General features: G+C 47.9%; 73 protein-coding genes across 73 annotated transcripts in view; 37 read left to right on the top strand and 36 right to left on the bottom strand.

Annotated features, from left to right (window-relative positions):
* Positions 1-2,345: 2,345 nt before the first annotated feature.
* On the bottom strand, positions 2,346-3,016 carry N7508_007473 (uncharacterized protein; the record flags this gene model as incomplete). Its single annotated transcript, XM_058465537.1, has 3 exons — positions 2,346-2,547; positions 2,607-2,624; positions 2,679-3,016. The coding sequence occupies 3 exons, from the start codon at positions 3,014-3,016 to the stop codon at positions 2,346-2,348; spliced, it is 558 nt and encodes a 185-aa protein (XP_058317939.1).
* A 1,039-nt stretch (positions 3,017-4,055) lies between these two features.
* Positions 4,056-4,669, top strand: N7508_007474 (uncharacterized protein; the record flags this gene model as incomplete). The annotated part of the gene is made up of 2 exons (XM_058465538.1): positions 4,056-4,497; positions 4,557-4,669. 2 exons carry the CDS (start codon positions 4,056-4,058, stop codon positions 4,667-4,669), a joined length of 555 nt encoding a protein of 184 aa, XP_058317940.1.
* Positions 4,670-11,413: 6,744 nt separating this feature from the next.
* Positions 11,414-12,433, top strand: N7508_007475 (uncharacterized protein; the record flags this gene model as incomplete). The annotated part of the gene is made up of 1 exon (XM_058465539.1): positions 11,414-12,433. One exon carries the CDS (start codon positions 11,414-11,416, stop codon positions 12,431-12,433), a length of 1,020 nt encoding a protein of 339 aa, XP_058317941.1.
* Positions 12,434-12,902: 469 nt separating this feature from the next.
* On the top strand, positions 12,903-15,245 carry N7508_007476 (uncharacterized protein; the record flags this gene model as incomplete). The annotated part of the gene is made up of 1 exon (XM_058465540.1): positions 12,903-15,245. One exon carries the CDS (start codon positions 12,903-12,905, stop codon positions 15,243-15,245), a length of 2,343 nt encoding a protein of 780 aa, XP_058317942.1.
* A 4,764-nt stretch (positions 15,246-20,009) lies between these two features.
* On the top strand, positions 20,010-20,561 carry N7508_007477 (alpha-hydroxy acid oxidase; the record flags this gene model as incomplete). The annotated part of the gene is made up of 1 exon (XM_058465541.1): positions 20,010-20,561. One exon carries the CDS (start codon positions 20,010-20,012, stop codon positions 20,559-20,561), a length of 552 nt encoding a protein of 183 aa, XP_058317943.1.
* A 1,236-nt stretch (positions 20,562-21,797) lies between these two features.
* Positions 21,798-22,675, bottom strand: N7508_007478 (uncharacterized protein; the record flags this gene model as incomplete). The annotated part of the gene is made up of 3 exons (XM_058465542.1): positions 21,798-21,821; positions 21,881-22,040; positions 22,107-22,675. The coding sequence occupies 3 exons, from the start codon at positions 22,673-22,675 to the stop codon at positions 21,798-21,800; spliced, it is 753 nt and encodes a 250-aa protein (XP_058317944.1).
* A 3,207-nt stretch (positions 22,676-25,882) lies between these two features.
* On the bottom strand, positions 25,883-26,489 carry N7508_007479 (zinc finger BED domain-containing protein; the record flags this gene model as incomplete). Its single annotated transcript, XM_058465543.1, has 2 exons — positions 25,883-26,420; positions 26,470-26,489. The coding sequence occupies 2 exons, from the start codon at positions 26,487-26,489 to the stop codon at positions 25,883-25,885; spliced, it is 558 nt and encodes a 185-aa protein (XP_058317945.1).
* An 8,480-nt stretch (positions 26,490-34,969) lies between these two features.
* On the top strand, positions 34,970-39,574 carry N7508_007480 (uncharacterized protein; the record flags this gene model as incomplete). Its single annotated transcript, XM_058465544.1, has 1 exon — positions 34,970-39,574. The coding sequence occupies one exon, from the start codon at positions 34,970-34,972 to the stop codon at positions 39,572-39,574; it is 4,605 nt and encodes a 1,534-aa protein (XP_058317946.1).
* Positions 39,575-41,973: 2,399 nt separating this feature from the next.
* Positions 41,974-45,066, top strand: N7508_007481 (AMP-dependent synthetase/ligase; the record flags this gene model as incomplete). The annotated part of the gene is made up of 4 exons (XM_058465545.1): positions 41,974-42,563; positions 42,626-43,021; positions 43,073-44,096; positions 44,146-45,066. 4 exons carry the CDS (start codon positions 41,974-41,976, stop codon positions 45,064-45,066), a joined length of 2,931 nt encoding a protein of 976 aa, XP_058317947.1.
* Positions 45,067-48,158: 3,092 nt separating this feature from the next.
* N7508_007482 (uncharacterized protein) lies at positions 48,159-48,612 on the bottom strand (the record flags this gene model as incomplete). The annotated part of the gene is made up of 2 exons (XM_058465546.1): positions 48,159-48,554; positions 48,601-48,612. The coding sequence occupies 2 exons, from the start codon at positions 48,610-48,612 to the stop codon at positions 48,159-48,161; spliced, it is 408 nt and encodes a 135-aa protein (XP_058317948.1).
* Positions 48,613-52,368: 3,756 nt separating this feature from the next.
* On the bottom strand, positions 52,369-52,776 carry N7508_007483 (uncharacterized protein; the record flags this gene model as incomplete). The annotated part of the gene is made up of 3 exons (XM_058465547.1): positions 52,369-52,471; positions 52,534-52,604; positions 52,726-52,776. 3 exons carry the CDS (start codon positions 52,774-52,776, stop codon positions 52,369-52,371), a joined length of 225 nt encoding a protein of 74 aa, XP_058317949.1.
* Positions 52,777-53,115: 339 nt separating this feature from the next.
* Positions 53,116-54,156, top strand: N7508_007484 (uncharacterized protein; the record flags this gene model as incomplete). The annotated part of the gene is made up of 4 exons (XM_058465548.1): positions 53,116-53,133; positions 53,195-53,380; positions 53,428-53,630; positions 54,108-54,156. 4 exons carry the CDS (start codon positions 53,116-53,118, stop codon positions 54,154-54,156), a joined length of 456 nt encoding a protein of 151 aa, XP_058317950.1.
* Positions 54,157-55,274: 1,118 nt separating this feature from the next.
* On the top strand, positions 55,275-56,096 carry N7508_007485 (uncharacterized protein; the record flags this gene model as incomplete). Its single annotated transcript, XM_058465549.1, has 2 exons — positions 55,275-55,434; positions 55,507-56,096. The coding sequence occupies 2 exons, from the start codon at positions 55,275-55,277 to the stop codon at positions 56,094-56,096; spliced, it is 750 nt and encodes a 249-aa protein (XP_058317951.1).
* Positions 56,097-56,817: 721 nt separating this feature from the next.
* N7508_007486 (uncharacterized protein) lies at positions 56,818-58,131 on the top strand. Its single transcript, XM_058465550.1, has 3 exons — positions 56,818-57,133; positions 57,190-57,831; positions 57,884-58,131. The coding sequence occupies exons 1-3, from the start codon at positions 56,901-56,903 to the stop codon at positions 58,047-58,049; spliced, it is 1,041 nt and encodes a 346-aa protein (XP_058317952.1). The 5' UTR covers positions 56,818-56,900; the 3' UTR covers positions 58,050-58,131.
* Positions 58,132-60,345: 2,214 nt separating this feature from the next.
* N7508_007487 (uncharacterized protein) lies at positions 60,346-62,248 on the bottom strand. Its single transcript, XM_058465551.1, has 2 exons — positions 61,483-62,248; positions 60,346-61,425 (listed from the first exon to the last, which is right to left on the bottom strand). Exons 1-2 carry the CDS (start codon positions 62,219-62,221, stop codon positions 61,154-61,156), a joined length of 1,011 nt encoding a protein of 336 aa, XP_058317953.1. The 5' UTR covers positions 62,222-62,248; the 3' UTR covers positions 60,346-61,153.
* A 466-nt stretch (positions 62,249-62,714) lies between these two features.
* N7508_007488 (ATP-binding protein) lies at positions 62,715-65,426 on the top strand (the record flags this gene model as incomplete). The annotated part of the gene is made up of 8 exons (XM_058465552.1): positions 62,715-63,169; positions 63,232-63,335; positions 63,388-63,506; positions 63,555-64,392; positions 64,443-64,629; positions 64,683-64,755; positions 64,804-65,223; positions 65,277-65,426. 8 exons carry the CDS (start codon positions 62,715-62,717, stop codon positions 65,424-65,426), a joined length of 2,346 nt encoding a protein of 781 aa, XP_058317954.1.
* Positions 65,427-65,824: 398 nt separating this feature from the next.
* N7508_007489 (uncharacterized protein) lies at positions 65,825-68,089 on the bottom strand (the record flags this gene model as incomplete). The annotated part of the gene is made up of 1 exon (XM_058465553.1): positions 65,825-68,089. The coding sequence occupies one exon, from the start codon at positions 68,087-68,089 to the stop codon at positions 65,825-65,827; it is 2,265 nt and encodes a 754-aa protein (XP_058317955.1).
* A 4,289-nt stretch (positions 68,090-72,378) lies between these two features.
* On the bottom strand, positions 72,379-74,613 carry N7508_007490 (uncharacterized protein; the record flags this gene model as incomplete). Its single annotated transcript, XM_058465554.1, has 1 exon — positions 72,379-74,613. The coding sequence occupies one exon, from the start codon at positions 74,611-74,613 to the stop codon at positions 72,379-72,381; it is 2,235 nt and encodes a 744-aa protein (XP_058317956.1).
* Positions 74,614-83,828: 9,215 nt separating this feature from the next.
* Positions 83,829-84,185, bottom strand: N7508_007491 (uncharacterized protein; the record flags this gene model as incomplete). The annotated part of the gene is made up of 2 exons (XM_058465555.1): positions 83,829-83,912; positions 83,961-84,185. The coding sequence occupies 2 exons, from the start codon at positions 84,183-84,185 to the stop codon at positions 83,829-83,831; spliced, it is 309 nt and encodes a 102-aa protein (XP_058317957.1).
* A 6,023-nt stretch (positions 84,186-90,208) lies between these two features.
* Positions 90,209-93,890, bottom strand: N7508_007492 (heavy metal translocating P-type ATPase; the record flags this gene model as incomplete). The annotated part of the gene is made up of 2 exons (XM_058465556.1): positions 90,209-93,483; positions 93,536-93,890. 2 exons carry the CDS (start codon positions 93,888-93,890, stop codon positions 90,209-90,211), a joined length of 3,630 nt encoding a protein of 1,209 aa, XP_058317958.1.
* Positions 93,891-94,882: 992 nt separating this feature from the next.
* N7508_007493 (sodium:calcium antiporter) lies at positions 94,883-96,015 on the bottom strand (the record flags this gene model as incomplete). Its single annotated transcript, XM_058465557.1, has 2 exons — positions 94,883-95,791; positions 95,848-96,015. The coding sequence occupies 2 exons, from the start codon at positions 96,013-96,015 to the stop codon at positions 94,883-94,885; spliced, it is 1,077 nt and encodes a 358-aa protein (XP_058317959.1).
* A 2,751-nt stretch (positions 96,016-98,766) lies between these two features.
* N7508_007494 (heavy metal translocating P-type ATPase) lies at positions 98,767-102,444 on the bottom strand (the record flags this gene model as incomplete). The annotated part of the gene is made up of 2 exons (XM_058465558.1): positions 98,767-101,894; positions 101,964-102,444. 2 exons carry the CDS (start codon positions 102,442-102,444, stop codon positions 98,767-98,769), a joined length of 3,609 nt encoding a protein of 1,202 aa, XP_058317960.1.
* A 5,011-nt stretch (positions 102,445-107,455) lies between these two features.
* N7508_007495 (uncharacterized protein) lies at positions 107,456-109,323 on the top strand (the record flags this gene model as incomplete). Its single annotated transcript, XM_058465559.1, has 3 exons — positions 107,456-107,573; positions 107,628-107,944; positions 108,004-109,323. 3 exons carry the CDS (start codon positions 107,456-107,458, stop codon positions 109,321-109,323), a joined length of 1,755 nt encoding a protein of 584 aa, XP_058317961.1.
* Positions 109,324-110,102: 779 nt separating this feature from the next.
* On the top strand, positions 110,103-110,954 carry N7508_007496 (uncharacterized protein; the record flags this gene model as incomplete). Its single annotated transcript, XM_058465560.1, has 2 exons — positions 110,103-110,160; positions 110,236-110,954. 2 exons carry the CDS (start codon positions 110,103-110,105, stop codon positions 110,952-110,954), a joined length of 777 nt encoding a protein of 258 aa, XP_058317962.1.
* A 1,459-nt stretch (positions 110,955-112,413) lies between these two features.
* On the bottom strand, positions 112,414-112,897 carry N7508_007497 (uncharacterized protein; the record flags this gene model as incomplete). The annotated part of the gene is made up of 3 exons (XM_058465561.1): positions 112,414-112,680; positions 112,725-112,805; positions 112,865-112,897. 3 exons carry the CDS (start codon positions 112,895-112,897, stop codon positions 112,414-112,416), a joined length of 381 nt encoding a protein of 126 aa, XP_058317963.1.
* A 1,378-nt stretch (positions 112,898-114,275) lies between these two features.
* Positions 114,276-116,872, bottom strand: N7508_007498 (CAZyme family AA1; the record flags this gene model as incomplete). Its single annotated transcript, XM_058465562.1, has 9 exons — positions 114,276-114,443; positions 114,529-114,589; positions 114,646-114,815; positions 114,897-115,250; positions 115,319-115,462; positions 115,528-116,391; positions 116,450-116,502; positions 116,569-116,700; positions 116,755-116,872. The coding sequence occupies 9 exons, from the start codon at positions 116,870-116,872 to the stop codon at positions 114,276-114,278; spliced, it is 2,064 nt and encodes a 687-aa protein (XP_058317964.1).
* Positions 116,873-119,192: 2,320 nt separating this feature from the next.
* Positions 119,193-122,774, top strand: N7508_007499 (heavy metal translocating P-type ATPase; the record flags this gene model as incomplete). The annotated part of the gene is made up of 1 exon (XM_058465563.1): positions 119,193-122,774. The coding sequence occupies one exon, from the start codon at positions 119,193-119,195 to the stop codon at positions 122,772-122,774; it is 3,582 nt and encodes a 1,193-aa protein (XP_058317965.1).
* Positions 122,775-124,092: 1,318 nt separating this feature from the next.
* Positions 124,093-125,242, top strand: N7508_007500 (Copper fist DNA binding domain protein; the record flags this gene model as incomplete). Its single annotated transcript, XM_058465564.1, has 2 exons — positions 124,093-124,173; positions 124,268-125,242. The coding sequence occupies 2 exons, from the start codon at positions 124,093-124,095 to the stop codon at positions 125,240-125,242; spliced, it is 1,056 nt and encodes a 351-aa protein (XP_058317966.1).
* A 4,131-nt stretch (positions 125,243-129,373) lies between these two features.
* On the bottom strand, positions 129,374-132,322 carry N7508_007501 (uncharacterized protein; the record flags this gene model as incomplete). The annotated part of the gene is made up of 5 exons (XM_058465565.1): positions 129,374-130,887; positions 130,977-131,335; positions 131,399-131,829; positions 131,881-132,088; positions 132,144-132,322. 5 exons carry the CDS (start codon positions 132,320-132,322, stop codon positions 129,374-129,376), a joined length of 2,691 nt encoding a protein of 896 aa, XP_058317967.1.
* A 6,787-nt stretch (positions 132,323-139,109) lies between these two features.
* N7508_007502 (uncharacterized protein) lies at positions 139,110-139,505 on the bottom strand (the record flags this gene model as incomplete). The annotated part of the gene is made up of 1 exon (XM_058465566.1): positions 139,110-139,505. The coding sequence occupies one exon, from the start codon at positions 139,503-139,505 to the stop codon at positions 139,110-139,112; it is 396 nt and encodes a 131-aa protein (XP_058317968.1).
* Positions 139,506-141,087: 1,582 nt separating this feature from the next.
* Positions 141,088-141,612, top strand: N7508_007503 (bZIP transcription factor; the record flags this gene model as incomplete). The annotated part of the gene is made up of 1 exon (XM_058465567.1): positions 141,088-141,612. One exon carries the CDS (start codon positions 141,088-141,090, stop codon positions 141,610-141,612), a length of 525 nt encoding a protein of 174 aa, XP_058317969.1.
* Positions 141,613-144,083: 2,471 nt separating this feature from the next.
* On the top strand, positions 144,084-144,601 carry N7508_007504 (ankyrin repeat domain-containing protein; the record flags this gene model as incomplete). The annotated part of the gene is made up of 2 exons (XM_058465568.1): positions 144,084-144,434; positions 144,479-144,601. Coding segments are annotated over 2 exons (474 nt in total), but the record flags the coding sequence as incomplete, so codon positions are not given.
* Positions 144,602-147,919: 3,318 nt separating this feature from the next.
* Positions 147,920-149,163, bottom strand: N7508_007505 (uncharacterized protein; the record flags this gene model as incomplete). The annotated part of the gene is made up of 2 exons (XM_058465569.1): positions 147,920-149,036; positions 149,099-149,163. 2 exons carry the CDS (start codon positions 149,161-149,163, stop codon positions 147,920-147,922), a joined length of 1,182 nt encoding a protein of 393 aa, XP_058317971.1.
* A 4,668-nt stretch (positions 149,164-153,831) lies between these two features.
* On the top strand, positions 153,832-154,600 carry N7508_007506 (uncharacterized protein; the record flags this gene model as incomplete). Its single annotated transcript, XM_058465570.1, has 2 exons — positions 153,832-153,955; positions 154,296-154,600. 2 exons carry the CDS (start codon positions 153,832-153,834, stop codon positions 154,598-154,600), a joined length of 429 nt encoding a protein of 142 aa, XP_058317972.1.
* A 1,483-nt stretch (positions 154,601-156,083) lies between these two features.
* N7508_007507 (uncharacterized protein) lies at positions 156,084-156,599 on the bottom strand (the record flags this gene model as incomplete). Its single annotated transcript, XM_058465571.1, has 1 exon — positions 156,084-156,599. One exon carries the CDS (start codon positions 156,597-156,599, stop codon positions 156,084-156,086), a length of 516 nt encoding a protein of 171 aa, XP_058317973.1.
* A 2,200-nt stretch (positions 156,600-158,799) lies between these two features.
* N7508_007508 (transcriptional regulator family TF) lies at positions 158,800-159,983 on the top strand (the record flags this gene model as incomplete). Its single annotated transcript, XM_058465572.1, has 6 exons — positions 158,800-158,998; positions 159,066-159,179; positions 159,257-159,631; positions 159,675-159,761; positions 159,816-159,839; positions 159,910-159,983. The coding sequence occupies 6 exons, from the start codon at positions 158,800-158,802 to the stop codon at positions 159,981-159,983; spliced, it is 873 nt and encodes a 290-aa protein (XP_058317974.1).
* Positions 159,984-160,458: 475 nt separating this feature from the next.
* N7508_007509 (uncharacterized protein) lies at positions 160,459-162,378 on the bottom strand (the record flags this gene model as incomplete). Its single annotated transcript, XM_058465573.1, has 1 exon — positions 160,459-162,378. One exon carries the CDS (start codon positions 162,376-162,378, stop codon positions 160,459-160,461), a length of 1,920 nt encoding a protein of 639 aa, XP_058317975.1.
* Positions 162,379-163,309: 931 nt separating this feature from the next.
* Positions 163,310-165,049, top strand: N7508_007510 (cytochrome P450; the record flags this gene model as incomplete). The annotated part of the gene is made up of 4 exons (XM_058465574.1): positions 163,310-163,685; positions 163,815-164,422; positions 164,486-164,596; positions 164,660-165,049. The coding sequence occupies 4 exons, from the start codon at positions 163,310-163,312 to the stop codon at positions 165,047-165,049; spliced, it is 1,485 nt and encodes a 494-aa protein (XP_058317976.1).
* Positions 165,050-165,456: 407 nt separating this feature from the next.
* Positions 165,457-166,508, top strand: N7508_007511 (uncharacterized protein; the record flags this gene model as incomplete). Its single annotated transcript, XM_058465575.1, has 2 exons — positions 165,457-166,095; positions 166,161-166,508. 2 exons carry the CDS (start codon positions 165,457-165,459, stop codon positions 166,506-166,508), a joined length of 987 nt encoding a protein of 328 aa, XP_058317977.1.
* A 1,913-nt stretch (positions 166,509-168,421) lies between these two features.
* N7508_007512 (uncharacterized protein) lies at positions 168,422-168,849 on the top strand (the record flags this gene model as incomplete). Its single annotated transcript, XM_058465576.1, has 2 exons — positions 168,422-168,433; positions 168,487-168,849. 2 exons carry the CDS (start codon positions 168,422-168,424, stop codon positions 168,847-168,849), a joined length of 375 nt encoding a protein of 124 aa, XP_058317978.1.
* Positions 168,850-169,209: 360 nt separating this feature from the next.
* N7508_007513 (uncharacterized protein) lies at positions 169,210-169,496 on the top strand (the record flags this gene model as incomplete). Its single annotated transcript, XM_058465577.1, has 2 exons — positions 169,210-169,342; positions 169,414-169,496. The coding sequence occupies 2 exons, from the start codon at positions 169,210-169,212 to the stop codon at positions 169,494-169,496; spliced, it is 216 nt and encodes a 71-aa protein (XP_058317979.1).
* Positions 169,497-170,714: 1,218 nt separating this feature from the next.
* Positions 170,715-171,729, top strand: N7508_007514 (uncharacterized protein; the record flags this gene model as incomplete). The annotated part of the gene is made up of 2 exons (XM_058465578.1): positions 170,715-171,355; positions 171,414-171,729. 2 exons carry the CDS (start codon positions 170,715-170,717, stop codon positions 171,727-171,729), a joined length of 957 nt encoding a protein of 318 aa, XP_058317980.1.
* A 514-nt stretch (positions 171,730-172,243) lies between these two features.
* On the top strand, positions 172,244-173,250 carry N7508_007515 (uncharacterized protein; the record flags this gene model as incomplete). Its single annotated transcript, XM_058465579.1, has 3 exons — positions 172,244-172,771; positions 172,860-172,959; positions 173,024-173,250. 3 exons carry the CDS (start codon positions 172,244-172,246, stop codon positions 173,248-173,250), a joined length of 855 nt encoding a protein of 284 aa, XP_058317981.1.
* Positions 173,251-174,067: 817 nt separating this feature from the next.
* Positions 174,068-174,799, bottom strand: N7508_007516 (uncharacterized protein; the record flags this gene model as incomplete). Its single annotated transcript, XM_058465580.1, has 3 exons — positions 174,068-174,385; positions 174,436-174,674; positions 174,727-174,799. 3 exons carry the CDS (start codon positions 174,797-174,799, stop codon positions 174,068-174,070), a joined length of 630 nt encoding a protein of 209 aa, XP_058317982.1.
* Positions 174,800-175,860: 1,061 nt separating this feature from the next.
* On the bottom strand, positions 175,861-176,226 carry N7508_007517 (uncharacterized protein; the record flags this gene model as incomplete). The annotated part of the gene is made up of 1 exon (XM_058465581.1): positions 175,861-176,226. The coding sequence occupies one exon, from the start codon at positions 176,224-176,226 to the stop codon at positions 175,861-175,863; it is 366 nt and encodes a 121-aa protein (XP_058317983.1).
* Positions 176,227-176,974: 748 nt separating this feature from the next.
* Positions 176,975-177,551, top strand: N7508_007518 (uncharacterized protein; the record flags this gene model as incomplete). The annotated part of the gene is made up of 2 exons (XM_058465582.1): positions 176,975-177,091; positions 177,138-177,551. The coding sequence occupies 2 exons, from the start codon at positions 176,975-176,977 to the stop codon at positions 177,549-177,551; spliced, it is 531 nt and encodes a 176-aa protein (XP_058317984.1).
* Positions 177,552-181,644: 4,093 nt separating this feature from the next.
* Positions 181,645-182,251, bottom strand: N7508_007519 (zinc finger BED domain-containing protein; the record flags this gene model as incomplete). The annotated part of the gene is made up of 2 exons (XM_058465583.1): positions 181,645-182,182; positions 182,232-182,251. The coding sequence occupies 2 exons, from the start codon at positions 182,249-182,251 to the stop codon at positions 181,645-181,647; spliced, it is 558 nt and encodes a 185-aa protein (XP_058317985.1).
* Positions 182,252-185,301: 3,050 nt separating this feature from the next.
* On the top strand, positions 185,302-186,836 carry N7508_007520 (class I SAM-dependent methyltransferase; the record flags this gene model as incomplete). The annotated part of the gene is made up of 9 exons (XM_058465584.1): positions 185,302-185,346; positions 185,403-185,449; positions 185,495-185,551; positions 185,600-185,719; positions 185,766-185,882; positions 185,954-185,979; positions 186,035-186,221; positions 186,270-186,698; positions 186,746-186,836. The coding sequence occupies 9 exons, from the start codon at positions 185,302-185,304 to the stop codon at positions 186,834-186,836; spliced, it is 1,119 nt and encodes a 372-aa protein (XP_058317986.1).
* Positions 186,837-187,545: 709 nt separating this feature from the next.
* On the bottom strand, positions 187,546-188,736 carry N7508_007521 (Clr5 domain-containing protein; the record flags this gene model as incomplete). Its single annotated transcript, XM_058465585.1, has 3 exons — positions 187,546-188,003; positions 188,252-188,490; positions 188,576-188,736. 3 exons carry the CDS (start codon positions 188,734-188,736, stop codon positions 187,546-187,548), a joined length of 858 nt encoding a protein of 285 aa, XP_058317987.1.
* A 2,069-nt stretch (positions 188,737-190,805) lies between these two features.
* On the top strand, positions 190,806-192,859 carry N7508_007522 (uncharacterized protein; the record flags this gene model as incomplete). The annotated part of the gene is made up of 3 exons (XM_058465586.1): positions 190,806-192,023; positions 192,085-192,605; positions 192,664-192,859. The coding sequence occupies 3 exons, from the start codon at positions 190,806-190,808 to the stop codon at positions 192,857-192,859; spliced, it is 1,935 nt and encodes a 644-aa protein (XP_058317988.1).
* Positions 192,860-198,851: 5,992 nt separating this feature from the next.
* Positions 198,852-199,376, bottom strand: N7508_007523 (DUF3176 domain-containing protein; the record flags this gene model as incomplete). Its single annotated transcript, XM_058465587.1, has 2 exons — positions 198,852-198,990; positions 199,054-199,376. 2 exons carry the CDS (start codon positions 199,374-199,376, stop codon positions 198,852-198,854), a joined length of 462 nt encoding a protein of 153 aa, XP_058317989.1.
* A 1,625-nt stretch (positions 199,377-201,001) lies between these two features.
* Positions 201,002-201,729, bottom strand: N7508_007524 (uncharacterized protein; the record flags this gene model as incomplete). Its single annotated transcript, XM_058465588.1, has 2 exons — positions 201,002-201,604; positions 201,661-201,729. 2 exons carry the CDS (start codon positions 201,727-201,729, stop codon positions 201,002-201,004), a joined length of 672 nt encoding a protein of 223 aa, XP_058317990.1.
* A 2,907-nt stretch (positions 201,730-204,636) lies between these two features.
* Positions 204,637-207,072, top strand: N7508_007525 (uncharacterized protein; the record flags this gene model as incomplete). Its single annotated transcript, XM_058465589.1, has 3 exons — positions 204,637-205,142; positions 205,193-205,227; positions 206,555-207,072. 3 exons carry the CDS (start codon positions 204,637-204,639, stop codon positions 207,070-207,072), a joined length of 1,059 nt encoding a protein of 352 aa, XP_058317991.1.
* Positions 207,073-210,354: 3,282 nt separating this feature from the next.
* N7508_007526 (uncharacterized protein) lies at positions 210,355-212,761 on the top strand (the record flags this gene model as incomplete). Its single annotated transcript, XM_058465590.1, has 4 exons — positions 210,355-210,737; positions 210,795-210,906; positions 210,961-211,628; positions 211,681-212,761. 4 exons carry the CDS (start codon positions 210,355-210,357, stop codon positions 212,759-212,761), a joined length of 2,244 nt encoding a protein of 747 aa, XP_058317992.1.
* Positions 212,762-216,604: 3,843 nt separating this feature from the next.
* On the top strand, positions 216,605-218,961 carry N7508_007527 (Hsp70 family protein; the record flags this gene model as incomplete). Its single annotated transcript, XM_058465591.1, has 6 exons — positions 216,605-217,246; positions 217,303-217,363; positions 217,420-217,615; positions 217,754-217,960; positions 218,022-218,190; positions 218,251-218,961. 6 exons carry the CDS (start codon positions 216,605-216,607, stop codon positions 218,959-218,961), a joined length of 1,986 nt encoding a protein of 661 aa, XP_058317993.1.
* Positions 218,962-221,446: 2,485 nt separating this feature from the next.
* On the top strand, positions 221,447-222,748 carry N7508_007528 (uncharacterized protein; the record flags this gene model as incomplete). Its single annotated transcript, XM_058465592.1, has 1 exon — positions 221,447-222,748. One exon carries the CDS (start codon positions 221,447-221,449, stop codon positions 222,746-222,748), a length of 1,302 nt encoding a protein of 433 aa, XP_058317994.1.
* Positions 222,749-224,457: 1,709 nt separating this feature from the next.
* Positions 224,458-227,276, top strand: N7508_007529 (uncharacterized protein; the record flags this gene model as incomplete). The annotated part of the gene is made up of 5 exons (XM_058465593.1): positions 224,458-224,854; positions 224,969-225,021; positions 225,068-225,790; positions 225,862-226,609; positions 226,669-227,276. 5 exons carry the CDS (start codon positions 224,458-224,460, stop codon positions 227,274-227,276), a joined length of 2,529 nt encoding a protein of 842 aa, XP_058317995.1.
* Positions 227,277-227,405: 129 nt separating this feature from the next.
* On the top strand, positions 227,406-228,454 carry N7508_007530 (uncharacterized protein; the record flags this gene model as incomplete). Its single annotated transcript, XM_058465594.1, has 3 exons — positions 227,406-227,613; positions 227,680-228,246; positions 228,327-228,454. The coding sequence occupies 3 exons, from the start codon at positions 227,406-227,408 to the stop codon at positions 228,452-228,454; spliced, it is 903 nt and encodes a 300-aa protein (XP_058317996.1).
* A 610-nt stretch (positions 228,455-229,064) lies between these two features.
* On the bottom strand, positions 229,065-230,548 carry N7508_007531 (uncharacterized protein; the record flags this gene model as incomplete). Its single annotated transcript, XM_058465595.1, has 7 exons — positions 229,065-229,339; positions 229,391-229,469; positions 229,518-229,874; positions 229,926-230,025; positions 230,078-230,121; positions 230,169-230,412; positions 230,454-230,548. The coding sequence occupies 7 exons, from the start codon at positions 230,546-230,548 to the stop codon at positions 229,065-229,067; spliced, it is 1,194 nt and encodes a 397-aa protein (XP_058317997.1).
* A 5,285-nt stretch (positions 230,549-235,833) lies between these two features.
* On the top strand, positions 235,834-236,687 carry N7508_007532 (uncharacterized protein; the record flags this gene model as incomplete). Its single annotated transcript, XM_058465596.1, has 4 exons — positions 235,834-235,870; positions 235,923-236,206; positions 236,242-236,380; positions 236,431-236,687. The coding sequence occupies 4 exons, from the start codon at positions 235,834-235,836 to the stop codon at positions 236,685-236,687; spliced, it is 717 nt and encodes a 238-aa protein (XP_058317998.1).
* A 715-nt stretch (positions 236,688-237,402) lies between these two features.
* N7508_007533 (uncharacterized protein) lies at positions 237,403-238,891 on the bottom strand (the record flags this gene model as incomplete). The annotated part of the gene is made up of 5 exons (XM_058465597.1): positions 237,403-237,596; positions 237,649-237,817; positions 237,875-238,194; positions 238,241-238,590; positions 238,638-238,891. The coding sequence occupies 5 exons, from the start codon at positions 238,889-238,891 to the stop codon at positions 237,403-237,405; spliced, it is 1,287 nt and encodes a 428-aa protein (XP_058317999.1).
* Positions 238,892-239,439: 548 nt separating this feature from the next.
* N7508_007534 (uncharacterized protein) lies at positions 239,440-240,095 on the bottom strand. The gene is made up of 2 exons (XM_058465598.1): positions 239,836-240,095; positions 239,440-239,775 (listed from the first exon to the last, which is right to left on the bottom strand). Exons 1-2 carry the CDS (start codon positions 239,988-239,990, stop codon positions 239,625-239,627), a joined length of 306 nt encoding a protein of 101 aa, XP_058318000.1. The 5' UTR covers positions 239,991-240,095; the 3' UTR covers positions 239,440-239,624.
* A 113-nt stretch (positions 240,096-240,208) lies between these two features.
* On the bottom strand, positions 240,209-240,514 carry N7508_007535 (Srpk; the record flags this gene model as incomplete). Its single annotated transcript, XM_058465599.1, has 2 exons — positions 240,209-240,249; positions 240,304-240,514. 2 exons carry the CDS (start codon positions 240,512-240,514, stop codon positions 240,209-240,211), a joined length of 252 nt encoding a protein of 83 aa, XP_058318001.1.
* A 629-nt stretch (positions 240,515-241,143) lies between these two features.
* Positions 241,144-241,591, top strand: N7508_007536 (uncharacterized protein; the record flags this gene model as incomplete). The annotated part of the gene is made up of 2 exons (XM_058465600.1): positions 241,144-241,353; positions 241,403-241,591. The coding sequence occupies 2 exons, from the start codon at positions 241,144-241,146 to the stop codon at positions 241,589-241,591; spliced, it is 399 nt and encodes a 132-aa protein (XP_058318002.1).
* A 60-nt stretch (positions 241,592-241,651) lies between these two features.
* On the bottom strand, positions 241,652-243,735 carry N7508_007537 (uncharacterized protein; the record flags this gene model as incomplete). Its single annotated transcript, XM_058465601.1, has 2 exons — positions 241,652-242,745; positions 242,799-243,735. The coding sequence occupies 2 exons, from the start codon at positions 243,733-243,735 to the stop codon at positions 241,652-241,654; spliced, it is 2,031 nt and encodes a 676-aa protein (XP_058318003.1).
* A 564-nt stretch (positions 243,736-244,299) lies between these two features.
* N7508_007538 (uncharacterized protein) lies at positions 244,300-244,539 on the bottom strand (the record flags this gene model as incomplete). The annotated part of the gene is made up of 1 exon (XM_058465602.1): positions 244,300-244,539. The coding sequence occupies one exon, from the start codon at positions 244,537-244,539 to the stop codon at positions 244,300-244,302; it is 240 nt and encodes a 79-aa protein (XP_058318004.1).
* A 752-nt stretch (positions 244,540-245,291) lies between these two features.
* N7508_007539 (uncharacterized protein) lies at positions 245,292-245,594 on the top strand (the record flags this gene model as incomplete). Its single annotated transcript, XM_058465603.1, has 1 exon — positions 245,292-245,594. The coding sequence occupies one exon, from the start codon at positions 245,292-245,294 to the stop codon at positions 245,592-245,594; it is 303 nt and encodes a 100-aa protein (XP_058318005.1).
* Positions 245,595-252,453: 6,859 nt separating this feature from the next.
* N7508_007540 (uncharacterized protein) lies at positions 252,454-252,696 on the top strand (the record flags this gene model as incomplete). The annotated part of the gene is made up of 1 exon (XM_058465604.1): positions 252,454-252,696. The coding sequence occupies one exon, from the start codon at positions 252,454-252,456 to the stop codon at positions 252,694-252,696; it is 243 nt and encodes an 80-aa protein (XP_058318006.1).
* Positions 252,697-255,221: 2,525 nt separating this feature from the next.
* Positions 255,222-255,603, bottom strand: N7508_007541 (uncharacterized protein; the record flags this gene model as incomplete). Its single annotated transcript, XM_058465605.1, has 2 exons — positions 255,222-255,342; positions 255,410-255,603. The coding sequence occupies 2 exons, from the start codon at positions 255,601-255,603 to the stop codon at positions 255,222-255,224; spliced, it is 315 nt and encodes a 104-aa protein (XP_058318007.1).
* A 319-nt stretch (positions 255,604-255,922) lies between these two features.
* On the bottom strand, positions 255,923-257,081 carry N7508_007542 (uncharacterized protein; the record flags this gene model as incomplete). The annotated part of the gene is made up of 2 exons (XM_058465606.1): positions 255,923-256,623; positions 256,673-257,081. The coding sequence occupies 2 exons, from the start codon at positions 257,079-257,081 to the stop codon at positions 255,923-255,925; spliced, it is 1,110 nt and encodes a 369-aa protein (XP_058318008.1).
* A 3,349-nt stretch (positions 257,082-260,430) lies between these two features.
* Positions 260,431-264,762, bottom strand: N7508_007543 (uncharacterized protein; the record flags this gene model as incomplete). The annotated part of the gene is made up of 1 exon (XM_058465607.1): positions 260,431-264,762. One exon carries the CDS (start codon positions 264,760-264,762, stop codon positions 260,431-260,433), a length of 4,332 nt encoding a protein of 1,443 aa, XP_058318009.1.
* A 768-nt stretch (positions 264,763-265,530) lies between these two features.
* Positions 265,531-271,855, bottom strand: N7508_007544 (uncharacterized protein; the record flags this gene model as incomplete). Its single annotated transcript, XM_058465608.1, has 6 exons — positions 265,531-265,616; positions 265,708-267,042; positions 269,149-269,661; positions 269,709-270,465; positions 270,521-271,237; positions 271,298-271,855. 6 exons carry the CDS (start codon positions 271,853-271,855, stop codon positions 265,531-265,533), a joined length of 3,966 nt encoding a protein of 1,321 aa, XP_058318010.1.
* Positions 271,856-275,331: 3,476 nt separating this feature from the next.
* N7508_007545 (uncharacterized protein) overlaps positions 275,332-276,915 on the bottom strand; it is a gene marked incomplete at both ends in the record, with an annotated part of 6,325 nt that continues 4,741 nt past the window's right edge. Inside the window, 2 exons of the mRNA XM_058465609.1 lie at positions 275,332-275,417; positions 275,509-276,843. Of these exons, the coding sequence (XP_058318011.1) occupies positions 275,332-275,417; positions 275,509-276,843 (1,421 nt within the window). The remainder of the gene's footprint in view (positions 275,418-275,508; positions 276,844-276,915) is intronic.

The following is a 276,915-nucleotide window of genomic DNA, read 5'->3' on the forward strand; positions in this document are numbered from 1 at the left end:
AGATTACGGGCAGCGAATGCAAAACAAATGAAAAAAAGGGCCAAATCCACAAAGCGGCTATCCTACCAGGGTAGCCTGACAAGTGATACGGTCGCTAAAGTGAGTGGTGGTAGTGGTGATCAGATATATATATCTAATGCACCACCTGGTCCATCACTCCCAGAGGAGCCCCTCTTGCCTGTTTTACCCCCTGTACGTCGTCAAATTACCTGTTCTGGATGTAATCAGAAAGGGCATTCTTTTAATAAATGCTTTAAAGCATAGTTAAGTTAAATATATTCTGTTATGGTTGTTTAAATGGTGTTTAAAAATTGAAATTATTGATGGGGTGCCCGCTCGCTTGGGATGCCCGCTCGCTTGGGAATCACGTTATCCACATTTCTATCTTAGTCATAAGCCAAAGTGTGTTTAATGGGGGTGGATCGGGAGCTTCCGATGACGGAGATCGACCGTGCAGTAACAAATATGCAGGTCAAGCGGACCCACTCATAGCATTTCAGTACGTACTTGATAACATGTGGATGCGTGTACCGTGAGTGTCGTCGCTGAAGCGTGCTCATCCATTATGCTTATCGAGGGTCATGGCTAGGAGAAGACCTCATTGGACTCCGGCGTAGCATCCCGTAAAGTCGGCTCCATTCAGGCGAGATCCAATGGGAGCGATGCGACAAACCCTGTAGACGTACTGGAGACAAATGATATTACAGTTCTGGATGCTGTTAGCCAATGATAACTAAAGGTCAAACAAAAAGGAGGGAAAAAGTGAAAAAAAGAAGGAAGAAAAAGAGACCTCCCGTGCCGGCGTGCCGCCGCCGAATCGGATGTCCCGCGTCTGTGCTTTTCATGGAGGCCAACCCACCCGAGATATTTCCCCTTTGGCACCAAATCCGCTAGCGGCGCTCGGGTGCTGATTCTTGAGTCATGATTCGCTCTGTAGATCTCTCTCAGCGTGGGTCAAAAACACGATCCATGAATGAAGACACAAACCGGAGGGGTTTCATTCTGCTGTCTCGGATTTGTATAGTAAGTAGGCCGCGAAAATCTGCCAGCCGATCTCAGGTCCGCATAATCCAACAATATCGACCGCGCTCTAGAGCGACTCTTGGCAACAGCCTACGCGGCACCATGTCGCACATGATGAATCTTGTCTTTGTTGTCGGCAATCGCGTCGCTGGAGATGGGGGCGGGACAAAGTCGCGAACCTGCACGGACCACTCTGCATGACTGGCAAAGTATTTGTTTGTCTCGTCCAATGGAATAATCACATGAAAAAAAAAAAAAAAAAAAAAACCAATAAAATGACGAGAATAATCATAGATGCCAACGATATACCACTCTTCTAGCACTAAGCGCGGCACAGATCACTAATTAGCATTGGATTTCTCGTTCCCCACTTGCCATTCGGTTCTCTGCGATCCATTGGGAACGCACTAGGACGGATCGCTTACAGAGTAGGCGCCACAAAGGAGGCCAATTGGGAAACCCCAAGGTCGCATCTGTTTCATTAGTGGTAGCTGGTAATCTTGATATGTGGTGGCTAGGGTCGTGATTCAAGGTCTGCCGCCTGACAAGAGTTGTGCCACAACGGCGCGGTACGGGCCACAGTGAGTGCTCCTAGTCCGAGACGTATTCGGATAATTGCCGATATAGCCGTCCCGTTACCTTGAAGCGAATCACGACGGGGCCAAAGGGGAAATTGTACCTGGCGAGCCGAGGACATTAGCAGGTATGTTTCAGACATGGTTCCAATATCTCCTTCCACATTGGTGGAAGAAAATGCTGTGCTAATCTAGAAACGGAATATTAGACGCACCAGCGCGCTGATCAATATCCTTTTGGTACCCTTGTTGTTTTCGAAGCGCTTTTGTGGTTTAGATTATCTCTTCGTCGGACTATACATTTTGTGATTGCTCTTGGCAAAGCTTTGCGGGGCTTTCCTGCCCGTTTGATGCTCTTTTACCGACCTTTGTGGCCCGGGCCGATCTCTACCCCTCCCCGGCCCAGTCATGTCGCGGCAAAGCCGCCCCCCATTGAGATGCGCAAATCATACCCTAATCGGGGTGGGCGGGTTTGCTCGCAGGTGTCTGTTGGCTGACGATGATGATCAGCCGGCTATGGATAGCATTAGGTTCTAACGGCGTGGGTTCCGAGCTCAGTTCGCACGGACACCGACAAACCATACAGTTCTCATTCCACTTGGTAGGTGTAGATGTCAAGGTATGTGTTGGTATGTACCCGTCTATATTGCTGCTAGGCTTGGGTATCTCTGCCTCTTTCTGAAGCACCAACCATTAGACACGCAGATCGTCCAAGTTGGGCCACCTCTGAGTCCTCGCTCTCTATCTTCATTGCGCAACACGTCTGGGGCGTCCTGGCTTCCGTCCACTGTCTGGGCTATCCCTGCAATGAGCGTTGAGTTGTTCTTTCAGCGTAGCCACATCCTCTCTGAGCGCCGAGATCTCTTGGTACCCGCCCTGCATGCTTTCCACGCCTCGTCCCATGTCGTCGTTCCAGGAATTTTGTTTTTCGAGCTGGTCTTCTATGGACCTAGGTTCATTAGCATAAGATGGGGTTGGAGCAGGTATCGCCGAGAGGCAGACACCTACAGGACTCGGGCGTTCAAGCTAGAAAGAAATTAGCGTCACTGGTAACTGTAGTGAAGAAGCAAATAGTCTTACTCTCCGAGACACCTCAGACACTTGCCCATTGATACGGGACTACCCGTCTCTCCATGATGCAACGCTTCCGGTACGCGACCTGCCACACTTTTGGTCTCCACTGCCCAATCGGCATCTGCTTCATATTCCATGTCGTCATCCATTGGCATATGGCTTTCTTCCGCGTTGGACTGCGATTCCATCTCATAAGGGCAATCTTCATCTTGGGGGCCAGCAGCCGATTCAGGGACGCTCCAGAGGTCGAAAGGCTTGGTAGATTTGGAGGCAAGGGCATCGCGAAGTTGGCTGGAGAACCGACCAAGGTTCTCTCCGGAACCGGGATGTTGAAGGATACCCATGACCGAGGATTCTGGACTTGTTGGCAAAGAGAGTGAATGATTGATGGAGTGGGTGAATAAGAAGCACAGTCAGCTCTTTCTCCAATGCTAGAAGTCGTGCTTGATTTATAGTCCAGACAGATAGCTCGGCAGAGCGCTCGGACCAATCCGAGAACTGGGGCACCCCTGCTCAAGAAGTACGCCGTTAGATATTTTTCAGAGGTATACGCTATGATCGCAGATATTTGACTAGACCGGGATGGCTTACCTAGCCCTAGACTAACAAACCGCGCCCAATGTGTGGGCCTAGGGGAGATACTATCTTGAGGGTTATTTGAAGGAAATATAGACCACAAGCCTTTCTTTCTTCGTGCAAGACATTTTGGAGCAATTATATAAGAAAATCCAACATCAAAGGGATGATTGTCGACAAATCAGCTGGGCCATTTGCCCTTCGTTCAATGAAGATGCAGATCTCATTCGATGCAGTTCAAATGGTTAAATGTTAAAGATTTACACCGAACCTATGCCTGAAGGTCAAGGCATGGTCATTACCTGGTCGAAAGTAATTAGTAGGCCGTCGTGTAACTGTGTAAACATTTAAGTTCCCAAGGATCAAATTTCACATCCCTGTCAACCTCATTAAACCGACTCCACTTGAGTAATTCGAGGTCCAAGTGGGCATCAAGCCAGTTGCACATTTCCTACTATACTGTAATCCTACTAGTTTAGCTGAAATAAAAAGAGAGCTCGTTTATTTTTATTTTTATTTTTATTTTCATTTTTTTAGCCTGCATCAAAACACCGATGCAATGTGCCCGGCTATATTGAATGGGCACTTGATTATTAAACCTCATTTTTGTGCGAGCTGTGACTTCCGCTATGACCGCCTGCCACCAAATGACGCCTTGTTCAAAGTAGGAATAGTGAGTTGAGTATACATCAGTTAAATTCACGCTGTCTGTCGTTTTTCGCCCGCCCCTTCCAGTGTTTGTTTTGATGGCGTGATTTCCTAGTTGACGTCTGTTCTTTTACCCTTGCACATAGCCCATCTACCACGATGCCGAAAGAGAAGCACGTTCCTTGGACTGAGTCCGAGGAAGATAACCTCGAACCATGGTTATCTATATATGACTGGATGCCATGGAAAGAAAGGGCCAAAGAATACTCCAAGCAACACGATAAAGACAGATCATTCGAGTCGCTGCGAGGAAAACGCAATCAGCTTCGAAAAGGGATTAGAAGACGGCGACCAATCTCAGACAGATCGAATTTACGGGCCCGTACCACGGCCCGTAGGGCTCTGTACCGAATTCAGAGACTTCCGCAGGGCTTCCCTCCCCGCCCTCCTAACTTCAGGCTAAAATCTCCCGACCCTTGGGCTCGTCAACTACTGCAGCAGGTGCATCAATATGGGAATCCACGCCACCAGGTTTCTGCTCCGGCCTCGCAGAATGAAGAAGGTTCCCAGCCCGCAATTGCACCAAACAATGCCACGCCGGGTAGGTCAATTTATAACCAGCATCAATCTCGCAAAGCTAATCACCGACTGAGTCCTCAGTTTACATAAGTCCCAAGCCGGTATTCCGACGACGTGAACAGCCGATGTTTATATCACAACTTTGGAGGATGATCCGCCGCATGCACATCTCTCACAGGGACGAGGAGCCGTGACGCATGCAGAGAGGAAAGACGGAAGGTGTAACTCCTGACGCCTTGTGAGCAGTATTAATATGTAATTCTTATATGGATGTCAGCAACATTGCTTAGAAATATGAGTACATTTTCTGGGTTAATCAAGTAAAGTATTTCTTACAATATTGTAGCAGTCACAAGTCGCTCTGTTTCCAAGCCTGCCCTGTGCCTTGTGTTAATGTTGCATCAGAATCTGCACTTGGTACCCGATATAGCTCTACTCGGAAACTACTGTCCTCTACTTTCTGTGACTGCCTATAATCAGATGGAGCGGGTTATGGAAGGCATTGTTTTCCTAGTCACCTCTAAGATATCCACATTAGCCTGCCCGAAGTTTCCCCGACACTTGGAGCCTATTCAAGCTTGGAAATTTGCAATTTTTACTGAATCCTTCTAAGACTCCGAACTAACGTGAAAGATTGGACAGGCTAGCGCTAATAATGCATGCCACCAGATGGGATTGTTTGATGGCCAAGGGTAATATAATGGCCTCGGTATGTATTGCTGTTACACCCAGTGGACCATGTCTAGGGGGCCCGCCCCTCAAGCGTTTCCGCGGTTCGCTCATAAGGTGGCTTCATGATACCCACCTTTTTTGTGGACACCTGAAAGGAAACGAAATTGTTTCGGGCCGGTGCGAGGTCCAAAATTAAGCAAGACGGGAAAAAGAGGAAGATGGGAAACGTTCACACATCCACGGTTCTTTTTGGGTAGGATTAAATACTGACGCTCTCCATGATCCATAATAAACATTGACTGATATGCTTCTATTATACAATACCTTAATGATGCCTGTAATCGGGCACCAGATGAAAATACAACGTATACAAGCTGAATTCTTAGAAATTGCTGCTTTTAATAATTCTCTGTCTCATGCTTTCTCGTGTCTCCTAGAATTTGTATTCACTATCCATATTCAACATTTCGAGATGGTTGTCTCCACTCAAAATCCCATTCTGCTCCTTTTGCCAGTCTCAATGAACTTTTGAAGCACGCGTTTGCTATCTTGGGCTGAGTTGTGTCGCAGTTCGCCCCTGGCAAGCCTGGGGTATGCTTAATGGCGTTGGCGTTTTGGATTGCGCTGAATAGTCGAGACCCCCAGACAACCTACATAGGCTGTCGACATGTCTTCCCAGCTCAAGATTTCTTTGCCCCAAGCTAGCAACCTCATCGAGTACTTTCTCCATTAGTCGGTGCAACTCAACATTCCATGCTGCCTGCTCCGCGAAAGATTCCTCGACTTTGCTGTGTGATTATCAGCGTATTATCCCCTGTAAAGTACCCGCCCCGGCGGGAGCCTACGGGAAGTCTCACCTCAATCGTTCTTCTAAACTAAGGCTTGATTAGCTATCATTTCTAAACAGATCTATAGCGCAGAACAACGTTGCCAACTCACTCCATAATGGAACGCAATAACCAGTGTTGGCCATCTTCAGCAACATTTCCCTCAATTTTGATGGCGTCTCGCTGCACAGTCTCTGGAGTACGGTTAGCCTCGACCGTGGTCTGAGTGGATATGTACGGCGAAACATACGTTCAATAATGCCCCCTTGTTGTCGACATGTTGAGCATAAGCAAGCCCATTTCAAGCCGTCGAATAGTGTGATGCTTCCAAGTGAAAGGTGCTGCGATGGATTTCTTTTGAATTCTCAAACTCATCAAACACAGTCAAGCCTAAGCCCTCTTTAAAAGCTTCTAACGAATAGCGAACAGGCCTCGCCTAATTATTACAGTGTTTGATGCGCAGGGTAGCTGGGTTTATTCATACTTTCACCACGGTATCAGTACAGTAATACATTTTGTAATCGCTGATAGAACCTTTTGTCAGGATGAGGAATTGATGTAATGGCTGGTACTGAACATGTCCAATAGAATCAGGTGATTGATTGTAGGTGTTCAAGATCGGTTGAACGATCTCAGGGGTCTATACAAATAAGCTTCGGCGTGTTACAACACCGTACTTCCGAATGTGCCCGGAATACCGTACAAATACTAGGGGGAATTGGGTGAACGATGAATAAGCCTGTCCCAAAGGGTCCTAGTGGTATTTGACCACTCTCACAGTTCGTCACATTCCTAAAAGGGACCCCGGGGTTTCCATATGGCCTGAAGCGGGTCGATCCATTCAGCAGAGTTTTCACATTTCTCACCCCGTATTTAATGTAGGATTGACAGACCCCAGATTGCTGACTTCAGCTCTCTTTCACTTGGGGAGATTACTTTCTCTATTCAAACGATGTTACAAGAAGCCAACGTCAGCCATGAATTTCTTAGAATCTGATCGTCTTTACTTCCGTGCCTGGGATTCCTCCCGCGATAAAGAATGGTATTTCGCAATGCATTCCGACCCAAGAATCTTTTACAATACTTCAAAAAGCATTTTTCAGCCCATGAAGAAAGATTCAGTTGAACCAATTATCAAAGAATTTGTCGAACTGAGGGGTGGTATTTTACCACTAAGAACAGGGATATTCATCAAGTACCCATTCTGTCTCTGTCTCTGTATGGTAAACGGGGTACGCTCGGCATACCAGCGTCGTAACACGCTAGGAACGACTCCTGAGATCTGTTAACGCTTCAACAGCAAGATCCAGATAGAACAACATCAATGCATCTCAATGGGACACCTCAATACTAGCACATACCAGTATCTGTCAATCCGACAGAATTCGAAACAGCCCTTCTGGGGGTTGTTATCTGCAAGAAGTCATCACTGAATGCGGCAGAACACCCACCAGCTTCTGAATCAGAGAGAATTGGAATCCTCATGATCAAAAACATCCCTCCAAGCCAGGTTCAAAACAGATGTGCTGATCTCGGTATCGAATTAAGACCCGACGCACAAGGCCAAGGCTATGGAACTGAGGTTTTACGTTGGGCTCTCAACTGGGCTTTCAATATGGCAAATCTACACAGGGTCCAATTAGAAGTGTATGGGTGGAATGAGGTCGCCCTGAAAACGTACCATAGGGTTGGATTTCAAGAAGAAGGCCGATTGAGGAAGGCTGTATGGAGAGATGGGCAATGGTGGGATGAAATCTGGATGGGAGTTTTACAAGAGGAATGGTCATTATAAATGTTATTGATTAGAGTCTGCTACAGTGATGATTATTTCATGTACCCTGAGCCCTCGCAAAAAGTGATATACAGGCGACAACTACTTTCTAAATATATGGTGATTGATCCCTGAGAATGTTCCAAACTTCCTGACGGTGAACTTTGAGCCTCACCTGGCAAAGCTTTTCGTGGCCTCGTTGCCTTTTGCACTGTTAGGCTGCCCTCATGGCGCGGCTATAATGAGTTACTGGTTGAGGCCACCAACAGTTGTCCGCGGCTACATCTCCATTAGAAATTGCGGGAATGCTGGCAATGCTGAGTTTAAACACCTGGATAACAATTGGACGGCAGATGTGGTCTTTTGGCTTTCTTTTTTCCTTTTCTCAAGCTCAAATGACGACGGTTTGTTGTGAAAACGGCGGCGAAGTTCTTCGATTGTAAGTGTGGGATTGGGAGGTGTGAGTTGAGGTCTAGTCGTCGGTGGCGGTCAAGACGTAGTGGCGTCAGTTTGTTTTTGGCATGTGGGGGGAGATGTGGTCTATAGCTAGGCCAGCGTGCCGAAAATGTCCCTTCGCGCTTTTCTCCCTCGCACCAACAACGTCAACACACCATTCGAGGAAGTTGTCGAATCCTGCTCTGGATTTTCTTCGTAAGATTGCCAATTACGCCGGATAAAGGCCTTGAGCTCAGCAAAAAACTCCTCAATAGGATTCAAATCAGGAGAATATGGGGGTAAATACACTAGCTTTACGCCAGCTTCTGAGCACATCTGTTCAATTCTGCCCGAGTGATGAAAGGATGCGTTATCCATCACTAGTACAGACTTCGGCTCGGGCCATTTCCCACAGTGCTGGAGAAGCTGCTCGATAAAATCCTCAAAGATGGATGCGTCAGTTGAGCCCTGGAACACTCGAGACAAAATAATGCCGTCTTGCGCATAGGCAGGCAGAATGTGATGACGCTGATCACGATGCAATTTCGACACTTGAACCGGTGCGGTACCAAGGGGGGACCAACCCGTTCGCCGGAAGCCGATCCTTTTGTCACATCCAGATTCATCGACATAGACAAGGTGGTAAGACTTGAAGTCTGAGATAAAATGATGGTATTCGTCCCGAAGGTCAAGGTTGCGTTCTTGTGCCTTGACCCGAGCAGTCTTTTTTGACCATCCTTTGGACTGAAGGGCGCGACTCACGCTAGATTTCGTTGCTTGAAGAGCGAATTCGTCCCACAGAAAAATAACCATCTCTTCCAGATATAAGGCGGGCTTTTCAATCAGATGGTCGCACAGAGCCTCTAGCATAATTGGAGCGATACAACGGGGTCGTCCGCCTTTATTAAGCGGTGCTTTGATGCTGCCAAACATCCTTATATTGGAAGAGATTCTTGAAATGGTGCTTTTGTTGCAACCAGCGGCCTGTGCCATCTCAGTTATAGATAGTTCGCCACTGTGGATCATGTCATAAATAAGCTCATGCTTGGAAGGAGCTAGGTTTGGAGCCATCTTTGGTTGAACCACTCGTGATTGATTGTCAAATGAGCTTCCCGAGGAAAGCTGCTTCGGATGAGGGGCATGGAGGTGTCACATGTATTGAAATTTACATGCTAATACAGGATTGAAATTATTATGTCACCTTCGTACGAGGAAGTACGCATACAGCTGTCGGAAGAACTCCAAATATAGACTAGAATTTCTTGGCAGTGGGGCTAAATAATCACTTAAACGAGTGTAAACGGTTGCACCAGTTTCGGGACGTACTGTATAGATAGTGCTGACAAGGAAGAGAGCGCTTATCCGGGACAAGATCCGCGCTCAATGGGAGCGGGAATGGAAAGCATCCACCAAAGGCGGTCACCTGCGAAAAATCGATAACACTCTACCGGCGACCTACACCAGGAAGCTGTACGGGAATTTGCCCAGGGGCCGGGCGTACCTGTTGACACAGCTACGCACGGGCCACAATTGGCTATCCACCTATGCCAAGACCTTCGGCTTCCGCGACGATGATCAGTGCGTGTGCGGCGCGCAAGAAACAGTCACCCACGTGCTGGTGGACTGCCCAAATTTGATGGAAATCCGAAGGGAGCTAAGACGTGAAGCTGGGGACGCGTTCAACGACGTGTCGAGTCTGCTGGGAGGCTCAACCGAAGGTAGGAGAGGTAAGCCAGACATCGTGTCGCGGGCTAGGACGGTCAAGGCCGTACTAGACTTCGCTGAGGCGTCACAAAGATTCAAAAGTCGCGCGCCATGAGGGCAGCCTAATAACTTAAACGGCACCTGGGCCACGATAGGCCTTGACGAGGCTCCAAGTTCGTTTTCAGGAAGTGGGACATTACACGTGTACATACAAGGATATATATAGTTGTTGTATCCTGTATATCGCCAAAAGCGAGAGGTCAGGGTAAATGATATCATCCATCCATCCATACTGTATAGATAGGCCCCCAGTGAGCTCGCACTGGGCAGCAGGCCTTGCCAGGCTGCTGGGACGATGGATTCTTACCTTCTCGTGGTGTCCGGTGTATATCCCCGTTGGGGAGACCGAATTGAATCCGCCGTGGTTGTGCGGTCCGGCCCGGTGCGGGAAGCGACCGCACAACCCACACCAAAATCAGGGGATAACGGCATATGAAAACCATCCGACTTCTCCTTACCTGACTCGCACTCGGGCCCGATACTGGTCTTGCATTACCAGTGGAAGTGGTGTCGCCTAAGGAGAAGACAGGACACCCCTGAGCTTGCATACGGTCTGGGATCGCATCGTGCGAAATGCGGCGAGGCGGTAGTGAACCGGTGACACAGGCAGTCAAGCTGATATCGGACAGACCTCGTTCAAGGCCCAGAGGCCTCGTTAAGACTCGAACTCGTTAAGGCTCGGAGAGAGCGCTCGCTGGAGACCTCGTTAAGGCTCAGCCACGGGCAAGCTTCAGGGCGACTGCTCTTCGGGACACGGGCACCACCGAGACACGGGCACCCTCTTGGGAGACACATGGGCAATCTGGAAAATATTGGTATTTGACTGGTGGCAGTCGGCAGGACTCGTTAAGGCTTCGCCACGGGCAACCCGTCGATCCTGTTCAGACACCGGGGACCAAGCTTGGTTAGTGGAGAGCAACCGAAATATACTGCCGGATGGAGCGTATGGAGGACTTTCTGCAAGACACGGTCGGCCTGGCGGAGGGAGACCTTCTCAGGTAACGCGAAACGAGAGTGAAAGCTCTCGCGGGGCGTGGTGTACAATGGCAGCCACTGCGGCAGGGTCGGGGCCTGCCAAGAGACTGTCTGTATAGCCCGAGAGGACGGATGCGCGTGTCGGTGTACAAAAAGCCGGGAGTCAACTACCCCACTCGCACTGGGGGCCTGAGATCGACATTGGTCGGTTGAAGCGGTGTCGTCCTAGTTGGCTCGCCCGTGATGTATGCTTAAGGAGCAAACTGAGAGACACCCAGGGTGAGAGGTGTGGTGAACCTCAAAAGACCAGAAGCCTCATTTATCGGGTGAAAAACTGGGGTAGTGGTCTATGCAAGTAGACCTGTCGAAGCTACTTAATGTCTTTTGGGCCGGGAACCAACCCTCTCCGCCGGTGTACAGATCAGATCAGAAAGTTCAGAAGATACCACCGCTCACCACTGTATCAGGTAGCCGATGCGCTTAAGCACACCGACATGGAGACTTTGGAGACGATTAACCCCTTCACGCTAGCCCCGTGGGCGGAACGCGTGCAGACCGATGGTGGTGAACAGCTTGAGGGCCCGGCCGAAGCGGGCGGGTGCATGCAGGTCGCGGTTAGCAGTTCAGCACGGAACGAGCTGGTGGGTTTTGGAGTGGCCCTCGAGAAGCGACCACCTCGAAATCGAAAGCTCAAACACAAAGCACTATCCATCACCTTGGCCGCAAGAGCAGAGCAGAATCCATTCTCTGCGGAACTGGCAGCCATGGCACACGTATTGAGCACGGTGCCAGGGCTGAAAGACTACAGGATCACACTGCTCACAAGCAACAAAGCGGCGGTTCTCACACTCAGAAACCCTCGACAGCAATCTGGCCAGGAATTCGTCTGTCGGATATACAAGTTGATTAAAAGGTTGCAGAGAAACCGAAACCATGTTCAATTCCGCTGGGTTTCTGCCAGTGAAGACAACAAGCTGCTAGGCCTGGCTAAAGTACAGGCTAGAGCCGCGACACAAGAAGACGCCCTCCTACAAGAAAGCGCCCCAAGGATGAAATCGACCACACTGAATCTCGCACGCTCTCAAGCAGTCCCCAGAAATACCCTGCCAGCGGACGTCGGAAAGCATGCCAAACGAGTAGATGCAGCACTCCCAGGAAAACACACGCGACTGCTGTATGATCGCTTGTCATGGAAGGAAGCGACCGTGCTAGCCCAACTCCGGACGGGCATGGCGAGACTGAATGGATACCTCTATCGAATCAACGCGGCCGCCACTGATCAGTGTGCATGCGGACAGGCCAAGGAAAATGTGGAGCACTTCCTCTTTCGATGTCGGAAGTGGACCGCACATCGGACGGAGATGCTACAATGTACCGACACCCACCGAGGGAATCTATCCTTCTACCTGGGAGGGAAGTCGCCCTCCGACGATCAAAAGTGGACGCCAAACTTAGAGGCAGTACGGGCCTCAATACGATTCGCCATAGCCACAGGCCGCCTCGAGGCCACTTAACCCCGCCGACGAACATAAATCACCTCTTTCATTCTAACCTAACCCACCAACCACCTCGTGCTACTCATGGTGGACGCGCTTCAACTGCCGAAGATAGGATGTTGAACACTTGGAGAAGCGCCTTCAAGCCAGTCTACTAACCGCATTACTAACCCACGAGCATCCGCTGCGACACTGCATGCTGAGAATGACAAATACGCCAAGGTCTTGTGTATGGGCTCCAATGAGTCACAGAATTGTATATACTAAGACATGTATAGTAATTTAGCGATAGTTGCCCTTTCGGCTCAGCCGCCGGGCGTTAATGAATTGTGTGTGTGTGTGTGTACAAGTTCTAGAAGGGGCCAGACCACAAAGAGAGCCAGTGGAGATGCCGGCCATCAACCTGGAGGAGGTAGAACGACAGCTTCTTGCAGCAAAATAGTGGAAGGCGCCGGGAGAGGACGGCCTGCCGGCGATAGTGTGGAAGATGACGTGGCCCACGGTCAAGTACAGGGTCCTTGAACTATTTCAAGCGTCGCTGGCAGAAGGCTCGTTGCCAAGACAGTGGAGACACGCGAAGATCATACCGCTCAAAAAACCGAATAAAGAAAATTACACCATTGCAAAAGCATGGAGACCAATCTCCCTCCTAGCGACACTGGGCAAGATACTGGAGTCAGTGGTTGCAGAAAGGATCTCACACGCGGTGGAGACCCACGGCTTGCTCCCGACCAGCCACTTTGGAGCCCGGAAACAGCGATCCGCGGAGCAAGCACTCCTGCTCTTGCAAGAACAGATCTACACGGCGTGGCGGGGCCGGCGGGTATTGAGCCTGATCAGCTTCGATGTCAAAGGAGCCTACAACGGAGTGTGCAAAGAACGATTACTCCAAAGGATGAAAGCACGAGGCATCCCGGAGGGTCTGCTCCGGTGGATTGAAGCGTTCTGCTCGGAACGAACGGCGAACATCCAGATCAATGGGCAAGTGTCGGAGGTCCAAAGTCTGCCACAGGCTGGGCTACCGCAGGGCTCGCCCCTGTCCCCGATCCTATTCCTCTTCTTCAACGCAGACCTCGTGCAAAGGCAGATCGACAGCCAGGGAGGAGCAGTCGCTTTTGTGGATGATTTCACCGCATGGGTGACCGGATCAACCGCGCAGAGCAACCGGGAAGGAATTGAAGCAATTATTAATGGAGCTCTCGACTGGGAAAGGAGAAGCGGAGCGACCTTTGAAGCGGAAAAGACAGCTATCATACATTTTGCGCCCAAGATGCGTAAATCGGACCATGAGGCGTTTATCATCAAGGGACAAACGGTTGTGCCCGGAAACCACGTCAAGATCCTGGGTGTCTTGATGGACACGAGGCTTAAGTACAAGGAACATATCGCGAGGGCAGCGTCCAAGGGTCTTGAAGCGGCGATGGAGCTTCGGCGACTCCGTGGCTTATCTCCAGCAACCGCGCGGCAGCTGTTCACCTCGACGGTGGCACCGGTCGTGGACTACGCCTCCAATGTCTGGATGCACGCGTGTAAGGATAAGGCCATGGGGCCGATCAATCGGGTCCAAAGAGTTGGAGCACAAGCCATTGTGGGGACATTCCTCACCGTCGCGACCAGCGTAGCGGAGGCGGAGGCCCACATTGCCACCGCACGACAACGATTCTGGAGACGGGCCGTGAAGATGTGGACGGACATGCATACCCTGCCTGAAACCAACCCCCTCCGCAGGGGTACAGACCGGATCAGGAAGTTCAGAAGATACCATCGCTCGCCGCTGTACCGGGTAGCCGATGCGCTGAAGCATATCGACATGGAAACACTGGAAACAATTAATCCATTTACGTTAGCTCCGTGGGAAGAACGCATGCAACCCGATATGGACCAACCACAGGATGTCCAGACCAGAGCAGGCCTGTATATGCAGATCGCGGTCAGCAGCTCGGCTCGGAACGAGCTGGTCGGATTCGGGGTGGCGATCGAGAAACAACCACCTCGGTATCGAAAACTGAGACTGAAGACCCTCTCCGTCACATTGGGTGCAAGAGCAGAGCAAAATCCGTTATCTGCGGAGCTAGCAGCGATGGCACATGCATTGAAGATGGTAGTTGGAATCAAAGACTACAGAATTACGTTGCTCACAAGCAACAAGGCGGCGGCGCTCACGCTAAGGAACCCTCGGAGACAGTCTGGCCAGGAGCTGGTTTGTCAGATATACAAGTTGATGAGAAGGTTGCGGAGGAATGGAAACCGAATCAAAATCCACTGGATCCGCACCAGCGAAGACAACAAGCTGTCAAGTCTGGCTAAAGAACAAGCCAGAACTGCAACACAAGAAGACGCTCTCCAACAGGAACGCGTCCCGAGGATGAAGTCGACCACATTGAATATCGCACGGTCCCAAGCAGTCCCCTGCAGTCAGCTACCAGAGAACATAGGAAGACACGCAAAACGAGTAGATGCCGCACTGCCAGGCAAACACACCCGGCTGTTATATGATCGCCTGACGTGGAAAGAAGCGACCGTACTGGCCCAACTCCGAACCGGCATGGCCAGACTCAATGGATACCTCAATCAAATTAATGTAGCAGAGACCGATCAATGTGATTGCGGACAAGCAAGAGAGACCCTGCAGCACTTCCTCTTCCGCTGTCGGAAGTGGACTGCACACCGGACGGAACTGTTACAATGCACCCAGGCTCACCGAGGAAACATATCCTTCGCCTTGGGGGGAAAACAGCCTTCTGACGATCAGAACTGGACGCCAAACCTAGAGGCAGTACGGGCCTCCATACGTTTCGCCATCGCAACGGGCCGCCTCGAGGCCACTTGAACACATTGACGAACATCACCCCCACCCCCTTCTTCCGACCCTGCTCACCCACCACCTCGTGCCACAAACGGTAGACGCGCTTCAACTGCCGAAGATAGGATGCTGAACACTTGAAGAAGCGCCTTCAAGCCAGTCTACTTACCCACTTACTAACTCACGAGAAACTCGCTGCGACACTGCTTTCTGGAAATGTCATACGCTATAAGGTTTTATGTATGGGCTTTCAGGAGACACAGCATATACAGATGGACATGTACAGTAGATCATTGATAGTTGCCCTTTCGGATCAGCCGCCGGGCGTTAATGAATTGTTTGTTTGTTTGTACACTTCCGCCCCCAGTGAGCTCGCACTGGGCAGCAGCCCTCGCCAGGTTGTTGGGACAATGGATTCATACCTTCTCGTGGTGTCCGGTGTTAATCCCCGTTGGGAGACCAAAGTGAATTCGCCGTGGTTGTGCGGTCCGGCCCGGCGCGGTTGGCGCGGGGCACGACCGCACAACCACACCAAAATCAGGGGATAACGGCATAAGAAAACCATCCGACTTCTTCTTACCCGACTCGCACTCGGGCCCGATACTGGTCTTGCATTACCAGTGGAAGTGGTGTCGCCTAAGGAGAAGACAGGACACCCCTGAGCTTGCATACGGTCTGAGATCGCATCCTGCGAGATGTGGCGAGGTGGTAGTGAACCGGTGACACAGGCAGTCAAGCTGATATCGGACAGACCTCGTTCAAGGCCCAGAGGCCTCGTTAAGACTCGAACTCGTTAAGGCTCGGAGACATCGCTCGCTGGAGACCTCGTTAAGGCTCAGCCACGGGCAAGCGTCAGGGCGACTGCTCTTCGGGACACGGGCACCATCGAGACACGGGCATCCTCTTGGGAGACACACGGGCAATCTGAAAAATATTGGTATTTGACTGGTGGCAGTCGGCGGGACTCGTTAAGGCTTTGCCACGGGCAACCCGTCGATCCTGTCCAGACATCGGGGACCAAGCTTGGTTAGTGGAGAGCGACCAACATATACTGCCGGATGGAGCGTATGGAGGACTTTCTGCAAGACACGGTCGGCCTGGCGGAGGGAGACCTCCTCAGGTAACGCGAAACGAGAGTGAAAGCTCTCGCGGGGCGTGGTGTACAATGGCAGCCACTGCGGCAGGGTCGGGGCCTGTCAAGAGACTGTCTGTATAGCCCGAGAGGACGGATGCGCGTGTCGGTGTACAAAAAGCCGGGAGTCAACTACCCCACTCGCACTGGGGACCTGAGATCGACCTTGGTCGGTCGAAGCGGTGTCGTCCTAGTTGGCCTGCCCGTGATGTATGCTTAAGGAGCAAACTGAGAGACACCCAGGGTGAGAGGTGTGGTGAACCTCAAAAGACCAGAAGCCTCATTTATCGGGTGAAAAACCGGGGTAGTGGTCTATGCAAGTAGACCTGTCGAAGCTACTTAATGTCTTTTGGGCCCGGGACGAACAACCGAGCAAGCCCTCCTGATGCTTGCTAACGCAATCGACCGGGCATGGTACAGGCAGAAGGTCGTCACACTGGTGGCCTTTGACCTGAAGGGAGCCTTTAATGGGGTTAATAAGACAAGCCTGGATATTCGCCTCCAGTCCAAGGGTATCCCCTCGGTGGCCCGAAGGTGGATCGCGAGCTTCATGAGCGGGCGCCAGGCTAGCATTGGGTTCGACGATTACCAAACCGAGGTGGTACCGCTAGAAAATGCCGGGCTCGCACAAGGCTCTCCGCTGTCACCTATCCTCTTTGCATTCTTCAACTGCGATCTAGTCGACCAGCCGGTCGATTTTCACGGTGGGGCATCCGCCTTCATTGATGACTACTTCCGCTGGCGAGTTGGCTGGAGTGCCGCAGAGAATCTGGCCAAAATCCAGTCCGAAGACATACCCCGGATTGAAGCCTGGGCTCAGAGAACTGGGTCCTGCTTCGCTGCAGAAAAGACCGAACTCATTCACATTACCCGAAAAAGAAAAGAACAGAGCCAGGGCCAGCTTATCATGAATGGCAATGTCATCAAGCCATCTACAACGGCCAAGCTCTTAGGGGTAATCTTCGATCATGAGCTTCGGTGGAAGGAACACGTACAGCAGGCCGTTAAACGAGCCACTAAGGTCAACATCGCGCTTGGCGGATTGCGACAGCTCCGCCCAGAGCAGATGCGACAGCTCTACGAAGCGTGCGTCACACCGGTTGTCGACTACGCCTCAACCGTCTGGCATGATCCACTTCGAGATAAGACCCATCTACGTCACCTCCGCACCGTGCAACGAGCGGCTCTCATCCGGGTCCTATCAGCCTTTCGAACAGTGGCAACAACCACACTCGACGTAGAAGCACATGTACTGCCAACTCATCTCCGTCTGCGCTACCGCGCACAAAATACCATCACTAGACTGCATACCCTACCACAAAAACACCCTATATGGAGCGCCCTACGTCGGGCCCAGAGAAGACGCAACAATCGTGGATCATTCGCCCGGTTCCCACTATCAGAAGCCTTAAAAACAATGAACCTGGAGAGACTAAAGGAAATCGAAATGATTGACCCAACCCCGCTACCACCGTGGCGAATAGAAGCCTTCTCAGAAATCGAGATTGAATCGGACAGAGAGACCGCGCTAGAAAGAGCCGAGGCTGCACGGTCAACCGCGGACATCGTGGTGTACTCGGACGCCTCGGGACGAGAAGGTCACCTAGGTGCCGCAGCTACCGTGCTCGATGAATCGCTGGAAACAACCGACAGCATGCAAGTTCAGGTTGGACCTATGGAGCGATGGTCGGTTCACGCCGCCGAGCTCATTGGGATCCTGTACGCCATCAACATCATCAACAAGATTGCTCTCCGTCACTGGAGGACCTCCCATACGCGGGTGCGAATTGCCACTATTCTCAGTGACAGCAAGTCGGCCCTGCAAGCAGTTCAGAACCCCGGGAACAAGTCGGGACAACAGATCATCCACGCCATTCTACAAGCAGCCAGGAACACCAAGACTCACGGCACATCGATTCGACTACAGTGGATCCCCGGACATTGCGAAATACCTGGGAACGACACTGCAGATCAGCTAGCCAAAGAGGCGGCTATACCGGGAAAAACACACCCATTCTGCTCTTTGCTGTCACGCGAGAGAGCACGCATTAGGCAAGGGATCCACACCCAATGGAAGAAGGAATGGAGCGAGTCAGGCACCGGCGTCCATCTCCGCCAGATCGACAACACACTGCCGGCCAAGTACACCAGACGGCTCTACGGATCTCTGCCTAGAAACCGAGCGTACCTGCTGACACAGCTGCGAACTGGACACAGCTGGTTGTCAACATACGCCAAGGCGTTCCGATTCCGAGATGATGACCGGTGCGTCTGTGGCGAACGGGAGAGTGTCCACCACGTGTTGTTGGATTGTCCAGGACTGGGAGGATTAAGGAGAAAGCTTCGAGAAAAGGTTAGTGACGCGTTTAACAGCATCTCGACTCTGTTAGGAGGACCTGGTGAGGAAGGAAGAGGTAAGATTGATAGTGCTTCGCGGTCCAAAACGGTGGAGGCCGTCTTGGATTTTGCTGAAGCATCGCAACGGTTTCAAAGCCGCGCGCCATGAGGGCAGCATAAATATAATGACGGCACAGAGGCCACGGCAGGCCTCGGCGAGGCTCAAAGTTCGCTTAGGAAGTGGTACACGGTCTATGTACATAGGAAGATATATATAGTAGTGGTAGGCTGCATATCGTTCGCGAGGGGTCAGCGTAAATGAAATCATCCATCCATCCATCCTACTGTACACTTCCAGAACCTTGGAACATGGTTATATGAACATGTATTTGGGTCATGCGAGAATCCGGAAAACTAAAGAACTATTAATGCACGCAGAGTACGTGATATGAATGCGAATATGAATATGCACTATATTCGCATTCGTCAATTCCTCCGCAGCTCTAAAGATCACCGCACCTTACACCGCATCATTTAGCACATTTCTTCGGACTCTTCAGGCATATCCAAGAATGCCAATGTGGCGAAACCGAAATCGGGCAAACCAATGAACAATAGCTCCGTGGGGTCGGCAATGTTCGCGAGAATGTAAAATTACTCTCGGCGTATAGACGTTACGTATACGGTACATTCTAGTGGACCGGGCGTTACTTACAGTAACACCCGTGTTTCTAATTGACTAATTTACTCACAGGCCCGTGGACCTGCGGACCCCCAAATTCATTCACGTTGAGTGTTCCGGCTGCAGAGCGTAAGGCGCACATGTCGCCACAGATAGCGATGGTTTGCTGCGTGACTAAGATTCTATGTCTATGGCCCCATTGATAAGAATTGTAGCTGTTCAAAATCAAATTAAAACCCAGACGGGCATCTCGAAAGGTCCAGAGAACAAGTTTTTCAGAACGGCTACCTTAGGATCTGCTGGCGCGATGAGTGAGAAATCCTGTCGATTGGTGACTTGGAGCATGCTGCTTCCCGAGTCCTATCAGATGGCATCAAAGGTCTCGATCCCAAAAATTTCCTTTCTGACCATACTTGAGATATCGGTTAACTGACTTGAATATCACAGAGTTCTTCAACTCGGGGGTGACGAATCAAATCACGGTTCGCGACAACGTTTCTACGTATTGAAAATACCGTCTTCTGCCCAGAGTCCTGAAAGATATCCGATCCAGACACAAGTACCTATGTTTTTGGACGAGAAATTACGTTTCCCTTGTCCATCTTGCCAGCTGGGATCCAAGCTATGGCTCACCCCGATGATGAACTGGCCACAAGCAGAGCCTGTGCAATTATGGGATGTCATGCAGCTCTACTCAGTGATTGATCGCACGAAGGAAGATCGTATCGTACGACGAGCGGAAGCCTCGGGATGCAAGGCAATCTTTCTCACTGCGGATAGCCCCATCCTCGGAGTCCGTTATAATGAGGTTCGGCATGACTTCAAGCCTATGGATGGTCTCAGCTACCCTATGATTGAAAAGACATCATCCGATGTGCAGGGTGAAAAGCACCAAGACGGATTCAGTACATTTGGCTCTAGCTCCCATTCCTGGGCGAAAGAGATTTCCTGGCTGAGGAGCATCACAAAAATGGAGATCTGGATTAAAGGATCTCTAACGTCGGAAGACGTCAAAGCCGCTATCGAGTACGGTTGCGATGGCATAATTGTAAGCAACCATGGAGGTCGGCCGCTTGATGAGACACCTGCGACTATCGATGCACTCCCAGCTTGTGCAAAAGCTGCGCAGGGAAAGATCAGATTCATGTTGATGGTGGGATCCGATCGGGTATCGACGACTTCAAAGCTCTAGCACTGGGGGCACAGTGCTGCTGGGTATGCCGCCCTATGTTGTGGGGACTTGCTGTAAGTTAAGTGCCTTCTCATTGAGCCACTCTGCGAAACGTATACTGAACGACCTATTAGCATGACGGCCAGAATGGAGATGAACTGATGATTCGTATCATGCTCGACGAACTTCAACGATGCATGCAGCTCACAGGCTGCATGAAGATTTCGGACTTCCCCTTCCAGACTAGCAATTGTCAATGCCAATGGACCATTGACGAGGCTGCAGTTGACTATTTTTTTGTCTTCGCCCTCTGGAGGCTTAGCCGCTTCATCTTCTCACCGCCTACGGCAAGGCCGTTACAAACGCCGTTCAGTAATCGGGTCGCCGAATATTTGAACGCTGCCACCAGGCGGTACCTCGTTCATGAGCCTAACTCCATCCCGACCGTATCACATTGCTTTTGGAGAGCAATCCATGATAGGTATCGATAGTGAAGGGGCAATCGGGTATTATTATGATGAAGAGATGCCTCAGGAATGGATTGTCGATTTTTTGTATTGATTGAGGTGAAGCTGTTTGAGAGAAATGATGAAGAAAGTTGGATTGTAAAGAATGATGTTACAAGACGACCTGATTATTAGATTACTTTATTAGAATTTATCTGTACTAATGAACGCCCTGGTACTGGGTTTGAAGTCTTGTAAACCTCGGTATCAATGCCTGACAAGGAGAAGACCCTGGCCCTGCAAAAAAATAAATATACCTTAAGACATTGAGTACGTAGAGAAGGTACCCACGTGTCTATTGACAAGCATTGAAAATGTTCCATGAAACCGTGACTAAGGTGTCAGGACAGAAGCAATAGCATGCAACGGTCGTTAAGTGTTCTGTATAAATGTTAGGAGTAATGTAAAAATAAGAAAGTAAACAATGAAAGCCAATCGATATAAACAGAAGCAAAAATAGCTTCTTACCTAAATATACGCCCTCGGCATCACTGGATGCAAAAATTGTCACCTCATGAGATATTGATTTCGAGAGGAAAGCTGAATAGATTGCGACAACTCGTATAGGACTATTCTCAGGTTTTTGGAGACTATGGAGCTAATGGAATCTTGAGAATTTGATTTTTGAGAAATTGATTGGCTCATGGTCCATTCGCACGTCTAATATCTTGGGTCTCGAGATTCGAGTTGAATTCCACGTGTTATCCATTACCGAAAAGACTCGATTCACAAAGGTACCATTCGAAGCACCTTAAACGCATCTCCCTCCATCAACCTGTATTCATTAGCATTCAAAGCTCTGATGAATTGTGTCATAGGCTTGTCATGACTGACCTCTAAGTCAACTCCTGTGATGAACTCTGCCTCGTCACTTGCTAAGTAGCTGCAGGCGTTGGCAACATCTGCGGGTGTCGAGCCACGTCCCAAAGGAATTGTTGAAAGGAACCCGCTTCGATTCTCGGTGGTGTCGGGCTTTCCAAGGAATAAATGAGTCCTATAAATAAGGAGAGTTAGCTACTGTACGTGCAGTAGAGGTTCGTCTCTCAGAGGGTGCATTTACATTCCAGTGCTGCCAATGACCGGGCAGACTGTGTTGAACCGAACTTGGCGGGGTCCGTATTCTACCGCCAGTGTCTTGGTGGCAATGCTCACGGCAGCCTTCGAGGCATTATACCATGTCAAACCTGGACGGGGCCGGATTCCGGCCGTTGAGCCAACCTGTATGAAAACGCCGGGTCGTCGATTGTCAAGGAAGTAAGGCAGGACCACATTTGTGGACAGGTAAATAGACTTGACGTTCACATCCATACACAAATTGAAATCCTTCTCTGTTACCTCGAGTGTTGGCTTGTTCGTATAACTGGCGCCAGCATTGTTCACCACAATGTCCAATTGGTCATATGTGTCAAGGGTATGTTTCAACAGGGCGACCCAATCTTCATTCCGGGTAAGGTCAGCCGCAAAAAACCCGCAACTGAGTTCAGCAGCAGCATATTTGCCTGCCTCCTTCGAAAGATCGGCGATTATGACCTTGGCGCCTTCGCTCACGAATTTCGAAGCGATGCCTTTGCCAAACCCTGACGCCGCACCGGTCACGATGGCAACTTTATCACTAAGCCGGCCTTGCATTTTGAAACGATGTTGAAAGGCGACTGAGTGATTGGAACAGATAGAAGCTTGCAAATGGATTTGATTGCTCATTGAAGATGATTCAAATTTGCTCGTTATTTATCCATTCAAGGGACCCCGCTCTCTTCCCTGTTGTCCCACAAAGTCCGCTTTCCCCGGACCCCTCAATTCCATGAGCCACCAGATAAACCGAACCGTAAACTCATTTTCCACCAGTCCTACATAACCGATATTTTCGGCAAAGGCCTTACTCGGTTGTTCCTAAATCGTAACCCCCGGAGTTCGGAGCGGCGCGCGGGAAGCCTAGAAACCTTGCAATCAAACGAAATGGTTCACCCAAACTCGCACATCTGTTTCGGTAACGGATGATCTAGATTGCATGCCGGCCGTGCTACTCAGAAGTGCCTTGATTTCCCCAATCGTATTTTCCCAGTGACTCAAGACGAGTGATTATTTCCGGTCCATCTGGGATTGTAGAGATTTGGCTGTAGGTTAGACTTTCGCTCCGCAACTGCAAGCTTCGACTATGGAGAAGATTTCGGAAGTGACCAAAGCCAATGTTGTTTTTGCCCTGGATCCTGTGGCGAGGAGAACTCTTTCTTGGCAAAAACGTTTTCTTGGAATATCTAGCCAACCAGAGGTCGCGAGGCCTCGAGAGTTAGTTCACCGTAGTCGTAACTAGACCTCTTCAACTCCCATGGGACTGGTCCCTTGGGACCAGTCCCATGGGACTAAATGGGAGTGCAATGGGACCAAACCTCGGTCCCATGGGCGGGACCAAGACCGTGTCGGACTCCCATGGGACTAAAGGAAATCCCCATGGGACTAACGTGTCAGCAAAATCGTCTCACCTGTGCCTTGCATAAATTATACAGCTTTGACTGTTTCTTTCAGTATTAGGCTTACAGCCTACGGGCTATAACTGAATGAACGGGGTCCAAGCAAATAGTACAATAACATAATAATCTGGGTTAATTCTTCGTCCAACATTCACATATAATACGTAAAGTCCTCATCCTCTCGTCTTGGACGCTTCTGCCTACTAGATACTCGTGTCTGAGTACTACTTCTAGGCAGAGGCTGAGCATCGTCATCAAATTCCGCCTCATCACCACCCTCCTGGCCCTGCTCGGGAGTACACTGTCGTCTCTTTCCCAGTGCCCGTTGAGTTAAGGGTCGTGTCTGTAACTCAACAGAAGGCTCATCCGGAAACGATAGTGATTCATCCTCTTCGTCATCACTAATCGGATCAGGAATTTGTTGAGGAAGGTCAGCTTCTTGACGCTCGTCTGCCTCTTGCCGTTCTTCAGAGGTGAGAGCTACGTCTTCTAAAGTATCGTCTTCTTTATCCTGCTTGTCGAAGCATCGGAATATCATAATATCTTGGATTGTTGCGGCATTCAGTGATCCCCGGCGATAATGACAGACATCTCGAGCCGAGTTGAATACACGCTCGACGCCTGCACCAGTTGCAGGAATAGAGAAAATATCCCGTGCAACCCTTGCCAGTGTTGGAAATTCACGCTCGTGCTCTTTCCAGAAGGTTAGCGGAGCGATTTTCTTTTGGCCTACATCGCATGATAAGTAAAGACAGGTTGAAAGAAAGGGTTTCGTGACGCTTACTTGTCCCAAGATACTCAGTCAATTCATCATTGGTATTTGTATTCTCTCGAGAGGAGACATCAAGCATATCCTCATCAAAAAGATCTTCCATATCATCTCTATTCGTTTGTGGGGGGTGTTGGTGCGGCCGCTGTGCATCGGAAGTAGGCTTTTGGTAGGGTTCCATGAACTTTTGAAGGCATTCCTTGTATGTCTGACGAGACTCAGCGTCATCGCCATATTCTCCTCTGGAGAAGAACTGTAGCTTATGCTGTGGAGCAAGAATAGTACCGATTGCATAGAGATTTCCATGCACTTCCGCAGTCTTCCTATAGTAGAGCTTTAGCTTCTCCCTTCCTGCTTCAAGGGCATGAAGCATTGCTTGTTTCCAAGGAACTTTCTTCTTCCAGAGTCGTCGCATTGACCCCTCGAGGTGATCAAAAAGCTGGTAGTAGACCCGAAAGACATTATGAACAGTGACCTCCTTCGTTTGAGAGAGACGAGTCGTGAATGTATAGAAGGGATGTGTGATGCAGAGAAGATAATCAACTTGTCGCCATTCCTCTACGTTGAGCTTGAATTGAGATTGCGTATGTAGCTCGCAGTATTTGTCAAACGTCGTAGAAAGGCGCTTTGCGCGTCGAAGCATAAGGAATGTTGAATTCCAACGAGTCCTAACATCTTGAAGAGGAACAAGCTTTGGATCATCTGGCTGAAGACTGAGAAAGGCCTCCCTTCGCTGAGGGCTAGCATTGACGAATACAGCAAATCCACGAATCTGGCTGATTGATTAGCAATATGTATATAAGTATGTAGGGGGAGGGGTTACCTTTGAAAGGGTATAGTTAATATCCTGTTCACCCCGACTGCTGCGAAGGGACTGTTTTTGAGAATCCGACCAGACCCTGCCTGGGTTATCATTTTTTGGGTTGGCTTTGATCCGACCACGAAGATCCCGAAGACTAAGCTGAATGACATGAGCTAAGCATGGTATCCGGACAATAAGTGCCTGATTAGGTAGCCTGAGTGACTGGATAGACTCCTGGATATTTTCGATCAAGGTATTGTTGTTCGATGCGTTATCTGTTGTAATCGCTAGGACGCGATTGACAATATCGTACTTTTGAAGTAATTCCATCAGAATGGTGCTTAAATTTACACCAGAATGGGCACCATGGAGCGGCTCAAAGCCAAGCAGAGTCTCGCGATACTTCCAGTCTTTGTCGATAAAATAGCCAGTGATGGCCATAAAGGCTTGCTGAAACGGGGATGTCCAACAGTCGAGGGCAATCGAGAGCTTTGCAGTTGGTGGAAGGTCCAGGAGGACTCTTTCCTGGCCCTCTTTAACCATCGACTGGAGGCGGCGACGCGCAGTCACTGGGTTGAGTAATTGCGGCGTTGACGGGGCTAACTGCGCCAACTCAATGAGTTCTGCAAAGTCCTTATGGGCCAGAAACTGGAACGGAAGCGAAGATTTAGCAAGCAAGATCACTTGCTTACGTGCCCATTGTTCCTGAGTGAACACCCTCTTAGGCTGCTGAGGACTGAGCTGAGACTAGAGGTAATATTTTAGCCGTCGAGACTTGGAAGGATTCCTCATAGAACTCATACTGCAAACTCAAACGATTGTTGGATACCTTGCTGCTGAGACTGATCACTTGTGACTCTACGACATGAATTTGACCCGAGATGACGTTTCATGGAGTTTGTTCCATCCCCCTTCTCCTGCGGATGGGGAAGGACTTTGCCACATCTTCGACACATGACTTTTGCTTCTCCAGTAAGCTGATGAGCCACCTGGTCGAAATTATCCCAAACTTCCGAAGAATGTTTCGACTTCCAATTGATTCTCTTGCCATTGCCCTCCACGGTCGCATATTGTGTCTGAAGCCACCAAGCAATGAATTGCTCCTTTGACATATCGTTGTAAAGCACATAAATCTTTTTCCGATCGGGGCCAACCCGTCGGAGAGACTCAGGATCTGAAATCGGCTGGGGGACTTCAAACAGCGGAGCTGGTGTGTTCGTTTGATGTCTGTAGTTGAGATCGGGAGTGAATGACTGTATAGGGTCAGATGAAAGGTAAGGAAGGCTATCGAGATGTTCTTCGTAGCGGTTTGAAGGGCCAGCATCAGAAGACTGGCTACATTGATCCATGATACCGATCCCTGGGGGAGATAGCGAAGACTTACTTTGATTTCTCGCGAGGCATGATGGTATCTAGGCCACATTAGGCCTATTAAGCAAAATGACTATTTTCTCATGCTTGATGTATCACAAAGCTAGGCTCCAAAGATATGTCGCTGATTGGACGCAGCCCCTTAGTCCCATGGGGAATTCCCATTACTCCCACTACAATGCCCATTAGCTCCTACTGCAATCCCCACTAACCACACTTCATTCCCCACCAGTCCCATAGAAAATCCCCATCCTGTGGATTTGGGGGTCAGCCGCCTTCCCCAGCTGATTTCGTATGAAGTTTTCGTCCACCATGAGTTTTCTAGAGGGCTTGACCCAAGCCCTGGACAAAACTAAGTGTGAGATTAAAGATACCCAACAATTAATAGCATCTACTAAAGAATAAAAGTAAATTTAGAGGCATAAAAATGAATGTTCCACACTTCATGGTTGTTAAAGACATAGACCAACTATCCTCTAGTGAATATATATATTTTTATGGGAACACATAGCACGATTCGCGAATTTACTTTGAAAAGCCAAGGATATGTTTGAAACATCAAAAACCGAATTTCATATCTCTAGCAGGGAGAAACTATGTAAGTCCAAGGTAGTGTCAAATAATTTCATACGGGATCAAGATGAACAGTGTGAACCCTCAGATAGCTAGAACAGGTTTAAATAACAGTAATTTTGAATGAGTTGTCAGCGATTTTATCCATACCTTTTTGGTTATTTATGCAAAATCTAGGTCTCGGCGGGAAATTGGGGAATCCCCATGGGAGCATACCCCACTCCCATGGGAGGGACTGGAAATGCTAGGTACTCCCATGGGAGTGGGGTGCACTGGGATTTGGGACTAGGTCAAGTCTAGTCCCACGGGACTTGAAGAGGTCTAGTCGTAACTTCAAGCGCTACCATCTGATACCCTTTTTGTAAGGGCAATGGCAGCACTGATGGCGACTGGTGCGAATGCACAGAATTTGCCCCCTATCAGGAGAGGAACATCAAAAAACACGGCCCTCGCGGACCCGCCCCGATCCATGGACGACATCGCGGAAGGGGCCCGCAGGGTACTGAACCACATCGAAAACAATGGCTCAGAGGACCGATATGTCACTGGATATATTCGTGCTGTCCGCCAGTACGCACTCAACGCCCAACGGGGCGATGGCCAGGGGATGGCCAAGGTGCTGGAGGCGTTGACCAAGATCAACCTCGACACTGACCGTCTGAACCGGCGAATGGACACCATTGAGAAAGCCACGAGCGCCTTATCGACAACTTTGTCCACCCCCGCGGCGAACTCTGCGGCGACATGGCGCACCTTCCGAGCCCGAGAATGGCAGCGCGACCTGGCCAAGGCTGCGGCACCCAACATCCGGAGCAACGGCACATCGTCCCCAGGAGTGCCAGAAATCGAGCTCCGCGAAGACCGCGAGATCATCGTCAAGGTGGGCTCAAACCGTGATCAAATCCGGGGACTGACGCCGAAGGACCTGGTTGAACGGGCAGAACGGCAGAGAACTACGATTGCCCGACACAAAAATTCGGGGGTACTGGCTGGACAGGCCTCGTTTGTGGCAGCCCGAAAGCTACCCTCGGGTGATGTGGCGATGATCACCAACAGTGCCGCCGGTGCAGAGGTCCTTCGCAAGCATCGTGTGTGGCTGAGGGCGTTCGGACCGGGCTCGGTGATTCAGGAGCCATCCTGGGGAGTGATGGCATATCATATCCCGGTGAGGTCGATGAAGCTCACCCCGGAGACAATGGCCGACGTCGCAGGTGAATTGCTCAGGCAGAACAACTGGGGCGAAGGGGCGAATATCCAATATCTGGGATGGCTCACACGCCCGGGTGAAAGGGCGGAGGGCTCGATCCTGATCGAGTTCACCAGCCCAGTCGTGGCCAATCGCGCGATCATCACCGGGGTCGTGTGGGGAAAGCAGATCCATAACGTCACAAGGTTCTGTCGCGAGGGACGGATGAAGCTTTGCAGGAAATGCCAGAAGCCGGGGCATATCCAGTCACACTGTTCCAACATGTTCAAATGCGGCCACTGCGCTGGCGGGCACCCGACCTGGGAGTGCCCTTCGACAAAGGGGCAAGCGATACCAGTCAAATGCGCCAACTGTGGCGAAGGACATCGGCCGACAAGCCGCGAATGTCCGGTGAAGATGGCGGCAATGAATGAGGCCAAACAAGCGTTGGCTGAATGCCCTACATACCACCGCATTCCCCTACACTTCCGGACTGTGACAAGCTCCGAGAAGGTGACGACCTCGAGTAGCTCCAACACGACCAGAGAGGGGATGGAGGCGTCGATGCATGCCCCTGAGAGTCAAGAAGAAGAGGATCCCTCGGTGAGCCTTCCAGGAGCTGTGATCGATTTAGACGCAACACCAGCGGTAATCGAGACGCCAGTGGAGGAGCTCACTGAGGTCACGCAACCCAGAAAAGGCCCGGGTCGCCCAAAAGGCTCCAGGACTAAAGCAAAGGCCCCCAAACCACCGGTGATACCACTGGCGTGCCAGCGGTCGACGAGGTTCCAGGTTGCCTCCCAGAAAGCGACGCAGGAAGAAGCCAACTCCAAAAGACGACGCACAGGGGAGCCGGAAGATGTCATGGATGAGCAACCAGATGACAATGACTGGTTTAACATCCAACTCAACCCAGCTGACTTTCCCCAAACCAACTCCCAGCAAGATAGCCATGAACAAAGACTTTCTCAATTCATCACCGAAGTAACCACTGTCAACGATCCAGGCAGCACTCCAGAACCTGCCAGCGAGGAGCTGGACCCAGAGAGCCCCGAGTACCGCAAGCTCGTTGTCTTGAAATACAGACAACGACAGGTGGTACCGACTGAATCCTCTCCTCCAGCCTTTGGAACCGATGCACCGACGATCGAAGACACGAGCGACGAAGTATGGCACGAAGCTAGCGAGCGAAGCGATGACGAACAACGCCACCAATGAAGCCTTTCGAAATTCTTCAATATAACGTACACAAGGCATGGCCAGTAATGGCTACGTTTCTCAGAGATGAGAAGGTTCTAGCAGCGGACGTTATTGCGGTGCAAGAGCCATGGAAGAACCAACTACAACACACAAGCCACCAACCTGCAACTGCATCGTTCCAATTGTTGTACCCGACAAAAGGTGTAAGACAGGAGCAGAACCAGGAATCAGATCCTCCCCCACCAGGAGTGTGTCTCTTTGTATCCAAAAAGCTTTACCCAAGCACTTGGTCATGCCAACTCATTTCACAGGACTATCAGCTACTGAAGCTCAGGAAGACCTACCGAGACAGCGACTGGACAGACCTCTTCATACACAACATATACAACAGACCAGGCAGCGACACACTAGAACGACTGAGGTGTGAACTAGCAAGACGGCCGCATGGAGAACACGTGGTGTTAGGGGACATGAATGCGCACCACTCGTTGTGGGGAGGTGTAGGAACAAAAGCTGACACAGAGGCCGAAAAACTTCTCGAAATCACCAACGAATGGGGGCTTGAACTGGCGAATGAGGAAGGAAAACCTACCTGGACTCGCAATGATCAAACATCAGTGATCGATCTTACCTTTGTCTCCTCAAGCCTGGTTGACAGGCTTATCCAATGCGAGAGGGCAGACGACGTCGAGCACTCCTCGGACCATTTCCCGATCAGGACGGCACTTGACATTAAAACGCCAGCTGCTTCACAGCAGATGCGAAGAAATTGGAATGCAACGGACAACAAAAAACTGGTCCAGAAGATTGAGGAAAATGTGCAAGTGAAGGATTTGTCCCAGGCAGACACACAACAAATAGAGGCCCAATACCAAGAACTACTGGAAAGCGTACAATCATCAATTGAAGACTCAACCCCGTGGGCGAAACCATCGACCTGGTCAAATTCCGATTTCGATGATGAGTGCAAGGCGGCAGTGAAGGAGGTTCGTCGTCTCCGACGCCGACACACAAAAACGCAGGATCCCTTCGATTGGATGTGCTATTCCATAGCGCGCAACCGAAAAGCACGTCTGATCAAAAAGAAACTGTCACGAGCACACCGACGCCGAGTCCAGCAGGTCATTGAGGACGGGCCGCAAGGCATGTGGCGGCTAGCGAAATGGGCGCGAAACCGAGATGGAGCCTACGAAAAGGGCATCACGCCCTCGCTGAAGATACAAGATTCCCAATCACCAGGGACTTTGGCGGAAACAATCGAGCAGAAAGCAGAGGCCTTCCGGACTGCCTTCTTCCCACAACCGCCCCCAGCTGACCTCTCTGACACGGAATCATTTCAATACCCGCAGCCGATCGAATTCCCACCAATTACGGCTCAAGAGATACAGGAAGCAGTGAAGGGAGCGAAAGCAGGGAAAGCGCCAGGAGAAGACGGCATTCCGAACTCTCTGTGGCACAAACTTATCGAGATACCAGTCATCCTGGACGTGCTTGTCCAACTGTTCAACGCCTGCATACGCACTGGATACAACCCATCGCACTTCCAGCGCTCAATCACAGTTGTCCTCAGGAAACAGGGCAAAAGTGACTATCAGCTTGCCAAATCATACAGACCGGTTGCACTGCTAAACACGCTCGGAAAATTCTTGGAATCGATAGTTGCGCGAAGGATCAGCTACGCAGTAGAGTCGGAGGGACTACTCCCTCGAACTCACCTGGGTGGTCGACGCGGTATATCCACAGATCATGCTATTCACATCATCATTGACCTCATCAAAACTGCATGGGGAAAAGGCAAGCCAGTGGTGTCCCTGTTGATGTTAGATGTCTCTGGGGCGTATGACAATGTTTCCCATGCTCGCCTCCTCCATAACCTCAGAAAACGACGCCTGGGGCACTTCGTTCCCTGGGTCAAGGCGTTTTTGTCCAACCGCAGCACAAGAATCCGCATGCCTGAAGGCATATCCGGTATAATCCCAACACCTACAGGCATCCCGCAAGGGTCGCCGATATCACCAATCCTTTACTTGATCTACAATGCAGACCTCATTGAGAACTGCGGGACAGGAATTATTAGCAGTGGTTGGGTAGACGATGTCTGTTTTATGGCCAAAGGGGACAGTGAACGCGAGACCATTGAGAAGCTCAAGACTGCATGTCGCAAAGCCGACCAGTGGGCTGAGAAACATGCATCAGTCTTCGACCCCAAAAAGTACGCCCTCATACACTTCGTCAATACCAAAGAAGTCGACCCACAATACCTCCCACTACGTCTACAAGAACACACTGTGCGAGCCACGGAGACAGCCGAGAGATATCTGGGATATTGGTTAGATCCGAGCCTGGAATTTCATCATCACCGGGAGAAAGCCGTGGCAAAGGCTAGCATCTCTCTCAAAGCGCTACGAAGCTTAGCAGGATCGACGTGGGGAGCCTCGTTGTATGCCATGCGCAGGATTTATCAAACAGTAATCATACCGCAGATGCTCTTTGGCGTCTCCGCATGGTATCAGCCTATGCACGTTAGCAAAACCAAGGCCCAATCAATCTGTCGGCCCTTTGCGGCCACCCAAAAACAAGCAGCGTGTCTCATCAGTGGAGCTTTCAGAACCACAGCGGCGGAGGCACTGAACGCAGAGCTGTACCTACCACCCATCTCGATCCACATGAATCGACTGGTGAAAGAAACGGCTCTTCGACTACGAACAGGACCGAAGCTTGGTATACCACCAACAATGGTGCGACGCCGAGCGGCACACGAGAGAGTCTGGGCTGGATGGACACCAATGGAGGCGCAGACCTGGAAGATGGGCGGATGCCTCACGGCTCTCCCGGGAACTTTGGCAGGAATCTGGGAGAACCGAAAAGCATTCGTCCTGGCACCATGGCAAGCGCCGCCGGGGGTGATCATTCAAGACAGAGAGGCAGCAGTAGCATTTCATGAACAGATCGTGGTGAAGGCATCAAAGGAGCGACCCTTGATAATTTATACCGATGGAAGTGGAATTGAAGGAAGAGTGGGGGCAGCGATGGTGATCGACTTCGAAGACCATGTCGCCCACAGCCAGATGAGCGACGATAGCACAACGACCGTGTATGCCGCAGAGCTACGCGCGATCGAGATGGCACTGGAGTCAGTTGTGAACAGTACAGAGCCCTGGGTCGCGCAAGCAAAGAATGGACTGGTCATCTTTGTCGACAGCCAGGCTGCGCTAAAAGCGCTCCGCCGACCTCGCATACCCTCAGGTCAAGTATACCTGGTAGGATGCCTGGACCTCATCCGTCGACTAGCGGAGAAAGGAATCACAACCGAACTCAGGTGGATCCCAGCGCACCAAGGAGTGCTGGGCAACGAGATCGTAGACCAGCACGCAAAAGACGCGGCTCAAAAACCCGACGATCCACAAGACCCTCTCAATCGATACATTCGCCTCGCGGCAGCGACAAAGCGTCGATTCCGCCAAGAGGCGAGGATCGAGTGGGAGAGAGCATGGGCATCAGAGAAGACCGGTCGTCCGACCAGAAGGCTGATCGAGACACCGAACAAGAAAACACTGGAATACTGGTCGGGTTTACGCAAAGCAACTGCCTCCATCCTGATGCAATTGCGGACCGGGCGCATCGGACTGAATGCGTATCTGGCTCACATCAATCGGCGCGAGACCGCACGATGCGATTGCGACTTGGGCAACCAGACTGTGACACACGTCCTACTTGAGTGCCCGTTGCATCAAGAAGAGCGCGATGAGATGCGCAATGCCCTGTCTGAGCAGGGCATCACGCTTTGTCACGAAGAATTGTTGACGCGCCTCGAGGCGCGCACAATTGTGGCAGAGTTCATGATCAGAACCAATCTCCTGGGTCAGTTCCAGGGGCTGGATCCAATAGCTCTCGGAGCAGAGAAACAATGATCCCTATGGACAGTGTGACGGAAGGAGATGAATATTGCCCGCTAGGAGTGCGGTGCCAGGTCCACTGTACTCCCTTGAATCGAACGTGCACACAAGCGTCTGCTGACAGCGGAAGAGGAGGTGGAGAAAGGGGAGAGCTGGGGTCAGAGGTGGACCAGGGGTCCCAACGAAAGCGGTGAGGACCAGGAACGTTCATTTTCATGCGGGCCAAGTGGCTGTGGTCATGCGGACCAAGTGGCTGTGGTTGAACACTTGCAGCCCGCTTTCTTTTTGTCTTAGTTTATTCTACATTCGATATGGTCAGAGAAATGCTCAAAAGATGAGCCTCTCTCTATCATGTACAGGGCTGGATACCCATTTTTAGCTGTCGGCAGGCTCGATAGCACTCCCGCATAGCAGCATTTACATAGAGCAAGCTACATTGGGCAAATGAATTCATCATCATCATCATCATCAAGGTGGTTCCCAAGATCTGGAACCGCGTGAACTCCTCCATTTTAGAAGTGTAAGAGGTCCTAGAAATGTAGAATGAAATCTTAGATACAACAGCGACAGCAACAGCAACAAGCAAAGTCAAAATAGGAGGGGAAGGAAAGTGTTGTTGGTGTTAGTGAAAAGCACAGAAAACAACGTTCGCGGCCGGTCAGGGAGATTCTCTGTGTCTATGACTAAGCATAACCAACGAGAAACAAAAGCAAAAGCGCTATCGGTCTAGAACGAGACTTCATATGGAGACAGCCTATTGACTTAGGAAGCACGTTGGGTAACTCTGAAGCCAAAATATGGATTGCCAGCCAAATCAGTGTTCGCCTCTGTGCGTTGACAAACCCTTCGGTACAACGCCAAATAACGTGATAACGTATTGCCCGAGCGACCGTATTGACCGAGCGGCCCCACCAAAAATCAAAAAACCTTCAATTTTTACCCACGACTGATGCCACAAAATTGACTCAAATTTTGCTATTTAATACGTGTAGGGCATTTAACATAGGTATGACCTTTGATCCCACATACAGAGCAGGTGACCTGCCGCCTAACCGTAGGTATAGAGGGTAAAGCAGGTTCTGCAGGTGGTTCTTCAGGCATCTCTTGCAAAGATAACGTATTGTGTAAACGAGTGGAACAGCTAGAACACCACCTTGAAAGGTGATAAATTACAATACCTATGTCCCACGCTCATAGGATAATGTCGAACTGAGGGGTGGTATTTTACCACTAAGAACAGGGATATTCATCAAGTACCCATTCTGTCTCTGTCTCTGTATGGTAAACGGGGTACGCTCGGCATACCAGCGTCGTAACACGCTAGGAACGACTCCTGAGATCTGTTAACGCTTCAACAGCAAGATCCAGATAGAACAACATCAATGCATCTCAATGGGACACCTCAATACTAGCACATACCAGTATCTGTCAATCCGACAGTTATGAGCCCGGTTGCCCGTTGCAATATCCATTAAGATATATCAGACCTCTCTGCTCTGTATCTTAGCGACGTGTATAATATTCCGCAGTGCCGGATACCCCTGAATAGCTCGGATACCTCTGAATCGCCCGGTTACCCCTGAACGGCACATGCGAGCGTTGCCAACGACCGATTGCGAACAGGACAATAGAGTACAATAAGGGAAAGCAGTATAAGAATGTCAGAAGGCCTCTACTCAGAAGAACTGAGGGCAGTGCCTCAGGACCAGCGACTACGGTCGGAAAGTCAATGGAGAGTCTGGATCGGCCACATACGCTCAGCAGCTATCTCTGAAGATGTGTGGGACTATCTGAATCCAGATCTTGCAGAAGAGAGCGTACGACAGGTTCCCGAGGCCGCCCGAGAGCCTCAACCTAGCAGTATTCGCGAAGATGTGGAGGATGAGTTTGAACTCACAGAGAAGGAATTTACCCAGTGGACTCGACGCATTCAAGCCTATGATAGGCGTGAGGCTCAACGGGTGCGCCTGCTGAAGGTGATGGCACGCATGAACAGCCTAATCACACGTTCTCTCGCAACCGAGTATCACTATCTCACAGTCGATGAGGTTTCGCCGTATCAGAAGCTTGTCAGGCTAGCTCGTGAATTCAAGCCAAAGCCAGAGACCCGGACCGAAGAGCTTCGAGCTGCGTGGAGGGCCATGATCAAACAACCAACGAATAACGTCAATACAGATCACTGGCTCACTCAGTGGACGAGTCTATATGAGGAAGCAAAGTGTGCAGATGTGCCTGATGTGGTATACAGTGTCAAATACGCTATTCGAGACTTCCTGCGCGCTATTCAGCCTATAGATGACGTATTCTGTACCACGTGGCAGGAGAAAATCCTCATACACGATATATCCTTCCACGACGTTATCTCCGCATACCGAACACGCCGTAAGGCTCTTGGACAGTCAGCGAAGAAGGGATCGTCGAAGGTTTCACTTGCCACGCTAGATGGTCAGCATGAGGCTAAACCTGGTCAAAATAAGTCAAAGCCAGCGGAGAAAACGTACCGTACACGGTGCCCGTGTGGTAATGGTGCCCATACGTATCAGCAGTGCTATTATCTCAACAAATCGCAGAGGCCAGAAGGCTGGAACCCGAACGAAGCTGTAGAGAAGAAGATCCCTGAATTCATCAAGAGGATGAGCCCCCAGGACCAGGAAGCCATCGCAAAGCTTACCAAGGTCGAATCAGCTCAGTTTGCAGCCTCAGAAGATCAGCAGTCGTCCGAACAGATTATCTCTATGTTTTCGCATAATCTTGCGGTACAAGCGGCGCAAGAGGGTGATGAGTTTCCGCTAAAGGATAGCTGGATCGTCGATACTGGCGCGAATACTCACATCAGCAACGATCGTGACAGATTCATCTCATTCACTCCTGCTGACTACACTGTCATCACCGGAGACGCTTCTACAAGAATCCAGGGCTTTGGAACGGTCAGACTGAACCTCACAGACCCCAAGACCGGAAAGATCTCTATCGGAGAGGTCTCGGACGTACGGTATTCGCCAGGATTCCACACGAACCTACTTTCGGCGTCGAGACTGAAGAGCAAGGGATTCATCATGAATATCGAGTTACTGGCACTCGTTCGCCGCGGTCAGCCTATTGCAAAGCTAGAGGAGAAATGTGGGCTATACGTACTCGAATACCGGCCAATTCCGGCTGGATTCGCTACAATCAAGCATTCAGAAAAACCATTAATATCCTCAGCCACCGCCGAGCGTTGGCATCAACGCCTAGGTCATATGTATGATCAACGTATCGAGAAACTTGCAGAACTCGTTGATGGAATCAAGATCATTGGTCAGCATGTCGATGATGCTGCCGGCAATCCTGAGAGATGTGAAGTCTGTCAAATGACTAGCGCAAAGCGCCAAATCTCGAGAAGAGCTCATGGAACCAAGTACGGCAGATATGGTCGAATTCACTTTGACCTTGTGCAGATAGAGACAGCATACAACGATGATAAGTGGATGACACACTTCTACCTCGAAGGGATACGCCTACATGCCGCCTCAACACACCAGAAGAAGAGTGGTTGTCAGGATGCAGTCAAGAATTTTGTCGCGTTTGCAATAACACAATTGAAGTTGCCAATTCGAGCTTTCCGCTATGACAACGAGCGCGCTGCCGGCCGCACGGTAGAAGACTTCCTCCGTGAATGTGGCTTCATCGTGGAACACAGTGTGGTGGGCACACCAGAGATGAACAGCTTCGGTGAACGATCTGGGGGGGTGATAATTGCGAGGGCACGAGCCTTACTGTTGGAAGCAGGCTTGCCGAAGGCTCTCTGGCCAGAAGCTGTTAAAGCAGCTGTATATATCATCAACAGATCGCCCACTAAGCTTCCAAACGGTCAGTGGATTATTCCGTACGCTGAGGCAACAGGAATCGATCACATGCAGCCAAAACAACGCATCAACCTCTCAAATCTGCGGTTATACGGATGCCGCGCTTACGTGCGCCGCCAAGATATTCCAAAGAGCCACAAGATGGAGCCGCGCGCGGATATCGGATATCTAGTAGGCTACACAGCCTCGAACATCTGGCGAGTGTGGTTTCCGCACAGAGGAGCCGTGCGAGAAGTCAGGGACGTAGTATTCGACGAGAATCTACGATACGACCCCAAAGAACTAGTAAAGCCACCCATTAGCGACGTAATCGAAGCTATGCCATGGGAAATCGGTGAAGATGAGCATGAGGACATCGAGCAGCTCACACAGCGTGTCAGCCAGCCAGAAACAAACGAGCCAGCTAGTGAAAGCACTCAGCAGTCACCAGAAGCTATACCGGACGTTCAACGCCAAGAAAATGCCTTTGAACCACCGAAATCACCAGGCCAACCTCAGCAGACGGTCACGCCGTCTCTAACACCCTCGGCAGAGCCACAGCTTCTGCCGGCGCCTCAGGCGCAGCAACCATCTCAAGGAGCATTTCCCGGGGATCGAGGGCCCGCACAACATGAGACAGCACGTCCAAGAGCACCAAGAGATATTGTGGGAGATGTATCGGACCAAAACATCGTCTCTGGAGCACGGAAGAGGAAACCAGTGGACCAGGCATTTACCGCCGCGCTAGAAGAGCCAGAGGACTATCATGAAGGTGTGTTAGCAGCGTTCGCAACAGGACTAAACGCTCCTCACCTTCATAACCTCGTGCACCGCGATGATCTGCCTTCAGAGCCTCAGAACTGGAAGGAAATGATCAATCATCAATATCACAAGGGATTTCTTGCGGCTGCAGGCCTTGAAATTGACACACTCACTCGTAAAAACACCTTCGAGGTAGTACAGCGTCCAACGGACCGCAGTATTCAGATCCTACCTCTCAAATGGGTCTTCACCTACAAGTTTGATAGCAATGGGTTCCTGAGCAAGCTGAAAGCGAGACTATGCGTGCGAGGAGATCTCCAGCGGATGACGGCAGAAGAAAAGTACTCAGCGACTCTCGCAGCGCGAACCGCGCGTGCTGTATTCGCCCTAGTTGCTGCATTCGATCTGGACACATATCAATATGATGCTGTCAACGCATTCCTCAATAGCCTACTAGATGAGGTTGTATACGTCTCATTACCACCAGGGTTTGAGAAAGATGGTAAGGCCAAGTGCTGGAAGCTTCTTAGAGCTCTATACGGCCTACGAAAATCTCCACGCCTATGGCAACGAGAAGCGTCTAAGATCTTCACATCTCTAGGCTTGCAGGTAGTGCAGGAAGATATTTGCCTCTTCGCAGCGGACGGCATCATGGTGTTCTTCTATGTTGACGATATCATCATTGTAAATCATTCTTCAAAGCATGCAGCAGCCAAACATCTGAGAGAAGAGCTCAACAGACACTGGGAGCTTCGAGATATGGGAGAGGCGCAGTGGTTCCTCGGGATACGCATTATCCGTGACAGACAACAGATGGCCCTATGGCTCTGTCAGGATTCATATATATCCTCGATGGCTCACCGTTACCATCTTACTGGATCTCGCAGATATGATACACCACTCCCTAGTACCCCACTCAAGCCATTTGACGGCCAGGCGACGCCTCAACAGATTCACGAGTACCAGGAGAAGGTTGGCTCAGCTCAATATGCAACGACGATCACTAGACCGGACTCAGCGAAAGCGACGGCTACACTGGCTCAATTCCTCACAAATCCCGGTCCTCAGCACCTTGATGCAATCAATAGAGTCATCTCGTACCTTGACAGCACTCGGACATCGGCGATCGCGTACAGAGCGCGTGATCGATCACAGAAAAATTGTCAGATACCGGAGGCCGTTCAGTTCTTTAGTGACGCCTCATTCGCTGATAATCCCGATCGAAAAAGCTCTGAAGGATACACATGTATGATGTTTGGAGGACCTGTCGATTGGAAAGCTGGCAAGCAGCGTACGGTGACTACCAGTACAACCGAAGCTGAGCTCCTTGCGGTTTCAGAAGCTGCCAGGACCGTGGCCATGTGGAAACGGCTATTCAAAGCAATACGCTTTGATCCTGAGCATGAGCTAAACATCAAATGCGACAATCAGCAGACTATCGGGATCCTCGAAAAAGAAACACCTCAACTGCGCACGAAGCTCCGTCATGTTGACATACACCAGCACTGGCTCCGGCAGGAGGTTCAGAGCAAGCGCATCACCGTACACTGGGTGAAAACCGCCGATATGGTAGCTGATGGTCTCACAAAGCTACTACCCCGCCAAAAGCATCTCGAATTCATGCAATCGATGGGTATGGAAAATATACGGCAACATCTGGTGGTGGGCGAGGTCTAACGCACACATCTGCAAGAGCAGAAAGGGCACTCGCTGAGGGGGTGTGTCGAACTGAGGGGTGGTATTTTACCACTAAGAACAGGGATATTCATCAAGTACCCATTCTGTCTCTGTCTCTGTATGGTAAACGGGGTACGCTCGGCATACCAGCGTCGTAACACGCTAGGAACGACTCCTGAGATCTGTTAACGCTTCAACAGCAAGATCCAGATAGAACAACATCAATGCATCTCAATGGGACACCTCAATACTAGCACATACCAGTATCTGTCAATCCGACATATTTCACTACCGAGCTGGACACACCACCGAGCTGGACACCCCAAAACACCATAGTAAATGAGATAAATTACAACTTGATATCTCAGCAAGCACGTTGTTGTTTGATTTCTTCGTTATTCGATAGCTATCGATAAGGATTTTAAACACTATATATTAGTTTTAAGAAAATCGAAAAGCTGCATCATCATGGTATTGAAAATTACGTTGCTGAAAGGCAGAAATATATATATCTCAAATCACAAAGTCGTATATATTTTCTAAAGTCCTTGAAGAGGCCATATATCACCTAGAAAGTATTAAGCTATTAGGAAAGTTCCATATAGAAAACCTTTGTTGAGATTTTAAGTTGTAATTTATCGCATTTACTATGGTGTTTTAGGGTGTCCAGCTCGGTGGTATGTCCAGCTCGGTAGTGAAATACGTTATCAGATATGCGTGTCCCATGACCGTTCATTGTTGTTACGACTGTTTATTACTAGCGTCCGCCGTCGATCCCGATGAACGCCGTGATGATTGCTTGATTGTGTCCAATAGACACTCGAACCAAGAGACAAAGGGATTTGGGTACTGTAAAGAAAAATTTTGTCGAAGGCTCAAAGACCAACTATTGCCCCGCAACAAATAAAGAGCCTCAAAAAAGTCAACTATATCTACGTTTAAATGAGAACATTAGGAAGTCGATTGGTTCGGTGCAATCTAAATGTTTAGAACCTAATCAATTGACCTGTCACCTCACAACAAATAAACACCTGCATGTCAAGAACACTACATGCGTCTGTTGATCTGAAAAAGACTCTATAACTACAAAACAAACAACCGCACAGCAGATAAGTGCTGTTTAAGTCTCTCAAGCAGGAATTAACGGCACGGGAGATGAACGGTCCAGAGACCGAGTCCGTTGTTCTTCTCCACCAAATAAACCAAATCGGCAGTAGATGTTTCCCTCACATCCTTTCATGAGCAGCGTCAAGCTGGGACTCTCAAACGGGATCCGGTTATTTACCCCTCCGATACTGTTTATTGGGGGTGTAGCTCCCGAGCTCAAGGGTCACAAAGGTGTATCCCCACCTCGTTTATTCGGCCCACTCATCAGAATTGCCCGTTTACGCAAAACCAGGTCCGGACCGCTTGGTCAATCTGGCGAAGTCTATCACAGGGCCGCGAAGGGGCTCTATCCCACTGACCAGTGATTACTGCCATCTGCGTCTTATCCCTCAACTATTTTAAACCCGCAAATACAAGGACCTTCTCAGCCTCTGTGTTCTCCAAATAACTTATGATAGCAATGATGGCAGACTCCACGCCAAATGTTGGGCTGCATGCTTCCAACGATGTTCTTGGAAATTCTATCGACCCAGCCTATGCGGTGAGCACTTAAACAATTGCTGGTCCTGAACCGAAAGCAAGATCGGAGTCCCCCATGACAAGGCGATACAAGAAAATGTTCAATATCATACATGCCAACGTTTTAATTTGTCAGTCGCTTGTAACTTAAATGGCCAGTCGAGCCAATGATATTGATGATCGTAGGAAGTGTAGGAAGTGTACTTCGAGTAGGGATAGTCTGACCAGCGAGCACACTGTTGGATTATGAGCTATTAAGAACCCTAAACACGACCTCAACCACCCTCATCAATGAGCAAGACAAGCTACCTCTCCGTTGCTTAATCTTAGCAACTTATCCCTGAAACACCACTCCGCCTTTTGGCAAGGACGCAAATTTACATTTTGCCGGTGTTTGCTCTCTTTTGTCGCTGCGTGTTCATTGCCACATCACGCGGTGACTCGATTCCGCCAGTAATTACCAGAGACCACGTAATCCATAAACAAGGTGGATGAACAAAGAGTGCCAGGGAATAACCATCGCGCCATAACTGGATGTTGGGATAAACATCTTTGCAGAAAAGATGATATTGGATTTCAACGGCTCTTACAACACTGAGATCACCAACGACCATCTCTATCATCCCAAGCACTAGACGTTATCTGTTAGAATCAAAGCCATTATGTTCAAATCAACCTGTTGGCGCGCTCGTATATAGGGCTCTTGTTCTCTCAGAGATCGATGCTGCGAGCTCTCTAACATCCCCCTAAGGCTTTGCAAACTCTGCCTCACCATGGGTATCCAACGCAGCGGTCAGACATCTCAGGTCGGTTTCTTCGACACCGCGGATCAACTGGTTCAGGAATATGGACAGCTCCAGTTTCTCGACGACCTGATCCGTTTGCGAGCGGCCGACCTTGTCCAACACCCAATTCTTGCCTATCCCCGATCAGCGAGCCATGCCGCGTCCTATGACTACTATAGCGGTCAAGACTTGAATACCATGATCAACCAAGCGGCGACGATGCTTATGGACTTTGGCTTTCAGACGGTAGGTCTGCCGATGCCGTCCGACCTCACACATTCTGACAGCTCTTCTCAGCCAAGGCGAAACAAATCGATTGTCGCGCTCCTTGCCTTCTCAGATCGTAACATGGTCGTGGCATTCTTTACCCTGAGCCGACTGGGCTACATTGTTCTCATGCTTTCGCCAAGATTGTCGGGCAAGGCGTGTGTGTCCTTGTTAGAGACGGTGGGGTGCGAGTCCATTGTTTACGGGGAAACCCCCAGCATCCGCTCGACGGTGGGTAACATTGTGCAACTGAAGCTGGTGAGCTGCCACGCACTGCCCCGAAGCTCTTTGGAAACCAAAGCTGAGCCCAGGTTCTTCTTCCTTTGCCGCGATCGTGACCCCGACAAGACCGCCGTGATCCTGCATTCTTCAGGATCCACTGGCACCCCAAACCGCTGTTCCTTACCCATCGAGCGCTCATGACACACCCTCTGAAAGGACCTGGACTCACATCGTTCAATCCTCTTCCCTGGTGTCATCTGCACGGACTGTCCACCGCACTCCAGGCCATGTGGAGGAGAAAGACCGTGTACCTGTGGAATGCCGCACTGCCAATGACAGCGGAGCTCGTGCTCACCGCCTTGGAAGAAGCTCGGCCCGAGCTGATAGCTGCAGTTCCGTACATGCTGCAGCTGTTGGCGGATGATCCTCGTGGCATTGCGGCGCTGCGGAAATGCACACTCGTCACATACGGGGGCGCTCCCTGCCCCGATGAATTGGGCGATCGCCTGGTCAGAGAAGGTGTCACTTTTGGTGGATCATTCGGCCTGTAAGTTCTTTTCCTTTTGCGTTTGATCTTCCGTGCTGATATCCGCGCCAGCACCGAGGCAGGCCTTGTGGCAGATTCGATCTCACGGTCCGAAGACGACCCCGGTTGGAACTACCTGCAGTTCTTTGACCGCGCACGACCATATATTTGGATGAAACCCATCAGCGAAACTGAACCTCTCTATGAATGCGTTTACCTGGCCGGTCATCCGGCTTTGACCATGTCCAATTCAGACGATCCACCCGGATCTTTCCATTCTAAGGACGTATTCGCCCCTCACCCTACGATTCCAGGGCGCTGGAAGTACATGTCGAGACTGGATGACCGCGTCACCCTCGTCAATGGCAAAAAAGTCTTGCCACTTTCTATGGAAGGCCATGTCAAGCAACATCCACTGGTCCACGAAGCGGTGATGGTGGGAGTGGGCAAAGCCACTCCGGGACTTCTGGTCTTGCGCTCGGAGGAAGCCGAGCCTGATCCTCTGCCGGATCAGGACTACCTCGATGCTATCTGGACGTCTATTGAAGAGGCTAATTGCCAGGCAGAGGCCTTTGCTCAGATTTCACGCGACATGGTGGCGATTCTGCCATACACTGCAAAGTTCCCCCGAACAGACAAAGGCTCTGTGATACGACCACAGGTCTACCAGCAGTATGCGGAGTCGATCGAGACCCTGTACACCACGGAAGCGCGACCCAATGGGGGCCTCCAACTAGGCCTGGCCGCGACGCAGTCTCACCTTCTTCAGCTGTGCTGGGATGAACTCGGGGTCTCCATCTCGAGTGTGGATGCCGATATCTTTTCCGAAGGTGTCGACAGCCTGAAAGCAATGCACCTCCGCCGCTTGATTCTGCAGCAGTTCAGGTTTGACCCCTGCCACTCTCCAAGTCCAAACTCGGTGTTTGAAATGGGCACTCTCTCGCAGCTAGCCCTCTACATCTGCGCGCTGCAGAGCAGAGATAGCCTCTCGACGGCCGAAGACAGTATCTTACTGATGGACAACCTGGTCAAGAAATACTCCTCATTTCGGAAACACCTGCCTTGCCCGGAAACTCCACGGAGGACAAGGACCGTGGTAAGTACATGCAATTTTGACACCGAATCATCAACCTGACATTGCAAAGCTGTTGACAGGAGCTACTGGCTCAGTGGGCGCACATGTGCTGTTCGAATTGCTGAACGATGACTCGGTGTCGACTGTTTACTGTCTCACGCGGAGGGCATCTCCGTTAAAGGCGGTGCGTGGCAGCCTGTTCGAAAGGGGTCTGTTGCTTTCGCCAGAACAGACAACAAAGGTTGTGGCACTAAACGGCGCACTGGACCAGCCTGACTTTTCTCTGGACCCCGTGGGGAAGGCCTTTCACCGTATGCTAGACTCTGTATCTTTAATCATCCATACTGCATGGCCAGTCAACTTTAACCTCCCCCTCGCTCAATTCGAGCCACATCTCCGGGGACTATACAACCTCATTACGTTTTCGCTTTCGGTCCGAAGACGTGAACCTGCGGTCATGTTGTTTTGCTCTTCCATCTATACGGCGCTGGGGGCCTCCTCGGCCACGATCGAAGAGCAAGCAGTCGATCTCAACAGCGCGCTGATGGGCTACGGTCAATCTAAGCTGGTGGGAGAAAGGATGGTCAGCCTTGCACGCCGGTCAGGCGCAAGAACGTACTCTCTCCGAATTGGTCACGTCTCGGGACATTCGAAGAAAGGCCTGTGGAGCGACTCCGAGGCAATTCCTTTGCTGATCCGATCGGCACTGACCCTGCGAGCCCTGCCTGAACTACATCAGAACTGTTCATGGCTTCCTGTGGACAAGTTGGCCACAGTAATGCTCGAGTTGGCTGAGTCATGCTCTGCGCCTGAGTGCGGCGTTGGGCCAAGCCGCGCGTCCGGCACCTCCGGGGTGACCTATGTTGACGACTCGATCTACAACGTGTGTAACTCGCGCGTGTTTTCTTGGTCGGAGCTGCTGTCAGAGTATTCACTTCGTTTTGGTAGTAAGGGGGTTACTTTGGCAGATAGACAGCGAAAGATGTCGTGAATTTGATGACCACGTCAATGTAGAAAGTGGATGAAAGCGCTGCGACTGCCAGAGAAAGAATAGTGTAATTTGATGTCATTAACGTGGTTCCCAGCGGGTTCGTCATCCCTGCCGATCCGTCATCCCACCTCAAATCTTCTGCCCCTACCCAACCACCGATCTTTAAACGCCTATTATGCCCCCCAAACGAAGTCAAAAAGCTCAAAAATCCATCGAGCAGGAAGGCAGGATCTCGCTAGCTATCAAGGCTATTCAGAATGGCAGAATTACCACGATCGCTGCTGCTGCTCGCTCTTTTGATGTCCCCCGTACAACTCTTGCAGATCGGATGAAAGGCATTCCTAATCTGTATGAAGCAAGGGGTACAGGCCATAAATTCACGCAACTAGAAGAGGAATCAATTCAGGATTGGTTAATCTCTATGGATCAGAGAGGCGCCGCGCTTACAATCGCGATGTTGAGAGATATGGCTAATTTACTGCTTGAGCACCGCGGAGACAATGCCCCCCAGACCGTTGGCAAAAATTGGCCAACACAATATATTAAACGACATCCTGAGCTCACTACTCGATTCTCTCGCAAATATGACTACAAACGCGCCCTAATGGAAGACCCAAATACTATTATTGAGTGGTTTAACCTTGTCGAAAAAACGATTGCTCAATATGGTATCACTTCGGATGATATCTATAACTTTGATGAATCGGGGTTTGCAATGGGAATCAGTGCGACGACGAAGGTTATTACGCAGTCATTTTACACCGGTCGGAGGGGCGTTTTACAACCTGGCAATCGTGAATGGGTGACTGTTATTGAATCAATTTGTGCCTCCGGACGGGCGCTCCCACCATACGTTATCTTTAAAGGGAAACACTTTATGGTACGATGGTTTGACGACCTTCCAAAGCATTGGGCTCTTAACGTTAGTCCGAACGGCTGGACAAGCAATGAAATTGGCGTTGATTGGCTCCAAAAACACTTTATTCCGCATACAATAAGTCAGACTAAAGGGAAACATCGTCTTTTGGTCCTCGATGGCCACGACAGTCATCTTACAGCAACATTCGATAAGATTTGTCAGGAGAACAACATTATACCAATCTGTATGCCTCCGCATGCCTCTCATCTTTTACAGCCTCTTGATGTTGGTTGTTTTGCTGTGTTAAAGCGCTCTTACGGAACGCGGGTTGCGGAATATACCCGATTAGGCATCGATTCTATCGAAAAAGATGACTTCCTTGATATCTTTCCAGCGGCTCGTGACGACTCATTCAAAGAGTTTATCGTTCAGAATGCCTTCGCAGCTACTGGTTTAGTACCATTAGACCCCGATCGAGTGTTATCAAAGCTCAACATTCGTCTTCAATCTCCGCCTCTACAAGAGCGACCAGTTTCACAAGGTTCAACATCAGGCAGTAATATCTCTACCGGCATCCCTAGGACGACTAAGCAGCTAGAAAAACGCAAATCTAGGCTCAATTCTGGTCTTAGTTCAGCTGCTGATAAGATCTCTTCCCCTACAAAACGTGATCTTCAACAGTTCTACGATATGTCGGTTAAGCTAGTTCACGAGCACATCTTAATGCGGGATGAAATCAAGCGTTTACGGGAGGGAAATAGAAAACAGACGAAAAAGAGGGAGAGATCGAAGAAGCGAATGCCTAATATAGGTAGTTTAACAGAGGTTTTGGATCCTACTACCAATGTTGGTGGTGAGGGAGGTGTTGGTGTAAGATATATATCTGATCATACACCTACTCTAGAATCCCAGGTTGAACCTACACTTCCTATTTTGCCCCCTGTACGTCGGCAAAATACATGTTCTAAATGCGGAGGAAAAGGGCATAGGTTTACTACATGCCTGCAGAAGTTTTAAATCGTCAATTTAATGGTGTTTTGGTTGTTTGAATGGCGTTTGAAAAATGTACAAAATTTGAAGATTTGATGGGGTGACGGACCGGCAGGGATGACGAACCCGCCGGGAACCACGTTAGTTAAATTATTCCCATGATTTATTTTCTTTCCTTTCCGGGCCAACCACACCATAGAGATAGACCTTTCGGGTGATGTTGATGCAGTTTCCTAGCCAGCCAGCTCACCCTGGATTTATTTACATGGTTTTGGCGTCGCACAACAGGCCAACTATAGACAAACGAAAGGCATTGTACAGCGACATCCTTATCAGCGGCGCAAGCTTGTCGGGAATTGACATGGCATGCCAGCCCCAACAGCAGCTACGTGTTGGGTGACTGTGATTTACGGCCGCGCTCGAGAATTGGGTGGAGCGTGGGCAGCCAATAATTGGGATGTCCCTTGATTCCGTCTGCATATTACTTGTTAATAAGCAGCAGATCCAGGATGCAGTGTTGATATACCTGGCGCTTTATATTCGCAGTTATGGTTCCCGAATCCAGACTTCACCAGACTGTTCCCTTCCCAGCGGAAATTTTTTTATCCTATATTCCACCTGTCGCTCGCGCTAACCATGTCACTAAACATGTGAGATCCCAGATCGAATGGAAAGGTGCCCAGTGGGTAGAAGCTCAGAGTAGATGGCATGTCTATATCCGCGATTTGAAGACAGGAGAAGAATTCATTCACGAAGCCAAAGTGTTGATTTCTGCTGTCCGGGGCTATTCAAATCCCAAGTTCCCCGTTCTACCTGGCTTGGAGCAGTTTGCAGGACCGGTTGTGCACCCCGCACAATGGAACAAGGAATACGACCTCCGAGGGGTAATGGATGTTTGTTCAGGCCCTATGAGTGGTCCAGCAGACCATTAGATTAACAGTCTTGCAGGCTCCGGCTCACAGCTAGATCCTGCTGTGATCGACCAAGTTAACAGCCTGTGCAATTTATTCGGGCAAGTGTTCCATTCGAGCGAGCTTGCGTGAGTGATTCTGACACTGTTACTGTACGTGAAAAAAGAGCCCACAACATTACCTGCCGATGCCCACGTGCCGATTTGGAAATGCACGTTTCCTGGCCACTGTTACGAAGATAATGCTAATTCGGCCCAGGCAAAGTGCGATGTAGTTGATTTGTGCTACTTGATCGGCTGTGTGCGCGCAAATGGACATCTCAAGCGGTTGCATCAGTTTGCACCACTCCCACTGTTCAGCTCGGCAGGTGCGGAGGCACGGCTGCCTGTGGGATCTCCGCCTTTCCCTTCGCACTTCTCGCACTTTGGTGCTTGCCCGGCCTCCTCCGCCTCCACCCCTTTTACCACCAAGTCAAACATCAAATCAAATGACTCTGCATCTCCAAGCCCATGTTTGATTCCCTGCTCTCTGAATAGGTAGTCCATCATAGATCCCATTCGCCGATTCACTTCATAAAGAAGCTCAGTTAAACGAACGATTTGCTCTAGCTCGCTCCTAGATTGGCTGAGCGATTCCCGTATGGCGACTAGCTCCTGTTCGGATCGCGCTTGGCGGCGCTCTGCTTGGAGAGTGCGTGTATTGAGTGCACCAATAATCCGAAGAACTTCCTGGATACTGGTCAGCGGCGCCGCGGTCAAAAATGGGTACACTTACTGAGGCATCCATGTCTGCGGGCGGGAACTGGGCGAAGAGGGAATACGGGATCATAGATTTCCTTGGATATGGGCACAGAGGACGGGGGCCTTGAAGTGATAGAACTCTGAGATTTGGGATACCAATGGCAATACTTATAAGTTGTACACTGCATCACTCCAAAACTAGCTATGCATCTCTTGTCTGACTTCTACGAAGAGTTGATGGGCAACACCATCGCTCACGCGCGGTATCAAGTGTTCATGATGGCTTTTAATGAGGATACCTGAGCGGGCCTCAGGAAGAACTAGGTGCTCTGTTATTTTGTTAGTAGATGTGTTCAACCTGGTAACCATCAATTACAATAGCTCGCAGTGTGTTGATTACAAGTTCATACGATTAGGGATTCCTCTAGTTGACGAGCAGCGCTTTCGATCCGTTGCTCTTCACGAGTCTATTCAACGCTTCCCTGTACCCGGGACACACGGAATGAGACTCACACTCTCCGAAGTTTGTTTATCAGGGAGCGCCACTTGTTATGAAACTAGAACCCTGAAGCTGCCCTTGTAATTTTGGAATATATGGGCCCGACTCTGTTCCCCTCCGATCCCTATCAACTGTCTCAAAAATTTGACATCGCTGTACCTACTAACCTCCCTATCCTTCGTCACGGGAAATACTAGCATGAGACATTCCATATTGAATCATGCTTAGGACATTGTCGAAGTTGGCGAGATGCTTTGGGCTGGAGGTAGTACATGTCATTGTCCTTCGCCGATCGCGTCACGGGGATCTACGTCTTACTCAGTCTAAATTTCCTTCGAACCATCCTACGGTGGATTCCCTGCTAACATTTGGAAGGCATATGCTAACTCTAGCTAGGATATTACCCTGAATCTTGACGAGGCAGAGCCGCTCATCCAAAGAAGACAATCAGATGGCCTGTTAGAAAAGGGCCTGCTAGAAAAGGGTAGCGAAATCGACGGTCGCTCATATCATTGCGGAGGGATGGATTGGAACAATTGTGACTGCATTTTCTGTACATCCCTGATAAGTCTCTTCGTGACATGTTTAGCCAATATCAGCAATTGGATACAGTGGGATTTGGTAAAACCGGACAAATGCTCATCTTGACCATGACATGGCCCGAGTTGGACCCATTGTGGGGCAGGTGTTTATTTCCCTTCAGCCCCGTGAGCCTTGTCTGTCTCGACCGGAAGTTGCAACCAAGGCTTGGAGAACCTAGTAACTAAAACGTGGGAACTAATGAACAGACTCCTGAGCAAACTCACCGGCATTCAGTGCTAAGATAGGAGCTTGATCAGTTGGGCTCCAATGTTGGTCATGATCCAGCAATGAAAGATTGCATGCAACCTCTTCCCACAGAGATTGGTTGGTGAGGCTCCACTAGCGCTCAGTTCACCGGCCTCAGCAAGTTCTGACCTAGATACACGCTAAGCCTGCAACAAGATTCAACCTTCCACATTTGAACAGTTGACCATCCTGTTTATCCTTGGCTTTGGAGAAACTTCACTCCCAATAGTTCCTTACAATTAAACAGATAGTGGGTTTTTTGGGTAATGAAAAAATCAGTTGACGCAACGTAAGGAAAGAAGATTATTCCTCCCGCAGTCAAGCCTGTTCATTTCGCGTATTGCAACTTTGTTCAACTCTGCCGCTGAACGGGCGTGATTACTTCTCCGACCAATGAGACACTCATGGTCTTGAGGTTCAAGTGGCTGCTTCAGGTGCAGGAAAGCAATTGCCAAGGCTGCAAGGGGAAATGACCAGCTGTCCCGCACTAGTGTCTTACTGGGAAATTAGTCGCTGGTAGATACTTAATTAAACTGGATGTCCGCATCGTAAATGGAAATACCGTGAGTTCAGGGAGCCAGTTAGTCGTTGGTGAGGAATTGTGATGACTTAATTTGACTAGGGGGCTGTATATAAATAGAAGTACCTTAACGTTAGATCCATGACCGCCGATGCTTAGGGAATCTTGTATTGCCAAGAATTCATGCATTTTTACCAATTAATGCATTGGAAATACAATTACTGCGGTCGGCTTAATTAGGTCTAGCAGGTGGAGAGGGGGTCCGAATAGCTTCCATGGAGGGTCCTTCTTATGTGGCCCTATTAGAATGACGCGCTGCTTCTCAATTTGAAGTAATTTATTGATTCTTAATAGCCTGAATAGCTGATAAGATCCTACCCTCTTGTTCTGTACGATTTCGGGAGGATCGAGTACGTGTTGGTGGCATAGTGGGTGATTGAAGAGGGAAGGTTCGACGCGTTTTACGTTGGGTGGCCATCTCGGGGGTGTGACCGGCTCGGTAGTGAATTACGTTAAATTGATGTAAAACCTTAAATTTCGGGAGGGGCTACTGTAAGTTACTTGATCCCTAAGGACAGCGCTAAACAGCGCTGATTCAGCGTCTAGACTCTGCATGTGTTTTTGTATGGTCAACCCGTAGTGCATTCGACGTGTCTGCCCTCAACGGAATACTGAGTCAGTGAGTAAGCGGCCCTGTATTTTACTTCTACTGTAACTGCTGGGAGAAATGGCGGAGAAATCAACGGCTTCAGTGGAAATGGGATGCTGTGCCTCCTATTGTCGATAGTTTTCCTTTTTCTAACTCAGAGTTATATTACCGTTCAGATCCCTATATATTATAGGAACGCGTGATGCATCAATAACTTCTATGTATTTAGACGTTCCATTTCGCGCAGAGAGGATTTTCCAGCTCTTTCATTCCGCTGACTCAGAATATCTTGTTCTTCCGAGAGCCGCTGACACAGCGGTTAAAGAGACTCATCTCATTCCCGACAGACAAGAATAGAGGAAAGAAGCGGTGCTAGCATGGACCCGAAATCACCGAACTGGCCTGACACTGAAGGCCGCTTATCCATGGTCACGAGCGGAACGGTGCGGCATCCGGGTCCGACAGGTGATCATCGGTGGCTAATGACCGGAACCCGGATATTTTACAACCCTTGGGCGACAGCAACTGCATATAAAGTGGCATAAGCTACCTCAGCGAATCTAACATACTCTTACTCTAACAATCTCATCGTTTACCCCAAGCCACCAAACTGTCCCTCAATCGCGGAAACACCTTCACCTTGGTCTAAGTTGTCTCCTTCTCTTATTCTCTTAGCATGGCTCTCAATGCAATGCCGCCGGAGGTCCTGCGCTCAAAGATCGACGTGTGAGTGTATAAACTTGACTTTCTTTCTTTCTTTTTTCACACTAAGACGGCATATCAGCCTCATTATTGGCGCAGGTCCAGCTGGTCTCATGGCAGCGTGGTGGATGGCTCGCTGCGGCATCAAAGCGCGCATCATCGACAAACGTGGTACCAAGGTGATAAATGGCCCCCGAGAATTTGTTCTCGGGCCTCATAACCTGTTGTAGTCCTGTGGAACTGTTGATTGTGATTCGGGGAGTACTGAGGAGGTTATATATACATATGAGGTCCAAGATGATCTTCAATCAACATGCTTCTTCGTGTAGACACTCCGGGAATTATTTCCGACGGCGCGGCTTTCTTCCAGATCTACATCAGCCTCATATCACAACAGCCCGCCCCTCAGTCACCGATTCCTCTGGTCCCAACCTCTCGTTCGGCTCTTAGCAATCTTTCTAGGAGCTTAATGAATTTGTTGACGGGAAATAGAGAAGTTTTGCTTGCTATGGTGACCTTAGCTCTGCTTTATGTGTATTGAGCTGTGCATATCCATTACGAGACAAAGTTATCATCAACGAGATTCAAATATTACTAGCTGAACTTATTTCTTCCCAGAGCCCGAGGAAGTAGTATAGATCGAGCCTCCCTGTCCATTGTTGTAGTAGGTGCTCCCATTGGGGTTAGAGTAGTAATAAGAGCCGTTTCTAGAAATGATGGTCAATGCATGGGATAGAAATGTCAAGTCTAGGTAGCTGGTCCATCTTACGAGTTCGAATAGCGGTAGTTGTTCGAATTCGAGACGCTGGAGCCGTAGTCGCGGGAGCAATAGTGATTACCCTGTTCCTTTGTCATTACCACACCAAATACTTCTTAATTAGTACCTAATATTGACGAGTGTTCACGGCAGATCATGAAGTACGAGGAACGAGACAGGACTTGAGGGCTTGTTGTGACATACCTGGCTGTTCATGCCAGAGCTGGTGATGTTGTATCCCTTGTTGGAAGACATGTTGGCAGAATACGGACAGAGAATAATTATCAAGGTAGCTGTCAATAGTGTAGGTAGATGGAAAAGGAGGGGGAAAGAGGACATTCCGTGACGAGGGGTAATTTGGGTGGGTCGTCGGTGCCGGGGGCAAAGTGGTTTCTCGATTTTGATTCGACGATCTGAGGAGTGGTACTCCAGAGCGGCGTACCACAACTAGACGAGTCTCATTTGACAACGCGTCTCCCAATACGTTTTGCGTGTTCAAAATCGGTTCCGCATTCCCTCCAAAATACGGAGGTTCCGCTCTTTCTTCCACTTCCTTACATATTCCCGAATCAGCTTCTTGACCGGCTCGACGACATGTTAGCATCACGAAAGGTGGGTTATTGCTTCATACCAAGTATTTTTATCGGCGCTTGCAACTAAAAATCTTATTCAGCGCGCGTCTTCACCCGTCGAGGCGGACCAAAACAATCCGACGGAGAAGGCCCATACAAGACCCAACCCAAAGAAAGCCGTCAAAAAAGATGTTGGGACTTGCTCAATGGACAAGAAGCAGATTGGAGACCGCGTCAAAGCAGCACTGGCTTTGAACAAGTACGCACTCAACCGAACAGTCATAAATGTAAGTCACAGCATCGTTTCTATCCAATCTCAGCTAACACTTGACAGCTCCAAATAGACACGGCATTCTTCCGCACCTTCTTCATTGATAATGACAAGCTCAGCAAACCATTATCAATCACCCCTACGGAGTTCGACGACACTTCCCCCGTGGTCGTCGTAGAATTCAGCCATCACCAAGCAGCCGAGTTGCTCGGGGTTAGCAAGGTGAAGGGAGGAAACAGGCTAAGTACAACGCACCTGGCGGCTATGTGTGTTGTATTTTATCCCGGCCGAGGCACAGCCAAGATCTGGCTGTCTGTGTAGCGTTTGGTCTTTTTGTCGAACTGAGGGGTGGTATTTTACCACTAAGGACAGGGTTATTCACAAGAATGTTTCGTAAAATTTCATATGTAATATAGGGACCTGTGAATTACTGTATCCGGTTAGTTTTGCCTTTCTAGGTTTAGCGCCCCAATACGCCGTCACGTAACCTCTCTTCAATGCCTTCCGACATAAAAGACCCGTCTTCGCTGCTCTTCCTCCCTTTCTCTCACTTTTTCATTTTTCTGCCTCTCTATTTTGCACTCATCGCCGCCCCCTTTCTTTACTCTGGCCCCCACCGACTACTGCACATTTGATTTCAGCCCGACGCACTGCCCCTTTCATTTTTACCGGAGATGCCGCTTGATCCGATATCCAGCTTGCAATGCCTGTGTCCTAGAATCGTAACCACTGGGATGATACAGCATCCTGTCCTTTCGTGTCGATGATCCTACTCCTTCCCTAGGGCAGTGACTGAGCACCATGCTGCGAAGATATCTAGGTCTCCCTCTGCCAGTGCGCCTTTCCGTCTCTGATTCGGCGGGCCTCCCTTCAAATCTTCAAAGTGCCAGTATACCCTCGACGCTGCATATCCCTCTCCCGCCGCCCCACCTGAGGTTGCATTACACAGCCCCGGCTTCATAGAATGGCTCTCAATCGTCTGGCCAAACGCCCAGTTGTCGTCATCGTCGGTCTCTCCGGTCCCTCTCCACCCAATCGGTGAAACTCGAAATCACAGCTCGGTCATGTGGGCCAATAGCGAAAATGCCGCGCACGCCCTGGACCTTGGTCGATACTGCATCTTGTAGTCAATGCGAGACTGCAACTGCGGGAATTTTTGCCAGTGAACCATAACTTGTTGTGGACTGTGTAACTGGGATGGTCTAGCGTCCTCGACTGCAATGGGTTGGATTGCAGGATCTGCTTGAGATTATCTACTCTTGGTAGAAGAAGATTTCCATCCTCCGGCATCCGTCGTCTATAAAAGGGACCACAGTTCCACCAATATGGCAAAACTGGAATTCGAATCGCCTTCAAATTCTCCTCTTCCCCTGTTCCTTGTTCTCTGCCACTTTCTTTGTTTTATGAGTGCCCGCAGTCATCACATCCCAAAGAGTCTTTAGCCGTCTCTTCACAATATATGTCAAGCGTGAGTTTTCCCTTGTATTTTTTTTTGGCCCCGGAGTTGCGCATGATGCCTCACCCGACTGGACGCTGATCCTCACGCTAAGCAGCCCTTTGGAGACGATCCCTTCGCCATGGCCCTCTTCTGGCGAGGCGCAGCAAGACAGACCATGGACTTTTTCGAATGAAACGCTTTGATCCAATGGGAGAAATGCCGCATACACCGTCGGCCTTGCGCGTGACTCAGTGATTTCCGTTGTGGATGGGTTGGTGGATCTCTGTATCGGCAGGCTGCGCTTTGTCTCGTGAATCTTGTCAATCCAACCTTCTCAAAACGCCCAGAAGAGACAGGGGGCGGTAGGCAGGTATAAAGGGTCGTTGGAATTCCTCAGACCGAGATCAACCATGTCTACGGTCCCACTCGGCTTGAAATGACGAAAGATGTCGAACTCGCAGTGACAACAAATATGCCAGCTGTCCGTGATATTCTGTTGGATCGTGGAAGATCCGCGCTGGCTTTCTCAGAGCCAGTGCCATCGACAGACTTCGCGAGAACAATTCTATGTCCTGCAGGGCCAGACCACCTAGACCCCATTCCTCCTGATATGCGGGGAGATGATTTACCGGGTAAGTTGGCACAATGCATGATGATGAAAGTCGGCCATCATCCTCTCATTGTCTGACTTTTTTTTATTGTAGACTCTGTTCCTGATACCAAAGAAATGGAGACTTCTCAACTCTCGTGCGTACCCTGTGTGACCGCACCCGTACCTGCACCCGAACAAGCGAACTGTGTCTCTAGCAACCTATCTGCGGTGGGTGATTCTCAACAAGAATCAGCCAAGCGGAAGTTATCTACTACGGAGCCCTCAGACAGTCTGCACCCTGGGGACTACGAAAATGATTCGGAGCCAAGGCAGATATCTGACCTAGGTGAAAACCCATGCTCCTGGGCAAACGATGCTCCGGAGCGGGCCAAAGATTCCGGCACTGTTGAAGACAAGTCAGCCCCATCTGGCCCGTCCGCTCCGCCGACCCTGCGCTCTACTCCTGAATGTTCTCGTGTTCGAACGGCACTGAGTTCCGCTATCCCGGTGCGCTACCCGCCGATAGCTGTGGTTGTACCATCACCGTCCTGGAAGCAAGGAGCCGCCAGGACAAGCAAAAGGGCCGCCGCGGCAGTATGCAAGAAGCGACTCCGCTCAGGTCGAGGCACCGGCGACCACCAAGATGGGAACACCTACTCCAACTGCAACAATTTTGAGTTTGTCCTGCTGAGGCCCCTGTAGTTGTAGTGACGGTAGCGGCACTGGAGTCGTTTCCTATGGCGACTAACGTCGCTGCAAGGTACGGCGTAATGATGAAGCGTCGATCTTAGCCACAAGAACACCGGTATCCCCCTGTTCGCAATGGTTGCACTGCAGGCATCAGCACAGTTATCGCTGGGGGAAGGAGACAGTAAGCGGTAAGATACACGACGCGTTCCGTTTGAAATATCGACCATATAAAAAGCAATTACCCACTTGACCTATCCATCTACGGGGGCAGGTTGCTCGGAAATATGATAGGTCAAGCCGTGCTGCAGAGCGTTGCACGACGAAATACGGGGGCACGCCCCCATCAGCAATTCAAGATGTCGGGAATCGGGATGAGGGGCTCGTCCCGATTGGCAGTAGGGTATAAGGCGGTATAGGATTTGGTGGGTGGCATGACATTGGATGTGGCCCCAGACCCTACTGCCGTAAAGCGGTGATCGGTATTTTATTTTTCCTCTTGCCTGGGGTCTTTTTTCTTGACCCCCTTACCTACCTAACTAACTAACTAACCTTAAGTAGTTAGGTAAGTAGTCAGCAGCAGAGTGGTCGAATTTTTCTTAATCCCTCAAAGCAAACGTTGTCACTGTATCCGACACTGGTACCCATACACAAAAGCAGACAATCATCAAGTATCACAGCTCAGTCCTAGCCTTTTCTTTTCTGATCCTTGTACACAAATAAATTTCTCCTCTTTCCAAACAATCTTGGGTTCTTTCCTCCCGGCAACTCATCATATGGTTTGTTCCTCACCTTTGCTCGATCAGCAGCTACGAGACCATGCCACAAACTCTAAGACCGCTCGACTACGGGTGCACGGATTGGCGGATCAGTAGCCAAAGAGTCGCAGATCTGTACAGTTCTGGTACCAGGCTTTGGACGAAAGAAGATCTCGAAGACATAGAACAACAATTGCGCCAATCCTATGCAATGGAGCGATTTTCAGTCCGTCGAATCGATGGAAGCATAATCCAAATTTCCAATCCCATGTTCCAAGTACAGAATCCTATCTGGTACGTGGGTATGGTCTTCTGACCCAATTTGAGCCTGAAATCTAAGTTTTCCTTAGGAAACCCCATGTCAAGTACCAAGAATATTGGCAACTTGTGAAAGCACAACCCAACGGCCCAATTGAAACTTACCTGTGCTCTTACATTGTGGATTGGAGCAATCAGACTGCACGAAACTTCCGAGAGCTTATAGCACAGCCAATGCAAGTCTTTGACGAGAAACACTTGTTATGGCAGAATAGCAAGACCTGCAAGCACTTGGCAGCCTTGGTCCAAGATATACTCGGTACAAACACTGTGAAGAAAGTTCTCTGCTTCGGGCTCGGTGATTTTTGCCGCTCCGCGCCTGAATGGCTAAAAAGGCAGCACGGCTCTTGGGATGAGAACTCTGAGGTGAAAAATGTTATGGGTTGCATGATCCAGCATTCGATGGCTCTCACTATCGCTCAACTTTGTCGTGGCAATAAAACATTGCCATTACTTGCCCAGGACCCAGATTATACAGAGGTCACGGAAGAGATCCTGACCAAGAAGGAATTCAAAATTGTTGGAACTCACGGTGCAGGAGGATTCGCGGAAATTGACGAGGAATCGATCATAATATCACCCTTTGCTGCCGCCCCAGTGAAGCAGATTATCGCCGACCTTGCTCGGCCTGTGCTCATTATTTCCACCGGCTTTGAAGTCTTCAATGGCAATGAGTAAGTTCGCTTTTATCGATCCTCGAATTTGTCTAACCATGGCACTTCACAGAAAACCATTGGCAGATGCTGAATCTCCGAGAACAAGGCAAATGTGGCTGGATTATGATGCCTATAGCCTTCCAAGCCATTCTGATGACGTTGAAATATGCTCTGCACTGAAAGGACTACATTTGTATTGTAGACGCCAGCAACCTCTGGATTCGCAAGGAGCCTGAGTTCACGTAATTTTATATCTAGGAACGGTGGATCACAAACGATCGCAAATATGAGATGAATTTCAGAACGGGAATCTTATGTATATGTATAATTCCTGCTACTTGGTCTCTCCCATCCCTTATGCGCTGCGGTGGATTTCGTAAACCGTTTCAGGAGAGCCCGCGGAGTCATTATTCAGGAGAATCCTTACGACTGGTTGTCGGTCAAGCAGCTTCAGTGACAGTTCAAAAATTGCAGTTATTCACCCTCCCGCCTCCGATCATTCAGTCCTTTTTCTTGGAGCAATTGCAGCAAGAAGGACAAGCCCCACAATCTGCATGGACCATGCTCTTCTCCTGTCCGCAGGTGCAACATTTGATCGCGTCCACGGGATGGGTTATGTCGGATTCGGAAGTCATGATGGAGGCGGGGACTATACATGTATTAGTTGGGAGACCACCGATCTGCAATAGAGGACACGTGTACTGTACTTGCAAGGACTCTGGCAATTAGGTATACGCTTGAGAGAAGCGGTTCAGAGAAGTGGTTTTTAACGATCAAGGTTTGAGAATCCAAATCCAATAGAGACCGTGCAGAGTAGGTAGTCTGTCGACCAGATATTATAGGAAACAAAGCCACGAGAGTGATTCTTGAAAAATTCAAGAGACAATCGTTACTTTCGCACTCTCTTTATACAACAAGAAAGCGGGGTAATAGACATGGCAGGTCACCTGGGCATAACATCAGGCGAGTTATTAAGTGTAGTGTTGTGAGCATCAGATTGTTTCTGACGCGTCTGTATTGCATATGGGATTACTGAGGCTGCCTCCCTGTAAACTCGAGGGTGACGGCCCCTACATTTGGCGCTAATTATGGCTCACGAGCACCAATCAATCGATATTACTGAGTGGCTTTGTTGATCATTAGGCTTCGGCGAAACCCAATCTGGGTCCAAGGCCCCCTATTCCGTGCGCTGTGGATGCGAAAAGCATGGATCAGCCCCACCGAGGGTGTTTCCTCCTTGTTCAGAGCATCTGTGAAGATGAATGGCAGCGTACATGCGGCTGAGTGCGTCGAATCTCATCAGTTGAAGAGGGGAACCTTGTCATTTACCAGGTCACTGAGGTTCTTAACCTACTGTGATCAATCACAATGCAACCCTTGGTTGACGGAGCTCTCGTGACCAACAATACTGAGAAATATTGTTTCAGAGGTAGCTCTTTCTCTGAACCATCGTAATGATACAATTCGATTAATCCGACAAACCATCAACACGGACAAGACATTTATGCACAGAACGTTAGTGAGTTAAGCGGGGAACCCTGTCAGTTGGGCTTGTGATAGATGCATTGGGCCCCAAACATGGATATGACAAACGATGCATGAGCGTAGGCGCAGCTATCAGGTCACCTTCATTGGTCCTCAAGGCCGGCGGCAACGGGGATAAACCCCGTGATCTACGCCTGTTTATGCTTTTTGAAAAGTCATCATTTTTTTGGATCAACCAAAAATTATAACACGCAAGATAGTCACTCACTTTGAGAAATTGCCATAAAAGTGAAAATTTTGGCTAGGTTTTCTGGCCTTGGATCTGAAAGCAAAATATTATAAGACACCCATCGAACAAACAGTGTAGAAGCAAAATGATTAATTCAGAATGGCAGAGATTGATTCTTCCCAAATCATCCTTTCAGTAGGAGCGTCCCTATGTGCTGTGATATCTCTTCTACTTTGGTTTATGTTGATATCCGATGGACAACGGTCCCGATTGGTCTTACTCTGTCAGAAACCCTATATATTCTCACAGGCTGTGGTGGGAGTCCTGGTCTGTGCTGGCCTGCTTGGGTCAATAGCATTGGCTACTTATCAACCTATCCTACGAAACGGTGAGTAGTGTCGAGTCCTCCTCTCCTCATTAGCTGACGAGACCTACGTACAGATCCCTCGAGGTGCTCTGACAGTTGAGCTGGGATTTTTACTTCTTCTGCCTCCGATAAACGAGGTAATTATACTCAACTTCAATGCGGATCTTGCTGACATCCACTAGTTTCTTAGCCTTGTGAACCAGAAGTCCTGGTCAATCAATATTTTTATCGTCTTTCCTATCGCCAAATCATTGCTGCTACTAACGTAAGTCTTATTCCTCAGCTTCTATCGGCCTAATCTTGACTTAATCGGACAGTTTCTTTCTTGACCACATACAGAGCAAAATACGCCATATTTTGTACGCATCGCTTCTTTTGCTCACGACAGCTGAGAAGTCTTTTTTCGTGATACATTATATTCGGCTTTGGCAAATTTGCAGTCGGTCAAACAGTTCGTACTCAACATCTCGAAGTTTGGACTTCTTCCAGAATCAAGCCTCCAATCATCAACGGGCTCTTCAAGCAGCAGCTTTAACAGCCATAATATTCTGCTTTTTTTCAGGTGTCATCACAGTCTGTGCATATCTTGAAAACTCTGGGCAATCACAGCTAGCAACAGTGAGAATGACCCGTTGTATCGTCCAGAGCCTAGACTGACATAGAAAAGACAGAACTAGCTATGCTAAGCTTGATGAGACTAGTTATTCCATATTTTCTCACAAAGAAAATTTGACATTCTTTGTATTCAGTTCTTTAGGTGAGTCCGTTGACATGAATCCCAATCCTCGTGGACTGACCTCCGGTGTCTACCCGATTAGGCCGCCACGGTCACGTGCGAGTCGTCCCTCCATTAAATTTGATCTAGCGGGGTTTTTGGTCGAGTTACACTCCCGCAATATTTCACCAAACCTCGCTTCGAGAACTCATCCTACGGACTCGAATATCCTGTCGTCTTGGTCTACATCGAATTCTGAATCAGAAAGGAAAGCTATCTGAAATGGCCGAGGAAGTTGGAATCGCTGCGGTGGAGGGCCACAGATATGAAATAAAAGGTGGCGCTCTTTTCCGGGAGGCCAACTACGAGAGAAAATTGACAGGAAAGGGAGAATCGATAATCATTTTTGATCCGAAAGCAGATCCTCGGTCTCCTGCCGTTTGGGAAAATGGACCCGACCCTTCTGTGGAAGAAACTGCAACTGTGCCTGCCGGATGTCAAGTCAGCGTGATCGCAGCTCCTGTGATCGGAGCAACTGTGACTTTTAAACGCGAATAATTGCAACTTCTGCCTCGTATATCAAATCAAAGCCAGCACGGCGGCCGACCACTAAGGTGATCGAAATATCTTGACTTCGGTCTTTCGGGACGAAAAAGTTAAGGCAATCTGTCGTATCGGCATCGCTACTCCCCAGTCTCTCGGCTACGATTCGTCTTTCCCATTTCCATTGCTCGCTACTCTCTATCGCCCACGAAAGACGCTTGATCAAATTTGGCAGCTTGCTGGGTGGCATGGACGACATTTTGTAGTCGATTTCTGTTATAATTTTAGCATCATTCTCCTGTGCATGACATGGCGTTGTTTATAACTTACCTTTGCTTCTTCGTTCCATCATCTGTTTATCATCACTCTCTGTGGCATGACGTTTTCTTTCCGTTGGTAAACTTTGTTCTGTACGTATCCGTTTGTATCGCGCCATATTCTCTTGTTCTTCCACGCTGATTGATTGATCTATAATTTTGACAAATTCTTGGAACTGTTCGCAAGGTTTTAAGGGTTCCTCGCCCTTCAAGCAATGTAGGCTTTCAGCGACCCTAGAAGGTATTTGATCAAAGATTGCTTTCAAATCTCCAATGAGAAAATCGAATGTACTATCTGCCATGACTGTTGGGTGTATCCACGCCGATGGCTGAAGTGTCATTGCCCACCTCAGAATCAAGTGGGGAGACTCGGCGCGCAGTTTTTCACATCGAGTTCGAGACTTGGCTTTCCTGATTCTCACTTTGTCTGTATCCAATGCAGATTCATCTGGTCCTCGAAAGATAAGCACTAGATTTTTTCTAAACAATGCTGGATCGAATTGGCCGGCGACTTGGAAAGATCGGATTCGGTTTGCAAGGTTTCGCTCTTTAACTGTCGGAGTTGCTTTCTTCAACAGATGTTCCACATGAGACTCGATAGTAGCCAAAGCTGGTTTAAGTCGATCCCTCAGTTTCTGAATCTCGTCCAACTGGTCGCGGTTTGGGCGGATGTTAGAGCTCAATTTGGGACCAAAAGACTCCATGTGGTTAAGTAAATTTGAAAATTGTGAGAGAACTGCGCCTGCGGACATAGTGTCTTAGTTTCATAAAAGTCCGACGAATGTCTGACAGTTAATGAATTAGACAGCGGGTGAGCTTGGCTTTATCGGGCTTGAGAACTATGTCACATGAAAAACCCCCGCTTTGACGTGTGACGTGGCCAGTCTAGCGCAAACTCTCTGTGGCCCCACAAAATAATCTAAAAGTCTCGATAATTATTGACTTACCGATTTTCATGTTGTCAGGTCCAAGTTCGATACAACATAAAGGTTTATATCAGGGAGGGGGATGAGAAAGACTCTCTATTCGTCTATGTCCACAACTTGGCTAGCTGGTACTTTGGACGAGACAATCAAAGAGCTGGAATTGGTGATGATAATCCGAAAAGGAGAGCTGGCGAAAATATAAATGAGAGCAATATCTCCGGTTCATGCAATGCTTTGTTCGTACTCACATCAGGGGTTGACCTTGCGAATTCAATCTTTCTTCATCTCATAAACAATTCCATCGGCCAGATCAAACGACATGGCTCCTGCTCATAGTGACCCGGACATGCCTTCCTCCAAGCACAGCATGGCATTGAAGAGAATTTCCCCCTCTCACCAAGGCCTGACGCCCCCAGACAGCCCCACGAAGGGGTCGGCTTCAGTTCAAGCTACCGTGAAGGATCTGAAGCATCTCTTTGGAGTGTTTCTTGAAAAGGTGCTCGATCTTACCAACCAAGTACCTCCAAACACTCCTGTCTCTCGGGATCAGTCCCCACCAGGCACCGACGTGGTTCGGCAGGTGCTGGAATGTGCTTCAGCTGAACTTTCTATGGCAAATAAGCCAGATCAGTCTTCTTCTGCGAGCAATGAACAGGGGAACGTTCCTGGGCCAGCTCGATTTGATCTCAAACATCCCATCTGTAAAACACCGGATGATGCCAAATCGTTCGAAAAATGGGCCTCGACACCCCAATTCAAGACGGTCGTGGAAACGTATGAGCCACAAGCCAATTCCCTTTTCTAATTCCTTTAGAAAATGGCTGACACGGATTTAGCTGGGACAAAGAAACATGTAAATACAAGATCGCCGAACCGGTGGAGACCAGCAGCGGTCCTGATGACTATGCTGAATATGCATTCGTTGTCCGTGAACGTGTTGGTACGTGACACCTTTGCATGCCGGACCGAAAACCTACTAATAGTATGATCAGACCGGACGTCCAAGGAGGTAGTGCCATTCATAGACATCAAGTCGGAAGGCTTACGCGACATCCTGCGAGACGTGCTGCACGACATCAAGGCCGTTAGCCTGATGGAGGACAAGCCATCGGTAATTGAGACAGTATTATCATGAAGGAGCACGCTGACGTGGATTTAGATCGAGCAAAATTTCCTTTTCCATTTCCTCCCAGAGCTCGACAGATGTGCGGAGAACATGGATAGCAGTTCAGACCATGAGTCGGCACATGCGGAGCATCTCCTCTTGCTCATCGACCACCTCAAGCATGCACATACTTCTACTTTGCAGCGTCTCGAACCAATGTTGCAGCACGGTCATATTACATATGACCTTCTTTGGGCGCTTTTCAAGCCTGGTTGCCATGTTTATACCACATGCATTGGCACAAAAGAGCCGCGATGTGTCGTATTCGACGCGGGCGAAGAGATGACACAAAATGACGAGATGTGGTTGAATCTCGAGTGCCGATTCCTTGATTATGACGGAGTCAAGTTCGGCGAGGCCGGAATCTTTCTGCGTGTTGCAAAGTTTCGGGGGTCAAAGCCGATCGAGACCCTTGAGGCCTTCCCTCTCCACCACCATCCAAATCACGGGCAAGTCCGGAAAGACTTGATCGAGAGGGGTCAAAGGTTTCGGGATTTGGCCGGCTCACACGTTCGGCACTGTAAAGGCAGCGCATTCTTTATGAACAAGGGGAAGGCTATCAAAGTCAACATCAACAGTCGAGTGGCAGTGGACGCCGCATTTTTCCATGAAATGCAGCCAAACTACTCCCGACCGTCACTCCGCGACATTGGGGTCAAGGATAAGGATGGAATTGCAGTATTCGACATTGGTGCAATGCTCATGGAGGGCCGTGAGCGAGAGAAGGAGAAAATGCGAGGAGACGGTGTGGATGCACAAAAGCTGAGCGAGGCCGATTTACTGGTCGCCTGCCCAACAGTTTGCTGTTTCAGCTTCAAGGATAAAATGTTCTGTATGTGACACGACTGACAATGGTTTGGTTTCCGGCTAATGTGATTCCAGTGGAGTGCGCAGTTAGTGCTCTTAGGGACGTGGTTTGGTCACCCGAGTCGTTCGACTGCCTGAAGATCCCTTCAGAGACCAAGACCATCATCTTGTCATTGGCGAAAACCCGCCTAGGGATGATACCGACGGTACCGTTCGACGACGTAATTGATGGAAAGGGCCAAGGATTCAACATTCTTTTGAAGTATGTTGGCAAAGCGTCTATGAATCAAGACTTCCCAACCTAACTTGTGCTAGTGGCCCACCGGGAGTCGGAAAGACTTTCACGGTTGAGGCAACCTCGGAGTATTTCAAGCTCCCCGTCTATTCTGTATGAACCATCCAACTCGGCTGATTTTGGCGTCACTGATTTTTCCAGATATCTGCAGGCGAACTTGTTGTCAACCACGGGGATTCCAATGCGCTTGAGCAACAACTTGAAACAGTATTCAAGATCGCCAAACACTTTAATGCCGTGCTTCTCTTGGATGAGGCAGACGCGTTCATGGAGCAGCGTACATCTTACCACGATACCCACAATCGCCTTGTGACCATTTTCCTCCGAAAGCTGGAATATTATCAAGGAATTCTTTTCTTGACTTCCAATCGGGGTATCCAGTTTGATGACGCAATTCTCAGCCGGATCCATTTGATCATTGAGTATGAGAACTTAACGAGAGAGTTTCGCAGAGATCTCTGGTCAACTTTTCTGTCCAAGGCATGTACGATGCAAGGACCTGCCATTGTTGAGGAGCACGAACTTCGACGATTGGAGTCTTTAGCTCTGAATGGACGAGAGGTGGGTGTCCGAGTGGCACTGAACATCACACTTGCTGACCAATCATGAACCAGATCAAAAACGTCGCAGCAATTGCACACGCTCTCGCTGAGGCTGACGTCAACCAGGTGAACTACGAATACTTGAAGTTAGCCGCCAAATCAAATGAGAAATTTTCAAAGGAGTTTGGCAGAGAGAGGCCTGCTGATGGAATGTATGTCTAATAGCATACCTGGGAAAGTCATGTGGATAATTTCGTTCCTCGAGGTTGTCGAGCGGTTGGGCGCTTATCGCAAATTTTCGGTTAATACACGACAGTCCATAATATCGGTCCTGAAGCTTCATAGTTGAATCAAGGTTTCCATGTGATTCATAGCATCACACAAAAGTCAAGTCCGAGAGCCAGAATTGGATGATCAATTCGTGATTGTCAACGCATCTAGAATCATATATCATCAGAGGCGATGTATGTGCATTGGAAAAGCGGGCATCAAGAATAATAATAGATAGATAATAATAGATAGAAATCCTGACTGATTCATGCGGATGCGGGCCGGAAATGCTTCATGCTTCATTATCATGCATAATTGTGTTGCTAATCCAATAAAATAAGCACACTGCCTCACGTCACATGAACACGTTTTGGATCTCCTATCTCTGGTTGACATAATCGTCGTTTTACGGCTCGTGGCCGCTGCAAAGTCGGTCGACTTTTCAATGTGGAGCGGTGAAAGTCGATGATCAACGCCCGCCCAAGCTCTTCGTTCCAAAGAACATTGTCACGTCGCAAATCTTTGTGAATGATTCCCAAGGCTTTGATTTCTTTGTTTGATCTGCGAATCTCCCGGTGGAGCGACGGTGTCAGCTCCATCGATGCTGTACTTTCGCCTCCCCAGCCCATGACGAGCATGTGACGAATCTCTCCAGCCCCATGAAGAAAATAAATTTTCGCCAAGTCGATCGTACCCAGGAAAACAGGCACAGCAGACCCTTGGGCCTTCCGCAGAATCTGATATACCTGCGCTTCGCGAGAGACTTCTTTCCACAGTCCCGAAGTGGTTCCTTTTCCGACGACAGTATAACCGTATATAGTACAGGCCAGTTTGAACGGCGCACCGTACGCCCCGCAACCTCCAAGGGGTGTGCATCTGTCAATGTTTTCGTCCAGTTGTGCCTTTAGTAAACGCACCAAATCTTCTGGGGTAATGGGATGATGAAGGTCGTCCTTGCTTCGACGATGGAGCATCACATTTGGACAACAGTCATCTAGAACACCGCCAGTCTGCAATCCGACTAAACATCGCTGGGAGCAAAATTGCGCATCGCGATATCGGGCCTGGGTGCCTTGATTATTTCCCGGGTCCTGTTGACGACCTGCTCGTTGGGCAGATGGGGAGGATGTAACTTGGCTAAAGCCCCGTTTCCGGCCTGTTGCTTGGTTTGAATCGGAGCCTGATGAGTCTGGCGACTGCGAGCGATGCTGTACACCCGACGGTGCACAGCTGGCCTGAGACCTTGTAGACACTCGGCGACCTGCTGCCGTTGGAGAATCCGGCGGAGATGACGGTGGTTCGTAAGATGAACTGGATTCCGGACTCGTGTACTCCATTGCTGTACTATCGGAGTGAGGAAGAGTCTGTTGCAGTTCTGCTTTGGGAATCTGAGAACGAGTGTGGTCGAAACTGGTCGTCCAAAGAGGCAGCTCTGATCGTGTGGAATTTCGCCATTCCTGGCCACGCGTAGGTGAGCGAAAGGCCATCAAGCACAGACATAGTGTTCTTGCAACAGAAGTCTTCAGTAGCTGAGAATAATATTCATCTTCTGGGTTGACTTCGCTGTTGGGATCACAGAAAAAGTAATAAAGCGTGCTAGGTGTATCACGTGGAACATGGAGTAGGACACGGGCAATCCCATTAGTCACATAGGAATACTCGAGTCCCTCCTGAATCATCACGTGATATTCCTGGACAAGAGTGGAGCAGACAAGTCGCTCTGCATTGTACCTCAACTTCGCTTCCTGGTTTGTCGGTATTTTGTTTGATTTGACCATATCCTTCCATAAGTCCATTGGTCGGAGACCCAGACGGAGGGTGGAGACGGAAAGCTTGTGGGGCGGCTTATACTCGACAGATGTGAGGAGAGTGGTAGTGTTGCCGTCGACACGATGGATGCAGAACTGATCAGGTCTCGGGTTGTGTACACTTGACGGTTGGCTTGCATCTGCTTCAATAGCTTCGTTCTCGTTTAGGGAATTCGTATGATTGCTGAACTGGATTCCATCGCCGAGGCCGAACTCGTCGCGAGCAGCGAGTAGTTTGCACAACTTTGTTATTATATCGTAGACGTGTTCCTCCACGGCAAACCGCTCATAAGCCTCCAGTTCTTGCTCGCTGCTTATAGGCTTACGACCCAGTAGTCGGCCTAATCCTTCTAGCTCAGACAAAGATGGGAACAAACGCGGCGGCCCCCCCGGTGACAACTGCAGGTATCTGTAGACGGAACTGTAGAGCTCCGACAATTGTGCTGGGCAGTCTGTCCAATGTTCCAACCGTGTAGGGCAATATTTCCCCGTGGGAAAGGGTATTTTCCCGGTAGTCGAGCGAGATGGTGTCTCGACTCTCAGTGGTCGGGAGAGCAAGCCATGGGAATGGCGCAAGAATTCCACGAAAGTGGTCGGTCGGGTGCGCTCTTCTGCTTGCTTGCGTCTCTCCTCTTCCTGCTCCCGCCTCCTTTTCTCTCGTCTTCCTTCATCTTCGGCCTGCTTCTGTCGCTCTTCGGCCTGCTTCTGTCGCTCTTCGGCCTGTCTTTGTTGCTCTTCGGCCTCTTTGCGTCTCTTTTCCGCCTGCAGAAAAAGAGCCTTGTAATCTGGCGAGATGTTGTCGGCCATCGATGTGTCGGAGGGGGAAATAGCTTGAGACAATCGCGACAGGTCTCGATGGGTGGGTGCTTGATCCAGGAGGCTGATGTCAGCCGATCACGGCGCCCGGTAGAAGTATTTCCCCGAGAAATGACGCAAGGTTTACGGTGAACTGGGTCGGTCGCATTCCCCTCAACTCGGATCGCTTTGAGACAAAGAGATGTGGCAGCGACCGAGAAGGCCAAACAGTGTGTTGGGTTGGAGTCACCGTTCTGCGGTTTCTCGGAGCCTTTGTTGTTCTTCAAGCTGACGTCGTGATTTGGCGATTGTTTCCTCCATCCCTTGTTGAAAAAGTATTCAGCAGATAATCGAATGATGCAAATTGAAGTCAACAGACAACAGAATAGGGATTGGAACGGACTGTCATGGAGGAACCCAGCTTAGTCACCCCTGGACTAGGAGTCTATTGGTGCCTCAGGCATTAACGTTCTTTGGCCTTGGTTGATTTCAGTGTCTGTTCCAAAAATATACGCCGGCTCGATGGTAGCTACGTGGGCCTCGTCAGTACATAGATAAATTCGGTCCTCCTTCCAAATACTCAGCAAGTACAGTCACCGTAGCGAGATCATTATCTCAATTGCATCTCTCGCAAGGCCCGCACTCCGTCCTCCAATAAAGGCCGTTTGCTTCGAAGGATAACTATGTTGTGTGACATCGCTGTGAGGAAGGTGCACAACGAAGCTAGTAGTCAGCGAAAGTTCGTTTGAAATAGAGAGTACGCTTACCTCTCTCGCTGTCCCTCCGTTTGACGAAACACGCTTCGGTATGCTCTAGGCTTTGTGGTTAGATACCATGCAAGCATTCCAAGGGACTTCATGGAAAAGGAAAAGACGTACCTTACCTATCTGAGTAGTTAAGTCCCTAGTAAGGAATAGGATCTGTGTATGGGGCAAACTGAACTTCGTTCGCTGACGCAACCTGCAATGATCATTAGTTAGAAAATGCCAGGAGGGCCGACGTCTACGAGGTATTTATAGAGGCAAGCCTTGCTTGGACCTGGTGGTCTCTGACAGTATCAGCAGTTTGAGCAGGTTGATGGCAAAGTGTACCATAGAACCAAGGAGCCCGCATAAATATATCAAAAATGCCGAAGAGATAACCACTAACATCAAAAAAGACCTTCATTACCGTCACTTGAAGCTTGTGTAGATACAGTACCCCAGGGGTTATATCCGCCGCATTAGATGCCTCATATTTCAATATTTATGCCCTCATTCTTCATTGCTGATTCCCGCGAAAAAGATCCTTTATCCCGTATTCTTACCCACTCTCTAGACCGCACTTTGGAATTGAAGGAATATCAGCACGTATGCATAATATTCTGAACGGAGATATGTCTTATCTGGTAGAACCATCTCCTCATCTTCCCCAAGATCCATCAACCTCAAAAAGTTTGCGCTAAATAGCTTCTCATCATATGCCTCAAATTTTCCCCCGATCCATTGACTATGTCGTTCCATCGTTGACTACCACTCACTAATGCTTAATTAAAGCCCAGCCAAGTATCCTAGCTACAACGGATTGTATGCCTCATCTTTTGACAAGCCGACTTCAACACTCAATTTCGCCGAACTGGTTATGTCCCGAATTAGTAGCGTTCGAGTTGGCCTGCATTAGCGGTGATATTCTCTCTTCCAGAGCAGTCCCTATATGACCTAGCTGGCATAGTAGACCGCGCGGTCGTGTTGTTCAATATTAAGCCTTGCATTCCTGAGGGCATATAGGCTATTTTGAGTCCTGAATCTCCACCGAGCCCCACTGATCACCACCAATAAGGTTAAATGACGCCATTGCTCTGGCTCGATCCCCCAACCTACGTTGATATTCCACCGTGTTTTAGAGATGGGCTGGGCAGCAACTTGACTTTAGTATCCGACAAGGTCTATCGGAGAGTGTGCCACGTTGGATGCAGAATCTTACTGAGACTAATGGGATGGTACACTGAATATTAGTTACAATAATTGAATAACTGAATGGAAATTTTGGTGCAGCAGAATAATGGCAGGAAATAGCGGTGACTGAGGAGGATAACAGACACTGTGTTGCCTGTTTTGTCTAGTGGAACTCTCAGCAAGAGTAAGAGATACGCTAACCACATTTTGACATCCCAGTTCTTCAGCTCATACTATATCTACGTGGTTCTTTACCATGACCAGATTCCACGAATTCTATAACCGAGATGAAGCCGGAGGTTGTATTCATCTATCAAACCAAGTTTGACAACGCTCCCAAGACCTATATGCATAATGGGAGAATTTTCGAGGGAAGCAGCAGACATTCACGGTGATAATGCGTTTATTGTTCACAGTACTAACAGGAGAGGATAGTAAGTTCCAAGTTCTCCGATCTCGCCCCAGGGCTCGGAATGGAGCGGAGGTGGTCCTTGCAACCAGGCCGAACTTACTTCGGGCCAGAGACCTGGGGGGTGCGAGAGTATTAGGAAAATGCACGGACCTTGGATCTTGATGGAGAAGGTGACGTTGCATAACCAATCCTATTCAACCAACTCAATTTTTCTTCATAGAGGACGACGTCTAAACGACGTTCTCACCACTTTTAACGGCCTCATGTTTAAACATTCTACTTTAGTATCACCACCTCCGTTTTTCCACTAATCTTTGTTGAACTTACAATTAGGGAGCCCTTTATACGTCTCCAGGACCAGTTCATTTAATTCGATCAAGAGACCGACATCAATTAATTGAGAATTAACGGTAGACCGTGACAGCAGTCCTCGAACTACCTCGGCCCTCACAAACAAATGGGGTATGGTGTTGAAGCGAAGCATAAATAGAAGGGTTTTCGTTAAGTAAAGGAATTAACCAAATCTCACGAGCACAGTTTCGGACCGGCCGAATTATTACCCGCCAAGCATTCTCCGCCAAGCAAGAACCCCCCTCCCTTTTCTGCTCCCCAGGATGTTCTTCGTTCGGAACGACCTCCCAATCATTTTTGTGATCCACCTTATCTTTAACTGAAGCCGACGACAATCATCACATGACTCGCTAAGGCTGCTGGAATTTTCGAGTAGCAGACTAATCACGCATCGCACTTCCTTTGCTTGCTCCCAAATAGCGACCCAAGGCCAATAGAGAATGCTAGATGCCTCAGCTTTCTGGTATTTACAATAGCCCACAGGGAGGACACTAGTGAACATCGGTAAAAGCAGCAATGAGCGCAGTTCCTTGTTTGCTATAACAACTTGAATAGAAGACTTACGCCCTTGCGCATTGCCCCCATAGCTATTAACGATTTACCTAAACGAGGCCGGCTCACCCTAGCTTCCCTATAGTAGTTCGCCCGCGGGAGAAAATCGACACTGGCATCTAGGTCAAGAAGCGATAAAGGGCTCGAAACACACGGAGTGAGGTATTGCCAGTTTCGGTCTAGTGGCACTCTTAACAAGAGTAAGAGATACGCTAACCATATCTGGTCACTTTGGTCGATAAGGCTGTAAATCGGCAGGACAGTCAGTAGGGTTACAAAGTTCTTCTCCCCATACCATACGACGGTCCGGCCCTTATCCAAAGTGGAGAAAGGAGTAACCACGAGCCAATCATAAATTAGAAAAGCTTTGCTCCCAGAATAACGAAACCGGTAATATTCACCTGTTTTATTCTTGAGCCAATTCTAATTTACTCTTATGCCATTCAATGGTTTTTACCAAGTTATAGCAAAATTTCACATTCGAATATATAAAATCGATCTAGATGACCCCTATGCAGCCCCTTCATTGCAATATTCAAGCTAGAATATTTGCCTCGCTTGGTTTCCTCATAATGCCTTCTTCAGCCTTCTCCCGGTCTTGATCTGTAATTAAAAATGGGGTCGGATAATAGGAGGCCTAGAAAAGTTAGCCTAGGTCACGTGACTCGTTTCTGCCTGCATACTAGTTGTGACCCAAGAAATCCCCAAAATCCCGAGACATCCGCCGATAGGATAAACACTTGGCCGGTTTCCCGAAGGCGAATCCCTACGCAGATACCGCTCCGCACGAATTTTCGAACTGTTCGAAGTTCGCGAATCTCGGCGAATCGAATCGAATTCGAACCTTGGTTTCGGGGCCTCGAATCTATGGCCGATTCGATTCGTCAAAATTCGCGAATTTCGAACAGGTTCGCGAACTAATATCTAGCCCTTTTAGGAAAAAGGGTTTGTGGAATGATTTTTCGAGATGCCCGGCCCCTACAAGAATACTTCTGCAAATAAGGTCTAGAATATCAAACACCTGTATGCCCAAAAAAACTATTACTGTATAACTATGAAGACTTCCAACGTGCAGCATCTTTCAGCCTTAATAAGGTCCCAAGGGTCTTACCTTTCATGGAGAAACGTCGAATCCCCAGCACATCTCTCCCACCATTGAACAATCTCTCGATATCTACCTCTGCTGCCGGTATAGCAAGGTGATCTTGTGCTACCTTTGCCATACAACTAAATTCAAACATGTTTGCCTTCCACCAGTTTCGTATAAACTCGGACTGGCTCTGGCTTACATCGAAACCAGTGCAGATTGTCGGAGTATCGAAATACTTGTCGATATCAGACTCAGCGACATTATACTGTGTAGGCTGAAAGGCTTCCAGAAATCGATATTCGAAGCTCTTCCAATTGGTGCTTGGAGTAGTCGATATAGGCTGTTTTGTAGTGGAATATGCTTTCTTCAGGAACCCCCGGATTCGGTCAATGATCTTCTCTCCATCTGGTAGCGTTTTGAGCCACTTGGTCTTGATTCGAGGATCCAGAACGCTTGCGATATAGTATATGTCGTTTTCTTTGACGCAGTCGTGGTACTTCTCCAGGAGTGAAATTCCATCGGAAATAGGAACAGTTATTGCTGGTGAGATCTTTTGCCACTCACCTCGTCGTTCTTTGATAGCGAGGAGTATAGAACGGAGCTCTCCAAACATACGCGCCGCCATATGAATTGATGGGCTATCCCGAGAGACGTACTCGGTATATTCGTTGAAGGGAGCCAGGATCTTCTTGATATCCGAGAGCTGTCTCCAGTCGTTAGGTGTCAGACGTAAGGCCTCGATATCTGGATCATCGTTGACTGTATCTTCGAGCTGACGGCGACACTCTTCAGCTCTCACAATCATAACAAAGGTAGAGTTCCACCGAGTATCAACATCGTAGTTGATAGCTTTTGTACAGCCAGGTCGATTGTCCCACTTCTGTATCCGCTGAGGAGATCGCGCAATCCAAAGGACAAGTAGTCGAAGCTTTGCAATAGGCGAAGTAGGAGCGTTGACCGTCTTCCAGCTCCTCTTAGCAACATCATCAAGGAGATCACAGGCTTCCTTATGCGAACTAGCGCGTAGAGACCTCAGTATAGTTTTCATAACCAAGTTCAAGATGTGAGCAAAGCAGCGGATTTGGGAGTTATGAGTAAATTTCATTGTCCCTTCTCGAATGATAGTCTCGGCCAGGTACTCATCGTACCGCTGAGACAGCTTTTGGTAGAGATATCGGTGTAGGGTATCGTTATTCGATGCGTTGTCAGCTGTTATTGTCATAACTTTATCAGATATATGAAACCTCTCGAGAACCGTCGCAACGATATTAGCAAGGTTCTCTCCAGAGTGGCTGCCTTCAATTTCAACGAACTCAATACAAGCTCGATATTGCTGGAAGGCAGAGGACATCCAGTGAGCATTAATGGCTAGCATTGGCAATGAATTCTGACTTGTCCAACCATCTAAAGATAGCGCAATTGAGGATGCTGAAGACATTAAGATTCGAAGCTCACTGTCAAGAGCATCAAGCCGAAGACATAATCGGCGCGACACAGTATCCGCACTTGGTACGGAGTCCTGAAAGCCTGCAGACCTCAACATAGCCTTAAATGAAGGCTGTTCAACGCATGTAAACGGTTGGCAGGTTGATACAATCCAATTCAAGACAGTTTCTTCGAATGGGAGCTTCTTTTCCGTAGAGATCCATGAGCTTAACGGACCTTGGCACCCTGAATGGCCGTCCTGGAAGAGCTTGTGGGTTTGCTGCAGGTGCTGTTTCAACGCTGTGGTTGAAGATCGCAGTTTCGATGCAAATCGAAAGAATCGGCAGGTGGATGGCGACACAATACACAGGTGTTTGAGCTCGGACCGCTCCTTATTTCCTAATCTCCAGGTACCAGATTCAGGTGTAGTAAGGTAGTGTTTCCAAACCCAGCTCCGTTCTTTCGACCTAGTTTCATCTTTCTGCTTGATTTCGACCCTATCTACCTCGCATTCGACCTGAGATATTGATTGTGAAGGACGTATATCCGTATCAAGATTCGATAAACCCATAGAGACATTGCTAGGAGCTGTAGGGGAGGTTGAAATCGGAGGAGTCGGTGACTTAACGGCGGACCGGACCGCCATCTTCTTTCGGGGAGGCGGAAGTGGTATATCCTCTGCGAGGAGGCCATATTTAACAAGCGCCGCATAATCGCGTTTATTTTTCCTAGTATTCGGACAGTCAAATGTTGTAGTAAGTGGAGAAGTCATCTGTAACGTTATATTAGTATGTCAAGCTTGCGTCTTGATCGATCGCTTACCCTCGGGCACCCTGGAGTGACGGTTTTTAGTAGCTTTCGAACCCAATTTGGATGTTGTTCTTGGTAAAAGCACGTATGCGCGAAGACACGTTCTTGTGGAGTCTCCGCTAACCCGATTAGACTATCTATCTACTCTTCATCAAATGCAATGTGCAGCTATTCATATTATGACTCTATATTGATATATTACGTGTATCTCAGTACGATCTATAGGCTAGTATAATTTGAAGCAAAAACAGACCATATATGAGATTATCGATTTGCGGAGAAACCTTAGGAGTCGAATGATATATATTTGGATGAAGGCTGTGACCGAAATTTGTATCTATTGGTACTGCCCTACAGATTCTTAATCTTAAGGCCAGATTGTTCAATTTTGAGATCAAACTGAATCTAGCTTACTTATCTCTGTATCCAACTATTAGTAACTAATTATTAGACTACCTGTATGAGGTGTTGATTGCTGGCTATCGTATTGAACAACAGGAGTGATTGACCGCCTTCCCAATGAAGCTTTAGAACAAAAAAGTTCGCGAACTTCGAATCGAATTCGAATCGTTCTTGAATTCGAATTCGTACGAATCATTATTTTCAATATTAATTCGAATCGAATCGAATCTGCCAAAAGTTCGATTCGATTCGATTCGTGCGGAGCGGTATACGCAGACATCTGCTTCACACAACCTACTATATTCGCGTGCCTTTTTTATCAAGTTGGATTTGCGACGACCTTGTTTTTGTCGCATTGATTTTCTTTTCGAAGAAGAGCCATTTGAACGAGGGCCTGTAGTCGCCATCTGCTAGTTTGTAGCCTTAAAAATGCGTCGGGACTCTAAAATTAGACTTGCTGGGAAGTAGAGTTAAGAAATAAGGAAGTGGGTGCTCTTATAGTCAAAGACTCGTTGGCTAGGGAGTAGCTTTTAAAGAACGTCAAACGTTATGAAAGCGCGAAAAGCGCAAAAGCGCAAAAGCGCAAAAGTGCAATGGCGGTTTTTGAGCATGTAGTAGACCACGGTTTTTTGAGCCAAAAGCATAGCGAAAAACTAGACAAAGCTACTATACTATTTCAGTTCGTGGGTGAACATCTGAAGCGGCACACCTAGCAGATAATGCGTGGGAATTCATCAGGCCTTTAGGTCACGGCACGGGAGCGGCAACTTAATGCCACGACCATTTCGGTGTTATATTGCGCCCGAAACTAGACGTGTTGAGGTTGACCTAACCATCGTGCCATAGGTATTAATCCACAACGTCTTGAAAACTCAGAAATTCAATCAAAAATTTGACGGCTGTTCTACCCGTAGTCTTAGCTATCTTTAAAATTTCCGAGCTTTAAATTTACCAGGATACAATATTAGCCCTATCATAAATTATTCATGAGGCTAAAATTAATCTAGGGTAAAATTATGGTGGCAAAAATATTGGCGAGCTTTAAATTTACAAAGATACAATATTAGCCTTTTCATAATTATTGATGAGGCTAAAATTAATCGAAGTAAAAATTATGGAGGCAATAATATTAGAGTCGTTCGGTGTTAGCCGGAGATAAGGAAGCGCTAAGTAAGGATCCAAGATGTGGGTTCTCTTAGACTCCTTGCAGGCTAGGAAGACCGAGTCGTCTAGGAAGACTGAGTGGTCTGAGTGGACTGGAGCTTCTCCAAGGTGGAGCAAGGAGTAGTCAGGAACCAATCACACATTGGCCTATGATCCATTGCTGCTCCTCCAGTTTTGTTTTTAAACGGTACCTCATGCGTGATTCCCCAGCTCGCTGCCAAACGCTCCTTGGAGTAATTATATTGATTTTATGATGTCCCTCCACCACGCCGTTAGTTATCGCAGTACGACTACCTAGAAAAGTACCAGTTACAGTAACCACATTATGCAGCTTTCTCGGTCGTACGACCATGGCCCATGATCCTGGCGAGCCCTCTGGCTGCCAACTGGCGTCCCTCTGGCCTTCCTGCCTGCTGAGTCCCAGGCCTGGAGATGTGCGTCCGTGGTTGGGGAGCTGCGACCGCAAGGCCTTGGTTCTAGGTCCCGTGATCCAGAGCAGTTGACTCAAGGCCGATTACCGACAGCCGTGGACGCAGGTCCACATTGGACGTACGTCCACGGCTCCTAGTCTAGGTGGGCTTTAGAGCTGTCAACTGGCGGCCGCCCTGGCTTAGTGACCATAAGGGTCCTCGGTCTTCTGACTACGGTCCATATGGGCCACAGGTATTTTGATCTAGATCTCAAGTGCATTATTCATCGCCTACCACCGAATCGAAGGCCACTGCGGGGACCCACCCTTCAGCTGATAAGCCAATGACACCAGCCCTCACTGGGACAGCATGGGTATCTGGCTGAGAACCGTCGTGCGCATTTCCTGGTCGCCTCTAGACTATCCCAAGACTGGATTAAGCCTAGAATGATTGGACTAGGAGAGAAGTAGTACCAAGAGCCAGCTAATATGACGTTTTCCCTTCTATGTCGCCGGGGCTCTTCGGTGGGACGTACTGTGACTAATTTCCTCTCAAGAGGATTCTCCCATGAGTAGAGACCTCTTTTGAGAGGTCTCTTATCCTCGGCCTTCCAAGTGACCCTCACTCTTAAAATGAGCTACCTGAAAATAATCTGTTATCAACCTCCTTTCATGTTACCACTTCCAGGATACTCTACATGGCTCTATCATAGTGACAAAAGCAGTCTCTCATCCCAGTACAACTCCTATTAAATTTCTCTCGGGGTGCCATACGTCTCATCTGTAGTACGCTCTTGTTTCAAGCCACATAGGTCTACGCATGTCCTAAGAGGGGTTCTCATGCGATCATGATGATGATGATGATGATGATGATGTATTCATTTGCCCGATGTAGCTCGCTCTATATATATGCTGCTATGCGGGAGTGCTGTCAGGCCTGCCGACAGCTGGAAGGTGGTCACCAGCCCACTGGGCGACCGTCAGGGAACTCGCCTTGCGAATTTCTGATCAATCGCCCTCGAATCGAAAGATGTAAACCAAACAAAAGAAATGCACGGATGCAAACATGATAAACACAAAGCCGACTTGTACGTCATTTACCCCTGGTCGCGGGTAGGACCAGGGCCCCGCTTCAACACAGCATTTCCACGCCCTCTTCTCTCCACCTGTCCAGTCTTGTTGGCTGCCGCTTGCGCGCTCGCTTGGATCAAGGGAGTACAGTGGACCTGGCACTGTACTCCTAATGGGCGCCATCCTTCTTCTTCCGTCACACTGTCTAAGGGATCATTATCTCCGCTCCTTGGTCGTCCCCTTCCTCGCCCAGAGCCGTAGGGTCGACTGTCTGAAATTGGCCTAGGAGGCCGGTCTTGACCATGAATTCGGCCACAGCCGTGCGAGCCTCCGGTCGTGTCAGGAGTTCGTCTCGACTAAGAGTAATTCCCTTGTCGGAAAGAGCGCTTCTCATCCAGTCTCGCTCGTCCTGGTGCGAGGGGCATTCCAGCAGGACGTGTGTTACTGTTTGGCTGCCAAGATCGCAGTCACACCGCGCTGTTTCGCGTCGGTTGATACGATTCAGGTAAGCCCCTAGGCCAATTCGCCCAGTTCTAAGCTGCATCAGAATCGAGCCCGTTGCTTTTCGCAGGCCCGACCAGTATTCTAGCGTCTTCTTGGTTGGTGCTTCAATCAAGCGTTTTGTCGGTCGACTGGTCGTTTCCTTGGCCCACGTCCTGCCCCACTCCAGCTTCGCTTCTCTGCGGATTCGCCGTTTCGCTGCGGCTGCGAGGCATATACCTCGATCGTGAGGGTTCTGTGGGCCGTCCGGTTTTTGGGCTGCTTCTTTTGCGTGTTGGTCCACAATCTCATTGCCAATGACCCCTTGGTGCGCAGGAATCCATCTGAGCTCAACTCGGACGCATCTGCCAGCAAGCCGCTGGATCAGGCCGAGGCATCCTACTAGATAGACCTGTCCTGACGGCATCCGCGGTCGCCTCAGCGCCTTCAGCGCTGCTTGGCTGTCTACAAAGATGACTATCCCGTTCTTCGCCTGCTTAGCCCATGGCTCTGTGCTTTCCAGAACCATTTCAAGAGCCATCTCAATGGCTCGAAGTTCTGCCGCGTATACGGTGGACGTATTATCGTCTCCCATCTGGCTGTGAACATGTTGATCCTCAAGGCCCACGACCGCTGCCGCTCCGATCTTTCCATCAATTCCGCTCCCGTCAGTGTACAGAATCAAGGGTCTTGCTCTTGGGTCTTTCGTCAGGATTTGGTTGTGATTGTTAACCGCAGCTTCTCTGTCCTCGATGATCACCTCTGGTGGCGCTTGCCATGGTGCCAGGACGAATGCCGTTCGACTCTCCCATCCTCTTGTCAAAGTATTCAGGGGAGCCGTAAGACATCCGCCCGCCTTCCAAGCTTGCGCCTCCATTGGTGTCCATCCAGCCCAAAAGACATTAAGTAGCTTCGACAGGTCTACTTGCATAGACCACTACCCCAGTTTTTCACCCGATAAATGAGGCTTCTGGTCTTTTGAGGTTCACCACACCTCTCACCCTGGGTGTCTCTCAGTTTGCTCCTTAAGCATACATCACGGGCGAGCCAACTAGGACGACACCGCTTCAACCGACCAATGTCGATCTCAGGCCCCCAGTGCGAGTGGGGTAGTTGACTCCCGGCTTTTTGTACACCGACACGCGCATCCGTCCTCTCGGGCTATACAGACAGTCTCTTGGCAGGCCCCGACCCTGCCGCAGTGGCTGCCATTGTACACCACGCCCCGCGAGAGCTTTCACTCTCGTTTCGCGTTACCTGAGGAGGTCTCCCTCCGCCAGGCCGACCGTGTCTTGCAGAAAGTCCTCCATACGCTCCATCCGGCAGTATATGTCGGTTGCTCTCCACTAACCAAGCTTGGTCCCCGGTGTCTGAACAGGATCGACGGGTTGCCCGTGGCGAAGCCTTAACGAGTCCTGCCGACTGCCACCAGTCAAATACCAATATTTTCCAGATTGCCCGTGTGTCTCCCAAGAGGGTGCCCGTGTCTCGGTGGTGCCCGTGTCCCGAAGAGCACTCGCCCTGAAGCTTGCCCGTGGCTGAGCCTTAACGAGGTCTCCAGCGAGCTCTCTCTCCGAGCCTTAACGAGTTCGAGTCTTAACGAGGCCTCTGGGCCTTGAACGAGGTCTGTCCGATATCAGCTTGACTGCCTGTGTCACCGGTTCACTACCGCCTCGCCGCATCTCGCACGATGCGATCCCAGACCGTATGCAAGCTCAGGGGTGTCCTGTCTTCTCCTTAGGCGACACCACTTCCACTGGTAATGCAAGACCAGTATCGGGCCCGAGTGCGAGTCAGGTAAGGAGAAGTCGGATGGTTTTCATATGCCGTTATCCCCTGATTTTGGTGTGGTTGTGCGGTCGCTTCCCGCACCGGGCCGGACCGCACAACCACGGCGGATTCAATTCGGTCTCCCCAACGGGGATATACACCGGACACCACGAGAAGGTAAGAATCCATCGTCCCAGCAGCCTGGCAAGGACTGCTGCCCAGTGCGAGCTCACTGGGGGCTTCTCATGCGATCATAAGAAACATACATGAAGGCTGATGACATGTAACCTGAAATTGAAGTCTGCTCATATAGGACTACGTACTAGGGCTCGGTGATACCGGCCCGATTTACCACTAAGCCATCTGGCCGAAAAGGCACAATGTTTGGTCAACGACCAAACACCCAAGCTACTATATATGCATGAACTCTCACATCGATCCTCAGAGGACCTGTGGTTGTCTCTGGGAACTGTCATTGAGGTCCCAGGAGCAACAAAGCTCCCAGGGCCTACTTAAGACGTTCTTGGGGTCGATAAAGCTAGCGCTCTGTATCCTTGATATCAATCCCCAGGGACACTGCAGACGATTCTAGAGATAGGCCCCTCGGCTCTAGAATCGCCGCTACTAGATTACCTAAAGCTTGAAAAATCGTCCAGTTCATCTCTCCCCCCCCCCCAAAAAAAACAATATCATTCTTGCTCTAGCAGCCAAATTTGGAGACGCTAATCACATCACGTCAGCCAGGTCTCGGCTTAACTAATTTCGGGGTCAACCCATTGGCTGAAAGAAGGGCATCATAACCAACTTCCTGGATTATCAGGATGCGCCCTAAAGCTGTAGCCCGACTGACCTTCCATACATGAGGTGAGAGGGGATCTCTCTGCTCCAACCTTTGCCCACCTTGCAGTAGTATACGAAAGTAATAGCAGTTCTTGCCCCCGTAAAGTTCCCCAGCACGGTCCCTGTGTCTCTGTTCCCAGAGGCCTAGAGACTACTGTGAACAGACGTGTGTAGCTTCAGGACCCAAAGTAAAGAGTAGAGGAACGATCTGGCTCGCTCCTAGTTCGAATATGATCCCAGGAGCGTTAGGGTCTCACTCGCGAGATTGAAAGCGGGATCTAGAATGGTCATCAATATTGAAAATGCAAATAAAAACGCTGGCAGTAAACGCGGGTAACAGATGGAAAAGGTGAGTCGAAATTGGTGCAAAGACACTGTTCGGAGAGAGGTATAACGTTGATGGGCGATCAAATGCAACAGATTTGATGATGATGATGATGATGAATTCATTTGCCCGATGTAGCTTGCTCTATGTAAATGCTGCTATGCGGGAGTGCTATCGAGCCTGCCGACAGCTAAAAATGGGTATCCAGCCCTGTACATGATAGAGAGAGGCTCATCTTTTGAGCATTTCTCTGACCATATCGAATGTAGAATAAACTAAGACAAAAAGAAAGCGGGCTGCAAGTGTTCAACCACAGCCACTTGGCCCGCATGAAAATGAACGTTCCTGGTCCTCACCGCTTTCGTTGGGACCCCTGGTCCACCTCTGACCCCAGCTCTCCCCTTTCTCCACCTCCTCTTCCGCTGCCAGCAGACGCTTGTGTGCACGTTCGATTCAAGGGAGTACAGTGGACCTGGCACCGCACTCCTAGCGGGCAATATTCATCTCCTTCCGTCACACTGTCCATAGGAATCATTGTTTCTCTGCTCCGAGAGCTATTGGATCCAGCCCCTGGAACTGACCCAGGAGATTGGTTCTGATCATGAACTCTGCCACAATTGTGCGCGCCTCGAGGCGCGTCAACAATTCCTCGTGACAAAGCGTGATGCCCTGCTCAGACAGGGCATTGCGCATCTCATCGCGCTCTTCTTGATGCAACGGGCACTCAAGTAGGACGTGTGTCACAGTCTGGTTGCCCAAGTCGCAATCGCCCAAAAGACATTAAGTAGCTTCGACAGGTCTACTTGCATAGACCACTACCCCAGTTTTTCACCCGATAAATGAGGCTTCTGGTCTTTTGAGGTTCACCACACCTCTCACCCTGGGTGTCTCTCAGTTTGCTCCTTAAGCATACATCACGGGCGAGCCAACTAGGACGACACCGCTTCAACCGACCAATGTCGATCTCAGGCCCCCAGTGCGAGTGGGGTAGTTGACTCCCGGCTTTTTGTACACCGACACGCGCATCCGTCCTCTCGGGCTATACAGACAGTCTCTTGGCAGGCCCCGACCCTGCCGCAGTGGCTGCCATTGTACACCACGCCCCGCGAGAGCTTTCACTCTCGTTTCGCGTTACCTGAGGAGGTCTCCCTCCGCCAGGCCGACCGTGTCTTGCAGAAAGTCCTCTATACGCTCCATCCGGCAGTATATGTCGGTTGCTCTCCACTAACCAAGCTTGGTCCCCGGTGTCTGAACAGGATCGACGGGTTGCCCGTGGCGAAGCCTTAACGAGTCCTGCCGACTGCCACCAGTCAAATACCAATATTTTCCAGATTGCCCGTGTGTCTCCCAAGAGGGTGCCCGTGTCTCGGTGGTGCCCGTGTCCCGAAGAGCACTCGCCCTGAAGCTTGCCCGTGGCTGAGCCTTAACGAGGTCTCCAGCGAGCGCTCTCTCCGAGCCTTAACGAGTTCGAGTCTTAACGAGGCCTCTGGGCCTTGAACGAGGTCTGTCCGATATCAGCTTGACTGCCTGTGTCACCGGTTCACTACCGCCTCGCCGCATCTCGCACGATGCGATCCCAGACCGTATGCAAGCTCAGGGGTGTCCTGTCTTCTCCTTAGGCGACACCACTTCCACTGGTAATGCAAGACCAGTATCGGGCCCGAGTGCGAGTCAGGTAAGGAGAAGTCGGATGGTTTTCATATGCCGTTATCCCCTGATTTTGGTGTGGTTGTGCGGTCGCTTCCCGCACCGGGCCGGACCGCACAACCACGGCGGATTCAATTCGGTCTCCCCCAACGGGGATATACACCGGACACCACGAGAAGGTAAGAATCCATCGTCCCAGCAGCCTGGCAAGGACTGCTGCCCAGTGCGAGCTCACTGGGGGCAATGCAACAGATTTGTAAATTGACCGAATATGTACAATCAACGATGCTTTCCACGACACATCAGTAAAATAAGCGAAACATCATCGACTAGCCGATGAATGGAGAAAACATGAGGGTCAAAGGGCAAGCAAACTTGCAGCCGGTGATTAAATCGTTGTCTCTGGTCGGAATGAATAATTGAATGGATTCATTCATTTGTTTTCTTGTTAAACACTGTGAAAGAAGTAGGGTGTTTATTGAATATTATTGGCCAGACAACAGTCTCCACTCTAAATCACGCCCATTTCCTAATACCTACACACCCCCCAAGTCTACTGCAAGAATTTTTTTCACCCTGCTACCCAAGTTAGATTTCCTCATAGACAAGTCCGTGACATGTCCACTTTTATGCCATTTTTCCTAGGCCCCCAATCCAAGCCTTCTTCTCGTACTATATTGGCCAATAACAGTCCCCATAATAATTATAGAATCCATGTAACGCTACTGAAGCTCACAGCGTTTTTCTCCAAACTTCACGAGAGCTTCCCATCAATGCAATACGGGCTTATTCATACATATAAACCGCCTTCTCTACGACAGTGAATTGTACACGCGCGATAAACCGACCACATAGGCTATCTAGATTCTTGTAATTCCTGGGGCCGATAAGTAGAACCTACTACGTATAGAGTACTCTTGCGTATTGAGAATCAATCCACGTCGGAACCACAACTTATCGTGCTTTACGCTCAGTAACTTGAACTATTAGAAAAAAAGCCATAAATGGTAGTTTTAAGTCGCTGAATTAATTGCAAAGTTTCTAGTCTGATGGAAGTGCTGCCATGACTTCATGTACGTTGCTCCGGTGTATCTTTATCAACTAGCTCCAGATCCTGCTCGGTTACTAGTCTTGGGGCTGGATAGTAGGAGTTCTTGATAGGTCAGTCGACTTTTCATCAGAGACATAGTTGGAGACATACTAGTTGCGAGCCAAGGAAAGCCCAAAATCCCGAAGCATCTGCTGATAAGATAAATACTTGGCCGGTTTCCCGAAGGCGTATGCCCACACAGACATCAGCATCGCACATCTTGCTGTATTCGGCCGCTTTTTTCATAAGGCTTGATTTTCGACGGCCTTGTTTCTGGCGCTTGGACTTTCTGACCGATGTAGATCGATTGGACTGGGTGGGAGATGCGGAAGCCATATGAAGAGACGCGTTACTGTTGGAAAAGACTGAAGGAAACAGGTCACTAAATAGTCGCAGGTATAGACTAAGTGGCTCTCAGGGATTCTTAAGGCTACAAAAGGTACAAAAACAACGGCCCTCTTCATGTTTATGGGATTTCGCGTTGAAAAGGAGTGATGCTCTAGAAACCGTGGTCTTTAGAGTTTATGACCAACGAAACACCTGAAACTGTGATGTGTTCACAGCAGGCAACGAATTTGCGTTGAAAACCACACCTAGAGGCGATCGAGGAATCCGCGTTCCAGAAACTGCGGGTTCCGAGTTTATGACCAGCAAAACTCCGAAACGGTCACTCCAACAGGTGATGAACGTAAAATGTGCCTAACAAATTTATTGCCACGCCCATTTTAACGCCTAGCACAAAAGGGAGGGAGCTTGGTTCTTTCAAAGCAATTAATGGTGTCCGAAGAACGCATCAAGTCTTGGTCTGATTTTGAGAGCCAACCATAAACAATGAATGTCTGCTTTGGAAAATTCGGTCAACTGCACACAGCGTAGCTAGCCTGAGGTTTTGGCCTTTAGAGCCTTTTTTATTTTATTTTTATTTTCACAAAATAATACTGTAAGCAAGGTACTAGGACAGGAAGGGGACTTGATCGGAGGCCTTGGGAATATGGCAAGAAAGTGGGCATGCCAAGAGGACATCTTACTTGGGTAGCAGGGTGAAATAAATTCTTGCTGTAGACTTGGGGGGTGTCTGGGTATTAGGAAATGCGCGTGGTTTAGAGTGGGGACTGCTGTCTGGCCAATAATATTCAATAAACACCCTACTTCTTTCACTATGTCTAACAAGAAAATGAATGAATCCGTTTATTTGTTATTGTCGACCATGCTGTACTCAGATTTCTAAGACAACCAAATAGTCGGTTTAATCACCAGCTGCAAGTTTGCTTGCCCGTTGACCCTCATGTTTTCTCCATTCATCGGCTAGTCGACGATGTTTCGTTTATTCTACTGATACAGTATATGTCGTGGAAATCGTCGTTGAGTCAACTCTTAAGTAACCGTTTCTATTAATATATCGTTCAACATCATTCCTCTTCAAGCGGTGTCTTTACACGATATCTTTGCCCAGTTAACCACCTCTTCTTTCTGTTGCCCGCATTTCAATTTGTATTCCTAATATTGATTACAGATCCCACATTTTATGTTGTGAGACCCTCACGTTTCTAGGATCATATTCGACCCCAGGATCCATGGCATGGTTCTCAGGAACGCTATTGATTGCTCCCAGGAGTAGGAATTATAGTGCCCAGAGGGTCTACAGCTCCCGGGGGTGGACTATATAGCTCCGGGGAGCGAGAGGTGGCATCCTGGGAGCTTGGGTTACTACTTCTAGGAACAATTGTGAGGGTCTGATGTATGTAAAGAGGTGAATAGTGTCTCGAGATGAACAATCGATATTACAGTAAGAACAACTATAGTTGACTCTAGATACCAAAACGTAGCGTGAGGAAGCAAAAGAGACAGCCTTCTTCGTGTTCAAGGGGAACTCATATGCATAATATGGATCCCGTAATTCAAGTCTCCATTCATCCTGTATACTTCATGTATAACCCTGACAACAACTAATAGCGTGCCTAGGTCCTCTAAAGTATTGCAGCTGTTGCCGGGCCAGCTAATTTGCACGGTAGCCCTAAGATCTATGGCTATGAAGCGCCTTGTTTCTGGGGCACGACATGATTTATAGCCTACAGTGAGAGTCCAGCAAGAGTAGAGAGTCCAGCAAGAGTAGAGAGTCCAGCAAGAGTAGAGAGTCCAGCAAGAGTAGAGAGTCCAGCAAGAGTAGAGAGTCCAGCAAGAGTAGAGAGTCCAGCAAGAGTAGAGAGTCCAGCAAGAGTAGAGAGTCCAGCAAGAGTAGAGAGTCCAGCAAGAGTAGAGAGTCCAGCAAGAGTAGAGAGTCCAGCAAGAGTCTCTAGAGTCCACAGCAAGACTAGGGAGTCCAGCAAGACTAGGGAGTCCAGCAAGACTAGAGGGTCCGGCAAGACTAGAGGGTCCAGCAAGACTAGAGGGTCCGGCAAGACTAGAGGGTCCGGCAAGACTAGAGGGTCCGGCAAGACTAGAGGGTCCGGCAAGACTAGAGGGTCCGGCAAGTAGAGGAAGCCAGGACTCTCCAATCAAATGCCACAAACTTCTTGACTGAAATGGACCTGGGTCCTATACCCACTGGTCCGGTTTTGTGCATGATACATGCTGGCCCTTTCGACCAGGAGTATCAATCTGGCATGGCATGGCCTGACCAAATACGAGAAGAGGGAAAATATATCAAGTGTTAAGCCTACAGCCCCGCTCTTTTTTCGACATCGGGGGAGCTCGTTACCCCAAGGTGGAGAAAGGAGTAACAGCTGGCCAATGGCATGATGATATTGTAGCAGAAATATAATTGGCTTTTAATTACTCATTTCTCCACCCTAAAGCAACAAAGTCCATATTGGTTTGCTTCCAGTTGTACATAATCGAAAACGGCCTATACAGCTGCGACTATGACAGCCAATGCTCCAGAAGCTTCTATGGGTTGGTTTCGTCCCTTAGGATGCGAGCAAATGAGGTCGCCGCACCAAGCACGACCTTATGACGAAGTGAACGTCAGCCACGCTACTCCAAGGTGGAGAAAGGAATACCAGAGTACCCAATCCCCAATCATACATTGGTTTATCTGATCCATTAGCTTTACGCGGGAACTTATACTGTACCCTCGAAGTGGTTGTATTCATTTGTCAGATTCACTTCTCTACATCGTTGGCTACAGTAATATGTTCTATGGGAGAAAGGATCCGTGGCCTGGCTTGTTATCTCCCAATTATCTACAGAAGCGAGGCTGGATGCCACAAACTCGCCATCAATAGCCAATCAATCTACAAGTCAGCAAAGTCACGTGCATACGCCACCACGGAGTATCGTACAGAGGTTGCGGAAAGGTCATGGTATTCGTCGTGGTTCTGGTGATTCTATAAAAACCGGCCATGCATGGGCCGCACAATAATGAACCAATTGATTGGGCGGTTGACGCACCCCTTAGTGTCTCATGAACCAAAAGATCGTCTAATTCTCTTTATCGTAGGAAAAACTACGGTTTCCGCGAACTCTGAATTTCTCCCGAAGGAGGGGTCCTCTGATTATCTCTATCATAGGAGAAACCACAGATTTTCTTATAATCTCAGACCCCTCGGGGGAGCCTACATATCGTTGGAAAAGGTAGATCCTAGGGAACACCACGTTTTCCGCGCGCTTTAGGCTCCTACGAACCAGACGATCATCTGATTATCTATATCATAGGAAAAGCCACGGTTTCTGTGAGCTCTGACTCTCTTGCGATCCGCAAGGACATACGGCCATCGCTGTCGTAAGAAATGTCACGATACTTCAGCAACTCTAAGGGTCTTCCCATGAACCAAGCCCCCGTCAGTCTAGTGGTATCATGAGAAACACTACGATTTTCATCCACGATGATAATCTTACGAATCAAAGGATCACGGGACAATAACCATCCCAAGATTTACCACGATTCCGCGACCTCAACGGTCATGTGGTGCTTTACCATCAACTAGCGTTGTGGTGTAACGGCATAGCTCATGTTCGGCCCTCAAGATCCGGATCTTGATCGAATAAGCACTGTAGCCACACGCTCCTTGGCCTACTCGGTTAGTAAGCCCGCCCGGTCGCCAGTTGATTGCTAAAGGGCCGAGCTGGCCCATAGTCTCCGGCTCATGGGCCAGCTCGGCCCTTTAGCAATCAACTGGCGACCGGTGCTCGTGATCATTAGGTCTTAGCGTCTGTCTCTTACGCCACCGCTTTTTAACTATGGCCATTTGGCGTAAGCTCTGGAGCAGTAGGCGGTCATTTTCAGCTTACTGTTATCGGACATGTGATATCTGATCACAGGCAACTTTGGATGCTGAACTCCTTACATTGGACCTCGATGGCCTTGAATCGATTTATGAGAGGCTTTAGCCAGGTGGCTCATTAGGCCTTTACTACCACTTCTAATATCTATAGAGGCTGTCATGCTATATCCAGTGGACATTCAAGTGGGAGGTGGGTTTTAGACGCTTTTTGGCCCATACTGTATCAAAATAGATTGTTCATACCCTAAAACTGAACAAGAAGTACTGAAAGACGAGTCGAAAAATACATTGTAGACATTATATCATAAGCTATCCTGCTTGATCCGTATGATCAGTAATAGATTAATCTTCAAGATGTGCGATCCAATGATGTTCATACATTCCAGGAATTATTTGTTGATTCCGGGGAGCCCTCATGCTCCCGGGATTTGTGATCCGCTGGCACCGATCTTACTAAACGCACTAAAGCTCGGAAAACCCACTCCTCGTTCCCCGGACCTATACCACTCACTCCTGGGAGCTATAGGTCCTCTAGGAACCATGAGTCTGATTCCTAGGAGCGACCAAGAGCGTGCCTAGGAACCATGCTATGGATCCTAGGGCCGGATATGATCCCAGGAACGTGAGTCTCACTCCCAAAATAATATAGAGAAATACATCGTGTGGAGAACTTAGCGTCTCTATTTCTGAAGTTTCCGTCACAAATTTGAACCTAATACAGTGCATCCCGAAACTGGTGCGACCACCTACACTCTTCGATTGACTTTCCTGCCCCCTACGCCAAGACACACTAGTCTATATTTGGGGTTCTTCCGGAGTACCCCTGTAAGTTGCGGGCGTATTGCTTCGTCCGTGGATTACATGGTAATTTCGGGCATGTATTCGCTCGTAAATTCATATATCTGGCACCTCACATACCACTCCTCCAAAACAGCTTTCCTCGGGAGGCACACTTTGACAATCAATTACGAGTGGTCTAACCAAAGATAGCTCCAAACCTAGCTCCTTCCAAGCTTGAGCTTTATCTATGATATGGCACAGGCTACTGGCTAGAGCCGAAGTCTGTGTTAGTTATGGACAATGCATCCTTTTATCACTCTGACCGGATAGAACAGATGTGTTCTGAAGACGGGGTAAAGCTGGTGTACTTGCCTCCATATTCTCCAGACTTGATCTCTATTGAGGAGATCTTTGCTGAGTTGCAAGCTTTCATTCGGCGAAATTGGCAGTCCTACGAAGAAAATCCGGGCCAAGGATTTGATACCTTCCTCGAATGGTGCGTTGATATCGTCAGTGCAAGGGGAAAAAGCGCAGAGTACCACTTCCGGCACGCAGGCCTGACTATAGAGGAGAAGCTACAGTACAGTGGTTGGTTGGTTGGCTGATATCGTTTACCTTGACCCCTCGCATTGAAAAGTTGGTTTACCCAACTAAACCAAAATACGAATCCGTACCCAGTCTAGAGTGGGCCGTGGTTTATATTTCAACTTGGAGAGTGATATGCAGGCTACCACACCAACTTTATCCGCTTACGTACATGTAGAGTGTTCCACTTCTGAAAACGAACTTGGAGCCTCGTCAACGCGTGCCATAGCCTATTTGCCGTTCCCACTTTTAGGCTAAACCCCCCTCCCAACCAACCACCAACTTCCTCCTCACGAACTCCGTCCAGACTCAAGCGTCACAACCCAAACACGATAGAACACACTGGCCCATCGTAATATAGCCTAAAATTCAATTATTGGCAGCTTTAAGCCGTTGTTAATATCATACGCATACGCTGTGCTGTAAGAAGAGACTAATCAAATCCAAAGTGGCCGTAGTAGCGACAGCGTCGTGTGCGCACCGGCCGAAATTCAACATAGTTATGTAAGTACTTCTTCAATGGTGAGAATGAAGCTGAGATGGGGATCTGGAATGGAATGGATTGAGTTGAGGCTTCCTTGGAGGAATCTTCTCAAATATGAAGCAGACTACTGATAACGACAGAATTGCAGCATTCTGTGATTGCGAATCGAAACTGAGTATGACAAGAGCTGTCGCATTCTGTCGTCGAAGCGACGATGCCATTCAGACATTAACGAGAGTTTGTGGAACTTCAGTGGTTGTCACTCGTGCAATAATGGTGCTCTGCGCCTAGATCTTCGACCAGCGCAGAAGCAGCGCAGCAGCAATGACTGGCAACACACTCACCAACTCTCCCAATCCCGCAAACTCTGGGGGAATTCTGGCATTGACAAAAGCACCCGCAGCGAGAAGGACTGCAAAAATGTTGTATATGAAGCTCCATATAAAGTTGAACTTGATGCGGTTGACAGATTTCCGACTGGCGTCCATCATGGTAGGGATACCAGCCAGAGAAGGCCGCATGAGAACCACATCCGCGGCAGATTGCGCGACATCCGTGCCTTCGTTTATGTGGACGCCGATCGTAGCCTGTGCGAGAGCAACAGCATCATTTGTGCCGTCACCGCAGAAAACAACAACCGGTTTCTTACGATCTATGCCAGTACTGAGGAGCGTCCGGATGTAGTCCTTCTTGTCGGCGGGCGAGCTTCGAGAACGCACGTTACCGCCAGGAATGCTAAGCTTGGAAGCCAAAGACTGAACAGCTCGGTCATCGTCGCCAGAAACGACATGTACCGAGACGCCACGCCTCTGTAAGGTCTCAATTGTTTCCGCAGCGTCAGGTCGAAGCTCATCTTCAAGACCATAGACCGCCTGTAACGCATTGTCGATAGTAAAGCAGAAGACAGTGTACCCCTGAGCAAGCATTGGTTGAACAACTTCATCTTCCGATAAATTCAGCCAGCGAGAATTGCCTGCACGAAGTTTCCGGCCACCAAAGGTGGTTTCAACACCTTTGCCAGTAAGGCTCTTGGGTTCAGGAACAGTTGAAGCCATAACTCCGGCATCCTTGAGGTGAGCAGCCACAGAAACCGAGACGGGATGTCGACTGTTCTCGACGAGGCCTAGAAGAAGCGGGAGCTTGTTCACGTTGTCGCACTCCATCGCGACGACAGAAAGCTTTCCCCGAGTCAAGGTCCCAGTCTTGTCAAACACGACGTGCGACGTCTTATGAGCCACTTCAATAGCATCTGCTGATTTGAAGATGATACCTCTTTCTGCCGCGACTCCGCTGGCAATCACAATGACCATAGGAACAGCCAGTCCAATGGCGCAGGGGCAAGAAACGATGAGGACAGTAATGGCATAGGTGACGGCCTGAATTGTAGCTTCGGATCCATCATATCCACGAATAGTCATTCCTACTGCAACCCAGATGACGAACGTGATGATTGTCAACGCCAGCACAACCGGGACGAAGTAGGATGCTACCCGGTCCGCGAGATCCTGCAGCTTAGGTTTCGACAGCTTGGCCTCATCGACCATCGTAGCAATGGCATTGATAGTGTTATCGCTAGGTAAACGATTCAGTCGAACAGTCATAACACCAGATCCATTGATAGACCCAGCAACCACCACAGACTTGGGATATTTGTCCACTGGTCTAGATTCACCAGTGAGCATAGACTCGTCAACCTCAGACGACCCATTGATGACAGCGCCGTCGGTCGGGATTCTGGTGTCAGGGAGAACTTTGAAGGTGTCGCCGTATTGAAGAAGTCGGGCGTCAATCTCACGTTCCGTTCCGCTCTTTTGGTCGACAAGGATAGCTGTCGATGTCTGAAGTGACCGGATAGAAATAGATTCAACAGCTCTCTGACGAGCGAGAGCGGCAACCCATCTACCAACCATGATCAAGGTGACCAAGAGAGTGCTCGTTTCAAAGAACTGACCGGTCGGAAGGGGCTGCTCTGCAATGAGGTACGCAAAGGAGACAACCGAGAATATGTAGGCAGCACTAGTGCTCAAGACGATCAAGAGGTCCATCTCGATAACCCTCGAAAAAATGAGAGCCTTCAGGGCCTTAGGATAGAAAGGCCCTGCTATCACAACTTGAACAATCGTGGCCAATGCGAGTGAAGCCGAGGAATATGCCACCTCCCTGTCAGGAAGCGAAGCCCATGCCATGACTAGAACCGGAATCGTCAAGACAGCGGAGAGAAGCGTCATGTATCCAACATGACGAACATGCTTGCTGCCAGCCTCCAGGGAAGGGTCGCCACGTGGAGAAGCAAGTTCAATTGGCGGACCCCAAATCTTCTCGGTGAGGTCTCGAGCTCCCACGATATTCGGATCAAACGCAACTCGCACAGTCTGCTTGTCAACGGGTGCCATGTCAAGAACTCCGTCCGGCCACGTCTGACTAATGAAATTCGAGGGCTCATCAGGGACGATAAGATCTAGGCTAGATCCCTGGTTCTGGACTCTTTCGCATTTGAATTCAGTGGTTCTCTCCAGATGTTTTATGACTTCTTCAACTGAGCCAAGGCGAAGATCAATATCGAACTCGGCTCGTGAGAGAACCAGACTGGTTTTCAGGTCTTTGACGGCGGGGACCGTAACGAGGGTTCGGCTAAGCTTTGTCTCGCAACCAGTACAAGTCATGCCAGAAATGCTGAGGACAACATGTTCCTTGCCGGTACCCTGATTCTCTATGTCGGTGATGGCTTGAATCGAGGCTTTCTCAATCTCTAAACCAGGATCGGGCACAGCAGAGGAGCAGCAAGCATCGGTGCAAGAGACTTGAGGGTTGGGCGGCTGCTTTTCTGTGCAGCGAGAATCTGCGCGACTAGTCATTGGAGTCTTCACTATATCCTGCTTCGGTGACTCACAGCAAGAGCCAGAGGAGGCGGCGTTGGGTAGCTCTTTGCTAATCGCGTTCTTAGCTGTTCCACAAAAGGACCCTGCACACCCACTAGTTAGAGGTTCAACAATGGGTCCGACCTTCGAACAGCATGGGTCCGCATATATGCTCTTGGTGTCATTGTCTTTGGCACACAGGTCTCTGGGATAGCAAGATCCGGGGCAGCTGACGTTGGGAGGGTAGCAAGTCTTGGAACAGTTGTCCTCAAATGGAGCCGCCGCGGGCCTGTCCTCAGAGCAGCACGGCTTCGGGCACTTGCTTTTGACAGGAGGCTCTTTGGCAGGGTTGTCCTTCGAAAAAAAAGAGACAACGCAGGCATCCGCGGACGCCTTCTCGACAGTCCTGGTGCTTTCACAAGAGCCCCTTCGCAGGCGAGGACGGTTCTGCACGGCCTGGTTTTTGGCGACCAAGCCGTTGCTGCAGAAATCCAGTGAAGTGCGAAGGGAGCGAGCAGATGACTTCTTAGAGCACTGCTTCCCGTCCAGTGACTGTCGCTCGCGGAGTTCACAGCAGGTTTCCTGGCCAAGAGCAATAAGAGCGCGGCAGATACATCCCAGGGCTTGTAGAGTAGCGCCGTAGCGGTCGAGGGCAGAGAGACTATGTTGGCTGCATGCCTTGTGGTCGGTAGCTCCACCGCAAGCTGAAGGGGATTAGCAACCTTTGACTGCCATTTTCAAAGGGCGGATACCCACTGTTTGGCTGATTGTTTGGGCCGGGAGCAGCCGTAGCACTCATCTCGCATTCCTGCATAGCCAAGCGGTCAAGGCAAGACGTATCGCAGCATGGGCTGGCTTTGCCACGGCAGCAGTCAGGCGCGTCGGTATGATTCTCGGTTTTGTTATCCGCACATTTGTCAGGAGAGCAGCAATCATAGGGATTTTCCGGGTTGGGCATTTTCTGACCCGGGGCCGAGGCGTCGATAGGCTCAGCGTCGTCGCTATCGCAGCAAGAATCCTGGCAACTGCTCGTCTTCTCACTTGGAGCCCCGAGTGGCGTAACATCAGGCTCAGGGGCCGGAGCCGGTGGGCCGTAACAATCGCCTACCATCGTTGAAGTCATCGTTTGCTTTCAGTCCAATTTGTGTGAATTTGAGGTGTTGCTGAAGTTATTTTCGGAAATCGTGTCAGCCTGTCAGTTTCCCATGGGACACGCCAGCACGTGAATGGTCCGACTGCCCCTGGCCAATCACATCCACAGTAGTTATCTAGTGTTAGAGATTGACGATACCAGCCTCTTTCAACTGTTTGTCTTTGGGCTAATGGGCCTAATCGGCCACCTGTAAACCTTTTCATGCGCATTGACAAATCGAGTTTTCGGATGCTGCTAGAATTGGTATCGATAGTGATGCTGGCGTGCGCTCTATACTGGGACGAGATCGTGGGAGTGGGGTTTATCTTTTGAAGAAGCAGTACAAATGAGCACGGCAGTCCCCACCCATACGCTGACTAATAAGGGGGTTCTAAGATTCGGGCCGGCAGAAGCTCCGCATGCGGATCATCAAAACTGGAGCTGCATACTTAGAAGGCCTGTCAGCGCAACCGAACAATCGTAACACATGAATGTGTCTAGTTAACCCCCTATCGTATTCGGGTAGCCTATGGCATAAATTTACATTCGGAAATGCAGAGAGATAAATGCGGTACAGTATGCCGGTGTCGGCTGTTCTCTAATCTCAGTACAGTGGATTTTGAAATCAGTTATACCACCTCACTCTTGCACCTTCGTTCCCGGAAAATATCCGGAAATCGCTAACCTACTCTAATTCACCGCTCTGTAATTCTGGCAGAACTATAATAGTAATGGCCGTACACCAACAGATGAGTCATCGTAATAGTACCGTAATGTTCAATACGTGGAATCTTTGGGGAGTTCTGGCGACCTGGCATGCCCACCAAGTCTCGCATTTACGCCAGTGAGAATAATTATACATATAGCTCTCACTTTGATATTATATCCCAAGGAAGCTACAGAATGCAGGTCTCACATTCATACATCGGTTGACAAAAAGCGTTGAAGAATACAAAGACGGATTGTGCTAATCACCGCCGGTAAATAGTAAACTCCAGGCACAGGAACACGAGGTAGGCAATCAAGAGCACTACGCCTGCATTCCTCCCAAGTCCCAAAAAGATAACAGCACAAAATACCAAAGAGGACACCCACACTACCACCAGCTCAAAAAGCACAAAATTATCCGCCTCTTGTACTTGGTACCCCGCCGCCGCAACGACACCAACACAGAGCGTCAGCAGGAAAATGTTGCTTCCTGCCGTGGTGGCAGCCATAATGCCGCCGTGGCCGCGGGAACCACTGAGGATTGCAACCAGTTTCTCTGGGAGAGTAGTGGCAAAGGAGACAACGGTCAGACCGAAGACGGTTCCCGAGAGATGCAGGGAATCGGCGATGGCGACGGCGCTGTGGGACAGGATGTATCCTGACAGAGAAAGCGAGATAAATCCGAGGATGAGTTGGAATATATGGTAAGGAAGACTTCTGCTTCGTCTGGTCCTTTTGTCTGTTGATGACGGCGTATGCTCATTCTCGATGAGGGGCGAGGTCTCGGAGACAGGGGCATGATTGACGGATTCGCCGTCATCGCTGTCACCGGATTCCCCGTCGCTATCACTGTTCGATAGCTCTAGGGGTGAGGCTACACCCTTGTAGATAGCGTAGATGATAGAGACGATGTAGAGCGCGAATATAGCAATCAAGACCCCACCGACGATCTGGTTCAATTGGTTGAAGAATGCTAGCACCACAAAGAGCGTCGTAACCACGAACAGCAGGGCCGAGTATATCTTTGCGCTGCGGTCAAACTCCAGACCCTGGGGGTAGAAGAGTAGCCCCAAAGAAAAGGCGCCGAGAATGTTGGAGATAGTCGAGCCCATGACGTTCCCAAGGGCCAGGGGGCTGCGATGTTGCAGGATGGCGGCAATCACGACCGCGAGCTAATGAAGGGATTAGCCAGGATAGATATTGGATCGGATTGCACTGAATTGCAGACCTCTTCCCATTCAGCGCCAGCTGTCAAGAGGGCAATGACAGTTTGCGAGATGCCTAGGCGCCGCCCGACAATGACGGTGTGGTCGATGAACTTGTCTGCGCCATAGTCAAGAACAAACACGCCTGCAATCAAAGTGGCAACATTGAAACACAAAGCATCCCAATCCATTGTTGTCTCTGAGCCTATTTCATGTATGTCGGGGGCATGGAAAAATAGAAAGGACTGGTATAAGATGAACAATGTAATGGTCTTGAAAATCAAGCTTTAGCCTGTCCTCGACCGCCTTTCATAACAACTGGTTATTAATTCACCTGGAACGTGCCCAGTCGCCGTTAGTCATCCCATCCCGGGAGAAGAAAAACTTTTTAGTTGCGGCATGTACTCCTCCGAACTCCTGGCCTGTGTATTAGGATAAATGCTAAGGAGAACAATGTCAATTCTTCATTGCTCACCGCACTCTTCCAGTCTTCAAGTTGTTTTAGTCCTTGGGTGGCGACGACCAGAAAGATTCGCACAAGGTACCCGCAGGCAGAGACGTCACTCTAAATTCTGCCATTCCAGTTTCGCGCAAAATACATATGTACATCACTGACGGTCCCATATTCGTACTGTAAAATACACAGAGTATTATAGAAAGCGGTCTGAAATGGGCCAGGACGACCTGATCCAATTAGAGCTCGCACATATAGGATTATATTTCCGGGAATGAAGTCGCAAGAGTGTGGAGGTCTACAGTAACTGATTTCGAAAACTACTGTAAGTAGTCTCAATTTTGCTGCGTATTAGCAGATTTTTATACTTGCACCAGGTCACGGTTTCGCTAACCATGCTCAAAGGCGAGAGTAGAACACTGCTACTTTGGAAAACCCCATCCTTTAGGATCAAAAACTGAATGCAGATAATTCTGTGAAGACTATGTTTAACCACCAGCTTTTCCCCAGAATTTGCAAATTCCGTTTTACAACACCTAGATTGTTGAAAATAAAGTGCGGTTTCACCGCCCGCCGTTCTCGTCCGTTGACCTTCGCGTTGAAGTCACAGCTAAAAACGGTCGTTTGTGTAACTTTGGTCAAAACGACCAATGCAACCGAGGGCAGGGAAAAAGACTGTGGTCAACTATTGAGCATCAACCGGCGCAGAAGACCTTTGTTTTCAACCGCTACGCGCTGGGTCTCAAATTGAAGTGCAAGCAACTCATCATTATGATGGTTGGATAGACAAAGCCTCTGGCACCTCCGGCGCCCCCCAGGATATCAGGACCCTTAACACGACATTCAGTCACCGTTAGTGTCCGCAGGGCGTGTTGCCACACCAAGCACTCCCGAATACGGGCCACTGCGGTAGTTGTATTTCGACAGTGACCCACTTCAGCAGTGACTTACTCGCTGTAGCGGTTGTGCGTTCCGCATATCATGTTTTACCCGTTGAACACCGTCTCCATGCTAGGATGACTATATTTGTAACTTGGTTACTGGGGGGTGGGGTAGGGTATTATGAAATGCACGGACCTCGGACCGAGAATGAGCTCTCGGCCAATCATGTTTAAACACACCGTGTCTCTTTTACTCGTGGAATCTAAGCCACAACTAAGCCATGCTGCTGCCTTCAAGCACAGCTCCAAGTGGACTTGTAGCTCCCAGATGAGAACAACGTAGATCTTGGCGGCGGATATCTCGAGTATGATGGACCATAGGTGCTCGGATTGTATCGCGATTCCAAGATAGAAAAAGGAGTAACACCAGAACAATTATAATCCCTAATGAAAGGTGTTCGCTTGCGCGGAGTACTGTATCTGTGCCTTGGCAGCGCCCCCCACCCCTCCGGATGTGGGGGTTCCGAGGTATACGGAGCTGGAGCTAGTGCCAAGCTCCTGGGAACTGGTTGGCTTTCGTGGCCCCCATCACTGAGTAGTTGGTTGACCAAGTAGACCAGCCAGACTGAGACGGCAGCAGAACTCGCAGCGGGCAAGAAAATCCTCTAGATTACGTTGTTCCGACTTACGTGTATAAAGGCAAAGACTTGCTGGTCCTCCCGTACAGACTTTTCCCAATGCATCATTATGGCTAGCACCAGACGTTTAACGGGGTCATTGAGCCGATTGTCATCAATTGCTTTGATCTTCAACTATATATTCCCGTGTTTTATATTACATGGCCGTCCTTGGTCTTCTCCTCTCCTTGTTGCATATGGCTCGCAATCCGAAACATATAGTATGTTTACGACAATGGCGGACGTCATTTTTAGAGGCGGCCCCACCCAGGCTATTTGCCTTGAGCGACATGCTGCTAAGTGGCGCCAAACGGGAGCTTTTGAACTATGCACATGGAGTCGTTCTGGAAGTTGGCGCGGGGGGAGGGCATACGTTAAAAGTATTACGATCCTGCAAAGGTTTCCAAGGTTTGGGCACTTGAGCCGAACGAACGAAGCATACGTTCTTTGAATCGCGAAATCCTACAAACTGGCTTAGGCGGTACTTATCAAACCTTACGATGCCGTATCGAGGATGCTGAGACTCTACATAATGTCGGAATTATCGATGGCAGCGTCGATACGGTGGTCTGCATCTTGTCGCTTTGCACAATTCCGAAACCTCGCGACATCATTTCCGACTTGTACTCCCTGATAGAACCTACTGGTGGACAACTCCTCTTTCTCGAACATGTCGCTTCTGAGCACCCCATGACGAGGATCGTCCAGAACTGGTACACGCCATGGATCTGGCGGTGTGTAACAGACGGGTGTGAGTTTAATCGAGATACTGCAAAGTGATGTATTGAAGTTACAAGAAACGGGGGCAAAACTCCATGGACGGGCGTGGAGGTTCATACCATTGCAGGAGGATGGTGGAATGTCTTTCCTCATATAACTGGGAGGCTGACAAAAGTTTGAAGCACTTAAAAATGTTTTCAACGCAGCTCTCTAATCATATTGGCGATCTTCCGAAAGCCTAAATCCAATCACCGGTATCCTGCTCCTCAGAAGTAGACTACTGCAGACAACGCTCACGCTGCTTAACGCCATGGCTAAACTGGCCCAGACTGGGTCGAGTCTGATGTGACCTCCACTGGCTTTCACAGGATATAAAACTCCAGCAGCCACAGGTAAGGCGATCAGATTATAAACCAACGCCCATGCGAAGTTGAACTTGATCCTCTTAAAGACAATGCGACTGAGATCAATCAGTGTCAGCAATGAATCTAACCGAGACGAAACAAGAATGAAATCAGCGGAGGAGATAGCAATGTCGGAACCAGAACCAATCGCAACTCCTACATCTGCCATTGTTAAGGCTGGGGAGTCATTTATCCCATCCCCTACCATGGCGATCGTCGCCCTTCTGTCTGTATATTCCAGTGCCTTTCCAGAAGCGTTCCGAGAGCTGACTTTCTTTAATGTCCTTTGGAGGTACCGAATTTTCTCGGCTTTCTGCGCGGGAAGCACACTCGCAATTATGTTTTCCTCGGGGATCCCAACCATTGTACCAACGGCGGTTGCGGTTGTTAGGTTATCTCCGGATATCATCCAAACGTCTATTCCTCTCCTTTTCAGCGCCTTGATAGTAGGAAATGCTTCTTGGCGGAGAGGATCAGAAACTGCGAGAGCCATGACCAAGTCCAACGATGTAGAGTCTGTAAGTGGTGTCCCAGTTTCACCACCTGGGGCACTTTTCATGGCAACCAATGAGATCGATTTCCCTTGAGCTTTCCAGGTGCCAAGTTTTTCCGCAGTGGTGTTAGGAATATGGACATTGTAGTCAGCCATAAGAGCCTCATTTCCGATAATGATCATCACAGTCTGCTTCGCAGCTAAGAGTGTGCCTTTCATACCCTTGCCGGCGATCTCAACCATGTTTTCCACTTGGACCGATGTCGTCTCTTGGGACTCACAAAATGAGACAACAGCCTTCGCGACTGGATGGCTGCTGTTCTCCTCCAGAATTCTGATCACGGTTCGAACTAAACGTTCGTCGGCACCAGGCATGACCTCATGGTCTGTGATCACGGGCTCACCACCCTGTGTCAAGGTACCAGTTTTGTCGAAGACAACGCAGTCCAGTCCACTGGCTTCCTGGAATGCTTCACCTCCACCTTTAACAAGGATCCCGTTTCGAGCGGCTAGGCCACCACCAACAAAGAGGGCTGTTGGAGCGGCTAGAGCGATACCGCAAGGGCAGGCTATGACGAAGACAGCGATAGCAAATTGCAATGACCAAAGTGGCCACCCTCCTCCGTCGATATCTAGGTAATCACGTGGAAGTGCGCCTGACAGCCCTAGTCCCAGCCACACGATCCATGTAGAGATAGCGATGAGTGTGACGAATGGTACAAAATAGCTAGTCAGAAGGTCCGCGATACGTTCAACTGGCGCGCGTCGAGTTTGGCCTTCCCTGACCACGTCAACAATTTGATCCAACATGGACGCTCCAGAAATGCCGCTGGCTCGGATAGAGATAGGACCGCCATTGTTCACGGTACCCGAAAAGACCTCGTCACTAATCGACTTCTTCACAGGTCTTGATTCGCCCGTAAGATTTGATTCATCAAAACAAGCCTCGCCCTCGATAACGTGTCCGTCACATGGGGGAGAGCTGCCTTGCGGGACTCTGACGGTGTCACCAATTTCGAGAAGGTCTGCGCTAATTTGTCTCGTCTGTTGTCCGGAGCCTTCATCAACGAGTGTGGCCTCCGTTGGTCGAAGCTTTGTCAACATTGTAACCGCGTCTCCTGTCTTTGCTCTGCTATATGCTTCGATGAGCTTTCCAATAAGTAGGAACATGGTCAGAAAGACGACCGAGTCAAAATAACTCGCGCGGTTGGCTTTCATTGCCAAACTTGACGAATGTATAGCTGCCATAGCTAATTCCGAGATAGATGAGAAGAACGCAATAGAAGTACCCAGAGACATAAGCATATTCATGCTTCCGAAACGGTAGAATCTTTGGAATATAGGCGTCGTGCTCCCAGGCTTCCATAGTGCGAATATCTCCTTCAATGCACGACGATGGAAGATGTCGGCGGCAAAGAAGTATACTGGACAAGCCATAATAAAGGAAGCCCAAACCCCCCGCTGAACTCCACCAGACCACATCGGCCGCATCAAAAACTGCCGAAGACGATTCTCTGACGGCACCAGACTCATGAAGACGATCGTAATAAGAAAGGTTGGAATAGCTACAGCGACGGAAAAAGCGGTCCGCAGTAGAAGACGTCGCTGTTCGCGAGCATTGATCTTTTGTGAACGCTCTTCCAACGTTGGTGGATGATGAAGCGAGGCCTCTAAATTAGGGTCTGCCGTTGAGATCGAAGCCAGGATATGCCGAATGGTGAAATCCGGGGCGTTTGGCGTATAGCTGACCTGTAAGATTGGATCGGTCACACTCAATAGTTTGTCGACTTTTACTTCCCCAGCACACTGCTTCAGGTAGCCAATGATCCGAAGAGGGCAGTGATCACAGTACATGCCACTGACGTGAATTGCGATCTCTCTCCGCCGATTCCCATATAGCGTACGGTCCAGTTCGTTGACGTCATTCAGAGTAGCCTCGTAACCAATGTCCTCGATAACCCGCGCGATCTCAGGCAGATGATCTTTCCCTTCGAATATGACCGTGGCACTGTTTGAGAGGAGATTTATGTTGACCGTTTTTATCCAGCCAAAGTTCTTCAGTGCCCCTTTGATAGCCCCAATACAGCTACTGCAGGTCATCCCACCCACAGAGTACGACGCTCGCAAAGTGGCAATTTTGGGCTCGCGGTCGGCCTCGAGTAGGGCAGGGCGTTCATCGAGCTGTTCCACTGTCGCCTCATATCCCACATCTTCTATAATCCGAAGGATATCCGCCGCGTGGCTTTTGTCCTGAATTGTAATCACGGCACTATTGGTAAGAAGAGTAACATTCACGGACTGTACCCAAGGTTGAGTCTCGAGTGCTTCGGAGATCTTGCCAACGCAGGTGCCGCAAGTCATTCCCAGAATAGATATGGTGACTTTCACAGACTTCGGAGAATCTGTAGAGTCGATAACAACCAAAGGTTCGTTCGTTGTACCTAGTTGCATATTTTAGTTCCTATCGCTGCCTGTGCCCCCACTATAATAGTTTATTGCGAAGCACTTACCTTGCCCAGCGGTTGAAGTAGAAAGCGTTTGCTTATCCGATTTCTCCCCTTGCTCAGCGCGGCAAATATCGCATCTTTCAATATGTGCGGCTATTCTTTTCTTTTCAAACTTGTTGGCCGACTTATAGCGCCTTAACCATATCTCCACTGCCCGGTCGATCCATCCGTCTTGCTCTGCCAAGGACCCCTCGTTGCGGTTGCCATCCTCGGTATTAGATCCAGTTTCTGCATCTCGGACCACATCGTAGATTTCAAACCCAGAATCATAAAGCGCTCCTGATAAAGTTGACTCCGGTAGAGATGGATGGTGGCGAACCGTGACCGTCTGAGAGACGATAGATATATCTACCGAACTAGACATTGGGCCAAGCCTGAAAAGAGCCTCCTCAATGTTCGACACGCAAGAGGCACAATGGAGGTTTGACAACAGGAACGTCGTGGTACGATAGCGGGTATCTAGCCCGGGTGCAGACCCAACCATGCTGGGACCGGGACGGGCCTTCGACGGTACGACTTCAGGTGGCTGTTTTAAGGGCAACAGCTCTTCGCCGAATCTTCAGGATGAACCAAGCTTTGACTGAGAATTCTGCTTTTCGGTTGCGTCTGGATCTAGCTGGCTTAAGTAGCATGGCGCTTTGGCTGGCCTCCGTCCTGGGTCTTGTCATTCTGGCGCACGGCCCAAGTCAGATCCACCTCGTCCTATCCATACAGCCAATCGAATGCGACAGAGGCGTAAAGTTTTTTGTCCATGGTTTCTGCTGCGACTGAGAACCAACCAAAATCGGGCCTTCTGGTTCTGGACTCGTGAGCAGATTTGAGCCACTTTTTATCACAAGCTTTCTACCCCACACCGCTTCCTCGTGAGCATGGATCGGTTTTTCTACTCTGATTCTTTTCCGAACCATTCGGTTTCATCCTTGAGAGCAGTACATGAAGGTGTTTTGACGTTATCTACAACCTCGAAACAAATTCTTAACAGATTCTGCATCCAAACCACGATGTGGGCAACAGCATCAACCAGCTCCTATGCTGGGACTTGCATATTTCTAGTGGTCCTGGGCGTTATTCTTTTGTTCATTGTTTCCTCCAGGTCCGTGCTAGAGAAGCGATGGTCCGGATGCGCACTTAACAGGCGGCATGTCCTCTTTCTCAACAGGGACAGTTCCGGGCGCCTGGATGGGTTGGAAAATTTATTGACTCCAAATGGCCCAGAAAAGGATATTATCATTATCGAACAACATGAAAGGGCGCGGAGATCGTGGAAAACTATTATGCTGAAAGCCACAATGACTACTTTGATCCTGGCAATTTTATACATACAGTAAGTATCTTCGCTAGCATGCGATCGTATTTGTTTTTAACGACCTCGCAGGATGATTTTCATCATGACAGAGAATATTGGATATATTTTGTCCATCCTTGGTGGCGTATTTCTTGGGACTTTGGTGATGGGGAGATACTCCCCGAGAGCAACGGATGCAAATCTACATCATACTTGATGTTTGTTTTAATAGTTTTCGGTTTCTAAAGCCGTGTAATTGCAAAATGTGTCCTTTGGGGAACAAAGAACATTGTCGATCAAAGCTTGATAAAGCCTGCGCGGAGATCGAGTGGTGCCACGTAGGATAGCATCATAGTCACTTTTGCGACTCAGTACCTTTTGAATCATTGGGTGCCACGTGGCCAGGAGAAGAGATCACATACCGCGATTGAGGAGCTCACCCCTCTCATCCCTTCCGCCTTAGTCCTAATCCTTCACGAAAGTGACTGAGTATTTTACTGCGCGAATTTTGATTCGTATTCCTTTGGCCACCACTTTCGCACACATCCATGAAGAGAAATCTCCCCGCAAAGCCAGCTTGCAGGCTGAAGAGATACCTACTGTCCCTCAGGAGGAGACAAAAGTGCCTGAAGATAAGGCCCGTGACATTGAACCCGTCAGCGATGAGTGTGATGCGGATTCTGGTCAATTTGTGGGTGAGTTATCGGCTAGTTTAAAGGGGTCGGTATTACACCCCTAGATACCGAGATCTTTTGAGCTAAAAGCAGATCTTGTGATACTGTGCTATCTCCATGGGATCTCCTCCACTAGACAGCAATGTCTTTGGGGATACGGGGCTCCTAATGACCCGTAACTATAACTTTGAACTTATGTATATATAAACAAAGAATAAAATGGGAACATTCTTCTAGAAGTCTGAGGATTATGAAAAGCTGTGATTGCACAGTATCAAGGAGGCGCTTGTAGGCTAGTCTAGTACTAGGACAGGTTGAGTCACCGTTCAATTGCTTGCTTCACTACATTCCGTCTGATGAGTTCAAATGCCCCCCTAAGGGCTGTAAACAGCTAAAAAAAAGAAGAGTCAAATGAGTGTGTACTTAAGTGACTCAAGCGTACAGTAACATGTCTACTCCCGCGAGAGCGGTGAAGGTTCAAAGCCATCCATTTTAGGCATTGCCAATACTGTAAACATGACAATACTGTCATAAAAAATTGAATATGTATTTGAAAAGAGCAGCTTAGACACTGAGTCCTTCCAATATTTCGCCAAGCAGATCCTCGAGTGAAAGTTGCCGATCGAAGTCAGATTTCCTTTTTGTATATGAGTATTTGCTCTTTTCAGGGCCCGTATCACTTACCAATGCCATGCTCCTTGCAAGCACTCCGCAGAGATGCGACTGAGATGCGTTCAATGCACTCAGCTGGCACCCATCGATAAGCTACCCAATAGTTTCAATTTACGCAACTGAGACCGTTGCTTCTAGAGCGAGACCAGGCCTCCCTCCGCACCTAATTTGCCACATAAAGTAGTTGTTTGACTGAACAGGACTCTCATAGCAAGAAGCTTCGAGAAATCAATCACGGCTATCATGTCACCTTCAAGGTCTTTGAAATCCCAGTGTTCGGTGGGACATGGTGATGAGGTCCGAAGATTGGTTACCCTCGCAATGATTTTTGAAGATATCATAGTTGACTAATGAGCTTTCGTGAAGAGGACCATCATGATTAGAAGATAGGGTGAGCGGTTGCCTCGAAGAACGGAAAGCAAGGTCTTTGTCATATCGACTGTAACTGCCTGATTGAAAAGCCCCATAGAAAATGCCACGGGTGTTCGGCTCCGGTCGATCTGAATGCTCAGAACCTCGGCCCAGGAGAACTTTGCTTAGAGTGTGGAGTGTTTTGATGTCCGCTAAGTTAAGCTCGCATCGGTAAGTCTGACTCTCATATTTCCTATCATTTCCGGTAACGAGAGCATTGAATCCGCTTCCTCGTATTCATATTCAACACTATGACAAGGGACGTGTAACGCCCCACCTGCGACCACTGAGGTGACGAACCCAAGGCTGTTGGCGAGAAAATCTTATCATCCAGGATGTTAACAAGACTTCGGCATAAATTGTTGTACTGTTCCTGCAGTTGAACATTGCGTTCGTTGTCCCAATTTTCTCTTATCTGTCTCTCTGTGAGAGGAGGTCTGCCAGCGATCTGGACGTGGGAAATCTTGACGATGCGGACCGGATGAATGCCATATCTTTCGGGAATGTCATGATGTCATGCCCTGCCATCGTTTTGAAACAAGGATATGAAATAAGCTAAGTCCAAATGGCCCTAGGATTTGAAAGAAGGGGTTGATCGGAAAAATATAACTCCGTCCGGGTTATGGCATCCATATCTGGGAGTACTGTAAAGCTCCTGAGAAGCTTCTAGCTTTAACTGAAGACCTGCCAGATGTTCAAGCATGTTTGAGGATAACGACTGGAAGGGAATACAGTTAAATATTGATCCATCAGCAGTCGGCAGGGCTCACTCTGGCTCATGTGTTTGAACTAATTGCTTCAGTATGGAAGGTTCCAGTGATTATCGATTGCTGATACAAGCACGGAACGATGTATTGTAGTTTAAGTAGAGTACAGTACTGTATCGCGAATAACACAGGAATATTGATATTCCGGGTCTAGCGCTAATTTAGACTAGTGTATCTTGGCATTAGGGTCAAAACACAATCGAAGAGTGTAGGTGGGCGCACCAGTTTCGGGACATACTGTAGCTGATAAGCCAACAAGCGAGGTACAGGAATAGCTTGGGTCTATGCCTGGGGAATCTGGCATAAAGTGGACACACGAGGATTCTTTTAAGTAGACAGAATGAAATAATTCTTGCAACAGACTTGGGGGCGCCTGGGTATTAGGAAATTCGCGTGATTAATAGTGGGGAGTGTCCCCTAGCCAATCATACTCAATAAACTCCCTATTTCTTTCACTGCGTTTAAAAGAAAATGAATTAATCGCTTTGTTATTCTTTTCGACCGTTTTGTAGTCAGATTGCTGAGGGACAATCAATTCAATTGGTTAATCACCAGCTGTAAACCTACTCTTGCCCGTTGACCGTCATCCTTTCACCAGCATTGATTGGCCTTTTAACACTCGTTTACAGCGCCTTGCACGCTATTACTGTACCCTCATTAATTCTGCGGTGCAGTTATCGTGGAAAGCAATTTTTTTAGTTAACTAAATAGCTGTCCTTGGATACGTGGCATAAAATCGACCGACCACAGAGGCCTAAACGATTTCACGCAGTTAAACTTGGAGCGTGACTCTCAAGGTTTAGGAGATACACGTGATGTGTGCGGGGCCCAGGAAGCGTGGGTGTATTCGGCCAATGGCAGTAATTGACCACCGTACTCTTGTCCAGGAGGCGGCGTCTCTCACCTGCCATCCGTTTATTGCTTTTCATCACCACTTTTAAATGATCAACATACCCAACCTTTACCATTTCCGGTTCAACTGTTCAACAATTGACTCGGATGCAACCACGAATTAATCAGAGTTACTCATTCATGGACGCTCACCCGTGACCTGAACACACCCGAAAAGTTCACCTCAACGTCTTGAGTCGAGCCTCGATTTCTACGAAAAACCGACTCCTCACCACATCACACCGACATCGCACATGATTGGGATATTGTTCAGTCTGGAATATCGTGCAACCATGCATCGGCTTCAATTTATGTCATCCGGCCATTCATTCCTGCGGTCAGTGTGTTGGCGCATCGTGAACAGTCCCATTTTCGGAATAAACTATACGGAGAGACGCCTGGGGATATGATTCGAAAATTCAGGGGCAGATACCAATATTCCTTAAAGCTCTGTCCTGTCCTTGCGCGTAAGTCATATACCAGATGGGCGTTGCACCTATCCTGACGGTGAAGGTTACGGAAAGAACCATTCACATAGTTGTATGGTTTGATTTGTTTTTGATATGCAATGGCCGACACAGACACAACGAAAAGAGGGGGTCAATCCCGGTCAAGTCTTGCCTGGCCTGGTTGATGCTATTTTTGTGAGCCTCGCCTGTGGTTGATTTGATTGGCCTTCTTCCCTCCCCCCACCCCCAAGCCAGAGGGCAACCGTTGCCCCGAACGTTCCAGAAGGGTTTCTGTCTTCATTGACAAGACGCAGTCTTAAGTCTTCTGCCATCATCATCGCCCGCCATGGATAAAGCCATTCTGGGCCTGACAGCCCAGAAGATACGAGAGCTATTCACAATTTGCGGAATTGAGGACAGTGAGGAGCACCTTAATCTGGTTATCGCCCACGCTGCCGATCATGGTGAGTTTGCCCCCGCTAACGTCTGAGAGAATGGATCATTAACGGTCGCTTTAGTTTACAAAGCTCGACTCGTGATTGCTGGAGGTGCGACCGAGCCTATTTCTCAGGCTAAGGAAGCGACTATAGAAACCCCTCCGACTCCACCACATGAAACTCGCGGGTCGTATCGACTCATGAAACAGACTGGAAAGCAGGGTCCTACAACCTACAGCGATATGGCCAGCACGGAAAAGAAGAAGAAAAAGAAGAGAAAAAGAAGCGACGGGTCGGAGTTGATAGATCCACCGCCCGGAGCGTCAGTAGCTGATGGAAATGGGACAGCCAAAGATAAGGCTCCCGAGGAATCAATTTCGCCAGAAGTGCAAACAACGGTACGTTATTTTGTCCTCCATATTGAAAAAAGTCTAATGGATACATGGTTCATGTCTAGTCCGAAGTCGAAGACCCCGAATCTTTGTGTGTGCCGAATCCCCGTAACAGCTCTTTGCCATCACACCTAGACTCAGCCTACGAGATGAAGATCATGACAACAATATTGACGCAATGTGTCAAATTCAACTCTGATATCGCACAATATGGGCAGCGCGACTGCATGGCCCTGGCAACAACTAAGCTCGAGAGGATGCGGGAGCATGTCAAAGATGTCTCTCGATACAATTATGAGCAGGCAATTCACGCCATTCGAAGAGACACTGCTTTAACTACGGGCAGAGCAATACAGACAAGATACAACGAAACTATCTTCTGGCCAATCATTCTCAAATGCGCGGCGCTGATCGACCCTGCCACGCTGCCGCCCGCCAAGGGCCCGGCTGATGGATTCACCATGGCGGAAAAAGCTGCCACAAAGAAATTCATGGAGGACACTGGGTATAGCGTGGGTGCAGAAAACCAGCGACAGTACCGCATTTTCTGGAAAAACATATTCGATATGCGTGAGGCTGGCGTTGACAAAATTCTCCTCTACCGTACAACAGAATTCGACAGTTTCTGCAGGGGCTATTCCAAGATATCGGAAACTCCACTCGTGGATAAAGTTTTGAGATGGGAAAACGAGTATCGATCTCATATCGAACAATTGGAAATGCGGATTACCAAACTGAAAACAGGAGACTCGAAGCGTCTTAGCTACCTCAGCAATCTTCAAGTGCTAGAACGACTGAAAGTGCCAGAGTCCTCGTGGAATAATGCTTCAAACGAGTGGGCCGTCAACGCTGAAGAAGAAATATTCAGGCAACGCAGCTCAAAGTCTATCTCGACTGATATTCTTGGCATACCACACGGTGATGAATCGGTATACGAAGGTGGGTCAGACAAGTCCGCGTTCATCACTCTTCTGCCCAAGGACGACGAGACTCTATTCGTCTCTTCTATTGTGCCGATATGCGAGGGAGACTTCCTAGGTATATTTGCTGGCACCATCCGTTTGTCGGAGGATTTCAGTGTCACCCACGGTATCTCTGGTCCCGCTGAGAATCTGTGGCTTGACTATTCTCAGGTCACTGGGGCGCTGAATCAGATGCAGGTATCTGAACCAGGCGGTAACGCAAACGTGTGCCTTCGCTGGGAGGCATTCCATGGTGACAATGCGACGGAGCCGTGCATCTCGTGGCGAGTCTCCGTCAAAGCCACCAAGCACATCATGCCATTTGATCCTATCGTTCGCACAGCTGCTCAACGAGAACAATACCATTTGCATTCGTCACCTGGAAATGCCAAACGAGGCTTTCTCGAATCTGCTACTAACTAATGGTCTGCTGTTGGGGCTCTCTTTGCTTTTTCAGGGTATCTTAGTTGCGTTCCGTTCCAAATACGAGCAAAGAATTCCAGCCAGTAACAAATTCATGCCTAATTACATCTTATCTTTTGTTCCATAATTCATATATATGCTACAAGAATCCATGTATTTACTTCGATGAATAGCCCTCTTTCCAGAGCGCTTAGAACCGAGTGCGTCGCAGTCGATCAGGACAGGCAGCTGCCCACTGGTCCATTTCAGTCACAAATTGTGCGGTATTTATTTGGCAAGTGGTCCTTGCTAGTCCTGCACTACTCTTTAGTCGTGGCGATGCCCCTAGTCTCTCCGCTCCCGCGCTACACGCTGGCTCTTCGTAGTATTTGCTCCTAGTCCAATCATTCTAAGCCTAGACCTTGAGACAGTCTAGAGGCCACCAGGGTGTTCTCAGCCAAGACAGCCACGAACATCGATTTCATTGGCTTATCAGCTGTGCTGAAGGAGTGGGTCCCCGCAGTGGCCTTCAATTCGGTGGTGGTCCTTGCCGCACCCCTCCTCCGCGGCTAATGTCTCTTCTACATTGTGAAACAGTCTTCGGTGGTCTAAGAACAGAGATTTTAGAGCTTGCAGCAGCCTCAGTGATGCGGCCATAGCCTGAACGACACGTTCTAGCTTGACTATTTCACATCTGCATGCCATGACTCACGTACTCCAAAGCCACATACTCGAGAACACGTCGCAAAATTACCCTGCGCTTGCATGCATGAACAGCATCACTGTTCCTTCCCATCATCATGAGGCTCAGTTGGTTGGCTTCGCGATTGATGCACAGAGATCGAACGCATTTGCTAGGTAATCACAAATATATAGATCCGATCTTTTCTGACACAACTTTAAGACCGATAAGTTCTTCTTAAGGCCTTCCAGTTTTCTCGAGCAATATTACCAAAGCCGTCTCTATTATATCTCCTACCGAGACACCGTCTTTGAATTCAGGAAATCATGATGCCACGCCTGTGGTCAATAGTGGCAGCCTGGAGGGATTTATCAGGTATATCGGTGTACTGGCGTCAAGCTCTGAATCTCAATTTGCATCCGCCGTACTTGGCGAGATCACCCAGCAGCGTGAAAAGATTCAGTATCAGGATGCAGAGTTAAAGAGACTTCAAAATGAGATCCTTGATATGAAGGAGAGAAAAAGAATTACTATCGAAGATATGTATGCTGTCAACGAGAACGAAAAAGCAAAACAGAGAGACTCCGCTACGCATATCGAGAAGCTCCGTGCTACTGTCGACGAAAAGGAAAACAAGATCACCGAATACTCTCAAACTTTGAGAGCTACTCAGGAAGAAATAGCGAAGCTAGAATCGACTTGCTCGCAGGAGCTCGCTAAAGTCTCACAATCCGCCAAGGATATCGATACACTGCAAACCAATTTGAAAGACAAAGACAGGATGATCGACCAAATGAAGACAGCTGGATCGAAATTAAAATCAATATTATCATCGGAGCAGAAGAAGAAAGAAGAGCTGGAAGCTGCTAATGCCTCAATGAACACAGAGCTTCGGGCAGTCAAAGCATATATCCAAAGATTGGAATCCTTCCCTGCCCAATCCTCGGACATTGATGAAGACTCCGTGTAAGTAGTGCAAAAAATTGCAACCATTCGTGGATTGACTGTTCCCGTGTCATATGACAGGTCGACGAAATTTACTAGCCTTTGGGCCTCTGCTATAAACGAGTTATCTCCATTGCTCGAGCAGGATTTTCCGGTAGATATTTTGAAGGTTCGGTATCAAATTTCTTTTGACACGCACCCTTCGCTGATAATATTAAAAGGAGAAGTCCACCTGGGAGAAACTTAGAAAAGCAGACAATGTCATCCTACCACCGAACTTTCCTCTGATTGCTTCAAACTCCCCGGGAGCCAAAGCGATACGCTTTGCATTGATCCTGGCTGTTTTATCTAGAGAGATCGATCGATGTATATTTCGACCGACCTACTTTTTTTCAGGGGACAACCATCTTCGTGAGGCTCTCTGTCATCTTTCAGACTGTGATAGCGAGAAAGAAGCTTTTTGCCGTCGCATACTTCTCTCCCTTGATCCTGGCGCCGAAGACGAGACTCTCAAAGCTGAAATTCGAACTGTGATCCAGAGGATGTCGTCGTATGTGAGAGGGCTATTCTCTGAAGCGCAGCATGATTTGTTTTGCTCAAAAATCAAGAGCATAGTTCAAAATGCGGCCGAAGTTTGGCTTCCAATTCAACGGTCACAACAGAAGTTTGAGACGGATTTTGAACTAATTGATCTCGAGGAAGATGAATGGTGTCATTTTTCTTTTGCTGGTAACAATACAGCACTAGAAACACAGGATCTCCAAAGCCTTAATATTCTCACTGTTTTCCCGTGTATTTCTTTGGTGGAAGGCGGCGATCATGAGCCATTGACCGATATAGTTCAACTCTGCAGTTCCCAGGAATTATACTTGGCAGCGCAGCATGAAGCCAACCAAATGGCAAGCTCTACCATCGCCAGAAGGTCTTCGACTCGTCCCAGGAGGCAATCAACCGCAGGCTCAACTGGGAAGTCTTTTTTAGGTGGAAATTCAACCAAGGGATAACTGTTAGGCTGTGGAAAAGGCTTCAGCAATGCTGATAGCTTTTATTACTGAAAGGGCATGATGAGAATGGTAGGGAATGACTATTAGCAATGAAACTCTTTACATATTTTTCTCCTCATACACTTTAAATAGTTTGAATTTCCGTTTGCATGGTATGGGCGACCGTACAAATGAGCTAGTTTGTTGCGGGTGGCAACATAATGTGTGATTGGTTCTCTCTCACTCCTTTCCCCACCTTGGAGTAGCATAACATGACCCTGCAGAACACACAATCCAACCAAGAGGCTTGCAATATCTTTGATCGTCGCAAGCCTATACTTGGAGAATTTCCATAGGACCTACAGCTCCCAGGGGTTGTATCATTGGTCGACTGGCTCTCCTTTCTCGACAATAAGCTTTCACCTAGGAATTGTCGTATTGTCCCTATTTGGTTGTTCTGCTGAAACACATTTCGGTTTATATTGCTGTGACGATTTGGTTTCAATCTTCGAAAGAGAAGAGATTATCCTCGCCTGTGGGGTCTTCATTCGTTTGCCTATGGAGAAGTCTTCTTTTGGGGCTTGCATCCCTCCTATGCATATCCTCGTTGGCTTTCTTGTCAACGTTGCTGGCAGCCGGGATAGGGGAAGAAGGGTGCGAAATATTGTCCCGGTGGGGATACGCTCTGCCTGTTTGAATAGCGTCGAGATCGGTCACTCGATGAGCGGCGGAAAAAGCAAAATCGCCGGAGTCAAAGTACGTCCGTTCCTTCCGATTGTCAGCACACTCACAGTAAATCACATTTTAAGTACCTTGGATTTTTCACCCAGTAAGCCTCCACGCGGCCGCTTTCCGTACTTGCTCAATTGACGTTTCTCACTTTCAGACAATGGCTGAGGGAATATTATTAGCGTCTTTGCTCCAGGGTTGGGTGGGTGCGGAAATGCCCTACCTCAGGATATGGTTCCTTTTCCCCTGATTGCATTTTAAGAGGTAGTCCCGTGTTCTCAGAAGGACTTTCCAAGTACTCGATGGATTTTCTACCTGATCTGCAATTCTTATGAAACCTCCGGCCAAAGGTCTATGACGTTATTATTCTGTCACGTGCTATTATTGCGTTAACCACCTCGCTCGAAATTCTCGTTCATCACTTGCAGCCAATTACATTTTATCAATATGTTGACTAATCGAGCTTATGCCTAACCCAGCTACCACTCAGGCTGTCGTTTCCTGAGACGTAGTTGTTCACCTACGGGCTTATTCATACTGTCGCAATTACCTTACGAATACTGCATGAAACCGGGTCTATAGATGATACGTCGGCATATCGCATAACGTGACTGCTACACACATAGCTGATTTAGATCCAAATAAGTCTGGCGCGCGCCTGATGTCGCACTTTCCGATTCCCGTGTGTCTAAATTGCCGACCTTGAATTTCTAGCGTTCGTCGAGGTTCGCACAATCCAGAGCCTTCAGTGAGAACCAAATCCATCTCAGCTAACGATGCCCCGTTGCGGATTGCTCTGACAATTCTGTCGGCTTCCGATTGATCATGGGTGCGAAGACTTTCCATCAAGCGCATAAGCAAAGCGCGGTCATGTTCTAGTGAAGCAATTCTTCGTTTGTACGAGAGTTTTCGCCGACCATCGCTCTCTTCGTTCATAATACAAGGCGCACACTCTCGGTTACACGACACGCAGGGTATCCCTCCATAGAACTATTTTTTTTGGAGGGGCTGTGAGTCAATACTCTCCATCTGGGGAAAGGGTACCTACTTTGGCTTTCCGTCTTCGACATCCAAAACAAGCTGTACTAGCCTTTGAAGGCCTCTTCGAGACATGAGGGACATGACTTGGACGATGGGTTTTTGATTTGGGTGCCAAGCTTTTAATTTGTGGTGCCATTCTACCTTGAGACTCGAGGAGTATTGTCGATGGTCATGATCGTTTCTTCGGCTGGTTCTGTTTTTACCCCTCTATTGATCACTACGGCCAAAGAGCCAGTCCATGGAAACTCTCGATCAGAACCTAACTCGCAGAGGAGTTAAACATGAACAATTCCGTCGAAGTCCCACATCGAGGTCTCTGTAAACTAGCCCACTTTATGTAGACCAGTGATCTTATAGTACGATCCAGGCCCTGCGTGTTTGACTGTTTTCAGATGTTTTCAGATTGTGACACCAACATATAAACAGCATAATCTACCGCGATAACGCACTAAGAAAAACCGCCAGATACTAGCAGCTCGATGGCAAAACCCACGTACCTTGCATACTTGAAGGGAGGTAACTGGCCGATTCTCGCACCGCTCAACTTAAAATATCGACAAAAAAGAGATTCTGCTGTATCTAATATTCCGGACTCATCCCAACATCATGAGACTGGCAGCAGCAGCAGTCAAAGCAGTCTGACGAGAGCTGATACGACGCATCGGCGCCGCTGACGTAGCAGGAGGGGTACTATTATTAGACTGACCAATCAGGGCGGGAAATTGATCCTGTCCTTCAACAAGGACAAGTGCCATGCCGCTCTTGTGAAGGAAAATAATGTAATGTTAGCAAGACCAAGATTTTTGCGATTATTCAGGATACGACCGTCTAGCCATTTGTACTCACCACCATGTGCCACTGGATATGGCAGTGAAAGATCCACGCGCCGGGATTATCCGTAACATATCTGTTTTTAAGAAAGGTAAGCTATTGTCTTGCCAGTAGAATATTCAGGTGATTTACCGGATCACGGCCCATCCTGACGGAGGAAGATTAGTTGTGTCACGATAAGGAGGATTTCGAAGATTTATTAGGGATTCTGGGGCGTCCGTCGCGGAATCATACGGGAAAGAGCCGGTACCGGACCCAAGCACCCAGAAAGCGTGGCCGTGTAGGTGCATGGGATGGCTCATCTGCGGTGAGTTTATCTCCCATTAGTTCCAGCTGTCCACATCATAGAAAGGTCGTTGGAATCACTAATCCAACAGACTTACCGTATCCATCGAATCATTTGCAATTCTCATAATAATATCAATCGTTGAGTTAGACGGCACATGGATGGTTGTATTCGCCTGCCAACCGTCTGATACGTTGCCCTGGATGATTGGTATTTTTGGCTCAGAGTATGAGGCGTCATTCACTACCCATGTCACAATGTCGGTCTGGTTAATTGTGAAAGTGTATGTCTGATCTGCTGGTGCTGAGGGAGGGTTGACAGGCGCGAAGGGAGAAAGCAACTGAGGATTAAGTACGCTGGTATCAGGTTTGGCTGATCCGTTGGTCAACATCCAAATGGTTGAGGGATCGACCGTGACGTTCATTGGGGTTCTGCTGCTCATCATGCTCATCTGCAAAATGAAAACGAAAAGTCAGCACGGGCATGATATGGTCGCGACTTGCTTGCCGATTTTCTTACGTTATAGGACACAATAGCTTGCCCTTCAAGCACTTGTTGCATGTCACCATTGGGGTATGATGCGAATCTGAGATAGTAATTCCCCGGTTTCTGATCAAGTCGAATCATCACTGAGTACCGTTGGCCGATCTCTATTTCCAGGACCTAAAATGACGTGTGGTGAGCCCAGGCTGGGGGATATAACGGATGCTCTTCAAAGGTATGCTCACCTTCACCTCCTGTATTTCCACATACAATCCGTCGGCAGCATAGACAAACATAGAGTGTGCATCCAGAGAGACATGTAACTTGCTGACTGCACCGGAGTTGACCAGATTCAGCGCGAGCCAACCACTCGTGTGATCCGCAGGGATGGTGAGCAAGGATGACGAAGTATTGGTGCAGGTCTCAGGTGGGAGTGAACTGGCATTGTAGCCTTGCCTAAACATCATTGGCGGCATACAGCCACGGGGACTCAATGAAGTCATGGACGGTGACATGTCCGACATCGTCATTGTAGCTGACATCGGCATTGCGGACATAGAAGTGCTAGACATAGTCATATCCACGGTCGTATCCATAGCCATCGTACCTGTTGACATCTGAGAAGATGTGGCGGATGCGTCCGTGCTCATGTCCATGTCCATGTCCATTCGTTTCGCCATTGACATTGCCATCATTGATGAAGAACGCTCGTTCATATCTTCATATCCCATATTGGGTCCTGCCTGGATCATATACTCCGGTAAACACTCAACCCTCCCGAATCCATTGGCAAGGATGCTGTCGACGCAATTTGGAAAAGCGCCTGTCTCAAAGTATCGAGCGTAAATGGTGTCCGAAAGTTCATGTGTCCAGTCACTCAAAAGAATGGATGTAGCGTCCCTCTCCGTCTGCAGAATGATATCACGCTCGTGTGGGCTATGAGCAAGCTTTTCAAATGGCCGCAGTCTTTGGGGAGATGGTCGTATCAAGAGTGGGCCTCTTATGCCGTCATTGTAGTATGCTCTAACGTGGGAATGATACCAGAAGAAGCCATACTGATCTTTGATCGAGAATCTGTAGGTGAAGTTACCGCCAGGAGGTATGGGATACTATGGTCTAGAATCAGCAACAAGGATGTAAATTACCGTCAAATATTTAAGGACTGACCTGCGTGACACCAGGCACTCCATCCATATCGGGACTACCCCTTTGCAAAATCCCTGTTATGGCACAATCAGTGATCACTGGTTCTAAAAAAAAAATGTTTCCTCATGGAAGTGACTTACCGTGCCAGTGAAGAGAAGTATCAACGGGGAGGTCGTTCTTGACAAAGATTTCCAGATCGTCGCCTTCGTCTGCCTCGATTAGGGGCCCCGGTAGCTGACCATTGATCAGAAAGACTTCGCGGCTGACACCATCTATTTAGGAATTAGCTCTGAAAGTCCCATGTTTGGCGCTCATGGTCCACGTACCCGGAGCTTTAACGTCATTATGCACCGTCAAGTTGTATGTACGGAGAATAGCATTTGAATGAGACACAAAGTAACAAAGTGCAAGCCAAATGGCGTACGAAGTCCGGCAAACGGACATCTTTGGCAGATAAGGAGGAGCTACTGCAGAAAGGCACGCTTTAATCCCTTGTGGGGGCGAAAACGTCGCCATTATTATATCCGTTACCTCGATACAGCCACAAGACTGCGATATTTTCGCGGATTTTAGCGCGGTCTTGGCACTGCTCGATGTCAGGGACATGGCGCAAAGTTGGCCTGTTGGTAAACTATGACATAATTTTACGCACTAATCGCGCATAGAAGAATGTGGATTGGTCAAATGACCGAAGTGGGCCCACCATCGAATTGTCAAAAAGTTAACGATCGCATTGGATATGGATGCTTGGCCTTCAGAACGGTTGGCCTGGTCTTTTAAGTTCCTTGGAATATTGATGTCTCTTACGCGTAACGCAGAAAGCAGAGACAGCCCAGAACCCAACGTGCCAGGTGGCGAAAGGCACTCGGACGTGTATATTAGTTCTGAAACTTTTTCTTATTGCGAGTTTCTATTTTGACAAGTACACTCTACATTTTCCTGAGAGTATTAGTTCAAATCCTCGAAGATGGAACATCATGTCACACAGCGTCTTTCCATCAGCGTCCAGAACGATCTTCCAAAGGGCAACATTGTTATCAAGAACACCGTCATAGCCTGGTATTTGAGAAATATTACCATTCAGAGACTGAAATTGGACTAACTTTACTCGGGAAGTGGTCAACCGTACGAAAAGAGCGATATCGCTAAGCTTTTGTCTCCCGAAGACGTGAATCAAATAATGATTCCACATGATGAGAACAGAACAATATCATTCTGTGGCAGCGCAACTTACAGAGTGGGGGTCGAAGGCACTTTGGATTTATACCACGATATCGACGGTCAAATAGTCACGCTGTATTGGAATGGTCCATGGACTCGGACTCATAATCAGTTTGATATGGCGAACCTCAACTGTGAAGAGTACACTGTGAATATGTCCCCTATTCAGGAGAGCGGTATTTTAGGTGATGTTTCAGTTATTGTGGCACAGACAAGTCGATGAAATTGTGACGCTCCCATTTCAGTCACTGTTTGCACGTGCACCCTCCCAACTAAAGGAAGAAACTTGATGTACGTCCTCTCTCATTGTATACCTGGCTCTTTTTTGGGGCAGAGATTGATTGACGCACCCTGAACGTAGGGTATCATGTGAAATATCGAAGTTCGGAGCATGTCCTTGGATAAAGATAATCACCAAGGTGTCGCTAGGGGCTTCTAGATACTAGATACAAGACAAAACACATCGCGAGGAATGCAAAGGCGCTCAGGCGCCTAGGAAAACCCACATAAGCTAGGTGGGACCAATCATTGCGTATGTTCTTTGGCAATGATCTATACATCATCTTGGCTCCTGGATGATCGCTGCAAGCTCCTAGAACGGAATTGGATGCTCTCAAGGATGCTCATATCCACCTCTATTTCGGCTCGAGTCGTTCGTAGGAAGCCAACGGAGTAAACCAGTGGCAGCTATGGCGCTTTATCGGAAGACTGAACCCGTTGGTGATATTGCGCAAAAAGCACAGACCCTCGGCCGGCGGATATTTTTACGACTTAAGCCTTCTCGCCGGGTGCTCCACGCGAGGATCAAGATCGAGACGGCCAAAATAAAAATAAAAATAAAACTAAAACTAAAAAAGTGCAATATCAGTATGCTAGCTGCAGTGACTGCGCCAGCAAAGACAACAAAATCAGGGACGGTATCAAGGTATACATTGGTAAGCGTCCATGACAAATGAATGAGCATACTGGTGTAACCAACAACACGAACTGGACAATAAGCAGACCTGGGTATAACTGTCGAAGTTAATCAAAAGGCGCGTGCGGAGAGACTTTTGTCGTCAGGGAACTCACAACTTTGACACGACATATTGAATACTAAAAATGAGATGGTAATTTTATTTTTGAGGTTTCATGATATGTCTTTTTTTACTATGGCCTGAAGTGCGTTATTTTCGCCATATTACCTTTTTCTGTATGCGTTGCCCCCCGCTCTAAGGTAAGATCGTGGTGAAGTGGCGCCTCGATTTAGCTTTCTTCCCGCCGTTGGCTCAGCCGCACAAATAACGCATCCAACTCTTCATGGATCTCGAATCAGCACCTGTCATCTCTGGCAAGCAGTGGCGAACCTAGGAACATGCGCGATTAGTGCGGTAGCGTGGTGGAAGTTGTAATACATTTGCAGACCCTAGAACGTTCGAAATCAGTCACCCTGTCCAATCCTGAACCAAGGCTCGAGATCTATAAAAGCTAGCTGTTCTCCGCAGATCGGACAACCACCTTATGTAACTTTGGTCTCTCTCACCCTCTCGTCTATCCGCCGGAGATGGCTCCGAGTGATAAGTTGTCGCTGCCTCAGTCGAGGCTGACCACCATATTAGTCAACAATTTGCACTGCCCGTCGTGCGTGACAAACGTCGAGGAGACTCTTTCGGCTCTAAAGCCGCCTCCTTTTTCCATTTCGACATCTATTCTTCGACATGAGATCGAAATCGTGCACTCCGTTACGCTTAGCGCCGACCGCATCGTACGCGCTCTAGAGGATGTTGCCTTCGAGGTTGACAGTGTTATTCCCGATGCCAGCGAGGGTGATATCGAGGCCAACGCCGCAGAAGCTCAAAGAAGAAGCTCCCGTGGCGAGCTCGAACACGACGTCCTTGCTCAGTCCGAATTGCACCTCTCAAAATGCGACGCATGTTCCGCACAGCTCGATATGCTGTCGTCGAAGACGTCCTCTACCGTTCACAAGGAAGCAGTCGCCGACAAAAAAGATCAGCTCGGTCGACACGTCCGTCAGACAAAAGAAGAAGCGCTCGTGTCCGTTATGGATGACCACCTCATCGACACTCGGGCGCGAGTCACATTGTCCGTCAGTGGGATGTCATGCAGCTCCTGTGTGAGCAAGATCACCGGGGTCTTGCAAACTCGACCGTGGGTACAATCGGCCGACGTCAATCTCTTGACGAGCAGTGCCGTTATCATGCTCCTGGATAAGTCGCACATAGATGAGTTGCTCGAGACGGTTAGGGAAACGGGTTATACCACGGAGTTGATCGAATGTGAGGAGATCCGACTCCAGCAGCCATCGAGTGCGTCCGGACTGGAAGATACGTGGCGAGCTTCGTACGTCATCCAAGGCATGACCTGTAGCTCCTGCGTCGGGAAAGTGACCGACACGCTGAAACAGTACGGGTGGATCACCACAGTGGATGTGAATCTCATCTCCGCTAGTGCGATGGTGGAGTTCCAAGGGAAGGACCACCTGGACAAGATTCCTGGCATTATCAACAGCCTTGGTTACACGGCCACCCTCGGCGACGTCGAGAGCAGAGCCACATCTAGTCAACCCAGCTCGAAGCGGTCGGTGACCATCCAGGTGGAGGGGATGCACTGTCCACGCTGTCCACAGCGGATTCTCGATGCCCTCGCCGTCTACTCGGACAGATTAAAAGTGACCGCGCCTCCTAGCAAGACACAGCCGAAGATTACTGTGAGCTATCTGCCTGAGGCGCCAAAATTTACCATCCGACATATCATGAGCACGATTGCCGATATCGATAAAGCCTTTACCGTTTCAGTGTACCACCTTCCGAGCCTTGAGGAACGCTCTCAGGCGATGCATCGCCGGCATCAATGGCATATCGCTCGCCGGTTGATTTTGGCCGTGCTAGCTGCCATCCCGACTTTTATCATCGGTGTGGTGTATATGTCCCTGGTCCACAACGACAATCCCGGTCGGATTTACCTCGAGGAGCCTATGTGGTCAGGTGAAGCATCACGCTCTGAGTGGGCGCTCTTCATCACGTCGAGTCCTGTCTATTTCTTCGCTGCAGACATTTTCCACCGCCGCATGCTCACCGAGCTCAAGGCGCTCTGGCGACCCGGAAGCAAAACTCCTATCTTGCGTAGATTCTATCGCTTTGGAAGTATGGATATGCTTATGTCACTGGGCACTAGCATCGCCTACTTCTCCTCCATCGCTATCCTGGCCATCAATGCCTCGCAGCCACACGGTAGCCCCAAAGCTTCTCATACCGGCTCGTACTTCGATGCGGTTGTTTTTTTGACCATGTTCCTACTGATCGGCCGGTTGCTCGAGGCCTACAGCAAAGCCAAAGCGGGAAATGCAGTTAGCCTCCTGGGCAAGCTGCGCCCGACAGAGGCCACACTTGTGGACACGGCCGGAGCGGGTAGCCTCTCCGCCTCTGCGAATTCCAGCACAGTTCCAATCGACCAACTGGAGTTCGGAGATGTGGTGCGGGTGGCGAACGGTGCCTCACCTCCGTATGACGGAACGGTGATCGACGGAGAGTCACAGTTTGATGAGTCGAGTCTGACTGGGGAATCAAGACCGGTCTCCAAGTCCATTGGAGACGAAGTTTTTTCGGGAACAGTCAACCAGGCAAACCCGGTCTTGGTCCGTGTCACCCATCTTTCAGGCGACTCGATGTTGGATCAGATCATCAACACCGTTCGCCAGGGGCAGGTCCGTCGAGCGCCAATCGAGCGCACGGCAGACTTGATTACGGGGTTTTTTGTTCCCGTCATCACCCTCGTCGCGGTGTTGGACTGGGTGATTTGGCTAGGCCTTGGTGTCTCCAGCCGGTTGCCCGACTCCTGGAAGGCCAACACTCCGGGAGGCTGGGGTTTCTGGTCGTTGCAATTCGCCATCTCAGTTTTTGTTGTCGCGTGCCCCTGTGGTATCGGACTCGCAGCGCCGACGGCCCTTTTTGTCGGTGGTGGTCTCGCGGCTCAGCATGGGATCCTCGTCAAAGGTGGGGGTGAAGCCTTCCAAGAGGCCAGCCAGCTTGACTGCATCGTCTTCGATAAGACCGGCACTATTACCAAGGGCGGCGAACCTTCTATCACTGATCATGAGGTAACACATAGCGCAGGCGTCGATGATCTTTGGGGCGCCGTTATGGAGCTCGAACAGAACAGCAATCACCCGATTGCTAAGGCGGTTGTGATTTTTGCCGCCTCCAAGCTAGCACCGGTCCTCAAAGCGATTATGGTGGATGAAATACCAGGAAAGGGTATGAAAGGCTCATTCGGCGCTCGCAATCGGGTCTCATCTGTCCTGGAAGTCATCGTCCTGGAAGTCATCGTGGGCAATGAGGCCTTGATGCAAGATCACGGAATCGTCATCCCTTCGGCCAGTGCCGAAAAATTGAGCGCCTGGAAGCGCCAGGCCAAGTCTGTGGTCCTGGTAGGGCACAGAATCCGCCCGGAGCAATCAGCCACCGAAATAGTCCCCTGGAAGCTCTCCATCATGTTGGCAGTAGCCGACCCCATCCGGATCGAGGCCAAGGGGACCATCAAGGCTATCCAGGATCGGGGTATCGCGGTGTGGATGATATCAGGAGATAACCCGACGACCGCGCATGCGGTGGGCAGCATGGTCGGAATCCCGCCAGAGAACATCCTTGCCGGTATTCTGCCCGAGCAAAAGGCAGAAAAGATTCGATATCTCCAGAACACCCTACAGAAGGAAACAGGCTCCGCCCGGGCACTTGTCGCGATGGTTGGTGATGGGGTTAACGATTCGCCTGCGCTAACCGCGGCCGACGTCGGCATTGCCATTGGTTCAGGGTCGGACATTGCGATCTCGGCTGCAGAGTTTGTCCTCGTGTCTTCTCGTCTCTCTTCTCTCCTGACGCTCATCGATCTAAGCCGCGTCGTTTTCCGCCGGATCAAGTTTAACTTCGTCTGGGCGCTGGTTTACAACTGCATTGCCGTGCCAGTCGCTGCGGGAGTGTTTTACCCAATCGTCAGCAACGGCAGCCATATCCGGTTGGATCCAGTCTGGTCCAGCCTCGCGATGGCATTGAGCAGTGTCAGTGTCGTATCCAGCAGTCTTTTGATGAAGGCTCGACTGCCACTGGTCGGTTTCAGATCGGATGATTGAGTTCCTCGAAAACAGACATTTTTTTTAATTTTGCTTTGGCTTTAGACTGTGGAACTTGGACCTTGGCGTTTAATGCACACTTGAACGGGTTCTTGCTAAAGTCACGAAAGAAGACCTGAAAGGCGTAGTTGGACAACCTGGATTGGCTGTTATGACCCCGGCGATAGTCAAACTACTTGAAATCATCAATAATGAGATAATGAGATACTATTAGGATCGCTTGGTTTTCATTGGTTGTGGCGTGTCGATCAATACGAAGCCGAGTTTACTGGTGGGGCCAGCGATGCTAGGGTGATAAGTGGCCAATAATTTCTCCGTATTTCACGCTGCATCCGCAACCGGCTATCTCGTACCCAATGACATGAAGCCCAAGCACCGCCGTCTAGAAAGCCTGTCCTTCTAGGCTCCTTGTTACCGAGTCTTTACACGGTCGCTGAGTTGGTTGGTCTGGAGGAGTTCACACACAACCAGGTTCGCGAGACTTGCCCGTGTTCCATGGGCGCTCAAACTGGATAGGTATTTAGTGCAGTAAAATCATAAAAATGGGTCTGTGCTTTAGGTAATGGTGGTGTAATCATCTTGCTTGGCAAAACTCATGTCCACTGAAAATGATGAGCTGTAGATCAGGTCCTGGAATCTCCCTAAGCTAGCTACCTAGTTATGGGTTGCTCTTGGATTTTTATCACACTCAACAAGTGTGATCGAGGCCATAGATAACTAGCAAACGGACGGTGCGAGGAGCGCGACGCGTGGCAAGCATGCAAGATAGCAAGGGAAACAATAATATGATAGGGTCCACCGCGAAGTCATGCAGATAGTTGCGTGCCCCATGTCCATGCCCTCCCTGTCCCATCCTTGTATCGCCACAATTGGCTGGTGGCTGGTGCTTCATTACGCCATTGGAACTTTACCACATCGTCTCCACCGGTTCTTCAGCCGCCGATGACCTCCATCCATCTTAAAAACCATCCAATTCATCCTGTCTTTGCCACTGCTTTACAACTCTCTGTTTTACTTCCCATATTGTTAACTCCTACGATCCCTCTGTTCCTCGTTTGCCTATTTGGATATTGTTGTCCCAGTGAATCGGCGATGCTGATTCAAGGAGAGAAGTGGGCGTGCAGGGCCTGTGTTCGAGGCCATCGTGCAAACAGCTGCCAGCACAGCGGTACGTCACTCTCGGCTTCCGCTTTTCGTCCACTGTGTATGGTCCGAGGCTGATGCGAGGCAGATAATCCCCTGCTGCATATCAAAAAGAAAGGGCGCCCAGTCTCGCAATGCGCGCATTGCCGAGGCCTTCGAAAGTCTCGATCAACGCATGTCAAATGTGAATGTGGTAACAAAGAAAATGCGCACAGTGAAGTGGACTGCTATGCGACGGGGGGAGGAGTTTCTAAACGTGAGCAAAAAGATTAGCAACTCCGGTCTGAGTTGAATTCTAACCCAAGGAAACAGTAGATCACCGCCAACGTTGCTGCTGCTCTCATGGCCAGCCTTGCAAGTGCGCCTCAAAGAAAGACTATTGTCACAATAACGTACCCGAGGCCCGTGTCTCCATGCCACAACCGACGATAACGGAGCTGCATAAGCCTCGGCTCACTCCAATTAAGCCCGAGAGAACTCTGATGATATCAAAGGCCGACCATGAAGAGCCTGCACACAAGCATAATGATATAACTCTCAATGGTGAAATACCCAACGTCATTTCCCGGACTCACACTAGCCACTCACCTTCGTACGTGGCTCATCGCTCCCTGGAATATCTGCCTCTTTCGGCGCAAAACGTGTCCGTCAACGAAGAGATTTCGGCGCACGTCGCTGGTATCTTTTGTACTCAGAGTGCTCCCGGTGTTAGTTTCGAGAATGACTTCATACAAAAGGCTTCAGGACAGCCTCTCGACCAGAGCAACAATCCAAACTCCCCACCAAACTTGGATCCGTTTCCCATATTAAGTACCGGGAGTCTTTCACAAACGGAAAACTTGCCCTTCCGAGGGCAATTAAACGGGCAGTTCGACAATCAGCTCGACAGACATCTTGTGGCCTCACAGAAATTTGATGCCCCTCTGCTTCCTGCGATTCGGAGTGCTCCGTGGATGGATTGGCCCATTTTCAATGTGTCTTGTCCAAAGACCTACTCAACATCCTATAGCCAGAATCCATCGTATGCGAGCTTTGATGACCCCTATTTCGGCTTTCCTGATCTCACTCCCTTGTCGGACGATATACCGGAAGTAGAAAAATTTTTGCCATTCCTCACCGTTGACGCTGCATCCCATAGCGACGCCTACGGATCTGCCAGTCGTAGTGACGAGTCCGAATCAGATCTGAATCAAATCACTCCTTTTTCCGACGGTGATACGACGCACGCGCTACCTCTAGCACCGAGCAATCCGAAGTCCATCGACATTGATGAAATTTTGAAACTAGCAGAAACTGATGCTAACGCCTTTCAAAGGCAGCTGTAGACTGCACAAGAAGGTTGAGAAATGGGAAGGAAACGTGAAGAGTAACTATTAAACAAATTCCCCATCCGCGAAAGCGGTATTTAAGGACGTCTCAGTTGTTGTGGCACAGATTGAATTGTAACTGGCATCCAGTCACTGTGTTTTTTAAGTGTAGTCGCTCAACAAAAGGAAATAAATGGTTGGCGCCGAAAGATCCCCATCACTAGAGTATTCCAGTGATTAAGTCAGCCTGAGATGAGGGCAGAACCCCATCCCCCACCGTACTCGTCCTGCGGCCTGGTGTCTCCGATCGCTTGGGTCTGGTTCCAATTGTAGAGCACTAAACATAGTGGGGGAACAATATTATAGCGCTTGGAAAGAACGGTGGGCGATTGATGTGACAAAGTCATGGCTCACGGTTGATATATTTCCGGGTGTGTCCTTGCCGATCGGCTCCTCTCAAAGCAATAAAGTGTGACGGTCTCACGTATACATAGAGGTGGATAGTGTTTGAAGATGAACAATCGATATTCAGAACAACTATAGTTGACTCTAGATGCAAGACGTAGCGCGAGGAAGCAAAAGAAAGGTAGCTTCCTCGCGTTCAGGGGAACCCATATACAATATGTGGGTCCCGCGCAGATCATTCTCCATCCGTTCCGTATGCTTCATGTATATCCTTGACAATCCATAGCATGGTTCTTAGGCACACTTTTAGTCGCTCCTAGGGATCAGACTCATGGTTCCCAGTGGACCTATATCATTTACTCCCAGGAACGAGTGGGTTCCCCGAGCTACAGTGGGGTCACCCATCGGATAATATTCAAATAGATAGCATGACCATACTATCTACATCTGTTCCTCGTCCCCTGAGCACGCCTACAGCTCCTGGGAGTGGACAGTATAGCTTCTGGGAACTAGAATTGGGCTCCTGTAGCTTTATATCAAAGATATACATGAAGCATACGGAACGGATGGAGATATGATCTGCGCGGGACCTACATATTGTATATGGGTTCCCCTGAACGCGAGGAAGCTACCTTTCTTTTGCTTCCTCGCGCTACGTCTTGTATCTAGAGTCAACTATAGTTGTTCTTAAGACCGATTGTTCATCTTGAAACACTATCCACCTCTGTGTATACGTGAGACCCTCACAAGAGGATCTACAGCTCCTGGGAGTGAACTGTATTGCCTCGGGGAACGTGAGGTGGTACCCTAGGAGCTCTTAGGATTGTAGAGGAACAGCCATGTATGATCGCTTGAGCAAGTCATCAAAGCGCTCGGTCAAATGCGGTGAAAAGCGAAAAAGGGCAGCAGGAGATGGCGCACAAAGAAACGCTGAGTAACACTGAGCAACTATAGAACCGGCCTCTCGAGTCTGCCGGATAGGAGACTAATGCACCTTCGCTGGCCCGTTCTCTGCGAAGTGGCATGGGTGCGTAGTGACGTCAAGTATTGGCAATCGGCTGAGAACAATCTTGTAAGGGATGAAAAAATTATCACTGGTAGACCTGGGGGGTTGGCAGGGTATTAGGGGATGCACGGACATCAGAGCAAGTGGAGATAAATAAGCCAATAACATCTAATAAACACCATCTTCCTTTTGCTGCTAAAGGTGGTGATCAGTTAAATTAAATTAATTAGACAAATAAAACATACAGTATGATTTCCTCGAACAAATAAAAATATTCACCAAGAACTTATTTCACGTTTGACATGTACATAAAGACAAGGACCGTGAACACTAACACTGCCGTCAACAACTGTTGACTTCCTATTTACTCAACGTTTATCGAGTTCGTCTGTGTGCAATGGTCAACACACGTCCGGGATCAACCAATCCACCCGATTTCCACAATAGCATTGCTTGAATGGCATCCGTTTCCTCACTCTACTATGACGAGAGCTTGAACACGTTGAATCGGCCTCTTAATGCCATTGAAAATGAGCGGCCTCTCAATTCTTCAATCTTCAACGTCGCCGCACTTAAATGCGTTTGCCTGTCTTGTTCTGGTCTAAACCCAGCTAGCTGTTCTTCTGATTAATTTACGTTATGTTGAGTTAGGGAGCTACAATCATCGCTCCTATTATCATGCTCACGCTTAATGCAGGAACTTTACCTGTCACTCCTGGGAGCGAGACAGATTGTTCCTGGGCTCTCTACCTTGGGTCCTGGAGCCACACCCGTCCGTTCACGGAGAGCATTGATTACTTCTGGGAGCAATTGTTTTGCTGCCCGCAATGATTGCCCGTGTTTTGGACCCCGCTTATTATCTCGCAAGACCCACGTTCCTAGGATCATATCGGCCCTAGGATCCATAGCATGGCTCCTAGGCACGCTCTTGGTCGCTCCCAGAAGTCAGCTCATAGTTCCCAGAGGACCTACCGCTCCTGGGAATGGACTGTATAGCCCCCAAGAACTAGAGTGTGTTCCCTGGACTTTAGCGTTTAGCAAGATCGGTGCCGGTGGATCAGTGGGGTCACCCACACTTTTTACATCCGTTCCTAATCCCCTGAGTACGATTCCCGGGATCACGAGGGCTCCCCAGAATTAACAAATGATTCCCAGAGGTGGCTTGGGTGTTGGGTCGCTGACCAAACATTGTGCCTTTTGGCCAGATGGCGTAGTGGTAAAACCCAAGCATCCATAAACGGTCACATCTAGTGTGAGGGTCTCACGTATACATAGATATAAAGAACAACTATAGTGGACTCAAGATAGAAGACGTAGCTCGAGAAAGCAAACGAGATAGGCTTCTCGCGTTCAGGGGAACCCCACCATGTGGGTCCCGCGGATCATATCTTGATTCACCCTGTATGCTTCATGTATTTCCTTGATAGCTAGGAATAATTCACGTCTTTCCAGGAACTTGCAAAGAGAAGGTGATTTACGTAGGGACACACTGGAGAATAGGGACTCACTACCCTGTGACCCATATAAACCGTAGTCAGAAGACCGAGGACCCTTATGGTCACTAAGCCAGGGTGGCCGCCAGTTGACAGTTACAAAACACACCTAGATTAGGAGCCGTGGACGTACGTCCAATGTGGACCTGCGTCCACGGCCGTCGGTAATTGGCCTTGTGGTCACAGCTCCCCAACCACGGACTCACATCTCCAGGCTTGGGACCTACCTGGACATGATTCCACAGATCCATGATATATTCGGCTTGGTGTCACTCGATATATGTCTAGCTTGGACAGCGAACCACACAGGCCAGGAGACACTGTTTCTATATCTTTAAGGGCCTGAAAGCACCCCAGGGTAGGATTACCAAAATTGGACAGCGTAGTATCGGAGACGTCCAAGAAGAGGACCAAATACTGCGCCGGTAGAGTTGTGTCAAGTTTGGATATATGTCTCATGAAAGAGGTGCTTAAGGGTACGCGAATAAGTATTTCAGGTGATACAAGTCCTGCGATACACTTTTGGTTTCGTTAATGCCCACACCGGCCGCGTCCGATTGAGAACTGCATGTTTAGTCATCTCCTTGGAAGCCAATCATCGATCCGATGTACTTACCTATATAAAGGCCGCGGAGCCCACTTCGTTTGCATCCCTAGCATCACCCCCTTCCCTCTTGTAATAACCTGGTACGGCTGAGATTCATTGATTCAATTGTATGGAGCTCCTGCCTACCGAAATCCTCTTCGGCATTGTGAAGTGTCTTGACAATCGAGAAATCAAACTTGCATCGATATATCGTCTCCTTTGAGTACGTCGCCCCAATGTTGCTAAATCCTGATCCAGGGACCAATCATCTAAGGAAGACTGATCTTGAGCTAGATACGAAATTATGACGCTTTCAGAACGGAGATCCTCAGGATCCTCACTCCTGACAATTATGTCGATATATGCGAAGTTTACGATGATGTGGACGGTCGTGAGGACTGGGACGAATTGGAATATCTTTCAGGCGATCACCCTTCATACGCGTGTTTATAAGACGATACGACGGACATGTGCTGAGCAACAAGAGATCATAGAAGCAGGAAGAGACTCAACTTTGATTAACCTCCATTCAGAGTAAACGATAGTCTGGAACTAGTATCAATGCTAAGCCAGAAATGCTTCCGAGATAAGGTCTACAATCAATCTACTGAACTGCATCCAAATATACGAACAAAAAGAATCATCCCCAAGGCCACAAATCACTGGGCTCGTAATCGCTTTGACCGACGTGGCGTATATCTAACACTAGACGCTTTCGATTTGCCTGGCCGTCCTTTACCCTTCTGCTGCCCCCCAGGCTGCTCTTCTGGGCGCCGAATTTTTCGAGACGAGCGCGTCGCATGCTGTGATGAAGATTCCAGCTTAGGACCAGGTTCTATATTTGCCGCCTTTGCTGTTCCCCTCGTCACTCGCCGTGCAAAATTCTCCGCCGAATTTGAGTCAGTGGTCGTCACTGGGCATCCAGAAGAGGAGGCGGAAATGTCGGTTTTTGACGGGCAGGCTGATGGCTTCAAGACGGCGATAGGGCCGGGTCTCATCAATCGAGGATCAATGTTTGTCATATCAAAATCGACAGAGGAGGCGGGAGTTTCAGTGCCTTGCCGATTCTCTGATTCCATAGATGTTTCCCTGGAAGAACCGTCACCGTGGCTAACCCGCGGCCTTTCGGTGAGATGACATAGTTTAATATTGATATCATATTTGTGTTCTTTATTAGCATGGGCTAAAAATTCGGTGATTTTGGCAAACTTGGGAAGAGTGCGACATGCTTCCCAGTTGCAGCTGATCCCGTCGTGTGCATGAAGCAGATGAGAGTCGATGAGATGACGACGAAGTGAGTCCGGTCGCTTGGAAGGAAATTTATGCGGAGGAGGATTCGACGCCGAGCGACGAGATTCACCAAAGCAGATGATGCAAACGTCTGTTGGACATATTTGCGTATCATCATCAGACGCCAGTTTCTCGGGCTGTTCAATAGGTATGTTTGCCTCTTCGTCGAGATCCCAATTAACACGGTTGCCTCGCCTGCTCGGCTCGCAAAGCAGTAGAAGCGCAACCATGTCCTTGGTAACCTGAATGCGTCGAGTAAGTAATTTGTCCACATGGAAGTCTTCTGCGTCAGGACCGTAAAAGTTCTCCACAAGCCGAGCTCGTTCAGGAAATACGTAGTCCGGGATAGGGAGCTCCCAGTCTTCTTCAGCGGAACTATCAGCATCGCGTTCCTCAACATCAGATTCGCCGAGAAGCATTTGCTTGATCTGTCGGTCAACTTCAATCACGGGAGCATTATTAAAATAGTCCTTTCTGGCTGTCTCGCGAGTTTCGATCGCCAATGTTTTCCGAAGTTTGGCCAGGTCTTTTTTGACAGTCTCATGCCTTTGGAAGAGGTGTGGAAAGGTGTCACGGGCGTTCTTGATTGTGCCAGCCACAGACCGCATCTCCGCCATAAGCTCTCTTTTCTCGCGTCTCAGTTGCAGAATTTCAGGGTTTTGGCAAATAGCACGTTTATGAGCTTCGGTAAGATCAGATGGTGCCGATAAATCTCTCTTCCTAAGCATGCTCCCGGCGAAGCGTACCAGACCTTCTTGGGAGGGCCGAAGAAGAACGACATGCTGAAGGTCGCGCGCAATAAATTGTGATTGGTAATGCTTTTCAAACACCGCGTCACCAGACTGCCCGAGCACCCTTTGTCGCTCCTGGCTGGTAAAATTTTCTGCGAGTAGATAGTCAGCTCCGTTGCGAGTGATCCCATCTATCGTAGCGAAAATGAATCCATCATATCGCGTTCAGCAAGTGACTTACTGTTGACTTCATTTGCCGTCCAGCGGCGGTAATTGTAATGCCCAATATCGTCTTCAAATCTAGCATCTCGACCCAACTCCTTGAGCGCCTGCCGACTTGAATCATAGGTCATTGGCAAAGACCCATCAAGTCTGTAGCCGTATGGAGTACGTTCAAGACGTCGAAGGAGAGGCACATTAAGAACCTCGGGCTTCCACCGGAGGGGAAGAGATGAACTGCCTCTTGGAACTCGTAGCCGCCAAATGAGCTCTGGTGTGAGGTCGGCATTGGCAAAAGCTCCATCGCGGAAAGCGAACGCAATGATCTGAGCTATCGGGCAATATGCCAGTTGATAATCGCCGTGCATGAAAAATTTGGTTCTGTTGGCAAGGATCAGTATCGAAGTTGGTTCATGAGAAATTCGAATCAAAATTTCAGCTTACCCATCAGCGCCTTCCGGTCGACCTTTGAGATTGCGAAACTCGATGATGGCACAGAGGACATCACGTTTACTTTGAAGGTCTTTCAGGTAGAAAAGTTCGATATCGCGATAGCAGACCGAGTCCGGAAGATCTTTCAAGGAAATGTGCTTTGGAAGATCACTCTGGAAGGTGTCATCCCGTTTGCGTTTGCCCAAAACTGGATTGCCAGGCGACGAGGTGTCTTGAGGAAGCAAGACGCCAGGTCGCGTGCCTGTAATGGCGGACCAGAGCTGGACTGTAGCAAACTGAACAATCATGCTCCCGTGACGAAAGAATCTCGAATGGACCCAGTGATGCCGGTAAATCACGCCAAAAGCATCCACATCTAGAGTATTTTTGTCCTTTGTTCGTCGGGGAATTTTGCGCTCGGCTGGGAATACACCTTCGAGAAACTTTTCCAAGGTAAGCATACTCTGTTTAGGAACAGACAGGATATAACTTACTCGTCGCATCTGTTGACGGGCATCCTCACCGACGCGGCGACGGGCGAATAGCTCGAAGTATTGACAAAGGCGACGCCAGTATTCATCATATGACTGAAGCAGTTTCTTTCGTGATGTTTTAAACATCCAATCAAAAAAGTTCATGTAGATCGTCTGATCCTCCAAAAGAAGAAAGTCCACATAATCCTCGTTCGATTGAATGCAATATCTATTCCCGTGTTATTCTCAGTCACAAGACTTTTCCCGACCAAGTGAGCACTCACTTTCGCCAATAACGTTCGACGACGGCGATGCCTTCTAAGGTCTTTGGCTTAAAGTTTGGAGGGAGCCATCCAAGACTGCGAAAATGTTCCAGTCTGGCTCGAGTTTCCTCGCAAAGAATGGGATCGGTCCAGTATTGGTGCTCATCAGTTTGAGCCGGATGTACCGGCGTAGGTGCCATGGAGGAAGTCAGATACAAAGACCAGGGTGGAAAATTCGTGGTATGGGAAACGACAACGTAAAGGTCGGCTTGAGGCGTGCGCAACGAGGATGAGAGAATGGGAGGTGCGAGGACACCGGAAGGGAGGAATGGCGAAGCATCTTATAGGCGCTTAAATGAACTGGGCGAAAAGGGAGGGGACTCAGATTCAGCCGAAGGGGAGCCATTTTCGGCGTCGTCTTGGTCGCCAGTGGAAACGAGGGGAACAACTGTGCAAGTCGAGCGTCAACATCAGGACCGGAGGATGACTAACAGAGCTAGAGTGGGTGCAGAATAGTGGTGTTACAGGGCAGTGGGCGGTCAAGGGGCGGCTGGACATTCAAAGTTACGGGTGGAAAGGAAGCCGTTTCTGGCGTCAAAAGTGGTCATTTTCGGCGTCATTTTCACAGGTCCTCATATTCTATTTGTAAAATACCTTAACGAGTGGTTCAGCAGAGATGGTGACCAGAACGGATGTAAATTAACAGAAAAACTCGGGACGAATCAGCATTTTTATCCACCCGAAATAGGAAATATCTTGGCAGAATTGTGCAATTCAGGTTCCGTCAGGTTCGACCCTGACTCAAACCTGAGGTTCTCAGGTCCAACTCCAGGTTCAGGCTCCAGTTCCGACCTGTGGAACCGGAGTCGGACCATGCGGAGGTCTACTGATGCATGTTTCTCGGCCCATTGGTCGGCTTTGCGGCATGCCGCTCTGAGTTTCTTGATGGTTTCGCGTTCGCTGTCTCCCTTTGTCATGAAGCAAACATCGTCGACCCACCCGTTGCTACTCACACCGTTAGCGCAGTTCTCAACGAGGTCTGCGTTGTAGATGAGATATAGAATGGGTGAGATCGGTGATCCTTGAGGGATGCCTGTTGGTGTCGGGATTCAGCAGGATGTGCCCTCGGGCATACGGATCCTTGTGCTTCTATTGGTCAAGAAGGCCCTCACCCAGGGAAAGAAATGTCCCAAGCGACGTTTTTTGAGGTTGTGTAGTAGACGTTCATGGGAGACGTTGTCGTACGCTCCGGACACGTCCAGCATCAGCAGAGATACCACTGGCTTGCCTTTTCCCCATGCGGTTTTGATTCGGTCGATGATAATGTGGATAGCATGATCGGTGGATATGCCCTTTCGTCCGCCTAGATGGCTACGTGGGAGCAAGCCGTTGGTTTCTGCTGCGTAGCTGATCCGTCGCGCGACAACTGTCTCCGAAAACTTCCCGAGCGTGTTCAGCAACGCGACGGGTCTGAAGGATTTTGCGAGCTGGTAGTCACTTTTGCCTTGCTTCCGGAGCACCACCGTGATCGAGCGCTGGAAATGTGACGGGTTGTAGCCCGTGTTTATGCACGCGTTGAATAACTGGACCACTGTTTCTAGGTTCACCGGTATCTCGATAAGCTTGTGCCAGAGAGAGTTTGGTATACCGTCTTCTCCGGGTGCTTTCCCTGCTTTCGCTCCTCGCACCGCCTCCTGTATCTCCTGAGCGGCGACTGCTGGAAATTCGATCTGCTGTGGGTACTGGAATGAGTCTGTGTCGGATAGATCGGCTGGCGGAGGTTCGGGGAAGAAGGCAATCCGGAATGCCTCTGCTTTTCGTTCCACTGTTTCCGCGAGAGTTCCAGGCATTTGGGGATCTTGTATTTTCAGCGAAGGAGTGATACCCTTCTCGTAGGCCCCGTCTCGGTCTCTTGCCCATTTGGCTAATCGCCACATACCCTGTGGGCCATCTTCAACGACCTGCTGGACTCGGCGCCGGTGCGCTCTTGACAAGGTTTTCTTGACGAGTCGCGTTTTCTTGTTGCGTGCTTCCGAGTAGCACATCCAGTCGTAGGGGTCTTTGATTTTCGTATGTCTGCGACGGAGGCGACGAACTTCTTTGACCGCAACTTTACACTCGTCGCCAAAGTCGGGGTTCGACCACGCGGATGGTTTTGCCCATGGGGTTGATTCCTCGATTGCTGACTGTATCACTCCCATCAGCTCCTGGCATGTGGCTTCTATCCTTTGCGGATCTGCCTGGTATAAGCCTCCTGTCTGTAGACCTCCTTCGATCTTCTGGATAAGTTTCTGATCATCAGTGGCGCTCCAGTTTCTTCTCTTCTGCTGTACGGCGACTGGTGTAATAATATCCAGCACAGTTCTGATCGGGAAATGGTCGGATGCATGTTCGATGTCATCCGCTCTCTCGCAATTGATAAGCCTGTTGACAAGGTTGGATGTGATGAAGGTGAGGTCAATCACTGACGACTGATCGTTTCGAGACCAGGTTGGTCTGCCTTGTTGGGTCGTCAACTCGAGTCCCCATTCATTGGCGATCTCTAGGAGTTGCTTGGCCTCTTGATCGGCCCTGGTCCCTGGTCCTCCCCATCTCGGGTGATGCGCGTTCATATCTCCAAGGATGATGTGTTCTCCATGGGGACGTTTTGACAGCTCGTTTCTTAGATGTCTAAGGGTATTGTTGCCCGGCCTATTGTAGATGTTGTGTATGAAGAGATCTCTCCACTCTCTGCCCTGATGAGCCTTTCTGAGCTTCAGTAACTGGTAGTCCTGTGAGACGAGCTGACACGACCAAGTGCTCGGGTCAAGCCTTTTAGACACAAACAGGCATACTCCCGGTTGGGGGAGATCCGGGGCTTGGACCTGATCGTCCTGGCCTTGGGTTGATCCGCCGGCAGCTGCTTTTGGTGGGTAAATTAGCTGGAATGTTGCCGTCGCTGGTTGATGTGTTGTGTGTTGTAGTTCGTTCTTCCATGGCTCCTGCACCGCGACGACGTCCAGTGCGAGGACGTTTTTGTCTCTGAGAAACGTTGCCATCACTGGCCACGATTTGTGTACGTTATATTGAAGAATCTCAAACATTTTCATTGGTGAGTTTGCTCGTCATCACTTCGTTCGCTGGCCTCGTGCCATACTTCATCATTTGGGTCTTCGATTGTCGGTGTATCCGTCACAAAAATCGGCGGAGACGATCCGATTGGTATCGCTTGCCGCTCGCTGCCTGTATTTCAGAACCACCAATTTGCGGTATTCGGGTCCCTCCGGGTCCAGTTCCTCCTCGTCATCGGGCTCGGACGTGTTACCGGTCTCGTTGACAGTGGTGACCTCGTTGATGAATTGGGTAAGTTGGTGTTCCAGGCTATCCTGCTGAGTGTCAGGGTGGGGGAGATCGGCCGGAGTGGGTTGAATGCTGAGCCATTCATTGTCGTCTGGTTGCTCATCCATGGTGTCGTCCGGCTCGCCTGTGCGGCGCCTTTTCAAGGCCGCTTGGAGCCTTGTTGACCCTTGGCATGCTAGTGGTATCACTGTTGGTTTGGGATTCTTTGGCCTCGTTCTTGAGCCTTTTGGGCGACGAGGGTCTCTTTTGAGCTGAGTAGGCTGGATAGGCTCAGTGTTCTCCTCTGGTGATATTTCTACTTCTATTGCTGCAACCTCCCCGTCGATTACAGCATCCTCGAGGTTCTGCGCGGGTTCTTCCCCCCGCTGCCCCTCCGAGGCGTGTATCGACGCTTCGAGACCGTTCGACGCCATGGAGTCTGCCCTGGTCGAGGTTGCTTCTTTGCCGGTGCTTGCCGCCACTCGGAATTGCATAGGAATGCGGTGATATGCAGGGCAGTTGGCCAGCGCTTGTTTAGCTTCATTCATCGCCGCAGTCTTCACTGGACACTCTCGACTTGTAGGACGGTGTCCCTCGCCACAGTTGGCGCACTTCACAGGTATCGCTTGCCCCTTTGTCGACGGACACTCCCAGGTCGGGAGTGCGTCGGCGCAGTGGCCGCATTTGAAAACGTTGGGACAGTGTGACTGGATATGCCCCGGCTTTTGGCATTTTCTGCATAGCTTCATCCGCCCCTCGCGGCAGAATCGTGATGCATTATGGATTTGCTTCCCCCACACGACCCCGGTGATGATAGCACGATTAGCCACAACTGGACTAGTGAACTCGATCAGAATCGAACCCTCCGCCCTTTCACCCGGACGCGTCAGCCATCCCAGATACTGGATCTTGGAGTCTTCGCCCCAGTTGTTCTGTCTGAGCAGTTCCGCTGCGACGTCGGCCATCGTCTCCGGTGTAAGCTTCATCGATTTCACGGGGATGTGGTATGCCACGACGCCCCACGACGGTTCCTGGATCACCGACCCAGGCCCAAAAGCCCTCAACCATGCTGGGTGCTTGCGAAGGACCTCTGCCCCTGCAGCACTGTTAGCTATCATCGCCACGTCACCCGAGGGCAGTTTGCGGGCTGCGACAAATGAGGCCTGCTTAGCCAGTACCCCAGAATTCTTCTGTCGGGCATTTGTCGTCCTTTGTCGTTCGGCCCGTTCAACCAGATCCTTCGGCGTCAATCCTCGGATCTGCTCCCGGTTTGGCCCTATTTTGACGATGACCTCCCGATCCTCGCGAAGTTCGATTTCCGGCACACCTGGAGACGACGTGCCGTTGCTCCGGGTGTTGGGTGCCACAGCCTTGGTTAGATCGCGTTGCCATTCTCCGGCTCGGAAGCTGCGCCACGCTGCAGCAGAGTTCGCCGCGGGTGTGGGATAAAGTTGTCGATAAGGTGCTTGTTGTCTTTTCGATGGTGTCGATTCGCTGGTTCAGACGTTCGGTGTCGAGGTTGATTTTGGTCAGCGCCTCGAGCACCTTGGCCATCCCCTGGCCGTCGCCCCGTTGGGCGTTAAGTGCGTACTGGCGGACGGAGCGAATATATCTAGTGACATATCGGTCTTCCGTGCCACTGTTTTCGATGTGGTTAAGCACCCTGCGGGCCCCTTCCGCGATCTCGTCCATGGATCGGGGCGGGTCCGCGAGGGCCGTGATTTTTGGTGTTCCTCTCCTAACAGGGGGCAAATTCTGTGCATTCGCACCAGTCGCAATCGCCGCTGCCATCTTCCCTATGAAACAGGTATCAGATGGTAGCGCTTGAAGTTACGACTACGGTAAACTAATTCTTGAGGTCCTGCGACCTCTGGTTGGCTAGATATTCCAAGAAAACGTTTTTGCCAAGAAAGAGTTGTTCCTCCTTGAGAACATTTTCTTAGTATATTATACAGAGGCTGCGATTAAGTAAAAAAATTCATGAAAGACGGCGTATTGAGAGGCTCTACAGGAACGGCAAAGTAAGCCGCAAGGAAGAACTTACTGGTCCCCCCTTTCTTTTTCACGATACGAATATACTGTTGTGATTCTAGTACGCTATAATGCGCCCGGGAAAGAAGGGAAAAATAACATCATTGCCATGAGTAAAGATTTCATAGGTTTCGGTGGCAAAAAGGGTTGTTGTCTCTTTGCCGTAGATATTCCCTACTACATGCTGTCGGACTAACAGGTGTGTTTACGGATTATAACCCGTGGGTCACAACCTAACTCATTCAGATTCATCCTTCTAAGCCGAAACCCCCCTTCTACTGACAAGGGTAGCACAAGGTTATGACCCCATACTATGAAGTAGCTTTTGTTGGGGACAGGTGTGGGGTAGGGGATGTCAAAAACTTATAAAAACTTATGTCACTGTAGAGATTAAGAGAGTATACCAAGAGCCAATGAGCATACGCGATTGATTTTGAATAATTGATGCATCCGAGAGAATATGTGCGCAATTCTCATGTGTTCGATAGCTCTGATTATACGATACTGTTTGCGGCAGGTTTGTCTGCCAAGGCTCTCGTTGGATACGTCATTTTCCTTTTTTGCGATAGATGCAAGATCCAGGAAACTCCTGGATTTCCCGAGTCCGCGTCTAGAGAGCTAGAATTCGACCGTTTCTCATCATGTCGATATAGCGGACAAGACAGAGCGTTCCGATGTCCCATCTTTATCAGGTCGACCAGACTCGGAATAGGCCTCCCCATCACTGCACTGTACTCCGCATTCGCCGTAAAAAAGAAAAGAGCAACTGTGTGGTTTGCGGGATTTCCAATCATATATTGAAATGAACTTTCTTTATGGATAATCAATAAGTAGATGTCATAGTGATGAAGCCGTTTGACTTTCTTTTATTAAACCCAAATTCCATCGGCTGTTCATTGACGTCACCACCAGTCTTTTTCGCTTGATCGATTCCACTGCCTATTCTCAGATTCTTCATTATTATGCACGGCCTTCGACCTGTCCGTCGTTCATTTCCAGGGTATGGATCTAACAGAGGTGTTATATATCGTGGAAATCTGTGTGAAGCCCAAAAGCTCTACACTAGTTCTGGTTTTTGCGGTTTGATGGCTAAATCTCTGACATCAGAATTCTATAATGCCTTAAAAGAGCCGATGGACACGGCCGATATGAATGTGTTTGTTCTTGATTTGGGAGTATCGGTGGTGGATTCGAGGAAGGTTATTCTACGCTTGCCCATGAATGAATTCTATCTGTTGTCGGTGCTCCGCCTCGCCGCTTGGCACATCTACTGTACCTCTTGTGGCGTCTTAAACTCCTTCTCCACGCCGCCAAGTTCCGGTGAATGACCTTGTGCGCAGCCGTCGGGCAGAGCCAGTGGGTTTAAGAGCGGTTGATTATCCGCGAAGGTAAAAAAAAAGGGGGGGGGAGGACAAAACAAAACAAAAAGCATTTCATAGTCTGGTAATCCCTTCCTGGCCACAATAGAAAATAGTCCGAAACACCCTGTTTTTGTGCATTAACACGGAACCCGCTTAGCATCATGCGGAAAGTACGCTCATTGACCCTTGTCGGATTTGTAATTCTTTTGGCGGGCCTTTCTATTTATGCAGGTAATGGCCACGGCAGTGGATTTATCCACAAGGTCCGATAGCGATATCAGTTGTTGCTTTGGGGGATCTTGCGTGGGGCATTTTGATGTTTCACAGAACCATTCGCTTCGTAGTCAACTGCATCGAGCGCCAGTGGCGTGACGGGGCCAGGGCTTCGAATGGGATCTAGCCGCGGTGTCGAAGGTCCCGGTGTAACATTGTCTAAGAATTCACACCACCATACAATATCGCGAGGCCCCGACGAGGGACGGTACACTTGTTGTTGCGATTGAAGCGGGTATGTCGGCTGACGAGTGGCGTTATGAGAAAATGAGGTCGACTGATAAACGTCAGGATGGAAGGGCTGTAAGCTACCAAGATGAGTTTCTGGCATCATCTTGATGGAATCATGCGACGTCCAAGGTTGTGACGCCTGAGCAGGATTAGGGCGGCGAGGGGACATGATGCCAAAAAAAGAAAACCAACAAGAGAGCAGAGCGAATGTTCAGAGCGTGTGCGATTGTACGGCCGGGTCCATGAAAATGCGGCTTTAATTTCACGGAACCATGAGAGACGTCCCCAGCTCGAAAGTATTGCTCGATTATAGTCACACAGATGGCGTTTTCGGTAGATCGTCGTCATAGACTGGCCCTGACCATCTAGTTGAGGACGACAAGATCGGGGTAAAAGGGGGTTATATAGGTGTTCAATTCGTCAGTCGGTGAAGACGTCATTGGTTCAAGCAAATGAACAATTCAGTCCTGACTGCACAATTTCGAACTTCAATTCGATTTATTCTCTAACGGTCAAGTATAAGGTTCTCACAGCCACTGATGACTTGTGCCATCGATGATTGTGCGGCCATTCGTATCGTGTCATCAATACAAAACAGCACACCCGCCAGCCATGTTCGAGAACGTCGTTTCCAAACCAGGTCTCAGTCTACGGCCTGGAATACACCATATGCAGGATTGCAGATGCAGCAGCCGAAATAAGGTTAGTCAGCCAGCAAAAATGGCATTTAAACCAGTTACCACGAGCCTCTATTATAGCTCGACACGAACTAAAAACCTCAAACGAAACCGCATCTCTGCAAACAAATGCCGCCGGTGAGTTCTTCAAACATAAAGTAGGGTTTTATTGGTGACCTCACCCAGTGAAAAGGGATCAGGAACGTGTATAGTTTGGCCGTGACGGGTCACCTGTCGCTGCGGTCTTAGACCGTAGCGTCAGATAGAGCCCATCCGCGCTCCCTTGTAGGGAGGCAATGTGTCTGTATATTTGCAATGGTTTCTATGTACAGAGGGAAGGTGGGAGGGAAAAAAGGTGTCTTGACTGCGTGAGAGATGACGAGCTACCAGCAGAGTCGAGCAACTGACTCCCGTGAGGCAGTTGTAGGAGGAAGAAACCCCTCCGTAGGCCGGTGGGCTCTGTGCGGGCATCACGTGAGGCAACCCTAATAAACTCCTCCCTATAGTCGGATCGCGGAACCACTTTCTGCGGCCCCACAACCCGGCCAGGCGCTTAAAGCTTTAGGCACTCTATTCCAGCCAATAAAATCCTCCTTTCCCTAGATAGGCAGGCAATTTAGAACCGCTGTAGTGACCCATCCAATCATTGCCAACTCTACTTCCTTTAGGCCATTAACCTGTAGAATAGGAGAATAAATTGACACCTTCCTTGTACTTCGCGGCAGCTACTTCGAGCTCATAGCACTACACTTGACTTGTACTTGTGCAAATACAATGAGAACCACAATGTCAGCGCCCAAAATATTCTTCCGTTCTGCGCAGGTTGTAGCTCTGAAACTTGCTTTTTTCCTTATTTTTTGAAAATGCAATACGTCATTGGTTTTGGTCGAGGCCATTTTAAACCCCCTGGTCACATACTTGATAGCTAGTCAATGGTAACTTCGAGCAATATCATCTAATCGTCTGTAATACCACGATCAATCGGAGTGGCACATAACTTCTTATACATACTACCCAGGTAGCCTGGCGAAAAACAAAACAGACAACCCCAAGCTACCATTAAAATCATACTTAATGGGATCTGTATCCCCACAGCACAGTTGTGCCAGCCCCAAGCTGGCAAAGTACCTCGAACGCAACCGCATCGCAGCCAACAAATTCCGAGAAAGGAAGAAAAAAAAGGACAAACAGATCGAGCGCCGTTGCAGCGACGCAACCAAAAAGAACGAAGTCCTTCTAGCAGAGCTCAGTTATCTTAGAGAACAAGTCTGCAAACTCAAAAACATCGTCTTTCCACATGCCGAGTGCGCGGATCATCAGAACGGTCTGCAACTAGCAACGATGACCCAGATTGTCCTGGACAGCCACCGCAAACACGACCCCAGCACCTGGTCCACGTTATCGTCTGAGGCATGGTTGGAGGAGTCAGTTGCGACAGACGGTGAAAGCTACACTATGATCGAGCCAAGCGTATGTGAGGGAAATGACAGGACAGCCCTACTCGTGTTTGCTGACAGAGTTGCTGCGCCTTACGATCCGAACGTCTATGCTGGTTCGATGTTTGACAATTTTATTGATGCGGAAAATCGGTATGCCTAGAGGGGAAGGCTTGGGCTGCTATTGCGTTCTTGTCTTTTTATTAGCGTGGATTACTGTACTGTGTATTTACCTATCAACGACCACAGAGATTTCTCTGTACTCAATTATGCCTTGACATGTTGCCCCTTCACTAACTTATGACTGTGACTATCTTTATATATGACGGGGAATATTCCCCTTGCAACCACAGATGCCTAAACAAGGACGTTGCGAAGTAAAGAAAAAGTTCCCGAGACGAACCGAAAGTACCTTTGCATGAGTCATACATATGTCGTCCGAACAGCCGACCACCAGGTAGCTCGGGGGGAAGGGGCGGAGGGAGGGGATGGTGGTGGGGAGTGGATCATCCGCGGCTCGCACGCCTTGCGGCCAAAGCAGCCGTCCACTGAGCTGGGATGAAACAGGCCCGGTCGAATGTGACAGCCTGAGAAAAGAAAGTGGAGATTAAGTAAAATTGCCAGAAAATTGCAACTCATCGTTGATGGTTCGAAAGCTCCTGTCCCATTTGATTTCAAGCAGGTCCGCTTTGGTTAGTGCAATAAGCGCGGCAGTTTAGTGGGTGATTGTTTCTTTGAGGCTATCGACTAGCCGCCTGATTTCCCAGGTCATGGCGTGTTCATTGTTATCTCCCTTCAGTGGTCGTGACCACGACCTTCAGGTGGGCAGCGAAAGGGGCACAGCCACCAAAGCCAGTCTTTGGCCCTTCAGTGCCAACCACCATGTACCATGGCTCCTATGTTTTTTACCAATCATCGAGAGAATGGAACCGGGCCTTTATAGCTCAGGCATATCAGGGCAGCTTCTTGTTTATATCTTTATAACAAGGACGATTAACCAACGAAGAAAGTTGTGGGGAATGGTAGTGTCACTTTTCGCGATGGCCCAATAACAAGGAAGCTAGGGTGCATTTGCGGCGACAAAGAGAGCGGTGCCAATTCCAACGTGCTGCCTTTCCGACTGAAATCTCCTTCATTCTCGTGAGGTTGTGATCAAAATCGACAGTTTATACTGATGGCTGGTAATTTGCCATATTGACCACACTATTTGCGTTCAACGAGTTACACATAGCACTCCGAGGTTTTTCAGATATAGGCTTTTGCCAAATTACATCATGAACATATCGAACAGCACTTGGTTTACGAATTACGGCCATTCAAGATCTTTGCAGAATCGGCGGGGAGATACATAGCTAGCTTCTTATAAGTATGGCCGTTGAGGACCGTAAGTGTACTTCTATTGTTCCAAGGGTTACTAAACGACTAAGAGAATATTGGCTACGGATATCGAAATCCTGAAGAGCGAGGTGGATGATCTTAAACAAATGGTTATCGCTCAGCAGCCATCCCTGCCTGAGCGACGCAAGAGAAAGCGAGTCTCTTTCCAAGAAGATGTCAGCTAAACATAATAGGCAAGCCGAGGATCTCTGGTGCAATGAAGTATATGTCTTTTCTTCAGGATTGCAACTGTGTGCATCTTTGGACAGCATGTTTTGCAATATGGTCTTTCATTTTGGTCACTCAGTGCCAAAGGACTGATCTTGTCGTCTGACTTGTTCCGCAAGCTGCCGTGCGCAATATAAATGGTAATTTATAACCCTCAATTCGCTCAGGCACGCGAAAACTTCTTTGTCAAACTCCAGTCCGATCAATATTCCAGTTACTCTCCCATTCAAGAGACCCGTCGTCTTCTCCCTTTTTCAAGAGTGGCACATCCAAGGCGTCAAAGTCGGCGCCAGCGACCAGGAACGTTCCATGTACAAGGGTCAAAAGTGCCGGAAGACCAAGCTCTGACAGCTAAGGATTTTCCGTGCCGTGGCCAATCGTATGAAATGTGATCGCATCCAAGTGCCCCTATGCAGTGGAATTAACATGATACAGCGACTAACAAATAAGGCCAGCCCGAAGCTAGCACTGTTTCTTTCACAGTAAGTCGGTTTGTGGCAGGAGGCACTTCAGCCAGATCTTCTTAGCGGTAAGAACTCACGACCAGTCTTCCCAATCTAGAAGTTGTTACTAACGTGCTGCTCTCCGATTGGTAGAGCAATTGATTGACTGTTGCCAAGGGAAGATTGATACCATCTTCAGTAAGTTCAAGCTAAAAACCTAGGAGCGCGCCGACTAATTACGGGCTCGAATAACTGTCCTACGAGGTCTATACTCACGTCTCGGAGTTCCAATGACTAACATCCCTTTCCGCGCACAAATAATATTTTCCAAGCCATACAGTGACATCTCGAATTCGATGCATTTCAATTCGTTCACATGGGCTCTTGGAGGAGTCTCTCATGGTTGGATGGACGTGCTCAGAGGAACTAGAGCTATACAGGCTTTACAAATATTTTGTTGGAGGTCGTGGGAGACTCGAGACGCCGTCTACATCTCTACACCATGTCGCGACCAGATTGGCTACCGTGCTCCTACGATGGCTTGCGGTGGCAGGGATCAATATGAACATCTATCTGTGTTGCAGGCCACACTCCAATTTCTGTTGCCGCATCGCACGGGCGCGTGAACACGGTTGCTTGCCTACTGGATATGTGGGGCGTGGAGATCAATGGGAGGGGTCTAATAGATCCGCCCATTTCTCGAGCGGTCGCACATGGCCATCTCGATGTGGCAAGACTCCTAGTGCAACAAGGCGCACGTCTGAACATCAATGAAAGCACGATCGCATCTCACGACACTGCGCTCTGCATTGCTGCTCGTGGTGGTGACTTACAGATGGCCCAGGCACTATTACACCATGACCAAACTGATGCCAACCTCCGGAATAAATGGTTTGAAAATCCATTGATATTGGCAGTCAAGGGTGGACTTATCTCGGTTGTTGATGCACTTGTGGCAAATCCCAGACTCAAATACTTTAGATTAAAGAGATATTAGCAAAGAACGATTACATCAAGACGGCCAGTCGAAGCAGAATGGAAGACGACAGCATCCCTCAAATATTGTTGAGGCGGTCTCCGAGGACAAGATTTGGTGGTCTGTGAGAGCTAGCGACATCTACAGCTCTCGTAACAAATGCAAGAATGGCTTTTGTCGGTGTCGGTTGATACTAAAACTCGAAATCGATTATCTGCACCCCCACTCTTCGAATAGCTTTCAGTCACAATAACATCACCGTAAAACTCCAACCATTCCTACTTAATACATAGCATCCAATGGATCAGAGGTACATCTGCAGAACAGTATTTAAGGATAGCTTCTGCAAGTCTTTGTTTCAAGGCTTCATCTGTTGCCCATTTCCACACAAAATTGAGTAATTCGGGGTGAGCAGCAGGTGAGATCGAGCATCAACAGTTGAGCTGACCGTTCACGGACTCTTTTAAAGGCGGTCGATCTCAGGCCGGGATGGTCATGGGCGGCAATGACAACAGCCTCAGTGTAATTGCCGGGCTATAAAAGACCCTCGGGCATAATGTCTCTTGTATTTCATTCCAAAGACCACGATGGACCATCCCACTTCGCCTCCCCCGATTGACCGGCCGGCCAAGATGGGCAATTCACTGGGCTGCTGATCTCCTTCTTTTTCTTGGTGATGCGAGGTATTCGGGGCATCCATTTTGTCCGTAGGAAAAAGTTACAGGTTTGGTCAATACAATCTCCATCAATCCTTAGTGTCTCTTATAGACTGCACAGCCGCAGGTGTTTATGGGCTGGGTTCTACAATCACCACAACGGTCAATCGAAGCAGTCAAATTTTGACTGTAGTTTTTTACTTTTCAGCGGACTGCTGACTGTTAAATTAGACTAGCAGGCTAGAATAATGCAGCATGAAGGAGCTATCCTGATCTACTGAACGGAAGGGTATGGGTGAGGATCAAATAAGTAAATTTGTCTAGTCCAGGTAAAACCTGGAAGAAAAGCTCTTTAAATACATGCTTGGGACCCGGTTTACTATGCCGTAGGCATAATAAACCTCTGCCGATCAGGGGTAATCGGCACGTGAGGCGATTCCTATTGGCTTATCCACGTGAGACAACAACGAGGTCAGAATCATGGAGTTTGCGATATACTTCGACAATTGAATTCCCAAGAGAATAGAATAAAGGACAATTCTCAACATTCGCTTGATCTGAGCGAGCCCCATCGCCGGCGTCATTGGCTAGTGTGTTCATCTCTTGTATCTCCTCCCAAATAATGAGGTGCTGGATTTCTCCGAGCTCTGCTTCCATCGCAGGTGTTCATTGGATAAATTGTAAGAGCCTCCAGTAGATTCGAATGTGCAACTATGATGCAGAGATGCGGGTCCCGACGTGGGACCTCCTCTATCAATTTAGCACGACAGATTTCAAACATATCGGCCTGGGACAAACTCATTGTTATTATAGATACACTGTTAAATAGTCATTATCAAGAAGCCGGCTAACTATGGCTTTAGTTGAGTACTGACCTCAGGCTTGTCTTATCGATGGCTAGATTGGAATAAACTCATGTGGGCAAACTATAGATATCTGGGTTGCACTCAGTGGCATATGTCACTTGATGGTGAGGTGTTCTTGTTGGATATAGGAGGAAACATGATATTTACAGATATCCTGAACATCCATATTAAAAAAGGTATGACAAGTAGTCGGTCCGTTATCCCGCGCCACCCGGCGCTAATCCCAAGTGATACATGCCCCTCTTCGAGTGGCTCTGGATGATCATTCCTTAAAAGGGTTCAACTGTTTGCAATAACAGGAAATAGAGGTACGCCATCAGACATCAATATTATGTTGGTCAAACTTATGTACTCTATTGTGAGAAAAGAGTGGCAATTAATACCGATTAGATTCTGGACCTTCATCTTGGTGTGTTGTGTTTGTGAGCAATCCTTTTAGTGGCCTCTTTGTCCGGTTTATTAAAGGCGGCTTAGCGATGAGGAATAAGTGGAGAAACAAAGGGCGTATCCTATTCATTGCCGCGGGTCCCCTCAATCAGATGCCTCTCATGCTCATTGGATGGAACTACACTCCGAAGGACGTTGTACTTCCACAATTTCCGCCAATGATATTCCAACAGTGTACCATCTTTTTGCGTACCGGTTCTTTGTATTAAATCAGTTGTGGAGAATTGACAAAAGTATGGGAATTTTCGTCCACAACTGGCTTTCGACATATACCTTTCAAAGGTTTGATTGGGAAGGGAAGCCTGGAAGTTCACGCCGTTGGCAAACAACTAGACTTCTTTGCAAAAAAAGGCAACTAATTAATGAGGCGCCATGTAAGGCTTGAGGTTTTTCACTGCATACCAGATCTGCCATGGAAACGCTATTTAATTGGGCCAAAACCGCACGTAAGTCCGGTGGATCTACTCATATTCGGAGTGTTCCCCACACCACAAATTTCTCTCCATAACTTGCACTCATGGGATACCCGAACTTGGACATTTCAAAACCCGTGGCTAACAAGATGATATCTCTTACCGAAATAGAGGGGACAGGCCTCGGTCGTTCCATCTTCCTAAAGCGAAGACTAATCGGTTATATACTCCTCTCAATCAAACTTGGTAATCGATGGAATGATGGAATCTACAAACATGTTAAATATGTGGGGAATAGTTCCACCGATATATCATCTCATCAGTTTTCGATGACGTAATTATCCAAAGTTGCATGCTCGGTCGAGTTGATGAATGCCAATGCCAATGATTTTGAATGCTTCGAATCACATAATCACGGTTTATTGGCGCCTTTTCCACATAAACGATGCTTTTTTATGAAGTCTAGATGAGTGTAGATGTCGCTACAGTTCCGGATTCAACAACGTGCTTTCAATCCTTCCATAAGTGAGCCTTGGTGTATTCTGGTATTTTACATCTATATAATGCCGTCTAAAGCGCCTCATCGAAGCCACTGGAAGCTTCGCCCAATAACCCGGTCAAGGTTGATGCACTCATCAAAAGATACAAGTGTCGCCAGCCTTGGAACAGCTATGATTGTCGTTTCCCCGCGGAGCGTTATTTGTCTTCTGTCTGTGATATCTTCGATTCGTCAAGTATGAGGATAGGCACTAAACCAATACGTCTACCTCGTCATTTACCTTTCTGTTCACACCGTGCTCACTCGCTACACTATTCTATCCAAATGAGCTCACATTGAACCTACCTATTTCTGAGGTGCAAATTCCTCAATGCAGTATTTCAAAGCTTACCCAATGTTGATTTCAAATGGAGGAACAAATGGTAAGTATCATTACGTTTCGTATTAAATAGACAGCATATGATACTGGACAAATTTATACAGTCCAATTTATAGTCAGAAAAGAAAACCCAAAGATGTAACTACCCAAATATCAACATCGTATCCAGCGTGAATGTAATGAGAATCATGTAGAAACATTAGTGAACTCATCAACCGCAACAAAGTCGTCAAAGCCAAACTCCTGGTCACGATCAAACGGCACATCCGAATTCAAATTCAGCGCAAACTGACTGGAGTCCGCAATGGAATCCATCTGTCCAGAAAGCATAGCATCGGCCTCGGTCTTCATCTGGACAGATGCAGTGATGGGGGACACAGATGTATGAGACGTGAAACAGAGGCCAGGCGTGGAATGGGTTTCAGCTGACAAGGCCCCAACCTTGGGTGCGTGGAGATGATGGCTCTGAGTGAGTAGTTGCAGGTTCTGGAAGGATGATGAGGGCTGGGACTGGCCACGACTGTGTCCGTGGGATGGGGGAGTGAGACCGGGGGAGAGTGGGGTTTGCAGAGGGCATTCTGGGGCGGAGACGAGTCTCTCTCTGAATTGACGCATTTGGACGGTTTTCGGGACATGCTGCGTTATTTGCTGCTGCCACATTTGGACGTGTGTGTCTGTGGGGATCTGGTCTGGGGTTGAGGTTTGCGGCATTGTCGCAGACGGGTGTTGCCAGGTTGGTTGGACGTAGGCGGGTAGTTTGGCTGGCGGAGTTGCTGTTGCAGGGATCATGTTTGCGTAGGGGCTTTCGGGGCCGTTCATGCAGGTCATGTAGGATTGCATGTTTGGGTCGTAGGAGGCTGCTGGTGAGAGGACGTAGCCGTCGCTTGTTGACATTGGGCTTGCCATTGATCCCGGTTCTTTGGAGAAGGATGAGGAGCGGAGGTTGGATAGATCCAGGCTCATCTTGCGGGAGCCTCCGACTGGGTGAAGCGGGGTCATGTTGCTTGCTCGCCGGCTGGCGATTGATGATCCATTGGAATAGCTAGCTCGTTTAGCGAAAGATTTCAGAAGATGACGGTGGAATTCTTCCTCAATCTGCAGGTTCTGGGCTTGGAGCATTTTGATCCGCTTTTCTTGATATCTCTCATCAATCTCTTCGTACATGGCTTCTTTCTCGACAATATCCTTGGTGATGCGAAAGTCTTTGCCTGTACGCTTTTTATGAAGCAAAGAAGCCCGGTTCGCAGATTCTAGCCTGGCATCCAAGCTGCGATCCTTGCGCCTTGAAGCAGCAATAAAAGCTCTGTGGAGATTATCAGTTACATTCTTTTTTTTTCTTGTATTAGGTATTAGGGTTTCACATACCTCTCTTGGTTCTCCTCCCGCGAACGGAGGATAGGCGTAATGTCCTGATCTACATAAAGAGACATGGTATAATGAGATAGGAATGTAGTTTGAAGTAAATAGGAGGGGAGTGCAAGAAGTTAAATATTGGAAATCGATACAGTGTCAGGTTGCATAGCCAAACTTCGACCCGGAACCATGGTACGTAGCTGATCATAGTTTGGGCGCTACGAAAAACTTACGGCCGCAGTTTCCATGGTCAATTTGGTTGGCCGAGTCTGCCTTCACTCGGCCAGTTCGCTGCAGAGCGCCATAACCGAAAAATACGGATGGATTATCGATCCACTCATTCCACATTGGACTAAGATCCGGATAATATTTTCAGGTCTGCAGGGTAAGCTGCATAAAGCCATCGTGAATTGATGAGCGAAGATGGGTCTAGACCGTTATTCAAAAAGTGGGGTTACTCCAGATCCCGACCGTAGGGTGTTACAGTGCAGATCTTGAATGGACCTTCACTCCTTTTTTTTTGTTCTCTGAAAAGGAAATAAACTTTTGCAAGTCCACATACAGTAAGGTTTTGTGTTAGGGTACCTTTTGCACGTGATGATCAGATTTGGAAGGCTCCCTGTTCCGCACTCTTACGATTTTCGCCCATGCCCTGATTGCAAGGCGATTCATTTGACACGGCATCGAAAAGATTTCGTGATTTACTACAGTCTAAGAGATCGTCGATCAACTCTGGTGACCTCGGACGCCTTCACTACTAAAGAGAGGACTTTCTAAAAAAGAATCCTATGCGGGGACCTGGGTATTGGGAATGTGTTATCTACCCGATGTTCCGCATTTCCCCATATAACCACCTTCCCTATGGTAATAGTCGGAATATCCGATGAAGACTCGGCCTGCCGGAAACTCTTCCCCGGCGCTGGGCACATGGAAATCGTGAATATAGTACATAGTTGTGGGCCACTGATTTAGCAGTGCTGTCCGTGGGCAAAGACGGCCGTGTAGATTGCCCTGCTTCCCTTTGCCACCAGTCTAGAGCCACTACCTAATCGACCGGACTCTAGTCATGTTTGAGTATTAGGTACTATAGGTGGATATCTGGGGAGATTACAGGAAGAGGGTGGATAGGTCTGATCGATTCGCATGGAAGCAACTGCCGCCAATAATATCGGACGGCTTGCTCAAGATGCGGGGCCGCATATTCCGGCGACAAGAGCCAAACCTGGCAATTTCCCATATGATTGATTATGTTGTGTTTCAGAGGCGTAAATTGACTTGTTATTTCAGAGGGAGACATGAGGCTGTATATCCAACAATGAGCCAAGTTGGTTGGAAATCAACTTGGTCGTCCGTATAGACACCTCGGAGTTAATCCCGACGGTGCGGCTTGGGTCCTGATCTGCACCAGCTTCATATCACAACAATCGCGTCCTCTGCTGCGCAATATCACTTATCTGTGGGAGTTTTTGTGCTCCATAACACAAACAACATTACTGATTTTCATGCCATTGTACATAGGACCAGCCCACTGCCACTGCGAAACATCCATGTTGGGGCTCCTATCGCCCGATCGCAGATCGCGTGTTGCCACTCGACCTCACCGCCTCCGCAGTGCTAGACCTCGCCAGAGTCCAGCGTTGGAAACTGTTGTGATATGAGGCTGGTGCAGATCAGGAACCAAGCCGCACCGTCGGAATTAAGTCCGAGGTATCAATATGGACAACCCAAGTTGATTTCCGGTATTGACGCCTATACACGCCGAGAAATAGACCTGGCTACGACCCTCCGCATGGGTCCCTACCGCGGACCCTCGAACCTCCCCCTCAAGAGGGGAGGTTCCAGCCTTCCGACCCTCAACCTACCCTGAGGGTCGTTGAGATTCACTATGCGGACCCTCCGCGACCCTCAACGACCCGCATTTGCATAAATTTTCGACGCCTTACCTCTTTCTGCTGATGATTCATCTCTGTTTTTTACAGCGGTTCCGTCAATTTGTAGATATTTCACTGAATACTCTATCAATATAGTGACTTATAAAGAAATATTCATGTAAAAGTAAACCGTAGGCATGGTCACCTACAAATTACAAGTAATATTCGATGATATCGATATGGTGAGTGGTCAGTGCCGGTTGTCGACAAAACAGCGTGTAAAGTTGTAGATATATATATTGTAGGTACTGTAACCCATGTGTACCTTCATTTGTAGAACCACTATTTTTTAAGAAAACTATAAAGACGTAGTTCAAATCCCCTCATTTTTACATCATTTGAACTGTTATATCTTCTTCTATTACTTTGTCTTTAAGAATTTAGAACAAATTATCTAGGTATGTCGTAACTCCGGTTCAACGGTTGCAATTATTAGACTTGGCCGTTCCGATTAAGACTATTTTCTTAACTTGAGGGTCCTCTTTGAGGGTCTCTTTGAGGGTCTCTTTGAGGGTCGATGTGGGTAGTGAGGGTTCCCTTGAGGGTCGCTGCGGGTAAGCGAGGGTCTATTTGAGGTTCGTTGAGGTTCATTTATCAGGTTATCCACTATGCTAGCCAATCAGATCTAGCTATGTGGATATAAAAGATGATAGATCAATTCTAGCATGTAGAACAGGGACGAACGGATGCCCCAAGAATATCGCGCATCTTTTTCTACGAACTAAACAGTAAGTTCCTCATCATCTTCCTCCTCAGCCATAGTACTGCCTTCTAGTTACTAAATCTAACATGTCTCAGCTCTCCGACGTCTACGCATCATCTAGCTTCGACGGGGTGCAATTAGACGCGCTACAATACCTTGTTCCTAACGATTCCCTATCCCAACGCGAAAGCCACAGTCAACTACTATCCGAAAGTCAGTTTGGATCAGTTCCAGACCTTCCAGACCTTCCAACCCATCGATCGCGCGTGGCACCTCAGGCCCCAGACATTCTTCCGCGAACCAAACCAGACCGTATCAACGAGTACGTCGTCTTCACAACTACAATGACCGCAGAATTTATTCAGTGGTGGCTTGAAACCGACTTCGGTAAGAAGAAGCGGATCAACTGGGATATGAACCGTCGTGCAGAGTGCTGGAAAGGGTTTGAACAGGTTGCAAATGCCAAAGATGGGAAGCCAGGCGTTATATGCAAACGGTGCCGTACAATTCTTGAGCATCGAAGTACCAACCATACTGGAACCTCATCGATGCAGAAACATCTCGATGGGCTAAGGTGCCGACAGCGAATACCGAAGAGGGGTAATATCCAGCAACTACTTAGTGACGCGGTATGTTTAAACTAGCCTACATTCAATGTCAATACTAATACTGAATTCATTATCATTTAGGCCGAGAGAAGACCGGCGCCTACCTTTACCCAGCAAATATGGGAGCAGAAGATTCTGAACCTGATCACTGTATCGCATTTACCCTTCCTTTTCGTCGAGCATCAAGAATTCCATGACCTCCTTTCCTACGCACGGCTAGCACCCATACCACCAAGCGTTCCATCAAGAAAGGTGATTCGCGACCGCCTTCGGGGTTTCGTTATAGAACAACAACAGGAGACACTACAACAGCTTCCATCTAGTGCAAAAATGTCGATTGCGCTTGACTGTTGGACTTCTCCATTCCAGCAAGCATTCATGGCTATCACAGGATACTTCCTAGACCAGGAATGGGACTATCACGAGGTTCTCCTTGGCTTCGAGCCAATTTCTGGATCTCATACCGGAGTGAACCTCGGTAGGATTGTTCTCCAGATCCTAGAGAAGCACCAGATCGCTGACCGTATACTGGCGGTGACAACTGATAATGCGTCTAATAATAAGACACTTATCGCAGCGGTGAATAATTCGACTAAGACGCTACAATCTGAGACAGATTCTACGATTGTCCAAGTGCCTTGCCTTGCACATGTTATTCAATTAAGTCTAATTGATTTACTTGGTAAAATCAAGGCCTCACCGAAGAATGACAATGCCGAGACAGAATGGTCTGAAGATCGTGTACGTTCACTTCGTGCGCGCCAGCAGAAACATGAGATCGCCGATACTCTAAATAAGGTAAGCTTAAAGCTTCTATTCACGAATCATGATTGATTTCATAACGCTAATCATCCTTATAGGTCCGCGGTCTTGCAGTTTATATCAACGGAAGCCCTCAACGCAAAGAAGCCTTCTTGAATCTTCAATCTAATAACGCTGGTATAAGGCTTCTCCCAATCCAGGATGTCCGTACACGATGGAATTCGACATTCCTGATGCTCCGGCGGGCGACAAGGCTTCATAACACATTTGACAAGTACTGCAAGGACTTTACCCAAACCCATTTTGCATTGAGTATCGAGGGGTGGCGACAGATTGACTATCTACTTTGCATTCTCCAGCCCTTTTTTACGCTTACTACGCTAGTTTGTCGTACTAAAGACTCAAGTTATCCACCTTGTCTTTAGGATTTATAACAAGCTTTTTGATCATCTTGAAAGATCAATACGTCAGCTTCGTCGAAAGAAAGTTCACTGGAAACAGCTGATGCTTTCCTCCCTTGAGGCTGCGAAGGAGAAACTGAAGAAATACTACGGCGAGACCGATAATATCGAAGGTAATCTCTATGCAATTGGGATGATCCTAGCGCCGTCGAGTAAGATGGAGTTCTTTTCAACAAGTGATTGGGACCTAGATCCTGAGATAGGAAAGGACTATAGAAAAGTATACCGCGAGAGTCTTCAGTCTCTCTTCGAAAGATATAGCCAACGTGTACCATCAGATATGATACAGCCTAATAGCCAGTTATTAATAACTGAATCGGAGCTAGAGAGGGCCCTTGACGGCGATTCTTCACCACGATCAATTGCTCCGCAGTACGACGAGCTCACCAAATATCTCCAGAGTGGTAAGTAAGTAAGCCTATTTTATGAATCATATAACTAACCTCACCTGATTAGATACCATTAAAGGATCCGTTCGGATCTTTTGGAAAGATCATCAGAGAGAATTCCCTGTTCTTGCAAGCATTGCCCGTGATATTATGTCAATTCCAGCGACTGGTGCCGGAGTTGAGCGTCTATTTAACTCTGCCCGGGATGTATGCCACTACCGCCGGGGGTCGTTGAATCCAGAGACTATTCGTGATATCATGTTGTATATGTGTACAACAAGATTTGATATCAAGGAGGAGCAGCGGCTGATTCTCCAAGAGTATCTTTTAGACCATGAGAGAGCAGCTTCGGCAGAAGCACTTGATGTCCAGACACATACCTTCGAGGCTATCAGTGATGACGAGGAGGAGGATGTTGAGTTGCGTCTTGACACACCGGCTGCTATATCAATTATGCAAACAACCCCGAACGCACCGCCACTATCAGCAGTCGCCGCTGGAAAGCGGTCTGCGGTCACTTCTAGTGGTGAGGAAGATTCTGATGCTGATGGATTTGCGAACCCGGAGGAGAACCTATCATTATCCTTCCCTGATACGCAGCATCGTGTATCAGGTAGGATACGGAAGAAGTCGAGACTACTGGATGGGTATATAATTTGACTCTTGACTTAGAACCATGACTAGACACTGTGCTATAGATGTAATGTAAACCATTCAAAAATTAAACCTCTATTCGAGGATGAACCTATGGTATGCACTAAGGAGTGGATATGTACTGTAGTATCCTTCTGTAAGGCCATACAGTGATGGATTTTTAGTTTACAATTACAATGAAATACAGCCTGTTTTTACATAATTTATGCAATTGACGTCCAGTCACGTTTTTTACCTTTTTGTCATGTTTGACGACCCTCAGGGTCCCCTCGGGTCCAGGTCTCGGACCCTAACCCTCCGCATGGGGAGGTGAGGGTCAGGGTCGTGGAGGGTACCCGCGGGTCCTAGCCAGGTCTACCGAGAAACGTCTTCGCTGGGCTCTTCAATATCAGCATTTTATATCAGAGGATTGGGCCCGCGTCTATTGGTCTAACGAATGTACGGTTGAACGTGGCATTGGCCAGCGTCAAGAATAGACTTTTGCGCGTCCGAAAGATCAGCTTTTTCAGTATTCAGAAGAAGGCTATCAGGTTCAAATGGTTCTAGCGCGGGGGAAGCAAATTAAGCAGATGTTTTGGGCTGCTTTTTCCGGACTTCCACGTCGATCAGGCCTTATTCCCCTATTCGGAGATCCCCTATCTCGAAGAGGTAGCGTCTCTTCACGTACGATCGAAGAGCTCTATCGGCGCGTCTTACCTACGCTCCTTAATAGCATTGATTCTAATGCTATTTTTCAGCAAGATAACGCGCCTATTCACACGGCATATATCGTACGGGACGCTTTAAATAAGCTCCAATGCGATATCATGGAATAGCCTCCCTATTCGCCTGATTTGAACCCGATCGAGAACCTCTGGGCGCTGCTTAAAGCGGAAATCCTGAAGCGTCACCTAGAGCTTATGCAGCTTCCTAATAATGAACCTACGCTAGAATTACTACTAGAAGCTGCGCAAGAAGCATGGGAAGCGCTAGATATCGATCTCTTTAAGCATCTATCGGAGACAATGCCTCATAGGGTAGCTGATGTCATTAAGTATGGCGGGTGGCATACTAGCTATTAAATTGAATTAAATTCCGAGGTTTCTGCCAGGCAGTATAAAAAAGTGGGTCCTAGGCCGAAGTACCGGAGGTCAAATACTAATGTTACACCACTGTAAGTAGCAAGCTAAAAAAGTATAGGCTAGTTAGTTTTTTGAAACAGGTGAAAAAGATCGAGGACCGCAAGCGGAACCAATCTTGGATACAACCCAGCGAAAGAGCGCTAGCTATTCTCGAAGCGCAATTAGAATTCTCTAATACTATGTTTGCTGTATCTCCGTCTGAAGGTTTTCCTTGGTACCGAAGCTCTTTCCTTTTATTGGGCACCTCTTATTCAAAATAACACATGATAACTATTCCATACACGAACAACCCGAAGTCCTGCCGACACCCAGTACAATTCCCTCGCAGTGACCTAAACCACCCAAAGAACGGATATGTTTCCACCAAATTAAAGCTTTTGGTGGTGACCCTTCTGCTTATGACGGAGGATTTCGCGTCTAGCATGAGCCTTCGAGAGCAGAATCACGTTAGCCGTAGGTCCAGAGCAACATGCTTGAAAAGAATGAGAACGAACCGAGTAAGCAATCTCTGATGTTCTTGCAGTACTGATAACAGCGGAGTGCAACGAAGAGCTAGGAGTAGAAGTTGTTGGAGATTCATTGGCCGCTCTAGGCGTGCACCCGCCAAAGATGAATCCTGCATTATCCGAAACGCTCAACGCCTTCGTACGATGCAGGTCACATTGATTTGACTGGTCAACATAGAGCCATGCTTGGCATGTTGATACCTTCTCACACCATCTTTGGCAATCCAAGGCTGTTGCAAGCTCATAGCTAAAGGTGATGGGAGCGCTGTTGAAATAAGCGATTGTACCACTGTGGATGTAGCCTTGACAATCAGGCAGTGCCTCACTGCCTTGGAGAGCCAGGGCAATCACAAGTAAAATCGAACGGATAGAAGCCATGGAGGTAAGACGGTGGAACGGTGCGGAAGGAAGATTGCAAGGACATAAAAATCTTGGGCAACTGGAGGTCAATTTCCACATCATATTAGCCCAATTTTGAGTGGATAGTTTAGCCCATATTAATGGATAAAAGTAGTAAAATGCACTATCGGGTTTTCCTCGTTCCTCCCCTGTCTTATGTCTCTGCAACTCGCTTCGAAGACCAGCTAGAGCCCCGGGGCACAACTTTCAAGTAAAAATGTGGGAAGTGGATCGTGCATACTCGTACATCCAAGTTAGGTTTTAGGATAATAACAGTCCCGCTTCAGTTCCACTAGATAAGTACTACCATGCATGGTTACATATCTGGCCCCCAATCTATCCGAAAGGTATATATGGTGTAACCTAAGCATTTGACCTCCCACCATTGTAGTGGGCATACTGTCGACGGCACTAAAAAGTTGTGTCACTGGCTACTCGATCATCTGATCCGATAAGCAACCTTACCATGCAAAGAGGTATGGTTTTTTGGAGGCCTTTAGCCTGCACCTGGGCAGTAACACAAGTCGTGTTCATTAGCCGGAGCGCAAATGAACCATTCTATAGCGGATAACGCCCCCAGGACCTAATTACACTATATCCAAGTGCGGTATATCCGGGTAAAGATGCCTTCATTTTAGTCGTATGTTCAGTCGTATTACTTCTTACTAGTATAGTACAGTATACGGAGATACTCCACACAGGCTAGCACGAGGGTTGTAGATTTTCCGGTCCAGACAGATCCGCTCGGGAAGGATCGGAGCTATCCGGACGAACAGTCGAAAATTTTTCTAGCGGAGACCCTACGGAGTACAGTGGCCGCACAGGCCTGAGTACATTCGGCGCCTAATTTCTGCCACTTAATCTGCCGGTTCAAAATATCCCTGACTTCCTAACGTTCGATATACCATCCATTTAACGCAATAATAGCCTATACTCTCCATAGCATGCTCTCCGAAAGGCTTTTCAAAATACTCAGATCAAGCTACTACCATGCCTCCTCTGCAGTTTTAATCGAAATATCCAAATATTTGAAGCTGGACTAATCTGAATTAGGAAAGGACGAGAAGAAGGCGGTAAATTTGATTGCCTCAAACATTTGCGGCGCCACTGCAGGAGCTAAAGCTTGTACGAAATGAATATACCCATACTGCGAAGTGGAGAAGGGAATGGTAGTTAGCCAATTTTCTGTCCTCGGTACCAGGTTCCCTTTTAGCACCACCTCCGAGGTTTTGGCTGGCGTTGTTGATTTTGGCTGGCGTTGTTGATTTTGGCTGGCGTTGTTGACTTTCATATGCTATACAGTACTGTATCCGATATCCGAGGAGCCGGAAAACCTCCGGGTCACATTCCATTCCAGATCGACTATAGGTTCCACTAGATAAGGGGCAACAATGAAGACGTACTCGTCCAATAAAACGTTTTGTATACCACACTTAAAGGGTCTAAGGGTCCTTTTACTCCACATTTGTGGCCCTTCGCTTACATATACGCTAGGCGTATCTATAAACCCGGGGCCCACTCCCGGTGGGAGTTGTATAGGGACTAGTATGTTGCGCGATTAAATTAGTACTCAGAGTAGATTTCACTGGAACGCTACTTTGACAAGTTTGAGAATTTCTACTGTACCACATCGTGTTGGTATTAGAGTGAGTTGGTAATAGCCCTATTGGAAAAATTATCATGGTTTCTGGTCTATCCCGTACCTGAGTATTTTGTACATATGACAGTGCCATCCTCCAGTACTTTCCAGTCCCAACATCATACACTCATTTCCAAATATCTTTTGCTTCTGCACATTACACCTTCGTTTGACTCAAATGATGGGTTTTGCTCGCCCTGTAGGGGCTTTCAGAACCCTACTTGCCCAGCTTATGCTCTTGACGCAAATTGTGTTGATTGCGCAAGCTCACCCTTACAGCAATCACTCTATTTTCCCACTAGGCTCGGAGGATGGCCTCCATCATGTCTTTACAAGAGCCACTGATGCTGAATTTACGGCCCTGCCAAATTCTGGTAGAATTCGAGTGCACACGAGCTGCTTGAACCATTGGAATTTAGGTTACTGGGATGCCACTATTAATCAACTAAAAGCTGTGGTAAGTGAATTTGTCCAGAATTCTCGGGGCATGAGCACCGGGATGAGCTCAGAGGTGGGATTTACATTTTTCTAATACCGATCATGAGGCAGGCCAATTACGGCGCGCTGGCTACTCAAATGACACTCGACATGATCAACAACAACATGAACAACAACAATCCAACCCTGCATCCTCAGCAAAGACGGATGATAGATCTCTTCATGGTTCTTTATGGGACCTTCAAGTGGAATGATGTCGCTGCAAAGACAAGAGTCAGAGACCGCGCTATACGAGTGAATCGTAGGTTACAAATACCCATTCAGCACAAAATGCCACTGCCTCCAACCTTACGAAATAAATATTCTAGAAATGGCTGCTATTTTTGCGAGTGGTCTGATCCAAAACACGACCATCTGGAATTTCATTTGCGACGAGAGCGAATGGGTCCTCGACCCTAACGTCCCTTCTCATATCAAAAAAGGTGCGTATTATCCAGAAATATCCCTTCATTCGAACGTTGATCATCATGGAACCATATCTGACCTTTAATATGTGTAGAATATTGGATGACCAATGCCCTACCAGCTGGTCCTCGCAGTCAGAAAAACAGCACGTCTCTTTGTACGATTCCAAACGGTTTTGCGGCTGGATACGGCGGTGGACAAGCGGAAGCAGTGACGTTAACAGCCGCTCACACTCCGGGTCAACCTAGTTGGATGGCATTTTGTGCTGGGGTGTGGTCTGTGTTGCAATTTCAGACGAAAGTCTGGTTTCAACCTGCAAAGAAAGCAGCAGTTGTGCAAAACGGTGATTTTCTTTATCACATGATACACAACACACCGGAGCGACTCCTCGCGCATGAATTCACCCACGGGCATACCCAATTTGGTGCTTATCGTGCAAGTACTCCACGATACGACTTCCAACATATCGGTCTGCTAATGAATGGTTCTTTAAATTGCTTTAGCGGATATAGCGTATGGCTGGGGAGAGATCGTTGCACTTGCTATAAAAGACAACGCTCAAACTGATGCTACCCAGTCACTGGCTGTCATAAATGCTGGTACAGTTTCTTTTTCTGAAATATTGACTAGTGAATCGTGCTAATTATCTCCAGATACTTTCACATATTGGATCAATGGTAAGTTGCAGAAATCCTTATGGCTCCCTAAGACGACAGGCGCTACATTGAACTAACCACCGACGGCTAGGTGTATATTTGGAGATGTGCAACTTCCGTAGCGGGAGGTGTGAAGACCCTGATCAGGCAGCAAAAACGCCCTAAACCCCGGACTCTTCCCGACTCACCGTGTGCAAGCAAGTCTTCATCGGGCCTCTTCGTTTGTGAGGATCTCTGCTCATTTGGTATCCCCGGGGCCCAGTTTTGATCTTAGAGCATATTCATCTCTGTGCCTATTCATTCTAATGAGCAAGCGAAGTGTTCCAGTTGTTCCAAGGTTGGAAACGTTTCATGTGACTGATGTCCCTTTCACGTATCTTGATAGTAAACTTGGAACCTTTTTTCTTAGTATATAATGATAGAGCTCAATAATTCTGCGAATAATTGAGATAAATTCAAGCTGACATTTTCCTAATATCGATGACATCCAAAAGGACATCCCCAGGGCGGCTTCTTGTTCCTTTTGCAGTCACAGTCTAATCTAGTAGATGAGCCGCTGTCCTTCCCTATCATCTCGTCGAACCAATCCGCCATTTCTAGCTTCCATCAGTAACTACAGAGTGTAAATTGGGAGGTACCACTAACCTTTGTCTTCCTTGCGGTTAATAATGCGATCGGCCGGGCAGCTAGCAATTGGCCTTAACCGGGAAATCCAATCCTTCAACGAAATATTGGCTTTGTGAATGTCAAAATCCACTTTGCCCCTTTGTTTATCTGCACTGTCGATTCTTTCGAAATCGTAATAATTGTCGTCACAGATAATATCTTCCAGGGAGAGTGTTTCTAGAGATAACTCGTTCCGTAAAAATTTCAAAAAGCTGGGCACAGAAGTGATCTTTTCTTCGTTGCGTTTCCATGCCATTACGGTTTCCCGGGTGGGACAGACAAAACCTCCAGCTGTTTCGGATGGCTCATATGGGTGATATGTAGACATCCACTTTCTGCTCCAATATTCTTCTGTCGACGCCTCAGAGGAATCGGAAGCCGAGGAATGCTGGGGTGATTGGGGTGCACTTTCGGCTGATGCTGTTTCTGATGCTGGTAGGACTGATAGAGGGGCTGGTCCATATTCTTGTGGGGATACAGTCGGTCTATACGGTGAAGATGTTGAAAATGATGGCGGTGTTGGTTGAAATGATGGGACTGTAGGTCCATATGATTGCAAGTTTGGTTGATATAATCGGACTGAAGGTCCATCGTATGGCGAAGTTGGTTGGTATGGTGGCACGGTAGGTCCATCGTATGGCGAGGTTGGTTGGTATGGTGGCACTGTAGGTTCATCGTATGGCGAGGTTGGTTGGTGGGATGGCACTGTGGGTTGATATAATGGCGATGTATATCGGACAGATCTTTCATTTTCCTGGCGGTCAGGGGACTCAGCATCTTGTGATCGAGGATTTTCTGTGGCTCCTGACTCCTCGCTGCGCATTCTAACCCGTTTGACTGTAAGAGTGACCAGACCTTTCTTGACACTGAGCAAAAGTGATCTCAAAGAGCTGAAATCGATATCAAGCTTCTTTATATGAAGGTTTCGGAGTCGAGTGAAGCTAATGTCATGGAACATGTTTCCAACGTAGCTTTTAGCCGGATAGGCATGCATGTCATCTTGAACAAGATCAAAAGGCATATGATGTTGCGACAGGGTCAGTACTTCCAGTTGAGGTGCAATCTTCCTGAAAAGCTTCAGCCAAGCCGCCTCATCGAGATCGATGCATAAATGAAGATCCTCGAGGTCTTCTAAAGTAGACAGTAGAGAATCAAATTGCTCTTCGGAGAGGGCAATCCTGGGGCCGATATCACAGCAGAATTTAGAATCGCAAGTGGATAGCTTTCGGGGTCTGCAGCTTGAGCCACATAACGCAAGAAAAAGCTTTGATAACGCCAAGGAGTTCAGTTTCCGTATCTGACTATCCTGGTGGGTGCGCGTAGACTCTTGCAGGCTGTAAACATCGAATCGAAAGTCGATGCGGCTCATCATCTGTCGCCTTCCGAGGAATGGAACTGTCTGCTGTCGGGGGTCAAGCAAAAATTCCGTTCTGTAATGTGCGAGTCCGATTGTTTGGATGTTCTTGAATCGATCCATACATTCCCGAAGTCGAAGACTGAACGTTTCTGATTCCAGCAGGTTGCGATTGTCCGCAAGCATGTCTTTTTGGACAGCACGCCGGCTTTCCAGCTCGTCGCCTTTGACCTGCCGGCAGCTTTTTGACGATATAGATATCATGCCGAGGGACCCTTCAGCGCCATCGAACACCACAGGAATCATCCATAGCTCTTGAACGTGCTCGCGGAGACCATTTGACTTGGATAGTGCTTCCAGTTCGTGGAGACCTTCACTTGTCACAATGAAACGAATTTTTCGGAAATAGGTCTTCCCAAAATTCTCCAGTGAGTTTTGGTACAATGCGCGACATGATAACCTCAGAGCGACCAATTGCTGGTAATCCAGATGGTTACATATTTTTGAGATCAATTCGACGGGCAGGACTGCAATGGACATTTTGGCTGCGCGCGCGACGTTCGAGGTTGAGAACAGTAATACCAAAAAGCTCGGATTGTTATCCGCATTAGTGAGTAGGAATCGTAGAATAATTGCTTTTCAAGTTCCGAAATTCACGAAAAACATGGAGTTCAGTGACCGGGAAAGTCAGACAATGGTGTATGCCAGAATTTGTGCGAGGTAGAAAGCTTTCCAAAGGTAAGGAGGAACAGGAACAGAGGCGAGAATTGTGATTCCAGACGAGGACTAGCCCTGGAGCCCTGGAGCACCCAGGTGGGCCGGACTAGTAAGGGGTACTGCACACATGTACAAGGCAGTCTGTCCGGTACCTGGGACGGGTACTGATACCGGTTGGTCGCCCCGGTATCACAACCGAAGCGAGAAATGGAGAGCCACGTGATACGCGCACCGCAAACACGTGATCCATCTATCTCTTATATAATCACAAAGCAACCCCGCACGTGCGGGCCCGGGGCCAGCAGGTCACGTGCCACATTCCATGCCTCAATTGTTCAAGTACATTCTCGGGCAATCTTCTAATATTAAGTTTGTTGTCTTAAGTTCAAAGCCAGTCAAATCCCGAGTGACTACTTTCCAGCCGAACACGAGAAGCTAATTCTCTAGACCCTGCAACCCCAGGAACGAGTCATGCCGGTAGACTGATCTCCCCGTCTGTCGATCTCTCTTGGCGGCCCCGGGGGCATTTCCGGGCTGTCCGATCAGCAGAACACGTATTCTTCGGATGTTTCCTATTATGGACTCACCTAAAAGGAACATGCTGAATTACTTTTTGATCTCTGCTAATTGGCGGTGATCAAATTACTGACATAATGCATGAACAAAAGGGCCGTCGTGTTTGTGTTTGGTACCAGCCCAAGTTGCCCAACTCACCTCTCTCAGCACCCATTGAACACGAAAGATTGAAGCCACGATGGGCCTTTTGACACTGCTGCAACGTGCCAGCTTGTCACACCTACTGGCATTCGGAACGACAGCTTTTATCGCGTATTGGATTTCGGTCTACATATACCGCGTCACTCTACATCCGCTCGCGAAATTTCCTGGCCCGAAACTTGCAGGCGCGACCTTCTGGTACGAGTCCTACTACGATCTATTTCCTCACAAGCTGCGTTTCCTCTGGAAAATCGAGGACCTGCACAATCAGTACGGACCAATCGTACGAATCAATCCACTCCACATCCACATCCGAGACCCGGAGTATCTTGACGACATCTACGCCAGCGGACGCCGCAAGCGCAATCGTGATGAGTGGTTTTTCGTTCCTCCAAGACTAGTCCGATGGGATGGTCATTGTTCAACACAGTCGATCATGATGTCCACCGGGTGAGGCGCGCTGCGCTCAGCCCGTTCTTCAGCAAGCGATCAATCCAAGCTCTGGAAGGCCGCGTCGTGGGAAAAAATCGATATTTTGATAGATCGAATTGCGGAAGCCCGCAAGACCGGAGAAAACGTGAACTTGCTCTTTGCCGCAGGTGCTCTGACTATGGATGTCATCTCTGCTTATGCATTTGGAAAAGATTGGAACAAGTTGGGTGAGCCCGACTGGGCCGAGGAGGAGCTTGAGGGCTATGCCAAGATGGCGCAGATGGGACCTTTTGCTCGTCAATTCCCATGGGTAGCGAAAGCGGTCATTATGTTGCTTCCACCTAAGTTGGTGACGAAGCTCAGTCCAGCTGCTGCCCTTGTACCACGGAACAGAGCCCTGTTCAAGGACATGATACAGACTGCAGTCGAAGAGGAACAGAACGGTCAGCTTGACAAATCTGCATCCCGGTCTATATTCCAGGATATTCTTCAGAGCAACCTACCGCCCAGTGACAAAACCCCTGCTCGCCTTTCGGCGGAGGCGGGCTTGCTTGTCATGGCGGGAACTGAAACGACGGCGAGATCATTAGCCGTGATTCTGTTCCTGCTTCTTGACACCCCACATGTCTTGGATCGAGTGAGGAAGGAGCTGGCGCAGCATATGCCTCGGCCTGATTCGCGCATTTCACTTGCTGAGCTAGAAGCCATTCCGTATTTCGTGAGTTGATGCCGCCATGAGAATGATTCCCACGACAGCATATGTATTAACCATGTACTCTAGTCTGCTATGATAACCGAAGGCGTGAGGCTGTCTCACGTTGTTTCGAGTCGTATGCCGCGATACGCCCCCGAGGAAGAGCTCAAATACAAGGATTGGACGATTCCAGCTGGCGTAAGGAGAATAACTCAAACCCCTATTCAGCTCATGTTGCTAACAGACCAATCAACACAACAGACAAGTGTCATGCAATCACACTACCTCCTTCATACTGATCCCACAATCTTCCCAGAACCATATACATTCGAACCACAACGGTGGATTGACAACCCTTCGTTAAGGGCAAACTACTTCTTGGGTTTCGGCCGGGGTACCAGAGTGTGTCTCGGTATCAATCTTGCTAACGCAGAGTTGTATCTCACAGTCGCCTATATCTGTGCCCGCTTCGACATGGAGCTATTTGAGACTGAAAGGGGGCGTGATGTAGATGTGGTCATGGATTCTGTTATTGGACAACCTAGTCTGGAGAGCAAGGGGATAGGGTCAAGATCACAAGAGACAGACTCAAGGACGAGCAAGCTTAGAGGGTGTTGGATCGTCCAAGGCTTTGACGATCGATATCATTGACACCGACAAATGAATTTTTATCGCATTTCCGAAGTCACAGCCGTGGGCTATAATTGCGCACACAGAGTGCGTTTCCCTGCACAGTGCACGTGGGTTGTAGTCCTTAGTCCCTGTATCTCAGCGCCTGGCCATAGAAACTAAACTGGCCCATGATTCATGTCGTTTGCTGAATATGGAAGGTCTCCATTCAAGAATAATTTCCCTTCCGAGTTAGATCCGAGTTGATGTAATTTACCTAACCGGGAAGGCTCTGCCATCTCTCAAAGCGGTTATACCCATTCAGGCGAAATGTGATGGAGCTGACTTGATTGATCGACATACAATGCGCGTATATCTCATGTTGGTGATCTCCCGAGAAAGCTCTTCACACTCTCCCCTCTCAGAACTGTCGGTGATTTTGTAAAACAATGACCAACTACACGCTAAAAGGCAAGGTAGCCCTCGTCACCGGCGCTGGGTCGGGTATCGGACATGCGACTACTGAGCTGCTCCTCAAAGCAGGTTGCTCTGTGATGTTAGCCGATTTGAATCTCAGGCCCGAAGCCGAGTCGACATTGAATGCGTATGCCCACTCGACAAGTCAGCCCGGAGCTCCGAGCGCCTTGTTCCAGAAAACCGATGTCACAAACTGGGCTCAAATCCAAAGCCTGTGGGACAAAACACTCGAAGACTTTGGTCGAGTCGACATTGTTGCAAGCGTGGCGGGTGTTTATGAGCCACCCTGGAGCAGCTTCTGGAATGCGCCAGGCATCTCGGCTGAATCTCGCGATCCTGCTGATGCGACAGTCGGCCAATACTCTACGATAGCCGTGAACTATGTGGCGCCTGTACGTTTGGCGCAGATTGCCATCGACTACTGGACTCAGCACCGCGAGATCGAAGGTAACTTCTTGGCAGTGGCCAGTCTCGCGGGTTACCTGCACTCCATCGAAACGCCCCTGTATATGTCAAGCAAAGCGGGACTCATCAGCTTCGTGAAGTCAATGGGCGCGCTTCGCGACATCTGTGGGATCAGATTCGCTGCGTTGTGTCCCGGTGCAGTCCTTGTAAGTTAAGGCCCATTCGGATACAGCGTGAATGACCCGTCCCCAGGCCGAGGCTGACAATACAGACTCCTATATTCGAACCCGAGTGGAACAAGAAAGTGACCGAAGATGATGTCACTCTTTCGCCCCATGAGTGTGCTGAAGTCCTTTTGCGGGTGCTGCAAGAGCCCCAATGGGGAAATGGTAACATCGTCGAGACGCAGAAGGTCGGTAGCAAGGACTCATTTGAGATCGACGTTCGTGGTGTCCATATGGAGGCTTTGTATCCCAAACTGTTTGGACGTCCGAGCGAGAGGAGCAAACGAAATTTGTTAGCTAGTTTCTTAGCTATTGGTGCAAGGGCCTTTTCGCAACCTTACACCCCACAACCTCCACCTTACCGTCCAACCGAACTCCCCCACACCGCAACGTGAAACCCTGTTGTGCTGTCCACGTACTAGTTGTAGTAATTGAACCGTTGAGATTGAGGCTTCCGTTAGACTTGCTTTCGAGGGCTGAGCCCACAACATTCAGACGAGAGGAACTGTAACCTTTGGGTTGATTAGATTGTTGAAGATCGTCATACTGTACCTGGACAAAATTGAACTATGGTCTCCCACAGCGACTCAGGCAGCGATAGGTAATCTGTTAAAGCCAGGGTGTTGAAATCGGCGGTGTCAAACGGTCTTATCTTGAAGGTCCAACGACAACGGGCGTTGGATTGAGGAGGACAATTAAAACAGTAGCGTTGATAGCGAGGGCGCTTAGTGTGCATGAGAAAGAAGCATATAAAGTTTGAAAAGAAAGAAGGCGCAGATGACGACAGCGTTTAAAAAGCGGAGCGTGTAGTACGAAAGGAAGCTGAGAACGAGGGAAGCGTTTATGTGAGAACATTTAAGTGAGAACGTTTAAGTGAGACCGGTTAAACAAAGCACGTTTAAGCACGTTTAAGCACAAGCGTTTTTGTGAGAACGTTTTTGTGAGAACGTTAAATCAAGGCACGTTTAAGCACGTTTAAGCACAAGCGTTCAAGTGAGAACGTTTAAGTGAAAACGGTTAAACAAAGCACATTGAAATAAAGCACGTTTAAACACAGGCGTTTATGTGAGAACGTTTAAACAAACAAAGCACGTTTAAGTGAGCACATTTGAGTGAGAACGGTTAAGTGATAACGTTAAATCAAAGCACGTTGAAAGAACGCATGTTTAAACTCAAGCGTTCAAGTGAGAACGTTTAAACAAAAAGCACATCGATAAGGAAAGCGGAAGTCGTTGGTTGGTCAAGTCGGTGGTTGTTGAAGAAGCCTTCAACGATAGTGCCAGCACGTTCTTCGATCGTGTCCAAGTATTGCTTCTATTAGGTCTACCTCAGAGAGACCTGCCATCTAATGCGGTGATATCTCAACGGCAGTTACTTTACCGCACGGTCACCCCGCCATTACACTCTTCTTAAACGATACACGTGCATGTGCCACGCATACTTATAATTGGATCTTCTTCAACTATATTGGCCATATTCTTAAAACGGTCATCCTTTATGCCCTGTGGGCCATCCAGGGCCATTCCACCACCGATTTCCCTCGCATGGAGTAAACCACCGCTAGTGACCTGCGAGTCAGTTCGGTGAGGCTATTGACGGGCTTTAGTCATCTTCAACGGTCACAGTGACATCCTGGTAAAAGTCAGTAGCCAAACACGACATTCCGGTATTTCACTCACCGTCCAGTAATCTCGAGGAAAGGAGGATTGGAAAATCCGTCGGTCGCCTTGACGAGAGTGGCGGACAACAACAATGTGTACTACCTCCAGTCCCACCCTCTTTAGGATTCTTGATAGGAGTGTAGGCATGGTCTCACAAGTAAAGAAAGGACTGCAGATACAATAGAACTGAAATGATATCTAGTAATCTATCCGTGCCTGGGGACAGCTGTGTGCGCTATGACAAACTAACAATCGCTGCTCTATAGACTTATATGTATATTGGCATGAACAAGATTATGGTCATCTGCGCCATCGATAATCTCGCCGTGGCTTCTTCTCGTGTCTCTGTGACGGTCACGTCACCACGTCGACATGGTATGTAACCTTGCACGGAGAGACGACAGCGTGTTCTTTTTCGGGCCCGTTCAGCGATCCGGTCTTCAACGTAAAGGCCGCCCTGGCCCGCAGAAACCAACGTTGTCAAATCGACAATGCCTTGGTCGCCTGGTCAACTAAAGCAGTATAACTGTACTAATTTGCTTGTCTTCCAGATAAATCGAGACTACAGGGCTTGATTCATTCGATCATCATAGTTTCAGGACCTACCTGGTAACACTCATTTTTCCTTGAGCTCAGCCAGCTAAGCCATGGATGCTCCAGTCAGTACAATACCACTGCAGTATCTCTGACAAGGCTCTCCTAACTCCGACAGGAAACACTTCGTATCCTTGCCGCAGTGAATTCGCGGGCAATTCGTGCAGAGAAGATGCAGGGAAAGCTCGACCAAGACCTGACCACCACGCGGAAGGCCCTGACGCAGGTCACTGACGAACTAGAGCAAGTGAGCAAATTGGCTGATCTTATTTATGAGGTCAGCCAGCGGATGGGAGCTGTAACGGACTATCTTCTGAAAGAACACGGTATCCAAGAAAGTTCCCGAGGCTCGGAGTCATTTGAGGTCATACTCAACAGCGTGGTCGAGAAAACAGAGGCGCAGGAGCCTAGAAAGGATGCAGAAACGGTGGACGTCGGCTCGAGAAGCAATGTTTCAGGACCCGCAGAAATGGGCAGCTAAGTTATACTTGGATAACGGTCAACCAACGTGTAAATATTACCTACATGCTAGCCGTTGGGTTTCCTGCGGGCTCGCGCATTTACCCGTGTTTGTCAACGAGATCGAACTCCGCACTACATAGCATGACAACTCGCTTTGTTCCTTTGATTAAGGCAGTATAAGAGGAAGCTAATTCTGCTCTGTTGTTTATTCCTGGAAGTCTATAATCTCGGTCTCCGCGTATTGTATAGTACAGTACACCCTTCTTTAGTAGTGATGAAAGATCGAAAGCATTTATCCCGTGCCCGTGCACTCACGCGAGATTTAGAGCGGGCAATGGATAAATTCGAACCAGCCCTTGCCTCAACTACATCGCAAGCCATGCCGGTGGCTGGTATCCTTGGACCCGCGTTCGAATATGACCGTGCGCGGAGGTCGACTGCCCCATCTCCAGAGATGATGCCCACTCCGAATCTCAATCAAGACAAGGGTGACTTGGAGTATTCAAAGTCGGGTAGGTCAATTCGGTGGGCACTGTGGATCGTTCCACAATGTATATTTTTTGACTGTTCTTCTTAACAACAGATGCACGGGATGGTGGACAACCCTCATTGGCGGATTCTGTCGACAAGGCTGCGGAATGGCTCGAGCAACTTTGTCGTGTTTGAGTTGCAGAAGGGGTGAGCAGGGCCATTGGGGTAGTGAGGATGATGCACTCTGTCATGCTACCAATGTTGTGCTCGTGCACTATCGATTTCGCAGGGAGAGGAGACCATCGGTAGCGACCACATGACCTTGGATCCCTTCTGACACGAGAACCCAATCCAACGCATCAAAAGACAACTTCTAGCCGTGCCTTGGTTGTAGCCTTAAATGGGGCTTCTTTGGCCTTCACAATGTCATCCTGATGTCTTTGTCTCTGACTTCGAAACACCAACGTAACCGGCGTTCCAGGAATCAATCCAGCGCGTTGTATGGATGCCGCAGGAGATGATATAGCTAAACGATGCTGTACCAGTTGATCCATGTCATAGATGCTTGGATTTAGGGTTGTGGGAGTAATGTCTGCTTGATTGAGCTTGGCATTCCATTCTTGAATCCATCGTTGAGTACACTGCTTGGCTCGGGAGTTATCGGGCCTGCATTTTGCACATAACATAGATTTTGCTGCACTCATAAGAACTGATTCAGGAGGAAGGCTGTCAGGGTCTCCTCGGAACAGGCCTAATTGGATCGCACTATTGATACGAGAAATCTTTGGCACGTCGTTCCGACATTGAATTCCATCGTCCCTGAGGCCCTGGCATGTTGGTTGATGGTAAGGGTTTCCAACAATCTGGCTGAGTGTCGATTGAAAGATAGAGTCCCGATGCATGTTGAAAGAGAGCTGAACCGGAAAATAGTACATTTGCAAAAGAGGATGACACTCATTATATAGCGTCGTGGGTAGTAAAATACCTAGATTGAGCAAAAGTACCTCAAAAGCCACCAGGTGGAACTCCTGTGACATCAGGCCAGGTCATGGCTCTAGTCTTGACGAGAGAAATGAGCAAAATGATTTCATTGCTTAATTATCTGGAGATTCATTGAGTTCCTCGGGGTAAATGATTACCGCAAGCTCAACTGCTCCTAGGGCCATGGTCGACTGCTCCGGGATGTAGGTACAACCCACCCGTTATCTCAATCAGCATGTGCTAGCGTTATCGCCCTCATAGCCATTCATTGTATCTGTTTCAGCAGGCAGCATTGCGTATGTTATTTGGGAGACTCCAAGAATAGACTTGTGATTTATGAATTTAAATACTCTTGCGCGCTCGAAGAGACCGTCTTCATCAATCTCTTTTTCTCGAGCTCTCTTGCCAAATCAACAACTATCTATACTCATCATGCCGTCATCTCAGGAGCGATGGGATCCTCTGGTCATCTGTGAAATGGGTCTTCGCAGGCACCAGCAGACTTGTTGTGGCCTCACCAAGAAAGGGACATATTGCAAACTCTACCCGACAGTGAATGACGTTGATGAAGGTCGCAATAAGCTGAAAGCCCTTGCTAGAAGGCAATTTGATCCTTCCGCCCTCCCTATCCTGCGCGACATTGCGTCTCACTTTCTATGTCGGCGATGGCATCGGACACGCCAGGCCGACCAAATCGGACAACAGTGGTATGATGCGGCTGTCGGTAATCTGCCTTACATACCAGTGGCTGCGCCTGTGCGACCGGAGACAACCCGTATCACCAGACGACATGTCACACGCGATATGCTGCGAGAGAATAATGTACCCTGGCGAATTTCCTCAACCCGTCCAGCCACTTATTCTATTGAACGCGGATCGCACTCGTTGTGGCTCAAGAGTTTCAACGAGTGGCCCGCCTCAGAACACATGAATTGCCTGATCTGCCTCCAGGAAGCCCAAGCCGAGCCTGTAGTTCTGAAATGTGGAAGATGCGTTTCGTTTGTCCATTTGGATTGTATGGAAACTTGGCTCGGAATTTGTCCACCTGGGAATAATCCCCCTTGTCCAATATGGTACGTCAATTAACACTCTTTGATTGTGGCTTGTGTGCTGTCGCTGACTGAAAAACAGTAAACATAACGGAGCTTTTGACGCGTTCTTTTGCTCCTTGAGGATAGACGGCCCTAGTGGTGAAACACGGGTCGACGGATCGGTGTCTTCCGAGCAACGTATCCATCGATCAACCCGTTCCGTTGACCGTTCCGTGGATAGGTCCTCTCCGGATCGCTCGGCCACGGATGGGTTAGCGGTGGAAAACCAACCAATTGTATCGACTCAACGACGGTCAGCTCGACTTGCACAACAAACCGACCCTTCAGGGTTGTCTGACCTATCTGAGCTCCGTCGGTCGGCGCGGAGGGGACAGCCTCCAGAACGATTCCAGTAGTGGGGTGTGGCACGCATGGTTTGGTGAGGGAGTGAGGTAACGATACTGAGGGAAAACCCGGGCATGCAGCGATATCCCGCCTCCTTCCAGTGCGCATTTGTTGTATTCAATCAACATCAATCCTAAATCATCCATGCCAAGAGCAATGCGTCGTTTGTTGGAGTGTCTTGTCGCGTGTGTACTTACTACGTAGCAAATTCAAGATGTTGGCCCAATGATACAGTACTCCGGCACTGTCCGAGCTAAGGGCATTTTGGCTGTTTCTTTCATGTCCACGAACCACCATGTATGGTGCACCCTCCCTATTTCTTGTGTCGTTGGATGGGTTGCAGATTATAATTCTGTCAACATGTGACGAGGACAGGCCTTGAACGACCCGCACAAAGAGTTGCCATCGCTGTGCAAGCAGACGTGTCCCGGATCAGATTTGCAGACGCTGGAGTATAAAGTGATCGCACCATAACCTGGGTACATATCACTGAACTGGCAACCCTCTCCATACGGCGCCTGCAAAATGGACACCAATCAGGCTCACCCCGCTCGACCACGGACTATGTGGCTTGGTCCAAAGCGAAAGCGCGATTTGGATCTCGAAATCGAACAGGCCTCTCGTTCACGGCCATGCCCATCCGACTCCCAGCCCGAAACATTCACCGCAGGATCCCCCTTGGCTCGTCCCGCTCCCATTCAGCGAAAGAATCCAAACGTAGTACCAAAGATCCGACAAGTCGACGAAGATCCATGGCTGACCTACGAGTCGACCGTTCAAATTTTCGGGCGGCCAATCTTCCTCGCCCGTCTCCGAAGCAACAAGGCCGAGTTGGTCAACATCCAACGCCTTGAAAAGGAGCCCTCTTCCGCCGAGTCGTTGGTGGAGACGATGCACCAGGTTGCCCATCGAAGCTTCCCCAACCTACTCGAGCATTATCGTCATGGAGGTCAGGATTTCCTGGTGTGGGAAGCGGTTGAGTTATCCGTAGGCCAGGTACTGGGGTCGCGATGCTCCATCGACGAAGGAGCCCTCGCCGCGATTGTTTGGCCGGTGGGTGTGGGGCGTGCGGGCTGTTTCCCTCCTCTTTCCGAAGGAAAGGGTCACTGCTATTGAGAAACTGATGGCTAATGATTATTAGGTCCTGAAAGGAATAAAGCATCTCCGTGGGCAGGGCAGAGTACTGGCTACCATGAGTGCCGACACGATCTTTCTCACGGAGTCCGGTATCGTCAAAATTGGTGAGTGAGGAGCAGTCTAGGTTGCGAACACCTTCGGGGGGTGATACTGACGAGGAATGTGTAGCGGGGGCGGAGCACAGTTGCCAAATCGACGCGACCGAGATGGACGCCGCAACTCTGAAGCTGATGGCCCTGGCCGACGTGGTCCAAAGCTTGATGACAAGAAGCTCTCCGGGAACAAAATGGAGCCCCGAGGCCCAGAGTCTCCCCGAGGCCCAGAGTCTCCCCGAGGCCCAGAGTCTCCCCGAGGATCTGAACCGACTGTCGGTTGATGAGCTGCTGCGAGTGTGATCCCACCTGTCTGTCATGCAAGACTGCGGCTGACCAGGCAGAGCAAATTCTTCGAGCAATTGGGGGCTGGGGGGGAATTGAAAATGCTAGTGAACGTGGTAAACAAAGATGCGTGCCACGAAATTGATTTTCTCGGCTGCGCATGAGAAGCGCATGATGTTCGCGCGTAGTATCCGTGCGGGAAATCCCGTCGCGTGGATGTGGTGTCTTTGCCGTGAAAATCTAGCCGCATTAGGATTGTCTGCGTAGAGACCTCTGATATACTTTCTGATGTCGCTCAACTTGGTCACTGGAGTAACTTCCCTGCAAAGTTTCTTTCTGCTTGGTTTTTTGGGGTTGCGAGGTATTGATCAGGTCACTCCCCACGGCTTGGCGTTATTGGGCGAAACTCTTCTCTTAATCCCAAGTATATATATATCTCTATGATCGTCTCCTTTTACTTTTCTGTCTAAACCCAAAACGCACACTTGTCGTTGCTAGAACAGCTCATCCGCGGCTGATCCTTCTCAGGAGGTTTATATATCATCAGTGATAGCTTATCGACGCGTGAAAACGCGTGGTGGTTGGGGTACAGCCGCGTTTTCACTATGAAAAATATGAGATTCCTATTATGGGGGTTCAACTTGGGATCCACCCACTCCTGCTTGTCGAGGTTACGATAAGATAAGTAGACTCGATAAGATAAGTGGGAATTCCTACGGATGCTCGCATCTGATGTGCTTACAGTACATAAGAAACAAACAATGTGTCAGCAAGTCAGTCCACCAGAACCTCTCCTCAAGGTTTACGGTGCCACTTCGCGAGATATTCCCTGACATCAATTCCGATCGCGTTCTCCCGCCGGCGAGCTACTGTTCTGGTTCCCATGGCTTTGTAAAGCCTTCATCGCCTCGGTGACTCCCTCTCTGACACGCGTCAATTCAGTCTCTAGCCGACTGGTTCGGAGTGAGCTGGCTTCAAGCTCAGTCCGAAGCCGACGAGACTTTTTCTGAAACCGATCGCTTTTGCTGTGCGCGTCGTCTAGCCGGGCCCGAGTACGATCGAGCTCAACCCCCAGCTCGCGGTTCGCGCCTTCCAGTTGGCGGATTTTTGCTGTAAATGACCCGTCTTCTTCCTCATGCGCGCTTACATCTTCCTATTTCTTTGTTTAGTGCCGGGAAATCTGGCAGGTAGAGGATATCTCACATCTTCCCCTGGATCATCGTCCCGCCCCGAGTCAGAATCGTGCAAGGTCTGCGGTGTAACTGCTTCGAGCGACCGGCCCAATTCTTCACATATAGCTCGAAATAGACCGACGGTCCCATTGCTTAGGCTCGACTGCAATAATGATTTCTTGAATTCCGTCACTGACCAGGCGTATCCGTCCTCGACTGGTGGCTGGTGGCGAACTTCGCTGGGTGCAACATCAAGGCCAAGTCGATTATCTGAAATTCGTCAGTTCCTCTCCATAGGATGCCTGAGACGGGAAAAAGGTACGGATATGTGCAGATAGCGCCTCTCGACATTGCTTTCTCATCGCGGCGCGCGTTTCGTTGCTTTTGAAAGCCATTTCTTTTTCTTTTAATGCGGGTGAATATACGAGACTAATCAGCTACGTTTTTAATGACTGACTATTTCCTCTGGACAGAAGTTGTCTTAGAGACGCAATATCCGTGAAGACCGGTCGACGGTTCGTTGAGCATCATCTGTCGAAGTCCACCGAACGGTTAGACTTCAAACGGATTAACGGATTGACGGATTGACGGATTAGTGGGGATGAACGGATTTCAACGGTGATCCCCAAAGAGAGCAGCCCTTGGCACTACGGCTCTGACTACATACTACTGGCCAATGGCCTCCAGATTGAACATGAACGATGGTTCAACCACTCGGTGGTGGTGGACCAACGACCAGTGATCCCATGACCACCAACCCAAGCAAAGATTGTTTAGAGAGCTGGACACGGCCAAATCGTGTCGGCTACATGTACGAGATAGGATTTGGCTGTTGGTCTGCCTATATGAAGCAGAGGGCCATCAAAGGCCTGACCGCACAGTCGAAACATTGCACAACTATTCACATGCAGCTCGTTCTTAGTCAAAGCAGATCCGGTTATTTTCTTCCCCATATCGCTTGACGAACTCGGAGCATCTACTAACAGCATACGTCATGAATCGTCCACAATAGAAAGCGATAGGATAGCCGCAGATGACCCCTCCAACGATCCCCCAACCACCCTTAGCGACCAAAATCGAGCTCGGATCGGCAATTCGCTGGCAGCTTAGCTATTTGTGCATTGAACGGACGAATGTCCCAACAAGGAGCCAGGATAGACTGTTGACTTCCTTTGTAGCAGACTTCCCGCTCTACACCACCATCTGAACATAACCGACTGTCAGTCATTCTTGGCTTCTACGACGTCAAGTTTTCAGGCTCTACGGATATTTGCAGAATCTGAAAAAGTGGATGCGAAATAGAAACATCATCGGACTTGCATATCTCATTTTCAGGCAGATCTGGTCCGCCTCAGTACACTATAGCTCATAGTAGACACTTTGGCTCCATACATAGCATCCTTCTTACTCAATTCACCATATCAAGAAATATAGTCTCCATATTCAACCGTTCTGTCTAAGAGAGTCGTCGATGAGGTTTAGGGCGCAGTCGCTGCATCCAGCCGAGTCGAGCTTGTTCTCTGTCGGCGTTCTCCTTTAGCTGCTTGTGTCCTCGCCCCTCGCCATCTGGATTGGGCGTTGAAAGAGACGTCCACCAAGGCTCTACGGGCCCAGGATCAAAGTACTCCTGTCGGAGTCGTAGTCGGAGAGTGGTTTTCTTCTCCAATGATGGCTGAGTCCGGAGTCGTCTGGTGCTCGTTCTGCCTTCAGAACGCTGATTACGACCCTCCTCCGTCTTTCTCGCCGACCTTTCTAGCAAAGGTGTTGCCTCTGAAACATCGTCAGCGCTCTGGTGCATCCTTTTGCGTGCGGCGTGGGCCATTATGATTGAGTGCAAGAGGTAAAGAACGCTAGTATGCAGGGCTTCTGGATCTTTCAGATAGCCTTATATCTACAATATAAGCGACCAAATACCTTTCTCCGACTCGACAGTTGGGGGAATGTCCTCAATAAATTACGGTTTGATGCTCACTGCATCGTTCTCGGTCAGAGTATCGAGTCGATAAACCGAGGGGATGGTGTTATAAGAAGAAAATAGCTCTTCATCCTCTCTGCTAGGTTGGGGAGCAAAACTGGGAATTGGTATAATCTCCTTCTTGCAGCCCCGTAACAGTCAAGCTTGGCGACCAGGTTAGCCCACTTCCAGCCTATCCTGTTGAGATCAAAATTGAGGGCAGTGAATGGATTCGTTTTTCTTTTCGGAACCGGAATACTCAAGGTAAGTCGGGGTGGTTCACAGAATGAGGGTGGTACACGTACCCAGAATTGCCTTTTAATGATGGCTAACTAAACAAAGTTCGAACCCTCGTTGGTATGGAATGAACACATTATCAGATACGCATATCCGATGACCTGGGCGCCTTCTACGGTTTACATAAACGGAGTGGTGTGCCCGTATCACGACCGAAGTCTGGCAACAAAAGCGAGGTACGATGCACAATCAACGGAATTGAAAAGTATCACTGCTTCAAGGACTGATCCATAAATTAATTTTGTACGACGATGTGAGCCTATAAAGAGGCCGTCGTCCTTCGAGGTGTAGATTCAAGTCTCGCATTCAAGCATCGATCATGGACACCTCTGACAAGTCCCCAGAGACAAACGAGATACAAGCCTCTAACATTGTACAGCCAAGTACGATTGAAAATGGAACAACAGCAAACTCGCAGTGTGAAGCCGGTCATCTTGTGAGTTGCGGCATATAATTACGGAGAAACCCACTGAATCCTATAGCCATTCATATCCTCCGCGTCGGAAGGCGAGAAGCGCGCCCTGGCAACAGAGGCTTTCCAGCCTGCCATTGAAATCCTAGAACGAATGGAGCAAGAAGACCCAAAGCTGGCTATCCAAGCTGCCCGTCTTGTGGGGCTCTATCGGCGCCTGTGGGAGTCGTGCATTTCCAAGCACCATGCCGGCCAAAGTCTTGCAGCGGATAACAACGAGCTGCGTATCACCAACACCCAGCTGTTTCGGGAAAGAGAGAACTTAAAACAGCAGCAGAACAACCAGATCGCGCGCTTGACCCTTTTTGAAGAGGCCCTTGGCAAAGTCCGAGAAGGGATCGTTGGCGTCCTCAAAGACTGGGATGGCTGTGCCGAAGGAGCCACATCGGTTTCGTGGGAAGGGGCACCTCTAGGAGGTCAATGATTGGTCATTTTTGGTTTATGGACTAGAAAACTAGGAACTGATGATCAGCGCAAAACGATCTGAGAATGCACATGTGCTTTCAATCAATGTTCCTCGTGCGCGTAGACCCCAATTGATGTATTTTAAATTTCAGTCTAAAGCGTATTTAGGGTACATACCTCGGAGCTGTTGATAGACGCTAATTGGGCGAACCAATTGGGCTCTTGATAACGGCACTTTCTATGGATAGCCCTATAAGGTACTAGATACACCATGACAGGTAGCTTGAAGAATAGAGACGAAGAAAAAATGTGAGTATGAGCACCGTAAGTCCAGCACATGTACCATAAGAAAAACTACAGTTGTGTTTCCAGCTAGCCCACATCAACATAGCGAAACGAGAGGCAATTTGAGATTGCAGTAGGGTGTCAACACAGAATGGTATGTAAGAGCGCTCTGTTATGATCTTATCTCCCAAACTCAGAGCATATATGGTCTCAGCATAGTTATTTAGAAGTCCACCAGCCCCAGGGTGCCACTATATATTCCCAGGATGTTACTGCATTGTTCCAGGACGACAGATAGTGGCCCCAGGAGACTATTGTGCTCTTTCCAGGATCCCATTGTCTCCTGGGAACACCCACGAGCGTTCCTAGAAACCATTTACATGCCCTCTGGGAACCGAACGCATGCTCCCAAGGAAACCAATACCCATTCTCAGAAGTCTCCAGCTTCGGCATTAGCCTCTGAAAAGAAAAGAAATGTGTAGCTTTCGGACAGCGTCCACGCACCCAAGCTTCAAGTACATAATTGGACCCTCGGCCACGCATTTTGACAGTGTCTATCACTAATATTGCAAAAGGTCTTAGGAAAAAAAGAGTCAACTGTGGGCCTCTCGTAGAGATGGACAGTATCTTGAGATAAATAATAAACACCAAGAACAACTATAGTTGACTTCGGATTCCCCAAGCTACTGTACCCCAAGAATAATGACAAACCACATAACTAATGCACTCAGGAGAAAGTCAGGACTAGGCATGTTTGTAGTGCGTACGATGGTCTGCCTTCCATAAGGCAAATGGCCTTGAAATTTTGCAGCACCGCACGCAGTATGTCACGCAGGCTTTCGGGTTTCTGATTTGATGTCAATGTACGTGGAGCTGCTTTTACAAATGAAATGCGGCCAATAAGTGCGGGCAAGAGAAGAAGAAACGATTAACTGGGCAAAATTATAGTGTAAAGACTCCGTTTGAGGAGAAATGATGTTGATGAAGGACAAAATGCAACGGTCATTTGGATGTTGACCGAATGTATATTTTCAACGTTGCTTTTCTACGATATGAGCAATACTGTCCAGTAAATAAGAACAGAAATATGTGGTACCAGACCCATAGAAAGCTAGAAGTTCAACAAGCAAGCAAATTTTGCAGCCGGGAAATACATGGTTGCCTACGGTCGAAAAGAATAAATAAACGGATTCATTTATTGTCTTGTTAGACACAGTGAAAGAAGTAAGGTGTTTATTGAATATTATTGGCCAGGCAACAGTCTCCACTCTAAATCACGCGCACTTCCTAATACCCAGATAGACCTCTTCAACTCCCACGGGACTGGTCCCAAGGGACCAGTCCCATGGGACTAAATGGGAGTGCAATGGGACCAAACCTCGGTCCCATGGGCGGGACCAAGACCCTGTCGGACTCCCATGGGACTAAAGGAAATCCCCATGGGACTAAAGTGTCAGCAAAATCGTCTCACCTGTGCCTTGCATAACTTATACAGCTTTGACTGTTTCTTTCAGTATTAGGCTTACAGCCTACGGGCTATAACTGAATGAACGGGGTCCAAGCAAATAGTACAATAACATAATAATCTGGGTTAATTCTTCGTCCAACATTCACATATAATACGTAAAGTCCTCATCCTCTCGTCTTGGACGCTTCTGCCTACTAGATACTCGTGTCTGAGTACTACTTCTAGGCAGAGGCTGAGCATCGTCATCAAATTCCGCCTCATCACCACCCTCCTGGCCCTGCTCGGGAGTACACTGTCGTCTCTTTCCCAGTGCCCGTTGAGTTAAGGGTCGTGTCTGTAACTCAACAGAAGGCTCATCCGGAAACGATAGTGATTCATCCTCTTCGTCATCACTAATCGGATCAGGAATTTGTTGAGGAAGGTCAGCTTCTTGACGCTCGTCTGCCTCTTGCCGTTCTTCAGAGGTGAGAGCTACGTCTTCTAAAGTATCGTCTTCTTTATCCTGCTTGTCGAAGCATCGGAATATCATAATATCTTGGATTGTTGCGGCATTCAGTGATCCCCGGCGATAATGACAGACATCTCGAGCCGAGTTGAATACACGCTCGACGCCTGCACCAGTTGCAGGAATAGAGAAAATATCCCGTGCAACCCTTGCGAGTGTTGGAAATTCACGCTCGTGCTCTTTCCAGAAGGTTAGTGGAGCGATTTTCTTTTGGCCTACATCGCATGATAAGTAAAGACAGGTTGAAAGAAAGGGTTTCGTGACGCTTACTTGTCCCAAGATACTCAGTCAATTCATCATTGGTATTTGTATTCTCTCGAGAGGAGACATCAAGCATATCCTCATCAAAAAGATCTTCCATATCATCTCTATTCGTTTGTGGGGGGTGTTGGTGCGGCCGCTGTGCATCGGAAGTAGGCTTTTGGTAGGGTTCCATGAACTTTTGAAGGCATTCCTTGTATGTCTGACGAGACTCAGCGTCATCGCCATATTCTCCTCTGGAGAAGAACTGTAGCTTATGCTGTGGAGCAAGAATAGTACCGATTGCATAGAGATTTCCATGCACTTCCGCAGTCTTCCTATAGTAGAGCTTTAGCTTCTCCCTTCCTGCTTCAAGGGCATGAAGCATTGCTTGTTTCCAAGGAACTTTCTTCTTCCAGAGTCGTCGCATTGACCCCTCGAGGTGATCAAAAAGCTGGTAGTAGACCCGAAAGACATTATGAACAGTGACCTCCTTCGTTTGAGAGAGACGAGTCGTGAATGTATAGAAGGGATGTGTGATGCAGAGAAGATAATCAACTTGTCGCCATTCCTCTACGTTGAGCTTGAATTGAGATTGCGTATGTAGCTCGCAGTATTTGTCAAACGTCGTAGAAAGGCGCTTTGCGCGTCGAAGCATAAGGAATGTTGAATTCCAACGAGTCCTAACATCTTGAAGAGGAACAAGCTTTGGATCATCTGGCTGAAGACTGAGAAAGGCCTCCCTTCGCTGAGGGCTAGCATTGACGAATACAGCAAATCCACGAATCTGGCTGATTGATTAGCAATATGTATATAAGTATGTAGGGGGAGGGGTTACCTTTGAAAGGGTATAGTTAATATCCTGTTCACCCCGACTGCTGCGAAGGGACTGTTTTTGAGAATCCGACCAGACCCTGCCTGGGTTATCATTTTTTGGGTTGGCTTTGATCCGACCACGAAGATCCCGAAGACTAAGCTGAATGACATGAGCTAAGCATGGTATCCGGACAATAAGTGCCTGATTAGGTAGCCTGAGTGACTGGATAGACTCCTGGATATTTTCGATCAAGGTATTGTTGTTCGATGCGTTATCTGTTGTAATCGCTAGGACGCGATTGACAATATCGTACTTTTGAAGTAATTCCATCAGAATGGTGCTTAAATTTACACCAGAATGGGCACCATGGAGCGGCTCAAAGCCAAGCAGAGTCTCGCGATACTTCCAGTCTTTGTCGATAAAATAGCCAGTGATGGCCATAAAGGCTTGCTGAAACGGGGATGTCCAACAGTCGAGGGCAATCGAGAGCTTTGCAGTTGGTGGAAGGTCCAGGAGGACTCTTTCCTGGCCCTCTTTAACCATCGACTGGAGGCGGCGACGCGCAGTCACTGGGTTGAGTAATTGCGGCGTTGACGGGGCTAACTGCGCCAACTCAATGAGTTCTGCAAAGTCCTTATGGGCCAGAAACTGGAACGGAAGCGAAGATTTAGCAAGCAAGATCACTTGCTTACGTGCCCATTGTTCCTGAGTGAACACCCTCTTAGGCTGCTGAGGACTGAGCTGAGACTAGAGGTAATATTTTAGCCGTCGAGACTTGGAAGGATTCCTCATAGAACTCATACTGCAAACTCAAACGATTGTTGGATACCTTGCTGCTGAGACTGATCACTTGTGACTCTACGACATGAATTTGACCCGAGATGACGTTTCATGGAGTTTGTTCCATCCCCCTTCTCCTGCGGATGGGGAAGGACTTTGCCACATCTTCGACACATGACTTTTGCTTCTCCAGTAAGCTGATGAGCCACCTGGTCGAAATTATCCCAAACTTCCGAAGAATGTTTCGACTTCCAATTGATTCTCTTGCCATTGCCCTCCACGGTCGCATATTGTGTCTGAAGCCACCAAGCAATGAATTGCTCCTTTGACATATCGTTGTAAAGCACATAAATCTTTTTCCGATCGGGGCCAACCCGTCGGAGAGACTCAGGATCTGAAATCGGCTGGGGGACTTCAAACAGCGGAGCTGGTGTGTTCGTTTGATGTCTGTAGTTGAGATCGGGAGTGAATGACTGTATAGGGTCAGATGAAAGGTAAGGAAGGCTATCGAGATGTTCTTCGTAGCGGTTTGAAGGGCCAGCATCAGAAGACTGGCTACATTGATCCATGATACCGATCCCTGGGGGAGATAGCGAAGACTTACTTTGATTTCTCGCGAGGCATGATGGTATCTAGGCCACATTAGGCCTATTAAGCAAAATGACTATTTTCTCATGCTTGATGTATCACAAAGCTAGGCTCCAAAGATATGTCGCTGATTGGACGCAGCCCCTTAGTCCCATGGGGAATTCCCATTACTCCCACTACAATGCCCATTAGCTCCTACTGCAATCCCCACTAACCACACTTCATTCCCCACCAGTCCCATAGAAAATCCCCATCCTGTGGATTTGGGGGTCAGCCGCCTTCCCCAGCTGATTTCGTATGAAGTTTTCGTCCACCATGAGTTTTCTAGAGGGCTTGACCCAAGCCCTGGACAAAACTAAGTGTGAGATTAAAGATACCCAACAATTAATAGCATCTACTAAAGAATAAAAGTAAATTTAGAGGCATAAAAATGAATGTTCCACACTTCATGGTTGTTAAAGACATAGACCAACTATCCTCTAGTGAATATATATATTTTTATGGGAACACATAGCACGATTCGCGAATTTACTTTGAAAAGCCAAGGATATGTTTGAAACATCAAAAACCGAATTTCATATCTCTAGCAGGGAGAAACTATGTAAGTCCAAGGTAGTGTCAAATAATTTCATACGGGATCAAGATGAACAGTGTGAACCCTCAGATAGCTAGAACAGGTTTAAATAACAGTAATTTTGAATGAGTTGTCAGCGATTTTATCCATACCTTTTTGGTTATTTATGCAAAATCTAGGTCTCGGCGGGAAATTGGGGAATCCCCATGGGAGCATACCCCACTCCCATGGGAGGGACTGGAAATGCTAGGTACTCCCATGGGAGTGGGGTGCACTGGGATTTGGGACTAGGTCAAGTCTAGTCCCACGGGACTTGAAGAGGTCTATACCCAGACACCCCCCAAGTCGAATGTAGGAGTTATTCAACCTGCCCACCAAGAAAGCTGTCCACTTGGACAAAGCCGTGGCATGCCGACTCTTCTGCCATATTCCCTAGGCCTCTAATCCCTTCCTGTCCCTCTTAGTACCTTGCCGGTTATTTTGGGAAAAATAAAAATAAAAAAAAGGCTCTAGAGGCCAGAAATGTACGGTTGACTTGATACTTGCGGCGCAGTTAAGAGGTGAATGACTCCTGAAGATTGATCGATATGGCTGAGCGGAAGCCGCTGGGGAAGTGGTTCACCAACAGGACAAGTAGATGGAACAATCTTGTAGACGTAGTGGGGGGCGACATTCCCCATTCTCTTCCTTCAAATCACTTCAAACAGAACTTGTCATTGATTTTGTTGACAGTGTGGCTAGATCTGAGTTGAACTTTAGTCATGTATGACATAAGCTACCCGTTATCCCACAACCAGTCGATTTGTTTCGTCGGGGTAACTTCTGGGAGCAATCAATAGCGTGCCTGGGAGCATGGAATCTGCCATCAGATATTATCTGATTTTGACCTCACGGTATATATAGCTCCACCAAGAATCGGCGTGACCACCTACACTCTGTCATTGTTTCACTACCGCATTTTTTTATAGATAATAATTATGCGAAATACAACGTGTGAAACAGCTGCTAATCTTGCATTGTGGGGAGCAACGATAAACCCTCGGTTCAGGACGGATCTGAAGGCCAGTATTGGTTGGTTCAAACATTAGTTCGTCTGCTTTAGATGTTGCAGCGAAAGCTGCCTCGTGTTCTCCGTTATCTTGTCCATTTCGGCGGTCTTCCCCGGCTCGTACAAAAACTGTTGAACGACAGATCCCATACTGCGAGGTTGGAAGGCTTCAAGAGAAGGTGCGACTCTGCCGAGAATGGGATGCCTCGCTCAATCTGCAGAAAAGACAACCAAGGCTGCAGGTCACAGTCGAAGGAAACAAAGCGCCCGAACTTCCGAAAAACCCCAACAGATTGAAGCAGATTGGAAGATCCCACCTTGCAGGACGTGCTTCCAGACAAGTCGCGACTGCTTCCTCGTTAATCCAAACGACTCACAATGTGAGGGGTGCCGCAAAGCAAACAGAATGTGTAATTGGTCTTTGGACGGCGTAAAGATGCCAACGGCCCAAAAAGAAAAAAGAACATCTGAGCGACAGGCACGACATGAAAAGCTCGGATTTGTGCCGGTTCCTCGGGATCAGAAATGTTACCGGTGCGCAGCAAAAATAGTGGCATGCGATGGGAAGATTCCATTTAACAATAGCAACACCCTTCTTCAACGCTTAGCATGTCGGCCCCATGGCGTGGATGATTCACCTCCTTGTGGTCAGTGCAGACATGGAACCAGGAGTGGAAAAGAAGTGTGATCGCGGACGACCTGGTAAGGCATACATCTACGGAAAGACAACATGCAGCTACGATACGAAGTCCAGGATGGTCTGTTAACCAGAATCTATCGCGTCCCTGATTCTCCGCTTCCAACTGGTTTCTCAGTGGGTGCTCTTGAGGAAGGAGATCCGTCTGATGAGGAATGCGTGCGCTGCCGAGGAAGAAAATTGAAATGTGACGGGGAACAACCCTGTTACAGTACCCATGTATAAAAGCGCAAAGCAACAGCAACGTTGCTAGTTGCAACTATCGATGATCTGACGGAACAGAGCGGAGCTACTGACAGTGCTGCTGCCAAGTGGGACCTGCGGAACATATCATTTGTTCCCCGACCAACCATAGTACCGTAAGCAATTCAACAAGTTCGTTATTTTTGCACTTTTGGGAGTACTGTACAAAAGCGGGGTTCATGTCTGCCAACATTGACAAGATAATACAGAATCGAGCCTTCTAATGAAGGTGGAGACAAACGAAAGACGAACGCCCAATCCCCGCCCACGGCCCTCAATCTAGCCTCGCGGCTAAGGAACCTGCACTTAATTAACCATTCACTTTCTTTCGCTGTTGACCCGACATTTGACCCTTTTCACGTTTGAGATGGGCCTTGCAATCATCCGTCCATCACATCCCGTCCAATCATCATTGCTCACGATTGCGGACACACCTTCGAGCCGATCGCATGGACAAATAACTGTTCAATCCCCCTAGGTGACCACCCTTGTTCGATCACTTTTGTACGGAAAAGAATTCGACAATGGCGGAGCCACGCAATATTGAGGAACAGGGAGAAATCGCTGTTGTGTGTTTTCCTCTAGTTGTGTTGCGTTATTTCTCTGATTTTTAATATGTGAACAGGATCCCAATGTCTATGTCACCAGCGTTTACGGCGATGACTGGCAGTCGTAAGTATTACCCAGAATTGCAAGTCGCATCTCTCATAATGCCAGGGAAACCACGTCGATCGGGTCCTCAATTTATCGCGGGCTGGAAGAGAATGGTCGTCGGTATGCGCTCTTCGTAATCGGTCGCGTTCATAGCTTATCTTGTCTTAGGTATCAAACTTTGAGCCACAAAGAATATCTGTACGCACAAATCCCCTGGTCGAGCGAACGCCACTTACATTCGATCAGCATTCCATCGGATGAAAAGCAGTTCGAGACTTACGAAGCTGGGTATGCGTACTCGTCTCTTGTTTGTCACGGGCATTGACTATTGCAGGCATCTGGTCGCCCTTGTCATGGACTCGGACAGAGAAAACCCCCTCTTCCATTCACCCATTGGAGAGAACCCAAAACAAATTCTCGACCTCGGAACGGGGCAGGGTAACTGGGCCATGTACGTGAATAAAAAATACCTTAAGATTTGCTTTTAAGCTATCGCAAAGAACCAGACTAATCTGTCTCCAGAGATGTTGCCGATATGTTTCCGACGGGTGAGTCCGGTTAGACCCGTTTGCATGCATAATCAAATAATTGACTAGATATCAGCCACGGTTCGCGGAGTCGACCTCTTTCCACCGCCAGTGACATGGATGCCACCAAACTGCATTTTAGAAGTCGACAACATCGCAGAAGACTGGACCTGGAGCGAACCGCAAGACCTTATCCATATGCGCATCATGATCGGATCCTTTGACCCAATGGAATGGGACCGCGTCTATAAGCAATGCTACGAGTAAGCCGCCAAGTTGACACAAGCCTCAAGTATCTAAGAAGTCCATAGCAACCTCCGCCCAGGCGGCTGGATCGAGCAACTTGAAGCAAGCCCGTACGTCGAATGTGACGACGGTAGCCTACCGGATGATAATATCCTGCGTACGTGGGGTCCGTCCCTATCGGCATGCGGTAAACGAGCAGGCCGACCCCTCGAAACAATCGACATGATGCAAAACGCATTCCGTAATGCGGGATTCATCGAGGTTCATGAAAAGGAGTATAAGTGGCCCATTGGTCCATGGGCACGTGATCAAAAGTATAAGGAGGCTGGTACCGTCAATTACCAGCATTGGATGTCTGGTATGGAGGGCTGGGCTATGTGGTTGCTTACGAAGTTTGGTGCTCCGCACCCTTGGTCTCAAGATGAGGTTATTGTTTATGTTGCTAAGTTGAGGGCCGAGCTGAAGAATCCTCGCTATCATATCTATGAGCGCGCGTAAGTTTTTTACCTCTTTCGGTTGTGATGTCGCTGATTAGTCTTAGGCGTCGTGTTTGGGCGCGGAAACCGTTCCCTGGTGAAGTTTCGCCGGCTGTGTCTAATAAGGAGGTAGTAATTAAGTCTGAGAAAGAGTGAGAATGAGGGTTTGAGTTGGAAAGCCCTGGCTGAAGATGGGTATTGCTTTTGCTGTGGCTGGTTAGTCTTCAGACATCACGTGACCCTAGAGCAAAATGGCCAGGGTCGGTGTAAATGAAAAACTTCCCATTCCTTTATCCATTTCTCCGTTTGTAAATTCACCTTCACTTCCTACATATGGCCCTTCCCATCACACATACGATTATGGCTCTGGCTCTCGTGACGGGCCTCTAGCGTCAACAGCAATTGTGCTAGGGTTTTCCCAAGGATCATCCACATTATCACCAACATAGGATGGGCCCCGATCTTTCCAAACAGAATGAATTATTTGCGGTAGTGCTCGACATGGATTAGAAGCAATATGTGCTTCAAGATAGACGACTAGCTCTCTCACTGTTCGCTCGTGAATCCGAAGCATATGAGATAGCAACGTAAAATCATCGAAATGCCATTGGATAACTGCGAAGTATGGCGAGAGTGGCATGGACTATATGTGAATACTCATCCAATATCAACGCAGGGCCAAGAATTTGCCATGTTTCCTTTACTGCTAAGGTGACTAGAATATATATTTATGCGTGCGGAGAAGTAGAAGCAAGACGCAAAAGCTTAGAGAACCTATCGAAACACAGGGAAAAAAAAAAAAAAAAAACCTCACGCTCCAGATGAAAAGATATGGATGCGAATCCATATACACAGCGAGCAAAAATCACATCCCGAGCCCCTCGTGATTAGTGAACTCTATATTGGGATCAGGTTCCCGGTCCCATTTGGACATTGTCTGGTTGAGAGTGTGTTGCAGACCTTTGAGTCGAGTCTGAAAAGCATCGAGGCGGTTCCAGTCATCAGAGTGGGTGACCAGCTCGCCGGGGGGATCAATAACACCCGGTTGAACGGGCACAAACGGTACAACAGAGGCAGAGGCTACGGTTGCGTGCTGGCCGGGATGGTTATTATCGTGGAATGGATAAAGGGCCGGGGAGCCGGGTGAAGGGAGCAAAGGCTGAGCCACCGTGTGAATCGAATGAGATACCAAGTAATCACCGGCATGAGTGACGTGGTCCGATGAAAAACTGTTTGTTCGACGACTCGTATTATGCATAATCATCTGATAGGATTGGTCGTCATCAATGACTAGATCGGACATAGTCGCAATATTGCTCGCACCTATCGATATGCTTAGTCTTCGATGGAATATATCATCACAGTCGTCGTTTGGAAGCAGGTGGTGATACCACAACTCAGGGGGAAAGGAGGAACTTCCCTCGTTGGAGAAGGCAGACCTGGCGGCGATGCCGTTGTAGCTCCTTCTTGTTCAGGTTCAGGCGTATAGCACGACATATTGGAAGGGGTCTCTGTTGCTAGTTGTACGAGATTCGACGTGGTTTTTCTGACGATCGAATATAAGAACCTACCCGGTTCGGGACTTTGAAGTTCTGTGTCTTGATCTCGATTCCGCATCCATGAGGCACAAGAGCGACGAGCAAAGCGGGCAATTCGCTTGTCATCAACAACATGGCCGGCCCTGCGGAAGGCTGTTTGCTTGCCCTGGGCGGCACGCTTTTGCTTTTTGCGAATCATAATTTCGAATTCAGCCGCTTTGATATTCTTTCGAACATTCCAGGTCGCAAGACGATCTTTGTACTGTTTTTCCCTGAAGCGAATGTAGAGAGTTAGGCGAAGTTCTTCTTGACGTAGCAATCGTAGAAGAGAGAGAGAAAAAAAGGAAGGCGCAATACGAGGCAAAAAACTTGTATTCCTGCTCCATAATACGTTTCACATCTCGTAGTTTCAATTGATCGGTGCGATAGAGTTGTTCGATAATCTCGCGGTACTCGTGCCAGTGACCGGATCGATGGGTCCGGTGGTCGTTGGATGGAGAAAGGGAAGGGTCGTCCATGAGCAGTAGAGCGCGATGCTCATCCGAGGTCTTGTCTTCAAATATTATAAAGAAATACCTCGTGAAGATATCGAAGAGTAGATTTATGTGCCCCAAACACCAAACCAAAGAGAGGTGGAAAGAGGAAGACTGAAACCAAAAACCCCATCTATTATAAGGCAATTTTCTACGACCGAGGCCCGGGCCTATAATCTTCGACTACTCCTGCAACGCGCCGTGAGCGGACGCGCGACCCGGTCTAATCAGGATAGGTGTTACTGGATGGCGTGGGTAGACTGCGCCAAAAACCGCAATTGGGGCCAAACCTTGGCCCCAAAACCCAAACCGCGTTGGGTGCGGTTTCAAACCTCCCAAACCGCACCCAACCCACAAACCACTGCGGTTCCCCAATGGGGCCCCAACGAAAACCATTTTTGCATAAAATCCAGGTCTTGGCATGCATAAAGCTGCTGATTCATACTAATATATTACTGTCATTTAACTTTGTATTGGCAACAATCACATTTGATCCATTTTCTCTTACACTTACGCCCTGAAATAGATGGTAATTCACTTGTATATAAATCAATTGGTAGAGTTAATAAGTTAATATTTTATATCTAGGTATAATAAACGATGCATGGTTGAAAGTTTAGGTATTGGATATTCCTTAATGTTTTATTGCGAAAATACATATCTAACGTACCAGTTAAACTTACATCTCTCTACACTCACTATATATTCTTGTGAGCCCACGCAGTAGTCTTCTAGGTAAGAATATATAAGCGAGGTAGAAGCCTAGTCTAATACGTGTGATTATAGTATATGTTATATTGAGGTAGACTAAACGCTGGCCTATTTAGGTCTAGCGAGGGGATCTCCAAATACAATTCTCTAAGCACGTGACCTTACGTGTTTTTTTTTTCCGGCGGAAAAACTATCTCCTCTCGACTAACCTAGTCAGCTAGTGGCCATATCTATATAGTGGTCCTAACAATTCTCTACAAGATCATATATTTCTAATATAAGCCTCACTTTCTGACGTACCTCAGAATCTAAGGCTTTTTATAAGGTCTAGCGGCTTGTTGCGGTTTATCAATAGTTTATTGCGGTTTATTGATGGTTTCCTGCGGTTTATTGATAGTTTATTGCGGTTTCCAATGGGTTGACCCACATAGAAAGCCACTGTTATCCAATTAGCGGCTTAGTACAATCATCTAGTCGCGATGTATCAACTCGCCGCGGGATCCTTTGTTTGTCGGTCGCGTCTATATAGAATTCTTATAATTTGAGTAACTCAGACTAGACCGCGGCACGAACCTCGGGAGTCCACGGTTAACCTCACCTCAAACCTCGATCTGAGGTTTGAGGTTTTGGACCCCCAAACCTCGCCGAGGTTCGGCCCTACCCCCAAACCTCGCGAGGTTAACCTCGAGGTTATAGTAGTGATGGTGTAATAACGAAATTGGCCAACTCATTACGAAATCTTGAAATTTCAATTTTTTTCCTCCTTTCAATTACATTTCAAGGGGCTGCAGCTTGATGAGTCATCATTAGCGGTGAAAGCTTTTGACCAATAGGAGCCCGCGATAAAAGGTTCTGCCGTCTCATCTCTGTCTAGAATATTTGCTGTAACTCCTAGCAACAGCTGCACAAATATATATCCATAATATGTTCGGGATGCTCTCACCCCTTCGTAGTTACATGTCCTCGGAAATGGCCGACAACTCTTCTGACAAGGTCTCTTACACCGAGCTAGAACTTCAAAGGTGCTTTGAAATCATACAAGGCAATAAAAAGGTAAGGACTGACTCGTTAAATCCAACCTGTACTCCCCTAACTATGGCTAGGTGCCCCAAGCAAAATGCCTCGGGTGCTTTAAAATTCGCGCCAAAAACACGACTCGTCAGAGTGAGCACGTTAATAAATGCATCAAAGCACAGGCTCTGATGGATCCTGAGACCGCCACGGGGAAGAAACAGAAACTGCTAAGTTTTTCTATTTCTCAGCCATCCCGGGGTATTGATCAGCTAATAGCCCAGGTCTGCTTTACTGGAGCCAGGCCATTCAATCTCTTTGATCAGCAAGAGATGCGTGACCTCATCTATGCGTTGAGTCCAACGTATCAAATCCCTTCTCGACACCGAATCGCCGATGATCTGCTGGATGAAGCATACCATGGACTACAGCAAGAGGTGCTTAAGGAGCTGCGAAGAACCCAGTTCCTGAATGTGACGGTGGATGAGACCACTAACATCCGATCTCAGCGGGTGATTGTGATGACTATAACAACGCCGACGAAGTCGTGGTTTATTCATCTTAATGACATGGAAGACAAGACTCTTGATGCCCCTGCTATTAGTAGTTGGATCTTAAACAGGCTCCAAGGCATCCTACTGCAGCTAGACAAAGTCGTTGACTGGAAGAGGATCAATTCTATTTCGACAGACACATGTCATGTCATGAAATCAGTCTGGGAGAAACTGGAGGCAACCCCAGAACTCAGACACTGCTTTATGATTCCCTGTGACTCTCACGGCCTACAGCTAATTATGAAGGATATCGTTGATCCTAAGTCCTCAAAGGTTCCACGGGCGAAAGAGGTGTTTAGGTCTGCCCTTGAAATTGTTGTCTTCTTCCACCACTCACCACTTGAGTACGCAAGGATGCAAGCAAAGCAGATTCAGAAGTGGGGCCATAGAAAGGCGCTTATTGCGTCGGTCATTACACGATGGGGAACGCAATATAATATGCTGTCATCACTTCATGATTGCCAAGAAGCCATCTGCGAGTGGACTCTCGCAACTCCTGCTGCTTCGACTACAAGGGGGAGGGAGATCGTTCGGACTGCTAACTCTCATTCCTTCTGGTGGCAGCTAAAGGAGTTGATCAAGATACTTAAGCCTCTGCATATAGCTCAGAAGGAATCCGAAGCTCGGAACTCGTCAATCATGGAGGTAACGCAACGGTGGTTATATCTCCATGAAAGTCTGCGAACGCTGGCTTCCCAAGCATCCCTGAAGGACGACTTTTTATCATATCTGGATGGCATAGGCTGGCAAAGTCGTATAACGCGTCAGCTAGAGCCTGTTCACTGGGTAGCTTATCATCTTGACCCTGCTAGAGTCCCTGGAAAAGTTGACGAGAGCTCTCGATATCACATTGAAGGTGTTCTACGGCCTCTTCAAAACGAAGATAAAAGCTCGTCTGCTTGGCACGAATTTCTGTCGTTTCGGCAGAAGACAGGTGCATTTTATAATGCTTCTTGCTGGAAGGCTAACTGTCCATCTCTCTTTTGGCTTGAAGCTGTAAGTCGAAGCTTTCAACTATAGAGAAAAAAAAATACTTATCATTAAGATCCATTTATAGGCGGACTTTGCTCCTATTCTTGCTCCTTTTGCCCGTCGTCTTTGCAATACTGTGGCGAATTCCGCAGCAGCGGAGAGAGCCTTTTCACAGATGAACCTTCAGCACACAAAAGTCCGGAATCGGCTCGAGCCTCACCGCGTTGAGAAGTTGCTCTTTATCCAGATCAATAAACGACAATTCCGGACAGAACAGCCTCCTAAAATCACCCAAGAGTTCCTTCTTGAGGAAGAAGACGACGAAATAGAGCGGGTTTTGCAACGTAAGCAGGTGCAGGACCATCTATCAGAGGGTTCTGTGACTTCGGATACTTCATCGAATCCCGCATCTAGTCCTACGCCAAATCCTACGCCTGGTGTAGGGTCGAATCTCGTGCCAACTTTAGACATAAATCCCGGCTTGAATCCCGAGCCAGAACCTGAATCAAATTTGGAGCAAGATCCAGAACCAACTTCTGCACCGAATTCTGCACCGACTTCTGCGCTAGTTTCCGCGTTGAATTCTGCATTGAATTCAGCTTCAGGGTCTGCGAATCCTGCCCTGGTTTCTGCGTTGAATTCGAGGCTTAATTCTTTGCTTAAGCCAAATTCGGAGCCTCTCCCGAGTCCTCCAACGATATCTACGCCAAATTCAGCTCATCCCATACGCCCGAGCTCGATCAGAACCAGTACCGATAGAACAGTTGAGGTTGGCAACACTAAAGGGAAGAAGCGTTTATCTGAATGGCCTCAAGGAGTTGCAGAGCATTGCGAGCAGCCAGCTCAACGGCGGGGTGTAAATAAAAGCTGATGTCGATTTCACGCCCTCCGCATTTAGGGTTCTGATTGGTAGCAAATAAAATAAACCCTACCGTTTACGGAATAGCTCGATTTCAAGATTTCAAGGCCCATTTCAAATTTCATTTCAAGAGGCCAAATTACAGAAATTTCGAAATAATGAAATTACATTTTGCCTTCCCTAGGTTATAGAGGTTTGTCAAACAGTACAAACACGAATATTTCCATACTGCATAATTTATGAAGAATTTTGCTGTAATATTAGGTATTTTCCATACAGTGTATACATTAAGAATTTCAATCATAGTGGAAGGTTTGGGTTATCAAAAATGCCATTGAAACACTACTCTACACAGCATGTCCTATTCTAACCTAACTTGAAAACCCTTAAGCATTTTTGATGGCCGCCTAATCCTCTGACTATATGCCCTAGGTTGTATTGCGGGTAATGGATGACTTCCGTTATCATCGTCATCAGCATTCTCAGGGTCATAGATCTCTATATCATCAGCCTCAGAAGCAACGCTCCTTCGTCTTTTCCCTTTTGCTACTGCGCTTTGTTCTTGTGTCTCCGGCTCAGTCTGCTGGGTTATAGTGCTGATATCTTCATCCTCAACCTCCTCATCGTCACTGATTGGGTCGAACCTCACTACCTCCGTATTCCTCTCATCTAACGCTGCCTGCCTCTCCTCTTTCGTGAGATACTCATCCATTAAAAGGCGGTAGTCTTCTTGAAGATCGAGCCTTGATGTACACATATACATCATAAGCTCCTGAATGGTTCTCGACTTTAAAGAGCCACGACGATAATGACATATATCTCTCGCAGAGTTAAACAGCCGCTCAACACCTGCTCCAGTCGCAGGTATCGAGAGTATATCTCGTGCGATATTTGCAAGTATTGGAAACTCGTTCTGATGCTCTTTCCAGAAGACTCGAGGAGACGAACGCACAAGCCCTATCCAATTAGCTGATTACTCAATATAAAACTATATTTACCTACCTCCTTCGAGATATTTTGTAAGCTCATCAGACTCAATAGTAACCGGAGAGAATTGCGAGTCTCCTACTGGAGCCTGAAGTTCTAGCTCAAGCTCTGATATCCCAGTTGTAGACGGCCGACCTTCGTCGCTAGTATTGAGATCAGTTCGAGCTTTATATCGTTGAAATAGTTTTTCGAAGCTTCGACGATACTGCGAACGCCAGTCTATCTCGTCGTTCTTCCAGCTTGGCGTGCTAAAGAACTGAAGCTTCTGTGTCGGCGCAAGAATCGTGCCAATTGCAAATAGATCATCGGGGACATTGTCAGTATTAGCATAATACCGTGAAAGCTTTATCTGCGCGGCTTCGAGAGCTTCATACATAACACGTTTCCATTTCACCCGCTTATTTTTAAGCTGGGAGCCCATTTTGATAAGATGATTGAACAGCCTATTGTAGATACTAAAGACGAGGTGTATACTCACGTCCTTAGTCTTACAAAGTAAGCTTGTATACCGAAAGAAGGGCTCTGTCACCGAAAGGAGGTAGTCGATCTGCCGCCATTCCTCATTGTTAAGATTGAATTGGACATGGTCGGTATGAGAGCAGAACTGAGAACAGAAGCGTGTATAAATTGACTGTAGCCTTTTCGCACGTCGAAGCATTAGGAATGTTGAATTCCAACGTGTCCTGACATCTTGAATAGGAACAAGCTTTGGCTCTTCGCTCTGTAGGTTTAAGAATGACTCTAGTCGCTGGGGACTAGCGTTTATCCAAACTGCGAAGTTTCGAACCTCATAATATTTAGTAATTCAATAAGTTATATAGAGATAGAGAACCAACCTTACGAAGGGTATCCGCGATATCATTTCTTTGCTGTCTCCCACGGAACTGCTGAATCCGCTCCTCCTCACACCATTCTGTCTCCCGGCTTTTATTCTTTGGGACTGCTTTCATCTTGCCAAGTAGCTCCCCAAGACATAATTGAATACCATGAGCCATACAAGGGATCCGAATAATGGTTGAATCAGAGGAAGACTCGAGTAACTGGAGTGAGTCCTGAATGCTTGTTATCAGAGTGCTATTGTTGGATGCATTATCGGTAGTGATTGTAAACACTCGATCTTCAATCTGATGCTTTTGTAGAAGCTTTAGAAGCACTTCAGCTAGGTTCACTCCCGAATGCTTCCCAGAAAGTGGCTCAAACCCAAGTAGCACTTCTTGGTACTCCCAGTCAACGTCCACAAAGTAACCAGTCACTGCCATAAAAGCCTGCGAGAAGGGAGACGTCCAGCAGTCAAGCGCTAATGATAGCTTTGCACTAGGGGGTAGTTTCCTTATGATATTGTCTTGCTGGCTTACCACAAAATCGCTAAGTCGAGATCGAATCGTTTTAGCAGACGGGATAGATAGCGGTTGTTTTGAAAGACGGGCGTAATGTATAACGTTATGGAACTCGGGGTGGTCAATAAACCGGAAAGGGAGGCGTGACACAGCAAGAAGTGTTAAAAGCTTCTGCTCCCAGACTTCCGGTTCAAAGCTAGCAACGGGGGAATTCAGAGCCTAGAAATAAAGCCTCAAGTTAGTAGGAGAAGTTTATAATTGTATTAGCTACTAAACATACCGATTTTTCTATCATTTCCTTCACAGTTCGAGTCGGCCGAGCGCGTTGGCATTGAACGCTCTTAAGATGATGATTCATCGAAGAGGTTCCCGACCGACTTGTAGCTGGGTGTCGAAGAACTGCCTTACACCGAGTACACATTACAGCTGGCTTGCCAGTCCGAATATCGGCGACTTGCATAAAGCCTTCCCAGCAAGAAGATCGCAGCTTTGTGTCCCAATTAATTCGCTTCTTCCTACCATAGTCGGTTTGTAACCACCATGCGACAAAGGCGTGTGCTGACATCTCCTCATAAACAAGGCAGGTTTCAGTCTTAGAAGGGTGGACACGCGTGAGGTTATTTGGAATAATAGGTTGGGGGGCTGAGCCGTGGAGAAAACTAGGGCCTGGGGTAGTGTCGAGAGTTTGCTGGCTTTGAGGAGGAATTGGAGATGAAAATGGTGTATCGTCTGGAACAAAATAGGAAGGATTGTCCGAAAAACCACCTTCTCCCTCAAAAAGAGAGGCGGAGAAAGGGTTTGATAGCTGGGACATAGCGTAAGAGTAAGGGGTAGAGAGAAAGTTGAAATCAGGAAAATAGACCACTTACAATATGAAGGGCAATTGACCACGTCCTATTTTTTAGAGTTGGGAGGTCCGTTTGACCCTGTAGCTGTAGGGGGAAAGTTGATATATCACATACTAGACATTGTAGTACACTATGATTGGCCGTTATCGAGAGGTTAACCTCGAAACCCTCGTAAACCTCGGAAAAAAACCTCAAACCCCGCGAGGAAAACCTCGCTTATCGAAATGAAGGCCTCAAATTCTAAGATACGTCAAAAAGTAGTACTAAAGGTTCTTATAGACTGCGCCAAAACCCGTAATGCCTAAATCCCAAAACCTGACCCGTACTAACCAGACCTCGTGTAAATCATTTATGGGAGATGGTTTTGCAGCTGAAAAACCCAAAGCACGTGACTTTACATGCTCAGACAGGCGTCGACGTTATTAGCCCGTAAAAGTCGATAATGGCTAGTATTCTGAGGTAAGTCAAAAGATCAAAGTGTGTATCTGAGTATCTCTAGCCTCTATTTCTGAGTTAAGTCAGAAAGTGAGGTGTAATGTAATAATGTAAGTCTTTATAATTAGACGTACGACCATACTCCCTCGGGTGTGTTAAGATATATATCTACACATTTACAGACAAATTCTGATCTGGTAACCATAACGTTCGGATATTAGAAATTCATCCGTAATTAACTCAATACGAAGCTTTCTGAAATCAGATACAAGGTGATTTCGAAAGATTCCGACATATTAAGGTGATACTACAGCAATATTCGATAGACAAACCAGAACAGCTGTAAAAAACAGTAATTAAAAAAGATGACTACGCAAGATTATACAACCGAAATAGGAAAGGTCGCAAAATTATACAAGATTGAGGTTACGTGAGGTTTTTATGAGGTTAACCACACCTCGGCGAGGTGCGGTTGAGGTTTTTGGAATCCAGTCCTCGCAAACCTCATGCCGCGGTCTAGTCAAGCCTGTCACTGATAGGCAAGACATGTGCAGTTCTCTTACGTTTTGTACGTATCTACATGAACAGACATGGTGGGGTTGTGAAATAAGAAAAGATCGGCGGTTCTGAATTAACACCACCGAATCATAGCTCAATTCAACACCATCAATTTGCCATCGCGATCCCTCATGTATATAAGATCTTGACCTGGCAAACGGTGTGATTATCAAGCCGCAAAGAAATGTTAGGCTCGATGTGAGGCGAACGCCGGAATTGTTCAATCAATTTCTAAGGATATGAGGATTAAACGGAAACACTCCGAGTAATGGCTGCTCTGGTCAGAACAACCACCAACGGCCGCAAAGTAGAGGTTTCAGATATAACCAACCACCTTTCAGTTTGTCCCAAATATTTCTCCTACCTTCCTGCTTTGGGTCCTCTCAGCATGCTTTGCTTTTAAGCTGCTCAACCTGAACCATTTTGGCCGACAGCTTCACGGTCCGTCCTACTTTTTTTTAGCACGGTCAAGGTCACGAGCAAGGTCACTATTTGTTCTTGCTCGCTTCTTGCTTGCTGCTTTTCCATACTCCTCTTTGTTTGCGTTCTCTATATCCTCCAACGTTCCATCCTTACTCTCTGAAATAGTTTGACTTGTAGCTTCCTGGTGCTTTTTAGACTTTTTAGATGTCTCAGCTGGGCTTTCAGTAGCATCGCTATCCCTTCTTCCTCTCTTCTTGCTCTTTAACTGCCCTGCATCCGTCTGGGCTCCACCTTTTTCTGGTTACGGTGGTTTTGCCTGCTCCACTGAAGGGCCCACTTTTGGATTATTCGGATCTCTTCGCCCAGGTTGAGGCAAAGAAATTGGATTCTTCTTCATTCTGAAAATTCGAGGAACGGGCGTGGGGGGTTTATTGTGCAGCCTTGCGTAAGTTTTGCGACGTGTAGGTATCAATAATCCAGTCATTCAGTTCATCTATTTTTTTTTTTGGCGTCGCACTTAGGAGCTTGCTTCTCATTTCCCAGCTTTTGCTTTGACCATCGATTAGCAAGTGAAGATCATCTGGTAATATATCTTGCCATTCGACAAAAACAATTTTGTTAGGAAAAGGAGATTTAGTGTCGTCAGTCCCTGCAGGAGTACGTCTTGTTTTCCTCGGGTCGGGTGATAATATGACAATTCCCAGTATTTTTTTGACATTGTAGTACCCGTAATTTCGACGCCCAAACTCGTTCCGAAGATCCAGTATTAACTTGGCGGTGCCGGAGACTTCTGTAAGAGTGTCAAGCTCATCATTGCTCAGCTCGTTGGTCCCTGGACTTCTAGCCCACAGCCAACTGCGGGTTGGGGCGTGGGCTTGAAGTTTAGGCCCAACCCGGCCCATTGCGGAGGCCTAGATCTGATAACGCTTCAACAGTAAGATCCAGATAGAACAATCAATGCATCTCAAGGGGACACCTCAATACTAGCACATACCGGTATCTGTCAATCCGACAAAATGTCAAATAAAAGGGGCCCAGAACGGTGTATTGTAAATGTACAAAAAACCAAGACCAAATAACTTTACCACAAGAGGGAGTAAGGCCAACCGCCCCACGAGTCGACACCAGTTAATTCCTATATTTCTGGCTCGAGTAGACTAATAGGCACTTTAATTTACTGGTTGCGCTAAAGGTTGAGGGCCATCATTATGCACTTGCTTGTATATGCAGTAGTTGGCTGTACCGCCCGATTAGGCAATTGTGGATGTAACTTGCCGGGGAGCTTTCCCCGATGTCAACCGATGGAGACACCCAAATGACATTGAACATAATTTTGATGGGGGATACGACCGCTATCCTACGTTTAATGTCTCCGTTGAAGCTGGGTTTGGACTTTCTGGGTACACTACGTCGCCCTTGGTGTACTGCTGTGTTCGCGCGCTTTAACGAATTCCGTTCCCTGCCGCAGTAGCACCAGCTGTTGCGAGAATGGGTCCAAGGCAATGGCGAGCAAGGTCAGAAAGGCGCCGAGTTGGACGGATATTCTTTATATCACTATCGATTAGCGTCTTGTAAAGCGAACAGGAACAGATCGGGCCGCTACTCACGACCTTCGTGTCTTCCAGAGAACGTTAAACCCCCCAAGCGAACCACGACTCGCTGAATCCATCCGCTCAAAGTCGATCAGCGGGCGTTTGTCGCGGGAGAACAGGATCGATTTCCACTGGCTGATGCACTCGGAAGTTGCATAGATCAAGGCTGCCTTCATCGCGGGTATCGACACCAGGGTGCTGAGCGTCACCCCGTACCAGTCGTAAATGGGCCGGTCTTCAAAGACACTGAGCAGAACCACTATCTTTTCCGTTCGTTTGTTGTTTGATAAGGTAGACTGGAGAGGGATCAAGCTCAATTGGTCATAAATGACATTCATTATACGGCTGGCTATGCATAGAGCCAAGCTGATCAATCTCAAGTCCGAAAGCACTACCGAGCCGTAAGACTTGAAATTTTAGCCAGCTTCGATCGTCGCGATGTCTTTGCGGGTTCCAAGCAAACTTGCCGGAATGAAGGAATGATAGCAGAACATGAGATGGCCACCGGGTAATGAGACACGTATACTCGAAAAATTGCCATATATGCACAAATTTATAAGCGCCCCTTATACAGTCAGTGGACATAAGTTCTTGCATCCCCCTATGGCCCCACCTAGCTCACCGCCACTATAGATTTATACCGCCTACCTAAAACGCGTAGTATAGAACCACGCTAACATACGCGCAGTTTTGTCAAAAACCCAGGATTTGTCTCTTTGAAATTACTACTTTTTATATGCTATACCCTTTCTGCTACCCTCTCTCACTATGGTAACTCGCTCTAAGGATCTTACTCCTGCTATACGTGAGCGTATATGCGAGCTCCATGCTATTGGATGGGGGTATAAGCGCATTCATACCCGCTATCCCTATATTCCGCTCTCTACAATCCGATATACTGTGAAAAAAGAGAGCGAGCGACGAGATGGCGTGTCAAAGCCGCGATCTGGTAGGCCAAAAAAGCTTACTGAAGCCGATAAAGGACGTGTCTTAAACGCTATCCATGGAGACCCGAAGATTACGGCCGAAGACCTCCTTGCTGAGGTTGATCATAAGGTCAAATACCGCTCTATACAACGCCTTTTGAACACTGAGAACTTACGCAAGTGGCGGTGTAGCTGGCGGCCCTTTCTTAAAGAGGAACATGCGCTAAAACATCTTCGTTGGGCCTTCCGCTATCGACACTTTACACTTGAGGATTGGGCCCGTGTTTTTTGGTCTGATGAGTGTACTGTTGAGCGTGGGATTGGTGTCCGCCGAGAATGGACTTTCATCCGCCCGAAAGACCAACCAAAAGAAGGACAATGTCAAGGATTACCTTCACGAGGGAAGCAAGTGAAGCAGATGTTTTGGGCTGCATTTTCTGGCGCTACCCGGCGCACGGGGCTTATCCCGCTCTTCGGGGACCCTGAGGCTGAGCGTACTGGTGTTACGGGCCTAGTCATTGAGGATTTATACCGCCGGATCCTACCTATCTTACTCATGAATCAAGATAGCATTTTCCAGTATGATAATGCTCCGACGCATACCGCGTATGTCGTACGGAATGCATTAGCTGAGATGCAGATTGAGGCTATGGAATGGCCTCCTTATTCGCCTGGTTTGAATCCAATTGAGAACCTCTGGGCGTTGCTAAAAGCTAAAATCTATGAGCTTCGGCCTGATCTTCTACATATGCGGAATAATGACACTACAAAGGAGATTCTAGTAGCTACTGCGCAGCAGGCATGGGATGAATTAGAGATACGGCACCTAGAGCATCTCTCTGAGACGATGCCGCACCGGGTGGAAGCTATTATTGAGAGCCAGGGGTGGTATACACCGTACTAGATTTCATAGTATGAATTCATGTGAGGTTTTTCACCGGCAGTATATTATATAATCAAGGGGGTATGGGGCTAGGGGTGCAAGAACTTATGTCCAGTCACTGTACTTCCAACATATAGATCACACTTTGTATTGCTTACATTACGATGCACCTACGGGAGCTGTATAACTTTGGTCGCTCTGTACCCCAAAACCTCCCTCTGACTTCTTTTGGTTCTTTTGATCCCTCGCACGCTGGGGTTAAAGAACCAGGAAGATTCAGCTCCCGAAAGCATCTGATAACATCATTAAATGTCGCCTCTACCTCAGCGTTATACTTGGCAGACGTTTCGTAATACCTGCAATCTAGCGACTTTGCTAGAATCCGACCTTCCTTCACAGTGACTTCACGCTGGGCTTGCAAATCGCCCTTTGTACCGATCAGAACAATAGGCGAACGACAAGGACGGTGGGAGGGTGACTGCTGAAGAGTGTTTTCGATGCTCATATCGTGTTTCACTTTTCTGATTTGGTTATAGTACGCTCGTACGTGAGAAAATGACGACCAAGAGGTTACGCTGTACGCAATGATGAAAGCTTCCCCGTCGCGGATATGCTCCTCGAGGAGCGCTGCATGCTTTCCACGGCCTGCGGTGTCCATTATTTCGAGGATGCATGGGCGGCTATCAACCATTACTCGTGTGCGATACGAATCGTCTAGCGTTGGCTCTAGCCCTTCAGCAAATTGATTCAAGCAAAACTATGCATGATGTTAGTGCCGCGGATGGTGACAGGAGGAAGAGAAACATGACTTACCCGAGTAGCTAGTGCCGATTTTCCAACATCTTCATCCCCTACCATTACAAGGGTCACCTTATCGGTCATAGGATCGGACACCTACAAAAAGGTGCAATGGCGATGAACAATCTGAAATAGCGGCTTCAGTCACAAGTCACAAGTTATGCGAATGGCTTCAGATTAGATGGCCACCGAGTTATCGGGGGGATACAAATTTGGTTCGCGCAATATGTACAGTAGAAATCTTTGCCTCGCACAGGCAGTAGTTCTTCAATTATGGATTTCAAGTTAGCGAATTACAGGAAACCGTCTGACGTCCTCTTTACGTCTGACATTTTGCGGCAGAAAAGCTCTTGACGCCATATGGGTGGGTCCACCAGCCGTCTGAAACATCATTGATTGCTTGGATTTGGCTGCAAAGGTTGGTTGGTAATCGTGACTAATCAGCCTCCCTAAGGTGGTTCCCGGCCGGTCCGTCATCCCTGCCGGTCCGTCACCCCATCGAAACTTCAAATTTTTTACATTTTTTTAACGCCATTTAAACAACCAAAACACTATAAATATCATTAATCTATGCTTTAGGGCATTTATTAAAAGAATGCCCTTTCTGGTTATAACCAGAACAGGTAATTTGACGACGTACAGGGCGCAAAATAGGAAGTGTAGGTTCAACCTTGGGTTCTGGAGTAGGTGCAGGTTCAGATTTATATCTTGTACTAACACCTCCCTCATCACCAGCTTTGGTAACAAGGTCCAAAATCTCTGTTAAACAACCTATGTTAGATATCCGCTCCTTTGATTTCTCCCTCTTTTTCGTCTGCTTTCTATTGCCCTCCCGTAAACGCTTGATTTCATTCCGCATCAAGACATGCTCGTGAACTAGCTTAACAGACATATTATAAAACTGTTGAAGATCACGCTTTGTAGGCGAAGAGATCTTATCAGTAGCTGAACTTAGACCAGAATCGAGCCTAGATTTGCTTTTTTCTAGTTGCTTAGTCGTCCGAGGGATTCCGGTAGAGATATTGCTACCTGATGTTGAACCTTGTGAAACTGGTCGATCCGGTAGAGGCGGAGATTGAAGGCGAATATTGAGCTTTGATAACACCCGATCGGGGTCTAATGGCACCAAATCAGTAGCTGCGAAGGCACTATGAATGATAGACTCTTTCAATGAGTCCTGACGAGCCGCTGGAAAGATATCAAGAAAGTCATCTTTTTCGATAGAATCGATGCCTAATCGGGTATATTCCGCAACCCGCCTTCCGTAAGAGCGCTTTAACACAGCAAAACAACCGACATCTAGAGGCTGTAAAAGATGAGAGGCATGCGGAGGCATGCAGATTGGAATAATATTGTTTTCCTGGCAAATTTTGCTGTAAGATGACTATCGTGGCCATCGAGGACAAAAAGACGATGTTTGCCTTTCGTCTGACTTGTTGTATGTGGAATAAAGTGTTTTTGGAGCCAATCAACGCCAATTTCATTGCTTGTCCAGCCGTTTGGACTAACGTTAAGAGCCCAATGCTTTGGTAGGCCGTCAAACCATCGTACCATAAAGTGTTTCCCCTTGAAGATAACGTATGGTGGGAGCGCTCGCCCAGAGGCGCAAATTGATTCGACAACAGTTACCCATTCACGATTGCCAGGTTGTAGAACGCCCCTCCGACCAGTGTTAAATGACTGTGTAATAACCTTCGTTGTTGCACTAACTCCCATCGCAAACCCCGATTCGTCAAAGTTGTAGATATCATCTGAAGTGATACCATATTGAGAAATCGTTTTTTCGACAAGCTTAAACCACTCAATAATGGTATTTGGGTCTTCCATTAAAGCGTCTTTATAGTCATATTTGCGAGAGAATCGATTAGTGAGCTCAGGATGTCGTTTGATGTATTGTGTTGGCCAATTTTTGCCAACGGTCTGGGAGGTATGATCTCCGCGGTGTTGGAGTAGTAAATTGGCCATATCTATTGAAATAGCGATCGTAAGCGCAGCGCCTCTCTGATCCATAAAAATTAACCAGTCCTGAATTGATTCCTCTTCTAGCTGTGTGAATTCATGGCCTGTAGCCCTTGCTTCATACAAATTAGGAATGCCTTTCATCCGATCTGTTGTTGTTCGGAGGTATGAATTGACTTGTTATTTCAGGGGGATACATGAGCCTATATATACAACAATTAGCCAAGTTGATTGGAAATCAACTTGGTCGTCTGTATAGACACTTCGGAATTAATTCCGACGGTGGCTTGGTTCCTGATCTGCACCATTCTCATATCACAACAGTAGTCACCAACACACAGTACGATCACTCCGACCAGAATCAACCACCAAGAGCCTGGAACTTATTCTATTTAGGAAAACCTACAGTTTTCAGCGCTGGATTTTCTATATGATGGTAAATTACATCAAATTTCGTGAGTATTGTTGCTCCATTGCAACATTCAGCCATGCATCGCCCAAAACAGTGTTTGATAGCAGCGAAGAAATTAAGGCGAGTCATCAATCTATCCATCCGAAAAAGGAAAACCTTGGCAAAATTATGCAATCGCGGCTCTATGGGGTTCGAACCGCAACAGAACCGCGTAGAACCGCACCATTTCGAGGTCTACATAGAATAGACCTGTCACGTCTTGTTCGGCCGCTGTCAACTGTCGACTGTTAACGTTAAACGTTACTGTGACTGTGTTTTTGATAGGTTCATCTACACGGAAATACTCTCCACATCAAAACCTGAACATGACATCACCAGCTTCATTTCTTCATTTAATACATTTTGAAGAAGAGATGATCGGTTCGAGACAATTCTTCGAAGAATAATTGAGAAAATTCAAGGCCCAATTTGCCACTATTAAGGCAGGGGATGTCAATCTCTCTTGCGGACAATCTACTTCGATGTCATTGACCTGACGTCATTACTGTCCTTGTTTCTCCCTACAAAAAGCTCTCATTTCTGTTTTCTTCTCCATATCCACTCTCATATACACATCCATAATGGCGGACATGGGCATTGAAACGACAGAGGACCCTCTTCACTGTCCAGCATTTACCAACAGACCCTCAAAAAACATCCTCAAAGACGAACAATGGAAACGCCATTCTCTATACCACAATCAGAGCGAGGAGGAATTTGGACCTGCCATTTGGCGTGCCGAATGCCTCTGTGGAAAGAACATTTACCTTCTCAAACAAGATAAGCCTCTGAACGCCAAATTTTGTCATTGCCGTGGATGTCAGATCACCCATGGTGCACCCTTCCAATGGGCTTCTATCTTCCATAAACATGATATGCTGTTTACCAGTGACTCTGGTGGATTGGTTTTCTATTCTGCTACGCATCAATCCCAGGAATATGGTCTGCCAACCAAGGTATCCTGTTCCAATTGCCGCACGCTCATCATGGATGAAGAACGCAATGTCTGTCTCATCTTCCCTCAATTGATTGTACTTGAGGGAACGGACGATGAGCAAAGAGTGAAAAGAGAAGCGTTCAAACCAACGTATGTATATTGCCATTCTGTTGTCTACAACTTTCTAACAACCTTGATAGATGTCATATTTTCTATGAATCCTTCCTCAAAAAGAGTATAGTTCAGGGAAAATCCTCCCATTTAAATAGGGTCTCTTTCTCAATGAGAAAGAGACCTGAGACTTAAACACCTCTCTGGAATAGACTGTTTACATGCTCCAATCTTCTTCTATCTTTTGACATCGTATAACTTAACAGAATATATCTTCGCGAGGGCCAACGGCCAACCAATGAATATATCTCGCACCACATATCAACATTAACAGACAAGGGAGCCGGCGTCCAACTGCGCTGAAACCCTAGCAGTATTGGAAGGTTCTGCTCGCCCCGCGGTTGTAATCGTTTCGGATATTGCATGGTTGAAAGGGTCATTGTCCGTCCACCACTTGCAAGAGGGTTCAAGGTCCAGGTTATCAATCGAAAATTACTATTCGTTCTGGGATGAACAACACGGCGTACTGCTGCGCGTAACGGGTTGTTGCGCATACTAAAGTCCAGTTAGCGTTGACACAACCCAAATGGTAAAAGACGGGATGGGTTGAAATAGTACATTTGTGCACATGCTGACTTGTGAAACACAACAGATAAATTACGGGAACTCCGCTATTGGAGATCCAAACAATATGGACAAACAACATTTCCGGCGGCATGGATCGAGATCAACCTGATTCTTCGTACCACGATGATGAAACCGTTGCTTCTTAGTTTATTTATAGCATTCAATGTTGTCCCGAGCTACTTTTACCAACTTGGTGTTCTTGGACGGGGATGACGTCCTTTTTCAATGAGACGGACTTCGTCGACATTAGCATGAACAGTGTGTTCGACATCGCTGTGCGGATATGGCTTTGTTTGCGGCCTCCGCCGCGAGAAATCTCGCATACTTCTTGCTCCTTGTCACCATTAATATTTGGATTAACAAAAAGATTCAAAAACAACAGCTTAGTGCTATTTGGGATGCGGTGCTGACCTTTACAGTGCGTGTGGGTTGAAGGGGCGAATGGGGCCCGGCAGCACACAAATTTGACAATGGCGTGGAGCGTGGACGGAAGCGCATCAATTTTGACGCCTCAAAGTTATTCATAAACTCCTTGTTATGCGTATGGAGGGCGTTCTTGTCGTGTTTCAGTTCTATGGGCCCGATTCCCTAGTTTGAAATGATATTTCAGTGTCAAGGATAAGAAGGCGTTAAGCAAGTGATTTGATCAAACGTTTTCATTACAACTGGCAATCTGAAGGGATAAACAAGTATAAATCCCGGGGTAAAGAACTCACGCTGAAGATCAGTTTCAATTTCGTAGACGATCGTCACACCTCTGCAACCGCTGGTCGGAAAGTAGAGAAAAAAAGGGAAATCTTCTGTTACTAAGAGGATGCTCGAAGAAAGAGATGCCCAGCTTGATGCGGAGCAAGATTCTTCTGGACAAAAGTCGACCTGGCGCAGCGTCTACAGTCTGATGCGATGCGCTCTATCGACATGCCCTTCGGGTGGGGCAGATCCAGTAGGGAAAAAACACTACCAACTTAACACGTATCATCTGAGACGTTTGGTTACATACGTTGAAAAAGGTGGGATTTTGGATGGCCATAACGATGTGCCAGAAGCGGTACGCGAAGAATTATATATGGAAGAGCAACAACGACAAGAGAACAGCAGCCGCAAAGGAGGCCATTTTATTGGAAATGGAGTACCGTATCCTCCTATCAATATTAATGTCCTGCTGTCGCAGTCTTCCGCCCCCGGGATAGACATCTCGGGTGCCCAGGCTGCTGCGGACTTGACGTCTCTAAGCCCGCTCGAGATACCTGGACCCAGGGATGAAGCGGTCAAAGAATATGGTGAGTGGCAGGTATCAAATGTCACTGATGATCCCCTCAAGGCTGCATTTCGACAAATTTGAGATGTGATGCTCGAGGATGGTCTTGACCTTGAGCAGGTCTACAAGGATCAAGATCCGGGATTTTTCATCGGCAAGGGGATAAAGATGGGCATTGCTCGACGTTTTGTAGAAGACATTCGGCGCTGGGTCGAGAACGCAAAGGAAGCAATCCCTATTTATGAAATAATCTAGCTAGCCCCCAGTGAGCTCGCACTGGGCAGCAGCCCTCGCCAGGTTGTTGGGACAATGAATTCATACCTTCTCGTGGTGTCCGGTGTTAATCCCCGTTGGGAGACCAAAGTGAATTCGCCGTGGTTGTGCGGTCCGGCCCGGCGCGGTTGGCGCGGGGCACGACCGCACAACCACACCAAAATCAGGGGATAACGGCATAAGAAAACCATCCGACTTCTTCTTACCCGACTCGCACTCGGGCCCGATACTGGTCTTGCATTACCAGTGGAAGTGGTGTCGCCTAAGGAGAAGACAGGACACCCCTGAGCTTGCATACGGTCTGAGATCGCATCCTGCGAGATGTGGCGAGGTGGTAGTGAACCGGTGACACAGGCAGTCAAGCTGATATCGGACAGACCTCGTTCAAGGCCCAGAGGCCTCGTTAAGACTCGAACTCGTTAAGGCTCGGAGACATCGCTCGCTGGAGACCTCGTTAAGGCTCAGCCACGGGCAAGCTTCAGGGCGACTGCTCTTCGGGACACGGGCACCATCGAGACACGGGCATCCTCTTGGGAGACACACGGGCAATCTGAAAAATATTGGTATTTGACTGGTGGCAGTCGGCGGGACTCGTTAAGGCTTTGCCACGGGCAACCCGTCGATCCTGTCCAGACATCGGGGACCAAGCTTGGTTAGTGGAGAGCGACCAACATATACTGCCGGATGGAGCGTATGGAGGACTTTCTGCAAGACACGGTCGGCCTGGCGGAGGGAGACCTCCTCAGGTAACGCGAAACGAGAGTGAAAGCTCTCGCGGGGCGTGGTGTACAATGGCAGCCACTGCGGCAGGGTCGGGGCCTGTCAAGAGACTGTCTGTATAGCCCGAGAGGACGGATGCGCGTGTCGGTGTACAAAAAGCCGGGAGTCAACTACCCCACTCGCACTGGGGACCTGAGATCGACCTTGGTCGGTCGAAGCGGTGTCGTCCTAGTTGGCCTGCCCGTGATGTATGCTTAAGGAGCAAACTGAGAGACACCCAGGGTGAGAGGTGTGGTGAACCTCAAAAGACCAGAAGCCTCATTTATCGGGTGAAAAACCGGGGTAGTGGTCTATGCAAGTAGACCTGTCGAAGCTACTTAATGTCTTTTGGGATCGACCTCGAAGACCATGTCGCCCACAGCCAGATGAGCGACGATAGCACAACGACCGTGTATGCCGCAGAGCTACGCGCGATCGAGATGGCACTGGAGTCAGTTGTGAACAGTACAGAGCCCTGGGTCGCGCAAGCAAAGAATGGACTGGTCATCTTTGTCGACAGCCAGGCTGCGCTAAAAGCGCTCCGCCGACCTCGCATACCCTCAGGTCAAGTATACCTGGTAGGATGCCTGGACCTCATCCGTCGACTAGCGGAGAAAGGAATCACAACCGAACTCAGGTGGATCCCAGCGCACCAAGGAGTGCTGGGCAACGAGATCGTAGACCAGCACGCAAAAGACGCGGCTCAAAAACCCGACGATCCACAAGACCCTCTCAATCGATACATTCGCCTCGCGGCAGCGACAAAGCGTCGATTCCGCCAAGAGGCGAGGATCGAGTGGGAGAGAGCATGGGCATCAGAGAAGACCGGTCGTCCGACCAGAAGGCTGATCGAGACACCGAACAAGAAAACACTGGAATACTGGTCGGGTTTACGCAAAGCAACTGCCTCCATCCTGATGCAATTGCGGACCGGGCGCATCGGACTGAATGCGTATCTGGCTCACATCAATCGGCGCGAGACCGCACGATGCGATTGCGACTTGGGCAACCAGACTGTGACACACGTCCTACTTGAGTGCCCGTTGCATCAAGAAGAGCGCGATGAGATGCGCAATGCCCTGTCTGAGCAGGGCATCACGCTTTGTCACGAAGAATTGTTGACGCGCCTCGAGGCGCGCACAATTGTGGCAGAGTTCATGATCAGAACCAATCTCCTGGGTCAGTTCCAGGGGCTGGATCCAATAGCTCTCGGAGCAGAGAAACAATGATCCCTATGGACAGTGTGACGGAAGGAGATGAATATTGCCCGCTAGGAGTGCGGTGCCAGGTCCACTGTACTCCCTTGAATCGAACGTGCACACAAGCGTCTGCTGACAGCGGAAGAGGAGGTGGAGAAAGGGGAGAGCTGGGGTCAGAGGTGGACCAGGGGTCCCAACGAAAGCGGTGAGGACCAGGAACGTTCATTTTCATGCGGGCCAAGTGGCTGTGGTCATGCGGGCCAAGTGGCTGTGGTCATGCGGACCAAGTGGCTGTGGTTGAACACTTGCAGCCCGCTTTCTTTTTGTCTTAGTTTATTCTACATTCGATATGGTCAGAGAAATGCTCAAAAGATGAGCCTCTCTCTATCATGTACAGGGCTGGATACCCATTTTTAGCTGTCGGCAGGCTCGATAGCACTCCCGCATAGCAGCATTTACATAGAGCAAGCTACATCGGGCAAATGAATTCATCATCATCATCATCATCATCAAATAATCTAGCTACAGCAGGTTTTGGGTTGGATGATCTGGGCTTTCAGGGGGTTTAATAGACTATATGGCAATACTAAATTGTGTTATTGACCGCCATTTTCAAAATATTATTTATTGTTGCACATTTGAATTTTCGAAATTATATTCGAGCCCGCGAGCCCAGAAAAGATAAGCGATTGATTCTCTCTACCCCGACCACTTGCTAAATCGTCTTTTTACTGTATAACATGGCTACGAGGGATTTCTTTATATACGAGACTGCTGCGCACAGACTATCCTTTCCAAATCTTAAAAGCAATAAACGTGACAATTTGACATATCTGCTGACCCACCGGATTGGGCAATCAAGGGGAATGCCGAGGATGGCATTGCCACATAATTTTAGAGAGCGTATCGTCTAAAACGTGAGACAGCCAAATCTGAACATTTCGCGGACTCACTGTAGGGCGTATCTCGAATCTTTCCGGCTCACTCCGATTTTGATTGGCCCGGTTTGTCATCCCAGCCAATCAAACATAATAGATTCTCTTGTCTGATTCGTCAAATACCCACTAGCCTCGCGGCCGTCTACTTTCGCCAGGAATTCGGCGCCAACTATCTCGGCAAAGGACACGGAACGCTGATGAAATCTGAAGAGACTGGTACATTTGGCTCTCACGACAATGGCTTGGACACGACAAGCAATAAAACGTTTGCTTCCAGTGTTCAATCATGGCTTGACAGGTGTCCAAACACCCTCGAGTCAACCGTGTTCAGCGCGTTGTCCGAGAGCCCAAGCCAGCCACCCACGGAAAGCCTTGCTTCGCAGCCCCCGATTGAGAGAATTGCTATCCCACGAGGACCAAATCGCGAGATTTGGACGTCAAATAGGAGAGTAAGTCGAGCATGCGACATTTGCCGTGAGCAAAAGGTCAAATGTAGCGGCCATCGGCCCGCATGTCAACGATGCCACGAAGGCGACATCACTTGCATCTACACGGACGGAAAGCGAGAGCAAGAAGCCAGGTTCAGTAGCCCAGTCTCAGAAATAATTTACGTATGATGGGCTGACACTATATTCAGAAAATCGGCGGTTCTCATGTCTCAGGTTCGGGTGTATGAGGACCTCTTACGTAGTCTGCATCCTCGTCTTGACCGTCAATCAGCAATACAAATTGAGAAGGTCATTAGTGAAGTAAGCTAACACGGGATAGATGAAACTTTCTGACAAGTATCTAATGATAATTAGTTTCCAGGCGCACCTTTGACATCCCCGAGCACAACCCCCGATAGCCAGCAAGTGCAGAGAAACCCTATACAGCCGACCGATCATACCATTGAGGACCTCAACCGTGACAGAAATACTCAGGCCGCAGGGCTCTTGGGTAGGCCATCAGAGGTAGCGTGGCTCTCTAGTCTCCAATGTGAAATGGACCAACACATGAAACCTGAGTATCCATTGAGAAAGTCGAAACAGATGCCGCTCTTGTCTGCCAACTACTTCCTCGACGGCTTACAGAGTCCTCTGGCCCATCTGGATGACTTTCCGGATTGGCCCACGGAAGAAGCTGCTAACCAATTGGTGTATGGTTACTTTCATGTTGTGCACGCGTCGTTTCCATTTGTTGGGAAGTTGTACTTTTTGAAACAATTTCGCGTTTTTTATGCGAATCCGGGAAAGCGACCGGGCTGGGCATGGATGGCAGTTTTCAATCTAGTGTTGGCTATCGCAACACGTCATAGCTCTCTAATGAGAAAGGAACCGGAAGCTGGCACTGGCGCACACATGTTATACTTCACAAGGGCTTGGCAGCTCTACACGAGGGATTCTGCTGAACGCGACCACCCAAATCTACAACAGGTGCAGGTCGAGTCCCTTATTTCACTATACATGCTTTCAATAGGCCATATCAATAGGTATGTGTATTCAACTTCTGCGCTTTGAAAATTCGGGACTGATGATGAACAGGGCGTGGCGAATGTGCGGCGTCGCAATGAGATCAGCAGTGGCCATGGGAATCCATCTTCGTAGTGAGAGTGAAAGCATTTCTTACATATCCAAGGAGACAAGATATCGTCTTTGGTGGGCATTGTATTTGCTTGACATTCAACTATGCTCGATGACTGGACGCCCACCCAACATGAGCCTGGAATACTGCACGGCCTTTCTCCCAGCACCCCACCGAGAGGAGGACTTTCAAGAAGACCGTGTTTCACAGTTCATTGCAGACGACGATACTCGGAAGGCTCTACTTGCATCTTTCATCTCACGAGCGTTCAAACCAGACGGGGAAGGGAATAAGCAACATGCAGAACCTTCGCTTCACTCAGCTATTAGCGAACGAGAAGACGATGATCCACCCATAGCCTTTGTGACAAACAGTGGTAAGCCTAACACGTCGCTATACTTTCTGTATCGTTTAAGCTTGACTTGCATTGGAAGAGCTGCCTTGGACGAAATCCACTCGCCTAGCACGGCATCTTATTCATGGGATGAGTTAGAAGGTACAATCGCGAGAAACAATGCATCTGCTGATAATTGGTTGGCCAAACTACCATCCATCTACCATTTCGAAAAGCCATCGCCGAATTGCCCATTTGTTCGTCAACGCACTAGCTTGGCGTTTCAATTCTACTCGATCAAGCTCATCATCCTTGAGCCGTGTTTGCGACGTGCGATCAAGGCATCGTTCTCATGCAGCAAACACTGTCATTCTATGGCCAGTATGTGCATGCAGGTAGCAGGAAGTGTCATCAACCTTCTTCCCGATAAAGCAGATGTCCGCTGGCTATATGGGGATTGCCCATGGTGGTCCATGGTCCACTACATTATGCAATGTTCTGCCATCCTCCTGGTCGGCCTTGTGGGTCAAATCGACCTCGGGGCATTTCAGAATGCGGCAATAGTGCACAACATCAAAAAGGCTTGCCGATGGTTATATGAAATGTCCAAAACCGATGATTATTCCAAGCGCGCCTGGGGTATCTATAGTGGTTTAGCTGCACGTCACAATCCAGATTTAGTGCTTGTATCAACTTCAATCAATTGACTTCATCATTGATATGATCAAATGATACCCTATCAATATCTGGTCTTTCCGTTGTCGAGCTACGGCTTCATATCACGACGGTAGTACAGTAGTTTGTAATACTACCAAGCAATTATACGCGATTCATACGGTATTATGACGACGGCTCATTTATTGTACCTGAAATGTGGCGCGAGATAGAAATACGATGATCGCACGAGACGGCAGAACCATAGAAAATACCGGCCCAAGTTGCACGAATGGCTAAAAAAAAGTCCACTTTCATGGCCGCAAAGACCGGGCCTTACCAGAGACGACATAGCGAGGCAGGTGCTAATGACTGGAAAGTTATTTCAGTTTGAGCGGTCAGCAAGGGCGTCAGCGCGACATATTCTGGATGACCCTTGGTCAAGTGAGCAAATTGCCAACGACAAGCGGTCATTATGTCGACATTTTGCGTGAGGTCGCTCGCAAGCGAGTGTCGGAACTTGCTGTCTTCCGTAACTTGCTCAGCCAATGAGGGCATTGAAATCTCTGTCATTTATTACTTGCTATTTCTTGCTATTTATGCTATGCTCATCCTTAGTAATCCGCTCATTCGGAGTTACTATAATTCCGGTTCTCAATCCGTATTCATGAATGCAGCACTGACAGCGAGACTGTGCCTAAGGCATTTCTAGAATTTCTTCGATCTTCAAGCCTGCATGCCGGAAATGGCCTCTGGCGCTTTCTTCCTTTGCACCAACCACATCAATACACCATGTGAGGAAGGCATCAAAACCTTGTTCGGGATTTAACTCATAATATGTCCAATTGCGTTTAATAAAACTTTTAAGCTCAGCAAAGAACCCTTCAATTAGGTTCAAGTCCGGCGAGTAAGGCGGGAGATAAACCAATCTCACCCCGGCGTCCGCACACATCTGCGCAATCCGCTCTGAGTGATGAAATGATACATTATCCATGACCACAACAGATTTAGGCTCAGGCCATTTCCCGCAGTGCTGAAGAAGCTGGGTTATGAAATCCTCGAACACAGTGGAGTCCGTTGAACCGCGGAAGACACGCGACAGAACGATTCCATCCTGGGCATATGCAGGCAAGATCTGATATCGCTGATCACGATGGAACTGTGCTACTTGCATTGGAGCCACGCCAAGTGGGGACCATCCTGTTCGCCTGAACCCAATTCGTTTATCGCATCCAGATTCACCAACATAAACTAGGTGATATGATTCAAATTCTGAAAGATTGTGCAAATAACATTCTCGCAGGTCCGCATTCCTCTCCATGGCTTGTTGTTGAGTGATCTTTCTAGACAAGCCTTTGGCAACCAGGGCTCTCCTGATGCTGGAGGCTGTAATTAAGGTCTGGAACTCATCTAAGAGAAAAAAAGCCATCTCATCGAGGTATAAGCCGGGTTTTTCGGATAGGTGGTCGCAGAGCGCTTCGATCATTAGCGGTGTCGCAGTCCGTTTCCGCGATATTTGAGTTGGAGGTGCGTGGACACTTCCAAATTGCAAGTTTCTGCGAATATTTATAATCGTAGTCTGGCTGCATTCAGCTTCTGCGGCCATCTGAGATGTGGTAAGTGACTGGCTCTCTATCAACTGTCGATTCCAAGAGATACGGTACACGCTAGTTCTACAATAGACCATTGATCGGCCTGTTATCATAGAAAATGAGTGTAAATTCTAGGACAAGCTGATGCTGCGCTATTTAACCAAAGCTCATGAAGCGGTGTATGGCTTGGCGAAGTAGCCATCTAGCAAATGAGTAAGCAAAATGGGTGCTGCTAAAACTCGAGTAAGCTAGTACTGTAACGACCACATTTCTTGACAAGTTAACGTGATTCCCAAGCGAGCGGGCATCCCAAGCGAGCGGGCACCCCACCTTAAATTTCCATCCCCCGAGCAACCCACTGTTTTCAATCACGCATCATGCCCCCAAAACGAACTCAAAAAGCTCAAAAATTGCTTGAGCAAGAGGGCAAGATCCTACTGGCTATAAAATCTATTCAAAATGGTCAAATTACCACGATTGCTGCAGCAGCACGCTCTTTTGAGGTGCCCCGCTCTACTCTCCAAGCCCGGATCAATGGGAGAACCAATCGGTCTGATACACGGGCTAATGGCTATAAACTCACTAAAATTGAAGAAGAATCAATTAAGAGCTGGCTAATAAGCATGGATCAACGAGGTGCTGCTCTTACGATCAGTATGCTAGCAGATATGGCCAATTTATTGCTAAAAGAGCGCGGAGAGACCCCGGTTCAGAGAGTGGGCAAAAATTGGCCAACAAACTATCTAAATCGGCACTCCGAGCTTACTAGTCGATTCTCTCGCAAATATGACTATAAACGTGCTCTGATGGAGGACCCAAAGGTCATCACGGAGTGGTTTAACCTCTTTCAAAACACTATCATCAAGTATGGAATATTATCAGATGATATCTATAACTTTGATGAGTCAGGGTTTGCGATGGGAATCAGTGCGACGACTAAGATCATTACTCAGTCAGTGTATACTGGTCGGAGAGGTGTTTTACAACCTGGAAATCGTGAATGGGTGACTGTGGTTGAATCAATTGGCGCCTCTGGACACGCGCTTCCACCATACATAATCTTCAAGGGAAAAAACTTCATGTTACGATGGTTTGATGACCTTCCAAAACACTGGGCTATCAATCATAGTCCAAACGGATGGACGAGTGATGAAATAGGTGTTGATTGGCTCCAAAAACACTTCATTCCGCATACAACAAATCAAACCAAAGGAAAATATCGTCTTTTGGTCCTTGATGGGCATAACAGTCATCTCACACCTCAATTTGATCAAATTTGCGCTCAAAACAACATCGTACCTATCTGTATGCCTGCGCATACTTCCCATCTTTTGCAGCCTCTTGATGTTGGTTGTTTTGCTGTTTTGAAGCGATCTTATGGGAGTCGGGTTGCAGGATATACCCGATTAGGCATCAATTCTATTGAAAAAGATGACTTCATTGATATCTTCCCTAAAGCCCGTGGCGATGCATTTAAAAAGACTATTATTCATAGCGCTTTCGCTGCTACTGGTCTTGTGCCATTTGACCCTGATCGGGTGTTGTCTCATCTCAATATTCAGCTTGCATCACCTACGCTCCCGGATCGTCCATTGTCACAGGGGTCAACCTCAGATAGCAATATCTCAACTGGTATCCCTCAGAACTCCAACCAACTAGCAAAACGCAAAGCTAGGATTGATTCGCAATTGAGTGGGGGGTCAAATAAGCTATCTAGCCCTACAAAACGTGAACTTGCGCAATATCACAAAATGACAGTGAAGATGCTGCATACGGTCGTTTTACAGGGTGATGAGATCAAGAGATTACGGGCAGCGAATGCAAAACAAATGAAAAAAAGGGCCAAATCCACAAAGCGGCTATCCTACCAGGGTAGCCTGACAAGTGATACGGTCGCTAAAGTGAGTGGTGGTAGTGGTGATCAGATATATATATCTAATGCACCACCTGGTCCATCACTCCCAGAGGAGCCCCTCTTGCCTGTTTTACCCCCTGTACGTCGTCAAATTACCTGTTCTGGATGTAATCAGAAAGGGCATTCTTTTAATAAATGCTTTAAAGCATAGTTAAGTTAAATATATTCTGTTATGGTTGTTTAAATGGTGTTTAAAAATTGAAATTATTGATGGGGTGCCCGCTCGCTTGGGATGCCCGCTCGCTTGGGAATCACGTTATCAAGATTAGCTTGATTACATAATGTGCAAGTCATTGCTCGGGTTTCCGGTCTTTGCGAAGATGTTTGTTTGTTTTACCGCGGTCGCCAGAATCCTGCACGACATCGGACAGCGTCATTGCTAGCGCACCATGCATGGAGGGACCTCGAAACTGGTGGTTGCGGTTGATATTGGGACCACAAGCACCGTCGTTTGCTGGAAATGGTCGGACAGTAATGACTCCTACGTTCTCAAATTCCCTTCCGACGGTAACGCCAAGACCAACGAGGAATTAGAGGCCGTTCTTGGATGCTCGCAACAGAACTGGTACTACGGGGACGATGCTCGGTATCGGTCTGAGGTCGTTGTTTTTGAACACCCCAAATTGGCGGCTATGGGCCAACAGCCATACACAAAGCTGCTTGAGGAGGCTCTACGTGGGGCTACGGAGCAACGTGGGCTGGCGGTGACCTTAGGGGACTTGTACGAGAAAATTTTCTCGTACATCTGGGATACTCTCAAGGGACAATTTCTCAAAACACCGGAACGCGACCGCTACTGCGGTGATCGAAATTTCGACGAAATCCCCAAGCATTGCCGGGTAACATACCCGGTGCAGTACAATGCATGGCTCAGAATGATACTCGCCGATGCGGCAAAGAATGTGGGATTTCACGAGGTAGATGGAGTTCCGGAGCCTGTAGCAGCGGGCTATTTTGTTAGATCCGAAGCCACCCCCGTCTTGTCGGGCCTGAAAACTATCTTGATACTTGATTGTGGCGGTGGAAGTACTGTGCGACACGCGGGTTCCTATCAATGTTGATTACGTTTGGCTGATGGTGGTCACAGGATGCCGCGACGCTATCCTTTGACGATGAAGGACGAATCAAGCTGGTCTGTCCTACGGATGGTGAGAGCCACAGCATACACATCCTGCACGAGCCGCCGTGCTAACACGCGAGTTAGGGTTCAACGGCGGTAGCCAGATGATCAATGACGCTGTGCGCGATGCGCTGCAGGCACGGTTCCCAGATAATAACTACCTGAGGGACGACTCGCGGTGGGCGAAGCTCTCTCGCGAGATTGATGGACAAAAACGACGATTTGAAGCCGAAAAGCCCGTCGAGATCGACCTCTTACTCGAGCGCGTATCGATAGACATGTGAGTGTTCTGGGAACAAAAGGTCTTCGAGACTCTGCACAACCCGTTGTGGGTATATCTCGAAACGAATAGATAGCAGGCGCTTTTCACTAAAATCCAAATTTCTGGGCCATGACACGCTAACTGGAACCTCGATAGTGCGGAAATGAAAACATTTTTCCACCCACTGGTCCAAAATACCCTAGCACTATTGCAGAAGCAAGCTACCAGTGCTTCCGAAAAAGGCTTCCCACCTACCATCTTCGTCATGACTGGCGGTCTGAGCCGAAATATCTGGGTTCGCGAGACGATTTTCAGTGAGGCTCGAAGACTGATACCTGGGATTGAATGTTCCTGTGAAATCGCGTAAGTCGGTCCCAACTCCCGCCACCAAAGATGGCGGATTATGTCTAATGCATCTTTCCAGGGCGGAGACTGTTGCCAGAGGAGCTCTTTACTATGCCCAAAACCCAGTCAAAGAGGAAACCGTGGCTAGGGTAGACCTGGGCCTGACTTACTTGGAGGATCGCTCCCCACGTGGAAGACCACTTGGAGGGGACCGGGTGGAAGAAGCGATCGCCTGGGTGATCGTGCGGGTACGATGCTCTTCTACTTTTTTTTTCGCAAATGTGGATATGTAATACTAACCGTGTTAGGGTCGAGCCGCAGGACCAGAGAGTCGCGTGGAACTTATCAAAATTGTCTATCGGGAGAGCTTGGAGCCTGCGAATAATATCATTTCCTCCAAAGTTTTTACGACAAGTGATCACTTCGATCAAGACCGAATCGAAGCGAACACAAGGAACGAACTGGATTGTCCAATCACATATCCGATTCCGTCTAATCAATCGCATTTGGACTACAAAGGTATCATTGAGGGTAGGATTCCACACAATGAGTTATTTCCCCACGGAAGTAGCCACAAGAAAGTGGAAGCGCGATTCATCATGTCTGTCAAACCCAAGGGCCAGCTTCTTGAAGCCGTAGTCTATCTCAAGCGTGACAGCAACCCTCCGTTGGAAATTGGAACGAAGCTTGTGAGCGCAGCCAGCTGGGTTCCTAGATCAGAATTCGACGTCGAAACGGAACGCTACGATGGGCATCGAATGTTACCCATTTCTAGCCAAGAGCCAGGAACAGGGGGCGTGAAGCGAACACGGAAAAAAAAGATTTCGCTGGGTAGAAAAAATTACTATGATTCTCCTGTACCGCGACAAGGAAAGTCAAACTTTTCAGCGGCAACTGGACCTGGTCGAGAAAGTATCCATCCGTCTCCCACTGAGGAGATGCCACTGCCTCGTCCTTCCGCTGTTTTGTTCCGAAGACATCTGCCCTCAAGAGGGCGTAAACGTTCATTATCTCTTTAATATTAGTTTCACCATTACTCACAGATATTCTTTCCCGAACCCCCCCTTCTTGGCAATATTCCAATACAACTGTAAATGACTGTAAATAATCGTACAGACATAACTTCCTTATCATACGGTCTTGACCCAGAACGTTGATCCTGCAGAAAAGCCAAACAGATGGATGTCTGCTCGTCTGGAGGCGTGACAGAATCTGAATCCCTGTTCCGTCAATCCATCACCCTCTGCATTATGGACGAGGTAGGTGTACCCCATAGAGACAGTACGGTTTTGAACTACGGTTAAAAGTATGCGCTGTTAAAAGTATCAACAGCACAGACTTCGGACACTTTGCTAAATGCTGCAAATGATCCTCAACAGAATATTTAGAACCCGAGGCATCAATTGAGCCCCAGTATACTGGGATGGATCGATAAACCCTAGACGAGCCTGTGCCATTGAATGTAATAGAATTAGAGATATGGACCGGGAAATCGCCGATACGTAATCAACCTGTTCGCCTGAAGCCAGTACGTGTGACACAACATTACTCGTTGATATTCTAGATGACACAACTACAGTCGCTAGTAAAATTGTCCTCACCAGGAATCTCAAGGAAATGAATCCCCAACAATATATGGGTCCACATCTACGGCAACTGGGTTCAAGTCATCTGCCTCTTTCACTTCTCACCAAAGCTAGCCCAGCAATCCGCAAGATGCCTTCCATACCAATTGATCCGTTTTTCCCTTCCATAGTTCGTTTGAAGCCACCAAGTGACAAATTCTGCGCTCATGCCGACGGTATAAAGAAGGATTTCGTTGACACGGTCGGGTCTAGTACGCGTAATGTTGTTAGGCACTAGAGGTGCGAGCTGTGGAGGGAAGCGGTCGTTAGGTACTGAGTCGAACGTTCGTTAACTTTGAGATAGAAACGGAGTAGTGCATAGAGTGTCATCAGGGACAATAAATTGCAAAGTCTAATGAAACTCCCTCGAAGTTCGAGGATGAGTAGATGCCAGAGAGCTCAGACATGATGATCAGAGTAAAAGAATTTAAATAGACCGCGTAAGGAAAAGGGGAAGAACATACAGGATTATTTGACACCAAAAGGTTGCGAATAACTGGGGGCTTCCGTTTACACTGGGCACGCGTAGATGAAAGTTGATCTATCGTCGAGTAACCCTACTTAATCATTTATCTTCACTTTTTATTGGGGATTGAGGGTCACTGCGGGTCGGTGAGGGTGATCCTCTGTAGGGAACAGAACGTCTAAGTCTATCCTTTGGAATGTTTAAACTAAATAAACCAACCATATCTCCAGGATATTTATACTAAGGACTAGACCTGGCTAGGCTTCCGCAAAGCCCAACTTTGGGCCCGGACCCTGGGCCCAAAGCCCAACCCACAGTGGGCCGGGGGTCGAACCTTTGGGCCCAAAGCCCACGATTGCATAAAAAGCTGGTCTTGGCGTTCATAAACCTACTGAGTCATTAAAATAAATGACTGTTTTTTTACAACTGTTCTGGTTTGTCTATTGAATATTGCTATTTCCTTCCGCCTTACATGTATATCAACCAGACAGCTGGTCATATCCATGGCAAGACAAACTCCAGCGACATTTCGGAAGTTATGGGTGTGAGATTCTCAGCAATCAAGTTGTATAATCGCATGCTTATGTATCGCAGCATAAAAATATTTTCAACCTCCCCTCCTTCACTGTCCCTTTTGTCAAAGATAAACAACGCTATCATTGTCGATATGATGGCCTCACACTAGGGCCCCCCAGCTCACCACGGCATTGCGAATTTGCTGAATTTGATACTCTAAGCCTACCCACAGATTAGTCATCATATACTGGTCTCGAAGCATGTCTTAAATTGGATTAAATAGACTGGATAGACTGAATGTTTGGCTGATGGCCCCTTGATCGGTAATATATTGTCGAACTGAGGGGTGGTATTTTACCACTAAGAACAGGGATATTCATCAAGTACCCATTCTGTCTCTGTCTCTGTATGGTAAACGGGGTACGCTCGGCATACCAGCGTCGTAACACGCTAGGAACGACTCCTGAGATCTGATAACGCTTCAACAGCAAGATCCCGATAGAACAACATCAATGCATCTCAATGGGACACCTCAATACTAGCACATACCAGTATCTGTCAATCCGACAAGGTACATAATTCTCGTAAGCCTGAAAGAAGGATACCAATAATACAGCCCTCTTCTACGTACAATATGCATATCGCAAGATCGTCGATGTTTGTCATGTTTGTAGAACCGCAAGGTCTACCCACAACCTTGAGGGGCGGGGCGGGGCGGTTCGCGGTTCTTTGCGGGTCCATCTCGAGGCCTAGTCACGTTACTGTTCAGACCGCGATTCACTGGAATCTTACCGACTCCGCTTTCGTTGACCCGGCGACGTGGATTCCCCATGAACCACGACGCTAATCGCGCAGCTTCACCCCTGCACACTAAAAACACCGCCATGCGAATCTATAATGAGTGAAAGATCTTTTGTATCTGTTGTTGAATGGCTTTCTGGCCTTGAAAACCCCCTTGGCGAATCATCGCCATCTCTCACCACGCCTCCTCCAAACCCGACCGGCAAATATCATCACCCTTTGTCGCCGCCCGAGTCACGCAAACGATACGCCTCGATGGCGACCGACCCCGATCTGACACCAAAAAGGCGAAGGGTTGCGCTGCCTGCTGGCCATCACCTTGAAGGGACGCCGAGAGCAAACAGCGTTCGTGATGGAATACCCAACCTCCCAACAGCGTCGCCATCTCGATCGGATCGCTCTGAATCATGGTCTGAATCACAAGCCTCCGGACGGTCCTCGCCCTTGAAACGAATGGTTGCGATGGAATTGGCACCCAATGGACTCGAGACAAAGAGGATGGAATCCGGGGACCCTGGCATGCCTTCTGCGCTGGCCCAATTTTCCTCCGAACTCGATATGTGTAGCATTGGCGTTGGCGTGATATCGGATACTCTACAAGAGGCATTGCAGCAAGATCCCCGCTTTCGTCATTGTTTGCCTTTCATGTTCGCTTCCCCCGCGGATCGTGATCAGTACGGACCAACGCCATCACTCGATCGCGTCGACTCGTTGGTCAAGAAATCCGTCAGATGCCAGGACTCGCAACAGGATGAGTCAGGATGGAATATGCTGGTGCACTGTCCACTGTTGGAGCAAGCCCTCGACAATATAGAAACGCAGAATCAATCAATCGGGTTTGAGCCATGCACCACCGCCAAGATCATACAAGAATACCTCCCTACAGGCTTCATGCCGAAAATGGTGGACTTTTGCATGTATGTGGATATAGGAACGGACAAGGCTACGCGTGATGTCAGCAAACGGCTTCGTCAAGAGCTGCCATGCGGTGTCATCAACCACACAGAGTTTCATGCTCTTCGGCAGCGACCCATCACCGTCAGCATTGAGACCAAAACGCCACGTGGAGCGCAACCTGCAGCGGCAGAATTACAAATAAGTACTTGGCACGCGGCACAGTGGAGACTACTCGAAGATCTTGTTGCTCGGACTGGTGGTTCCTTTGTAGACTTAACTTTTCTTCCTGCCGTCATTGTGAATGGGGATGAATGGAGCTTTGCCGCTACGACTAGAGAAGAACAAAACACGGTGCTTTGGCTTGAAAAAAAGTTCGGGTCGACCAACAGCCATCACGGAGTGTATAAAACGGTCTGGGGATTGCAGCGCCTCGCAAAGTGGAGCATAGAGGTCTATTGGCCGTGGTATCGAAAGAATGCTTTGGGTCTTTGTGACGGGTGAATCAAAGCTACTTGATTGGTTGATAACGAGTAAGGTGATTTGTTTTAATAATACAAGATACCCCTATTGAATGGATGAAAACACACTGAGGATCGTGATTCTACCCAGTAATTCTTCTGCAGTGTAATCGATCGAGGTAGAAGCACTACCCTAGTGGCAATGGGCAGCGTGGCATTAGAGATACTGTCAGGATGAGGAATTGATGTACTGGCTGGTACTGAACATGTCCAATAGAATCAGGTGATTGATTGTAGGTGTTCAAGATCGGTTGAACGATCTCAGGGGTCTATACAAATAAGCTTCGGCGTGTTACAACACCATACTTCCGAATGTGCCCGGAATACCGTACAAATACTAGGGGGAATTGGGTGAACGATGAATAAGCCTGTCCCAAAGGGACCTAGTGGTATTTGACCACTCTCTCAGTTCGTCAGATACTACCGAGACCATGAACAGCCATATCGCAGAGTATGATTGCCAAGCCAATCGTGTCCTTTCTACTGTACTATGCCGCACGGGAATGGGACCCATTCCACGCATTTCGTCCGTGCACCCCACGGTAAACCGTCCGGTGGACAGCAGGGACCTGTCCTGCCATTACACGCAAGTTGTCCGTGCGTTGTCAACCAATCGCAGCGGCCTATATCGCCGTTTCCCGCGCGTTCTTGTCAATTCGTCCGAGATATAGTCGAAAAAGCAATTTGCGTCTTCAAATGCGACGCGTCTCTGAGAATAGGGGCTATCGCGAAACATTTCGTCAAGAGTTCTACAAATTAGTTGTTACAGTATTCAATTCTTACAGTATTCAGTTCTATACCAACTAGGCCTCGGCAGAGCCCGCCCATGGGCGGGGGTATAGAGCCCACAGCCCATCCGTGGGCTCTATGTAGGGCCCATAGCCCAAAGCCCAAAGCCCATGGGCGGTAAGGGACGGCCCATGGGCCGCCCACGAAGAGCCCATCAATGCATAATTTTTCCCAAAAGGATGGATAAAGTGCTGATTCAGCCAAATAAAATACTCGTTGTTTACACTTGTTCTGGTCATAACAGCACCGACCACCCCAAAGCAACCCAAACTCCTGTGAAATTTCACGAAACGGTCAAGAATTCAGACTTTTCAAACTAGCTATCCATAATTCATTTCATTGGTCCATAGCTCTGAGTGCTCTGGTGGTGAGATAATATGCGGAGGTCCTAAAGCCATGAAAAACTGTGAAAAGATATATATTTCTGCGCTGCATTTGATAGCCTAGTGCCCATGCATGACCAAAAATTTGCATAATCCTGATCTTGTAAATGATTCCTAGTGAAACCTTCTAGAATTTACTATTTATTACAAACAAATTTACAATTCTAATCCCCTACCATATTGGTTGTGTTCATTCATTGCCTACTATTGTGTCTAAAGCCGAAAATCCTTGGGCTTTGGGACCGGGGGCATCTCTCTGACCTCTAATTGAGGGAAATGAGCGCATTCGTGGGCGGGCCCATGGGTTCGCCCATGAATAGTGGAGGTCCTTTGTTGACAATAGCCAATCAATATAACTAGCAACTATATGTCAAACGGCTATATCAGCGCTTTTAATTAAGAGTCAAAATTGCTTGCTCCTAGAACTGATGCGCCCCTAAGTCTCCGATTTGGACTTATTTACAGAAGAAAGGCGAGTTCTCTACCCTCTGATTTTCCTGTACCCTCAAGGTATCTCACCATGTCTCAATTCTCTGACGCTGGCCCCTCTTCCCAATATGAAGGTGATACAGATAATCTCTCCTTTCCTCGGTCTGACGATGCCTATCTCATTGCCACTGGGCGGCCAAACAGTCAGCAAACAATCGTTTCAGTCTCAGGTTCACCCTTCCTTCGACCACCACCACCTTCGATTCCTCAGTGCCTTGAGCACGTTGGCCCCAGACGAACAAAGAACTTCATTCTTTATTCAATCATGAACAAGGTGGACTTTATGGAGTGGTGGCTCCAGACAATGGCGGCAGCTGAGAGAGATAATGCGCCGAAAGTCGATCCTAGACGCAAATTTGAGTGGGATGGAACCAGAAAGCACTCGACAAGCTGGGAAAATTTGGATCAGGTGGCACATATTTCCACGGGTACACCAAGCGTGATGTGTAAAAGATGCGGAAACATTCTTGATCACCCGAACTGGAGATCGAATGGAACAAAGTCTGTTAACCGGCATTGGACGACTAACAGGTGTAAATTAGCCTCCAGTCAAAAAGGCCAGCAAGCAAAACTACGTCAGCTTTTCAAGAAACCGGTATGTGCTATCTTCTAACCACTTACTTCAAAATTAATGATTTTAGGACTCTCATACTCGCAGTGAGGCTGAGAACTTCACCAAAGAGCAGTGGGAGCAGCAGATTATCCGAACAGTCACTGTACTCCGGCTTCCGTTCCAAGTTGTCGAAAATCCAGAACTACAAATGCTTTGCCGCCTAGCTCGGGCAGCACCATCAACCCCAGAATTTCCTTCAGCGAGAACTGTTCAACGTCGGCTACAGGAATCCGTGAATCAGACGAACCAAATAGTCCTTGAAAAGCTTCCTCCAACTGCGAAGCTTTCTATTGCATTGGACTGCTGGACTTCACCATTTCAACAAGCATTTATGGCTATCACTGGCTACTTCATCGATCAAGGCTGGAACTATCGTGAAATTCTTCTTGGGTTTGAGCCACTGCATGGAACACACTCAGGGGCAAATCTTAGCACTGTTCTTCTCGAAAGGCTTCAACATCACAAGATTGAGGGTCGAGTATTGGCTATCACAACAGACAATGCATCAAACAACAAAACCTTGCTGAAGAAAATACAAGAGTCTTTATCAGCCCTCGAGCTTCATGATCAGTTGTCTATCATCCGGATTCCATGCCTCGCTCATGTTATCCAGCTGAGCCTGAAGAAACTCCTTGGCGAAATGAAAGCCAATCCAATAAACAAGGATCATAAAAGGGAATGGCCTGAAGCGCAAACCGAAGCCCTTCGTGCTGACCGACGACGCAAGGAGATTTCCGGTACCCTGAATAGGGTAAGACCTCTATTTTATGTCTCTTTATCTTGATTCATAAGAGAACATCTATTGATTTACTATTCCACTAGGTCCGTGGCCTCGCTATCTACATCAATGGAAGCCCTCAACGCCGGGAAGCATTCCTTAGTCTTCAGACTAAACCACCCAAGCTGGTTCCTATTCAAGATGTCAGAACTCGCTGGAACTCGACCTACCTGATGCTCCGCCGTATTAAGAAATTGCAGCCAGTGATTGATAAATACTGCACGGAGTATAATCTCAGGGACTACGAGTTAGACAAGGAAGAGTGGCAACAAATTGATTATCTTGTTTACATCACACTGCCTTTCTATGAGTTTACAACTGCTCTCTGCCAGACTAAGGATGCCACTGTCCATGGTGTCTTTGCTATCTACCACCGCCTTTTTGAACACCTTGACGATTCAATCAGTCTGCTTCAGCGGAAAAAGGTTCACTGGAAACGATCGATGTTGACTGCCCTGCAAGCGGCAAGGGAAAAATTAGAGGATTATTATGGCAAGACGAGTGGGGATCATGGCAACCTTTACGCGATGGGTACGATTCTTGCGCCACAATACAAGCTACAATTCTTCACACAGCAGGAATGGTCAGATAATGACTATGAATGGCGAGACAAATATCATCAACACCTCAAAAATTACCTTGAACCCTACAAGCAACGTCTTTCTGATCTTCAATCCCCAAGAGCGCAGACACGAGTATCGAGGTTTCACCAAATCCTAACACAACCACGGTCTGAAAATCCAAACTCGATATCAAACTATCAGGATGAGCTTCAACGGTTTTTACAGAGAGGTAGGTGCTACTATATATCCTTTTGACAACACTCAGGACCTAATCCTATTATAACCTAGAACCGACTAATATTGAGCCTCTTCTATTCTGGAAGGATAATCAACATGAATTTCCAGTACTAGCAAGTGTTGCACGGGATATTCTCTCTATCCCTGCTACTGGTGCTGGTGTTGAGCGACTGATTAACTCTGCTCGGGATATCTGTCACTATCGTCGAGGCTCGCTCAAAGCAACAACAATCCAGGACCTTATGATGCACATGTGCACTACAAGGTTAGATATTGAGGAGGGACAACTTGGGCTTGCTAAGGAGTTCTGGAGCAATGAAGAGATCGACCTAGCAGAGGAAGAAAAGGATATCCCTCAAGATGATCCTATTGCTCTTATCAGTGACGATGAGGAAGATGATTCAGCATCTACCCAGTATCAGGTCACTATTGAGAAATTTAGCCAGCGCACCCTTAGCAAGAGGCGACGAAGTATTGTGCCTAGTGCGTCGGATTCTGAGAAGGGGAACATGGATGTTCAGGAACGACCTAGTGATGGAGAAGATGACGATGACGGTGATATTCCGTTGCCTCCTATTACCCAGAGGCGTACATCAGGGAGGATGCCGAAGCGAGCAAGACGGGACGAAGAGCTTTTTGTGTATTATGACCCTAGATAAGGAGTAAAATTTCAAATATAATGTCTTTAATCTGACTGCACTATATACAGTATATGATCCTCTCCCCTACTTGGGACTGAGTCTGTAATCCAAATACTCAAAAAAATTCAGCCAAAATTTGCATAACTTATGAATGTCACGGGCTGTTCTTGTCTGACCCACATTTGGGCTGTTGGGCCGCCCATCGTGGGCTCTGGGCGCGCCCACGACCCTTATGGCCCCGCCCATGGGCCCCAGACTAGAGCCCAAAGGCCGCCCACACAGTACCGCCCATGGGTTGTGCCGAGGTCTAGCTATAACCACTGTTGCGAAAATATTGGCTTTATAGGGCTAAGTGGTATGTTTCCATTGATTGTTGCTTAAGCCTGTATTGACCTCAGGCTCACGCGTTCTGTCCTTTAAGGGTATGGTGGAGGGATGTCCAAAAAGATTGTGGCGCCAGCGGGCCATTTCTACCCAATCCCCGAAAATGTTTCATTAGAGGCGGCCTCGTTTATTGAACTGCTTGCTGTTGCGTGGCACTCAGTCAAAATTTCGCTTTTTGAACCTGGGAACTCGGTACTTATTGTGGGCGGTGGTACTATCGGACTAGGCTTATTGCAAGTGCTGAAGCTGCAGGGCGCCAAGAACATTATCGTGGCAGAGCTAATGGATAGTCGCAAAGACCTTTGTTTATATTATGGCGCAACCCATATAATCGATCCAAGGAATACGAATTTGGCCCAGCAGACACGTCACCTAACAGATGGAGTCGGCGCAAATATTATTTTCGACACAGCTGGCGTGGAGAAGGCACTCTTAGATGCGATCCCGGCTTGTCGTACTCAAGGCAAAATCGTCAATATTGCCGTGTGGGAGAAGCGTCCGTCCTTCCCCGTAAACCAGTTGATGTACAATGAGGTCTGGTATGTGGGTGCAGCATTGTACGATGAGGTTTCTTTCTTAGAAACAATTCAAGCCTTGAGCAAGGGTAAGTTGCGCAACGTCTTATCCCCATGAGCCTGGTTGGGGTGCTCGATCACTTCTATGAGATAATCTGACACAATCTAGGTCACCTGAACTCCGAAGCAATGATTACCGCACGTATCTGCCTCGATGAAATAGTAGAAAAAGGTTTTCAGGCTTTGCTAGAGCATCGTGATCATCACTGCAAGATCTTGGTGGATGTACAGTCCTGAAGAGGCAGCTTAGGGAATGTAATAGAAACGGATTGTGTATGTTATATACGTCTATCTTTCTATTGTAGTGGCTGAACGAGGCCGTAGTATATTGCCAGAGATCAAATGTCAGGTGATACCATAAGCTATTTTGACCAACTGGTCCCGGGGGGCGTCAAGAAGTCTATTATTACCCCTTATTTCAGGTGCTAATATAACATTTCTGAATATAACGAATATCTGGAGTATCAATACATCCGATCTCAGAGAAGTATTTGCAAGGAATGCCTGACATATAATTGTTGCCTGGATTATCACAAATTCTTTAGAAATGGCTCCTCTTCCTCGATCAGAGGGGAGGATCATTCAAGCTTCATCCACCGTCCCCATATGACAGAAGATCGAGTACCGTTGTCATCTACATAAGCTACTCCTACCTTGTGACTGAGAGCGGGAGTGGTTGGTTGTGTGCTTTCATCATTAATATCGACCCATCTGAGATGCCAGACTGCTATCTTACCACCCCCATTTCACCATGTCATTAAGGATGAAAACAATTGATTATAAGCCTAAAAGGTGTGTCCGAAGCCATGTCTCTTGCTTCCCGACGTCAGGAGTTGGATAGTAAATGCTAGCTACTTGTATCCATTTCATCAACAGAATTTGTCACTGCACTCGAGTTCTCGCTTGATTTGTCGTGAAAAGCGAGAATCGCCGAATATATGACCGTTCTCCACTCAGCAGTGGAGAGACCTGCTTCACAGTAATCCCAATTAAACTTCTCTGCCGCTGTAGGTTCGTCATGCGGATCATGATACGGTGCGAGATATTGTGTTTTGAGGGTTTCTTCTGCCGAGCAGCGCTTTTCTACGTCGATTTGAAGCATTCCCTCGAGCAAAGAAACCGCTGGATGAGGATTAATTGGGGTTGAAATGTAAAGGACATATCATGACGTACCATCCTCGTTCTTGGTAGGAATCAATTTTTTGAGAGGCTTCTTCGCTTGCTTCGGTAAAGAATGAATGAATTTCAGCGTCTAAAGCTGTCAGTGTCAGGCCCATAACTCGAACATGGTGTCACTTACATTTTCACTGCTCACATTTGCAATTATGTCTTCTGAAGGGCTTCCAAGTAGCTCTGTGATTACACAGTACTGGTCAATATGATTTTTTCCTGGAAACAATGGTCGTCCTATAATCATCTCGGCGAAAATGCAACCTGCACTCCAGATATCGACTTTCTCGTTATAGCGCTTCCAAGTAAGCATAATTTCTGGAGCTCTGTAGTATCGAGTCGAGACATAACCGGTCATACGGGAGTCCTGGGTGCGTGCTAGGCCGAAGTCACAAATCTTTAGGTCACAGTTCTCGTTAATCAAGATGTTGCTCGGTTTAAGATCGCGGTGTATGATGCCCGCTGAATGGATATATTTGAGTCCGCGCTTGTTTCAACTTAGCATTGAGGCTGATTGGATTAGTTCTGAGAACCTCACCATGATTTGATAAACGAAAAGTTGAGTGAACTGGCCGTCGACCTTTCTGGTCTTCAGCAGAGTGTGGAGATCTGTTACCATGAGTTCTGTCACGAGATAGCTTTACGCCTTTAGCTGTGGTCATGTAGAACAAGAGTGGGAGGAACTCGTACATCTGTTCGGAAGGCGAAACAAATATGTCCTGCATATTGATAATCTTTTACTGATTAAGCCACGATCCAAATATCAGGTTGGGTGACGAACATTCTCATGTTTAAGCTCGATAAGCAGCTTAATCTCGCGGAACATGTGTTTCGCAACTACTGCTGTCCTAAATGGGTCGCAAAGCTTTTTGACGGCGACTGTTCGATTTAAGATTTGATCTTTTGCTGAGCTTTGGTCGAAGGGCTCATCAGACATTGCATATGAGGTGATAGGAGTTGACAGCATACCAGACGAGACCAGATATCCCCATCCCAACGGGTTCCAACCCGTCGTACCTAGCTTGCTGTTCAGCATTCATCTGTTGGCCAGCGTAATGGGGCTAACCTCTGTGTGATTTCGAATCTCGAGCCCATGATGTCCTTACGCGTGAATTGGGCCAGCGATGGCGTCTCATACGGCACGCGATGGAGATCCAACATACTTAAAGATAGTTGTCATCACAGTATTCCAGAAGTGATTCGAAAAGATCTGAACCATGTGGTGACTTTCACCGCCATAGTTCTATATACAAGCGAAGATCAGTAAGCGGAAAAGGACTCCGATGGATACGAACAATATGATTCCTCACAGCCATGAGGTGGCAATCATCTATGACATCAGCGATTAGGTCAACGACTCTGTACCGGAATACCTGCGGAAATCAAATGTGCCCCACTCCGCAGATCGCCTCACATTATTGGTGGTTAAATCTTCCGAACCAGTCGAGACCCTCCATGCGTCCCTTTGACAGTCGCAAGAAGAGTGCTAATCGATAACGAGGTGTGTATTTCTCAATTCACAGGCTGTCGGGATGCGTGGCTCGGTAGTTAGGGTCGACAAATAATTTGAGGATGTAGACACGGGTCACATTGTCAATCAGTCCAGCTAAGAAACTTTGTAATAGGCTACTATCCTGTCTAGTGCGTCATGAAATAGATAAATTGATACTCTTAATTTTGTCGTGAAGCGAGAACTCCATTTCTTTTTCGGTAGATCAATGTAACAATCAAAGTTTTCGGCACAAATCACGGTGTCATGCTTCAAAAGCGCTAGCGAGGCTGTAGACAGGTCTGCGCTCTCCTCTCGGGCCTTTCCAAAGTAGGAAACTGCAACAAACCCGACTTGAAGATAGTTTGGGTTATGTTGTGATTTGTAGGTTGATCCGGTGATCCCCGCATCTTGCGTGCGCAAAGACCCCGTTTCTGAGCCTCCAGACTTCTTCTTTCAATTTGTTGACCACAGCTAGGAATGTTTCTCATTTTGTCGGCTCTTGGTGCAGTATACGCTAGATTTCCCCGCTCTCTTGCTTCCTTTGTAAGGGGCATCTGTTTGCTGTTACCCGATTCCGTTCGAGATACCGGGCCCTTTCTGGGGTGACAACTTCTTGGGCGTGCTGGAATTTTGAGCCGCGTCGCTGAAGAAACAGAGTACCACCCCAAAGACTGTCCCTCCCTTGCGTCGCCGCTCCGAGCCCGTCGCAGCCACTAATGCCACACCCGACTCTTATGTGGAGCTCGGCCAAGTGCAGCACATGACGTTCCTTGCTACATTGCCGTTTCTCAAAGGGAATAGTGAATAAAAGTATACTTGGGCAGGCTCCACAAAGCTTAGAAAACTTTTACCCTGAAACCCCTCACTTGGCACCCGGATCCGTACTAGCTGCCATCGGTTATGTACTTTGTCACCATATGATGGATAACGTGATTCCCAAGCGAGCGGGCATCCCAAGCGAGCGGGCACCCCATCAATAATTTCAATTTTTAAACACCATTTAAACAACCATAACAGAATATATTTAACTTAACTATGCTTTAAAGCATTTATTAAAAGAATGCCCTTTCTGATTACATCCAGAACAGGTAATTTGACGACGTACAGGGGGTAAAACAGGCAAGAGGGGCTCCTCTGGGAGTGATGGACCAGGTGGTGCATTAGATATATATATCTGATCACCACTACCACCACTCACTTTAGCGACCGTATCACTTGTCAGGCTACCCTGGTAGGATAGCCGCTTTGTGGATTTGGCCCTTTTTTTCATTTGTTTTGCATTCGCTGCCCGTAATCTCTTGATCTCATCACCCTGTAAAACGACCGTATGCAGCATCTTCACTGTCATTTTGTGATATTGCGCAAGTTCACGTTTTGTAGGGCTAGATAGCTTATTTGACCCCCCACTCAATTGCGAATCAATCCTAGCTTTGCGTTTTGCTAGTTGGTTGGAGTTCTGAGGGATACCAGTTGAGATATTGCTATCTGAGGTTGACCCCTGTGACAATGGACGATCCGGGAGCGTAGGTGATGCAAGCTGAATATTGAGATGAGACAACACCCGATCAGGGTCAAATGGCACAAGACCAGTAGCAGCGAAAGCGCTATGAATAATAGTCTTTTTAAATGCATCGCCACGGGCTTTAGGGAAGATATCAATGAAGTCATCTTTTTCAATAGAATTGATGCCTAATCGGGTATATCCTGCAACCCGACTCCCATAAGATCGCTTCAAAACAGCAAAACAACCAACATCAAGAGGCTGCAAAAGATGGGAAGTATGCGCAGGCATACAGATAGGTACGATGTTGTTTTGAGCGCAAATTTGATCAAATTGAGGTGTGAGATGACTGTTATGCCCATCAAGGACCAAAAGACGATATTTTCCTTTGGTTTGATTTGTTGTATGCGGAATGAAGTGTTTTTGGAGCCAATCAACACCTATTTCATCACTCGTCCATCCGTTTGGACTATGATTGATAGCCCAGTGTTTTGGAAGGTCATCAAACCATCGTAACATGAAGTTTTTTCCCTTGAAGATTATGTATGGTGGAAGCGCGTGTCCAGAGGCGCCAATTGATTCAACCACAGTCACCCATTCACGATTTCCAGGTTGTAAAACACCTCTCCGACCAGTATACACTGACTGAGTAATGATCTTAGTCGTCGCACTGATTCCCATCGCAAACCCTGACTCATCAAAGTTATAGATATCATCTGATAATATTCCATACTTGATGATAGTGTTTTGAAAGAGGTTAAACCACTCCGTGATGACCTTTGGGTCCTCCATCAGAGCACGTTTATAGTCATATTTGCGAGAGAATCGACTAGTAAGCTCGGAGTGCCGATTTAGATAGTTTGTTGGCCAATTTTTGCCCACTCTCTGAACCGGGGTCTCTCCGCGCTCTTTTAGCAATAAATTGGCCATATCTGCTAGCATACTGATCGTAAGAGCAGCACCTCGTTGATCCATGCTTATTAGCCAGCTCTTAATTGATTCTTCTTCAATTTTAGTGAGTTTATAGCCATTAGCCCGTGTATCAGACCGATTGGTTCTCCCATTGATCCGGGCTTGGAGAGTAGAGCGGGGCACCTCAAAAGAGCGTGCTGCTGCAGCAATCGTGGTAATTTGACCATTTTGAATAGATTTTATAGCCAGTAGGATCTTGCCCTCTTGCTCAAGCAATTTTTGAGCTTTTTGAGTTCGTTTTGGGGGCATGATGCGTGATTGAAAACAGTGGGTTGCTCGGGGGATGGAAATTTAAGGTGGGGTGCCCGCTCGCTTGGGATGCCCGCTCGCTTGGGAATCACGTTAACGTATTTCCCTACCGAGCGGGCCACCCAACGTAAATCGCTCGATTAATTAGACCTTCCTTCTTCAACCACCCACTATGCCACCAATTCGTACTCAATCCTCTCAAAACCGTACAGAGCAAGAGGGTAGGATCTTATTAGCTATTCAGAAGCAAGAAATCCTATCAATTCGTGATGCAGCGCGTCAGTTTAACGGGGTACTCTGCGGTGACGGCGAATTACCAGTTTTGGTTTAGCGTGCCTCTTTGGGTCTAGCTCCTTCCACGTGACTGACGTCGCCGTGCGTGTCTCTATAAAGTCGCCTTCATCGCCCCGACTGTTGCTCGCCGAACGTTTCGCCCGTTACGGCCCCTTTCTTGCTATCTGCGTCCTGTGTGCGTCCTGCCAGTGAGGCATTTTTGCCATTGATCTAGCTCGCCGAGCCCCACCGCCCCTCGGTCACCGGCGCGAACTGACCAGTCCTTTGCCCTCGTTCGGCCTCTCGAGCGCTCTGTGCGCAGCTTTGCCTCACCCATGTCCTTTTCTACGCAGAATCGCCGAACATGCTCGACATGAGGCAATTTTGCCTTTGGTCCGCCACGCCGAACCACGCCTCTGCCTCACGGACACGTTAGCCGGCCGGTCCATCGTCGATCCATTGCGCCCTTTTGGTTTTAGTCGCCCTAGACCCTCTGTGGACAATTGCCTGTGTGCGGCGGGTCCGTGGATCTGCCTTGGGGCGCAGTACGAGAGTGAGAGCCTTGTGGCTGATGGTGTCCAATCGATTTCGGACCGAGGGGAATGTTGGTTAAAACGCATCAATTGCATATTCGACCGGACGCTCCTCCCTACAATTCGCGCAAGCCAGCGATACAAGCGTCTGCGAAAGCTGGATAACATGATCAACTCCTCCTTTCCCTGCGCTTCATGATGTGAAGCTTCCACAGCGGCCATGTTGAGGCGCTCCAATGCTCCCCAGACCGTTTGCACGCCTCCGTTCCCCTCGATCCTTCGTACCGTCGTTCCATTTTCAGAAATAGCTGAGTGGAACTCAGCTCGCCAAGTACGCCTTGTCCTTGACGACCCCTTTGACGTGGTTATCCATTGGCAGACACGCTGAGATGGACGGATAAGACAGCAGGGGGTGAATCCTTCAACACGAGCTACCTGTGGGACTGGAGGCGATCAGGCAGCTTTGATCTCTCGGTGAGTACCTCATGAGCGTCTCATCCACAGCAATTGGTTACGTAATGACTGGCAAGTAGAGCTCAATTGACTGGACGCCTTGTGACCGAACTCATTGACTTCACGATCGATTGGCACAGAGGACCAGATAGAAGGACAAGGAACAGGTCATGCGGACTGGAGATGGAGGTAGCGTGTGTCTCCATGTTGGTCCGCTCTTCCGCGTTTCGTCTTTTGCCCCGAGTTATGGAGCGACTGGCGAGCAGAGCTCAATCAATCCAATGGTGATGACATTGGGCGCAGACGATGCGCGTACTTGCAGTTCTCCAGGAATAGCAGCATCATTATGGTATCATCTCGGGGTCGCGGTCGTCCTCATCCCGGAGATCTACGCAGTCCCGACCCATGTCATCGAAGGCGCTCTGTGTATCTGCGTCGCGCGGACTGGGGATGATGAGGGGGTCCTTAGTCTCCGTGTTGGACCGTTTTGCATGTTTCGTCTTCTGTCCTGGGCCACGGAACGACTGACAAACAGAGCTCAGTCGAAACGGTGGCGATGTTACTGGGCGAGGTCGATGAGCAGGAGTGCAGTCCTCCGTAAATAGCAACAGCGCTGTGTGATGTGGTCTTGGGCCAATGGACGAGTAAGCTGGTCATTCGTGTGGTACCTTTACTATGCACTGTGCATTGGACATGGAGACGATTGGCAGACAGGCCTCGTCTGGAAGCGATCCTGCTGAGCCTTGCCGTCTGAAGTTGAGACTTGGACTAACGTGCCCGCATCAGCCTGTAGGCTGAACAAGGCGCAACCGGTCAGAACGAAGGTATAAAGCCATGTATCCCGCACTCTGTTTCTCCGATAAAAAACAGTCAAGAATTGGATTAGGTCTTGAGTCTTGATCACAGCCCTCAGCCTTGCCGTACATCAATCATTAAGCATTCATTTCCGCCTCTTCTTCCCGCTCCAGTCAGTATGAGCTCTTTCACAAACAACGTGCACGAAGCCATCGGTGAGGGACCTTCCATAACCATTGTTTATTTTGCTAACTTGACATTGCGAAGTATCAATCCCCGATGAGCGTTCGGACTGGCCTACACTGGTCATACACGAACTCATCGATGCTCCTGAGTCAGGCACTGAGGCCAATCCCATAGTGATTGGAGATGATCCTGCTCCTTTGGGCTCGGCTTCCAACCCTATAGTGATTTATGTTGACGAGGATTGTGGCTATGATGAGGCAGAGCAGCTTGGTTCTGACGCCGACACTGAGGTCATGGCTACACCAGAATTCTGGGAGAAATTGATCGATGAAAACTTTCCTGCCCCAGCAGACGAGCGTGCAGACGTTAGCTCTCTTTCTGTTCTATCCCCACTCCACAGCTAACCTGCGAGTGTCCCGAAGAGCCTCGAATCCTTGAGCAGAATTGTCCCCGCCTGGATGATAAAGCAACCAAGGACAGAGCGCCTAAGGTGATGGAAGATCACTCCGTAGTTCTCTATGGCCAAAGTAGCCAAGCAGGTACGTGTTAGGCCCTAGCTCGTAACATGTTTTTCGTTGACCATTGCTAGAAGTTGATCAAAACAACTACGAAGACAATTCGCAACCGAGTTGCGGTGTGTTTGACACCTGCTCGAGAACGGATCAATTTCATACGCAGGAAACACTAAATGGCACCAATGAGTGTATTGCAAAAGAACCACAGCATGGCTCTTGTGGCAGATGGTCAACCAAACGCAATCTTTCAGATACCGATGGCCTCTCCCTTAAACCGAGACGATCTGAACGATTGATCAAAAGGGCCAGACAGTCAGTAACTCGAATGTGAACTCGTCTTGCGTTGGTTCGTTGCAATTTATGGCAATGCTCGTCTCCGTATTGTTTTTATCCTTTTTATCAATTCCGATTTTTCCTAACACCCCAAACTCATTCCAACTAGATGGCAAAATATTTATTGCTAGCATTGAGTCTGGAACAAAATGTGAATTTGATTTGACCAAGTTGGCCACGTCCTCCGTTTTCGTTGTTTGATGTCAATTTAGTGAGATGATTTGTCGTCATGCTTAGTGCCACATAAGGTAACCAACAGTGGTCCCAGTGAATGTGGACAGTAGCTAGATACTAGGGTCTTTATGATTGTTTATCGAATATTGATTTTTGTCGAGTTGTGCTGAGTTCCGATATTGGCTAAAGATATCCAGTACTTGGAAGCTGCCTGCTCGCATGAGAACTGCCCGATCTTACATGATTTCAAAAGTTGCTGAATTTTCACAAGTACTTTTTGCTGTTTTTTTTTTTTAGGAATATAGCTGACACTGGTTTAGCTGGGATAAAGAAGCATGCAGACACAAGATTGCCGAACCAACGGAGATAACGAGTGCCAGCCCTATTTGGAAAGTGTAGGAATGGTAGAATGATTACTCGGAACTATGTACATAAGATATATGCGTCGCCAGACTAATTCCGCAACAACGCCCCTCAGATATTAGCTTACCATCGCCGGGTTTGACGGAATAATCGCTGAACAAAGATGGAAGACAGCCTCATATTTGCGGATAATCATTATGAAGCCATGGATCCTGTAGTAGCTCCTTCGCCGTACTTCGCTCTTCGGGTTTCCATTTGATCATCCGGTTGACGAAGCTAATAAACATCCTCTTTTCTTCCCCATCAAACTTGGAGATGGTGCTTTCAAAGCTAAAGTTACTAGGGACAAGATCTTCCTTTTTGAGTGTTCCTGAAATGTAGTGTTAGTTATATATAAGATATTGATTGAAAGACTCACTTACCAGTAGCCGTATAAAACATTGATGTCCTCTTGCCGCGGCGAACAAAGTCTTTAGGGGCAGGACCCAAAAGCGACGTTATATACAAAAGATGCGTCTCGTCATCATAGAATTCAACGGTGCGTGGATCAACTGATTCAAACAGTGTCCGTCCTTCTAGAAAATCCCATAGCTTCATTCAATAGTTAGTTGTCTGTGCTAGTATGTTGAAGGGGGGGATACTGTGTACCATAACTCCCAGACTCCATATATCAGCACTATACGTGTACCCTCTGTCAAGGATGACCTCTGGCGCACGATATACCTCCGCCTGGATACAGCCATCCTGAAGAATATCACCTTGGACTGCTAGGTCAAAGTCGACGACTTCAATCAGTCCGATGATGTCCTTTAGCGGTCCATAGTCCTTACGGGATAGATAGATGATGCGTCCGTCGTTGCAATGCTTCTGAGGTAGCGGGTTTTCAAACTCATCTCGAGCATTCTGGGATAAGAGCTCACGATCTTCCAGTCGTACCATGATGTTATCCGGCTTTAGGTCTGTTACTCCTGAATGAGAACCATATCGTTAACTAAGACAAATAAGAATTCTTACCGGTATGAATGATATGACATTCAGTGTGGAAATAATCAAGCGCTTGGAGTATTTCTTGGAGGATTATTTTGAAAATCTCCGGTGGCATCACGTGATCTTGCCATCGTTGGCAATATTTTCCCAGTGACTCACGTAAAGGTTCGAAGACGAGACATACATGACTCCCTGACATCCCCTCGACAGAAAACGAGTCAAGTAATTTTCGAACGAAACGCCAACCCTCATGTTGAGGGTTCGCTCTCGTTATATGTCGCAGAACCTCCAGCTCAACGCCACCAGCAGTTTTCCGTGCGTGGGAATTATTGGAGTTAATCTTAAGAGCCACATATCGCTCGTTCGACCAGCGCCACCTAAACTGTCAATATGTACCTCAAAATGTGATTAGGCTAATACGAACTGGTGAAGGTCCCTTGCAAGCCACACACTCGATCTGCTTCCGTGGCCAAGCTTGGTCGCAATTTGATACCGGTCATTAAGTATTTCACCGATCTGCGCCGGATAAAAATAGGCTGGTTCGTAGTAGGGAGAGTTCTCCTCTTCAATCAGCAAGGACGGGTCGATTCGGGATGGAAGGGCGGACGAAAATGCCCAGGGCGACTGGCGAAACGCCTTGAAGGGATGCATGAGAATATTAGGAAGATTCCGCGTCATTATGCTGCACAAAGCCAAAAAGACTGACACAGGTTCATATGGTTTTATAGAGAGAAGGGTGTAGTCAGAACTTGGAGCGAATATGGCTTGTTTTGGATCCCGTAGGCGGTGTAGTCCGAACTTTGAGCCTGAGTATGGCTAGTTTGGGATCCCGTAAGCTCGCGCCGCAAGTGGAACGCGGGCGGTTAAGGATTGGCTGGCTAGTCATATGTCGCATTATATCTTGTGCATTAGCGCAGCGCTAAAAATATGCGGGTCCAATCACTAGGGAGCTCATGTCAAAATCGCGGCAAAGGGCCCAGCATCAACTCTCTGTCAAAATACGAAGCACTTCAGCATACAGGGGCATAGTGCCCATGCTTTGAACAAAGTCTGTGGGCATGTCTGATAGCAGTATAGTACGGTGTTCTTTTTGACTCGGTCCTAATTTCACCATCAACACTGCTGCACAGAAAGAGAACTACCATTGACAACGACGAATGGGAAACTGCTACATATCCATTCTTCCACATCTATGAACATCAACAATCTGTTATATAAGAATGTCACAGCACGACTTATGATAAGGCTTCTTTGCCTCCTTCGAGATCCATGTTCACGCTATGGTTGGGTAAATTATACGTCAAATGACCTTGTCCACAGTAGGCCTGGTTCCCAGCAGCATTATACAAGCCCGTATCAACCACCCTATCATTCCGAGGTATACAAATTGTTGTCACTTCGCATTTGCAGCTTAGTCCTCTTGTGCTTTGTTGATACTGTCCTTGGAGTATATGATCGTTCCGTCGTGATATGCGTGGAGAGACGTAAGTCGGCGGTTGTCTTTGAACACTTGCCCAGACACGCGAGGCTTAGGGTCTGCTGGCGAGGTGTGTTCGTCGCCACTGAGATTCATTAGTACTCGGCGAATTCAGTAACACTGTGACACTCTTCGAGAGACATACGCAATTTCCACCTTATCAGCATCGACTAATTTCGGATTCTTGGCAAGTTTTGCTTTAATACGATCCTCGTATTGGGAGTTAGAGCCCGTCCCCTTCCATATGAATTTAAGGAGAGCGCGAGCTGTAGTCGAGAAGTTCCGACGTATCGATGACATTGCAAGTGAAGCTCGGAGATAGCGTGCGAGTAAGATGGAGACAAAATATAAGGAATATTAGACAGAATAAAATTTTGAGGATAATAAGAAATTAGTTGGTCGTCTCCAGGGCTGCATTGAGCCTTAAGTATTGCGGTGTTGCCATAGAAATAGACATTACCACGTCCTATGGAGCAAAGCAAAATCATAGACTCATAGTCCCAGATTATGACTAGGGATTAGTGAAGTTTCAGTAGGCGCTGTGTATGAGTATGTTCCACTAAAAAATAAGTAGCTTATAGGCTAACAATATGTGGATGTCAGCAGTGGCTACTATAATGTGGATTATTGAATTGTTCATCACGGGCCAGCCACGCAGTTGAATATGACCCATGTCCTAGCTCATGAACAACTCGATATCGACCGTGAAAGTGATCCCCGATTTGAATGGGGTGATAGCCCCCTGGTCGATAGTTCTCAAATCTCTCGACTCCCTCAAGAGGCTCGTAGACGAGACGTGTGTCAAAATCTTCGTTAGTCTCCATTAATTTGAATGCAGTTAGAGTCAACACGCAGCGGGGTTGCTGGTGATGAAGCAGTGGCATGTGTCCCTTACGAAGGACAGGAGAAATGACTAGGGAACATAAATAATGCGGGCGCAACAACCGAATGGCCAATGACAACAATTGACTCACCGTCGTATCACGCAGAGAATTTGAGCCAAAAGAAGTTCCATAAAGGAGATAAAAATATTTCACAGTTCTTTTGAGTTATGTCGCCGACGCGAGACTAATGCTCATGATGAAATGTAACGCGACACCATATAAGTATCGCCTTGCTCGAATGCATTGTGTGTATTCTTTAGTAGCTTTCAATAACAAAGGTGATATGGATCAATTCGCAGCGCCTACATCTCAGGTCTGGTGATGCGACATCACGTGCTTTCATGCCCAACTTCCGTTACCCCTCACAAGATACAAAATTGGTCTTTGCTGCCCCTCACTTCCATATCGACATTATCGTTCTAAATGGAAGCTACGACTTATGTCCCTTTCGTTACGTATTAAAGGTATGTGAAAGCGTAGTTTCCAATGTGACCTTTTTGTTGTTAATATATGAGGCTTGCATTGCCTCTTCCTAGTGACGGTCCCGCTAATCTTACACCCCTGACAACATGAATCCATCTAAAAGACCTCTCCCGCCTCTCGCGGAATCTATTCGCATCAAAATCAAATCGATGATTCCGGATTTATCTGGTGAACCTGCTGAGAATCATGCGGAACTTCTGAAAACGGAGGCAAACGGGAACAAGACGTACGGAGGAACATTACTTGCGGAACAGATCTCTCTCATGTCGGGCCAACTGCCTATTCCAGATCCAGAGGTATGTGTCTCGAGCACTCTAGTGGTAATGGAGATTAATGTTCGAATAGAACTGGCGTTGGCGTTTACTCTACTTCGCAGTTCCTACAACAGTCGGAACCGCGGGAAAGAAAGGATTTCTCATTCCACTTTCTGAGAATGTTATGCGCGAAGGGGCCTTGGAAGAGTGCTTTTACGTTGAGATCACTGATCCAGAGGTTCGCATGCACACAGCAGCTATATTTTTTGTACCCAAATGATCTCATGTAACAACAATTCTGTTCCTCTGATTCAAATAAATGAGACCAAGCCAACTACATTTACACTGCGGAGACTGGCAGTATGATCGGGCTATGTGGAGTAGCCATATTGTGGTTATGTTTCTCCAGTTGCATAGCAAGAGGACCATGTATTATCGGATTCTGTCTTTCCACAGCCGGTGTTGATTGGAACGGATAATGAAGTTGCGTATTTGATGGATGAACAAATCCTGCTGTGGATATTGGTTGACAAATGTCGTGAAATCTCGTCATATTGGTTTCACTTCGACATTGCTCCTCAGCTAATGCAGAAGCCTGCGCTGGCGGGATTTGTTGAAGCATGTCGTATATGTTGACTATGTTGGTATTTTCGAAGGACTCGAGATTCTGGGCCGGCAATATTTGCTGGATCATGTCATAAGCATTAACCATTCCGGTCGTCTGCATTTGTTGCTGCTCTCCGAGTGATATATATGTCTGTGGCAAAATTGGCTGGACCATGTCATAAACATTGACCATTCCGGTCGTCTGCATTTGTTGCTGCTCTCCGAGTGATGTACATATCTGTGGCAAAATTGGCTGGACCATGTCATAAATGTTGACCATTCCGGTCGTTTGCATTTGTTGCTGCTCTCCCTGTGACGATACGGCTTGTGCCATCTCAGGAACGTTGATCACGGGAGCGACACCAGCCTGAGGCGGATCCCCATTTGAAGGTAGGCGACAGACCTGCGCTGGGATTGGCAGAATTGGTTGCATCATATCCTGTACATCAACCATATTTATCATGCCGGCCGATGTCTGTTCGTGGTCAGGATTGCTGATACCACCGAGCCGGCTTGAGTTGCTGCTTTCCAATCGGTCTTGAAGTAGAGAACTCTCCAGGCCGATGCTTGAAGGAGACTCAGAAAAATTTGACCCAGGCTGTTCAAGCACCCTGTTGAACGAATCTGGACTCTTTTGTGGACTGTTGGGTGGGTGACTTTGAGTTTCATCAGAGTCAGGTGAAGACGGTTCTATAACACTCAGCCGATCCGAAAATGATTGTGATTCCGTGGAGCGGGTCGCAAGGCCATCAACAGAAGATTTGGGGCGTTTACGTGTCCGCTCGTTTAATTGTTGTTCGTCGAAGTCATCCCGAATATCGAGAAGTGCTGAAAAGAAAAGAAAATCAGTGACACATCAAATTCGAAGATATCAAACTCACTATTATAATATACCTGCATTTCATCCAGCCATTCTGAAGACTTTTGAATAACTTCTTTGATTGAAACTGGTAAAGAATGCTCCATCCTTGGTTCGTCCACCAATGCAGACAGATTCATTGAATCAGACTCCAGGAGGCGATCCAAGAACTCTGGGATCTCTTCGTGCTTCAGATATCGGAACGGCCTGACGGCAAGAGCTGTGAAGGCAGAAATTCCCGATGCACTCCCGTATTGCCCTGTCTCTTCAAGCCTTTCTCTAAGCAGTCGTTCCGTAACTAATTGTTTGATGCCACCTGAAATTGCTTGGATAGCTAAGACTTGGTCTTCCTTCTCAATTTCAAGTTCTTCTCTCACATATTCGGCGATCGTCCCCCCACGCCCTCTCTTGGCCTTGTCCTTTCCCCTTGAAGAGGCCACTTTGCAATAATTTTCGACATCCAAGTACCCGGCCTTCTCACCTTGAAGAACCAGAGATCGCTGAGCGAGGACTCTCAATAATTTGTATTTAGGTTCGGCCTGGGAAGAACCCTCAATCCTGCGAACATCGGCAATCCTTCTATCGCAAAATCGAGGGCGTTTGATACCCAGAACCTCGTTTGGTCGACGCTTCGTAGATTTCCACACCCAGGAAGCAGTTTTATTTAAGGTAGTGAGAAGATTCATCGAATGACTTGGTTTGCTTTTGTCTTGAACAGTTAAGGTGGGCTGCTCGACTGAAGATGGTAGTTGAGTGGAGGCGGCCCTCCCGGCTTCATGACTACCAGATCCATTGGCAATCGCTGTGAAAGCTGGGATAGATGAATCTGACTCTGGGAAATCAAGCTCATTTAGTCGCGCTTCAATATCTCGAAACGCTTCAATAGCTTCTTGTCTGTGATTTTGCAAGGCTTCAGGTGGCGCATTCCGAAGAACTTCAAGGGCTAAAGAGATGTCCATTGTGCTCGAGGGTGGTTGCGAGAAGCAACTTGCTGTTCCATAGTTGATTACGAAGGGGCGTCCGAAGCGACCGTACTGAAATATATGAGGTAATTCAAATTGCAGAGAACTCCTGCGCCTCTCAACCGGCTGAGAGGGGAACCCTGTCAGAGCCCTCTTTTTTTTAGTATAGTCACAAAATGAGCAGCGAATAAAGTCAGAGTCGACATGTCGTCCAGAAAGCCTGGGCCATTTGGGTCAAGATCAAAAGCAATTATGTTGGTGATGTTGGGGGCCAAACGATTCCAGACCAAAGCTACGGTGTCCGGTTGGTATTTTTTCCATCCGTAGACATGTCTCATCGCATAGAGACGGCTCGCTTCTAGGAAGCTTACCAACCATTCATCTAGCGCCGGTTTTCATGTTGCGTGACGCTGCGTTTTGGGCGCAGCATCATACAGTAATACTGTGCGTTTATGACCTCACTAAACTGGCATGCAAACGTACCACCATCGAGTTGAAGGTGCGCAGGGCACTCGTAATTATTCTGGTAATCTGTTTCACGACTATTCTTGGCTACCCTTCTCACGTATAATCTTCCTCGCTGAAGTCATCGAAAATCCAATTTTCTCGAATCCTTGTTCTCTCCTCCTCTGTTTCAGCCGCATCGAGAGCGTCCGCTCTCAATTTTCTCTCGCACGCTTTTGCTTCGTCATAGTGTGCAACAGGCACCCACCCCTCATGTCCAACTCCAATAGCTTCCTGGCAAGCCTGATACTGCTCATCTGCCTCAGACTGCGCCTGTTCGAGTCGCAGACATTCCATCGACTCATCATCTGGTTCCTTGCCGCCGAAGTCTAGTTACATGCCCGTGGTGGGATCTAGAACCAGTAGTACAAGTATCGTATTTTATTGGTCAGAATATTGAGGGGACGTATCACCCAGCTGACCTCAGGTGGCCCAATAAAAAATCCGTGAATCATTACCGGATTGGTTGCTTAATTGTCGGATTGACAGATACTGGTATGTGCTAGTATTAAGGTGTCCCATTGAGATGCATTGATGTTGTTCTATCTGGATCTTGCTGTTGAAGCGTTAACAGATCTCAGGAGTCGTTCCTAGCGTGTTACGACGCTGGTATGCCGAGCGTACCCCGTTTACCATACAGAGACAGAGACAGAATGGGTACTTGATGAATATCCCTGTTCTTAGTGGTAAAATACCACCCCTCAGTTCGACATTAATATTTGACTGGTCAGAGTCTCAGAGCTAGATTTCACCCTAGCTCTGAACCACTGCCGGCAGTGGTTTCAAATAGGATCTGTCTCGTGTTTATAAAATACTAGGGCATTGAAAGTCCCAAACAGCCCCAGGTGAAAGTTTTCCAGTACTATAATTAGGAATAGTCTCTCTTGAGTCACAGACAGGAAAACCCAAAGTTGGAAATACCACGACAATATTCTACCCCTGGACTCTTTGTAAGATTCCTATGCGACAGTATCTTTGTTCATTTAAGAGAAGATATATCTATATCTATGAAATCTCCCTAATTACATCCATAATTATTTTCAGCTAGAATGGCAGCGCATCTGAATATGAATGACACGAGACCGGATCAAGCCCAGCAAATCGTGACCCTGGTTGATTACGCCATTAAGCTTCAAGACAAGAACGAGAAGGAAGTTGAATCTATGTCGAAGCTTCGAGACGAAGTACGAGAGCTTCAGGAGCAACTTCATCACGCCAATATAACCATACAATGTCAACGAGAAAATCATCTCTATGAGCGCGAAGCATGGATGGCTTTCTCTCGCCGGAATTGCTGTGACCGTCATTCAGCCACATTTTCCAAGTTTTTCAAAACTCAATTGCAGGTGTGATCAATAGCGGCTATAGGAACTATGACTACAGATTGCTGACCGCAGTTTTTGGCTTTTGAAGGTGGATCTCATCGACGGAGTTATCTTCAGAGAAATAAAAAATTTTCTGGGGTTTGTTGGGGTAGAAGCCGGCATTGAAGATCCTCACACTCTTTATGCTGTGTTCTATGTGCTTTTTAACGATAGTAATCCGGGTTATGTTAAGTGGAATCTCAATGAGACTCTGTTCCTGGACAATGTTTCTTGGGAACAACAAGAGACTCTTCATAAAAAGGCAAACAACGTGATTCCGGTCGCGTATAGAAAGTGGTTAGAGGCAGTTGGTTATCGCTCAGCGCTTAAGATATCTTTTAATACACTTGTCTGAGGATTACAAGCATGTAATTTGTGTTCAGGTGCTGCCTGCTTCCTGCTGCCTAATGTTGTGCGTACATACATTATCAGAACGGTGATATCCTATAAAAGAATCGAATTCACATTTTCGCATATTCCTATAGGTATTCATAATGTAGGTAACAGTAGGAAAGAGCTGTAGATAGTTTTCCCCTTCATCATAAGGTTCGTTCCCTCCATATTAACCGAAGTATGTCGCAGAAAATTTTGATTAGCATTATCTTTGTACAATTTGAAGGGCTGTGTCATGTGATTAACTGAACCATCGTGATAATTGCTATCTCTAGCACGTATCAAGTCAATTAAGACCAGAATCCTCAGCAGAGCTGTATGTCTGCCTATGGGGATTTGTTCATCTAGGAACATATAAATTGTTCCCTCTTCCCCCATCTGCATCGATAACGCAATTACATCTATATAATGGATGATTCTAAAGCTCCCTTCGTGAGAAGCCCATGAGACCTGAATCCCATACCTGCAGTCGAAGCCCAGAACAGTCCGCAATCTTTCGGCTCCTATGATTGGCAAAATCCACCTCCACGTCATGATTTCACTCTGTGGCAACACAATGAATGGGGGCAGCTGAGTATGTGTTATAGACTTTGCAGATATATACGAAGCTAATGAAAACAGTGCCCATTGTCATTTTCACAAATATTGGTGAACGCAGTTATGGTCTTATGTCCCAGCAACAACTTACAAATTGTTGCAACCGGTTATATAACACTAAGGGCGAGACCCTGTTTACCGCCCCTCAGATCTATGGGGCGATGATGACGATGTGCCCCGCTTCCGCGTTAAACGGCCAGGCTGGAAAGTCCCTTCGGGAACGTCTGAATTCCATGCTTCACGACAGCTGCCAATGCACAGAAGAACGATTTCTTTGTTATATTACAGCAAACCTTCAAAGCCGTGTGGTGCTTCGTTTGGATGGATCGAATATCCTGAGCTATCGTAGGACTGATCTACCAGAGCGATCAGGTATGCTCAAAGTTATCCGACACAAAGATGGAATATGGAGGATCGATATTGCGTGGGAAGACTTTTCCGGTTACGGAGCCATTGTGGGAGGCATTCAAAAGGTGATGGGATGCTTTAAGTGGGATCCCATAACAAACTATTCATGCACAGATGATTTGGTCTCAGAGGATATATCTGTATCATATGATATACGCTCGGAAACTGAGTGCGAGAAGGATCCGATGATTTGGTAGATGCTCATACATAGCTTACTTCTTTCTTTTTATTCTTCTTCTCTCTTGCGTTGCTTAGTTTTAGCATTTTTGATAGCAGAGATAATATACTACGTTGCTTCTTATATCGGTCAGTTCATGCCTAGTGCATGTATTGTCCAAGAGAATACTCTTATTCGCTGTCCTTTGCGAGCCAAGACAAAGAATCTGCTCAGCCCAAAGACATAATGATAGGACAAAAAACGCTTGGGCTATTGCAGGCCACGGCAAAGTGGCTTCCTAGTTCAATCCTATTGGCTAATAACACATTCAAATCGGACTCGATCTTCCGCAACTGACAACATAATGATCCTCCCTTGACGTTCCTCCATGATATTTAGGATTATCGGCTGATTATAAAGAGCAGCAGCCTAGCGTTAAATTTCCCTCTCTGCTTGATAATAGAATTTCTTAAAACGTTCCCGTATTTGTCAATATCATTTTGAGCAGTCAAGACGGACCAGGTGGTTATAAAGGGTCTATTTCTACTGCTTAGGCGGCCTTTGATTGCACATTGTCATTAAACCAAACATCCAGTTATGGTGAGTACCCGCCTCTCTCGCTGGTGACGATGACATGCTCACAAAGGAAGCCCGCTCCGCTTCACGTCCATCTCCTGTATGGGCCGGCAGGAATAGCTTTGAAAAAAATACTCTCTTTGAGAATTGAATCTCCGCCACTCTTGAGATTCAGTCCAGAAAACCCTAGTGGAGATGTTAGAAAGTTGCTAGATTTCTGTGACATTTTCAGGAGCAGAAGATCCCAGGAACCTCGTCTCGACGTCTACTTGGGAGATATATTACGCGTTCTCAGTTATGATACTGTTCTTATGCTAGCGCTGATGACTTGGCATTTTGATGCTTCATCTTCTGAAGCATCACCGGGCTTGATTGATTTCCTGAGATCGCCTTACGACAGTGTGAAGACAATGCTTCAGGAGAAATATCAAAGGATGAGTGGAACGAGCTCTTCAGACTTTGACTTTTCGCTTATCCTAAATTGAGTCTTTTCTGGTGATCAAGTGTGAATATGAAATGAATCGTATTTGCTTTGTTCAAAAGTAACCGAGCATTCTAAGGCGATTCCAAATCTTCAGGGAAGGAGGAACAGTACGAAAAGGGGCGACTTGGTATGTATGATCTATTCTTACACGCATATAATACATAGTGACCGACGTCTTAGATGTGGACAGCTCTGTCCAAATTGGTGGATTACTACTTGAACCTGACTCCTTTTCACAAGGTGAAGCCCTTTATGGAGTATAGATCTGCTATGTCAAATATTGTTAATACGTCAAAGTCAAGTAAATAATCGAGTATTATAGTTTCCGATCATGGTATCGGTGTGTCTGTTATACTTTACTTTATTATTGATTGGATGAATAGAAAACATATTATATTTTCCAAGCCAAGTGATAATTGTTGACTTAGGCTGAGTCCATAGGTCAAAACTAAAAACTATTCCATTTCAAACAGGGAGAGTTGATTCCCATATTTTCGGGGTATTCAAATAGATGAACAAGATACTCTACATTATCAAGACCAAGAACTTATAACAGTACACCTTTGATAGCAAGAAGAAATCCGAAAACACATTCAGATAAACAGCACTCATGTATCTCGCGATGAGACTTCTGAGTTTCTTCTTATGCAGAGATACACAAAATCCTAGCAGGGATACAGAAAGCCCAGCGCCCACTGTACGTTGCGATAGAACACCATATCCACTATCTTCATCAGCCCGATCTTCCGCAACATTGATTCTCCCTGGACATTCCTCTATGGAGATATATTTGCAATCACCTCAGAGAGCGTTTGTTCCATCAAATGAACATGGAGGGTATAACCCCGTCGCCCCCATGAGTTTAGAGGAGAATTCTTTCAACCGCACAGCACCTTTGGAGCCACTCCTCCCTTCTTAAGGCCTATTTCCAAATGTATGTCTTTCTCCCTTCTATTTTTCTCCCTTCTGTTTGGCATCATTCTCCCAGCCCCTCTAAATATCTCATCATAATGGGAATATGCACACATGAAAATCCCAAAGAGCCCTCGTGGAACATTGAAATATTTATCTTAATTACCCAGCCAAATATTGCCCATGGATCAATGCTAATTCAAAAGTAGCATTGGATTATACGCACGTCCTGCAAATCGCACAATAATCTACCGAACAGCAAATCGTGAGTCTAAGCCGGATTATCAAACCTATATTATCCATATTTATTCAATGATTTGACGAAAGCTTCTAGATTCTATCCAATGTGTTGGGAGGTGTATTATATCTACCTATCCTGTGGGGAGCGGGAGGAGTATGCATGCAGTTCTGTTTCGAGGATCCTTGCCAGGGAATAAAGAGACGATACCAGGAGCTTCGTAAACCCTGTGGGAATAAGAAATGCAATTACTGCACAAAGATACAAGATAATTAAGCATCGAGATATCGTGTGACTGAGAGTTGACTTTTGAACCATTTTTATGCCTGTTCTATATATCAGCAAGCGAAATTGGACGAATAATTACATTGGTGTGGGAAAACTATTCCGGCAACGGAGCCGTTGTGGGATGCATTCAACGCATGATGAGATGCGGGATCCTCTTAAAGAGTATCCACAAACAGATGATGAGCTCTCGGAGGATATATGATACATTCTCGGAGGCTGAGTGCGGGAAGGATCCGGTGATTTGATAGCGGAAAATAATGTACTACGTTGCTTCTCTCTCTATTTTCGCCGTCAATTCAGAAAATTAAAGTCTTTTCAACAAATTCCATTATCAAGCGGGGAAAGAAATATACCGCTAGGCTATTGCTCTTTACAATTCTGAAAACGGAAATTGACGACGTTGTTATCCAAATTAATCACTATTTCAATAAAAACGGTCGATTGGCCAGTATATAACCCCATTGGCGCTGTTCTGCTAGCCAAAAATCCTCATATCTACATCGCCAGATAGATCAGCTTGTCAGAAAACACTCATGGATTGTATTCCACCTTCCTCGCTACGAGGACTGCTCCCCAGCTGGATTAAGTCCTTTTTATTTATTCAAGACAACTCCCCGTCCGCCAGAGAAACTCAAGAGCAGGGCACAAAAGGCGGAAACAAAGAAACTGTGAACGACAATAGTATAATCCACTCCTCCGAATATATATCACTAATGTGCTCCCTTGCTAAATACGATTTGTCTTCCTTCCAGAACCCTTTTCTACCCCAATTCACCTTAAGTACCCTGAGAAGGCAAGGAGGCCAAATTCACTATCAATTGGCTATTTCAATCATATAGAGCCTTGTAAGTAAAGACCAGGTAGCTCAGCGGGCATTTCTGGAAATGCTGACAATGTAGATCTAAGCGATGTCCCAGCTACAAGGACCAGTCTTGAACGTTCAAATCCTCGACAAAATCGCTGAATTTAAGAGATACGACTGTACAGTTTGGACGCAAAACAATGTTTCTATGAAGTTCTATGTCAGGTACAACGACAACTCTAAAGGTTATGTTTATGGCTATCACTTTATTGATGGAATAGTGCCATCAATGTTTGACATGGTGAAACTTCACTTCAAGATTGAAAGAGCAAAAGATCTTATAGAAAAGGAGGAGTAGGACTATGTTAAGCGGAAATATGGTATTAAAAGAGAGAAAGTTTTAATTTTATGTCCCGGAAGGAACTTAAAAAACTAGTTGAGTGCTATTGTGCGATCAAATAATAGCGCAAGCCGAAGCCAAGAGAAATGTCTGTATTTCTATAAAATACTAGCTAATTTCTATTTTGTCGGAGTCGCAGGAGAACTTTATATTGTATTAATTATAAAAAATAGTCTGTAGTTCTATTATAAAAGCACCTTGACTTCCTAGTACATCAACCATCTGGAATCCAAAGAAAATAATTTCATCTATTCTTAATTATGGATGACGACACATTTGGCAACCTCCTAGTGTCCACCCTTGTGGGCTATTATATTTTCCTCATTTTCTGTTTTCTTATACTTCCGCTTACACTTCCGCTTTGGCCTATAGTAAGGTATTACTTCACTGGCCGTGTTTGTATGTCTGTTACGATTTTTTAAATTATCCAATTATCCTATTAAAGAAACTGATCATATCACAGGACTAAGATGTCTCTCAGTCTCTATCTAACTACTATATTGATATGTGGAACCTGTAAGTTCGAGAGTGATCTATATCGTTTACTCCTATTAATCAAGGAGTATAGTTGTTTTGGACCAATTGAACACTAAATGTTTATCACTCCAGAAATTGTTTTTTTCTTTTTCTGGTTTTTTGGTTGTTGGTAAATTGACAAACTAGAAGAATTTCCTGATTTGATTTGAATATTCTGGATATCAAAGGTGTACTTTATGCCCGAGGCACCAATTAACCAAGAGCCAACGAAAGCTATAAAGTGTCTCTTTTCCCAGGTAATTTTTCTGCGAAGCATTGCAGTCAATTGGCTTTTTACCTCTTTTTCCTAAGCCATGTCAATAACACCTCTCACTTCACGATTACCACGCCTTATAAGACAATTCTGTATGTTATTCTTTGATCTCACGTGTAGCAGATATCTAACTAACTATTTAGTCGATGAAATGGACAACCCCCAGTTCATGATTGAATACAGCGCTGTCACCTCGTACATCGTTTCTTTGACCCGATGTGATGATGGGCCCATTACTGCCCATTTACTATCCAGTATTCTTTCTCAGCATATAGGGTATGCCCCTTCGGCATTTATTGAGGATCTAGTGGGGCAGAGTGTTGGCAATACGGACTTGGAATGTATGGTCTTGCTATACAGTCTTCTGATGATGGATTTCCTGCCCCCCAGTGACATGCGCATATCAATCAACCGCATGATTTATTCGCATAGCGGGGAGGACCTTAAGCGTCATCTTGTGGATAATTTGGACAATAACGCTGGTGATTGGCTACAAAATCAGCTACAAAGAATTTTGTGATCGCTGTTAGCCCAACGATGTGAATTTGGCCACCGAATATCTAGCCGTTGATGAACAATTCTCTCTTTCTTTTCTTTTCAATTATGGAAGTACTAGATAAGGTATATTTTGCTTGAATAGTAGAGTTTTGATGTCAACATCACGTGGTCCCATTGAGCCCTAGCTGTCGCTACGTTGTGTTTATCAGACCGGCGCGTTGACCTGTAATTACACCAGACGAACAGCGAGCAAATCACACACTCGAAATGTTTATTAGGCTAAGTTTCTTGCTCAGCCGCCAGGATGTTCCTGGACCAGTTCGGCGGCCCTTTGCCCACTCTGGCTGAGACGAGCGAGCAAATCACCTGCGTCGAATCGTTGCCCTCTAGAGCCCCTCACGTCGACTGGAAGGTCAAAGAGCGTTTGCAGAAGCTGATACAGATCCCCCCATACGGCGACGCTGTGATCAAGAGGCGCCATCTTAAGCAATTTCCTTCTGATAGAGATGACTGTTCGAACCCTGTGTGCGGTAGTCGTACGGCATAGAAAGGTGTACATCAACTTGTAAGAGATCAGATCGGATAATAGCCATAAGATAAATACAGAACGGCAACATACATCTATTATCGAGTCTGAGGGGGAATTTGGATTCAATTACACGAATTGAACCGGAATTCTTTCGAACAATAATGATATAGACTCCTAACATCCCGAGTTTCCGGGCAATGCGTGAGAGTAGCTTCGGCATTTTGACAAATTGTTCCTCAGTTGTGTATAAGACCAGAGGCATTATGTAGAGCTAGGGAGTTTAAATATTATTGCTGTGTCACGCATGATGGGCAGAAACCACTGTTCTGAGCAGAAAGTCGCGGGGAAATCGTGGTCATGGAAATCGTGGCCATGGAAATCGTGGTCATGGATATTGTGGTCACGGAAATCGTGGTCATGGCGTGTCGGCGCTTAGCATCCTAGAGGTGTCTCTACCATTCACCACCCCCGTACTTTATTAATAGGTATCGAGGGCAACAAGACCTAAATGTATAGGATTGAATGTCAATATCAAACGGCAAATAGGCATAGAGCCTTCCCATAATCTAATCCGTGTTGTCGTCAATGAGTGGGCCACAGAGTGTGCATGTTAGCGACCCCGCCACCAAATATTTCCATGAAGCAGATGACCCCAGTGACGGAGAATGAGTGGCGCAGGGGAAGTGCATTCTTAGCGCCTGCAATCTAGGCCGGCCGGTCGGTCGAAGAGCAGGTCCAGTTGCGGCTCCTCGCACGACCACATCTTTTCTGACGTGGCCGGAAGATAAACTCGAGGGGCATTCCCACCATGTGCAGTCAGTGAATTGAGGCTGCACCGGGTCCTTTACTTGAGCAAAATATTAGTCCACTGCCCCGTAGTGCGAACAAACCACAGTAGTTCCTTCTTTAGCTTCCGAAATTGCATAAATCGAAGGCCCCATGAACTTATATGGCATTGTACATAATTCCATTCCCTTGTCTAACTTTTAGCCGATATCTCGAGCGTAATTAAGCACCATCCTGTTCTATCATGAAAAGAATATATTATATTAAGCGGTATAGCATAGCGATCTCGAGCTACTAGATCCATACATTTCGACATCTGTTCTATACTAAGGCTAGTGGAATTGCACGACTTTTAAGCGATTTAGGTAGAAGTCGACCAATTCCTTACTCGGTCTTTATCTTGTTAACTCCATGCGTCTCTGCTGGCTCCCTAGGAGGTAGACAGGCCCATGCGCTTGGATAGTCGTATTCTTTGCACATATCTGAAAGGGCGAGCATAAATGGTTTTGTTTCCGGTTCTCCGGGCTGGGGAGTGTTTAACATGAAAAGGATTGTTTTCCACTTTGCGACAAAGGGCTGCCACTGGATTTGACCGAGGCCAAGATCTAAACCATTGGCAATGTTTCTGTCCATTAAGCGGCTATTGATTCTGTCAAGCTCCCTGATGGCGTCTCTTGCTGCTTTAGGTGGAATTTGGCTTTCTGAGATCGGGTTGTAAAAGCAAACAAATGGATTGTCGACCATGGTGAAATATAGGGTATATAGGTATGGAGTCGCTTTATGGCGTGCCTCTAGATGATATTGAGATAGTTTTGGTTTATCAAGTCTCTGTGAGCGACCTTTTATGTGGTTAGAGCCAGCATCAACGATCGTAGTGAAGAAGGCTTGCCTTCGGAAACTTTGACTGCTTTAGCCTTTTAATCGGCGTTCCGAATCTGGTCTTGATAGAGACCGGCCAGCATTTGGCCGAAGTTTGTAGGAAGGCTTTTCAACATTCTCGGTGTATTGAGAGGAGTTGAAAATAGCAGTGTCAACCTTAAATAACTGTTATGCGAGGAACATAAAAACCGTGGTCAACCACGGTTTTCAGACCACGGTTTCGCAAGCCGTGAGACTCTTCCTTGGTGGTCGCCTACATGATGAGCCCGTCGTATATATTTTTGCGTGGCCGGTGACTGAGTTCTACAATGGCTTTAACGTGCTAGGCGAGGATAAATTGCGGCTAGCTAACATCTTTCGCGAAAGGGTCCGTGAAGATCTTGCCAGGTGTGTCATCGAGGACGGAATGGCTCAAAGGTTTTTCTTCGCTCATGGGTCTGAGAGCTCTTTCCTAGATATGCAGACACTTCCGTATAACTTCGCAGGACTCAAGCGGGCCTTGAACCTTGGAAAAGAGGAGTGGGAGGCATGGAAGACCACGGCTCTTTAGAACTAGAATAAAATGAGGGGGGAAGGTGAGAGGGCTTTGGACTGAATAGATTGTGCAAATCCCATTTAGCTTCGGAATAAACCTTGTTACGAATATATTTATGTGCATATTGGACAATCATCCTTACTGGTGGTTGGGTTATGAAAGGCGATGAATGGATTCTCCAAGATAACTAAATAGAACACAGACATGTATTGAGTTCCTCCGTTGTGTTATTCAAGGTGCTCCATGGCAGCTTTATGGTTTTCCTTGTATGACCATCAACGTGGCTAGAAGTACTGTTACTATCCTCGAGTTGGAACTTATCTAGCGCATAGCCATTAACGACTCACAGCTCCTCTTCCCGCTGTGGAATTTGGGTAGCGGGTGCCTGTTTCGAAAAATCGAAGAAGGGCTGAGGAGCAGCGAAAGCGCCTGGGTAGAAATGATTGTTGGAACTGTGGTGGTAACTGGAATTGGGTAGGAGCTGATGGCTGTTGATATTGTGGTGAGAATGGGAATTGGGCAGAGGCTGACGGCTGTTGGAAATGAGGCACTTGCGGCGCATTCAGAGCAGGAGGAAACTGCTGAGGCATGGATGGGAACCACGGATAGAAATTTTGCTCCTTGTCGGGAAGTGCCAATGGTGCTCCTGATCTGTAATGACTATTCGCAACAGGGGAAAGGATTGCAAGTGCCTCTTTCACGGAGTATCCAGGGTCACCGATCATGTTTTCGGCAATCAGTCTGTCTGCCTCACGGGGTGCGAGTATCTTTTTGAGAGCAGACCGTGGAACACCTTCCCCCCGCAGCGGAGTGGTTGGCCCCTGGTGCCAAAAGCCAGCCACGATGAATGGAAGCCTGCTTTTTCCCGGTTCTAATTCTCCGACAGCCAGCCAGTTAAGACCTTATTGACCACCGGCTCTGACTTGATCGCGAAGTTCTCGGATATGTTGTTCTTCACGAAGTGTGCTTGGGATATTAGCCCTGGTAGCTCCGTCCAATGCCGGTTGACCCCCTGCGGCAGCGCTTGATACAAGCCGCACCCTACTACTGCGCACCTTCCACCACAAAGCGGGCACTTATTTTGCCAAGCCATTGAATCATGCGTATCGTTTCACCGCTTGATGTGTAGCCGGGATTTATAGAGCGCGTTGTCTTTCTTGGTACGATAGCGATTGTACGCGTCTGTCCACCAGTAGAATTCCAAAGCTGAATACTGTTTCCTGGTATGTCTGCGCCAGCCTGCGGCTGCGAATTGGCAGACGAATTGGCAGAAGACTCCGATGCGCCGAAATTGGCCCATTCATTTGGATAATGAAATTTCTCACACCATTGTAAATTCGCAGCGCTTTGCGTAGGTATCAGCTCCGGTTGCAGGAAAAATACTCTCCAGCGCCCAAATAAATCAGGGTACCGGATCGTCCCGAGATCAGGGTCTTTCTTCATTCGTTCGTTTCCAACCCTCATCTCGGCGTTGATGCTGTCAAGCGCGGCAACAGCGGCCTTGGCCTTTTCGTCTAGGCCTTCCAAGTTCGCCTGAGGATTCAGTCTTGTATTTTTTTCTAATGCAGAAAAAAGCACTTTGAGATGCGGGGTTGCTCGCTCATGCGCATCTTTGTGGTACGAGGATAGCCGGCCTTCAACATGTTCTACTGGGCGGCTCGCATCATTCCCGTAATAGAAATTAGTATGCCTATCGGCCTCGCCCGGGAGAAGACCTCCAGACTTTTCGCGAAATGATAATAGCTCTGATGTAATTAGTCAATATTCCAACGACATCTGTAACGGTACACATACTTTGGAAAGCCTTTTGAGCTTGAATCTTTTCCTCTCCGTGATATTTGTCGGGATGGAGAAGCGCTTGTAGCTTTCTGAAATCCACGGCAAACGGAAGAGCATTATCAAGTGCGTTCTTAAACGTGGTTGGGTCGTCAGATGCGTCAGAGATTGCTCTGATTATAAGCAATTTCTCGTTGTGACTGAGATCCTCCTCATCCTCCTCCATGTCAGTGTCTGCGGAACTAGATCTCTGATGCTGTTGGGGCTCGGGCGTGACAAGAGCGGGAGTCTGGGCAGGAGCTTGGGCGGCAGCCTGCACGGGTACATGACCCGTGGCTGTTCCCTGAGCTGGAGCCTGGGGTGTAGGGCGCTCAGTGTCTGGGGTTTCCAATTGTGCGCGAAAGTCTTTGAGATCGGGCGTCGGCATATTGTCTTTTCTCAATAAATTCTCCTTTTTTTTGGTGTTTCTTTTTTTCGTGAAGTCCGGGGGCAGGGGCAGCTGCTTTCAGATGTCTTTTTTTTCTTTTTCTTTCAAATGACTTGATTGAGAGCAAGTAGGATAAGTAAAGTATTAAACGTGACAAAAGCCAATTGTTGCTGCCGTTCAAATGAGATCCGAACAGACTTAAATATATAGCCTCCAGTTAGCCTGACCACGATTTTAGAGATGACCACGGTTTTAGAGATGATCACGGTTTCGTCAGGGGATGTAGTGGGGCCAGTACTTCAGAAAAGAAAAGACAAGAAAAAGGTAACAAAAAATTCAAAATAAAATAAACAAGAGCAAGAAGACAACCTTAAAGAGTATATGAAAAGGACACATTCTTTTGCCGGGATGCCTCACGAAAAGAACTTCTGCTGGGCTGAATAGTTGCTCCGGTACCTTGCTGGCAAACTCACGAGCGAGCGTATTGAATGTCTCGTCATCATATTCATCGTTGCATTGCTTTTGGTTCGGCAATTGCGTGAAGACCGTGTGGAAGAGCTGAGTCGAAATGCTCTGATCGGCGAGTTTGAAGAGAGCGGAATAGGGTGCTTTAACTTGTGATCTTGACTGAAGTTCTCATACCTGGCAAGGTGCAGCTTTCTAGCAATTTCTTTGACAGGAATCTTTAGGGTTGTATATCCTCCACTATACATCAGGTTGTGGAAGGTAGTCAATCTGAACCATACTATTTTAGGCATAGTGACCTGCTACGGGCACTTATAGAATTGCCTCCTAACCTCGGACACTGGAAGCCGAAGTCAGTTGGAACATCACGAAACTGCTCTAGGGAGGGCAGTCAATCTGAACCATGTCATTTTAAGAACGTAATGCTCGGCTACGGTTCATCGAGTTGTCACCTTAGACTCGGTCATAGTCTCCCATCACATCGGTCAAATAGTCACACTCTCGGCCATCCACTTTCAGGATATCTTAATCCATGTAGATATTGTCCTCTATCCATAATTTTAGTGTCCATTCACTTTTAATAACACAATTCCTATGGAAAAAAGTAGCTCATATCAGAAAAACATCGGAATTTCCGGAGATAATAGGGCTCATCAAGGAGCTAAGAAGGGTGTTGGAACAAATAACCGCTAAAAATCTAGAATCAATAAGACTCAACTAAACTGAATATAGTATATAATTCATTTAAGTAGCATTGGTAAACCTATAGCATTCTGAACATATCATTCGCGACCTAGCAGGTTTCCAACCTCAATACAGATATATCAGGGATAGTGTGGGGGTAGCTTTGCCCATCCATATGGATATACGAATCTTTCAACATGGTTCAGCAGTTTCTCCTCCACTTCCTTCTCAACTTCCTGCCTATCTGACTGTAGAGGTGGATCAAAAGCCAAATGCCATAACTCACCAAATCTTTCCCACTCGATACAGAAAGGGCCCGTCTCTCCTCCAGCGTGCAATTCTTGCAATTCTCTCGATTGCATTCCCCCACTGATGCGATCGAGTTCCTTAATGGCTGCAGACGCTGCCGCAGAACGCTTTCTCTCTTTACTAAATGTCCTTTGGAGCGTCACTTTTGGGTTTTGGACAAATCCTTCGTACAGTATACGTAGATACGGGGTGGCTCTCTCAAAGGATTCATGATGATCCGGTCGCAATCTTTCCCGCGGCAACTTCACAACATGTACTGTGTCGTTGGATGTTGACTTGGGCGAGCTTTCGTGAGGCTTGGAAAAGGCCGCAGGGGCACCAAAATCTGTACCCCCAAATGAAGGCTTGGAAAAGGCCGCAGGTTTACCGATATTCGAACCCCCCAATGGAGGCTTGTAAAATGCCGCAGGGGCACCAAAAGCTGAACCCCCAAATGAAGGATTGGAAAGGGACGCAGGTTCACTGAAAAAACATGGCATGAAACAGTGAGGGCAGGTAAACCCCTGCATAGGCATACCAGAAGATGGAGACCCGTGCATTGATGATAATTTGGTATTTTATGAAAAAAGGAAATCAAGCTTTGCCGCCTTTCAGAGATTCAGACCGACTTAAATAGTGTAGTTGTGATTTACCTTGACCATGATTTCCAAGCTGACCACGGTTTTCTCGATCAAAGTGACCATTATTTTTCTTCGTTATGTCCACGGTTTTTAAGATCATGTGCGACTCACTTTATTCCGGAAGGATCGAAAGCATTCTCTGTCATAACTTGTTTTAATTTAATCGCTTCTCAGCATGCAGTACAGACGGATGGATGGATGGATGGATGGATGATATCATTTACCCTGACCTCTCGCAAAGCGATATACAGGCTACAACAACTATGTATCACCGTGTATGTACATGTCTGATGTTCCACTTCCTGAAAACGAACTTGGAGCCTCGTCAAGGCCTCTCGTGGCCTGTTTGCCGTTCATGTTGTTAGGCTGCCCTCATGGCGCGCGGCTTTTGAATCGTTGTGACGCCTCAGCGAAGTCTAGGACAGCTTTGACCGTCCTAGCCCGCGACACGGTGTCTGGTTTACCTTTCTCACCTTCAGTTGAGCCTCCCAGCAAACTTGATACGCTGTTAAACGCGTCCCCAGCTTCAGTCCTTAACTTTCGTCGAATTTCCCTCAAATTTGGGCAGTCCACCAGCACGTGGGTGTAGACCTCGACATAGAACCGCCAAGACTTGTCTTGGCGGTCCTAACCTTCGAACTCTAGGAACCGCCAAGAAATTTCTTCAGTATAAAACCTCCTAATAAGGAATTTATTTGCTTATGAATCGTGTTTAATGCACTTTTATACCACTTGGCGGTTCTCCTAGCGGTTCTCTTGGCGGTCCGGGTCTCAAATCATGGAACCGGAACCGGACCATGTCGAGGTCTACGTGGGTGACTGTTTTTTGCGCGCCACACACGCACTGATCGTTGTCGCGGAAGCTGAAGGTCTTGGCCCAAAAGACATTAAGTAGCTTCGACAGGTCTACTTGCATAGACCACTACCCCAGTTTTTCACCCGATAAATGAGGCTTCTGGTCTTTTGAGGTTCACCATGTTGTAGTTCAGAGGTATGAATTGAGTTGTTATTTCCGAGGGATACATGAGCCTATATATACAACAATGAGCCAAGTTGATTAGAAATCAACTTAGTCGTCTATATAGACACTTCGGAGCTAATTCCGACGGTACGGCTTGGTTCCTGATCTGCACCAGCCTCATATCACAACATTCCCCCTCAGGATCGCTTTGCTGGCAAGGCGATACTGGATTAACGCTGTGTAGGCAAGCCTCGGTAAAACCACTCAAAAACCTTCGTGGGAAAATAAAGTGGAAAGAGCGCCTGCGCTGTCACGTTTGTTGCCTCCGAGTCTCCAAGGCTTCGATTCCTAGAAGACTACAGAACTTGGCAAAAGCCGTAGGTCCCAACGGCTTGGTGAGACCGTCAGCGGCCTGTTCCTGAGTAGGAACATATTGAAGACCAATCTCGCCAGCATTCAGCACTGCTCGCTGATAATGGAATTTCACGTTGAAATGTTTGGTCCGTTTGTGGAACTCGGGATTGCGCGAGAGGGCAATAGCGGACTGGTTGTCAGCCATGATGTTGGTGACCGGGGACCGGTACATTTGCGTTTCTGCTAGGAAGGTGCGGAGCCACTGCAGATGTAGAAGGGCATTGTATTGTCCAATGTACTCGGCATGAGTCGTCGACGTGGCCACTTCCCCCTGTCTCTTGGACGACCAGGAGACTGGTGCGCCTGCAAGTTGGAACACATAGCCAGACGTGGAGTATGCCCCATCAGTGACGACGGAGCCACCGAAGTCGGCATCTGTGTATCCGATCAACTGACCACTGCGGTATGTAATGCGATGGCATTGCGTGGCTTTGACATAGCGAAGCAATCGCTGCAGGGCAACCTGATGGTGCGATTGCGGCTGAGACGTGAAGCGACTCAACGTGCCCAGCGCGAACGCAATGTCCGGCCGCGTTCCGACCATCAGATACATCAATGAACCGATGGCGGTTGCGTATCGTGCTTTTGTTTCCTCATCCGGAGGTTCTTCGTCTGGGCGGCGATTCAAGTCTTGCTTGGGATTCATAGGGGTAGATTTCGCCTGGCAGGTTTCCATGCCAAAGTCGGAAAGAACCTTTTGGATGTACTGTTGTTGGTGAATGGAAACGGCTCCGTCGGCATGGTAGTCTAATTGGATCCCGAGGAACGAACGTGGAGTTCCAAGGTCGTTCAATCGGAATTCTTTTTCCAGTGCTCGTTGCACTTGGTCTATCTCGTGCGAGGTTGATGCAGCAACGAGAAAGTCATCGACGTAGACGCAGATCACGCAATTGGATTTATAGAACACGCAGTTGTCCGATTGTGCCATGGTGAAGCCATGAGCGGCCAGAACGCGGTGGACGCATTGGTACCAAATCCGCGGGGCCTGCTTGAGTCCATACAAGGAACGACGAAGCCGGCAAACATATCCCGGTTCTTCGAAGCCTTCAGGCAACTCCATGTAGATGGAAGAGTCAACGTCACCATGTAAGAATGCAGTGACCGCATCAAATTGGTGAAGCTTCCATCCTCGTAACACGGCGCTGGCGATGATGCAGCGGACCGAGTCCATCCGTGACACCGCAGCAAATGTTTCATGGTAGTCGATGCCGTGCTTCTGCCGGTAGCCTTTGATGACCAGTCGCGCTTTGCGCGTTCCGTTGGTTTTGGTCTTAAAGACCCATTTGCAGCCGATCACATGATCTCCGGCGGGTACGTCTGTTCGTAGAACCTTTTCCCATGTTCCGTGTTCGAGAAGAGACGCATATTCTTTCTGGATGGCTGCCCACCATTCCAGTTGATTCGGGCACGACACGGCCTCGTGGAAAGTCGACGGATCGACTGTGCGCGCAGATGCAGTATTCAGTGCGCCTGCGGTGTACACTTTGCCAAGTGATTCCAGTAAGCGCCGTGAGGGTCTTCTTCTGCGGCCATAGATGGAATAGCCGAGGTCCTGTGTGGACTCTGCTTCCTGTTCGATTGGATTGACCGGTGGAAATGTTTCCACATGCTGAGATGGCGTTTTCAGTCGTTCAGCCAAACCTGGAGGCGATGCTGGTGGCGTAGGCAGTGCGCTAGATGGAGGTGGCACCACTGGTGAAAAGACAGGTGATGGAGGAGCGTTGTCCGGGAGGTCGTTGCCTGTTTCCCCCTCGATGAGTGGCGCCACTGGGGTCCTCTCATCGAACTCGACATCACGGGAAAATACTGTCTTACCTGAATGAATTTCATACAGCTTGTACTGGTTCGGTTCACTGTAACCTAGCAATCGGCACTCGGAGGATCTGGGTCCAAGTTTGGCTCGATGCTCTTTCGGGATCAACACCCATGCGCGGGAGCCAATCCGTCGCAGATGCAACAGCGAGGGCGGCTTCCCGTAAATGATTTCGTACGGGGTCTTCTTCTGCAAAATCGATGCTGGCGCGCGCAACTTCAGATAGACCACCGTGTCCACAAGCTCGGTCCACCAGGAAGGAGGAAGGTTCGCATCAGACAGGAGCGTGTTGATCCGCTCCCGGATAGTGCGATTCGTGCGTTCGGCCAGACCATTCTGTCCTTTGCAGTATGGTGGCGAGGTGTCAAACTCAACTCCCTGGGTCTCGAGGTGTGCTCCGATCGGCAGGTATTCTCTCCCGTTGTCGGTGAGGAACCTCTTGATCTGGGCACCGAACTGTCGGTGCACCCAGGCCGCAAATAGTCGGAACTTCTGGAGCGCTTCATGCTTCCATCTCATGGCATATGCCCACGAGCCACGAGAATAATCGTCAGTAAAGGTGATCACGTACCTGGAGCCATCTTTGGCGATCGGCATCTCCATGATGTCCGAATGGATCATTTCAAAGATTCTCGTTGAATGCAGACGTGGCCGTCTTGCACGGGAGTTCCTCTTCTGATGCTGCTTACCCGACATACACGCTGGGCACTGCGGCGTTGCCAGCAGCTGCGCCTGCGTTAGCGGTCGGTACGGAGTGCCGGTCTGCCGGAGGACCACCCTCAAGTCTCCCCGGTTCAGATGTCCCATCCGAGCGTGCCACAACGCTTCGGAGGCCTGGTCCACTCCTTTGCACGCATCTTCCTCGAGTATCACAGCTTCACCACCGAGTTCAGAGGTTGACGTTGCGCATTCTGCGTCACTTGACTCCTGAGGGTCGTCGACGTCCATGGCCACCGCCTGCGGTTCCAGGGAATCTGCATGGCCACAGGTCGCCGGCGCCCTCGCCAGTTGGACTCGCTCTCGAGATCTTCTGCTCACATGGCACCGCAGGATCAACAGATCCTCCTCCGCATGGTAGGCAGTCCCCACGGTCCGTCCTCGGCGTTGCACAAAGACGTTCTGTGGGTGCGCCACCACCGAGTAGCGGTCTCGCAACAGCTTCGGCACGCTGATCAGGTTCATCCCGACGCGTGGCGCGAAGTATACATTCTTTAACACCAGGGGTTGGTTGAACTTCCCCCGGAGCGTGAGCTTCACCGTACCAATCCCTTCGGCTTCCACTGGATCGCCCGCCGTGTCCAGCATCTCGCGGTGGGGCCGCAGACTGCTGAAGCAGCTCCGGTCCCAGCAGATGTGGCTGGTGGCGGCCGAGTCCAGGATCCACCGGGGTTGCGGTGCGTGGGTATAGAGGGTCGTCACCCTCGCCCTCACGATATTGATCCTCGGTCTCTTGGAAGTCGGCGGGCCCTGCCGATCTTCTCTCTGGCTTGACAGTATATTTTGCATGTTGTTTCTTGGTGAGCCGGAAGCACTCCGTTCAGCCTTCAGGGCATGGTCCCTAGGCGGGTGAATTTCGCGCTGTTTCTTCCAGCACTCCGCGACCACATGGCCGCGCTTCCTGCAGTAGGTACATTTCTTGGGATTTCTCTGCACTGCATTTATTGACGGTCCTGGGACTCCCTGCGGGGGCACGGGAGACTCCTTTCGTCGGACCGTCTGCTCGGCGTTGGACAGCCGATTTCCGATCGTGGTCGGGTTGACCGGATCCTTGTCATTCTGGATCGCATCCACAACCAGGATGTATTCCGGTCCGATCTGCGTGAGCAGAATTGCAATATGTGTCTTGTCACCGATTGATCCTGGAGCAATGGCATTCAATCGATGTACAAGCAGCCGTACGCGATCAACAAAATCACGCGCACTGGCACATCGTTCGCCGGTTGTCTCGCGAAGTTGAGCAAACAGTTCGCAGAAAGTGGCGAGTTCCATTCGCCGGTACCGTTCTTCAAGTTCATTCCAAAGGTCACGGGACGTCTCTAGTCCCGCGACATGAATGCTGATGTGGGGGGACAGGTACCGGAAGATGGTGTGGTAGGCCTCGGCTTCGCGGCGCGACCATTCACGGTGGCGCTCGAATGCCTGGACCTCCACTTCGAGGCGCGCTTCAATGGCTCGCTGCCTCACCGCCCCATTGAGGTGGGGCTCCACCAAGGGGTGGATGTCCGCCGTAATAGGTTTGGCGTACTTGAAGAGACAGTCGGGACGCTGAAGGTCGCCCGACACGACATCCCAGACCTGCCTGGCTTTGAGGTAGGAGGTCATGAGACGTTTCCAGGTCGCGAAGTTATCGCTTCCCGTCAGAGGTTCGATGGCCGTGACGGCTCGGTCAGGAGAGTCATGGACCAGAGCAGACATAGTGATGATTGCGAAAGCGGGGTAGATATATAATCAAGATTGATGAGATGATTCTCAGATGAGTAGAGACGGCAGCCGAGATTATGCTCCCGGGCTCATAACCTGTTGTAGTTCAGAGGTATGAATTGAGTTGTTATTTCCGAGGGATACATGAGCCTATATATACAACAATGAGCCAAGTTGATTAGAAATCAACTTAGTCGTCTATATAGACACTTCGGAGCTAATTCCGACGGTACGGCTTGGTTCCTGATCTGCACCAGCCTCATATCACAACACACCACACCTCTCACCCTGGGTGTCTCTCAGTTTGCTCCTTAAGCATACATCACGGGCGAGCCAACTAGGACGACACCGCTTCAACCGACCAATGTCGATCTCAGGCCCCCAGTGCGAGTGGGGTAGTTGACTCCCGGCTTTTTGTACACCGACACGCGCATCCGTCCTCTCGGGCTATACAGACAGTCTCTTGGCAGGCCCCGACCCTGCCGCAGTGGCTGCCATTGTACACCACGCCCCGCGAGAGCTTTCACTCTCGTTTCGCGTTACCTGAGGAGGTCTCCCTCCGCCAGGCCGACCGTGTCTTGCAGAAAGTCCTCCATACGCTCCATCCGGCAGTAACGTATTCGATAAGCGAGCTGACCACCCCATGCGAGCTGGCCACCCACCTATTAAATCTACCATTATTATTGAATTTTTCAACCACAACATAAATTCAGTAAAATTGAAGCTATTCAGACATCTCCGGGCACCTATTTCTCCTATGTCCTAGGTTTTTACAGAGGCTGCATCGTTGTGGTCTCCTCTTATTGGTCCGATTCGGCGTCGGCGATACAGCTCCATCTCGACCTGAGCTAGCTTCATGAACTATTTCCGGTCCTGAAACTATTGACATAGCCTCTAGAACCGATATTCCACCTTTATGAGCTATTCGCTTCCTCGTACGCTTCCTTTTCTGGGTTGTTTTCGCATTGGCGGCACGTAATTCGCGGTTTTCCTGGCGCATAATCGTAGCGCCATGTATAGCTAGATGGCAGCCTTTCACGATCTGCTCAAAGGCTTTTTCGGCGCGCGAGGGGTCCTCTTGTAGCATTTTCTTAATAGAGGAAGCTTGCCGGCGTACGCCCTTCACTGTATACGGGGTTTTCGGCGTAAAATTGCGGCTAGAATCGCTTCCTCGACTCGGAGGAGGTGGAGGAGTAATAAGGCGTATATTTAGCTTCGAAATCACGCGATTCGGATCAAAAGGAGCGATGCCAGCAGCTGCGAAGCTATTAAGAATAGTTTCCGGCTTAAATGCCTCTCTCCGGGCCCGAGGATAAGCTGTAAGGAAGTCGCATTTATCGATACGACTAATGCAAAGCTTCATTTGCGAGTCTACTAGCTCCCCGTACGCCCGTTTTAGTACCCCAAAACAGCCGATATCGAGAGGTTGTAGGAGGTGAGAGGAATGCGACGGCATACAGATTGGTATAATATCGTTTTGAGAGCAAATCGAGTCAAATTGAGGCGTAAGATGGCTGCCATGACCGTCGAGGATAAGAAGACGATACCTCCCCTTCGTCCGGCTTGTAGTCGATGGAATAAAAAGCTTTTGGAGCCAGTTAAGACCTATTTCATCGGTTGTCCATCCATTATTACTCAATTCGAAGCGCCAGTCTAATGGGAGGTTGGTATCCTTGAACCATGCCTCCATAAGGACCTTGCCTTTGAAAATGACGCATGGCGGAAGCACCCACCCTCCCGCACTAATAGCTTCAATTGAGGTCACCCATTCGCGGTTTCCAGGTTGCAAAACGGCTCTCCGACCGTACGTTCTCCTTGTAATAATCTTCGCAGTAGCCGTAAGGCCGAGGGCGAAGCCAGTTTCGTCGAAATTGTAGATATCGTCGCCGACAATGCCGTACTTTTCGATCGTAGCTTTCACGAAGTTAAACCACATTAAAATCGCCTTTTCATCCTCGCATTGAGCCCGCCGGTAGTCGTACGATCGCGAGAATCGAGTAGAGAGGTCAGGGTGCCGTTTAACGAAGTTTTCGACCCATTTTTCGCCGACAGTAATAGGTGGAGTTGACCCGCGCGCTTTAAGTAGTAAATCAGCTGCTTCTCGTACTGTACGAGGCCGAGGAGCAGCTCCACGATCGTCGAGTGAGAGGATCCAATTATAAAGCGATTCCTCCTCGAAAACAGTCAATTTATGGCTGTTGGCGCGAGTTTCGGCGCCATAGGTGATGCCATTAAGACGCGCCGAGAGCGTGGAGCGGGGGACATCAAAAACCGCTGCAGCTCTACGTACAGAGCTAAATTCTTGTTTCTGAATAGCTTCAATAGTAATAAGATCCTACCCTCTTGCTCTACACGTTTTTGAGAGCATTGAGAGCGAATTGGCGGCATGGTAGGTGGTTGAATAGAGACAGTCTAATTACGCGGCGCGTTTTTGATGGGGTGGCCAGCTCGCATGGGGTGGCCAGCTCGCATGGGGTGGCCAGCTCGCTTATCGAATACGTTATATCTTGTTAGGATAATTTATGAATAAAAATATTGAATACTTTAGTTATTGGACCTAATCATAAGCGTTTAAAACTATTACAGCTGGACTATATTCAATCAATGGTGATGATCTCACTACTAAATATACTCTTCCTGTAGCCGTAGTAGCTGTATGTATTAAAGCTGATGCTAGTGTAGGACTTTCTATAGCTTGAGGTAGTCAACTATGTAAACTAACTTGAAAATTTTAGCTTTAGCACCTTTTAATGAACATATATATATATAATTGTAATTATAATTTCATTATCATAATATGGTGCTAATACCGTACTAAAATCTATATTTTCAAAGGATCATAAAGTAGCAAACATGCCTACATTGAATAAACAATCACCTGCTCTATTAATTAATAGAGCTGATAAAGAACTTTGATTTGCTGCTATTCTAGTGATTCGGAAGTTTTATAATAAATATGAACTAACATGACTAAATTGTTTCCCGTTAAAAATAGCATAGATATGAACAAACTTAAATGACTAAAAACTGTAACGGGCCAGGGCCCGTATACATCACGTGCTAACCACGTGACTGTGCATATTTACACCGCTGCACGGCCACGTAGATCTTCTTTTCCTTAAGCTTTTGAAAGACAGCATGACGGCTTAGCTAGTTTGAATCAAGACTTGCTTCGACCCATCACATATCAAAAGCTTCTTTTCTACCCAACAAGACTAACGAACGAACGGCGTGGGCGACGGTGATATCATCTGCTTAGACCTCGCTTTGGGTCGGGTTTGGGTACGACTTCAGGAACCATACCCATGGGTCGGGTATGGACCCAAAACCCAAACCCAAACCCACGGGTTTACGGGTTCTTGGCGGGTACCCGCGGGTTACCCGCCAAGAACCCGTTGCAGCATAACTATCCTAAAATAGGCCGTGCCAAGATGGATAAAGCTGCTGATTAAGTCAATTAAATTACGGTTATTTACCTCTGTTCCAGTCACGTCTGCTGTTCTTCCCCGAAAGCCTCTCTTTCTTTTGTGAAATTTCAGGAAATTGCCTTGTTTTCAGAATAGTAAGTCGTGGACTCGTGGTAATGCTATAGACATTGCTCTCGGCGTTTTTCTATATAATTGTGGTAGTGAAAAAAATGCTTGTTGGAATACTGCTCTGTAGATAGGAAATATATATATGAGACGTGCAGTGAACTCAGTGGATATTTATAACAAAGGCATCAAAGTTCTGACGGCCGTCACAAAAAGGGTGCTATAGACCATAAGCAATCGCACTAGTACTTTTGACGGCCGTCAGTTAATACGCTTATTAAGTTATAGTGTTCTACAAAGCCTTCTATATACCGTACAAGCTTTTTTCGATGGCCGTCAGTACTTCGGGACCAACTTGAAGGGAATGTATTAAGTGTAGCGGGTAACCTATGGGTTTATGGGTTCTTGGCGGGCTAGACCTGGCACTTACCCGCGGGTGAACCTGAAGAACCTAACCTGAACCTCCATTTGGGCGGGTCAGGTTCTGGGTTTTCGAACCTGAGGGAGGTTCCAACCGAGGAACGAACCTCATCAGGTTCACCCGCGGGTGAACCTCAGGTTAAACAAACATGACAAACACCTAAAAAACGTGACTCGGGCTTAGTTGCATAAAATATGTCGAAACAGGCTGTATTCTATTGTAACTGCAAACCAAAATTTGATTACTGTATAGCCTTACAGAAGCATACTGTATGTCTTATATTGCATGTTATAGCTTTATCTTCGATAGGGCTTTTAGATATCAGTAATTCACACATTATATCTAGAACATAGATTTCTTAGACTTTACCTGTTAAAACTTAAACTATATATCCATCCAAGAGTCTCGACCTCTTCCGCATTCTACCTGATACACGCTGCTGCGTATCAGGTAATGGTAATGCTGAGGTCTCTTCTGGATCCGTAATGTCATCGGCATCAGAGTCTTCCTCGTCTTCAGAATTGATAGCCGGCCGCTTTCCAGCGGCAACGGCTGAGAGTGGTGCTATGGCCGGGGTATGAAGGTGCATCTCCATGTCTTCCTCAGTGTCACTGATAGCCTCGGCACAATGTGTTCCAATATGAAGTTCTTCGGACGAAGCTGCGATCTCTTGCTCTGAAAGATACTCTTGGAGAACCTGTCGCTGCTCCTCCTTGGTATCAAACCTTGTTGTACACATGTATAACATGATATCGCGGATAGTCTCTGGGCTCAACGACCCCCGGCGATAGTGGCAAATGTCCCGGGCAGAGTTGAAAAGACGCTCAACACCGGCACCAGTCGCTGGGATGGACATCACATCACGAGTAATGCTTGCAAGAATAGGGAACTCTCTCTCGTGGTTTCTCCAGAAGACCTGAGCGGATTCATTGACGGTGGCTAAGAACATTAGTATTATGATTTATATCGGCGGCTCACTCACTTACCACTCTGGAGGTACTTGGTAAGCTCATCCTGATATGGACTGGTTGATCGCTGTAAGGAATTGTCCTTAAGAATCCTTTCGAGCGCTGATTTGGCTGGGAACGATATACCATCCGATAGTGATATATTTGATGGTGTACGTAGGCGGTATTTCTCGAAAAGAGACTGGAGGCTCTGACGATATTCCTTTGTGTAGTCTTTTCCTGTGTCATCTGGGGCCCAATCACTTGTTGAAAAGAACTCCATTTTATTAGACGGATCTAGGATCGTTCCAATAGCATAGAGATCACCTTCAACAAGGTCCGTCATACTATAGTACTTTGACAGTTTATCTTTTGCAGCCTCAAGGGAGGAAAGCATAAGCTGTTTCCAGGCAACTCTCTTTCGACGAAGCTGATGCATCGATCTTTCGAGATGATCAAAGAGCCTGTTGTAAATACTAAAGATAAGGTGAATACTCGAGTCATTAGTCTGGCAGACTAGTGTGCTGTATGTGAAAAAGGGCTGGAGTATATGAAGTAGATAGTCAATCTGCCGCCACCCCTCCGCATTTAATGCAAAATAGGGTTGGTGATAGAGCGAACAGTACTCGTCAAAGGTGGTAGAAAGCCTTTTAGCCCGGCGGAGCATAAGAAACGTTGAATTCCACCGCGTACAAACATCTTGGATTGGAATAAGTTTTTGCCCATTGGACTCAAGTTTCAGAAATGCTTCTTTGCGTTGAGGACTTCCATTAATGAAAACCGCAAGGCCTCGAACCTGTCATAATAGTTAGCGTATTAAATATAGAGAATGTTATTCAAGAGAAGCCTACCTTGTTCAGGGTATCGGTGATATCTCGCTTCTGCTGGCGCGCACGCAGTGATCTAACACGATCCTCGGACCATTCCAATTCAGTGTTGTCATTTTTTGGCGAGGCCTTTATTTTACCAAGTAATTCAACCAGACTTAACTGGATGACATGAGCAAGACAGGGCACTTGAATAATCGTTGAATCCGTCTTTAGCTGTAGTTCATGGATTGAATTATTAATCGCAGTGATAAGCGTCTTGTTATTAGACGCATTATCAGTTGTTACCGCCAGTACACGATCAGTGATTTGATGATTCTGTAGAATCTGGAGAACAATTTTGCCAAGATTTACGCCAGAATGAGTTCCAGAAAGTGGCTCAAACCCAAGGAGGACCTCGCGATACTCCCATTCCTTGTCTAGGAAGTATCCTGTGATAGCCATGAACGCGTCCTGGAATGGTGAAGTCCAACAGTCCAGTGCGAGTGATAGCTTTGCACCAGGTGGAAGCGTTTGTAGTGTCTCCTGTTGATACTGTAGCACGAAACCCCGGAGGCGCTCGCGAATCACCTTTCTTGACGGAAAGCTAGGTGGTTCGGGTGCTAGCCGTGCGAAGGAAAAGAGGTCACGGAATTTTTGATGCTCGACAAACAGAAAGGGTAAATTCGATGTAGTGATTAGATCAAGAAGCATCTGCTCCCATACTTGTTGTGTAAAGGTAGGCGCTGGTCTTTTCCCGGCCTATAGGATAGTGAGTTCATCGTTAGTACCAATATAGGATTCAGACCCTGTAGAACATACCGCGTCACTAAGTAGTTGTCGGATACTACTAGCACCTTTCTTCGGTAGCTGCTTTCGGCACCTTGGCCCATCGAGATGTTTCTGCATCGATGAAGTTCCAGTATGATTTGTAGCTGGATGCGTGAGAACTGTGCAGCACTTATTACACATAACGCCTGGCTTGCCATCTTTGGCATTTGCAACTTGTTGGAACCCTTTCCAGCACTGTGCTCGACGGCTTGTTAGGTTCCCATCCCAGTTGATCCGCTTCGACTTGCCATAGCCAGTATCAAGCCACCACTTAACGAATTCCGCGGTCATTTCTGGCGCGCAAACAATGAATTCGTTAATACGATCGGGCTTGATTCGCGGTAGGGTGCTTGGGGCCTGATAAGCCACGCAAGATCGATAGTCTGGAAGGTCTGGAACTGAATCAAGCTGGCTTTCGGATAGTAGTTGGCTCTGGCTGTCGCGCTGGGATATGGAATCGTCGGGGAGAAGGTATTGGAGCGCGTCTAATGGTAAACCGTCCGTGGTATCGAAGCTAGACGACGTGTAGGCGCCGAAGGGCTGAGACATGATAGATTTAGTAAACCAGTAGAAGGTATGATTACTGAGGAGGAAGAGAATAAGAATCTTACTTATTCGTTCTTTCGAAAAGATGCGCGATATTCTTGGGGGATCCGTTTGACCCTGTTCTGCGTGCTAGAATTGATCTATCGTCTTTTATATCTACCGACCTGTGTCTGATTGGCTATTATAGTGGATCATTTTAGAAGAGAACCTCGCTTACCCGCATAGAACCTGAAAGTTAACCTCATCTATCCGTACAGAACCTAGAACTTAACCTGACTTACCCGCATAGAACCTGGAGGTTAACTTTAACTTAGGAAAATCGTCTTGTTTAAATGGCTAAGTCTAACGATGAGAATCTTTGAACTGGATTCACGACAGATGTAGATAATTTGACCTAAATCCTTCGAGACAAGTTCATAGAGGGAGGCATAACGATTTGTTTTGTATAAAAATGAGGGGATTTCATCTAAATTTTCGTGGTTTTCTCGATAACATGTAGTTCTGCTGGTCAAGATACACATGGGTTACAGTGTTCAAAATATATATATCTGCATCTTTACATGCAATTTCGCCGATGACCACTACTGACCACCTACCACGTCGATATCATCGAATATTACTTGTAATTTATCAGTGGCTTTGTCTTCTGTTTACTTCTGAACAATTATTTCCTCATAATTCACCACGTTGACAGAGTAATCAGACGAACGCCGGCAGGTCAACAAAACAGCTGTAAAAATCCGAGATGAATCATCACTTTTATCCAGCCAAAAGAGGAAAAGCGTCAAAAAATTATGCATATGCAGGTTCATGTAGGTTCATGAGGTTGAACCTCAACGACCCTCCTTGAGGTTAAGGTTAGGTCCAGGTTAAAAAGTTTGGAACCTAACCTCAAGAGGTTAGGTTCAGGTTCTGAGATTTGGAACCTATGGGCGGTTCAAAGCCAGGTCTAACTGTAGTTGAGTAATCTCGAGTTTGCAGAGATCTAGGTTCGTAGCTCAGATGTTCCTATTTCGGCTCTTAAATCCGAAAGATTGATTATGTGACTATCTGTATATATTAATTTTTTGCTCCTTTAAATCTAAAACCTGGAATGAGTAATCACAAGTGATATAACGTAATTCACAGGCGGAGTGGGCCACCGCAGAACACCATATTAAATGTTGATTTTGACAATCTTATATCTCAACAACTACAACTTTAGTCTAGCATAAGTATACTACTAAAGGTAGGCTCTCTCTATAATATATATGGATTTCAAAAGATTCTAAGATTCGCATAATAATAATACCATAAATTACGTCGTAATTTAGCCATATAAGCTAGAAATATATATATCGTGTATTTTCACCCCAGAATCTCCTAAATTTCACTTGGGTACTAAACCATATATGACCTTAAAGATTACCATCTAAACGGGTCCTGATAGTTGAGGTACAAGATTGTCAAAAACAGCATTTAACGTGATGTTCTGCGGTGGCCCATTCGCCCGTGAACTACGTTATAAATTTTTATAGTTAACTAAATTTTGAAGGTATTATCTAACAAACAACAAATTCTCCTTAATTAAAATCCATTGTTGTTTCGAAATAATCTAACACGATATGTGTCTTAACCTGTTTCCTCCTTAAGAAATATTCTTTAGTAACATACAGTTATACTTAAATTTAACTGAGACAAGATATGGTCTTATGGTTTTCAATATATGAATTACTTCAATGAAGAAATATATGTATGTAAATCTAACAGGCTATACCATACCAGCAAGCTATCATGGTTTTATAATTGAATCTTATATATTTAAAAAGAAAATTGGCACTATTTTCTAATTGTGATATATTTAACTATGACTTTTCGCTCATAATTTAAAAATTAAAACTAACACCAAATTTTAATATGTTTCTCATTTCCTTACGATTGTGTTATTCAATATAGAACTATCATTAATCTCCATTACTATAAAGCAAAAAGGAAATACAAGAATCTAAAACTATTGTGTTCTACAATAGTTCTGTTAAAAAATAATGCATTTCTTTAACTAATTGAAATAACTGAGCTACCTAGGTAGACTTTGAAAGGAATAAGGATAGCTATATAATGATAGTAGTATTGAACTAGGGTATGGAATTATGTGCCACATATAGCCTGAACTATACCCACCTAATATAATTACTTATATTAACAATGCAATTATTAATAATAAACAGGGAAGGCATTGTATAGATGGAATAGATATAACTTATATTGTTTAACATAACTTATATAAAGGCTACATTAATTTGTGCTAATCGCTTATATATGATTAATCTATTTTAATCTAAGGGGAATTTGAACCCCCGCACTGACAGTGAAAGTGCTATGCCTTTACCAGTCTTGACCATTACCCGGGTCTCTTGTTTTAGTAAAATAAGATTATGATACCTATTCCCGAGTTTTCCGAGTACAGAACAGAATATCTGTATCACGTCTTAAAGGCAGAGCATTAGATAGTATTTGTTGAAATTGGATGTCTACTGAATTGGGACGCATCAATATCAAGGCCAACGAGATTGTTTAAATCTGATCTTTCTCTCCATAAGTGAAAGACCCTATATAAATGAGAACCCTTCTCCTGATCCATACTCTGCTTGGTAGGTCTAATGCTGATCACTAGATTCATGCCTTATATGTCAGGCATCTAGCCTGGATGCGCCATGAATCTCAATAGTATTGAGCATAAACTTCATTATGAGCGCATATCTGATTAAAAAGAAATATAACTAGGTAAAACAAAATAATAGTACATGTCATTTATTAGATGATAAGTTATCATTTAATAAAGTAAACATAGCACCTATAATAGCTATATAGTAAACCATAGTACTAGCTAAGTAGAATTGACCGTAGAAAAATTCCCATGTAAAATGTTTAGAATAAAGTCCTGTGTCCTGCCATGAAAGGTACAACTATCAACCTTATTGAAGCTAACGTAATTCACATGCGAGCCGCCAATCCCCAAAACACATAGTAAATGCGTTAGATTGCAGCTTCATGTTTCAACCACGACAATTAAACTTAATTCCCACTGCTAGTGGATGTGTATCGATGAGCATTTATAGTAGCGCAAAGCATTTTTGAAGCAATCGAACACTTTTGGAGATGGCGGCACGCTTGTGAAATACGTTAATATAACTGAGTATGTCAGAGGTAAGAATTCTCTCAAACCACTGTATTTTCTAAAATCTTGAATTTCTGGTACAGCATCTAGAACTGATCCAGCACCTGAGAATAATTATGCTTTATCAAAAGCATAATTGATTGAGTGAAACAAAGCTTTATTATAAATATCTCAACGTATTCGATAAGCGAGCTGACCACCCCATGCGAGCTGGCCACCCACCTATTAAATCTACCATTATTATTGAATTTTTCAACCACAACATAAATTCAGTAAAATTGAAGCTATTCAGACATCTCCGGGCACCTATTTCTCCTATGTCCTAGGTTTTTACAGAGGCTGCATCGTTGTGGTCTCCTCTTATTGGTCCGATTCGGCGTCGGCGATACAGCTCCATCTCGACCTGAGCTAGCTTCATGAACTATTTCCGGTCCTGAAACTATTGACATAGCCTCTAGAACCGATATTCCACCTTTATGAGCTATTCGCTTCCTCGTACGCTTCCTTTTCTGGGTTGTTTTCGCATTGGCGGCACGTAATTCGCGGTTTTCCTGGCGCATAATCGTAGCGCCATGTATAGCTAGATGGCAGCCTTTCACGATCTGCTCAAAGGCTTTTTCGGCGCGCGAGGGGTCCTCTTGTAGCATTTTCTTAATAGAGGAAGCTTGCCGGCGTACGCCCTTCACTGTATACGGGGTTTTCGGCGTAAAATTGCGGCTAGAATCGCTTCCTCGACTCGGAGGAGGTGGAGGAGTAATAAGGCGTATATTTAGCTTCGAAATCACGCGATTCGGATCAAAAGGAGCGATGCCAGCAGCTGCGAAGCTATTAAGAATAGTTTCCGGCTTAAATGCCTCTCTCCGGGCCCGAGGATAAGCTGTAAGGAAGTCGCATTTATCGATACGACTAATGCAAAGCTTCATTTGCGAGTCTACTAGCTCCCCGTACGCCCGTTTTAGTACCCCAAAACAGCCGATATCGAGAGGTTGTAGGAGGTGAGAGGAATGCGACGGCATACAGATTGGTATAATATCGTTTTGAGAGCAAATCGAGTCAAATTGAGGCGTAAGATGGCTGCCATGACCGTCGAGGATAAGAAGACGATACCTCCCCTTCGTCCGGCTTGTAGTCGATGGAATAAAAAGCTTTTGGAGCCAGTTAAGACCTATTTCATCGGTTGTCCATCCATTATTACTCAATTCGAAGCGCCAGTCTAATGGGAGGTTGGTATCCTTGAACCATGCCTCCATAAGGACCTTGCCTTTGAAAATGACGCATGGCGGAAGCACCCACCCTCCCGCACTAATAGCTTCAATTGAGGTCACCCATTCGCGGTTTCCAGGTTGCAAAACGGCTCTCCGACCGTACGTTCTCCTTGTAATAATCTTCGCAGTAGCCGTAAGGCCGAGGGCGAAGCCAGTTTCGTCGAAATTGTAGATATCGTCGCCGACAATGCCGTACTTTTCGATCGTAGCTTTCACGAAGTTAAACCACATTAAAATCGCCTTTTCATCCTCGCATTGAGCCCGCCGGTAGTCGTACGATCGCGAGAATCGAGTAGAGAGGTCAGGGTGCCGTTTAACGAAGTTTTCGACCCATTTTTCGCCGACAGTAATAGGTGGAGTTGACCCGCGCGCTTTAAGTAGTAAATCAGCTGCTTCTCGTACTGTACGAGGCCGAGGAGCAGCTCCACGATCGTCGAGTGAGAGGATCCAATTATAAAGCGATTCCTCCTCGAAAACAGTCAATTTATGGCTGTTGGCGCGAGTTTCGGCGCCATAGGTGATGCCATTAAGACGCGCCGAGAGCGTGGAGCGGGGGACATCAAAAACCGCTGCAGCTCTACGTACAGAGCTAAATTCTTGTTTCTGAATAGCTTCAATAGTAATAAGATCCTACCCTCTTG

This window comes from Penicillium antarcticum (genome assembly GCF_028974205.1).
Source record: "Penicillium antarcticum strain IBT 31339 chromosome Unknown utg000007l_segment0_segment0, whole genome shotgun sequence".
Lineage (NCBI taxonomy): Eukaryota > Fungi > Ascomycota > Eurotiomycetes > Eurotiales > Aspergillaceae > Penicillium > Penicillium antarcticum.

Bases quoted from the DNA above. Each gene is read 5' to 3' on its own strand.
- N7508_007486 (XM_058465550.1), top strand. From the start codon at position 56,901: ATGCCACAAACTCTAAGACCGCTCGACTACGGGTGCACGGATTGGCGG. The intron at 57,134-57,189 runs GTACGTGGGTAT...AGTTTTCCTTAG, and splicing joins CAAGTACAGAATCCTATCTG to GAAACCCCATGTCAAGTACC. The intron at 57,832-57,883 runs GTAAGTTCGCTT...GGCACTTCACAG, and splicing joins GAAGTCTTCAATGGCAATGA to AAAACCATTGGCAGATGCTG.
- N7508_007487 (XM_058465551.1), bottom strand. From the start codon at position 62,221: ATGTCCGCAGGCGCAGTTCTCTCACAATTTTCAAATTTACTTAACCAC. The intron at 61,426-61,482 runs GTAAGTTATAAA...AAATTATAACAG, and splicing joins GATGGAACGAAGAAGCAAAG to AAATCGACTACAAAATGTCG.
- N7508_007534 (XM_058465598.1), bottom strand. From the start codon at position 239,990: ATGTCATCGATACGTCGGAACTTCTCGACTACAGCTCGCGCTCTCCTT. The intron at 239,776-239,835 runs GTATGTCTCTCG...AATGAATCTCAG, and splicing joins GCTGATAAGGTGGAAATTGC to TGGCGACGAACACACCTCGC.